This window comes from Talpa occidentalis, unplaced genomic scaffold (assembly GCF_014898055.3).
Source record: "Talpa occidentalis isolate TD23 unplaced genomic scaffold, MPIMG_talOcc4v2.1 talOcc4.14, whole genome shotgun sequence".
Lineage (NCBI taxonomy): Eukaryota > Metazoa > Chordata > Mammalia > Eulipotyphla > Talpidae > Talpa > Talpa occidentalis.
Genome location: NW_023601433.1, coordinates 70,707,661 through 70,947,055, shown reverse-complemented (window position 1 = coordinate 70,947,055; position 239,395 = coordinate 70,707,661). Strand labels below are relative to the sequence as shown.

Genomic DNA, 239,395 nt, shown 5'->3' with positions numbered 1-239,395 from the left:
GGGGTTTTAAGAAACAAAGGAATAGCATTTAAAAAATCAAGAAAGGATTCCTTTAGATGCTCTTTCCCTTATCTTCTAATATGTTCCATGTGATGTAATTGACACTGAGGTTACAAAACACCTCAGAGAGCTCAATTTATTGTGGTAAAAAGTCATGTAATACAATAATTACAGTGTAATACAAAAATATTAAAACTGAAGAATATAAAAAGTTCTGTGTGCACCCTTGAACAGAACTGTACATAATAGCACTATTTGGTAACAGTCCTAACCTGGAAACAACTCAATGACCACCAGCAGTATAATAGGTACATTAAGACCACTGAAGCATAATGAGAACAAACAAACTGCAACTAATCAGCATTTATGAATCTCACAGACATTATGTTGAGAAAAACAATCTAGATTCGAAAGTCTGATTCCATTCATACAAAGTTAAAAAATAGGCAAAACTGACATGTTATGTTTAAATTCAAGCTAGAGGTAGGGTTGTCTGGAATTAAGACAAGGGAACTTTGGGGTATTGGTAATGTTCTATTTCTTGTATTAGATGCTTCCTACATGAGTGTGTTTACTTTGTGAAACTCTATTGAACTGTGTTACTAAGATTTATTTTTCTTTGTGTATGTTATACTTCAATTAAAATTTACTTTTAAAAAATTTAAGTGCCTTGGGAACAAAAGAGTGAGTAAATCTATGTGACCCAGATGAGGAGATGTCACCAAAGCAATGACATGAACTGGTTCTTCTGGAATGGATGGTATTTACAAGTTGGAAAGATCCATTCTTGGGAAAGGTATAAAAGCTAAAACAAAATAGCATCTAGTTTATAAGCAGCAATTTGTTTATGTGATTGTACCCTAGATATGAGGGGTGGGAAGGTTTAATACAACTAGGAATTGTATTAAAAGCTTATTGAAGCCAACTTTTTTTTTCCAGTTTAAATAATAAATTATTGAGAATTCCTCAGATGGTGGCTATGACCTTCCAACCTTGAGGAACCCGTCCTGTGAAAAATCACACAGTGTCCTGACAACACTGGCCACACAGGGAGGATGCAAAGTGGGGCAATTGAAAATGGGGCAATCTCTTTTTCATTCAAGAAGAACAGATGGCCCTTCCTGGTGGCACAGTGGGTTGAGCGCAGCGCTGTGAGGCAGTCCGCAGTCTCTGCAGCACCAGTTCGATTCCCAGCTGGCCAGGGAGAAATCCAAATGGCGCGGCAGACCTCTCCTGTCTCTCCTGCTGCCCCCCTCAGCAGTATGTTTCAGTCCATCTGCCTGTTCTACTTCCGGCTCTAACTATGGTAAATCCTCTCACCCTCCGGTGCCTCTGGCCTGTACTCCAGTTCGTGTATAAATAAAATTAAAAAAAAAAATCTAAAAAAAAAAAAAATAACAGAGAGGTCAGATGCAAAGGGGACTGTCATATGACATAAAGGAGTAGGGGGTGTGGCCATGTTGACCCCCAGGCCGGCTGTTTGAGGCCAACTTGAAAGTCATATAAGCTATGCAAAGGAGTTCTTTGTTTATAAATCCATAGACTATTTTTGTATCAGCCAGAGTTTGATCAGGAAAGCAGCACCACTGTAAGAGTTTCATTACAGGGAAAGACTTTATGTAATTGTGGAAGCTGGTGAAGAGACTATGGAAGGCTACTGCCTCTCTGTCCAGAGGTGAACCTGAAATTACCTGAGGTCACCATGTCTTATAGTCAGGAACTGGTGTGAAATGAAAGACAGACTGAAATCCCTGGACAAACTGGAGCCAGTGCGGACAAATTGAATCCTGCGTTCTCTCTCATTACTGCTAAACTCAATGACACGGTTGACCTTCAGTAGAAAATGGTACAAGTCTCTATGGAGCTGAACTCATGCCTGACTTAAGACTCAGGAGCTAGAGTTCATGTAGCTACTTCACGCCTCCAGAGCTGCTTCGCTTATGCCTGCCAGATCTCACATAAATTCTTAGAGAAACTAGAAATACACATGTCCAATAATGAAGCATTTTCCTTTTCTGTTTTTTTTTAAGATTTATTTAATTTTATATACGAACTGGGGTACAGGCCAGAGGCGCAGGAGGGTGAAAGGATTCACCAGAGACAGAGTGGGGAGCAGAACAGCAGACGGACCAAAGTACACTGCTGAGGGGAGCAGCAGGCGAGACAGGAGAGGTCTGCCAGGCCATGTGGGACTCTCCCTTGCTGGTCAGAAATCGAACCAGCGCTGCAGAGGCTGTGGACAGGTTCACAGTGCTGCGCTTAACCCACTGCGCTTCCTGGGAGGCCATTTTCTAGTTTTTATTTTAAAGAACACATCCATAGGATAATGGAGACAGTTATAAAGACATCCATCAGTGAGCTGTTTGCATTAGCAAACAACTTGAAGCAACCAAAAATACCTTCAAATATAGAACAGATAATAAAATGGGAAAATTTGAATAATTAAATACAATATAGCAATGAAAACAAATTATATGATATTGTATACATCTGAAGAAAATACTGTTAAATGAAAAAAATCAGTTTGTGTACTATAAAACACAAAACAACCAAATTGTTTATACAGGGGCCTCCCTGGTGAGACAAGGCGTAAGTCCCAGAACTGTGAAGCTATCAGCACCTGCAAGTTTGATCCCAAGCCAGGGATGTGACCCACATGGTGAGGCAGACCTCTCCTGTCTCTCCTGCTGCTCCCCTCTGCAGTGTATTTCGGTAGATCCCCCTGTTCTGTTACCCACTCTGTCTCTGGTGAATCCTCTCACCCCTTCACCTCTGGCTTACACCCCAGCTCTTGTATGCATAAATAAATAAATCTTTTGAAAAAATAAATTGTTTCTATGAACTTAATATGTAAAATCATTTTTTCAAGAGATTGACAGATAAACACTAAGTTCATGCTAGTGATTGATGCAGTAGGTGGAGGAACTGCTGTGGTGCATAAAAGATCTACATTTTTGCCTGAATATTTCCTCTCTTTAAAAAGCAAACCTGAGGCTTCCCTGGTGGCGCAAAGAGCTAAGTCTCAGCACTATGAAGCAATAGGCAGCTACTGAAGCACAAGTTCGGTTGTTGGCCAGCGAGCTAACCCATATTGAGCAGCAGACCTCTGCTCCCTGCTCTGTCTCTGGTGAATCCTCTCACCACTCCCAACCCCCGCATCTCTGGCCTGCACCACAGCTCTTGTATGTATAAATAAATATTAAAAAAACTTTTTTTTTTAGTTTAATACTCAATACAAATTCATGGTAAAAACATGTTTATGGGGCCTCCCCGGTGGCGCAGCGGTTGAGCACTGGGTTGTGACGATGCCCCCAGCCTCTGCAGCGCCGGTTCGATCCCCGGCTGCTTCTGGGCCACCGGAGGCGGGTCCCACGTGGCGCGCAGACCTCTCCTGCCGCCCGCTGCTCCCCTCAGCAGTGTACTTCGGTCCTTCTGCCTGCTCTGCTCCCCGCTCTGGCTTTGGTGAATTCTCTCACCCTCCCGCGCTTCTGACTGTACCCAGTGCTTGTATAAATAAATAAAAATAAATCTTTAAAAAAAAACATGTTTATGATATAGTCATATTTGCTTAATTTTATGGAAGGAAGGGAAAATGGTTATCAAATTGTGGGTGATGAGTCAATAGTGGGTTGTAAAATCAATTTGAAGTTCCTTAGTAGCATTAAATAAAATGATAAAATGAAATAGAATAGGAACTATGATATTAAGTAGTTTTGTGAAACGTATCCTAGTATTTATATGTTTACCTACATATCTGTACTGGGTCATGTTGTATAATGTTATTTCTTATTTCGAATTGTATCAAAAAATACTGAGATGCCTCCCCGGTGGTGCTTGGTGCAGTGGGTTCAGCGCAGCGCTGTGAGGCTGTCCGCAGCCTCTGCAGTGCTGTTTGATTCCTGGCGGGCCAGGGAGAGTCCCACATGGCGCAGCAGACCTCTCCTGTCTCACCCGCTGCTCCCCTCAGCAGTGTATTTCAGTCAGTCTGCCTGTTCTGCTACCAGCTCTGTCTCTGGTGAATCCTCTCACCCTCCCGCGCCTCTGGCCTGTACCCCAGCTCTTGTATAAGAATAAATAAATCTTTAAAAAAAAATACTGAGAGCTCATGGCTCTGTGGTGTCGTGTTGTATTTCCACAAACCCCATTTATTTTTATTTTTTAAAGATTTATTTACTTATGCATATAAGAACTGGGGTACAGGCCAGAGGTGTGGGGGAGATGAGGATTCAGCAGATACAGAATGGGGAACAGAACAGGCAGATTGACTGAAATACACTGTTGAGACGAGCTGCGGGCAAGACAGGAGAGGTCTGCTGCTCCGTGTGGGTTAGCTCCCTGGGCAGGGATTGAACTTGTTCTGAAGTGGCTGGCGATAGCTTCATAGTGCTGAGACTTAACCCCTTGCGTCACCATGGAGGTCCTAGGTTGTTTTTTTTTTTTAAATGTGAAGGGAGCATATTCAACTCTATTACCTTAAAGATATAAAGGATAACTTCTTTGAGTGGGCTTTATATGAATCCTTATATTTAAACAGATAGTGTTAGTTGTTATGCTTCTTAGAAAAGAAAACTGATATTAAAGTCAGAGGACTTTACTGTTATTATATTCAGTGCCCTTAGCTAAACTCCTTAATTGTCTAAGCTTAAACTTGTTTGGTCAAGATAGAAACGAATTTTTATCTTTTTAAATTTTAAAATTTTATTTTTTAATTAAATTTTATTTTTCTATTCCCCATACAATTGCAACCCCCTTATTTTGACCCCAATCCCTCCCCTCCCCACCCCCCACCTCCCATAGAGTGTCTCTGATTCATAGTTTTTTGTTGATTTTGATTTTCACTTTCTTATAGTTATTCATTTTCCTGGTCCCTTATTTAAGTTTTCTAGATTCCTGCTATGAGTGAGACCATCCGGTATTTTTCTTTTTCTTTCTGGCTTATTTCACTGAGCATGATCCCTTCCAGCGCCATCCATTTTAGATGGAGCTAAAATTTTATTTTTTAAAAAAAATATTTATTTATTTATGCATACAACAACTGGGGTACAGGCCAGAGATGCGGGGTTGGGGGTGGTGGGGGGACTCACCAGAGACAGAGTGGGGAGCAGAACAGGCAGACTGACTAAAGTACACTGCTGAGGGGAGCAGTGGGCAAGGCAGGAGAGGTCTGCTGTGCCCTGTGAGCCAGCTCCCTGGTCAGGGATCGAACTCGCGCTGCAGAGGCTGTGGATTGCTTCATAGCGCGGTGCTTAACCCCTTGCGCCACCAGGAACGCCCTCCCGTTTTGATCTTTATCACAATCGACATCTCTGATTCACTGTCATTTCCCTAACTTTCGCCAAGTTTCACTGCCTTCTGGAGAAACCGGTTTTATTACTCTGTGGCGCCATCTCTCGGAGCTGTCAGCAAACGCCAGACTTCAACCAAACCTCGTTCCAACACTTCCTTACCCTCTCGGTCGTTTCCAACGCTACCTGGACGCATGCGCTGTTGATGAGTCACCCAGCCCGCGAGAGACCACATTTCCCAGAATTCCCTGCCAAAGGAAAAAAAAAAAAAATCCCGCGGGGCGGGACGGGAATGGTGGCGCTGCCAAACCAGCCATGAATCCTCGCGAGAGGGAACGAGACTAAGGTGGCTGCGCGCCGCGGGTGGAGGTGGGCGGAGGGAGTGCAGAGGAAGGGGCGGGGGCGCCGTCCCACAATACCAGGCGGGAGGGCGGGTAGGCGATTTGTATCCGGGCTGAGAGGTGCTCCGAGCCGCCGCGGCTCCCGCTGCCTCTGTCTCTTTAACGCGAGAGGAAGCGATGCAGAGGGGTGGAAAATGGCAGAGCTGCAGATGTTACTAGAGGAGGAGATCCCGTCTGGCAAGCGGGCGCTGATAGAGAGTTACCAGAACCTGACCCGGGTCGCGGACTACTGTGAGAACAACTACATACAGGTGAGCGCGCGGCGCGGGGCGGGCGCGGGCGGGCGGGCGGGCGGTCGGGGCCGCGGACCCGGCGCCGGCCGCGCGAGTGACCAGCCCCCTGGGCGGGGTGGGGACCTGCCCTGCCCTGGGCGGCCGCCTCCGTCCCGAACCCCGAACCCCGACCCCGGCCGCGGGCGGGCAGGGACCGGGCGGCGGGGCTGAGGGAGTCGGGCTGCGGTACAGGAAGTGGCTGTGGGGGTTGAAGCCGCGGAGGGAGAGACAGAAAAATGGGCGAGGGAACCGGGGAGCCCGCAGCCGCCGGCGCCCCCTGGCCGCCCGCCTCCCCGCGGGCTCGCCCCCCCCACCCCGGGCCGCGCGGCCCCCCAACAGCCTCCCGCCCGCCGCCGCTGACCCGGGGGCGCGCCCCGCGGCTCCCCACCCGGAGTGGGGTCTGGGGCCGGCGGAGGAAAGGGCAGGGAGGAGGCGCTGGGAGGAGCAGCTGAAGGGAGAGGAAAAGCGGGGTGGGGGCGATTATGTCAGTTCAACCCAGAGGGTGTGTCTTTTATTTATTTATTTTTTAAAAATTTGTCATGAGTCACATTACACAGACCTCCCCGAGGAGAGGAGGAAGCGGGTGGGGAGTGAGGGAGGGCGCAGAGGAGAAGAGAAGTTAATCTTCCAATTCTTCTAATTGAAGGTTTGTCAGGCTGCCTGCCTGTCCATTTTCAAATCGGGGTCCCCTCTCACCCCCCCCCCATCATTTTCAGTTCCGCCCCACTGTGATGTTGACAGAAATTATTTGGGCTATCATTATTATAAAACACAATTGTTGTCGGCTACTTGGGGAAAAAATGTCTTAAATCCGCTGTCTTGCCCAAAAGTTCTTGAAGTGTTAGCTTCCTAAGTAACTTAAAATAGAATGGTGTAATCACCGGTTGCTTATTTTCTGAGGTTTCTCTGCAACCGAAGTAATTGTAGAGAACGTGGATCCAGCGAGATTACGGAACATATTTCGGGTCAGAACGAGAACGCAAAATGTTTACTGTAAATTTATTAGATAATTCTAGGGGCCGTATCTGTGACAGATTTTTGTTTGCTTTTATTTCAGTGATTGAAAGTGATTATGTTGTGGGAGTTTCTTTGCAGATCTTTAACTGCATAAGCCAACAGTTTGCTATAGAAGCAAATAAAGTAGCAGAGTCCTCTGTAGCAATGTAATGGCACCAGAAACTCCCTGGCTAGTGGAAGGCATGTCCAAAAGGTGCTTTGAAAGGTTTAGAGTATTGCAGTTTTAGAAGTTTTTATAGATATGCCTCCCATGTAATTATCATTTTTAAGAACCAATAGTTTCTGTGTTGGCAAATGCTTTTCCTCCTCTTTATTTTTAGAAGGGGATACTGTTTTCAGAATGTTTTGAATATTTCTCAATTTCCATATTAGTAACATTGTATCTTCAGTAGCACTACTAGGAATTTATCTCATACTTTTTTTTTCAAGCTTTTACTTTAGGAATTCTACTGATAAGTAAACTTGTTGAATTGAACGCTTGCCATAGCTACTGTATTCCTTGTTTCTGCAAACTTTGTATTTGACCTTTTAAAACTACTTTAATAGATAGTAGAAATGTAGCTGTAGTTTTCAAACAGGAAATAGATTTTATAGCTTATTGGTGTTAAAACTAAAGTTCATTCAAGTTAACATGAAAAGCCTTAAATTGAGGTGAATCTCAGTTTGCTGAAAGTTTTAAAGATTTTGAAAGTGTGAGGGAAAGCACAGGAACTTAAATTTAAATTGCCCCCATTCCAAAAAATTCATTGCTTTGTAGAAGTAGGCAGATCAGTACTTCATAAAGAAGTGACTTCTTTTTGTTTTGTCTGTTGGGAAATCTAACAAATATATGGTGTGGTAACTGCTACGTGTTGGCAAATGCAAACGTGTTTTGACCTGTCTGTTGACTATTTCTTTTTTCAGGTAGTTGGGTGCTGTAAGGTTTTTTTTTTTTTTTCTTCCCCTTTGACCCCTTTCATTTTCTCCTCCTTCCCTCCCACCTCCAGTCATGTAACTTTGCAGCACTTCTAATCACCAGTAATATCCCTGATTCTGACATGTTATTTCTTACGTGATCTCTTACTTTAAACATGCTAGTGCCATGGTGCCAAGATCTATCCATGTCAGTGGGTCCAAGTTTATTTGGTGGCCCTAAACTTGACTCCAGTGAGGTATTCTGATTTTACTTGGGGGTGGGAAGGTGGGAGTGGGAGATGAAATTCACCCATAGCAATGTTTATCTTGTAGTCTTTAAACTTTGGGCTGCATTATGCAAGCTACTAGCTGCCTTTTGAAGATGTACAGATAGGATCAGTGCTCAGATAGGCGCAGAAGATGATGAAGACTCTGTGGAAGGTGATGAAGTAGCTGACTGTGCTGTGCTCTACCTTTGATGCTGCAAGTGCAAATAATACTAGAAATACCCATTTGAATGTCTTTTGAGATTTTTCACTATTCTTTCTGTGAGTCTTACTGAGTTTTAACCAACTCTCTACATACTTTCGCAGAGAAAGTATGTGGCTACTTGTGTTGTGATAATTTTTTATACCCAAGGTGAATGAGTTAGTGATTTTTGAGAATTCAATTTTCATTTTGTTACTTTCCTACAGTTTGGAATTACAGTTTAGTTCAGCTGTACTAGCTGACAGGTTCTTTTGACTATAGTGCAATTAAGTGCTTGAGTACTTATTAGCTCTTTGGGCCCTAATGACTTTGTTAAATTGTATTATTAATAGTAAAACTTCTCAAAAGGGTATTCCACCTTGAAAGTGATTTTGAAATTGTTATGGGGAACTATTTAAAGTAGAGAGTGCTTTTTTTTTAAACCCACACATTTACTTTTTAAAGGTTTATTTATTTATGCATACAAGAACTGTAGTATAGGCAAGAGGTGCGGGAGGTGAGAGGATTCACCAGAGACAGAGTGGGGAGCAGAATAGGCAGATCCACCGAAATACATTGTTGAGGAGAGCAGCGAGACAGGAGAGGTCTGCTGCATCAGACCTCTCCAGGGTTAGCTCCCTGGCTGAGGATGGAACTCTGTGCTGCTGTGGGTGTGGACAGCTTCATAGTGCTGAGACTTAATCCCTTGCGCCACCAGGGAGGCCCCACACATTTCTTTAGACATAGAAATCTACCTCTCTATCCTGCTTTAGTTTCATTTTTTTCTGTTGGATTATTTCAAGAATAGTCACTCCTCAACTTGTACCCACTCATTCATCTGACTAATTTTCTTTGCTCTCCTTTAATGTCCATACTGCTTTTGCCTTTGGAAACTATTTTGGGAAATAAGAAGGGTAGCTAAATGAAAAGTGGTAGAAGCTGCTTCAAATTTCCCTGCATGCAGATTGTTAGGTTGACTAAGGATAGAAAAGTCTTCCATATATCCTAGCTAAACTTTTTAATTTAATTCAGTTTTTTTACCTGGAATTCCATCAACAGAAACTTTATATGAATTACCATGTATATTCTAACTGAGAATATAAAGATAATGCTGTTAATGGGCTACTTAATTTAGCTTGCTTTCCTCATCCCAGGACTTATTATTTGCTCATTTGATCATTGTGCACTTTTGGCATGGAATGCAGGTAATTTTTGAGCAAGAGCACTTTTTTTTTTTTTAAGATTTATTTATTTATGGATACAAGAGCTGGGGTACAGGTGTGGAGGTGAGAGGCTTCACCAGAGACAGAGTGGGGAATAGAACAGGCAGAGTGAACGAAATACACTGCTGAGGGGAGCAGCAGGTGAGTCAGGAGAGGTCTGCTGCGCCATGTGGGTAGCTCCTTGGCTGGAGATCGAACTCATGCTGTAGTGGCTGTGGATAGCTTCATAGGTTGCGTCTTAACCCCCTGCTCCACCAGGGAGGCCCCTTGAGCAAGAGCACTTTGGAGTAGGTAGAAGTAGGTAACATTTCTGGCACTGTACAATTTATCCCAGTCGATAAACTGTGTCACTTAATTATTATGATAATTGGATGCCTTTTTTTCTCTATCAGATGAGTAATCTGATGTTCAGAGGCATTAAATACCTAGCCTAATAAAGTTTCACATCTCATTTTAAATAGTGTCTGGAATCAGACCTAGATTTTCTGATTCTGTATCCTAAGATCTGAATACTGGATTGGGTACCTACTGTAAAACGGGATAAAAAGAATGTGCAAAGGGTAGTGGAAAAGGGAAGAGGGCAATAGAACTTTTTATTTATTGAGTACCTACTCTCATAGATTTTTCTGGTTGATTTCTATTATCTTTTATCAGAACTCAGAAAAGTTAAATAACTTTTGTTTGATCATGCAGTTAGTAATTGGCAGTTGGGATTTCCGACTTCCGCAGACTCCACAGGCTTTATTTTTTCTGTGTGCAGGAGTCTAGAATTCTGTTCTTTCCTGACACTGATGGCATCTAGAACTCAGATTCTTCCTCAGCATGTCTGGGAATCTAAACAATCCTTTTACCATTGGTTCTTCTGAGATGTAGGTTGTAAACGTGAAAACCAGGTGTGACTGTAACTTGGGGACTTGCCTGGGTTGCCAAGGGATGAGAGTTTTGGCACTTGAAGTGTTGAGTTATGGGAATCATAGGCTAGTTTTTCACTGAGTTCAGTGGGTCCTTTTCCTTTCTTTGCATCGCTCTCCTGTTCGTTCTGATTCAGCTTTGCAGTTATAAGAAAATTTGTAGAATAAGTTGAAATTAACAAAATGTCTTGAAATATTTTGGGTAGCTTTGATATTTCCACAAAGCTAAGTTCAGGTAAAGATGGTCAAAGTGATTGAGGATTAGGATGGCTTGGAAGTGGTTTAGAATTCTTTGACGCTTTGAAGTTTCAGTAAAGCGGGTTGGAAATCTGAATGAGTTAAATAGGACTTTAGTAATGTATTGTGTGGTGACTACAATTAAAAATATTGTATTACATATTTAAAAATTTCAGAGAGTAAATTTTAAAAGTTCTCACAAGGGAAAAAAAAGTTGCAACTGTGGTGACAGATGTTAACTAGACTTACTGTGGTGATCTTTTTGTAGTATATGCAGATATGGAGTCCATTATGTCCTATACCTGCAATGGATGTTTTATGTCATTTATATTGCAATAAAAAGAAAAACCAAACAGGGTTTTAGATAATTTTATGGATGATGTTCAATTGTTAGATTGACCCACGCCCTCTCATAACATGTTTGTTAGTTCTGTTGTCCAAACAGGATTTGACCTTGCATATTAGGTCTTATGAAAGTCTTTGTAAGGATGGAATGTAAGACCAGTTCTTACTAATAATACTCTCAAGAACATGGAGTATTCTTTAGGACTGTGTATCATTTGAAAGTTTCTATTAAAAAGAATTACTTCTTTTTTCTTTTTGTAACTTTAATACTAGTAAAAGCTTTAATATGTGATACCTTCATCTGTCCTGGTCTTTTTAGGTCCCTGGTTTTAATATGTGTTTCAGCAAGTTTTGGGGAAAGGATTTTTTAGAAAGCTGTTGAAATACCCCCGGAGGATAAGGACAGTTTTCTAATTCCTTCTACGTGCTTCTGTTTTCTCCAGTTGGTTCTGATTGCTGAAGAATGCTAATAATACTCCTTGTAGTGGAAAGAGGTATTTGTTGAATTGGAGGTGTGGTCTGTGGCCATTTAAATAGCACTATTTATCTTTGGTGCAATTATGTCCTAGGAACTACACATTTTATGAGTTAACAGATATGACTATATTAGCCAGAAAGGAAGCGTGCTCATATTGGAACAAGAGGTTGATTCAAACATTAGGAGACTATGTAGATTTAATTTTATAAGATCCATGAGAATGGTGTTGGTAAGGTTAAAAAAGTAAAGTAAAAGTAATAGCTCAATGCTAATTTGGAAATGTTAAAAAGTTTGGTGGGGGAGCTGTTTATTTTTCTAATGTCTTTTTCTGTTGATTGTAATTTTAATGATGTTATAGTCTGGTTTTTGGAAGAAAAAATAGTCAAACCTCAGACTATAAGTTTTCTAGACCTTAAAACTTAATGAGATTCTTGCCAACAAAAATAAGGATTTTTTTTTTAAAGAAAGTACAGCATTGAGAAGATAAGGCATGTGGAAAATGGCAACTATTGGATTTTGTTTTTAAAGAAAATAGCTCACCTGATCATTTCAACAGTAAACATTAATTCCTTAGAAAGGAGACTTAAGTTTTTTTAGTATTTCTTACCACTCTGTGTCAAGTCTAATAAGTTCAATTAAACTTGAATATACTAATTTTGAAAATTTCTCCAAAATAGGGTAATGAATTAATGTTTGTAAAGAAAATCTGAAAGTAAACTAAACAAAACAGCCTAAGGAAGATGGTGTTTTTGTTATCAAATGGATTCTGAGCTTGATAGGCATCTGTACTTACATTCAGTAAATGTTTGCAGAATTGCTTTTTACATCTACTAAAGAATATTAGTAGGATTATCTCAAGTATAGTTTAAAGTATAAGGAAACTAATTTTAAGTCTTATTTTACTAATTATTAGCATAGTAATTAAAACTTTTGGAAAATTTCAATCATCTGGAAATGGAAAGAGTAGAATAATATCATATCCAATATATTCATCATTGAACTTTAGTTAGTAGTCACTATCAACTCATGGTCATGCCCCTTTCCTGTCTCCCTACCATAATTTTATTTTTTAAAAATTTATTTATACATACAAGAACTGGGGTACAGGTCAGAGGTGTGGGGGGTGAGAGGATTCACCACAGACAGTGGATAGCAGAGCGGGCAGATCTACTGAAATACACTGCTGAGGGGAGCAGTGGGTGAGTCAGGAGAGGTCTGCTGCGCCATGTGGTTCGCTCCCTGACTGGGGATCCAACTCATGCTGCGGTGGCTGTGGTGAGCTTCATAGGTTGTGTCTTAACCCCTTGTGCCACCAGGCAGGCCCTCCTTACCATAATTGTGAAGCCTGTGTTTAACATATCATTTTGTCTATAAATATTTTCATGTGTATTTCTAAAATATAAGGGCTTTTAAAATCCATTCTATAGCTTCTGTAAATGGGGAAAAGAAAAAATGTTATTACAACTTTCTTGTGACAAAAAGAAGTAGAAAAAAAATATTTTTAAAGATTTATTTATTTATGCATACAAGGCATAAATATTATTTATGCATACAAGGCATAAATATTTATTTATGCATACAAGGCACAAATATTTATTTATGCATACAAGGCACAGGCCAGAGATGCTGGGGATGAGAGGATTCACAGAAGACAGAGTGGGGAACAGAACAGGTAGACTGACTGAAATACACTGCTGTTGGGAGCAGCTGGCAAATCAGGAGAGGTCTGCTCCCCCATGTGGGTCACCTCCCTGGCAGGGATCGAACTCTTGCTGCAGAGGCTGCAGATTGCTTCATAGTGCGGTGCTTAGCCCCTTGTGCCACCAGGGAGGCCGAAAGTTTTTTAAATAGTTAATATATTTTTAATTGACAGATTCTTTTATTAGTGAATTCTGCCATAGGTTGATTAAAATATAACTATTATTTGCTTCATAGTGGAATTTTTTTGAGGTATATTTCATATACTAGAAGGCTAACCATTGAAAAGTGTTCAGTTCAGTGGTATTTAGTATATTCACAGTTTTGTGCAGCCCTCACATTAATAGTTTCAAAATATATTTGTCACCCCTCAAAAAAAACAAAGCTGAAACCAAAACACCCATATACATCAGCTGTTTTGGCCCACACCCCAGCACCTGACATCCATTTGCTTTGTATTTCTATGAATTTACCTATTTTATGTTTCATATAAATGGAATTATACAATATGTGGCCTTTTATATCTGGCACCAAAAGGTAAAACTTATTTCAGAAAGGAAGAGTGCTGTTTAGAAAAGAAACAGAGAGGCAGAATACAGAAAATTGGGGTTGGGAAAGAGGATCTTTTTAGGGAAGGTCGTGACTCTTTGTGGTGGTTACCCTTGAGCCGAGACCTGGAAGGCAGATAGGGCATTTTCCTTGTGAAGGCCTAAGGAAAAGGGAAGCACAAAGCATCCCAGATGGGGAAAATCTTTGTAAGGATGATGTGGTTGGTAGGTAGGTAATGAGAAGGTAGGGCTGGTAGGAGAGAGATCAGAGAAGGGCCAGGTTGTGTAGGGCCTTGAAAGGAGGTTGAATTTTATCTAAGTGTGATGGGATTATCATTAGAGTACTTGATTTGACTTTTTAAACAGTTCAGACTGCTGAGTGGAAAACATATGATGGGAAAGTAAGAGCAGTTGCTCAGCAGGGATGGTATTGTAGTAGTCAGGCAGGAAACGACCATGGCTTATACTTTAAAAGTAGGCGGAATAAGGAATTGAGGACAGAGGTTGGATATTTTTAAAGCAGTAGGATTTATGTGGATTGGATGTGGATTATGAAGGAAAAATTGGAATCTAAGCTTGACTTCTGGTTTATATTTTGTTCTTAAGCACATCAGTGGATGGTAGCACATGGGAATGGGGGATATATCATGAGACCTATTGTACACATGTTAGGTATGAGATACCTGTTAGACAATCACATAGCTAGGCCAGAGACATCAGTGTTTATTGTCTTCAGATAACAGGTCAGCATGAATAAAAATGTCAATCACATGTTATTAAAAAATTCTAGTAGCTATCTTTTAAAATATATAAACTTTGAAATTAATTTTAGCAATACATTTTATTTAACCCAGTGTATCCCAAATATATTTCAGTAACCAGTCAATGTAGTTTATTGATGCAGAACTACTTTGCTTTTTTTTTTTTTTTTTGTGCTAACTCTTCAGAATCTGATCTATATTTTATTCTTAGAGCTCATACTAGTTGGGACATGGGTAGGGCTAATGGGTGGGCAGTCTTGTGATATCAAAGGCTAGTTGGATTGAAATACTTAAGTAAATTGCAAAGATAGAGGTTGGATGTTCATAATGAAATTTTTGAAATCTAGATTTTTGGAAATGGTGTAATTATTAGTGATGACCATGAGAATTTTTGCTTGTGGTGAAGAAAAAGTTCAGATCAGTTGAATAAGAGACAAGGGTTATAGGTGGGTTATCTGAGTAAATGTTGACATCACTGAGAATCATGATAGGAACAGTGGTGAACTAGTGAGCTAGATGCTAGAATTCTTAAGGAAGGAGAGAAGTGACAAGGATGTTTGTAGATAGCAATCATAGGTAGATTACGTCCTTAAAAGACCTCTTCTCTTGCCCACTAGATCCATTTGTACTCTCTTAAATATACCACTGGAATCGTGTATATTTCCTCAGTGGCATTCATTATATTTATTTGACGCTTGATGCTAGTCTGTAGGAAAGCAAGACCAAATTTGTTTTGTTTATTTCCATATTTTCATTATCTGCCTAGTGCCTGGCAAATGAACTCTCAAAAGTTTACATTTACTGTCCAAGTGTCGGAAGCTTGATTCTAGTCTTCATTCCATCACTAATTAGTTGTGTCTTAACTAGTCTTTAGCTTTCTCTTATCCTCTGTAAAGTGATGCACATGACATGGATTATGTCCAGAGTGACATTTATGATGGTTTTTATTTTTTATTTATTTATTTATATTTTTATTTTTTAAAGATTTATTTTTATTTATTTATACAAGCACTGGGTACAGTCAGAAGCGCGGGAAGGTGAGAGAATTCACCAGAGCCAGAGCGGGGAGCAGAGCAGGCAGAAGGACTGAAGTACACTGCTGAGGGGAGCAGCGGGCGGCAGGAGAGGTCTGCGAGCCATGTGGGTCCCTCCTCCGGTGGCCGGGGAGCAGCTGGGGATCAAACCGCTGCGCTGCAGAGGCTGTGGGCAGCTTCGCAACCCAGCGCTCAGCCACTGTGCTACCGGGGAGGCCCTTATGATGGTTTTTAGTAGATTTTGTTTCTGTGACTCCCAGTTCTACAATTCTGATGTTTTTCATTAAGAGTGTATTTCTAATTTATTCACTTTACTTAAAAGCATTTCCATTAAGATCTGGAACACGACAAGGATGTCTACTGTCACCACTGCTTTTCAGTATAATACTGGAAGTCCTAATTAGAGCAATAAGACAACAGAACGACATAACAGAATCCAAATAGGGAAGGAAGAAGTTAAACTATCACTATTTGCAGATGATATGATAATATACTTAGGGAATCCTAAAAACGCCACAGAAAAACTAATCAAACTAATCAATCAGTTTAGTAAAATAGCAGGATACAAAATCAACACACAAAAATCAGTAGCCTTCCTATACACAAACAATAAATCTGAGGAAGAAGAAATCAAGAAAACCATCCCTTTTATTATTGAAACAAAAAAAATAAAATACTTGGGAATAAACCTAACAAAAGAGGTAAAGGACCTATACAAAGAAAACTATAAACACTGTTAAAAGAAATAGAAGAAGACACAAAGAAGTGGAAAGACATCCCCTGCTCATGGATTGGAAGAATTAACATCATCAAAATGGCCATCCTACCAAAAGCAATTTACAGATTCAATGCTATTCCAATAAAAATTTCAATGACATTCTTCAAAGAAATAGAACAAATATTGATGAAATTCATATGGAACCACTGAAAACCCCGAATAGCCAAAGCTCTCCTGAAAAAAAGAAGGGAATGGAGGTATCTTACTCTCAGACTTCAAACTATATTACAAAGCCATAATATCAAAACTGCATGGTACTGGAACAAGAAGAGACGCATGGACCAATGGAACCAAATAGAAAATCCAGAAATAAACCCACAGAATAACTGATCTTTGACAAAGGAGCAAGAATATGCAATGGAGCAAAGAAAGTTTGTTCAATAAATGGTGCTGGGAAAACTGGGTCGCTACATGCATAGAAATGAAGCTTGACTACTACCTCACACCATGCACAAAAACCAACACAAAATGGATTAAAAAATAGACATGAGACCTGAAACCATAAAATACATAGAAGGAAATATCGGGGAAAACACTACATGACATACACCTCAGTAACATCTTTAAAGACACATCATCCAAAGCAGTGATAGTGAAGGTAAAGATAAACAGCTGGGACTACATCAAATTAAAGCACTTCTGTACAGGAAAAGAGACGGTAACCAAAACAAAGAGACACCCTACCGATTGGGAGAAAATTTTTGTACACAACACTAATGATAAAGGACTGATCACAAAAATCTACAAAGAGGTGATGAGACTTAACAAAAGCAAAGTAAATAATCCAGTCAAGAAATGGGCAGAAGAGCTAAAAAGAAACTTCTCCAAAGAGGAAATGCAGATGGCCAACAGGCATATGAAAAAATGTTCAACATCACTTGTAATCAAGTGATGCATAACTTGTAATCAAGAAATGCAAATTGAAACTATAATGAGATACCATCTTACACCAGTGAGAATGGCACATATTAAAAAAACTAGCAACAACAAGTACTGGCGAGGATGTGGAGAAAAAGGAACTCTCCTGCACTGTTGGTGGGAAGGCAAACTGGTCCAACCACTATGGAAAGCTGTGTGCAGATTCCTCAGCCTGCTAAAGATGGAGCTTCCATATGATCCAGCAATTCCACTCCTAGGTATTTACCCAAAGGACACAGAAACATTAATTCAAAAGGGCACCTGGGACCTCCCTTGGTGGTGCAAGAGGTTAAGACGCAACCTGTGAAGCTGTCTGCAGCCTCTGCAGCATGAGTTCGATCCCCCAACCGGCCAAGGAGGAACCCACATGGCGAAGCAGACCTTTTCTGCCTCCCCTGCTGCTCCCTTCAGCAGTGTATTTCAGTCAGTCTACCTGTTCTGTTCCCCACTCTATCTCTGGTGAATCCTCTCACCCCCCACATCTCTGGCCTGTGCCCCAGCTCTTGTATGCATAAATAAGTAAATCTTTAAAAAAAAAAAGCCAAAAGGGCACTTGCACCCCTACATTTATAGCAGCACTATTTACAATAGCTAAGTTATGGAAAGATCCCAAATGCCCAAAAATAGATGACTGGATCAAGAAGTGGTACATATACACAATGGAATATTACTCAGTAATCAAAAAAGATAAACTCATGCAATTTGCAGCAACATGGATGGAGCTGGTAGGGATCATGCTCAGCGAAATAAGCCAGAAAGAAAAATAAAAATACTGGATGGTCTCACTCATCGCAGGGATTTAGAACACCTAAATAAGAGACCAGGAAAAAACCTAATTATAATAAAAGTAAAAATCAAAATCAACAAGCAGCTATAAACTAGAGACAATATGGGTGGGGGGGGTGGGGCAGGGGAGGGAGTAGGTGGGAATTGTATGGGGATTATAAACAAGATGAAAGTGCATGCATTGTGCAAAAATGAAAAATGATGTAAAAAATGTATAAAATAAAAAAATATGAAAAATAAATTATTCATTTAAAAAAATCTGATTGCCTATAGCAATTCCTTCTGTTTTGTTGTTAGCAAAAGTTAATATTTATTTATAGAGGCATGTTTATTTATTTATTTATTTATTTGTTTGTTTGTTTTGTTTATACGTGCACTGGGTACAGTCAGAAGCGCGGGAGGGCGAGAGAATTCACCAGAGCCAGAGCGGGGAGCAGAGCAGGCAGAAGGACTGAAGTACACTGCTGAGGGGAGCAGCGGGCGGCAGGAGAGGTCTGCGCGCCATGTGGGACCCTCCTCAGGTGGCCGGGGAGCAGCTGGGGATCAAACCGCTGCGCTGCAGAGGTCGCTGGCAGCTTCGCAACCCAGCGCTCAACCGCTGCGCCACCGGGGAGGCCCAAAAGTTAATATTTAAATGTTTACTTTTTTGTAATTAAGATATAGAGACATTGAATAAATAGCCGGTTTAGGAAATTATTTAATTCAAATTATTATGAACACTATAATTCCTTCTAAACATTCTTAGTGATGTTTTTATTAAAGACAATTTTTTCTAAGTCTTACTGAAGAGAGAAAATAATAGGTGAGGATGTGTGAATTTAAAATATTTTGTCTTTATCTCCTGAGTAATTTTCAGCAAAATAGATCCAACAGCACTGACACATAAAGTCTCAGAACTCCTTTATACTATTAAAAACTACTGAGGACCAGAACCTCCCTGGTGGCGCAGGGCTTAAAAAGTCTCAGTGCTATGAAGCTATTGCCAGCCACTGGCTTGGGAGCTGACCCACATGGCACAGCAAGCCTCTCGTCTCACCCACATCTCCCCTCAGCAGTGTATTTCAGTACATCTGCCTGTTCTGCTCCCCACTTTGTCTCTGGTGAATCCCTCACTCCTCCCTCCCCCATACCTCTACCATACACCCCAGTTCTTGTATGCATAAATAAATAAAAATAATATCTTTAAAAATAAAAAGTACTGAGGACCCCAGAGAACTTTTCTTTTAGTGGGTCATACCTACCAGTATTTACTGTTTCGAAAATTAAAACATGGGCCTCCCTGGTAGCGCAGCGGGTTGAGCGCAGCGCTGAAAAGCTGTCCACAGCCTCTGCAGCACAGGTTTGATTCCCAGCTGGCCAGGGAGATATCCACATGGCACAGCAGACCTCTCCTGTCTTGCCTGCTGCTCCCCTCAGTAGTGTATTTCAGTCAGTCTGCCTGTTCTGCTGCCTGCTCTGTCTCTGGTGAGTCCTCTCAACCCCCGCATCTATGGCCTGTACCCTAGTTCTTGTATAAATAAAAATAAATCTTTAATTAAAAAGTTAAAACAAGTTTAACTCATTTATTCATTTAAAACAATATGTAGTGGGATTTATTTTTGTTAACATCGTCTGTTTTCTGAGAAATAACCTTAACTTTCCAAAACAAAAGAAGTTTAATGGGAAATGTGTCATTGTTTTATATTATTGCAAATCTTTTTAGTGACTGGTTAATGGAAGACAATTCTTCTACCTACTTCTGCATTCAACCTGTTGTGATATTTTATTTTGGCTGACGTATATGAGAAAGATTGACTTTAATACAGTTCTGTTGTTAGGGAGGGAGGAGTGTTAATTCATTGCCTGTGTATGCATAATTGTGGATCTTTCTTTGACCATCAGAATTCAACAGAAGGTGGTTTTTTAAAGATTGGTTGCAATGGGGGTTCTGAAACTGTTATCAGTGAAGATTTCATACTCCCTGACACTCTATGGCGGGTAGGGGGCAGGAGGGGAGGGATTGGGGTTGAAATAAGGGGGTTGCAATTGTATGGAGAATATAAAAATAAAATTTATTATAAAAAAAAAAGTTGTTCCATGGGTCATTTGGAGAATATTTGTTCATTGAATTATGTTATGCAGATTTCTGACTGTTGACATATAATATGAAAAAAATCACCTGTCACCGCAGGTATTGGGCGTGCCTTTAAATATTGAAGTATTCCCAAGGATTTGGGGATGGATAAACATTTTCTTAAATTTTAATTTTTTGCTTGAAAGCTGGAATTTCCCTACTGGAACAAATATTAACAGATTTTTCCTTGAAGTGATTGGCTTACTTGATTCATATTTAGAAAAATACCTGCTAGACATCCAATCTGAATAAGCATACTTTATTTTTTTTGAGTAACAGTGAAGTTGTATTTTGAAGTTCCATGGAAAAATGACGTATTTAGCTTATGGATAAATTGCACAAGTCTTCTTTTCTCATAAAGTCAACCATAATACTTAGTGCTATATGCATACTTCCCATTTTGCTACACAGAATATGAAAAGATATCTTAAGGATCAAGATTTGATAAAATTGGTGTTTTTTTTTCCTGCTTCATTCAGAACATTTAGATGAAATATCTTTTTCCCCCCGAGTGCTTGCCAGTAAAGAACACAGTGCCTGCAAGTACAGTTGGTGTTACTGCCTTGATTCATGCTAAGAGGTTGGTAGTGTACTCCTGCCTTTGCACCATTCGGCATACCAAGGGAAGCAAAAAACAGTATTGTGAAAATAGTTTTGCCCTTGTAAGCCCCTGAAAGGGCCTTAGGGGTCCTCAGTGGTCTGCAGACTTCACTTTGAGAAACTTTTGTATGGATAATTGGTTCAGTAGACTAAATGTTTTTCGTGATAATAATGGGAGTCTGAATTTTAAATATCATTGTATAGCATTGTGTATATCGGGCACCTCTAACCAAAGTAGCTTGAGTAATATACCTCATAAAAATTTAAAGTTCTTTGTGTAGGAATTCTCTTAGCATATACTGTGTTAATTATTTTGGATAGTTTTTGTATTCCAGGTCTTATTGCTCTGCATATTTCATCTCAGTACTATTAAGTTTGAAATAGTTTTAAAAGTTTCATGTATTTGCTTTCTTCAAATTTACCCTTGCCAAAATCTTAGTAGTTTGTTTGAATAAATTTGTTTAATGGGAACTTATTTAAATGATAGGGTTTTTATAAAGCCATATGAAATAATTTTAATTTAAAAATGATATAATCATCATTTATTTCTAACTTGAGTGTGTTCCAGTTTAGATCTGAGGAAATCTGTTGTTGAATTTTCAACCATGTGACTATTTTACTTAAAAATAAATTTAAAAATATGTTTTTGATATTGTCCGTGGTATATATATTTCCTGTACTAATGTATTTATGTCTAAAAAAAATAGCTGAGTTAAAGTGGGAGAAAAGGACAAAAAGTGCTTTTGTTACAGCTGTTTCTCCAACGTTTTCCCTCTTTATATATTTTTATGTTTATCATGAAGGAAAGACTTTGGATTAATCCATTTCTCTTTCAGAAAGGTTAAAATACCTTTTTTCTTATTCAGCTTCCTATTCCATTGAAATTAGTATTCAATAATTAATATTCAGTTTTCCTTTGAATAGTGGTAAGACACAATGGTGATACGCCAGTTCTTTCAGAATGATGGAGAATACCGTAAAGATCTCAGAGAAAAGTGGCAAAATTTTATTGGATTCCAAGTTGGGGCCATAGGTGTTTTAAAAGAAATGGTCAATAAAATGAAATACGTGTGGTTATATGAACATGTATTTCACAATATGACAGAATACATGTCTGTCACCTATTCAGCTATCAGAAATATTTTTTTTTCTGTGTTATTATCAGTGAGCTTAGTGAATCTTTGTACTTAAAGGATTTATGTCTTTTTCCCTTCCCCCCTCCTTTAAAGTAAGTCATATACTAGTAATAGATTTTATCTAGGAAGTGCTTGTTGACATGAGAGTATATATTAAGTTCCTTCACCGAGCATATCACGTTGAAGAAGTAATGTTGGAGTTGAGATCTGATGAGTGATCTGTTAACCAGGAAATTTTGAGGGAAGGAAAAACTCTCTCTACCAGAGGGAACAGGAACATTATATGTACAGTTCCAAAGGTAAGTGAAAGCAGGGTGTGCTTGAGAGGATTGTGAGCAAAGAGGGGTAAATAATCTGTGAGGAGTTATGTAGGCTGTAAAGGCTATAATAAGGATGTTGATTTTTTTTCCTGAGGCTGATGAGATGAGTTTTAAGGTATGGGAAAGCATTGTTTTTACTTTTTGAAAGGGTTACTGGTGAATAGAGTGGAGAGCAGATTAGGAGGAGACTGAGTACAGATTGGAAGGGACTGCAGGAGAGATTGAGACTAGTCTAGAGGTGATGGTTGTTAAGTGTTGGTAAATTAGGGCCTCCCCGGTGGCGCAGCGGTTGAGCACTGGGCTGTGAAGCTGCCCGCAGCCTCTGCAGCGCCGGTTCCATCCTCAGCTGCTCCCCAGCCACTGGAGGAGGGTCCCACATGGTGCGCAGACCTCTCCTGCCACCTGCTGCTCCGCTCAGCAGTGTACTTCGGTCCTTCTGCCTGCTCTGCTTCCCGCTCTGGTGAATTCTCTCACCCTCCCGCGCTTCTGACTATACCCAGTGCATGCATGCATGCATGCATGCATGCATAAATAAATAAATAAATAGATAAATCTTAAAAAAAAAAAGTGTTGGTAAATTAGCGAAAATCTCTAGTGTTTGATATTATTGACATGAGCTGTGATTGCTTATTTTTCTTTTCTATAAAGAGGTATGCTTGAGGCTATAGGGATATGTTAGAAGTATTCAACAAATAGTTGTTTATCGCCTACTCTTTGAAAGACTATGCTAGGTATTGTGATGTGGTGTTATGATGTCTGTTTTATATGCCATATCGTTAGGTAAAAACCATTGACTGGTGGAAGATTATAAAGCCTTAAAATTAAGAGAAAATTGATCTATAACACTTATATTTAAATGATGAAATGTTCTGTACAGAAGCATATGATTGTTATTTTTGAAAGGGTTTTGATTCCAGTTTTGGCATCATTAGAATTTTGCTTATGGGGGCCTTCTTGGTGGTGCAAGGGGTTAAGCATCAGCACCATGAAGCAGTCCGCAGCTACTGCAGCACAGAGTTCTATCCCCAGCCAGGAAAGTGACCCACATGGCGCAGCAGACCTCTATTGTCTCACCTGCTGCTCTCCTCTGCAGTGTATTTCAGTCAATCTGCCTGTTCAGCTCCCCACTTTGTCTCTGGTGAATCCTCTCACCCCCTGCACCTCTGGCCTGTACCCCAGTTCTTGTATGCATAAATAAATAAATCTTAAAAAAATATTTGCTTATGGAAGAAAAATTATCAAGCAGCATTTTTTAAAAGTGGTGCATTCCTAAAAGAGATTCAGATAATACAGTTGTATTAAATGCAAAAGTTGAAATTCCCTTTTGTTTATTCCCTGCTCTTTGTCATATTTTTTATCCTTTCAATTTTTGCACTAAGGGTGGGGCTGTCTAAGAAAAACCATGTTTCCTTAATGCAGGATAGACTGTATGCAGAGTGACCAGTTAGGATTGTTTTATTTAGCCATGTGTAATTCTTGCATGAGATAGCTTCAGTGAAGATTTGAAAAGGAAGGAATGGATGCAAGGAAAGTAATAGTCAGGAAACCTTGGTGAAGGAGATAGGGGTGGTTAAGGAAAGGGAGAACTCAAAGATAACGTTGTAGCCGTTCTCCTCCAGCTTAAAGCTAATACGCCTACAGAGGTAATTTGCAGTCACCGAAGTGAATCTATAGACCTTCTCTTTTCAGTCGTTAGTACACAGTTGGTTCCAACACTTTCCAGCTTTTACTCCTCCACAATTGAATTGATTGGCAGAGCAGTGGGTTGGAAAATAGGAATGAGGCTTGACTGTTAGTTAGCTGTGTGGGCAGAGTAGGGAGAAGAAAGAGAGGAAAGGACTCCAAGGTCTCTGGCTCTATACTACTGGATATAGCAAGTTTCTCCTGATGTCACTTTTGATGTTCTGTCATCATCTTCTGTATTAGAAATTGTCATTTTTATATACTTAGAATCTCTTAATGAATACTTGTATTAAGATTTGTGTGACTTATATGAGATTTGGGAATGTCCCTTTTAAAAAAGGAACTTTTCATGGGCTGGGCCTGGTGGGACTGAGAGGAGAGAGGTAGAGGGTGACCCTTCTGTTATTTAAAAATGTAAAAAATGCTGCAGATTTGATGGAAAAGGAGGTGCCTATTGATGGCTCATTAATAATCCCTGCAGTGACTGCTGATTCATTTCAGATACTTATCGCAGCAAATAAAGCAGTTCACCTTTGCAAAATGGGAAAAATGAAAACAAGAACTCTGTCTACTGAAATCATTTTCAGCCTTTCCCTAAATAACAATATTTCAGAGGCTTTGAAGAAATTTGGTATCTCAGCAAATGATACATCAATTGTAATCATTTATATTGCAGGAGAAAAGATACCTTATATCAAAAATACCTTATATCTCAGGTAGAAGGTCTCAGGTTTCTCTGAAAAATCTTTCTGAAATACCAAATATTATAGACTCAAAAAGATACATAAATGATCTTCACAAGAAGAAAGTATCGGGACATTGTTGGATGATATCATTTGTAGGATGTCAACAAAAAAAAGATATTTTGTAAAATGGCAAGTATATTGGCCTCCCTGGTGGCACACAGGGTTAAGCACCGCACTAGGAAGCAATCCCTGGCCTCTGCAGCACAAGTTTGATCCCCAGCCAGCCAGGGAGAAACCACATGGCGCAGCAGACCTCTCCTGTCTCGCCCACTGCTCCCCTCAGCAGTGTATTTCAGTCAGTCTGCCTGTTCTGTTCCCCACTCTGTGTCTGGTGGATCCTCTCACCACCCAAATCTCTGTCCAGCTCTTGTACTCCAGCTCTTGAATGCATAAATAAATAAATCTTAAAAAAAAATGACAGGTATTAACAAAAAATGTTAAGCATTCATAAAAAAATGGATTTTTCTTTGCTGATTATAAAATTAGTACAAATGTCTCTGTTATAATGATATCATCATAAACTCTTAGAAAGTTGTAACTTTTCAAAAGGTCAGTGTGCTGTGGTTCAGACTCAGGTATGTGCTCCTAATGGCTCCATCACACTGGCTTACTGTGCCATCACTAAAACGTGTTCTTTTCATCAGTGTGTATAAAAAGGAACCTTTGGAGAGTATTCTAAGGGAATGTGCAGTGTTGGGAGTTTCAGAGAAGGCACCTTTTCATGAAGAGTGAGTTTAGTTGAATCATGAGTTTAAAGAGTTAAGGGGCGGTGAGGAGGGTTGGGAGACAGGGGATGCAGGTAGTAGGAACATCATGTATTCAAGGCACGTTTGAGAGATACAAGTAGTTTGTATCCGATGCAAGGGAGGGTAGGGGAGGAGATAAGGTTTCAGTCAAAAATAAACCTGAACTGGGCCTCCCCGGTGGCACAGCGGTTGAGCTCTGGTTTGCGAAGCTGCCCACGGCCTCTGCGGCGCCAGTTCGATCCCCGGCTGCTCCCCTGCCACCGGAGGAGGGTCCCACATGGCGCGCAGACCTCCCCTGCTGCCCGCTGCTCCCCTCAGCAGTGTACTTCAGTCCTTCTGCCTGCTCTGCTCCCCGCTCTGGCTCTGGTGAATTCTCTCACCCTCCCGCGCTTCTGACTGTACCCAGTGCTTGTATAAACAAAACAAACAAACAAAGAAACAAATAAATAAATAAAAAACATGCCTCTATTAAAAAATAAATAAATAAACCTGAACTGCTGCTATTAAACTTAGAAGACCTGAAATTTACTGTTTTCCACATTTAAAAACAGGAACCATGTTTTAAACTTTAACATTGGTAAGATAAAATTGTACTTTTGCTATACTCTGATATATATTTTATTCCTTTGTCTAGACACATTTAGCATAATCAACAAAAACTGAATGAGGGAGTATGTGCATAAGAAATGAATTGTATATCTGAATAAATCACTTTTTAAAAAGGATTTAACTTATTTGTGCACACAAGTACTCGGGTGTAGACCAGAGATGCAGGGGGTGAGAGGATTCACCAGAGAGTGGGGAGTAGAACAGGCAGATCTACTGAAGTACACTGCTAAGGGGAGCAGTGGGTGAGACAGGAGAGGTCTGCTGCGCCATGTGGGTTGCTCCCTGACCTGCTGGGGATCGAACTTGTGCTGCGGTGTCTACCAATAGCTTGATAGCTCTGTGTCTTTAACCCCTGCGCCACCAGGGAGGCCCAGAATAAATCACTTTTGTATGAAAGAAGTGTGATATGGGGACTGTTTGCATGAGTGGATTTGTTATTACTGTTTATTAATATTTTGTGGACAACAGAGCTGTTGAATTCCAATTCAGTTACACATTTCTTCCACTCATCTTTATTCTTCTTTCCCTTCCCCCTCTGGTTCCCCCCTCTCCCCCAAAAAGAATGGGAGGAAGAAAGAAAGGGAGAAAGGCAGGAGCACTATATTACTATCTATGTGAAAATCCATTCTCAGGGTTTCTGTTTTGTATTTTGGGTGAAGAGAGGAGTGTTGTGAAGTGAGAGGAGTGATATATTTATATTGCTGAGAAAAATTGCAATAAAACATTCCTTTTACAGCCAGCTAGAAATCTTAAAAAAGTTTGCTTCTTCCAAGCTGTTTTGACCTCATGGATGCTAAAAATCATACAATGATAAAGATCTTGTTTCTTTATCTTTATGGATTCATGGAGATCACAGCTAAACTTATGACTTCAATTTATTATTATTTGGGTTTTGCAGGCCATTTGGTCTGTCATAAGTACTCAACTCTGCCTTGTAGTAAAAAAAAAAAAAAATCTGATGCTACTAACTAATCTGATGTGCAAACACAGAGGACAAGTATTTTGCCTGAGGGTCATAGTTTATTGAACCCTTTTCTGTAGCCCGAATTTTAGTTGCTGTGTTATATTGCTGATAACCAAAACTGTATTTGAAGTAACATATTAAGATGAATAAATTTCTTTTTTTCTTGCCTGCCTGCCTGCCTGCCTGCCTGCTCCCCTCCTCCCTCTCTCCCTCCCTCCCTCCTTTCCTTTCTTCTTTTTAAATAGATTTTATTTTTTAGAACAGTTTTAGGTTCTCAGCAAAATTTAAAGGTATGTAGATTTCCCGTATACCCTCTGCCCCACACATATACACTCTTCCATAATACCAACATCCTGTAATAGAAGGGTATACTTGTTATAGTTGATGAATTGTGTTTAATATTCTGGGTCTTTTGATTCTCCATATAAGCCTTATTAATTTTTTCCAGGTTTATTAGGCTATACATTATACATTAACTATACATTGTATAAATTTAAGGTGTACCTTGTGACTGTTTAAAATATCCACAGTAGGAGTAACTAAAATCCTACAACTCTTCACCTCACAGAATTAACATTTTGTAGTAAGAACATTTAAGATTTACTCTTAGCAACTTTCAAGTAAAAGTATTGTTGTAATACAGTATTGTTAACTATAGTCATCATGTTATACATTAGAGCCCCAGAACTTAGCTTATAACTCAAAGTTTGTTTCCTTTGATCAATATCTCATGTCTCCCAACCCCCAACCCTGGCAGTAACCTGAGTACAAAATTTTTAGATTCTGCATATGTGGTTTCATGTGGCATTTGTCTTTCTGCCTCTGACTTAGGTTAACTAGTGTACCGCCCATAAAGTCCATGTTGTTGGAAATAGCAGGATTTCCTCTTTCTCATGACTGAAAAATATGCCTTTCATATCTTCACATCTTCTTTTTTCATTCATCTGTAGACCTAGGTTGTTTCCATATTATGAAAAATGCTGTAATAATGAACCTGGGAGTGCAGACATCTCTTCAAGATTCTGGTTTCATTTCCTTTGTAATACATGATGCATATATAGCATATGGAATGCACTATATACTGAATATAAAATGCTGTGTACTGCATTATAATAACCTATGTAATGAATATGATATATTGAATTATAAGATATACGAAATTATACTTAATCTTTGCCAGTGTGCTGTGTTTCTTAGTGTTTTCATGTTACTAATTAGCATCTTTCCATTTCAGCTTGAAGACTTCATTATTTCTTGTAATGCAGGTCTAGTTGTGATAACCCCCCCAACCTTTACTTATCTGAAAGTCTTTATCTCTTTATTTCCGAAGGACAGCTTTGATGATTAAAGTATTCTTGGTTAGTATGTTTTTTCTTTGTAATATATCATTTCACTCCCCTGATCTGTAAAGTTTCTGCTGAGAAATCTGCCGATAGCTTTATGGGGATCCCCTTTCATGAGACAAGCTGCTGCGGTGGCTTTTTCTCCTCGTGTTTTTCTTCCTCCACCTGCTTTCTATTAAGATTCTTTTTGATTTTTGACAGTTTTATTGTATGTCTTGGGAAAGATCGCTTTGAGATGAATTTGTTTGGGCACCTGTCAGCTTATGAATTTGGATGTCCAAATCTTTCCCCAGACTTGGGAAAGTTCTCAGCAATTCTTTAAATAAGCTTTCCTCCCTCCCTCTCTTTTCCCTATGGAACATCAATAATTTGCAAATTGTTTCTCTTTATTGTTTCCCAGAAATCACCTAGGCTTTTCCCACTCTTTTTAATTCTTTTTTCTTTGTTCTTTGGCTGAATTATTTCAAAGTTCCTGTCTTATACTCCATGGATTCTTTTATCTGATTGATCCTTGCTGCTGTTGGTACTCTCTTTTGCATTTTTTATTTCATTCATTGTATTCCTTAGCTCCAGAATTTCTATTTATTTCTCTGTTATATCTCTTTGTTAAACTTCTCATTTGTGGATTACTTTTATTGATTTTGTTGAATTATCTTTCTGTTTTCTTATAGTTCACTGAGTTTCCTTAAAACAGCTCTTTTGAATTCTTTATTGAATAAATTTCAAAATTCCATGTCTTTGGAGTTGGTTACTGGAAAATAATTTTGAGACTTTGATGGTATTGCATTTCTTTGAAATTTTATATTCCTTGAATGCTTTGCTTTCTTTGCATTTAAAGTAGCAGAAACCTCCATCAGTCTTGATTGATTGATGCAGGAGAGAAGCAGCTGTCAGTTCTGCTGGAGATTTTGAGGTTTTCTCAGATCTCTATGGGCATGCCTGCTCCATACTTGTCATTCCTTGTTGTGGCATAATACTTAAGCTTGTATGCTTTTTCTTTGATTCAGGATAGTACCAGGTCAAGTGCTGAAAGCCTTTTCTTTTTTTCTTTTTGTTTTTTGCTTCCCCAAAGGTGGTGCTATGTGCTGAAGTTTATGGTCTCTCACAGGCCTTCTTATTCAGGTCAGCTTTTTGTGAATGCTCATTAGCTTTTTGCTCAGGCTCACTCTCCTCATTGTCAGGAGCATTCACAGGGAGCCAGCTATGAGATGGGTGTGTGTGGGAGGTCAGGATGTGGGGTGCTGGGTGTGCCTTTGGACCAGTTGTGGGGAAGCAAAAGCAAGGGGTACAAGTGGCTCTCCTTCTGACTTTCTGATAGAGTCCATGATGTGCTTATTGGGATCCACATTGTTCTGATATGTTTTGTTTCAAGCTCTGACAGCTCTTCTCCCAGGGACTTATTATCCCTACTCTTGGAGCTCAGGACTCAGTATTCTGGATGGAACAAGAGAGAGATGGCCCTATTTGGCAGTGTGCCTCATAGCTGGAGAAACCTGGTGCTTTCTCACACACACTCATTTTGTTTCATGGGAAAAATCATTGTTTACAAGGGCTCTCTTGGCACTAAGCTATGCTGATTTGGAGGTAAGGGTAACATGGGTAAAGTCAAACTGTTCTTTTTACCCTTTCCCATGATTCTCATTTCAGATTTTTTTCTTCATCCTAAAGGTGGGCTGGGACTTCTTCCTAGACTCATGGACTTTCACAAAAGTTCTTTTTTCTATAGTAGATTGTCTAAATTAGAGGGTCCCAAACACTGACTCCAAGACAGTAGAGTTGCTGTGTGCGTCATTTTAGAGTCCATCTCTAGGATCAAACCCTGTGTGTATGGTATTCAGTGCATGGGTGGACTAGATTCCTCTTTGGTTCCTGTGTGGCAGAACTAGAGCCAAGTGGAGCTATAACCAAGTCCCTCTGATATGAAACTATTTTTGAAAGCCTGCTAGAGTTAGCTGCATAGGTGGCCTGTCTTTTTAAAATGGCTCGCCTCAGTGTTGGACTGACTGGGTTTCACAGTCCCCTTTCTGGATCCCATAGCTCCCACAAAGGCAACTTTGTCCATGGATGCATGACAAATTGTTGTTGTGGGTGGATACCATGAGGGATATCCATTCCACTGGAGAGGAAGGTACTCTCCATTTGACTATTTTGGTGACATCATTTTTTTTTTTTTTAATAGAGGCATGTTTTATTTATTTATTTATTTGTTTGTTTGTTTTGTTTATACATGCACTGGATACAGTCAGAAGCACAGGAGGGTGAGAGAATTCACCAGAGCCAGAGTGGGGAGCAGAGCAGGCAGAAGGACCGAAGTACATTGCTGAGGGGAGCAGCGGGCAGCAGGAGAGGTCTGCGCGCCATGTGGGACCTTCCTCCGGTGGCCGGGGAGCAGCCAGGGATCGAACCGGCGCCACAGAGGCCTCGGGCAGCTTCGCAACCCAGCGCTCAACCTCTGCGCCACCGGGGAGGCCCACATCATTTTTTTTTTTTTTTTTTTTTGAAAACAAATCTAAGCCTTCCTGGTGGCGCAAGGGGTTAAGCACCTCACTGTGAAGCAATCCACAGCCTCTTCAGCACAAGTTTGATTCCCTGGCTGGTCAGGGAGCAACCCACATGGCGCAGCAGATCTCTCCTGACTCGCCCGCTGCTCCCCTCAGCAGTGTATTTCAGTCAGTCTGCCTGTTCTGCTCCCCACTCTGTCTCTGGTGAATTCTCTCAAACCCCACATCTCTGGCCTGCACCCCAGCTCTTGTATGAATAAATAAATAAATCTTAAAAAAAAAAAACCAAAAAACAAATCTTTAGAGTACACTGTTATTTATAAAAAAAAAAAAAAAAAGTTTGGATTTTCATTAGGTTTGCATAAATATATAGTTAGGAAGAAGAGACATCTTGACAGTACTAAGTCTTTCTATCCATAACCATAGAAAAATGTCTTTTTGAAATTCATTTAGTTCTTTTATTTCTTTCATCAGTTTTGTAGGGTTTTTTTTTTTTTTTTAAAGATTTATTTATTTATGCATACAAGAGCTGGGGTATAGACCAGAGGTGCGGGGGGTAAGAGGATTCACCAGAGACAGAGTGGGAAACAACAGGCAGATCTACTGAAATACACTACTGAGGGGAGCAGTGGGCGAGTCAGGAGAGGTCTGCTGCACCATGTGGGTTCCTCCCTGGCCCAGAATCGAACTCATGCTGTAGTGGCTGCAGATTGCCTCATAGGCAGTGTCTTAACCCCTTGTGCCACCAGGGAGGCCCAGTTTTGTAGTTTTCTTTGTGTAGATCTTGTACATATTTTGTTAGATGGATTTTTTTTAAATGCTATCATATCCCTTAATTAGCATTTAGATTTCTAATAAATTAGTTAGGGTTCAATATGTGGTAATTTATTTGTAAAATGTTTTTCTTTCTATTGTTTCTTTCTTTTTCTAGTTTATAGCTGATGTGTAAACAGAATATCCTTCTCTTCACATCTCAGATTTTTGAGAATATTTATAAAACTGACTCTACAGGTCACAGTTCTTTTGGAATAACTAATTTAGAAAATTCACTTAGTTTTGATAGATACTTTAATTATTTGTATATTCTTATAAGTCTTATAATAGATTAAGAAATAAGGGTAATGGTAGTTTGTCAGATAGTGTCATCAGAGGTCCTAATTTTTGGTTGGGAAAATGTGGTTGATGAATTGCTAGAATGGAGACCTGCCAGGACTGATTCTGTGAGACTTTATTGTAAGCATGTATAAAGGGGGAAGTAGGCAGAATTAGTGGTAGGACAAGATACTTTTGTTGGTATTTATAGACCCTTGATTTTTTTCTTCTTTAAGCAGAAGTCCTTTGTTTTTCTCAAGTCAATTAATTAAGGGTGGTGCTGATTGTGACAGTATTAACTACCACCTTACCTAGTAGTTTATAAAACGATGCATTATATTCCTTAAGTAATTTCCTACTAGAATCACATTTATCTGGGTATGAATTAAAGATGTAAATTTTTTACTTTATTGAGGAATGACTCAAAAGTGTTAAATGTTTAATTTTTGTTTATTTGTAGAACTCCTGTATAGCGTGTTATATCATACATTCAACATTCTCAGCAATCCTGAGAAAGTCTACTTTCTCACTCTTATCTTTTTGTTAATTAAAATTGACATGGCACACAAATTACTTAATGATGACTTGGAGTGGCTTGTCTTAGAGGAAATACTTTAGTAATTTCACTTTGACACAGTAGAACGATGTTCACTTACAGAATTATAGACTGGGAGGCATTGTGCAATATTGGAAGATGGACCTTAGAGACATAGTGACTATTTCTTCTTAGCATTGCTCTTTTGGACAAATTACTTAACCTCACCAAATTTCTTTTTCCTCATTGTTAATTAGTGTAAGTGGTACATTTAACATAAAAGATACCTTTCTTGTGTGTGGTACAGAGTACATATTACAGAAGAGTTCCTCTCTCCATTCTTTTTTTTAAAGATTTATTTATTTATTTATTTATACAAGCACGGGTACAGTCAGAAGCGCTGGAGGGTGAGAGAATTCACCAGAGCCAGAGCAGGGAGCAGAACAGGCAGAAGGACTGAAGCACACTGCTGAGGGGAGCAGCAGTCAGCAGGAGAAGTCTGTGCGCCATGTGGGACCCTCGCCCTATGGCTGGGGATCGAACTGGCGCTGCAGAGGCTGTGGGCTGCTGCGCCACCAGGGAGGCCCCCTCTCTCCATTCTTGTGTCTTCTCTGCATTTTCTCAGCCTACTTTACAAAACTGGCTGAAGTGATCTTTCTGAAGTCAAAAAACTTGTGCTGCAGGTAGCTTCACAGTGCTGCTTAATCACCTTGCCCCACCAAGGAGGCCCCAGTTGCGTTTTTCTGTTAAAAAATACAATTATAACTTTTATACAGAATATATATGTTTAATGAATGTTACTCTAGTAAATATTGGTTCTTTTTTCTTATTTCAGGCTACAGATAAGAGAAAAGCTTTAGAAGAGACCAAAGCCTACACAACCCAATCCCTAGCTAGTGTTGCATATCAAATAAATGCATTGGCCAACAATGTACTCCAGTTGCTGGACATCCAGGCCTCTCAGCTCCGGAGAATGGAGTCATCCATCAATCATATCTCACAGGTAACAGCTTGTAAAAGCCTTTAAATTCACATGATCAGTTTTCCGTAGTGGCTGTACCAATTTACCGACCCTCTAGCAGTATACAAGGTTTTTGTTTTTGTTCACATTTGTGTCAATATTTATTACTTTTTACCTTTTGGTAGTAACTATTTTAATGGGTGTGAGGTGAAATCTCGTAGTTTTGTTTTGTGTTTCCTTAATGATAAATGATGTGGAACATCTTTGCATGTGTCTGTTGGCCATCTGTAGTCTTTGGTGAAATGTCTGTTTAGAATCTATGCCTGTTTTTTTTCATCAGGTTGCATATTTTTTTTGGGTTGTATGAATTGTTTATATGTTTTGGATATTAACCCCTTGTCTGATATATGTTTTGTAAATATCTTTTACTATTCAGGAGACTGTCCCACCCCTCCCTTCATAAGACAGAATTTGTATGTTTTCTGAGTATAGAAGAACCTCTGGGAATTTTAACATCAGACCTTGTTTTCTTATTAAGGTTCTGTTTGTCAGGTAGATCAAATTGGGCTCTCCATCTATATCTAGCACCACAGTTACCCCAGAATGATCTCATTTGAGGATTATTTGTGCCTAGATGTAGTTCCAGAACTAGTGTGTGTGTGTGTTTTGTTTTTACAAGTATTTTTGGTTTATGAAGAAAGAAAAGGAGGGTGAATCTCGAATTCATGTATAAGTTGGTGAATATTGTCCGTGTATGGCTTATATTGAGTCTAAGATTTTCCTTTTTATTTTTTGCTTTTTCATCTTCTGTTTTTTATTTTTTTAAATGACAGCTGATGTAGTATTTTTGTTGGTTTTTAAAATGTCTTTATTGGCCATAAAAATTGGTAAGGACACTTCTTCCTCCCTTCCTCTCTTCCTTTTATATCTTTCTTTCAGTCTGACTGTCTTGTCTCTTTGCGTCCCCTTCCCTATTCTCTTCTTAAAAGAATTTACTAATCTGTGAAATTCACAGTTCAAGAATTTAAGTTTCATATCCCAATCACCTTTTTCTAATATGCATACACACCAATTCACCATTCCATCTGTGAATAAATAAGAATGAAAGGGACTTGAACCATCAACCTTGCAGGACCAGAAAAAAGATTCTATTTTAGGCCGATGGAAACAGGGCAGAGCTATGCGTTTAACTTCTGTTCCAGCATAAACCAGCCAAGTAATTGGGAGTACCCGAAGAACAAATGCTAGCAGGAAGAAACTAAGGAGGAAGTGGAGTTAGTCTACACTTGGAAAAAGGAAACAGCCCTGGGGCTTGCTGTTTTATAGTCAGTTGGTATCTTGCTAGGCAGCTAAAATTGCTTACAAGTCTATGCTATAAGGCTAAAAGAAATGAACAAAGATCAGCTGCTACCTATTTTACAGGTGATAGACTAAGCTTACTGCAACATGTTTTCAGGAAACTATAACAGAAGTAGGAGTTCTACAAGGTATCGTATACCAGGTGTAGGACATCTATCATTAATAGACATATGGAAAATAATAGAAAGAGGTAGTAAGAGGTCTCTATTCAGTTTTATTTTCTATATCCCATGGAAGTGTTTTATTGATAGATCTGAAGTTGTACCCAGAAGCCTGTAAGAACAATTGGACAAATGTTCTTAGTTTTTAGCTTCAGCAGAGCAAGAAAATTCTCTTAGGGTGGAGTTAGGGAGGATGAGGTGAAGGTGAAGGTTGAGTGAACTATGACAGTCATATCATAGCATCCACTGAAGTTACCTAAAGTGCTTTTTTTTTTTTTTAAAGCACTTCAAACACATACTGTATAGGTATCCCACAGCCCAGCTGTGATAGGGGCGTGGGTGGAGGCTTCCCAACACCAACAAGCAATTTTTAGACACCAGCAGGGTGTCCAAGAATTCAACTCAAATTCTGAGACTCCCCAGAGATAGCATCGCATTCCACTATTATGGGCTCAATCTCCCAGGACTGCCCTCCACATCAGACACCCTCCATAAAGCCAGCAGTATAAGCAAAGGTTTCTAGGACCCTCCTCAGGTTTGACTGATACAGAACTCATTTACTCCATCATGAATTTAATACAAACAATATAACACAGTCTGGTGGGCATGTAATTTGAGTGGCATTTGAAGGAAGCCTGTGCATTTATCATGTTACATGGAATGCAAATACATTCCAGGTAATGACATTAAACAAACACATGAATGTTTTGTTCAGGGTGACTAGGATGTAGGATAAAATGTTGGGAATGATGAATATACCTTTACATTAAGTTTGGGAAAATAAATCTGAAGTTCAAAATTACAATTAGTTATCCTTTTATTTGCTTTCGTTGATGAGGGTGAATGACTCTTGTATTGTGTTCATGGAGTTGATGGTATCCCTTGCTTTTTCTCTGCCTCTCATATTTGCTTGGTACTGGAACTCTATGGTGCCTGAATCATAGCAACATGTTTAGCAGAAAAAGAAATTTATGTCTTCTCAAACCATCCTCAGATGCAGACTGAAGTAATTAAGCCTGAAGCAAAGTAAAGACAGTGTCTTTTGGAAATTGGGCACTCTGTTCTTTGCTTTCTAGGTAAACAGCTGGCTATCCTGCCTCTGTTCATTAAGCTTTTTGGAGAAATGAAACACCCAAGCCCACATTTTGCCTCAAATCACCTATTTGTGGTGATTTGAGGACGCAAACCTCCAATTCCCTCCCCGCTGATCACAAATTTTGGGCTAAACTGTTTTTTAGTTTTGCCCTAACTAGTAGTGTAGGACAGGACTGTTCTCATTTAGTGTAAGGACTACCTCTTTTTAAAAAAGATTTATTTTTATTTAAGTATACAAGAACTGGGGTGTAGGCTAGAGGTGGGTGGGGGGATTTACCGGAGACACTGTGGGGAGCAGAACAGGTGGATCCACTGAGACACTGCTGAAAGGAGCAATGGGCAAGACAGGAGAGGTCTGCTGTGCCATGTGAGTGTAGCAGTGGCTGCTGTAGCTTGACAACACTGAGACTTTAACCCCTGCGCCACCAGGGAGGCCCCAGGATGACCTCTTTCAAAAAGGGATTTTGAGACCCTTCTTGTATCCTGACTGCAAATGGCTAGTTTGGGAGTCTTCGTCCACATTTTACATTCTTTTGGTTATCTGTAAGTCATTCACCTCCTAATCAGTTTCTGAGACTGCAGAGTAACCCATTCTTTTGTTTCAAAGCCTGAAAATGTTCTTTTACCTCCTGCAGTTTAAATTTCAGATTTCTCAGCTTGGTTTAAAAGATTCTTTGATTTGGTCTCTTTTAACTCTCATTGCATTCCTGCTGTGCTCAACTGTTCCAAATGTTCCAAACTTAGCTTACAAATTTGTGCCTCCATCCTCTTCCATAAGCTATTTGTCTTACTTGGAATTCACTCTGTCCTGTCTCTGTTCTGCTTAACACAAGCAACAGCTGAAGTCTTCTCTAATTAGCCTAGGGTAGAGTACTGACTTTTTGTGCCATTCCATGAAACTTGTTTCTAATTTTATCAGTGACTTGAGGTATATCTACCCTATCTCACTCTTTAAAGATCAAGACCATGTTTTATTCATTTCTGTATTCTCAGTGTACAGTAACTGGCATGTAAGAAGTGGTTTGATTAGTAGTTGTTGAATGAATAAGATAGTGTGGTATGGTCTACTTTAGAGTCATAAAGACCTGGGTTTGAATTCTGCTTCTGCCACCATATAATTTGTTCAGATCATCTAACGTCTTTGATTTTGTTTTCTCACATGCAAAATCTGGACAAGAGTGCTGACTTTACAGAGGAAATAATGCATAGCATGTAAAACATTTAGTTTAGTATCTAATGATAAAATGTTGGCATTATTAGTCATCAGATCAATCATCCATCCTTTCTCCTGTATTTCTCTTGTGCTCTCTCTTCCAATCAATTTGTAAGTATGTTTTTCTCTTACCATATCCTTTGAGATAATCCTTTTCTCTCTTGATGGTTCACACCCCAAGTTCTTGAATCTACTATCTCATGGAGTCTTTTCCCCCCCACAAACAAATGTGTATGTCTCAATCCATTGTTATTTAGTTTCACCTCCTTCCATCTATGTTGCTTTTTGCAAAGAGCAACAGTGATATTCTTGTTCTAAATCTAATGGCTGCCGCCTCCCTGGTGGTACAGGGGGTTGAGCACAGGGCTATGAAGCTGTCCACAATCTTTGCTGTATGAGTTTGATCCCTGGCCGGCCTGGGGAGTGTCCCACATGGTGTGGTGGACCTCTCCTGTCTCGCCCACTGCTCCCCTCAGCAGTGTGTTTCAGTACATTTGCCTGTTCTGCTCCCTTCTCTCTCTGGTGGGTCTTCTCACCACCCCCAACTCCCCCCTGCAGCGACTCTGGCCTGTACCCCACTTCTTAAAAAAAAATCTAATTGCTTTTCCATTTCTTTTTGCTTTTATTTGTAGACTATAACAAATTTATCATTATATGTATATTTATCTAATACCTGTTCTTTTTATTTATGTTTTTTAAGATTTGTTTATGCATAGAAGAACTGGGGTACAGGCCAGAGGTGCGGGGAGTGAGAGGATTCACCAGAGACAGAGTGGGGAACAGAACAGGCATACTGACTGAAATACATTGCTGAGGGGAGCAGCAGGCGAAGCAGGAGAGGTCTGCTGTGCCATGTGGGTAGCTCCCTGGCCAGCCAGCCAGGCAGGGGATTGAACTCAGGGGATCGAACTCATGCTAGAAAGGCTGTGGATAGCTTCACAGTGCTGTGCTTAAGCCCGTGAACCACCAAGGAGGCCCCACTATTCCTTTTATTAGAAGTAATTTTAATGACTGGAACCTCATCTGTTTTGTCCATCACTATATCCCTAAGTGTCTCTCATTGGGTCCAGGAGGCAGTACCAACCCAAACTTTTGAATTATGTTTGTGGCATTCTGGACAATCTAGAGTCCTTTATCATAGGTCAGAGGTATCACTGTTAATTTTAGAAGGTTCTCCATTTCAAAACAAAGCAAATGTACCCCAGTTCCTATCTCAAGACCTTAACTCAGTCACATCTACACAGTCCCCTCTGCCGTGTAGAGGAGTAGACCCCCTCTACAGATTTCTACTTTCCCACCTTCAGCAAGCCCAAGGCCTTATAATTTTGTCTCCAGTTGGCATAAAAATCCAAGTCACTTTATTAGTGTATTACATACCTCTACAAAGTTAACTTCTTTCATGATTTCTGCTCTGGGTTTTAGACTTCCTTCCTACTCTCCCTGGGTTTTTTTTTTTTTTACCCTTTTTTAGCACTGGATTATGAATTTTTGAAGATGCTATCAGCCTATCAAATATATTTACATAGTTTGTAGCAGGGACTATTCAGGTTATCTGATCTGCCATATTACCCCATTTGACTTTCCTTATATAAACAAGGTATTGATGACTTACCAGCAAACTGTGCCTTTTAAATTTAATCTCATCCAACCTGTCCTGGTTTACTCTGTCTGACTCTGCCTAGTGAGGTAGCTCTCTTTTTTGTGAACACTTATTTTCTATTTTTCTGTGTCTCATGAACTAAAGGTATATAGATACTATTTTGTATGTATGGGCTATTGTTGGGCCTCATTTCAGTTTCTTTCACCTTCCCTCCCTTTGATAATGTGTGAATATGATTAAAAGACTACTATCTAGGGGATTATAATGAAAAGCCAAGTGCTGCACCACCCCTTATTATCCCTGGTCTTGTGCTCTAGAATGCTTGTAGTGGGTGCTATGTATTGGGCTTTTTACAAACCTATGAATAACTTCATCCTCACAACTATGTTATAAAAGAAATTGATACACAAAGTGTTAATGTGATTTGTTCAGGGTCATACAGCTATAAACTGGCATTATTTAAACTGGGCACTCAGGTTTTGGAATCAGTTAATCACTATGCCATACTGTCCTTACTTTCAGAGTAAAAGTATTTTCCCTCAGACTTTTAAAAGCAGTAATCCATTTTGTTCTTGCTTCTAATATTGTCATTTCCATGTCTGATGTGTTTCTTATTTTTGATCCTTTGCATGTAACTTGTTCTTCTTTGAAAACCTTTGGGATACTCACTTTAGCTTCAGTGTTTTGAAATTTTACAGGGTTATAATTTGGTACTGGTTTTTTATAAATGTGTGCTTGTGGTTGGTGGGCCTTTTGGGCCCTTTTCAATATGAAATTTGCCACTATATTTTGGGGATACAGTAGTATTTTCTTGATAATATATCTTTTCTACTATATTCTCTTTTTTTCTAGATGTTCTATTCAGATATTAGACCTTTTTGATTAATTTAAAACTTTTCCTTCCTAGTTTATCTCTTTGTGAGACTTCAGTTCCAGTGTATCGTATTGTTTCTGTTTTTTACTATCTTTTTAAATTTTGAGTTCCTTTTTCATAGGCTCAGTGATTACTCGTTAATGTATTATCTTTTATTCTTCTGCATAAATGTTATTTTTCTCTTTTTAAGTGTATATTCTTTGCAAAATATTTTTCATCTTTTTTCCGGTTTTGTTGTAGGGTCTCCTCCCCCCCACCCCCCATATAAAATAATGCACCAAATAATCTGGTGACCCTTGGTCATCTGCTTATATTAAAGAATGACAAACTGAAATGGTCAAATGAAAACTACGTGACAGAGACTGTTATTTGGTGGGGCAACTGGGTTTTGAGAAAGGGCACCCCAAAATTTCAATATGTAGAAGTTTCTTTTTCTTGTGACATTTTGTTTATGCATTGGATGATCATCTAATTTCTTTGAGAGTTGTATTCATGAGGAAATGCTGGTGTTTGAGAAATGGTGAGAAATGGATTGGAAATGGATTGGAGAAATGGATTGGAAACTCTACTTTAATTCCCCAGCTTTTAGCTATGTTCCTCATTTATCAAGGAATTTTATTGAGATATAATTCATGTACCATATAGTCTACACACTGAAAGTGAACAATTCAGTGATTTTTGCTGTATTCAGAGTTATGCATCCATCAGCACAATTTTAAAACATTGTCATTACCCAAAAAGAAACTCCTTACTGCTCTTAACTGTCATCCCAATTCATACACCCTCTTTGCACCCAACCCTAAGTAACCAGTAATTTACATTTTTTGTAAATCTATATAGGTTTGCTACTCTATTTCATATAAATGCAGTATGTGTCATTTGTGATGGCTTTTTTTCACTTGGCATGTTGTTTTCAGGGTTTATTCATATTATGGCATGCATGTATGCATGTATTCTTTTTATTGTTAATCTGTACTATGGATAATAACACATTTTGCTTATCTCTTTACTGGTTAGCAGACATTTGGATTATTTCCACTTTAGGGCTGTTATAAAATAATGTTGGTTGGGCATTTGTGTAAAAGTTTCTGTATGAACATACATTTTTTAGTGTTATTGGGTGTATACCTAGGAGTGGACTCGCTGGATCATATGATAACTCTGTTTAACCATTTGAGGAACTACTCACTGTTTTCCAAAGTAACTGCACTAATGTGTTATTATACTTAGTGGGTATCAAATAGTCTCACATTGTGTTTTGACTGCATTCCACACTTTTGTAGACTATAGAACATGTTGCTTTCCAAGTCTCAGCCTCTTTAGGGTTATCTTTGTTTTAGAATAAATTGCTCTGCTGTCTGTAGGTGTTTGGGTTCTAGCTACTTCTGATCAGTTAGTTTCCTTGGCTTCATTTGCTTTCTGATATCCAAAGATTTATTGGAAGATCTTGTCCACTAATTTTTCTTCGTTTATATCCCCTTGTTCTAGGGAAAAAAAATACACATAATGTGTAATATTTAACTTTATATGTAGTAATTATTTAGTAGTCCTTTTGGTGAAATCTTAGGAGAGAGAAAAATTAGTGTGTGATCAATGCTTTAAATTTAATCAATAGTACCAATATGTACCTTTAAATATCCTCCAAGAAGAATTATTGTGCCAGAAATACTCCAGTAATGAATATGAAATAAGGAGGCTCAAAAGGGCTGTTGAGTAGAATCCAAATCTTTGCAAAGTGTTAGATTTGACTCTTCTGATAATACTAATTTGTTTTCCTTGTTACATGTTTACTGTAGTTGTGGCATCTTAAATGAACTAAGTAACACTTTTTAATTTCTCAGATTGCTTTTGTGAGTTGTATTTATCAGTGAATATAAGCTTTAAGTGGTTTAATATCATCTAGTAAACTCAGAGTTAAACACTTTCATTATAGGTTGGGGAACAGAGAAGAACAATGATAATAAAAAACTAAAATCTAATTCTTTTTGCGTGCCAGGCACTGTTGAAAATGATTTGTATATATTAACTAATTTAATCCTCATAACAGTTTGAGGTTGATGCAATTTTTGTTGTTATTAAATCTCATATGTATGGTAAGAAAACTGAGGCATTGGGCCTCCCTGGTGGCGCAGCGGTTGAGCGCTGGGCTGCGAAGCTGCCCACAGCCTCTGCAGCGCCGGTTCGATCCCCGGCCACTGGGTGAGGGTCCCATATGGCGCGCAGACCTCTCCTGCTGCCCGCTGCTCCCTTCAGCAGTGGATTTCGGTCCATCTGCCTGTTCTGTTCCCTGCTCTGGCTCTCGCCCTCCCGCGCTTCTGAATGTATCCATTGCTTGTATAAATAAATAAATAAATCTTTAAAAAAAAAAAAAAAAAGAAAACTGAGGCATAGAGTGGTTAAGTAACTTGCTCACAATTACACAGCAAGTAAGTGCTAGAGTCTAATTTTCAATCTGTGCGTTCTGGTTCCTGAGCCTGTGCTTTTAGTCATGAAAGTCATGAACACTATAATGCATGGTATTTGTACAGATTTTTCAATGTATTATCTTCTTAGGAGAAGAGAAACACTCATGAAATATTAAAACAAATATTCTTAGGTGAGGAGTAGTAGATTAGGGAATAAATATAAATTTGTGATACTAAACTGTTATTTAATATTCCCTTAAATGTTAATATTTACTTGGACCCTAGTTTTAGTCAAAAATGATTATTACTGGGGCCTCCCTGGTGGCGCAAGGGGTTAAACACTGCACTATGAAGTAATCCGCAGCCTCTGCAGCACGAGTTCGATCCTCGATCCTCGGCCGCCAGGGAGGAACCCACATGGTGCAGCAGACCTCTCCTGTCTCTCCCACTGCTCCCTCCCCTCAGCAGTGTATTTCAGTCAGTCTGCCTGTTCTGTTCCCCACTCTGTCTCTAGTGAATCCTCTCACCCCCCGCATCTCTGGCCTGTACCCCAGCTGTTGTTTGCATAAATAAATCTTTTAAAAAATGATTATTACTAAGTCACAATCTTTTCAAAAAGATTTATTTATTTGTTTGTTTGTTTGTTTATTTATTTATTTATTTATTTATTTATTTATTTATATAAGCACTGGGTACAGTCAGAAGCGCGGGAGGGTGAGAGGATTCACCAGAGGCAGAGCAGGGAACAGAGGAGGCAGACTTGACAAAATACGCTGCTGAGGGGAGCAGCCAGGCTGCAGGAGAGGTCTGTGCGCCATGTGGGACCCTCGCCTGGTGGCCGGGGATTGAACTGGTGCTGCAGAGGCTGTGGGGAGCTTCGCAACCCAGTGCTCAACCGCTGCGCCACCGGGGAGGCCCTAAGTCATAAATTTTTAAAGGTGGATGTGTAATTAACATGTGGAATATTTTATAGTGTGTCTTAAATTTTAAGCAGGATTGGAGGAGAAAGAAAAATGTCATTGGATGGTATTAAAAATTGGATATGGGTGAAGTGTTAGTGACAGATCCAGTTCTTCCCAGGGGAAGATATTTTGGAATAATTCTCATCCAAGTGTTTCATGTTTTATGTCCCCTGCCCCCTGGGTCTTATTTTGCAGCTCATCTTTTCTAAATAGATCTATTTTATAGTTGTGTATATAGGTCATTCTGAATCAAGTTAACTTCACAGTTGATTGGGACCTTGTTTCAAGCTTATTGAACAAAGCTCTGTTACACAGAATTTTGGGCATAGGGCCATTTCCAGAGTCTGGTCTAAATAAGTAGTGACAGACAAAGATTGTCTCTTTCTTGGCTGAAGGCTTTCTCTGTGTGGCTTTCCTCAGGACTCTTTTATGCTTTTTCTACCCCTTTCATGCTTCTCTCCTTTTTTAATTCAGAGCAAAAGTTTTTCAGTTTTCGTTCTGTAGTTATTCTTTCAGCAAGCATCTATTGTGCTTTTACTTATATGCAGTCTTTGCTTGAAACCTATAATGCCCTCCCTGTATTGGCAGTGGCAGTTGTGAAAATAGTAGGCCTTTCATATCACATATTTTAGAAAATATGTGAAATATTAAGTAGTTTTGCTATGTCATACTTCTTTCCTACTTGTTTTTCCGTCTTTTGATAATCAAAAAGAGTTTTTCTGGAGGATCTTTAAAAGAAACATTTGCTTTTTTATCTCTCAAGGTAGTAAGGAAAGTATAGTGACTATAGTTAAAAGGACATATCTGCATATAATAGTTATTAATAATCATCTAAAAGATAACTTAAAAATCTTGTCTACTTAATAGAATTTATCTTTTTCTTTCACATTTTAAAGAAAATGTTTCCTTTCTAAATAGACTCACTTTTGTATTATTTTAAATTAATCATTCCTTTTGAACCTTTTCTTTCTTTTTTAAAGATTTATTTATTTATTTATACAAGAACCGTGGTACAGGCCAGATGCACGGGAGGGTGAGAGGATTCACCAGAGACAGAGCAGGGAACAGAACAGGCAGACTGACGAAATACACTGCTGAGGGGAGCAGCGGGCGAGACAGGAGAGGTCTGCCGCGTCATGTGGGACCCTCGCCAGCCAGTCGGGATCGAACCAGCACTGCAGAGGCTGCAAACAGCTTCACAGCGCTGTGCTTAACTGCCTGTACCACCAGGGGAGGCCCATGAACCTTTTCTTTACACACAATTTATTTGTATCTGTTCCGTTTCTAATCTGTTCATATTATAAATAGCTTACTTGATCCTTAAAATAAATTGTTCAAGTTTGGTTTCCTAATTTCCTTACTCTTTCTTTAATAAGAAAGAGTAGAATTCCATTTATTGTTATTCATGCAACTTAAAAAATTCTCTAATTTCTGAACAGGTGTTATACCTTTATTTGTGCTGTTACCTCTGTTTAGATTTTCCCCTGCCCCATCTTCCTCTCTTCTCTTCAGCGTGCCAAATATGGCTGCTTAAATTGAGGTTCCTTTTATGGAATCTTTCCATACTTCTCAAGGAATACATCTCATAGTTTTCTTTGCCTATTTGTGTTTTGTATGGAGTTAAAAACTTAAAGTATATACTTAATGCATTCAAAAGAATAAATGCAGTATATGTTATACCATTTGTAATAACAAGACATGTGTGAGTCCACCAACTAACAGAAATTTTTTTCTTCTACCTGTGTGCTTCTCTCCATACTCCTGAAGGAAATGTTACTTTCTTTAAAAAAGTTCATCTTATTTATATGTATCCTTAAACAGTTATTGTTTAATTTTCTTGTGTTTGGGTTTAATAATAGATTCATGTTGTATATTGTGTATCTTAACTTTTTTTTTAATTGTAGCTTTTTAAAAAAACATCTATTTATGTGTTCGAGAACTGGGGTACAAGCCAGAGGTGCAGGAGGGTGAGAGGATTCACCAGAGATAGAGTGGGGAGCAGAACAGGCAGACAGACCGAAAACACTGCTGAGGGGAGCAGTGGGTGAGACGGGAGAGGTCTGCCGTGCCATGTGGGTTGCTCCCTGGGCGGCTGGAGATTGAACTCATGCTGCAGCAGCTGCATATTGCTTCACAGTGCTGTGCTTTAACCCCTTGCACCACCAGGGAGGCCCAATTGTAGCTTGTTTTTTTAACTCAGCATTGTTTCTAAGATTTATCTGTATTATATGTATAGTTCATTTTCATGAGTGTATAGTATTTTAATTATATATAAGACATTTATTTCCATTTGTGTGAAATGGATTTGGAATTTTTTCCCCTTTATACTGTGTGATAGCAATCATTTTCAGTTTCTTTCTACATGATTAATTAGTTTCCTTATTTGAGTAATGCATTTCTTTTCATTGTGCTATCACTGTGAGATACTGTGTTTCCTTATGTGCATGAGTTTGTTTTTGAGTTTTCTCTCCTTTTTTTTTTTTAAATAAAAGATTATTTATGCATACAAGAACCAGGGTGTAGGCCAGAGATGAGGGGGTTGAGAGATTCACCAGAGACAGAGTGGGGAGCAGAACAGGCAGATCTGCTGAAATGCAATGCTGAGAGGAGCAGCGGGCAAGACAGCAGCAGGCGTATGGGTTATCTCCCTGGCCCGTGAGTCAAACTCTTGCTGCAGTGGCTGGAGATAGCTTGATTGTGCTGAATCCTTACCCCTTGCGCCACCAGAGAAGTTCCAATTTTCTCTTCTTTTGAATTGATCCATTTAGCCCTATGTAAGATCTGTCTTTCTTACTCTAGATTTATAATAAATCTCAAAAGGTAACTTACCCCTACCTCTGACCATCTGTTTTTTCTTACCTTCTCTTGGTCGTTCTTTCATATGTATTTTGAAACCACAAAAGTTCCCTTTGGGGGTTTTATTGGGAGGCAATGAAACTTTGATCATTTGGGAAAATTTGGCATTAATATTCCATAGAAGAACAGAAGTGGGAGAACAAAACTTGTGACTGGGGAAGGGGGCTGTGTTGTACCTGGCTTTGAAGACCACATGATTTTTTCCCCCCAAGGTTAATTTGTTGAACTCCCATTTCACCATTTCCTTATTTTTTCTTTTATTTATAACTGGATGTGCAGAGAATTTCTTCAGGGTTTTATTCAGAAGGCAAATTATATATCTGATGTTACTCATAGCCATTAGTCTGTCTTACAATTCTTGATATTATTTGTAAATATTGTTTATATCACAGCATGTTAACTCTAGATTATGGCTAAATTCAGAGGCCTATTTGCTTTGTACTATACTACTGGAACTGTTTTTTTTTTTTTTTTTTAAAGATTTATTTATTTATGCATACAACAGTTGGGGTACAGACCAGAGGTGCAGGGTGGTGAGAGGATTCACCGAAGACAGAGTGGGGAACAGACAGCAGGCAGATAAACTGAGATACAGTGCAGAGGGGAGCAGCGGGTGAGTCAGGAGAGGTCTGCTGCGCCACGTGGGTTGCTCCGTGGCCCGCTGCGGATTGCTTCATGGTGCTGTGCTTAACCCCATGTGCCACCAGGGAGGCCCCATCATCATTTTTTAAGTAAACCTTGTGTATATTTAAATTGTACATCATGATTTCTTTTATACTTTGTAAAATGAGTATTACTAACAGCTAATTAATATATCTTATCACAGTCACCTTACTTATTTGAGTGATTAGAGCACCTGAAATCTATTCAGTAAATTTCCAGTGATTAATAGAGTATGATTAACTATTGCCATAATGCTGTGCCCTGGATCATTAGACTTATTCATTCCTACAAAACTGCAACTTTGTACCCTCTTTTCAAGGCCTGTGGTAGTCAGCTTCTACTCTCCTTTTTATGTGTTCAGTGTTCTTAGATTCTACATTTAACTGCAATCAGTTTTTTCCTCCCTCCCTGTGTCTGTCTTACTTCACTTAGTATAATGTCCTCCAGGTTTAACATTCATATTTCTAGTGTGCTATATAACATATATGTGTTTTCATATTAATATTTTAGAAATACTTTATCATTGTTGCAGAATTATGATTGGATAGTATGATAAATACAGGTGTGGTTAAATTTTTAGTACTTTTTGGTATTAAGTAATAGAAATTCTAATATCTCAAGCCCCATTTTATATAAGCAACATGGAATCTTAGTGAATTAAAGAGCTTGTATAAAATATTATAGCTAGCAGGTGAAAGAACTTGTAGTCAAACCAAGGTCTTCTGATTTCATGTTTGTGTGCTTTTTTTTTTTAAACCACTTGTTTTCAGCTGTGCTTCATGGGTCTAGACTTTGGTCACCTAGATCTTCTAATTCCTCTCAACTTGGGTAACTTAAATTTTATTTCTATTATGTTTGAATTGAAAACTAATTTTCTTTTTATCAAATTTCTTCTTTTGTTATCTAAAGGTAAGGAAAAAAGCATGAGAGCAAGGAAATTCAAGTAGGAGAAGGAATTAATCTCCCTGAAAAAGCTTATTTGTCTTGGTGAACATATGCATGCTGTTAGACAAATGTTCCAAGCTTGTTCCCCCTCCTCCTCCCTACTTTATTCACCCTGCCATATGGAGATTTGTGCGTTGCTGGGTCGGTTGTGATTTGGACTTTTGTGATTCTGAATTGGGAGATTGGGGGTAGACTTAGAGGAAAAATTTTCTTGTAACTTGAACAGTGTCCTGAATAATTTTGTGTTGTGTAAGGGAAGTAATAATGGTAATAAAAAGTGATTTTAAGGAGTTGTGGACACCATGATGTTTGTGAAAAACATGGAGAGAACTTGAGCCATTTTGAATTTGTTTTTTCCATGAAGACTGGGAACTGTGTGGGGTATTCTTTTAATAGCATTTAAGCAGGTGAGGTACCTTCAGATTTTTTCATTTTTTTTTCCTCAACAAAAAGTTATTTTTTTGGTAAGGATCACTAGTTACACCATGGAAAACAGATTAGAAAGGGACTAAATTGGATGTAAATGGCCAATTGGAAGATTATACTATAGCCAATGTGCGATATGATAATAATAATAGATTGACTAGGATTAAAGTATTGGAAACAAATTTTAGGTATTTAAAGGTAAACATGGTAAGATTTAGTAATGTTGAATATGAAGTAAGTACTAGATGCCAGGAAACTGAAATAAAGACATTGAAATAGTGTTGAGTAGACTTATGGTTGATATTGGACATATTAATTTTGATTTATCATTGAAACATTTGAGAGGGGCATTGGTTTTATGTATAATTCTGCAGCTCACAGAAGAGCTCTAGAGACAGAAAAAGCAAATAATCCTTATAATTACTGAGGGAGTAGGCAGTCAGAGATGTGAATTGTTTCACTATAAAAACATGTCTGCTTTGTTTCAGGAACTGTGAAAAGTCTGAGGCTGCCCTACATGTGAGCCAGCAGTTTGCCATGGTTTTGTAGTTTATGGTAGAAGGTACAAGTCTTCTGGGTCAGAGACATGTGACTGACTTGGGTGACCTCACGGGTCAGTCATGTCATTGATACCCTCAGCTAACACCAAAGGCAGATTTTGAACTACCTTTTTCTTATTGTATTACTCCCACTTTAGGGATTACTGCCTTGGAGTTCACATTATTAACAAGTTACCTAGCCTTCTTCAAGGGTCCCCTCCCCTGAGTAATCAAGACCAGTCTTTGGAGAGATCACATTTGTCTATGGGCTGTGTGATCTACTGGTAGTGCTTGTTTAAACATTTGAAGATAGATCCTATATTTTTATCTATCTATGATGATACATGTGTTGACATGATGGACCGATATGATGGACCTGGAGGCAGTGATGGCAGTCTGGGCAATGTAGGCTTGATCAGCAACATGCAACATTCAGTTCTTTCTGCCTTGAATAACTTTCTTATTTGCTTCTCTTTTCATCCTTTAAAAATCTGCTTATTCAGTAAGGCCTTTAACTGAACCATTCTCAACCTTAAGTATCTTTCTCTGGTCATCTTTAATTTCAAATAAACTGTGCAAGTGTCACAGCAGCATTTACCTTGTGTTGAAATTATTGATTTTTTTTTCTGGTTTGCATCCTTGCTATATAAAGTATAAGCTTTATTTAGAGCAGAACCAATTTTTCCCTTTGCTTACAGACCAACTCTTTAAGGAAGAAAATTGCATTCCTGAAAATTGTTTTGGAATCAAGTTCATTGCATTAGTTGGTGTTTTTCATCACTTTCAGGAATTTCCAGTTTTGAGTCTCAAGAACGTTACTATGCTTAGTTTTGAGGGGGATGATACAATATTCACTGGAAAATAGGCGATATAGTTCTATTGCCCAATTTATATATGGCCATCACATTTATTATGCCAAATAATGATTTTTTGCTTTGTTCAAATTTCAAATTTAGACTGTGGATATTCATAAAGAGAAAGTGGCTCGAAGAGAGATTGGTATATTGACAACAAATAAGAATACATCCAGAACTCACAAAATAATAGCACCTGCAAATATGGAGCGCCCTGTAAGGTATATTCGGAAACCTATTGACTATACAGTTCTGGATGATGTGGGCCATGGTGTCAAGGTAAGCATTTTTATATGACAGTAACTTGAAATAATTTGCATGTCTGATAAACATTTGGATAGTAAATATTGCAGTAAAAATAATTTTCTTAAAGAATTAGTAGGTTCATTTAGCCAAATAGCATTTTAATTTCCATAGAATATTTACTTAATATTAGTTATGTATTATACTAAGACTGTATACTGAGTAGTATGGCAGAATTTTACCTGTAGAATAGGCTATAATCAATAAGATAATAAAAATGGAGACAAAGGATGTTCAAAAAAATTGAAATGGCTTTTCATTAATTAATCCATTTGAATCCTAAACTAGTATTATAAATTTGTGTTGTGAACACCATGACTTTCTTTTACTACTGATTTAATCCTTAAAAATAAAAAATTGAGATGTTTTCCAGAATTAGAATGGAAAATGATTTATAAATACTTCTGTCCTTTTATTCTCAAGTATGTGTATTTAGTAGTGTTCTTATATGGATATAATTCCAGGAATTCATGACAAATGAAAAAATTATATGTCATTTTGTTCTATGCATATATACTCTATCTCCACAAACAGACTTTTAAGAAAGAGATTATTTATTGCCCATGTCCACTTCTTAGCATGGCAGAATTAGCTCCTCTAAAAGGATACCTTTAGCCTGTCAAGTTTTTAGGTATTTTTTTTAAAGATTTATTTATTTATGCATACAAGAACTGGGGTACAGGCCAGAGGTGTGGGGGGTGAGAGGATTCACCAGAGACAGAGTGGGGAACAGAACAGGCAGATTTACTGAAATACACTGCTGAGGGGAGCAGCGGGTGAGTCAGGAGAGGTCTGCTGTGCCATGTGGGTAGCTCCCTGGCCGGGGATGGAACTTGTGCTGCAGTGGCTGCAGATAGCTTCATAGGTTGCATCTTAACCCCTTGTGCCACCAGGGAGGCTCCAAGCTTTTAGGTATTAGTGGGTCACTTTGCAAGCATTTGAATTACCTGAATTCTTTAGCTATTTCTGCTCAGGATGAACTTTGGTAGTCCCGTTCCTAGAGGACCATTATTTGCCTTTGTTTGTGGTCTTCCAAATATTTACATTAATTTTTAGGAGTTAGCTAGAATCTTAAAGCCATTTCTACCTGATTGATCTTATAGACACTACTGCTAGGTCTCTTGCATTCTGAATTTTCTGGGGTTCCTGATTAATCCCTATTAACAATGTTGCCCTTTATTTTACTCCTTGACACTATTGAAAATCTTTACTACCATACTTCAAAGTATGATGTGTGTATGTGTGGGCGTGTGTGTCTATAAATTTAAAAAATTGTATCCAAATATATCAGTAGTTCTCCTGATAGCTGCAAGCTTTATGTTAAGTCTTTTACATCCCAAGATCGATACTCCATCATATGTTCTTTTTTGTTTTGTTTTGTTTTAAAGATTTATTTATTTATTTATACAAGCACTGGGTACAGTCAGAAGCGCAGGAGGGTGAGAGAATTCACCAGAGCCAGAGCAAGGAGCAGAGCAGGCAGAGGAACCGAATTACACTGCTGAGGGGAGCAGCGGGCAGCAGGAGAGGTCTGCGCGCCATGCGGGACCCTCCTCTGATGGCCTGGGAGCAGCCGGGGATCGAACCGGTGCTGCAGAGGCTGCGGGCAGCTTCGCAACCCAGTGCTCAACCGCTGTGCCACCAGGGAGGCCCCATATGTTCTTTTTTATTTTGATTAAGTTTTACTGTTATATATTTGTATTTCATTTAAATGATACTATATGATAATGCATTTTATGCTATAAATAGATGGTACATATAAATTTTGGTGGAATTAAAAATCTGGGCAAACATCTTTCCCTTTTTTTAATTATTTAGTAGAAGAACTTGAGTGTTTTGGGAACATATAACTGGAAGAACTTTATAGGTTGCTATTAGTTACTATTTTGACCTATAAAATGAGATTATTTCTTTTCAACACTCCTCATCCCCAACACATCAAAACTCCTGTATACATAAATACAATTAATAGAGGAGATTAGAAGTTATACACTTGCAGAGTTCAACTAGAATTTTCATTCCCAATCTAATTCTCTTTTTTCATTCTTTCACTTTGGACCAGTTTATACTTAAATGTTAAACTGTTACTTTTTGTGTTTGTGTGTGTTTACTTGAAACAATAAATGAGGCAAGTTGTGTGTTTGTATTTAAGGTACTTCTGAGTTACTTTATAATAGCAGTGAATGTATTGTTATACTATCACATTAGTATGTTTTATTTTCAAGATTAATAATGTTATTCAAATTTAACTCTAAATCTAGGTGTGAAATGAAGCAACTAGGTAGGATTCCAGACATCGTTTCCAGATAAAAATGAGTATTATTTGAAATAAACATTTAAAAAAAAACCCCAAATCCTGGCAGTTTCTAAACGGCGCCTATATTGAAGACAAAGGCATTCCTCTTTTGGGTGATTTCCTTAATGTTGCCTCACGATCACCTGAAAAATGATAGATACGTATTTAGAATGGCATATATTATTGAAAGAACGGGAGACCAAAAATGAAATTGTGGAAGTTATACTCTACACACTGAAGATATTTTTTCTTAAGTGGCATAGTATAAGTAGTGATTCTTAAGAACTATATATATTGCTTCATGAATATAGGCCAGTCATCTTTGATAGAAGTAACTTTTAGTTTCAATGCACCTTTTCTTCAATCTTGAATTTCGGCTAAACTGTTTAAAAAAAAAAAAGAAGCTTAAAACTCAAGCAGTCTTTTACTACTTACTCATGTTGACCTGTTTAGGATTTGGATTTGGAAATACAAATGAGAGGGTGTCTAGACCCTGTTAGAATCTGACTTACCTATTGCTGTACATTGTGATTGCATTTTTAAACACTGAGATTCTAGATTGTTTCCTGATTTTGGAAGCAACCCATAGTTTTGAATTCCAACATTTGTAGTTTATCGCTTTTTAAAACTGCTATGCTACCATTCAAATAACGAATACTCATACCTGGGCATTCATTATCTACTAGTCTTAGGTCTTATACAATGATATGAAAAATAGCTTTACATTTAATATGTTAAGGTGCTTGTATGTTTAAAAAAGTTGTTATTTTTTAATCTGTGATTTAGTTGCCATAGGATAAAATACTGACCTAAGAAATTATTGGTACCACATGAGATTGGTATAATTAGGTGGTGTCCTTATGATGTACTCTCTTGAAAAATATGTGATACACATGACTATCTCCCTATTGGTTATGAATATCTTTCCCTTTATAAAATAATTGAAATTTGGCTGGGTAAAAGCTTATTAATGTGAATTGAATAACTGTAAATGTAAACCTGTCCTATCAGATTTAACTTATCTAGAATTAATTTGTACTTTTTCCCCCCTCCTTTTTTTTGCCAACATAAAGTGGCTAAAAGCCAAGGTAAGAGATGTTATTTATCATTTGATCCACAGCATTCCCTCTACATTGATAGAGGCTGCAAAGCCACTAAAAATTGAAAACTCTTCCTATGTCTGTCTGCTTTTCCTCCTATAGGATTTATGTAGATTAAATATGCTCAAACTTAGTTCAACTCAGCATATTAGCTTTGATGTGTTAATATATCAAAGATATATTGACATCAGCATTTGTATAGGAACATTAATTTTGCTAACATTTATTGCTTTGCTCATTTTTTGATAGTTGCCTTGCTTTTATTGACTTACAATTAGGAGGTTTCCCAGACATCATAGATGACTTTGTTACCGAATTGTTAGGATAAAGATGATTTTTCAGATGGATATTTTAGCAAATTGATACTGAGATCTGTAGTTTATATTCATGCACACATTTCAAAAATTTTGGGAAACCCAGTATTTGAATGCAGATAAATTTGATCTCAGCAAACATGTTTAGCAATAAAGTCAAATATAAATCCAATAATCTCACCTCTATTTTGCCATAAATTAGTATGAATGGCACACAGTAATAAAAGTCTAGTGCAAGCGGTTTCTTTATTTTTTAAAATACAGCACCCCAAAGTCTGTTATTAAAACTGTCTGGGAATCCTTACATCACATTCTGATATTTAAAAAAATAATAATACATGGTGTCAAAACACCAGGAGAACAGTTTGATACAAAAATAAAAGCTTTTCTTTCCACATTTTAGCATGGAAATAACCAGCCTGGAAGAACTGGCACATTGTCGAGAACAAATCCTCCTACTCAGAAACCACCGAGTCCTCCCATGTCAGGTCGGGGAACATTGGGGTAAGAATTGAACTACATTGTACAGAAGAATTTGTATGTTAAAGGAAAATTTGTTTCTGAGATAAAGAAAATCCTTGGGATAGGATCCTTTCTATGGTAACACTGCCTTTTACAAATAATTTTGGTTCTTATTTCCTTGAATGGAATCCAAAATTAATTTGCCTGTATTGTAGTATCCTCTAAACAAGTCTGTATCAGGAAAGTCTTTGTATATGTGTAAATGAGCATTGTTTATATTTTATCTCCATTTTTAAAAATATAAATCTGACCAAAGTTTATTACAAATGAAATGACTAGAAGATTCTTTATGATGCTTTCACATGTATGTGCAATATTTATGGCACAGAGCATTAAATAAGTAGTCTATTTTGTGTAGTTTGACCTGGTATCTTGCTCCTCTTATTTTCCCTTTATACTTGGCCCCTGAGACTTAGGAATTCTTTTTACCTGGAGTAGTTCTAACTGCTTCTGCTGGTTTTAATCTTCATACTAGAGTAGCTTGGAAAGGCCAGTTGGAGAAGTAAGAAAGATAACTATTTCTTAGTGCAATAAAAATATTACTTAAACGTTTACAAAGATCATTTACTGCAACACAGGAATTGGTTTTGGTGGAAAGTTGGAGAATCATTTTATAGTAGTAGGCATCAGCAATCAGCAATCAACTTTTAAAGGAGATCTTTTCAGTGAGTTTCCATTTTCATTCTGTAAACCTCTTGCCCCTAAACAAAATGAAGTTGTTATTAAATAGAAAAATGAAAATGATTTGTTGCCAAATTAATGGCATTGCATCTAGGATTAGCATGTACTTGTCTGTATATTTTCATATTGAGTTAGGAATAAATTACAGAGCAGATATTTAGCTTCTCAAATGTAATGGATAGTGGCTTATGAGTAAGTTTGGGACTAATGTTTATTTAAGCTTAATATTACTGAGCATTTAAAAAATCACAACCACTATTTTTAGAAATAAGGTTAGACTTTAAATTGCCCTTAGGTTTTCCTAAGAAAGGGTAACATATTTTAATTTTTTTGTTAATGTAATGAAATTCACATATATCCCAATTAAGACTTCTAAACAAATTTTATTTCTAAAGAATTTTTAAAAGTTGCGTTATACTTGTCACAAAGGGACAGTCATACTTTGGGGGAAAGTATCATTTTTAGATGTCTTATCTTGCTTATTATTCCTTTCTCTATTATGCTTCTTCAGACGGAATACTCCTTATAAAACCCTGGAGCCTGTTAAACCCCCAACAGTTCCTAATGACTACATGACAAGTCCTGCTAGACTTGGAAGTCAGCATAGTCCAGGCAGGACAGCTTCTTTAAATCAGAGACCGAGGACACACAGGTAAACCTTCAGGTTGAGCCTTTTAACATCTGAGAATGGAGGTTATTGACTGGTGATAAACTATTGTGAGGTTGCTGAATTAAAACGTTAGTTGCTGAATTAAAGGTAAAGTATTACTCTAATGGTGACATAGAATTAAAAATTGGGAATATGGGCCTCCCTGGTGGCTCAGGGGTTAAAGTCTCAGCACTCTTAAGTTTGATCCCCAGACAGGGAACTAAACCACAAGGCGCAGCAGACCTTTCCTGTCTTGCCCACTGCTCCCCTCAGCAGCGTATTTCAGTAGATCTGTTCAATAGATCATATTCAGTAGATCTTGTTCTGCTTCCCGCTCTGTCTATGGTGAATCCTCTCACTCCCCACACCTCTGGCCTAGACCCTAGTTCTTATATGCATAAATAAATAAAAAAATAAATCTTAAAAAAAAATTGGGAATAATAATACTGTGTATCTTCCTGTGAATGTGTACTGTTCTTAGATTGCTAGTATTTCCTCATTTGATGGAAGTGCAGATATATGTTTGGATCAGGACTAAAGAATTTTTTTTTAATTTTTTTTAAGATTTATTTATTCATGCATACAAGAACTGGGGTACAGGCCAGATGTATAGGAGGGTGAGAGGATGAGAGGATTCACCAGAGACAGAGCGGGGAACAGAACAGGTATATTGAAATACACTGCTGAGGGGAGCTGTAGGCAAGACAAGAGAGGTCTGCCGTGCCATGTGGGATTCTCGCCAGTTGAGAACAAGCCAGCGCTGCAGAAGCTGCGGACAGCTTCACAGTGCTGTGCTCAACCACCTGCGCCACTGGGGGAGGCCCCCAATGGATTTTTTTTTTTAAAACTTGCTAGGAAACATAACATACATTCAGAAAATTATATGCTTCATGAAGTATACAACTTGATAGATTAATACAAATGAATTTTAATACAAATTGAACACTCATGTAATCATAACCTAGACCAGAAAATGGAACTTTAAGACCTAGGACTCCCCCCAGGGCTTTCCCAATGATTGCTTCTACCTCCCTCCATCCACTCCACCCCACCCCAAGGTACCCAAATTTTGGAGCACTTTTGTAAAGCCAGGCATTTTTTATATAGCTTAATATGTTTTATATCTCATTCAGTAATGTGAGCAAGGAGTGTCTCTTTGCCTTAATTTAGGTTAATAGAGAGTCAACTTAGCAAATTCATTTTTGGGGATTAAAATAGATGTTTTGAAATTGGTATTTATTGATATTACACCTTTCAGTGAGTAAACCTTTATATTGATATCTGTAATTACTATATCAGGAAAAGTTCAATGAGGACCCAAATTGTTCCTTAATAATGCTTGTTATTATTGTATCAAAGCATGGTTTTACTTTGTAGTATAAGTTGTAAGGGTTTGATCATATTCAGCAACTAGTTATTAAGAGTTAGTTCATTAGATGCTTGGGATTATATCAGTAAGATACAGTTCCTTTTGTTCAGGACCTCATTCTGTTAGAACAGGGATTGACAAACTTTTTAATAAAGAACCAGATTTCAATATTTTAGGATTTGTGGGCCATATGGTCTCTGTTGGAATCACTCAGTTCTGTTACTGTTGCATGAAAACAGCGAGATAACACATTAATGAATGAGCCTGACTGTGTTCCAATAAAACTTTATATATGGCATGGAAATTTGAATATCATGTAATTTCAATGTATTACAAACTTATTCCTTTGATTTTTTTAAAATTATTTAAAAATGGAAAAAGTTTCTTAGTTCATAGTTCATAAAAATTGGGTTAAATAGCTTTGGCCAAATTTGACCTCTGGGCTGTAGTTTGCCAGCTTCTGTGCCATAGAAAAAGTTACATAAGCCAATAATTGTAGAAGAGTACTTTAAGAGCAAAAACACTGATGTCTGCGATATGGGGTGGCACAAAGCATAATATTAATCTTGTGACTTAAGGGAGTCATGGAGCCCTTCCCATTGAAGCTATTTTTGTTACATAATAGCTTTCTTCCTTTTTCTTCCATTAATGTGATGATGTTTTATAGAATGACTATCTTAGGGTAAAAACAAAAATTTTATCTAGATGGTGTCTTTGCCCTTTGAATTTCTGGGCCAGTGAGCTTGATTTTAATACACAATATGGAGCCTAAGGCTATACTTGCCTACTTTTTTCCCATCATTTTGCTCATTTTTCAGAAAATTTCATGGTTTATCACCATTTTTGAGATGAATGGAGGTTTTAATACTAATTCTAAAAAGAATTTATTACTCTTTTAATTAGCTTCCAAAACATCTGTACTTTCTTTATTGTGACATCTATTGCAGTATTTTTCTTTTAGAGCTATAATTGACATGTAACATCATATTAGTTTCAGGTACACAAATCATGATAGATTATTTTTTTTTATTTATGCACAGAAGAACTGGGGTGTAGGCCAGAGGTGCAGGAGGTGAGAGGATTCACCAGAGACAGAGTGGTGAGCAGAGCAGGTGGATTTACCATTACATTTTTTTTTAAGATTTATTTATTTATGCATACAAGACCTGGGTTACAGGCCAGAGGTCTGGGAGGTGAGAGGATTCATCACAGGCAGAGTGGGGAACAGAACAGGCAGATTGACCGAAGTACACTGCTGAAGGGAGCAGGGGCAGTCAGGAGAGGTCTGTTGTGCCATGCGGGTTCCTCCCTGGCCGGCCTGGGGATTGAACGCGTTCTGCAGAGGCTGTGGACAACTACATAGGTTGCGTCTTAACCCCTTGTGCCACCAGGGAGGCCCAGCCATCACATTTTTTAATGTCTGTTCTCCCATTCTCAGCCATGGCACTGTGGTTCCATTGACAATGTGATTCATATCTGCTGTGTTAAGGTTGCCATTCATAGTAAGTTTTAAATAAACCCTTGTTGACTCACTGCACTATAAAATTTTATTGGTTATTTCTCAAGTGTATGATCTCTCTTAATGGTTGTAAGGCTGATGTTATAATTTTGTTTTCAAATAGATTGAGAGGTACTGTGAAACACAAGAGCCACTTAATTTGTATTGAACAATTTAAAAAATTTCTTGTTTTATACATAAATACAAATTTGTATAAATATACACACACATAAAAGGAGGATTTAGTGACTTCAAGTTGATTATTACAATTTTTTTTTGGCTGAATCTGTAGATTTGCTTTTTTTTTGCATTTTTTACTTTGTTTTTATAGCGGAAGTAGTGGAGGAAGTGGAAGTCGAGAAAATAGTGGAAGCAGCAGTATTGGCATTCCCATTGCCGTGCCTACACCTTCACCACCCACTATTGGACCAGGTATGTTATTTATGAATCTAGTTTTATGTGCAGCAATATTTATGAGTTTTATTATGATGCCTGGCATAATTTAGTTGTATTAGATAAAATTATTTGATAATTTTATGTGGTTGTTAAAAATTAAGGTTAATAAACATATTTAGATTGGATTTCGCAGAAACTCGGGGTTTTACTAACTGTTTCTACTTACATATAAAGCATATTAAAGAGCTTTATTAAATAACTCTTTTGGCCATTTTGTATTAGAAATACTTGTTTTAGGCACTATTCAAGATGATATGTATTATTTCAAGAACAAACCAATATTGATGGTCCAATGAAAGAATCACTGTCTCTAATGTGAATTATGTACCAAAAGTTATGTTGCTTATAGGCTGGTATCTCATATCTGGTATTAGCTTGTTCTATGACTACTACGTTTGTGTGGTGGTACATGTTTCAGTAAAATGTCATGAATATAAAATGGAATTAAAATCAGAAAAGTTCTTTTACTTTTTAGATTGTGTAAAAATTTCAGAAATCTTTAGGGAATTAAATCAGTCCCTTGATATTTAATAAATGAAATGAAGATTTTATAGTATTAAAAATATACATTATAAGAATATGGTAAATTAAAATTCTTCTCAAGGATGTTGTTGAAGAAGGAGAAAAGGTTACTTATAAATACAGGCATATTTTAATAGTTAATGCAGGTATGAACTCTCAATGGCCTTTTTACCTAGTAAAAATCTTATTCATTTGAACATGCTTTACATATGGGTGTCTCTCTCTTTCTCTCTTTTTTTTTTTCTTTCCAATACATTGTACTTTCTTACTGTTTCAGAATGTTTAGTTCTCTTTCTTGCACTCTGACCTGAATTATAAACTATTTTATTAGAAAACATTTCTGTCCCTCCTCCTTCTGGAGCTCCACCAGCACCACCTCTTCCACCACTTCTCCCAGTGAGCACTGTGATAGGTGAGATTGCATAACAATTGGAGTGATTTAACTTACGTTGCATAATTCATAATAAACTCCTCTGTTAGATGCTAGCTTTTATAGTTATTAGGTTGTAGGTGGTACTACAAAGGTTGAAATATTAAATCTAATTTACACTAATTTTTTTCCAGTGAAAGGCCTCTGAAGTTACACAGAAAACAAATATAAAATAGCTTTCTCTGTTATATGAAATGTTTCCTTGCTTGGTTTACAACCATTTTAATGTAGTTGTTGTTTAGGGTTTTCTAGGAAAATTATAGCAGTGATTGTTCAGAAGTTTTTTTTTTTTTTTAAATTACTAATGTAATATATTTTTTTAAGTGAAATTTGATTTGGAACTCCCCGGTATATACAACAGTCAAGGATTTGGGGGTGGGGAAATAGAAGAGGTGGGGAATAGTCAAGGTGGGGAAATAGAAGAGGAAATGGAAAGGAAAATGATGTGTGGTGGGGGGACTCAGACTTTCCCATGGATGGAAATATGAAAAACTCTGATTATAGGACAGTACTTATGGCATCTGAGGATGCCATGAAATACTTTTTTTCCCCATAGAATACATTTAAATTATTCCCAAGGTGGGAGCATGTAAGGATTTCCAAATATAGGCTCACTGTAAAAAATGTTCCGTGTAGAAATACACAGTAACAACAGTCTGGGTAGAAATGAATGACATGTTTCAAATAATGAGAGCTGAGTTCCAGTCTAGGTTGAAATAAAGCTGTCTAGCAACATCTTCTGAAAACATTGGCACTTGTATACAAAAGAAAAGGAACAAAAGGGAGTGGGTGATTAGAAAAAGGAAGACCCCAATAATAGAAATAATAGGTAGAAAGTCATATGAAAAAGAAATTTCCTCAATGTAATTAATAATCAGGAAAATGAAAATTAAAACTACAATGATAAATGCTATTTTTCATTCACCGCATAGGTAAAACTAGAATTCTCCCACTACTATCAAGTATTGATGAGGATGTTTAATAAATAGGAGAGTATACTGGCTTTATGAGTTTTATCTACTCATGTCTAGATATTTATCCTACAGCATCAGTTCCCAAAATATGGTTGTGGCAACTACTCCCACTCTCCAGGGGCCTGGGAGAGTGTCGTGGATACTGTCATGGAGTTTTTGAGGTCAGAACTACATTCAAAATATTAATACTTAATCATTCTCATTCTGGCTCAAGTATACAGTGGAATTTTCCAGAGCCTACATGATGATAAAACCATTTCTTTAACAACTAATGTAATGTATACTTTTATGTCCATGTGTTTGAAAGATACATCAATTTTAGTTTCTAATACAGTACTTACCAATCACTGTAATTTATCAACAAAACTTTTTTGAGGTTCCTAATTTTTAAGAGTGAACCTTAAGATAAAAATGTGAAAACCATATGTCCTATGAGCCTAGAGCTGTGACTCTGAGAGTGATACATAGGATGACAGCATCAGCATCATGTGGAAAGTAGTTAGAAATGTAAATTCTCAGGTCCCATTGCAAGTCTACTCACAGAAACTGAAGACTGGATCCCAGAAATCTGTATTACAATATACTCTCAGTGTGAAATTCTAATCAGTGTTGAATTTTGAACCACTATTCTGAAGAAACCCAGGAACCATATTTAGAAATGTTCATTATGGGTAGTAGTAGTAATAAGAAAAATCTGGGTGCAACCCAAATATTTGTAATAGTAGAATGGAGATATAAATTGTGGCGTATTCACATGCAAATAAGGCAATAAAAATGATTGGTATTTTGATATACTTATTAGCATGAATGAAACTTAATATCAAGGAAAAAGTTAATCAGTATTTTCATACCATTATTGAAGTTAATAAATTTGCAAAATGTGTATATTGTGTATTGATATGTGATTAAATGCAAACACACTGCATCTAGCAAAGAAAGAGAAAGTTTAACACAAACCTTGTGGAGTTTGGGATCCAGAAGGAGCATACAGAAGCTTCAGTGATACTGACAATAGGCTATTTCTTGAACTAGGTATTTACCTTATTTTATTTTTATTTGCATATATATAACATACATGTATATACACACATGTAAATGTATAACGATTACATATAATTACATAATAGTATATATAATCATGTAGTTGTACATATATGTATTTTATCTATAAAAAAGTATATCAAAGTATATCAATCACTTATCCTTTAGTATTATGATTTTTTCCTAATAATATTACGATAGTTTCTAAAATAGGTACAGTGTGGAACTCTTACTAAATGGTTTTCAGTTTTCAAATCACCAAGAAAAATAACTTTGATTTTATATACTTTTTGTACAAATTAGAGAAACAAAATGATTTTACGGAGATTTCTATTTAATAATGGTTAAGGGGTTATTTCTTAGCTCTCTGGAAAACTAGCTGTCCACAATAGCTCATTCATGAAGACTAGACTATTTTAAAATGTGTTTGTATTTAGAATGAGCATATGGATGATTCAAATAATAAATGACTGCCTATGGCTTGGGAGCTCCAAAATGTTAAATATTGGCACTTCTTTTTTTTTAATGAACAAGCTCTGCTGTACAGTTTTATCTGATAACTTGTATGACCTCTAGGAGAGGTTAAACTAGACAGTGAAAATAAGCTAGGATGCTGTTTTTTGTTTTTACTTGGTTAAATGTTTTCCTTGATTAGATGTTTGGGTGGGGCAAAAAGGATAATATTAATCCTAAACACACTTTGGAAAGTATAGTTAACTTTAGAGGCTTTCAACTATTAACCTTTTAAATATTAAATGTTTGAAATGTTGGTAAAAATGGTACTGAATAAAATTTTGAGTATTAGTAATACTTTAGTCAGTTTAGATATGTATGGTAATTTTTTTTTTAAGATAACTTTAGATGTAGAATGGAGAAAAAGCCCTCCAAGTGTGGAGAGAGAGCATGGATTTTTCTATAGAAAGCTGCCTTTAAATGTACATATTATACAGTCTCTTTTTATCTTGTCAGAAAAATTGAAGTACTAGGGGAAAGACAGTCTTAAAAGCTTGAAAATAGCCAGCAAATATGACATTCTGTGTTTTGAAATTAGAAATTTTACTTCTCTTTATAAAGATTCTACTATAATATGTATTGATAATAACTGCTTAATGTAATAAAAGTTCAAATAAAAATAGTAATCTGGAAAATATGCATAACTTTAAATTTTATAATTTAGTGTATATTTGGTCAGATTCTTAAACTGTGATTCTGAAGATTTGACAATGAAGTTTGTAAATCAGGTATTAATATTAAATCTAAAAACTGATGCTTTCCATCTCAGACTATCTTGATACTTATTTTGTTGGAGAGACACAGTTTATCTATTAAAATCTGTGTATTCTAAAATGATACAGAAAAATTTTTCATGTGATATTAGCACAATACCATTTGGAATTATGCTAATTTAAAAGGTTTAAGAATACTACATATTTACTTTTGCAGCTTTCTGCATAGTATCTGTTTTTTCTTTCTGTTTGTTAACTTCAGAGATAGAGATATTTGAGTTTTATCTTTGCTTTTCTCTTTTGTATTTTTTGTTGTGGGCCTTAACAAGTAATTTATTTCTTACTGAGAGCCCCCCTCTCTTTGTTCTACAATCTGAGGTGATGCAAGATGCTCAAGTTCTTTGTTGGTTGCCTTTGACTAATGCTTTTCAGCAGCCCCGGGCTCAGCTCCTGGTTCCCAGTATGGCACAATGACCAGGCAGATTTCTCGACACAACTCTACCACTTCTTCAACATCTTCTGGTGGATACAGACGAACTCCCTCTGTGACTGCTCAGTTTTCTGCTCAGCCTCATGTTAATGGAGGTCCACTTTATTCTCAAAATTCAAGTAAGCTTGTGCTTTGCAGGCACAGTGCAACACAGTGGAGCTCCTTTTGAAGGAAATTATTTGAAATTGATATTCTTACCAGTGATAGACAACAATTGAACCCATGCTCTAGTCATGTTTATTTTTGCTTTAGAAGGTTAGTCCTTAAATCATGTCATTTAAGAATATATTGCTTACCATTTCTCTCAATATTAGCACTTACTGAGTATGCTTGCATACAGAAACGTAACTAATATTTTAATATGATTTTTATTACTTAAAAGTGAAAATAGAGAACAAATATTGATATTAAATAAGCTGGGCTTATTGGCATGTTTGGGAGAGCTCAATAATAGTAATACTAAAAGTTTTATTTAATTAAAAAATTTTAAATTCAAAATGTTTTATTTAACATTAAAATATTAAACATTAAAAATATTAAAACATTAAAAATATTAAAAGTTTTTCTTTATATAATGAAATTGCTGGCTATCACTTTTAAGCTTGTTAACTTATACTGAAATGAGTTCAAAACCATTAAAGCATTTGTGATGTCTGCTTATTCTGTCTCTGAATAATTCTAACCATGGGGGGAGGATTTTCTTTTGGCTCCTTTCTGTTCACCTCAAATTGTACATCTCAACACTAACTGCATTCAATGTTTAAAAAATAGTAAGATGAGAAAATAGTTTTAGTATATGTTGTCATGTTTGAATTGCTTTTTGTAATTATTAGTTTTACTTTCCATATTGAGATGCTAAATCCAAAAAGAAAAAAGATAAGGAATTCTGAAATGAGCCTATTGTTCAGTCATTGTTACTGGCTTGAAGTGGTGATTACTGGACATAGACTAAAATATACTTTCCCATGTAATTTTTATAGCTTTCTAGAGCTGCATGTTATATTATTTTAAAAACACTGAATACTCCATGTTTGCATCAGAAATTGGTTTATGTTCCTTTTATACATAATTCATATTCTGAAAAGATACATTAAAACAGAGTGAGCTTATTTTTATTGACATTTTAAAGATTAATGAGTTGTGTCACAGCAAAAACGTTTAAGAATTAAGAAGTACTTTAGCAGAAATGCCAGAATTCACAGATAATACCAAAATTAATACCTGTCGTCAGCCTAAATTTTTTTTTATGATACAAAAGTACTTAATTAGAATTTTACCTTATATTTTCCCTTATCCCCTTTTGGAGAAAGGTAGTTAGTATCTAAATACTCCACAGATTATTCAATGATTAGCCTCACTAGTTTATGAACTTTCAGTTTTTTTTTTTCATATTACGCTGTTTCTTATTATCCCATCTTTATGTTCATTATTTTTCTTTTCCTCCTTAGCCACTCAATTTACTCTGCAAATAAGAGTTTTTGTGTAGTTTTAACAATACCTGGGTGGGTTGCTTATTCTCAGATAAGACCTCTTCTTACTGAATGTCTTTACAATTTGGCATCAAATTTTAAATATGTTTAATATGTTGTCAAATTAATTATCTCAGAGTGCTGTTGTTATAATTGTAGTTAGTAGTAATATGTGGATGTTTTTAGTGTTTTGATGTGCATATTTCTCCTTCTGTCTAAATGTAGTGGTAGTGATTACTACTTTCATCATAGTTTTTCTTTATTTACTAACCAGCATGGCTAGTTACTAAGGATGGTTTCTACAAACTGTTTATTCTTGGAGGGAGCTTTTTTTAAATCAAAAACTGTAACATTTTATTTAATCATCTAGATACTGAGTATAAGAATGAATAAGGACCAGTATCATGGTAGATTGAATGTTACTTTTAGCTATATAGTGCATATTAATTCTCATACATGGCTTCCTTCAGTTATTGCTTCTTTGAACACTGAACCCAGGCAATCTTTGGCAATTACTGTGTTGTCAAAATGAGATAAAGTTGTAACCACATGAATATTTCCTTCTAGTTTGCTATAAGCTTTAATACATGTGCCTGCCCACATGAACATTTGATACCAAGTTCTAATAAATTCTGTCCTTCCCAGAAAGAAGTTGGAGTATGTTTTCAGTTGCCAAATGATTCATTTAGAAATTATTGCACTGTAAGCAACTGATATTTTAACCTTAGATCAGGTTTCCTTTTTTTTTTTGAAAAGTAATAAAAGGAAGAAGGACATTTTTGAGATATCCCCTGAAGTTCAGGAAACAGTTTAAAATGGCATATGGAGGGAAATTCATTCCTTAGTAAATTAAAAAAAAAAATCTTGCTTTACAAATAAGGGTATTTTTTGGACAGTTGTGGGAAGCTTAGTTTAGAGTAAGAACTGTCTTTAAAGGAAACCTGTGATTCATCTATTTATTATACCCCTCCAACCATTTCACAACATAGTTTTAAAAAATTTATTTGGGTTCTAATTGACAGCATTATCCTAAAAAGAGACAAATCTGTTTAGTTGTAGAGAAATAATAAAGATACAATATCCTGAAAATGTCTAAGTATTTCATTCTTACCTGTTATTTTTTTTAAAGTTTTCCCTTAGAATTTGAAAATTTCATTGCACAAGATTGGATGCGGTGGTAAATTTAAATCTTTCCCATATATTAAGATTAAATTAAATGTATCTATTCTTTAGTAAAAAATAACCAGTTAACTAAGCACAGCTCTGGGAAATGAATTTGGTGAAGGATCTGCAGGTTTTTTGTTTTGTTTTTTTGTTTTGTTTTGTTTTGTTTCATTTGCAAACTGTTCTTTGCATACTTATGTTTGTGGTCTTTGTAACTGACTTCTGCTTTTTGTTTGTTTCCTTTTCTTTCCTTTATCTGTTTTACTTCCCCCATATTGTGTTGTTGCTACCAGTTTCTATTGCTCCACCCCCTCCCCCTATGCCTCAGTTGACTCCACAGATACCTCTCACAGGCTTCGTGGCCAGGGTGCAGGAAAACAGTAAGTTTGGAAAAACCAAGCTATCAAAGAGTAGAGGCTGTCTCCTTATAGCATGCATGGCTGATGAGTCATCATTTTCCTTACTTTTTTTGAGAAGCTAATCTTACCTTGAAAATAGGCAGATATGCTACTGAAACTGAAGAGCACGGTCTTCAGTTTTTTTCTCTTGTGTGCATGATTACTGACCCATATAAATTTCAAAACTGCAACTGATGTATTTAATGATCTAAAACATGAAATCTGATCTTTGAGGATTCTTAAGAGCTTAACACGAAAATTCAAATTATATAGAAACTGTTAGCTTCCATTAGTTATTAGAGGAATTAATTAAAAGACATTTTGTATTTCGTTGCCAGCAGCTTCATCAAGATATATTCTTTTTTTTTTAAGATTTAATTCATTTATGCATACAAGAAATGGGGGATAGGCCAGAGGTATGGGGGGGTGAAAGGATTCACCAGAGACAGAGTGGGGCACAGAACAGGCAGATTGACTGAACTACACTGCTGAGGGGAGCAGCAGGCAAGACAGGAGAGGTCTGTTGCGCCATGTGGGTCACCTCCCTGGCCCTGGATCGCACTTGTGCTGCAGTGGCTGCGGATAGCTTCATAGATTGTGTCTTAACCCCATGCGCCACCAGGGAGGCCCCAAGGTAGAGATATTCTTTAAGATTAATTTTACTATTCAGTTGGGGCAGATATCAAGCAACCCCTTCCCCCCGTTGTAAAAATTTTTGGACAAAGCTTTGTAGCCTCAGGTTTTTATACATGAATAATTTCTGAACCCATATGATGATTGATTGATAAGATAAGAATGATCCCTCGAAGTTAACTCCATCATAACAGTGATAAACTTATCACTATGTAGACCCCTAATTTTGGCTATATGCAATTCTATGATTATTTCTGAATGTGTCAATCTGTTAGTTCTTTAAGGTCTTTGAAGTAAGATACAGTTTAGTGATTTGGGAAATTTCTTTTGATTATATGGACTTAATTGTGATAGTTTATGTTATCACCACTTGATTACTTTGAGGTTCCAGAAGATACATAATCTTAACTATATGATCACAGCGAGTGCTATTTAATAAAATGAAAAATACCACTACTACTGAATTATATTATGTCAAATAGATGTTGAGATTAAGATGGTAAGGCGGTCTAGTAATTTACTTCATTTGGAGCCATTACCGTGCAAATAAATCTCAATGACTTATGCAAAAGTTTAACTTCCTTGAACTTCCAGGAAATGATGGCAAATTTTATATTTCAGCTTTAGCTGACCATGTTGTGTTATTCTTCACATTTCCATCCTTTTTGCCAATCAAATTATTTGTTTATTTGTTATGTACTAAGTTCTGGGAAGAATGCAAATAGTCTAAGACAAAGTCCCTACCTTTAAGAAATGTATGGTTTAATGAACTTAAAATCATAGTTTAAAAATGTTGAAATTTCTGAATGTAAACCAACATTATTGTTCACACTTGTTTGTAAGCTGTTATTGCACATGTTAAAGTAAGTGAATTTTATTTAAAAATAATTGAGTGAGGATAAGTTGCTGATTCTTAGTGCTATAAGGTTTTTAAAACCAAATCTGCAAGAGTTTAAAAACTAAGCCAGTTCAACTTTTTTTTTTTTTTTTAAAGATTTATTTATTTATACAAGCACTGGGTACAGTCAAGCGTGGGAGGGTGAGAGAATTCACCAGAGCCAGAGGGGAGAGCAGAGCAGTCAGAAAGACCGAAGTACACTGCTGAGGGGACCAGCGGGCAGCAGGAGAGGTCTGCGTGCCATGTGGGACCCTCGCCTGGCTGCTGGGGATCGAACCGGCGCTGCAGAAGCTGCAGGCAGCTTCTCAACCCAGCGCTCAACCGCTGCGCCATCGGGGAGGCCCACCAGTTCAACTTTTTAAACAGCCTCAGTCAAGAATTTTTAGGAAATATTAATAGCCATAATGAGCATCCATTTATGGTTCAAAGCTCACTAACTAGCTGTTTGGTAACGGTTTTAAATAGAATTGATTAATTATGTACCTTTCTCTTTGCTAGAGATGCCCATGGTACTATTTTTGTTTTTATCAACATGAACTTGAGTCAGTCATTTCTCTAGTGAAGCAGAATGTTCAACTTTTATTAGGCATCTGGTTTCCATGCATCAACCATGTTAATTTAAGTTTGATGATAAATTTTATATTAGTATCTTAAAATTTTCCGTGCTCTTAAATACTTGGCTTATGGCACTCAGATAATACATACAGCATTTTTCCTATTAATAAATGTATTTCAATTTAAGACATGGGCCTCTAAGAAAGAAACAGTAGTATGTTTACATGTATGTATTATGAATGTCAAAAAGCATTTTGAGCTAATTACACAGGATGCTAGACAAAGTATTATGCATAGAGAATTAGATTGACCAGACTCTTGCCCCTCTGCATGTAATTATAAGATGAGCCAATGTGGATTCACAGAATGAAAACATTAATAATAACTTAAAATAAAAAATAAATATACTTTAGGGATTCAGACAAAAATAATTTTACACATTCAACCAAATTAAGGATATGAGCTATTGTTATGGCTATGATGTTACAATGGATTCATAGCCATTTCCTTCTTTTAGTAATAGTAGGAAGTGTTAGGAGTTACCGGCAAAAATAAAATGGATCCAACTCATTTGAGGGAAAAATAACTATATCTGTTTGATAGCTATCAGAGTAAGTGTCACCACATAGGGTTTGTTTTCTAATAGTCTCTTTTATCCTAACAGGATAAAATAGAAATCACAGAATTAAAGTGGTTATAAAAATAGGGCTGTTACCTACAAACATTTTACTGTTTTCTTTTTAATGTGTTATATTTTATTGAGGTAATGTTGGTTTACAACACTGTACATGATTTGGGGGTATAGCGTCACACCTCCTCAGATGTTCACACCATGTCCACCATGAGCCCTGCATATGGTGCTTAATCCCACACCATATTCCATTGGGCCCCTTCTTCCCTTCACGCCCTGCCTCTCACCCTCTCCCTTTGGTGATCTCAATGCCTCCAAGCCTTATTTTAATACTAGGTCACTGGCTATATTCTCAGTACGTTATTCCAAATGGTTGAGGAAATGCATTACAAATAAATACTATACGTATGTGTTATTTGATCACATAAATAGTCCATAAATTGACATTTGAATTAGTGTTGTGGTATTCTAAACTCTGCTGATATTTGTATCAAAACATTTTCTTATGATTTTAACTCAAAGACGTTGGTGGATCAGATATTTAAATTAAAAATTTGTTGGTGATGGTTGTGTGATGGAACACATCTAAGGAGGTGTGAATCTGTGCCTCCAAAATCATACATGCTGTTGTATGTCAATGCTACCTCAATAAAATAAAATAATTTTTAAAATAATACGTAACTACAGAAAAAAAGAATTCGTTGGTTCCAGCATTGAATTCCTTAATATTGAGCACATTCGTTACCTGGTATCATAATTATTCAGTGAACACAGTTCTAGCCTGACATTTTCACATTTTGCTGTTTACATCTGTGATTATTTAAATCACACATGTACATATACCACAACCTTGTAGAATTTGAGGTATGAGTCATTTTTTGGTTTTGCTTATTAAGTTTCTTTTCTGTTTTTGTTTTTAATTTACATCTTTGTGCAATACTTTATTTTAAAAATATTTACTGTGGATATATTAGAACATTAGATTTTTAGAATCTAGTCTTTTCCATCATCCCATGCTTGTTTTGTTAGTGGTAATGCAGAAATCTGAGCTTGCTTTTTCTACATTAAAAATGTTGATTGTGAATATGAGTAATTTTTAAAATAGTAAGATTTCCTATAAGTTTGGAATTATTCAGCTTTTAATTTCAGCTTATTAAAATTTAAATGAAAGCAAAAGTAGAAAAATTTAAATGAAAGAGTAGAAAACTGACTCAATGATGCAGACCTAATACCATAAACTTTTCCTTTTTTTCTCCATTAAAACAAACAAAAAAATAACCAAAAAATCCGCTCACTGGAGATATTAAATCCAAAGCCAGGGACAGCCTATGCACAATGAATGGTTATCAAGTTATTAATACAGTGTCTTTCATAAATTTTTACTGTAGTCCAAGTGACAGTTGTGACATAGGCTGGCAGCTAGGCTAAGTGTGGCATTTGTTCTCACCTGAGCCTTGGAATGAAGAGACTTCTTTACGCCTGTAACCTTATAAAAAGAGACATTGTCTCCTAACCTCCTGCATTCATTAATTTATAGTACTTCTTAATATTCTCGTTTTTAGTTCATTTTATTATGGCAAAATTATTCTCAAGTATAGTGGAAGCTTTATTTAACACACCAAGCTTTTATTTCTAATCATTGCATGTTTTATAATAGTGCATGCCACATGAATTAGAACTTAATTTCAAATTCTTAAATTCTATTAACTTATGAATTTCCATTGCCTTAATTTCTGATTTAAATCAATTATCTGAACTTTTTTAGTTGCTGATAGTCCAACTCCCCCCCCACCACCTCCACCAGATGACATTCCTATGTTTGATGACTCTCCACCACCGCCGCCGCCACCTCCAGTGGACTATGAAGATGAGGAGGCTGCAGTAGTTCAGTATAATGATCCATATGCAGATGGGGATCCTGCTTGGGCCCCCAAGAATTATATTGAGAAAGGTAAGTATAGTTATCATTGAATTGATATAAAGGAATATAACCCAATTACAGAATTTTAGAGCAGTGAACATCTAATCAGTGTTTCAGATGGCCTTACCAGTCAAGATAATTTAATCAAACATATTTCCCTTATATTTCCAATTTAAATGGAAATATTTTATTTATTTTATTTATTAAATGGAAATCTTTATTTTTAAAATTAAAAGTGTAATGTAGATGGGAATTTTCAGGTTACATATGCTTCCAACTGGAGATTAACTTGCTTGCCTCTCTGCATTTTATAAACAACTAAGGCACAAAAAAGGAGTTAAATGACTTATTGAAGTCATATATTTAGTAAAGATTTAAAACAAAACTTCCAAGCTCTTGTAGTAAAAGTAGAGACCTTTCATAACTAAATATTTAAAATTACATCTGGGATTATTATGAGAAAAATCTTCAATTAAGATTTTCACTGAGTTGACCTGGTGAAAGAGAAGATAATCCCTCAAATTTAATTTCACTAAGTTATGTACCACTCTAACATCAGATGTACCACCTAAATTATCTGGTATTCACTAGTTACTAAGATATGGTGGGAAAGAAACATCCTGTTTTTATTGAGCTTGTTTGCTTTTTTCCATCTAATTCTGTGCTATCTATCTTAAAGTAATAGTCCTGAAAAATGCTTATCTTTTATTTAATGCATTTGATAACCTTGGAAATTAACCTACCTTAAGCAAGCTGTTCTTGAAATCTATGGCATTCTATTCTACCCAAGTTCTGAGTATATGACTAAAAATGAATTTGCTCTTTTCCTTTTTTAAAACTGGAAATTCTATATATTGTTTAGGAAGTCCTGGATATTGTACTTTATACTTGGATTCTCATGTACCTTCAAATGGAGATGTTGTACTTATTGTGAGAATGACAAACTTGAGTAGACTTGAATTGTGTATTTACTTGTATTAAAGTAAATTTAACTTTAATAACTATGAAAATGGGACAATTGTATTTATATAAGTTGACAAGTTTGGAATGATAGGATGGCTAATAAACTTGATAATAGAGCAGGATTAAAAAATACCTATACAAGTTGAAATAATGATTCTTATGCCAGGGATCATCTCACATTCTTTTGGTTGATAAAAACAGTTGATAAAAAATTTTAAACTGTCAGCCATGCGGTCTCTTGGCACAACTGCTCATCTCCACTATTGCAGCATCACAGCCACCATACATAAGTGAGTGAATGAGCCTGTGAACCATTAAAACTTTATTTACATAAAAGGCAGTGGCTTGGATTTGGCCATGGGCACTGTTTACTGACCACCCCTAGTCTTAATAAAAAATTTGAGATTTAGTAGGGTTATACTTAAAGCCTTTAATAGTCACCTTTATAATCACAAAATGAATAAAACCTGGTTTAATAGACTTTTAGTTGAATATATTAATATTATGACTATTTCAAAAGTTGGATTCTTAGAAGAAATTAACTGAACTTTAACATGAACCAATCTGATCATATTTCATGTATATTAGATTAGTGTTATGTCTGATTTTGAGTAATATATTTCTCAAATAACTACAATAGCAACAGACGGGTTAGCAAAGGGAAAAAATGAATTTAATAACATACATGTGGAGAATTTGCATGGTTGTAAATTTTAAAGACTAAGGGAGTGGACCAAGGATATTTGTCTTGCAGTTAGGGCCCTGGGACATTAAGGAGAGTAGGAAGTGACCACATAAAGACAGGGTGTTATCACCAACTTAGAGAGTGAAGGTGAGATTTTTAGATAAAGAGGGCGTGTTCACTAATTAACTTACAACTGATGGTACACCCCAGGCTACTTCTCTGGGTCATAAAAGCCGGGGAGCAGTGATTGCTTTTCTTGATTAGAGAAAGGGTGGAAGCTTGAGTGTTGATCACTGTTACTAAGGAAGGGCCAAGAACTTTAATGACTATGTTTTCTTCACTAAGGGTTAATCTCTAACAATCACTCAATTTTCTTGGGTGGTTATTTAGCCAAAAAACAATATAATGGTAATTTAGTATTATTTATTCTGTGTCTTTTTGGTTTTTACATTTTTAAGCTTATTAATGTCAGTAATCATAACACTATGATTCTGCTGTAGGATTAAAATGGAGGGGGAATGGATTTGTTGAGTTACTTACTATCGTATTTATAAAGAGGTAAAAAAAGATTACCTGTTTTAACTTAGCAAATGATGCTATGGATCAATACTTCCTGGGCTTTTCATAATTCAGAAAGGTGGGAGAGACTCTTTCTTACAGAAATGTTTCAGAAAATCATAAATGTCTTAAAAACTTAGTATTTTAAGAAAAGGACTATGAAACATCAGTGAGAAAGCATTATCGTATACCATTTTATATATAATAGAAAATTACAATTTCAGAATTATAGTATAAACTAAAGATATGATTAAATTCATAAACCAATAGTATGGAAATTATTTCTTTTTTAATGGCTTTTTTTAAAAAAGATTTATTTATGTATACAGGAACTGGGGTACAGGCCAGAGGTGTGGGAGTTGAGAGGATTCACCAGACAGAGTGGGAACAGAACAGGCAGATTGAAATACACTGCTGAGAGGAGCAGCAGGCAAGACAGGAGAGGTCTGCTGTGCCATGTGGGTTAGCTCCCTCACTCAGGATAGCTTCATAAGTTGTGTCTTAATCCCTTGCACCACCAGGGAAGCCCCAGGAAATTCTTTCTCCCTTCCCTTCCCTTCCCTTCCCTTCCCTTCCCTTCCCTTCCCTTCCCTTCCCTTCCCTTCCCTTCCTTCCCTTCCCTTCCCTTCCCTCCCTCCCCTTCCCTCCCCTCCCCTCCCCTCCCCTCCCTCCCCTCCCTCCCTCCCCTCCCCTCCCCTCCCCTCCCCTCCCCTCCCCTCCCTCCCCTCCCCTCCTCCCCCCTCCCTCCCCTCCCCTCCCCTCCCTTCCCTTTTCCCTGTCCTTTCCCTTTTCTTTCAGATTTATTTAGGTATTTATACAAGCACTGGGTACAGTCAGAAGCACGGGAGGGTGAGAGAATTCACCAGAGCCAGAGTGGGGAGCATAACAGGCAGAAGGACCGAAGTACACTGCTGAGGGGAGCAGCGGGCGGCAGAGAGGTGCGCCATGTGGGACCCTCGCCTGGTGGCCCGGGTCGAACTGGTGCTGCAGAGGTTGCAGGCAGCTTTGCAACCCAGCGCTCAACCGCTGCGCCACCGGGGAGGCCCAGGAAATTATTTCTTGATGCCTTCCATAGCATTGTCAGCAAATGAAGTGAGTTCTGAACTAAAAATAATCAGTTACCACAGAATTGCATGACAGTTCTTTAAATCTTAATTAATGGGGAGAACAGAAAAAGAAAAATCTTAATGGATCACTCCTCATGTTTCCCCCATTTTACAGAAATCCTGTTGACCTTTAAAATGTGTAAATATTCCTTCTTAAAAAATGTAGGGATAGCCCCACACATTGCATTAATGTTTCCCTTGAATGAGTAGGATAAATGTTTACTTCTCAGTATATGTTTATTTCAAATTGATAGCTTGAGTTGTTTCTTGGTTTCCTGTTTGTCTAAGTAGTTTGTCTAATCATAAAATTCAGAGATTTTCCCTGAACAGCTTGGTAGAAGCTATTGATGTCTCTAGTCTAATCAAGTAGTCAGATTGACCCTAAGATCAAGTCACTGATGAGTCTCCCAGGTGGCACAGGGGTTAAGTCTCAGTGCTATCAAGCTATTGCCAGCCACTGCAGCATGAGTTAAATCCCTGGCCAGGGAGCTAACCCACATGGCACATCAGACCTCTCCTGACTCGCCCGCTATACCCCTCAGCAGTGTATTTCAGTAGATCTATCTGTTCTGTCTCTGGGTGAATCCTCTCACCCCCCTGTACCTCTGGCCTCTACCCCAGTTCTTGTATGCATAAATAAATAAAATAAATCTTTTTTAAAAAAAAGATCAAGCCATTGATATACCTACATTTATAGATACAAGAATTAAGACTGTTCATAAAAACTTGGTCTTGCTGCTATAAATTTGACATTATCTTTAAAAAAGGTCAATTTAATGTTGCCTATAGTACACTCATATGTTTTTAATTCTTTATCTCCATAGTTGTGGCAATATATGATTATACAAAAGACAAGGATGATGAGCTATCATTTATGGAGGGTGCAATCATTTATGTTATAAAGAAGAATGACGATGGCTGGTATGAAGGAGTCTGCAATCGAGTGACTGGTTTGTTCCCTGGGAACTATGTTGAGTCAATCATGCACTATACTGATTAAATTTTTTGCTTCTAAAGTAGGTTCTTATTCTTACTCAGTCATACTGTGGGACTATCATGGTTAACAGAATTGTCTTAAAATGTTCCCATATTTCAGGACATGCTGTTTTACTGGTATAATTGAATGTCTACCTGTAAGCATAAATCTTTGAGGCAGTTTGTGTATTGCTCAATAGCAATTTTTTTACAAGATGCTGTCCATAATTGATTATGCTTATATACTTACACATTGTTAACTTTATGACCAGCCTAAATATTCTGGGGTATGGGGTATAATATTTAACAAATCATGATTCAGATTGTACCATAACATGTTTCAGTGCAGCATGATTAACGCTATGTCAGACTAATATTAAAATCAGAAAACTTAAATGCTGGTGCTGGTCATACTTTTTGTTTAGATTCTCATTCTTGAAATAAACTGTTTAAAGCATGCATACAAATTCATGTATTGAAGTATACTTTAAAAAATCCAAGATGCTTCCAATTTGTGTACTGTTTACATGGAGCACTTAAGTCTCGAAATGAGTTGGGTCTCTTAAGGTCTCTATGTGAAACTAAACAAACCAAAAAAAGGGTTATTTGAAATGTTGTAATTTGTACCTGAGTTTTTTAATGAGTGAATTTACATTATACGTTTTTTCCATTCATAAATACATAAGTGAACCAAAGGTTTTTGTCTTTTTCCTTTACTGGTTTGCTTTAAAAAACAAAACAAATAAAAGATACTCATTTATTACAGAATTATGGTTCTACTTTCCCAATATATTAACTTTGAAAAACACTTTAGCCTTATTTCAATCTGTCCCAACAGTAACATGTGATTTTCATGATTTACAATCTGAGATGGTTATTAACAAGTCAATCTACTGAATCCCTTTTCTAAAGTAACTTTTTCAAAGCTAAGAACATGTGTCAAAGTGCACATTCTATAGGTAAAATTTGTAAGGATTGCTACCCTTAAACAAGGCTTCAGTTTTTCAATGAGCTGTTATATTACCGGTCCAGTGAAAGGAAATTATAAGTATCTTTTACATACTGTTTTTGTAGAAGTGGATGCAGTTGATTTTTAAATAGGCACTATTTAGTCCATTACCTGACACTAGCAGCAACATAACGATTTTTAAAACATTTGGGAAAAAAAGATTGGTCATATGTTAAATCAGTGAACAGGGATATATACCTGACCAACAGATTTGTATTGTCTTTTGATATAATTGAAATGCAACACATGCACTTTGTGTGTCTCCTCTTAATTTAAGGGAGGGTTTGAGGGATGTTTTCTCTTCTTATTTTGTGTATAATTCTATACTGCCTAGGATTTTAAAGTAGAGCACTCAACTGTGGGTTTCTGTGTATCGAGGATTTGTTTGGATTTCAAATTATAGTTATGTACTGGGTGTTACAGATTTGTAACAGCATAGTAAATGTTAAGACTAGTGCAAAACATTTCTGAAAATTAAAACCATTATTGCTACCAAATGAATGTGACTGTTGCATACGCATTTTGCTTTTGTTAATCTTCAGACATGCTTTTAGTATCACTAGTGACCAGGTGGCTTTTAGTATCACTTTTCTCGGTGGAATGTTCTTAATCTTGTATATAACCTATTGTCTAAATTTCATGTACAGTCTTTTATAATAAACCATTCTCCTATATGAAATTTTGGATACTATTAAAATCTAATGTGGATAGAGATGTAGAGAATAATTTTCTGACCTATGATAAAACCAGATAAACCATTTGAATTTTAACATTATTTATTTGTATAATGACTTTACATGTCACTATTAACAGTGTAAACAATACCATATATAACCCTTCAGATATCTCGATTAGAATTTATAGAACTAGAATGACAGATTCAGAGAGTTTAATTACATTTAAAAAGTTTTCTGAAAAAAATTTGCCAATAAAAAAATTGCCCATCCACAAAGTTGAAATGATTTTTTGAAATGATTTTTGGTTATCTGCACATGAAGCAAAGTATATTCCACAAAATTTTTAGGCACAGTCTGGTAAAATAGCTGCCAGAACTAACAGAAGGAGTTGTCATTTATCTCTTGTGAGTATAATTTCTGAAAGTTGTATGAGGGCATCTCTTTCTGGGGATGGTCGAAGTTTACTGATCTCTTTTATTGCTTCATGGCAGTATTGCTGGGCGAGGTAGGTTGTTTGTTGCACACCATCACTCTGTGAGACACAGAACAAAACAACAGTTAGATGCATGTCATCTCCTGAATCAACTCTTCCCGCTATAATGAATTAAAACATACCTTCTTTGAGATCAGATAAGGTAACAGTCAAAATGTGTTACTAATGTTCTCTCTACAATTCATAGTTCTAGTTTCCCCTCTACTTTTAAACCCTTCTCTCAGATTAAAAACAAATTTATTCTGTTAACACACAAAACAACTAACTCATTTGTATCAAGCAGCCATCTACATCCTTCTTTTACGTGTTGGTAAGAGTTTCTAAAAAGGGGGCCTCCCTCGTGGCACAGCGGGGTGAGCGCAGTGCTGTGAAGCAGTCTGCAGCCTCTGCAGTGCGGGTTCGATTCCCGGCTGGCCAGGGAGATTCCCACATGGCGTTGCTGACCTCTCCTGCCTTACCTGCTGCTCCCCTCAGCAGTGTTTTCGGTCCATCTGTTTGTTCAGCTCCCTGCTTTGTCTCTGATGAATTCTCTCACCCTCCCACAACTCTGCCCTGTACCCCAGCTCTTGTATAAATAAATAAATCTTTTTAAAAAAAAAAAGTTTCTAAAAAGGTCTACCTATAATAGCTAAACAGTGAAATTTTCTATAAAAATTTCTGCAGTGAAAGTTAAAATCAATTTCATTCTTCCAAAGGGACCAAAAGCTTTGTCCTTTTTTTTTTTTTTTTAAATATTTATTTATTTATTTATACAAGCACTGGTACAGTCAGAAGCCCGGGAGGGTGAGAGAATTCACCAGAGCCAGAGTGGGGAACAGAACAGGCAGAAGGACCGAAGTACACTGCTGAGGGGAGCAGCAGGCGGCAGGAGAGGTCTGCGCGCCATGTGGGACCCTCGCCAGGGGCTGGGGATCAAACCGGCGCTGCAGAGGCTGCGGGCAGCCTCACAGCCCAGTGCTCAACCACTGCGCCACCAGGGGAGGCCCTCCTTTGGTTTTTATTTCTTACCTGATTATTGTTTTTTTAATTTCACTAGGAAAGATGAGGATTTAGCCCATTCATATATGCCTCCTAGTTTGGTCACTATGTAACTGTCTTTAATTATTCTAATGATGACCTCTGTCATCATGTAGGACCAGCTTCTGACTTTCTTTTATATTAAGACGAAGATACCAGTACTCTTATTCTTTCCTTTAATTATACCTTTACGTTCCAGAGAGAAATCTGCATTTTATTCTGTAATGTTTTTATGTTGGTTCTTTCTAAAGCTGAATACTAATAAAGCATTATTTCCATGAATTAATTTCCTTTTTCATGGTTCCAAGTACATGATCCCTCTGTCATTCAGAGTAAGATATTTCTAACATCATGATTGAAAGGCTTCTGATTTTCTATACACTGCCATCTGAAATGACTAAAATATGACACATTTTACTTTGCTGTGTTTAGTACAGAAGCCCAGTTCTGAATGTAATTGCTTTTTATTCTTCCTCTTTGGTAGAGGAGCTCATTCCAGATTCCTGTAATTTCCAATGCCTCAATCATTTGTTTCATCACTTAGACCAACTGCTTTCTGCACTAATGTACAACTTTTTCCAGGATGACTTTTCATTCATCTCTTCAATTCATTCCATTGGTTTTAGTACCTACTTTTTTGTCCTCAGTGTTTGCATATTTTTTGCTGAAATACATCAAAACCTAGAAACTATGTATTGGAATTCAGTTAGTCCTTCAGTATGCTAATGACTTTTGCCTTCATATTTAATGGATGATTTTACTGAATATAGAATTCTAGGTATATTTAGATTCTGGTTCTTTTTTTTTTTTTTTTAAGATTTATTATGTATACAAGAACTGGGGTACAGACCAGAGGCGTGGGGGATGAGAGGACTCACCAGAGACAGAGTGGGAACAGAAAAGGCAGATTGACCGAAACACACTGCTGAGGGGAGCAGTGGGCGAGCCAGGAGAGGTCTGCTGTGCCATTTGGGCAGGTCCCTGGCTGGGGATCGAACTCGTGTTGCAGTAGCTTCAGACAGCCCCATAGGCTGCGTTCCAACCCCTTGCGCCACCAGGGAGGCCCTGTATTTAGATTCTGACAACAGAATGGTGGTTTCCAGAGAGGAAGGAGGGAATGGTAGAAGGTGTCAACTGGTTGGTGGTTGATGATGGACATTTGGTGGTGTGCCTGGTGAGAAAGTGAAATACTGGAACCTATACAGTGTTGTAAACTGCTGTTACCTTGATTAAAAAAGAAAATTTAGGTTTAAGATGTTTCTTCCTCATCTGGAATACCTTGCTCTCTGCCTTCTAACCTCCGGTTGTTTTTTGCTCTTCATGATCCAGTTTGATCCTTTTTCCTTTAGCAGGGTGACCACTTTTTTTCTTTGATTTCACTTTTTGATTTGTTTCATGATTATATTGATCCTATTAAGGGCTTTTCTTTTTCTGTTTTTCCCATTTGCTTTTTTTACATTTGGGGGTATTTTCTCAACTTCATATTCCTACCCTTCTTTGGGATTAGTTTTTCCACAAATATTAAAAATTTCTTGAAGCTTGTGCTTACTCATTGTTTCAAAAAAAAAAAAACAACTATATTTTTTGAAAGCAGTATTTTTGAATCTCCTTATTTACATTTTTCCTGAGTTTTTATTTATCTTGATCTCACTATTTCATTTAGTAAGGTTTAGTCACCTATTTAGTAATCCTAATAATTTCAGTAAATCCTGTTTTTGACTGTTTATATTTAATGAAGGTAGGGACTAAGAGTTCTGTGAATGAAAAGGGAACTAGAACTTAGAGCTCATTGGAGAATTTGTTTTAGAGAGTATTTCTGTGGGTTTTAAGTGCATTTCTTTCTAAGCTTGCTGGAACTTCACTGTTCCAGCATAAGAGTTATAATCAGTGTCCCTCTTTTCAGTCCCACTTCTTACTTCAGCCTTCAGAAGTACTATTTCTGAAACCAGAACTTCTCCCAGGCATATCAACTTCTTCATCAGTGATACCCTGTCTCATATTAGTTTTTAATAGTACTGCCAAACCACCCTCCCAAAAGTGGCAGTACACAGCAGATTATGATGCTGATCAGTACAGAGCTAAGACAAATAATCCTTTGGTGGGGTTTTGCGTTTTGGAAATTTAAAAAATCTGAAACGGCAATTATTTGGAATTTATTCAAGTACTGACTAACTAGATTTCAGACCTCATTTGTTTACTAGAAATTGTTTGCTCACTCTGTCTCCTTCATTAGATCTATTGGCTCCATGTGACTTTTAGATTTTGGAAACAGCTCATTCTTAAAAGATCGTCACTGAAAATAAATACATGGAAAAGCATCTGGATTTTACAGAAAAGTTTTCAGGATTTGTGGTGATATATATTTGAAATACATTTATAGCCTGTCAAGGTTAAACATTTCTGTTTATGTTGGTTTAATTTTCTTTAAAGTTACCATTTGTTTAGTCACAATTTCATAGCAGTTACATAGACTGGACTAGGTCATTCCAGTTTTGCGGAGAGGATTGTAATAATCTAGCCATGGCAAGGATGAGGGTTTGGACTAGGAAGCAGGCTTGGCTGACTAGGAAACAGGCTTGGCTGACTAGAATAGCTGCTGCTGATGGGTATGGGGAAGATTGGTTCCAAACCAATGACTCTCAGCCCTTACTGCACATCAAGGTAACTTAATAGCTTCCAAAAACTATTAATGCCCAAGCCATACTCTAGACCAATAGAAAGCATAGGGAAAAAATGAACTCTAAAATCATTTTTTTTCCTGAGTGTTTTGCCAAGTCAAGAATTGACTCAATTTGGTCTTGCAAATGTAGCGTTTAACCAAAGAATTATCTTGCGACATTGTAGGTGCTGCTGGCTTTTCTTTTTAAAAATAATCTTACCTGTAATACGTATTGTCGTGCTCTGTCCACATCTCCTGGCAAGTTGAACCGTCTCATTATCATAGCATTCATTTCTGGGAACTAACCATCAAAAAAGAAAATATCACTGGGGAGAATCAAATGTTTTAACACTTGTTTGTAACAACAGGAAATAACAATGTGGGGGGGGGGGAGTGGCTAAAATGTTTAGATGATGCAGGGGGGCAGTAAACTGCAGCAGCTAAAGAACACAGCTAAGAGACATCCATTTTCCATGCCCAGGCGTGGAGCTGGACTGGTGCACAGGAGAGGTGGCTATTTATCTGTTAATTTTGATGTTCTGTCTTTGGCCTAATAGTAAGAAAGAGGGAACAAAATAGATGTTTAAACTTTCCTTTTAACTTCTCTTATGGTGCTGAAACTTTTAGATTGCACTAGAATCACCAGAGGCCTTTTGGGCCTCTCCTCACGAATTCCTAATTGAGTTGGGGTTGGGCCTGAGTGTGTGGTGAAGCTATTTTGTTGGGTCTCTGTAGACATGTTGAGAAACACTAGCTTAGGAAAAGGATGAGAATTAGGCATTCTACTTTAGTAAATTCAGTGACACTTGAAAGCTATGAGATTTCCAAGCAGTGGCTGTTTTGAGCAGAGGTCTCTGCCATAGCAGCTTGTAGAGTGGCTCAAAGCTGTGGGTTCTCAGCACTGACTGCACATTGGGGTCACTTGAGTTGCGGAGGCTTAATAATATAGTGACTTGGGATTTGGTCCAGGCATCAGAATTTTAAAACTCTCCAGGTGTCTTTAATATGCAACCAAGATTGAGATCTACTGAATTAGAGGCTCTATATTAGAGACACCAGACCAGTAACTATGGTAAGTTATAAAGACTAGAGTTAAGCTGATAGTAGTAAGAGGTACACCAGGCACTCTGAAAAGCCGTATTCTACAAAATTTAGCAATTTAGAATTGTCACCATTAACGAAATCCAAAGCGAGGACACAAATCACGTCATTTAGATCCCTGCTCTAGTGCTGGTCCTGCCACAGCTAAGTTCCTTAACCCCTCGGGTCCCAGACTTTTCATACTTGTCTCAAGGGAGCTGAACTACATGATCTGAATGCCATTAGTGCTAATAAGTTATGGTTCCATGAAATAAGATGATGTTAGATTTAGTTTTGGACATTGTCAGTGCTTACAGCAGTTGCTAGTTTTTCCCTGGCAGTGAATCTGAAGGGTAAAATGAGTTGTCCTATAACCACCACCCGGGTATTAGTAATCCTAGAAGAAAAAATAGAGCCCACATAAAAAATCCTCAACTAGATGATGGCAGATGAGGAATTAAGAATGTGCCTTTCAGAGCAAAGTATGTGTCAGAACAAAGTTCTAAACATGTAGAGGCTTGCTAACATGTTTAACATTTAAAGAGCCAGCAACTGGTTGGTTCTTACATTTAAACAAGTAATTTGCTTTAGTTACTGGTCTTTTGAGAATAAAGTAATTTTCAGGTTTTACAGAAAATCAATCAGGAAAGTTCAAGTCAATCAATTCTGGCAGTAGAAAGTCAAACTAAGTAAGCATTTGTCTTAGTTTCTTAATACCACATTCCAAAATTGGATTTCTGAAAGGCTGTATTCTCAAAGTGGATGTGATACAGTCCTGGGCATCTTGCAAAATTACCTTGTTTATGGCATATGAGCTTTTTCTGCAGTACCAAGTGGGGTAAAATGTGCTGATTGGGGTGGTTTCTCTGATTTCTATTAGTCTAAAAAGCTCTGAGCTAGCAACATTTGAAAAAAATTCTTATATTGAGTCTGACAATACCCTTTCTTTGAAACATGTAGTGTATGCAAACTTTAATATGCAAATATCAGTCTCTTCCCCTGTTCCGTTATGTGTGTGTGAAGAAGAAACATCAACAGGAAATAGTTGCCTGTCTGTGGATTCAGTGGGAAGGAAAAACATTTTTGTTTGCTCAGGCTCTGTTTTTAAGTAGAAAAACACCTGTGGATGAATCAGATTCTACAATAAAATCTGTCCATAAATGAACTACAAAGGTGATCAAAAATTGGAGTGCGCTTACTCAAAAGTTGGGTAATTGTAAGGCACCAACTAGTCCTAACAAGAGCAGAATACTGTGCAGCTGGTGCAGGGGCTGGTGACGGCAGTTGGTGTGGCTGCAGGCTGACATTTAGATCTGGTGACTTATCAAATCAGAAAGGGAAGCAGAAGAAAGGAAAAGATCTTTTGAAGGATATTTAGGAACTAATGTCTCACAAAAAGGAAAAAAGAAACCTTCAGTTTGCTTCTTAAGATTTTGAAATCTACCCTATGTACCCTTTATATACTTAACATGAAGCTTCTCTAAGAAAATACGTATGCACATATACATGGAAGGCACTACTTTTGAAGAAGGGACTTCTTCAAAAAATCCTGCAGCTTTTAAAAAAATCTCCTATACCCTGTTACTGAAAACTCCTTTAGAGAGATGTCAAAAACTGAATTACAAGAGAGGGAGTTTCTCCTGAGTTGCCAGGGTTCAACAAATTGCAATTTCAGACAACCCACCACACTAAGCTAAAAAGTGTTGTCCCAAGCTTTGGCTTGGTCCAGTGAGAGCAGGTTAGTGGTTACACATGGAAAAGTTCAAAGACTAATCTGCAAACAAATGTAACCTACCTCTAGAAAAAGATAATAAACCTTTACAACTCCTCCACTAATTAGGTAGATTAACCACAAGTAGTGCAAGTTGACACAGAGACTTGTGAGTGTCATGAGTGCATGTTCCAGAATGAGGGCGCACCAGGTATCTGCTCTCTGGCAAGACCAGTGGGGATCATACAAGCTCATCAGGCACTGGCTTTAATCAACATCAGCAGTGACAATATTACATCATGGAGTAGATGAAGACTCATCTAAGAAGACCTGGAGTGTTTGTTGCCTGCTCTGCCACTTATCAGATGTTTAATTCTGGCTAAGTCTGAACATGACTTTTTAAATAGAATGGATCTAATACCTACTACAAAGAGAAGCGATGACATTAGAGGTAATTTATTACGAAATCCTTTATAAACTATAGAAACAATGCATTTTCATTTAAAGGAGATTAACTGCATACTCTCATGATACTTCTGGAAACTGTTTTTACCTAAGATCAGTTTAACCCCAGAAATCTTTGGACAAATTTCTGGTTAAGAATCCCCTTTCACAGTATAGTACACAGGAGAGCCTAAACTATTTATAAATACACACCTGACTTTAAGCCTGCGTACAACAGGACAGAAAAATCAGTATGCTTAGGAAACAAGTCCTGTTGCAAGTCACTTCCTGCTCAGCTTCATTCTGTGTTCCCTTTTCTGGTGTTTTTTTTTAACTGCTCTCCCCACTGCTGTGGGTGCAGATGGGAGTCCTGCTGTCTGGTGAGCATGAGTGTGTGCCTCACGAAGCAGGGACTTCCCAGTGCAGCTCATATAAAACTGGTTTGGGGAACTGCATGTAACCTTTTGTTTGTTCTCTTCCTTGATTTTTTAAACACCAGCACTTCCAGAACTCTTGTAGATTACTGACAAGTCACTATGTAGGAGTGGTCCGTCCCCCACCACCCCGCTGACGGCCTCACTATAGCTGAAGGCAGAATTGTTCCTTGCTCCTCAGTGGAGTATTAGCTTCTTCTGAAATGGCATAGTGAAACAAGCAGAAGAGGCATCCATTCTCAGTGAATCATCTTCAGGATTAAGTAATAAGACTCACTGCTAACTTACTATTATGGGGCTCATAACAATTATTTATAATGATTAAGATTTCTAAAATTAAAGCACCAGAAGCTTTTTAGTAGACTATAAGCTGCTTTGGGGAGAAGGCTTGTCACTAGTCATCTTGAAGACCTCAGAGCCTAGCTAAAGACCTCTTCAACACCCTGCTAGATCAGTGCACTGGGTCCAGCTTGTTCTTCACATCTACCTACCAGAATCTGAGTAGATTCATGTTTCCAGTTATATAGATGGTGGCCAGCCACTCATCTTTCTACTCTCAGGCATAGCTTTCCATTTACAAACTCAGGAATACTTTGCCTTTTTTACAGGTTAATAGTAAAAAAGAAAATGTTCCTCACTTATGCCTTATATATCAAGTCTGTGTCAGAAGTTGGCACACATTATTAACATTCTTCTTGAGTCTCAATAAGGGAAAGAACCACATGTAGATAGCACACCTTTCACATCTCACCTCTGCCTCAAAATTTGGAGTGAAAGGAGCCCTGTTTTTTTTTAGGTAAAATCTGGTAATAAAAATAATAAAATCTGGAAATAATAAAAGCCTGGTAATAATGAGGACAGATGTGTCCAGAGTGCTCCAACATGTTCATTCATAGCCTCAATCCTCAACTGCCTGCTGTCCACTATTGTGTTTGCCCAGGAACCTGTCCCCCCAGCCATCAGGCTGCTCCAAGAACAACCCTGGTTATGCTGTGCTAGTAGATAAAAAAAGTGGTCTCTCTTAGACCAGAAATTGCTCAAAAAATAAAGTCACCAGTTTTTATATATCAAGATGGAATCACTGAGTTCTATAGAAGACATGGGTTATCTTTGTAAATTTTGAGAAACAATGGCAAAATCTCTATAGTTACCAAAATTTTAGACCAAAGTTTTTAATTTCATGGCATGGTGATGGATATCTTACTGCTTTGCGATAAAGGAAAGTAAATACTCTGATGAAAATCTATTTAAAAAGATGATCAAATTCTAGCTAATGTCCCATTTATTTCAAGTGAGCTTTGGCACGGCCAAAAGGAACACAGCCAGTGTCCAGATCAGGCCCTGAAATGTCTGCCTTACGACATCTTTGAAGCATCCTTCGTCTTTCATCCCTATTAAGGAGAGTGGAAGCCTGCTTTATTTACTTCCCTGACTGCTCTTCAATCTGGAGAACGAAGAAACTCTGGTTCTAGAATTGATTCCACTGACCTCCTGTCACTTTGAGGCAATGGGCAAGGCACTCTGAGGTCTCTCGGGAGCAAACAGTCCTATTAAACTTCAACAACTGGAGGATTTCTCAGTGTCTTAGGTTTGGAGGCCCTTCCTGTGTCTTTCTAAGAGGCTCCAAGGTAGACCCAAAATCCAGTCCTATAATCAAGACATGGAAACCATTCACTCTGACAGTGCCCCAAATACATGGACATAATCATCATGCCACCTTAGATATATATAAAACACTTAACAGTTTACAAAGTATCTCTGTGAATGTTATCTCAGTCCTGGGAGGAAGGGTGCCATCTCAATTTAATAGATGAAGAAACAAAGTTTAATAAGCTTTGATGGCCCAACATCTTGGTCATATAATCCTAGGATCAAGTCTCTCTTTGTTCTCTTACATAAATGCTTTCCCATGAATTCGTTATGTCAGCCTTCCCACCAGCTGGGGGAAGATACTGGTTCTGTGGGATTAGCACTGTTGGAGGGAGACAAACCTACCTGCTGACAAGCGAATAAGACGGGGCCAGTAGCTAACCCAAGCTTCAGATCCGCTGACGTTGGTTTGCCCATCTGGTCAGAACAGGAGGTGAAGTCCAATACATCATCTATTAGCTAGTGAGAGGAGAAAAGGAATGTGAAAAGCGCCAGCATCCCAGCACAACCATTGCTCCTGCCACTGTCCCAACTGACCACATTCTTATAAAAGCAGAACACCAACCTGAAAAGCTATGCCCACATTTTTTCCATATTGATAGGCAATCTCATGTACCACTGGGTCAGGGCAGCCTAGGACAGAGACCTGGAACAGAAAGTTGTAAAATAAGTCGCTGGCAGACAGAAGCAAGACAGCCAGCCTGGGGCTAGAAGGGTGCACACATCTATTCTCTTAAATAAGCAGCAGTGTGGCTAGATTATGTACAACCATAATACTGCTATCAGGAGACCAAACATGTACAAAGTACCTGGGTTTTTAATGAAAAGATCTCAGTCCCAGACTGTTTTCCTAAATTCTAAGAAAACTATTCTCTTCAATCCCCCCTTCTTTTACACGATAAGCCCATCTACGAGGTCAGTTCTGCTTGGTAAACCTTTCTGTCAAGCTGAAGAAACAGAAACCAGTATATGAAATACTGGCTTCCACCACTCAGCAAATTCAGCCCAATTGTTGGCTTTATTTATTCACATTTTCCTACTGATTTAGCCCTTATTTTAGGGATGGTGTCTAACGTGATCTAGTCATACACACGATGTTGTCATAAATGTGTAAATATATGTATATGTATAATATGTAATGTACATATATATATTTTTTCATACTATAATAGTGTCAAGTCTCATACTTCAGACACAGATAGTTTCTTCATTATCAAAGGATCTTTGCTGGTGTTACTGTTTCCGTATGTCTCAAAAGAAATAATGGGACTGTAGTAAAACTTTTTTCTTTTCAGAGGGGGTAGAAATAGGACTCACGATTTTTTAAAACCAAAATAACTAGCTGGCACTGGCCACTTGGGTGCATTTCCTGCTGCTCTGCTAAGCATGCTAAGTAGGCCCAGCCACATTTTCAGAAAACAAAGACTGGATAAACACCAAAATGGGGGAAGGGGAGAGACGTTGTACCCTCCTGAGAGTGTAGTGACTGTCAATGAGAGAGCTGGATGGCTCTCGGGCTGCTCTCTGTAATGGCTCACTGCTGATGAAGAACCCGTCCCCCACGTCAGTCCCTACTTCTGTGGTCCTCTGGATGGAACCTTCCTTTGCTCAGGCATCAGTATGGAAAGTGGTGTGGGCACTGCAGTTAGCTTGTGAGGGTGGCTTATATACCCATTTATGTGACCTCACTATGTTGCTGAATCTTACTGTGCGTCAGCTTTCTCATCTGTGAAACGCTGGAGTCAAAAGCGCTTACTCATAGGGCTGCTGTGAGGAAAATGTGGGATGCTACTTTTAAACTCTCAGACAAACCCAACTGAGAAACTCAACATAACTGGCCTATACTCTGCAACCTACATCAAGGTAGTATCAGGACAGAAAAACTGAGGAACGATTCCAGATTCAGAGGAACAAGAGACTCATGACAACTAAATGCAACATGAGATCCTGGACCAGAAAATACTTTTATCCCCTTTTGTTAGAAAAGTATTAGGACAACGGGCAAAATGTGAATAAGGTCCACTTGTAGGTTAGGTAAAAATATTATAACCAAAAACTGAGTTCTGAGGCCTCCCTGGTGCCGCAAGGGGCTTAAGTCTCAGCACTCTAAAGCTATCAGCAGTTGCTGCAGCATGAGTTCGATCCCCAGCCAGGGAGGTGACCCACATGGCGCAGCAGACCTCTCCTGTCTCGCCTGCTGCTCCTCTCCGCAGTGTATTTCAGTCGATCTGTCTGTTTTGTTCCTGGCTCTGTCTCTGGTGAATCCTCTCACCCCCCCGTACCTCTGACCTACACCCCAGCTCTTGCACGCATAAATAAAAATAAATCTTTTGAGGAAAAAAAAAACAACAACCAAGTTCTGCAAATATGATCCATAATGTGGATAGCAATTGGTAGCTTTGAAAATAAAGTTAACAAGAACAACCATTGATTCCATGCCACACCCAGCACTGGAGAAAATAGAAATTCAGAAAACAAAAACAAAAACCTGGCCAACCAACCAAAAACCAAGAGAAAAGCCAACAAGGCAGGATTACCAGAATCCGTTCTGTTCCAGGTTCAAATCCCAGCTCAGCCCCAGTCTAACACTGCAGGAGCCAATGGAGCTGTCAGGGCTCCCATTACCATTAGATCTTTTTTCTTTTAAGATTTATCTATCCAGGCATACAAGAGCTGGGGTGCAGACCAGAGGTGCGGGGGGGGGGGGGTGAGAAGATTCACCACAGACAGAGCCCGGAATAAAACAGGCAGATTGACTGAAATATACTGCTGAGGGGAACAGCAGCCAAGACAGGAGAGGTCTGCTATGCCATGTGGATTGCTGCTGGCTTGGGGGATCGAACTTGTGTTGCAGTGGCTGGCGATAGCTTGATTGTGCTGTTTTTATAAACCCTGCGCCAACAGAGAGGCCCACCATTAGATCTTTTGGGGAACAAGTCAGAGCCTTTATTAGTCAGCTGTAGAATTTATTTTGCATGACCATGTATACAAATAAATAGCCAATCACCTTTGAAGACTACTTCTGTATTCATAACAACTTCTGTATTCATAACAATCAGTGTCACATACCCTCTCCTAGATGTTAATACTATTTCCACTAAAAATAGAATGAGTGGTTAAAAAGGGGGGGTAGGGTGGAGAATGAATTATAGGCTTCTAAATTTCCTTCAAATTCTATTACAACTTGGAATTCTAATAGTTTTGTAATACTGAAACTATTTCAACCCTCCTTATCCTCTCTTTTTGGCTTCTCTAGTTTGCTTTGCATGCATTCGGTTGGAGCCAACGTGATTTTGCATTTTAAATATCATAAGAATATAAAAATAGCAATTTTGAATATATAACATCTCTGTAATATTCCTATCCATGGCACTTAAATATAGAAACTTTTGTTCAGAGCTCTCATGCTGATTTTGCTTTATTCTGCTAACAGCTCTGGAGTTTAGGAATAAATCATGGTGTGCCTCCTAGTGGACAACATAAGACATTTCACTCAGTAAGAGTTGAGCCATGTTAATATCTACATCCGTTGTTTACTGGCTCATCTGTAAAGAATGAGGTGCTCTTAATGACTGATTACATGTGTTATCATGTCTTTGGCTTCTTAAGCAGAGGACAGTGACCACATTAAGCCCTTCCTGATGACAGGGGTGTATCTCCTTGGTCCCGTCATAGGATTCTGTCACTGGGTCATTGGTTCCAGCTGCTGCCCTGTGCCTGTGGCACTGTGGACAGTGCCTCAGGATTTCGAAGTCAAACAGCTCCACTTCCTGCTAGCAGCAATCTCAAGCTTGCAAAATCATCAATGAGCTCCACCTAGTACCCTGGGGGGACCCAATGAGGATGGCTATCTTTTTTTAAAAAGATGTATTTATTTATGCATACAAGAGCTGGGGTTTAGGCCAGATATGCAGAGAGGTGAGAGGATTCACCAGAGACAGAGTGGGGAATAGAACAGGTGAATCTACTGAAATACACTGCTGCGGGGAATAGTGGGCAAGACAGCAGAGGTCTGCTGTGCCATGTGGATTAGCTCCTTGGCCAGGGATTGAACTCATTCTGCAGTGGCTGCCGACAGCTTCACAGTGCTGAGACTTAACCCCTTGCCCACCAAGGAGGCCCCTAGCCTGCCCATCTTTATGGAGGTTTTGGTCATCAATGACATCATGAGCAGTGAAAGATGAATGTAGTGAATTTTTGGTATCCTCTTAATATCGGTCATTCTTTTATTTAGCATTCTAGCATTTATCATATTTTTCATTTTCTCTTGAGAATCCACACTTGCAATTTTTTGGAAGTAAAAAAATAATAGCCCTTTTAATAAAAAGACAAAAAATGGCTGAGATTGTGGCCAACATGTTCTACATAATTCACATTCCACAGGGTTTCAATTGGATCTTTTAAGGAAGAAAATGTTATCCTTGTTTTTTTCTGGCTGACAAACATTCCTTGACACTTTTCAGAACTACACACTATTGGCAAGGGATTCTTTCACCTGAGAGGCCTGAGAAAATGAACTGTAATTATGTTAAGAGTGTATCGTGAAAGTAATTTACATTTCCCTCTAGAGGTCTTTCTCTCTTATTGCTTTGGTTGCAACGACTTACATGCCCAGATTTCCTCTACTACATCAAGTTAGGCTAAGAAATGGTTAAATGAATATTTTTATATAGTGCACTCTTTCATTCATGAGATAGCACTGAAGACCCCATGTTTTAATTTACAGATTAAAGAGAACACTGATTTTTATGAAAAGGTAATTAATGATACGGAGAATGGATAGGTGAGGGAAAGAAAAAGTTATGGTTCACACTCAGTTACTGATAACAAGCAGAAAAACAGCTTGTGCATATTTCACATACAAATCCTAGGGGGATCTATTACTCATAAAAGGGGACACAGAACACTAGTACAATCTCATAGGTATTTTCTCCAAAATAAATATATTTAAGACCATAGCACTTTATAACTTTTAAAAGGTAAACTGTCAGAAAGAGTATGCGTGACGACTCTCAGGAGGGTAATTATAATTTATTACTCAAAATAATATATAATTTGGAAATTAATTTGGGGAGAATATTATTTTGATTCAATTATTGGAAGAAAAGATGCCAAGTTAATGTATGAATAGCAAAAGAAGACAGCAAAAATGAAAACCACAGAAGTTCTCTGTAGTTTGAGGACATAATTCTTTTTTCAATGACCTCCTGGGACTTCAGTGGAATTTTTCCTAGAGGAACTAGCCCCCAAGAAAGAGCTGTGAGGCTTTTTTTTTTTTTTTTTTTTTTTAACTTGAAAAAAGACAGAACGTACATACTGCTTTACAACTGTTGGCAATCAGACTTGCAGTCTTCTTGAAGGTCTTTTCAAGGTAGTGGGCAAATCTTTCATTCTCATTTTCTTTTGACCCTAGTTGGAGAAATTCACCTATAAAGAAGGAAAGGGGCCATTTGAGATATGGTTTATCTCCTGACTAAATACTAAGAATGAATGGAAAAAATAAAAATCAGAATTAACCTACCACGCACCAGGTCTTCAATAACTTGCGTTAAAATAGAAATAACAGTTGTGTTTCCAATTCGTGCCAGAGCCATTGATGCTGCAGAAAGAATTAAATCTCCAGCAAGAACAGCCTGAAAAATAGAAAAAAAAAAAAAAATTTCAGTGTCAAGCATCAGAGTAATGGAGGCAGTAAGTTGACTTAGGAGACAGGAAGGTGGGGTGACATGGGACACAATTTTTACCCCTTTTTCTTCCTCAGCAGAATTGCATAACAGTCAGTTACAGATTTGGAACATTGTTTGGTGAATTGGATTGGCTCTCAGAGATCCCCGGCTGGGGATTGAACTCGTGCTGCAGAGGCTGTGGATAGCTTCACAGTGCTGTGCTTAACCCCTTGTGTCACTAGGGAGGCCCTACACACTTTTTTCAATGAAAACTAAGCTAAGGAATCTTGGCTCTTAAATTGAATGCTCTTTGCACTAACTTATCTTAGCCCTCATTTCATTGAACACTAGATAATATTTTTCCATCTTCTTTAGAGTAATAGTAGTTACCTATGCTGTCTTTGCAACTAATTATGAATTATTCATAATTAAATTTATGCTCAAATCAAATATACTACCTATTTAAAGATATGCATAGGTGTTGTTTTACAGTAATTAGTTCTAAATGCTAGATTTCACCAACAACAATGTTCCAAGTCGTTAATTCATATTCAACAACAATCACATTTCAAGTTCCTATTGTGTCTGTTAATTCTCTAGGATCTAAAATTAGTGATGTTCAATATGTTTACCAATTAATCATATTGTAACATATATCAGATCTTGATAAATACATGTATAAAGTCACTGTATATATTATGATACACAAGCACACACAGATCCATCCATCTCCACCCCTTGCTTCATCAGGGGTCAGGATCTGCACCCTTTCCTTTTCCTCTGGCCTCAAGGATCCTAGAGTCCAAGAGGCCCCAGCATCTAGAACTGAAGCCGCATAACTGTGGATGGCTGGGGTGGCGGTGGGGAGGCGGGGGAGCGTGATTTAAAGGAATGGCAGGAGGGGGAGATGGAGGGACCCTGTCGGCACTGCTGCAATTGGGCAGAACAATTAATCGTGGTGCATCAGCTGTGGACACGCCTCTTTCCAAAAGGTCTGTTCATCTTAATTCTAATTTGCTCAACTTCAACCCCATTCTTCAATCCATGATTTAAATGTCTTCAAACAAAATTATCATTGCTGCATGCCCTTTTCAAGAAATACCAATAAAATGTGGAAATATGCTTTAAAATACACTTATATGAACCAACTTCGATTATAGAGCCTCTGTTTACAAGGAAGAATTTCTAGAATAGAAATACATACACATTTTTTTTTTTTTTAGTTTTTATTTCTTGTCTTGACACTCTTGCATGCAGTCAGTAGTTCAAGAGTTAAACTGGACCTGAATAATCAGAGTCCAAAAATAAAATGCATGATTCCTCATGAAAGTCTTTTTGGATAACTGCAAAATTCTTTTCCTTTAACCAAGAAGAATTCTATATAAAACCATGAATAATCAGAAATACTGAGTTTACTCTTCCATGGCTTTATGATGAAATATCTGAATACAGGCAAGATATGAATACTATTTTGAAAGTTGGAAGACATGTGAAGAAGTATATTTTACTTTTTAATGAGACAAATCTGCAAAAAAAAAAATGCAACCCAAAGAGCATGTGATTTAGTGAGAGGTCATAAAAATGAGAAGTCATACCTTCTTTTCACCCCAGATCTTATTAACTGTATGTTTTCCTCTTCGAGAATTTGCATCGTCAATAACGTCGTCATGAACCAGACTTGCAGTGTGGATCATTTCTGCAATTAAGGCTATGGAGCGCTGGTTGGCTTGCACATCTCTAGTTAACAGAAAGCAATGCTTTTTAACAGACACTCCGCCTATAACCTTCTCAGCAATCATCTTGTGAAAACTGGACATCGAATCTAGGATAAAGAATTTTATTTCTCTAAGAGAAACTGTATGAACACTTTGGCTTCCCTACAGAGCTGCTTTCATCGCTTGGAAAACATTTTAAAAATGTGTAAGTGGCATGTTTAAAACCATGCCAACATTATGTTTTATGGACACCACATTAAGAAGTAAATTTGCAAAGCAAGTGAACAAGACAAAACAAAAACAGCTTCTTAGATCTAGAGATTAGATTCTCTATATGCATCTCTATATGGTCACTGTAGGGAAGGGGTGAGGGAGGATTGGGTAAAGGGAGTCAACCTTACGTTGGTGGATGGAAACTAGACTTCTGGGGGTTATCAGGAGGTAGTGGACACAGATGCTGAGGTGTAATACTATACACCTAAAACTTTTACAATGTTATAAACCAATGAATGTTACCTCAATAAAAACTCATTTTAAAAAAAGTAATAGAATATGTATGATTAACAGCAAAAAGAGAAACATCTCAAGTCTGGCCAGCAGGTTGAAGAGTCATCTTCATTTCTTATGATAGTGGTCTTGGTATTTGTCCTGTTTACAGTTAGGCTACAGTTAAATTTCAGGTATGGATGGAGAAATGAGGTGATAAGAATTCTAAAAAACTGTATTAAAGAACCAATAGTCACTATGTTCAAAACTTTTAATACTCTCTTGAATATGTATTATGGACACCTTAATAACTAAGGTAGAAGTTTTGTATAAACTTTCTTACAGTTTTGTATAAACTTTCTTATAGTTTAAATTTTTATTACTGGGTTTAACACAAAAGACAGAAGCACTTTCAATAAGATTCATGGATATGAGTTTTATAGTTTCTTTGTAATCGTCATCACCATCACCAGCTAAGAGAATTTCCTAAAACTGAATGTCAAGAAAATTAAACTGGGGAAAAAACTGAATTTTTTGAATCTAAAATATCCCAGACTTACACATGCTAATTGAATGGTTTGACTTATTCCAGTAGCTTACTTTTCAAATATCATCAAGTTCTCTCTTAGAGGGGAGAGAAGAGGGATACCGAAATATGACTTTTTCTTTAAAAATCTAGCCTGAGGGCCTCCCCGGTGGCACAGCGGTTGAGCGCTGGGTTGCGAAGCAGCCCGCAGCCTCTGCCGCGCCGGTTCGATCCCCGGCTGCTCCCCGGCCATCGGAGGAGGGTCCCGCATGGCGCGCAGACCTCTCCTGCCGCCCGCTGCTCCCCTCAGCAGTGTACTTCGGTCCTTCTGCCTGCTCTGCTCCCCGCTCTGGCTCTGGTGAATTCTCTCACCCTCCCGCGCTTCTGACTGTACCCAGTGCTTGTATGTATGTATGCATAAATCAATCAATTAATCAATCAATAAATCTTTAAAAAAAAAAAAATCTAGCCTGAATATCTATTAGAAAGTGCTCATTGTAATCTCTCAGATCTGGCAGAAAGCAATGAGAAAAACGAAATATAACTATAGTAAAGATGTTGGAATTTTACTACAAACTGTAAATCAGCATGAAAGTATCTTTCAATCTTGCTTTAAATATAATTTCAAATATGGTACTTTGCTGGCTCCTCTCCCCTAAGGTCTTAGAACTAAACCATGGAACCTTCTAATTGCTTTTAGCTTGGAAATCAATTAGAAAGTGTCGCTCATCGTTTATTAATATTGTTTATTTTTATTAATTGTAATTACAATTATAATGGTTCTAAATACTTCCAGACCACAACATGTTTGAAAAGGGAGAAGGTAAAGTAATGGAGGGCAGGGACACATCATCCTATAAAACCACTTTACAATCAGTCAGTCAGTCAAGTCAGTCAGTCAACCAACCAACCAATCAAACCACTTTGGTAAATGAGAAAATGAAAGTTCAGATGGTTTCTAAGAGTCTCTTCTGGAGCCTCCCCGGTGGCACAGCGGTTGAGCCCTGGGCTGTGAAGCTGCCCGCAGCCTCTGCAGCACCAGTTCGATCCCCGGCCACCGGCGAGGGTCCCACATAGTGCCCAGACTTCTCGTGCTGCTCCCGCTGCTCCCCTCAGCAGTGTATTTCATCACTCTGTCTGTTCTGCTCCCCACTCTGGCTCTGGTGGATTCTCTCACCCTCCTGCGATTCTGACTGTACCCAGTGCTTGTATAAATAAATAAATAAATATTTCAGAAAAAAAACACAAAAGAGTCTGTTCTGAGTCCCTCAGTGAGATACTCGTAGACCAAGGAAGCTTCTTCGGGTGAGTTTATTGAGTCCTATCTTATTTGAGGTGCAGGCATAGGAACACACATTGAGTTCTGTGTCAGCAGAAGGGGTTCCTGCTGGGAAGCCGCAGTAAAATGGCAGCACTCACTGCCACACGAGAGTTCGTTTGTTTAGTAATCTGAAGATATTAAAACAAAGATGCCTTAAGTTATTCTGAAAATGCTGACCAATGGATTACCTTGGTTCAGACAAACGAGGAAAGCAAATACTAAATGTGGTTTCACTTAATAAGAGACTAAGAGAAGGCTCCATTATTCCCATATCTATAAAAACTGTACAAAGAACAGAGTTCTCAAGTGGCACAAAAAGGCTCTATTTCTGCTCCAAAATGTTCTTGTTTGTCTCTTCTGACAATTCTAAAAATAAGCACTTCATTTTGCTTGTTAGAATGCTGACAAGCTTACTGTTTCCCACCCCATGTCCACCCCGCTATCAATACTCTTGAAAACAGACTGAGGCCCCAAATATCCTGAACCAGAGCTTCTATGGGTGAGGCTCAGTAATCTACTAGATTACTGAGATGCTAGATGATCCTGATACAGTTTGGGGAATACTGCTCACCCAATGGGGGGGTATTCATTTGATTCGCGTTAAGCCAGAGGAAGCTTTCCCCAGGAAGGGTTTCAGCTCAAGCTCAACCGTTGCTAACCCACTGCTGCATTGCCTGTAAACCACAGGCAAAGGGAACGAGGATACTGTCCTAAGTTGATCTGAAATGGGGGGGTCAGTTCAGAGGTCTTGTGCTGGTGACCCCCAACATCTCTTCACAACCCAGGAGCAGAAAGGCTCACCTGCTCTAAACAGCACACTGATGGGGTTCTGTTAGCTTCCATGGCTGGTCTAAGAAATGATCACAGCCACGGTGGTTTAAAACAAATGGGATTCTGGGGCCTTCCTGCAGCACGAGTTCGATCCCCGGCCGGCCAAAAGCGGCAACCCACATGGCAAAGCAGACCTCTCCTGCCCCTCCTGCTGCTCCCCTCAGCAGTGTGTTTCAGTCAGTCTGCCTGTTCTGCTTCCCGCTCTGTCTCTGGTGAGTCCTCTCACCCCTCGCACCTCTGGCGTGTACCCCAGCTCTTGTTTGCATAAATAACAAAATATAAATCTAAAAAAAAAAAAGGGATTCTCCCAGTTCTTGAGGTGAGAATCTGAAGTTTCCCTGGATTGAAGTCAGGATGTCAGCATGGCTACGCTCCCTCTGGAGGCTCTCAGGAAACCCTCTCCTCACATCTTCCAGTTTCAGCTGGCTGTTGGCAGGCCTTGACTCGGGCCCACCTCTTCAATCGCCAAACAGCCACCTTCAAGCCCCGCTCCACCTTCACACCACCTTCTCCTGTGTGTGTGCCAGTGTCCCTCGGCCTCTTCACAGGGACACAAATAATTGCACTTAGGGCGGTGGGGCTGTCTTGGGACACACACAGCTGGCGTGCTGCGCCCAGTTGGCATGCTGCCTATTTTAAATTGCAGGAAACTGAGGGGTAGCAGATCCTAGAATGCTACTTTTTACCCAGTTATCTATCTCCTTAAGAGGAGGGGGGAAAAATTCTGTAGTGGTCCTAGAGGCAAGAGAGGGTCTTATCACCCCAGATGAGGGCTTCCAAAGTCTGTTTTTGATGTATAATTAGATAAACCCTGCAAAATTCCTTTTCTTTAAATTGCGAAGTTCTTTCTTCTTTTTTCCCCTCCTAAATTTATTGCCCCCTTTCTAGAGACCACGTAACCTCAATGGACTGGCCAAGTGACAGGTTCCATTGGTCTGTGTCTGGGCCTCCATGGCTAAAGTTTGCCTTCTCTCTTAATCTCTTGTGTCAGCTATTGTCCAGCTGTACCGAGAAGGGCACGGGAAGATTTAGTTTCTTCCCCAACTGGGCCCACAAGACAATGTAGGATAATTTCCTCCTTCTAGACCTGTAACTTAATCACATCTACAAAAATCCTTTTTTTTTTTTTGGCTCTATAAGGTAAAATTCACAGGTTTTAGAGGGCCATTTTTCAGCCTTATATAGTTTCTTATTTTCACTAGCCTCTTCTGTTGATGCTCAGATGTTTCCCTTTCAGTAATCTACTTTTTTGCAATACCTGCCGAAAATCTTGTTTGTCCTTATTATTGATACCACCTTGAAGTGTCTCACAGTGGTCCTGAAGTTGAATGTGCGGCACTGTAGTAGTTTCTGAACACCTCTTATCTCTGCTTCTCATCTCTGGCCTCAGATTTCAGTTCCCTGGCCTTTGTCTCTGGCCACTGTGACTTGTTCCCTTTTCTTGCTCTCCTTACTGGTGCACTGGGGATCCTACTGGCAGGACATCAAAGAGGTCTTCCATTTAAGGAATGGCAGGGGGCAGGTGGGATGCCTGGAGCTCAAAGTTGCTTACCAGATCCTTATCCTGGGCACGGGCCATTCAGGTTTATAAACCCAAACAACCACACTAAGCTCAGAGTGAAGTCTATCTCTCGTGGTATAAATGGCAGTTTTAAGCTTGATCCTGACAGGCAAAAATATATTAGCAGTTTTTTAAATTCACACGAGTTGACAACCGAGAGCAACAAATCTCACATTTTTCGGATTTATGTCCAGATAGAACGGATGTCTTCAAAGCTGCATCGTAAATGATGCAGGGTTCATGACATTATTTTCTTGCCACTGAAAAAACAAGCAGACATTTCAAAATCTTTGGATATGTGGCGAGCAGTCCATCAAGACAACACCTCAGACCTGCCACTCACTGGGAAGCTATGATGCTGCAGAACAAGACAGTCTTCAGGTTTTTCAAAGCGGGCTTGGGAATGAAAGTGCAGAAGCTGATTCCTTCAGTGCTGGAATAAGCCTGATGCTGGAGTGGTGGTTGCTGGGAGGGTGCAGGAGGCACGTCACGGCCCCTTGCTCTCAGCATTCTTATGCTTGAGCTTGAACTCATGAATGAAATGGACAACCATCTGGTCACTGACTTCTCCTACCTACTCAGTAGACATCCCTTATTAAAAACTTTAAGATCCATTTCAGTAATGAATCTGGACACATCAAAAGTGCCATCTCTTGTGTTCAAGACAAAACATCTCCTTTGCAACAATCCTCCTGACTGGATATCAACAGCAATAGTGGGGCAGTGACTTGGAAAACGCAGAACCCAGGAATAGTTCTAGATTTGTTTGGGCCTGACCCTAGAAATCACTGAAATGAGCTGGTGCTGTAATGACTGTTTTATTATATTCTTTCCAGGGTTGGCTTTTATAATTCCCTTTGTCTTTATGAGAAGCATAAAAGTCACCTTCTCTGAATATAAGATTTTTTAAATTGCACCTGGACTCTTTTTTTTTCAAACAATTTAATTTTATTTATGTATGCATATAAGAACTGAGGTATAGGCCAGAGGTGCGGGCGGGGGGGTGAAAGGATTCACCAGAGACAGAGCAGGGAGCAGAACAGGCAGATCTACTGAAATACACTGCTGAGGGGAGCAGCGGGCAAGACAGGAGAGGTCTGCTGTGCCACGTGGGTAGCTCCCTGGCTGGGGATCGAACTCATGTTGCAGTGATTGCTGATAGCTTGATAGTGCTAAGACTTAATCCCATGCAACACCAGAAAGGCCCCGCACTTAGACTCTTAACCTATTATTTAATGTGAAAACTGTACCTTACAATTTGCACCGACTAATCAAATGCCTGGCTTTGTAAACTAGACTAATGGGGATCAATGTTTACTTGACTATCTGCACAATCAGGATAACAGAAGTGTGTCCAACGTGACCTGAGCAGTCCTGTTACCCTGACTGTTATACTAATTCCCCCTTCCAGTGCGAGAAGATCTCCACTAGAGTAGATGGTGCCAGGATCACTGAGTAGGTCCCTTCAACAAGGATGCTGAGCAGGATGCGTGCCATGTTTGAGAGAGATGTGCACACAATGATTACGCTATGCTCAGGGGTTGAGCTATTTTGTAGAAGTCCATTTATTGTAAAGCTAATTCTTGATCTTGAACTTTTGCTAAGTCCTGACCTACAGTTAGCCTGAGTTGTGCTGAACTCTGCCGCAGGCTAGGTGTTCTGGAAAGCAGACTCTTATGTTGAAAGTACAAGATCTACTCAGGAGTGGCCCCTGGGATCAATACCCAGGGAGGGCGAGGTGCAAACAGGACTGGAGAGAGAAGCTTCTGTACTGCAGGCCCCGCCATAGCCTCGACCACCTGTGGAGCTAGAGCAGCCCTTCACTGATCAGCCCCGGGTGAGGGTTGCCTGGGGAAGGGGCGCCGCCTCTGAAGATTTTCTGCAGCCGAAGCAGCCCATGCAGGGGCTGAGAATGGAAGGCTCCTTATCAACAGCAGCAGGCACAGCAGCTTGGCAGGGGCCTGGAAGCACACCTGAGGCCCCGCGACTGCTTTTAGGACCCTCCAGTCAGTCACCCACCGTGTGCATCCCCACTCTGCCCACCCAGGGAGCGTGGTGGCTTCAGGACATGGAGAGAAAAGAAAGGCTAGGTCTTAAGGTATTCCGGACCATATTACCCATTGAGGATATATTCTAAGCCATCGATACCCCTTCCCAGAAAAATGAAAACAGACAAAAAATTGTGCAGACAATTCTAAGGAACTCATAGGCTCCTATGTCTCCCACGGACACCAAGCTAAGAGGTCCCAGTAACTACCACAGAACATTTAACGGAAAAACCTGAAAATCTTAATAAAGGAAAGAGAAAAAAGGCAGCAAGAGGTGGTTTTCCACCCTCTTTATTAAGGTATCTGTTCTATTCTGTTTTATAAACCCCCGTCGAGGTTTACTGTTAACTAATTTAATACACATCTCACAAGCAAGAAACCGATGTCTTAGAAGCCTCACAGGAGTCACTAAACCTTGACCGCCAAGGGATAAAATGGGCCTCTCAAATCCAGCCTCATCAGCAAATAAGCAAGTGAAGTACTGGAGGCGCCGCTGGTGGTACTGGTTAGAGGTGAAGGTTGCACCTGAAATATTAGTTATCTTTCTCCTAAATCTAAATCTTTTTCAGCAACCAAAACCCGCTCTCCAAAGCTCTTCCTTGTTCCCCACCTTCTTCCTTCCCTACCTAGCTCTGGTTTTCACTAACCAAAAGAAATCTGAAGAGGATTTTTGCTTTTATGACAAAAGGCAAAAATCAGAAATAACATCCTGCGTCTGTCCTGCAGTGATCACACGGGCAGCCACAGGCAGCCCTGCAGCCCCTACCCCGGGAGCTGCTTTCTAGAGGTTGTTGATAGCACTGCTCCTGCTTTTCTGTATGTTGGTGTTATTTTAGGTTTTATGTGTATTTGGTAGGTTATTTTGAGGGTCCCGGCATTCTCAAAAATATTTCCATATTAAGTAATGGTAATTGTTTCCTTGCCATATGCCATGTCAGCTACGAAGGATTTTACAGAAACCCTCTGCTTTCAGAGCCAGGGAACCTGTATTCTCAAGAAGATGGCACTCAGGGAGTAACACTGCCCTCCTGCACGCCACGATCTCGACTCTCCCCCAGGGTCTGACCCTGCCTCTAATAGGCAATGCTGCCAGCCCTTCCAGAGAGTAAAACAGACATAAAATGTCCCTGGAGAAGGGAGCAGTGATCTTACTTTTTAAACCAGCGATGCCTTTTCTTATGTTGTCCCATGTTTTCTGCCACTAGCAGTTTCTGGTTTCAACAGGGCAAAGGGAAAAAACTTTCTACCATGGGGGTAACAGCTGACAGGGCTGGAAGCAATGCAAAATTTTTTCCTTCCCACCATATTTCTGAGTGGGGGATCCAGGATGAAGAGGATTATGTCTTCATCCCAGATATTAAAAATATAAACACACACGCTCTTTAGATCAGTGGTTCTCAAAGAGGGCTGATCTTGCTCCCCGGGGGGCATTTGGGAATGTCTGCAGACATTTTTGGTGTCACCAGCTGGGGTATGTGTGGGGCAGGGCACGACCGGCACGGAGCGGGCAGAGGCCAGAGATGCTGCTCAACATTGCACAACACCTGGGTGGTGCCATGACAGATAATGATCGGTCCCCAAATATGAGTAGTGCCCAGGCCGAGAAACCCTGCTGGGGCCACGGAAGATGTAGTTCAAGTGTGGGTCGGAGAGGATGATGACGATGACTACACGGAGCAGGGTAAGTCCTTTCTCCTTTTCGGATTTCCATTAATCTTAAAGCGTTGCAGTTACTTTAATATTTCAAAACATAAAAGTGGAGGATAGTCAAAATGTCTTCTTTTTTTTTTTTTTTTTACAATTTTTTTTTTTTAAAGAGGCACCTATTTTATTTATTTATTTATTTATACAAGCACTGGGTACAGTCAGAAGCGCGGGAGGGTGAGAGAATTCACCAGAGCCAGAGCGGGGAGCAGAGCAGGCAGAAGGACCGAAGTACACTGCTGAGGGGAGCAGCGGGCGCCAGGAGAGGTCTGCGCGCCATGTGGGACCCTCCTCCGGTGGGCGGGGAGCAGCCGGGGATCGAACCGGCGCCGCAGAGGCCGCGGGGAGCTTTGCAACCCAGCGCTCAACCGCTGCGCCACCGGGGAGGCCCCAAAATGTCTTCTTTTAAGACGACTTCCCTTTGGCACGCCTGCGAAGGTCACGGCAGGCCCTGGGGTGTGGTGCCTGAATCGTGGCCGGAACACATGACTTTATCACGAGTGACCTTTGGACTAACTGCTGGCTGCAAAGAAGGGTTCCGTGCATGCACCCCCCACCCCCGCCCCAATATTCTTATTCCCAAACAAGAACACTAGTGTGGCTTTTCACATTCTTTCTAAAAAGCCTATCTGGAACTGATGTTGTTCTTCCATGAACATTAACAAGCTTGAAGGGCAAGACACACAGCAGATTCCAGAGCCACTTTAGTGACGCCAAGTCTGAAACTACTCACCGCGAAGTGGCTTCTTAGACAAGCTACTTCTAAGATAGAAAACGAAATGGAAACCTTGGGACGGAAGATTTTCCAAATGTGAAAAATGACAGGGGCCTCCCCTGGTGGCGCAGCGGTTAAGCACTGGGCTGCGAAGCTGCCTGCAGCCTCAGCAGCGCCGGTTCGATCCCCGGCCACCGGCGAGGGTCCCACATGGAGCGCAGACCTCCTGTCGCATTCGCTGCCCCCCTCAGCAGTGTGTTTCGTCAGTCTGCCTGCTCTGTTCCCTGCTCTGGCTCTGGTGAATTCTCTCACCCTCCCGCGCTTCTGACTGTAGCCAGTGCTTGTGTATATAAATAAATCTTTAAAAAAAAAAAAAAAAAGTGAAAAATGACAGAGGAGCAAAAGCAAATAACTCACCGGGAGTTATTATGATGACTATTGCATGCTCGGGCCATTAGCACCACAATAATTGGTCGGAAGGCTTTTCCTTTTCCATCAAAGTAGTATTCAGACATTTCCTTAAGTTCTGTTGTAGATATGAATAGTTCCTGAAATAAAGTTTCTCTGTGTCAATATGGCAATATCATTGCACAAAAAGTCAACAGTGCTTCTTTTACAAAACTTTATTTGATTTCAGTCAATTGAGAAACTCAACACTTGGCTGCAAAATGTCCCAACATTGTACAGCAACAAACCTGGCTGCCCTGTGCTGGGCCACAGGTGATGACTGGCTTGGCCTCTGCCACCTAAGCGCTGGGGTAGGCACTGCCTCCTACTCCCCGTGCCTCCGAGACAGCGGTAGGGGAGGAAAGCACAAGGTGAATCCAGGGATTCTGAGTCAGTGGCAGCTGGATAAACAGGGGCTTAGAAGATGGAGAGAGTATGGGGGCAGTGGCTGCTGAGCCAAAGAAGCAGGAGGTCAAGGGGCATTGAGGTAAGACAGCCAAGCTGTGTTTTGGGGCCAAAAGAGAGGTAAGATGCTTCCAGAGAGAAGCAAGGTTCAATAAGTCAGGCTCAACCATTATTTAACAGACATGTCAAAAGTTTAAAAGGAAGCGCGAGATGTCATCTATTAAATACATTCAAAGTTTAGAGAAGGAAAAGAAGGGTGTGGATGAGCAAAAGCAAACATTTCATGGAGGAGAAAAGTTTTGACATGGGATTAAAAGAGAAGCAGGATTTTGATGTGTGAAGAGGGGGAAGTTTCCAGATAGTTGGATCTGCCTCTGCAGGATTTGTTAGAATGAATCAGAGCTGATCCCTGAAGTAGTGGGAGCTCAGCCAGGCTCCGGTGAACACAGCATAGGGGGTCAGTTGTAACTCACTCAGTTATCAACTGAGTGTCAAACATGGCTATACACACGGAGGTTACAAAGATAAATAAGACTGCTCCCTGCCTGCAGGAGCTCACTCCAGAGGGGAGAGGGAACACAGTGCAAACAACACGATGTCCTGCCATGGCTACCTTCGAACACCAAGGGGGTGCCTCTGGGAGGAGGGGAAGGGTGAGAGAGCAACAGAAACGGGGTGGCCTGACCGAGGGTTGTGGGGACTGAAAGCAAGAGACAAATCAGGATGATATGGAGGGAATGGAAGAGCCTTCGGAAGTCCCAGAGCGGTACCTTCAATGAATAGGAAAGACAAGAGAAAAAACAATTTAGTAGGGGAGGCAGACTTTCAGGTAAGTTTGAGATAGTCAGGGACAGTCAGTGGAGTGGCCCAGCCAGCAGTTAGATATATGGTTTTAGGAGAGACAATTCAACGTGGAATAGAAATATTATCTGGGAGTCCTAAGTACGGAAATAGGGAAACTGGGGGGTGGGGGGGGGGGGGGGGCAGGGAGGGAGGGAGAGAGAGAGAGAGAGAGAGAGAGAGAGAATGCACGCTGATAGAATCCTAAGATATGGCAAAGTTAAAGGAAGTGGGACAGAAGTAACTAAGAGGACCCCAGGACAGTCTAAAATTTGGAGAGTGGAGTACAGAAGCCAGGGTTTCCTGGGGGCGGGGAGAGTGGTCCATAGTGTCAAATGTTCAGAAACATCACAGGAGGTAAAAACCTAGTGTCCACTGGTGAGCAGCAGGAAGCCACTGATGACCTGGGCAACTGCAGTTTCGGAGACGAGGCTGGAAAGGATGCCACGGTGCGGCGCTGGCACAGGCGTGAAGGGGCCAAGACAGAGGAAGAGACAACGGGAGTGGAAGGGCAGGCGCGGGACACAGGGCCAAGGAATGCACCTTTACAAGATGAACACGGAGAAAGTGGAGTACGCAGAAGGGATCCAAGAGAGACAACGAGGAGGAGACGTCTGCAGATAGAGGAGAGGAAGAGGCAACTGCTGGAGTAGTTCCCCAGGCCCGGAGCAGGAGGCAAAGGGGGCGCGAGTTCACTGGAGGAAGGGACACATTCACTCCCCGGAGGGAAGGAGGCGAGATGAAGCCGCACACGGTGACAGAGCAGGCAGTGAGGGAGTCCCCCTTTCAGGCCCTCCACTTTGTGGAGTTGCTGTGAAAATAGAAGAGCTGGGTAGGGGCTCAGGAGGTAAGTGGAAAACCTTGGAAGGGGAAGGGAGCTGATGAGAGGTGAGTTTTTCCTATTGCCAACCTGCAATGACTTCTTTCTGGAGGGCAACATGTACGGCAGGGCCCTGCAGCTGTTGCTCAAGAAACATTTTGACACTTGACAAGTGCGAATGCAGCTTGCAAGGGCGCCATGCAGGTCCGTGGCAGGTTTTTCATAGTTCTAAGAAACCATCTTCCCTGCATCACCAGAAGTACCTTACCTTTCTAATGTCCTCATACAGACCTTTCAAGTCTCGCCAACCAAGTTTAAAAGGATCAGTGTATTTCTCACCACTTCGTGTTTTACTACAACAGCACACTGATGATGTTGTGTGATGGAATCTGGGACAAGCAAGAATGCACACGGTGTAAGTTGGAAGGTTGTTTTACTAGGTGAGATAACTTCACTTTTAAGTAGGAATAACAGACAACACACATACACATTTATGCTCAGGTCATGGAGAAATTTAAGTCCAGATAATTGCTGGAAATTAAGCATGAATCCAAAAAGGTTATTATTATTTAGAAAAACGCACAGAATTCTGTTTTTTGCAAAATGACACATCAATTGTTCCTTTTTATAACCAGGACTCTGAGAACTCAGAAAATCAAAGAAAGACTAATCTATATACATTGTATTCTGAGTCGAGTTTAAATTTTATTATGTCCCCATCTTTTGTTAAAGCAGAGATCAGACAGAACAGAGATTGTGGCCCTTAGTTAACAACATATTATATTGGCTGGACTAGTCCCACAACAATTTAGAATTTTTCTGACAACATGATCAATAGGGCTAGAAGCTATAATATGGATTACAAACTTACCGTGATATACTATATACATTTGGAAAGGCAGATGTTAAACTTCTCACAAGATTAAAATAGGATATCTATAAAATGAAAGTAAAAAGAAACATGTAAGTGTATATTCATAAAACACTTATAACACTGGATAAATAAAAACTACAATTCACAATAAATACAAATCTAACTTATTTTAATAAAATATAATAAATATATTTAATAATTTAATAAATATAATTTAATGAAATATTTTAATAAAAATAGATTAGATCATTTATAATCCACTTTATATAATCTATATCTTTATTTCAATGATTTACAGGTAGATTCCAAACTTCAGAAAAATGATACTTAAAAGGTTTAGCCACAGGGCAGCATAATTGTTAAAAGAACAATCTTTAGAAGAGAGATCTCGGCTCAAATTCCAGCATTTTCTGTTTGTGTTATATTGTGACATCTTTCTGATAACACCTACTCATGGAGAGATACCAAGATTAATTGGAAAACTGTGTGTAAGGTGCTGTATTCCGTTAATACCGCTTCTATTCAACCAAGCTATTTTTTTGTTTTAAGAGTAAGGACCTTGGGCCAGTGGTTCCAAAGTGAGGTTAGAGGCACTCAGAAGAGTGGTGCAGTCTTGGGAGGGTGCTAGAAGGCTGCACTTGTCACTACTGGTTGGAGCAACGAGCACTTTCCAGTTCTGAATTTGTTCCCTGCCTGTCATATTCCCCCTGAAAGCCAACCCTGCATTCCATTACTATTTTAAAAAAGAGAAACTGTTGAGAAAAAAAAAAAAAAATCAAAGACTTACAAGTGATTTGGCCCTAGTGTTGTCCCAGTACAAGATTTTTTAACACTAGTAAAAAAGAAATCAGAAGAATGTGCTAGTGGGAACTGGGAGAGGTCACCCCAAGATATGCCAAAATGACACATCATTTTGAAGTTGCTTGAGGAACAGCTGAAGCAGGAAATTCTACCTCCAGCCCCTCCTAAAACCAGGAAATAAATCTCAGGTGTGAAGGGTGCCCTTTGACTGGGAGGGAGAAGGCGTCTATCCCATTGCCAGAGGGGGCTCTCACAGTCTCTTATGTGTGAATTAACTGCTGAATTCCTCACTAAATTAGCATTCAACTTAAAAAATTCCTTGTGCTGTAAATTCCTCACATAGTTACTGCTTTTTGGTCTTAAAAGGCATATACACTGGGTATGTTGGCCACGTCCCCCAGATCCCACAATCACATGGCACCTGCATGCATATGAAATTAAAGTGGTCTTTTTCTCCTGTTAATCTGTCTTGTGTCAATACAATTCTTTTCCAGCAATAAGGGCCTATAAGGGGAGAGGAAGGTTTTTCTTCTGCAGCGGTACAAGCATTAGGTGGCACAGCAGTGTCACAGTCAGATCTGGAGTTACAATTGCTTTGCCCCCCAAGGATTGGGCTTAAGAGACTCAAAGTACCAAAACATGCCTGAGGCAGACTCCGGAAGGCTAATGCACTACTTTATAATAAAAACATGACAGAGGAACAGAAGTATAGGCATTGGCATCCTCAGAGCAGGTCCTCCTGGTGATCAAGGTCAGGGCTGGAAGCCATGGAGCATATATTCTCTCTAGGAAAGTACCCTTTCCATGGCCGAGAAAGTTGCTTGTGGCCATGGATCAAAAAAAAAGGGGCATCGGGCCTCCCCGGTGGCGCAGCGGTTGAGCGCTGGGTTGCGAAGCTGCCCGCGGCCTCTGCGGCGCCGGTTCGAACCCCGGCTGCTCCCCGGCCACCAGAGGAGGGTCCCACATGGCGCGCAGACCTCTCCTGCCGCCCGCTGCTCCCCTCAGCAGTGTACTTCGGTCCTTCTGCCTGCTCTGCTCCCCGCTCTGGCTCTGGTGAATTCTCTCACCCTCCCGCGCTTCTGACTGTACCCAGTACCCAGTGCGTGTATAAACAAAAACAAACAAATAAATAAAAACATGCCTCTATAAAAAGAAAAAAAAAAAAAAGGGGCATCAAAGCTGATGGATGCATGCATCTCTTCAAATATTACCCTCATCTGCCGTACTGGAAATATTTGAAATCTAGCCAGGACAGTAACGAAACGGATCCCAGCCAAGCCTGGGATCCTATCCTATAGGTGCTGGCGCCTATCGTCTCTCCTTACAGCCTAGTCTGCCCAGTAGCCCAGCTGCCCCTCTTTCTCCAGATGTCCTCAAAGGGTGTACTTACAGGTGGTTCAACCTAATGATTTTTCAATTTTATAATGGGTAAAAGTGATATGTATTCAATAGATACATACTTCAAATTTTGAATTAGGGTATTGTTTTTCGCTTTCAGTAGTTTTCAAATGTCTCAATTCTATGAGACATTCAACTTTATTACAAAGTAGACCTTTACATTAGGTAATTCTGCCCAGCTGCCGGCTATTGTAAGTGTCCTGAGCATATTTCAGGCAGACGAGGCTACTTTAATATTTATGATGGCTTTATGGTGGACCCCCATCCTAAGTCAAGAGCGATATGTATATTGTTAAGTCCAGATATACACCTGCTTTGATAGCCAGACATTTATAAATGTTGCATGTTTCATATTAGTAAAAGGTGTTGCCGGATATACATGGACATATAATGTGTGGCAAATGGACTAAAAGAGAAAAATGCTAAAAACAAATAGACTTAAAAAAAATGAGCCTTGCAGAAGAAGTGAACAGTCACACACAGTGACTGTGTCCAGAGAATCTCTAAAAAGGACAGTGAGTCTGGGCCTCTCTGGGGCACAAGGGGTTAAGACACAACCTATGAAGCTATCAGCAGCCACTGTGGCATGAGTTCGATCCCCAGCCAGGGAGCAACCCACAGGGCGCAGCAGACCTCTCCCATCTCACCCGCTGCTCCCCTCAGCAGTGTACTTCAGTAAATCTGCCTGTTCTGCTCCCCACTCTGGCTCTGGTGACTCCTCTCACTCTCCAGTACTCCTGGTCCACACCCCAGTTCTTGTATGCATAAATAAATCTTTTAAAAAAGGACAATGTGTCCATAGATTTTGCTCAGTTATGCCAAACGGCAAGGGCCAGCCCCAAACACAGCACAGTGAGAATTCCTCACTACCAAGCACTGGAAGACTCACAGAAATACAAAAACATGTCCATTTACAGGGGCTAAACTGACCAGAAAGGGCGAAAATGGGGGCCGGGCCCAAAGGCAGCAGGGTTGAGCGTCAAGAGTCAAGGTGAGTGCTGAGAATCTGACTTTACTTCCATAAACCAAAGGTCAAGGTAAAGAGCGCGCTGTCTTCACTCACGACATCCAGTGTCCTTCTACTGCACCGAGGTCCGCTGTCCCCAAAGCACCGAGCCCAGGGCTGTAACCCAGGCCCTCGGCATCACTCCTGCGCTCTCCGCAAGTCCTTTCCCGACCAAAGGCCATCCGGATCTTTCATAATAAGCCTGAGCGCCCCCCCCCTCCTTTCACTCTGAAATTCTAGTTACAACGAGTCCTTCCAAAGCCCTGGCTGCAAGGCGAAAGACTGTAACCTCCAGGCCCCGGGGGACAACCTGACCACTCCTCCTGGGAGTCCCAGAACCCGGTCCCTCCCTTTCCAAGCCCCCAAGGCTCCTCGGTCCCCCGGCCCCTGCTCCGCAGTCCCCTGCGGGGCGCGCCCCTGTCAGGCAGGCGCCGGGCGCCCACCCCCCGCGCCCCCACGGGGCCGGGTGCTCGAGCCCCGGGTCCCGTCCAGGGCAGCCCGGCGGCCGCCCCCAGCCGGCGCGGGCGCCTGGCTCCATTCATTCGGCCGCCGGGCTGTCATTGGCGCGGTGACCTCTGCGCCCCGCCGCCGCGCGCGCCCCCGGCCTCACCTGCGCCCGGGCGTAGGCGGCTGCGCGCGGCCCGGGCGGCCCCGCGAGGCCAGGTGAGCCGCACCCCGGGCTCCGCGCCGCCGGCCTCCAGGAGCAGCCGCGCCGCCAGCGCCACCAGCACGAGGCCATGGCCCGAGTCTGAAAGCCGCGGCGGGCCGGCAGCTCCGCCTCTGACCCGGCAGTCCTCTCCGAGACCCGGAGGCGGAAACCTGGCGCAGGAAGCGCCGCGCCCCACCCCGGGGCCTCCGCGCGCCCCTCCCCGGCTGGAGGGCGGCGCGCGCTCGGGCGGCGGTGCGCGCCTCGCGGTCTCCCGGCCGGAAAAGGGGCGCGGCGGGTGCGCCCCGCTGGCCTGTGACCCCCACCCCGGGGAGCACCTCCGCCTGGCCTTCCGCCCGAGCGACCGTCTCTGCCGAGCCCTGCCCTGCCCGATTTGAGCCAGCGGTGCCCACGCTCCTGGCAGCTGCTGCCTCTGGGCTACCAGCTGTCAGCCGGACGCAGCGCCGGGCGTCGGGCTTGCAGCTCTGAATTTTTCTGCAGGCAGAGAGATGCCTCAAGGAATAGGATCCCGGAGGCTTCGGTTTCCGCAGCTGCTTCTCGTGGGTGTGACCTGCCAGGCCATCGCGGGCTGCTTCTTGCGACAGGACCTGCAAGGAAGTGGCATCCTTTTGTACCTTGCCAGTAACAAGTCAAACTACGGTCAGGGCTATTGTGAAATAGAGGCGAGTTTAGCCTCGTCGCTCAGCTCTTGGACTCTCTCCTCTGAACACCTTTTAGGTATATTGTGCATAACTTGGTAGTCCATCTGGATGTGTGATTCCCATTCTTGGGTGTACGGAGCTTTGATATTTGGTAATGTTGGACCTGCGCGGTCTCCAACTCGGGGTACTGGAGAATGTACAGGGTTGGAGTAACCCAGTATGGGTCACTTCTCTGCTTAGCTCTATAATGAGATCTGCTTCTCTTGTGGTAATGGAAGACTGCTTATTTACAGCACAAATCCCAGAAACACTAGTCATTCAACACTTGCACACAAAGAGCCAATGAAAGAAAGTGTGAGCTCATTAGAGGTACAGAAACAGAAGGAACTTACTCTGTCCTCAAAAAATTCACTCTTAGGAAATAGATCAGCAGTTAGGCAACTGCAATTGTCAAGAGGTTTTTCTTCTAAACCATGGTTTCTTCATTAAAGAGTGAAAGTATCTGTAGTTTAGCATATTATTTTAATGTTTATTTTGAAAGTATTGGTTTTTTGTTCAATAAAAGCATAGAATATGCATAGAAAAAACATAAAATAAGCCAGTTTCATGGGATCCCCTCCTCCCATCTTGAATATCAGGTAAAAACGTGCCAGGTGCTTTACAGGTAATGGTTATTAAAATGCACCTGTAGATGATTTTTATGTAAATTTGATTTATCTATTAAGAAATACGCAAGGGCGAATTTGCCAAAGTAGGCACTATTATTTGTGTTGTAATCCTGTGACTTAGATACTATCATTTGTTCTTTGTTCAGAAAAGAAATTGAGATTTAGGAGAATTGAACATCTTGTCCAAGCTCACAGAGTTACAGCACAGCACTACCCAGTTGTGTCAGGCCATTTTCATTTAGAAATTGTTTACACAGACTAAAAATACCTAGAGCCTTCAAAGATGTAATCTGGCAAGACCCAGTGAGAAAAATATGAAAATTCATGAAGACTTCCCAACATTACATGGTACTGCTAAACTAATGAAAGGACCTGATGTTCAGATCAGAGGAGTTTTTTTTTTTTTTTTTTTTTAAGATTTATTTATTTATTTATACAAGCACTGGGTACAGTCAGAAGCGTGGGAGGGTGAGAGAATTCACCAGAGCCAGAGCGGGGAACAGAACAGGCAGGCTGACGAAACGCACTGCTGAGGGGAGGAGCGGGCGGCAGTAGAGGTCTGTGAGACCCTCGCCCGGCAGCCAGGGATCAAACCGGGGCTGCAGAAGCTGCGGACAGCTTTGCAGCCCAGCGCTCAACTGCTGTGTCACCAGGGGAGGCCCTCAGAGGAGTTTTTTTGACCCAGCTAGGATAAGCATGAGTGGAGGAAGCTTAAAGCATTGTCTGAACTGTGCAGTAACTCCCCAGGCCCACTTTTACACACACTAGACATGATTTTGGTCTTTTTAGCTGTACTTCTACAAAAGAATGAACTCATAAAAATGGAATATGTAATTGTTAGCATTTTTAAAGTTGCATTTTCAACATTGGAGATTTGACTTCACTTAAGATACATTCTATGTGTATGGCACTGAAAAAAATCTGTTGCAGGCCACATTTTACAGCCAGGGAGAGAGTATATATATATGATACCATATACATATTACCTATGTGTTGGTTCATAATACTCTGTAAAACTTCTCCTGATCTTATTAAATAAATGAACAATGAATTATCAAGGCCATTGTGATAAGAACATTTATTGAGAGGAGAGTTTCAAATACAGTTGCACTGAAAGGTTAGCAATTTTTGTGAATTTCATATTCTTTGATAGATCTGAATTCTATCTGATTTAATTTTGGAATTGCTGATTTCTTAATGAAGTTAACATGAAGGGTTAACATACATTTGGAATTTTCCCTTATGACTGATAAGTTGGTTAAAATGTAACAAGGGTGAGGTTTGGTTTAATCTGAAACAGCCTTTTCATGGCCAATGGTCATATTTATGGAATATATCAACATATAGCAAAATGTGTGTCAGTCAGTACAAAAATCCTAACTACCAATGGATCATTATAAACTGCCCATGCTCTACTAAAATGGAGCATTGGAAAAGAAAGTGCATTAATTATAGAATTCAGTCTGTTTCCATATAGAGACTCCTTGAGAAAAAAGAAAATGCACTGTTGGGACTTAGAATCATACATCAGGTTTTCTGTTGAAATCACCTGTGTCTTGGTCAATTGCCCATTTGTTTCCCCATAGTAGTACCTCATTCATTGTGTACTTAAGGGAAAGTATGAGTTAAATCTGGAGGTTTTATACTCACGTGGGGGAGGTATAGGAATACTCTTTTTTCTTTAAGATTTATTTTTATTTTATTTATACAAGCACTGGGTAGTCAGAAGTGTGGGAGGGTGAGAGAATTCACCAGAGCCAGAGCAGGGAGCAAAACAGGCAGACTGACGAAGTACACTGCTGAGGGGAGCAGCGGGTGGCAGGAGAGGTCTGCGCTCCATGTGGGACCCTCGCCGGCAGCTGGGGATTGAACCGGCGCTGCGTAGGCTGCGGGCAGCTTCACAGCCCAGCGCTCAACCGCTACGCCACCGGGGAGGCCCAGGAATACTCTTAATTATGCTAGAACTGACAGTTAATTAACCTAGGTGGACTAAATAGGAGTTATTTCAAACAGCTGAACAAATTGTCATGATGCCACTTTTCGCCACTGATTCAAAATATTATATAGATAATTTTAATATTTGGGCTCTTTATGTGCTTTTTATTGAGTCTCCTTATTCTTTGTATCTATTGTTGGGTAACAATATTTTTAATTATTGTGTTCTTATGATTTTACTATAAGCACACTCTCCCATTTCTCTTATTTAAAAAATTTTGTCTATTTTTCCAGAATTAGTCTAAATTTGCTCCTTAAAAAAAATTCTCACTGGACTTTGATTGGACCTCTATTTTGTTTACTAAATAATTTGATGACGCCAACTTCATTGCAATATAATCTCTATCCAGAAACATAGGTTTTGTCTTCCTCTTTTCTTGTATTTTTAGTAATAAATGCTCCTGTTTGATTTTGTTTTGTTTTAATTGTTTTGGATTAGGAAAACTAATCCAAAGAACTGTACTTAAAAAGTACTGTTTTTTTTTTTTTTGAGTATCTAAAGCATATTCAGAACTCTTTACAGCTTTTAAAATAAAGTACATGTATTTAATGCATGGGCTTAATTAAACAGCTAATCTCATCAGAGGTCATTTGTAAACTTCTGGGTTTGTGGATGGGCATGAATCAAATGTTATGAAGTTTCTGGTGGGGCTGGGAACAGTTCTGCACATTTTAGAAAACATCTAGTGACTAGTATTAGAATTATTTATGGATCTGCTGTCCTTCAATTACTTGTGATTTTTCTGAAGAGCAGGAAAAAAATGTGATTAAAAGCCTACATTTTTTGGTTGGATTCCATTGAACTGGTTAGTTCTATAATTCTAATAGTCATACACCTTGTAATTACATTTCCATCAGCACACTACATATATAGCAGTTGTACCCAAATTCCTGTTACCTGCTGGGGTAGAAGCGTTGTAAGGTCGTAGCATTTTATGCTGCCAGCAGCCTCATTCATCTCGGCTTCCATGTTTCCCCGATAGCAGCATTTTCCCCTTAGGCTTGTGATGTTTTGTTCATCCTGATCCTTAAGTGCACAAATCTGCTAATGTCGCTTTTAAGAGGCCACATCCAGTCACTGAGCCTGAAATGAAATTAAAAGTGACTAAGGATTATGAAATGGAAAACCAGGAGCAGTTACTGCTCACCAATTGGGCATATCCCATGCCATTATCCTGACGATCTTAGAGAACAAAATGAGGGAAGCTGTGAAAGGATCTGCTTTATTGAAAGCAGCAAGACTAACAAAAATACCAGAAAGGACTATGTGAGATACAAGGAAACGTCTCTGACCTGGATTGAAGACCATACACAGAAGCATATCCCTTTTGCCCGCATGTTGGTCAAGGAAGAGTTTGCACGCTGTTTGCACCGTGACAAAAGAAATGCTAACAATGCATCTCTTACCTGTTGTTAAGTGTGTTAAGTGACCCATGACTGCACTGTAATGCAGATCACCTCCGTTTTATTTATATATTCTGATTTACAAATATGTTGTACCTTTTTTTTTAAAGATTTATTTATTTATTTATTTATTTTATTTATACAAGCACTGGGTACAGTCAGAAGTGTGGGAGGGTGAGAGAATTCACCAGAGCCAGAGCAGGGGGCAGAGCAGGCAGAAGGACCGAAGCACACCGCTGAGGGGAGCAGCGGGTGGCAGGAGAGGTCTGCGCACCATGTGGGACCCTCCTCCGGTGGCCGGGGAGCAGCCGGGAATCGAACCTGGCCGGGGAGCAGCCGGGAATCGAACCGGTGCCGCAGAGGCTGCGGGCAGCTTCGCAACCCAGCGCTCAACCGCTGCGCCACTGGGGAGGCCTAATATGCTGTACATTTTTTTGGTCTCCTGTGAATGAAGATTCTTTGAAGATAGGGTATATAAGTCTTGTTTTAAACTTTTTCCATTTCCCTTCCTCCTGGACAGTTCCATATATGGTAGTGTATGAATATTTATGGTTGAAAATGGGAAAGTTGCCTTCAGATAACAAAGTATGAAGAAAATGATGGTTGAATTTTATTGAAAAACCAGAACCTTTCTAAGGATTATTAATGCTGGGTAGGCAACACAAATGAGAGCATTAAGAAGTCTTTTTTTTTTTTTTTTTTTAATCAGCTGTGTTGCCAGTTGATCCTGTTAAAGAGAACTATGTTCGTAAAGTGAAAAACTGTATTTTTTCGATTGCCTTCCCTACTTCTTTCAAATCAAGAGTGCGTCTTGTAGCAGTTTCAAAGGTTAGGCTTTATTTTTTCACAATACAAATACTTCAACTTTTGCTAAAATTTTATTAATTTTTTCATTGTTAATATTGCTAGTCTATTGATAAATGACTATTTTATTTTTAAAATACAGGTACTTGGGGGGTGGGGGGCGGGAGGGGAGGGATTGGGGTCAGAATGGGGGGGTTGCAATTGTATGGGGAATATAAAAATAAAATTTATTATTTAAAAAAAATAAAATAAAATATAGGTACTTGGAGAATATTACACTTAGAAATCACTTTCTAATACTTATCTTGGATCCTAGTACACACTTTCTTAAAGCTATGCTTCAAGGGAAATGCACTTTAATGAAAAATAAAAGAGTGCAAAGAAATTGAATTCTCATCTTAGACATTGAGAGTTGGTCTCTAATTCTAAATTGTTCTCTCATGATATAGATGAATTTGGCATAAAAATAGGACATTTACATTTTGCTAGTTCCTTAAAAGTATATGTTCTAGGAAAAATATTAAAGCTATTTTACCGTGTATCACAAGAAATATACATAAAAATTTTAGATCTAATAGAGCTAATTTTCCCACATAGCATAAATAATGATAGGAAATCCTGGCACATCTTTTATGAAAAGATGTAAAAGTATTTTTTGGCAGAGGCTTATTCTTTTAATTTCTATTTAGTCCTTTAAAAATTATTAAAGGATTGCTTAGGTGTGTAAGAATATTTTTTTCCTGCCTCAGGAAGTTCTGGAAGATATTTTGGACCTTGATTTGTCTGTCTCAGAAACAGATGATTTTCTCCAGCTTGTAAGTGGAGAAAAGATATTATTTGGATCCATTCCATTGGCTCACAGATATGGTGGCCACCAGGTAAGAGTAGCATCCATATCACTACCCTTAAGCAAATAAAAAAAACTTGGTGAAAATGCTCTCTTAGTAAAGAAGTTATTTTGGATTAACTTCTTCAACATCAGCATATTGAGACATTAACGAGACCTTCCAAGAAGAGTATGCCATGGTAAGATGTTAATCGATTAGCTGATGTGATTTGCTATGATAAAACTGGAGCCTAAATATTAAAAAATGAAACTGGGGAACTACAAATGTAAAATTTCTGATTTATTGGTAGACAGCTCGGTGACATTTTGGCAAGAGATTTGGGCAAAATAAAGTGATACAATGTCGATATGAAAGCCTTAGAAGGAACAGTAGATTATAATTTTGCTAAGACATCTATAGAGCAAAGTTTTAAAACTGCTGGAAATGGTTCAAGCAATTAATAAGGCATGTTCTTGAAATAAGGCAAGATCATGAAGAAAGTTTAGAGTGTGGTTATAATGGTAAATGAGACCTGTTCCCTTTTTCAAATTGCTAATACTCTAGGGGAGGTGTAGATAAACATATTTCAGTCACATTTAGATTGTGGTAGGGGTAAGGATAGTAGTTATGAGAATTTATGAGACCAGAAAGGACTTTACTGTCCTGGAAAATCAAAACTTACTGGTGAAAGGAGTATCTGTGTGATAAGTAGAGAGATGTCTAAGCAAAAGAAAAAAATTTTGCCAATATAGTTACTACTATCTTTTGAGCACTTGTGTATTCAGAGTAAAGGCATTTTGCACATTCATTCTTACAGTAATGTGACAAGGCTTATGCCATTTTACAGATTGAAAGATCAGTATTAATGATATTAAATAACTCAAACTTTCGCAGCCAGTAAGTGGCATAACTGAGCATTGAAAAAAACATGTACAAATTTTAACAGAAAAAATTGGAAAGTCGTGCAAGTTAAAAAGCAATTTTTTCTGGTATGTGTGTTCTGACTTACGTTGCATATATATAGTGTAGACAGATTTTTCTACTAGTAAATTTTCCCAGTTTATATTCCATAATTAAATAGATCTAAGTATTCAATATATTTAGCAAATTTGGCTTCAGGTATAAGATGATGAAGAAATTACTTATATATATTAGTTATGTAAATATAACTTGTTTTATTGACTTATTTTATTTTCACCTATATTCAAACTAGATTATTATAATTCTAAAATGCAGTACCCATTCTCAATTTTGACAGAAAAACCTGAGCTAATACAAACTATGAAGGCCAATAAACATGAAGTTTTCTTTTTTCCCTTTTAGTTTGGAATATGGGCAGATCAGCTTGGGGATGGAAGAGCTCATCTTATTGGAATTTACACGAACAGGTACTTCATGTCTTCCTGTGTAATCACATTTCTACTGAATATCAACATGAGTTTTCTAACACTTAGTTTTTTTTTTTTTTTTTAAAGGCTGGGTGAGAAGTGGGAGCTCCAATTAAAAGGCTCGGGAAAGACCCCGTACTCCAGGTATGCTTTCTAACTTTTCCCCATCATTTAAATAAAATTTGATGTTGTCTTAAATATACCTGCAATTTAAAAAAACCTCATATTTCCCACAGAAATGGTGATGGCAGAGCTGTGCTTCGCTCCTCAGTGAGGGAATTTTTGTGCAGTGAGGCTATGCACTATCTTGGAATTCCCACTAGCAGAGCTGCCAGGTAATTCTTTCCTTGAGACTGCCTTTGAGAACTGCATTGTGTTATCTCCAGAAATGCATCAAGAACCTGAACAGATAAATTTCTCTGAGCATAATTTTTATAGTTCTGTACAGTTTGGGTCCTTCACGCTAGCGTGCTAGCAAAGTGTCACTGAAATGTTTGATTCTCTTCCGTTTCAGTCTGGTTGTAAGTGATGATGAAGTATGGAGAGATCAGTTCTACAATGGGAACCCTGCCAAAGAACGAGGTAACTGTTTGGGACACTCACATGAAACGACTCAGTGCTGAAGGAATGACAGGCAGTGGCCATCTTTGCTGTCTTGACAAGCAGCCCAGAGCTCTTTAAGATGTGTCTGTTCCCACCTTCCCTGGATGGGAAGGTGTCCCATCCACTTCAGACAGGGAGCTCTGGAGAGTGAACAAAAAGTTTGTGGACAGTGGGCCAAATGTCACACAGCGAGTACACTGCAGTTTATAGACTTTCTTCCCAGGAGGTCCACGAAGGCCTTTCCTCAGAACCCACTTGCTCTTTGTTTACTTTCAGCCAAGTGTTCAGTTAGTTTCCCCTCAACTCTGAGCAGGTTAGCAGTAAGGACTCAGAGTAAGTGAGCTACAGAGCGTCAATGAGAGGAAAGCCAGGCAGGCCCAGACTCTTTGGGGAGGTTGGGAAACTGAAAGACACTAATAAAATATTTCACTGCTTAAAAAGCAGCGCTCCTGAGAGCCGCGGGGAGCCCTCCATGCTGTCCTGGGTCCCGCGAGTGTCACTGAGTCACAGGGAGGGCCGCGTTTATACTGACATTCTCAGTGATTCACCAAGGGAACGTTTTTTTATTCTTTATACTTAGTGCATTTTTTTTTTAGTGAATAATGTTTTGATAAGATTCTCATAAAAAAGAATTCCTCCCAAGTTTTCATGCTTAAAGGAGTTAAAGGTTATTTATTCCTCTCTCCCCTGTAGTCTTTTCTAGATAAATGACGCTGTTGCACACAGGCCTGTAGCAACCATTTAGGTCTTTGTCTATAGAGCTTGTACTGAGATTCTAAGCACAGAGCAGTACTATGACTGTGTAACAGTATTTAATTTTATGGTTATGATTTACAGATACTGTTCATCTGAATTCTGAGCCACAATCTTAATGGTTTCAAATGGTTCCAAGTATTTCTTCTTTTTTTGACCACCAGCACAATTTCTACTTCTAAATCTTCACATATACAGATATTTCAATTGTACTTTTACCCAGCAGCTACTGTGGTCATGAAGCTAGTGCTGGGGGCAGGGTTGGGAAAAGAATATGTGAAACCTCACACTGGCTGTGTGGGAACTGATTTGTGACTTTGAACAAGTTTCATTTTGACTCTCTGCTGTCTCCATCTGAAGTGAAGGGTTAGACGAGATGATACCTTTCGTGTCTTTTAGCACTAACTTTCAGTGATTCAATGGGTATTCGCTAAGTAAACACTTAGAATAATTTATTGAGCTCTTACAGTTTTTTTCCTAAGTAACTACATAAAGTGACTATGTAAAAAAATATGAAAATAAATATCCAGATTAGTTATTGTGACTAAAACTTGACTATATGGATAATTCAGTCAACCCAGAAAATAGTAATTGACTCTTTCCTGTGCCTACCATTGGTCTAACCTCTAGGGGTCCAGGAGTAGTAAATATATATCATAGTCCCTGCTCTTAAGAAAATGAGGCCAGTGAAAGGAGGATCAGTTTAGTTTTCTGCAAGAAGTGGGGTTTGAACTTGAGCATAAGATTAGGTAGGATGTCTAGAGGGGAGCAGAGGGAGGCATGTGGAACAGGAAGGAAGGCAGCGAGTGTGGGAGGCTGATGAAGGACAAAACGGAATGGAGCTTTTGTCACGAGAATAGACTTCACTCTGACATCTGAACACACGTAAGAGCAGCATTCCTTACAAGAAAGAAGCATGAACTCTGCTTACTAATTTTATTGCTAATACCTGTATTCAGAACAGAGGACGTCAGTAGAGACTGCGAAAGCAACAGCAGAATACATAGATTCACTGTATTTCTTTAGTATATTCGTGAGTATAACATATTCAGACCTCTATTGAAGTTAAATTTCAGTTAGTGAAACAAATGGGGTCACCTGCAGGAACTATGCCGTAGAAATACTTCATTCATCCCTATTTTAGGATGAGGCACAGGAAGGTTGATGTGACACAAAAGGTATCATCTAGTCTAACCCCTTCAATGGGAATCTGAAGTTTGTAGCCTTTGGCTGTGTTGGAACCTTGGTGTTTTGAAAGTGTAGTTCCTAACATTCTGATCCTGACTCTTAAAGAAAAAGAGAAGGATCCTTGATCCTTTGCAGTGTATAAATTAGTTGTTTTTCTGATAAAATTTATTTATTAAAATAATTTCATTCTCATGAGAAGCATATGCTGTCTTTATATTGTTTAAAATAGTTATGCTAAAATAAATGTTTCTTTTTTAGGTGCAGTAGTGCTGCGAGTTGCAAAATCTTGGTTTAGAATTGGATCATTAGAAATTTTGGCTCATCATGGTGAATTTGATTTACTGAGGTTAGAAAGTGCCCTTTTTTTGAATGATAGAAGACAATTAAAAATTATTTATGTAGTTTATTATTTATGTACTGCAAAGTTAAAACTCTTTTTGGTTTTCTTATACGTAAAACCAAAAATTTCAACTAATAACTATTTTTTAAAAAGATTTATTTATTTATGCATACAAGAATTGGGTTGTAGGTCAGAGGTGTGGGGGGCTGAGAGGATTCACCAGAGACAGAATGGGGAGCAGAACAGGCAGATCTACTGAAATACACACTGAGGGGCGAGACAGGAGAGGTCTCCTGCGCCATGTGGGTTAGCTCGGGATGGAACTCAGGCCATAGTGGCTGGCCGTAGCTTGGTAGTGCTGAGACTTAACCTCAGTACCACCAGAGAGGCCCCATTAATAACTATTTTTAACACTTGCTGTGTTCTTCAAACCATGTGGATTTTCTAGGTGGTTAAAAAGAAGGAGTTTCCTATCCAGTGTACAGTCCAGCTATGGCTGAGCACCTCCGTGCCACTCAGAAGCCTGAGTGACAATGACTCAGACTCCTCAATTCTGCAGCCTCAAGAGGCCCAGATCTCTCCTCCTAACTCCTGGGCCTCCCCGGGAGCAGCCTCTGTCTCAGGTCTCTTCTTTCTTGGACATTGGGCTGACCCAGATATGAAACTCAATTCTCTAACAGAACGCAAACACAGATGACAGACTAAATTCACACAAAGGATTTAAGAACAGAGTATATCCAACTGAAGATTTCTGCAGGGAAGGCAGAGAAAAGGTGGCTGCTTCAAAGAGCAAAAACAATAAATTCTCCCCTCCTGTCACGCAGTTTGCCGCCAACCATCTCATACCTTGGCGCTTTCGGGGTCTGTGCTCACAAAGTCCTGTCTTCCTCAAGCAGACTTAGCAAGATATTTCTTTGAACAGAAGCATTTCCTCCGTGAAGAGGAATTCAATTTCCATTTGTTAAGATAGTATAATAGTTATAAAAAGTATTTGGAAATATGTGAGAAATATTTTCTTGCAAAAGCTAGAATCACTTGGAATGTGTCCTTTTTGGTAGTTATCAGCTTGGTGAATCTAGGTACGTGCCCCACAAAGAATATACTTTTTTTTAAAAAATTTATTTATTTTTGTACAAGAACTGGGGTACAGGCCAGAGACGTGGGAGGGTGAGAGGATTCACCAGAGACAAAGCGGGGAGCAGAACAGGCAGAAGGACTGAAGACACTGCTGAGGGGAGCAGCGGAAGAGGCAGGAGAGGTCTGGTGCGCCATGTGGGTTTCTCCCTGGAGGGCCCGGGAATCAAACCTGCGCTGCAGAGGCTGCAGACAGCTTCACAGCGCGGCGCTCAACCCGCTGCGCCACTGGGAAAGCCCGCCACAAAGAATATAGGCAGAAGAGACATGAGGGAAATAAAGCAGAGATGTCATCACTCTGTCCGTGCCTGCTTCCTGTGTCTCCTCCTTAAAGAGTTCATGGTCATCCTCCACTTGTTCAAAGGGTTGCTAATCTCTTTGGGTATTATTTATAACTTCACATTTGTTTTGGGGGTCATGTCTGTTTGAATCCACCGTGTCACTGAAATTCTTCCATCTGGTAGTCATACTTTGTAGCTTATGTATCTGTCCGCATCGGATGTATATTGCTGACCACCATCCTTGAAATGTCTTCACCGGCTAACATGACATTCCACTTATATACAAACTCTAATCCTTTCCTATGGTTTTGATTGGTGTTCATTCCAAATCATATCTACAACCCCCATTTTTTTTCCAATGAATTTTCTCTTCTCCAATGCAGTCAACATCAGTACTTAGCTAGCTAGAATAGTCTGATAAAAAAGAGAATACATAATATGATTCATGTGCACCTTAAATATTTTAACTTCAAACATTGTCATTTTTTGGTCACCTCATTTATGAACCCTCCATGTATAAATAATCGTTTCCTGCTCTGTTATCTTTATACTTTTTGTATATTTCAGTTGTTGCTTTTTTTTTTTTTAGACTGTAACATCATGTGTCCTTCTTCCCTAATAGACTCTGTGCTCTTTGAGATCTGGGCCTGGGTCCTTACCCTTCTCTTTTCAAGAGTTAAACAGGGTGTGGCTTATGGCAGGTGCAGTAGGATGTTTGCGGAACTAATCTGAATTTGTAACCTAGTAAGGTAGAATGTACTATGATCTTAGAAACACATTTTCAGTTTTGATTGGTATTGAGGAAATATTTCTCTTTGGCTGTTTTGGGAGTAAAATCTTATTGCGTTAATTTGAAAACGTGAACCTTGAAAAATGAACATTCAAGGGGAGTTTAGGTGATTGGATATGGAATACTGTCTCCTGAGGGACACTCACTAAGCTCTCCTTTTTATCTCCAGAACATTACTAGACTTCATCATATGGGAACATTTCCCCTCTTTAGATGTCAAAGAACCTGATAGATATGTGGTACGTTTGTTTGGTTTTTTCCCTTTTAAGTCAATGAGTGCATTCTAACAGAATCTTGAAAGGATCCAAATAGGTCTTTAAAAAAAAAAAAACAAATCACTTCTTGGCCTTTTGGCTAAGAGCAAGTGTAAAAAAACAAAACTTTTTTTTTCTCCTTTTATTTTTTCCTTACAAATCCCGTGTCAGGGCTGAATGTCAATAGATTGCAGCGAGGGAGCTGCTCTGCTAAAAATTTCATTTTTTAAAAAACCCAAGTGTTTTTTTTTTTTTTCCCCTTACCACCATTCCTTATACAGCTTTCACTGTTCTTTCCTCCCTCATCCCCCTTACCTGAGAAACCTCACTTTGTCTATGTATATCTGCTGGTTTATAATTGCTTTGCTTTGTCAGTTGATCCATGATTCCTTGTTTTACTCATATTTGTGAAAATGTCCAGTATTTGTCCTTCTCTTTCCCGCTTGCTCTATTGTCCATACTTCCCTTGACTTCCTTCCATTTTGCTGTAAATGGTGACATTTCATCTTTCCTTGCCACTGAATAGTGTTCCACTGTGTGGATAGTCACATCCTCTTTATCCCATCCTCTGTCAGTAGCCACTCAGGTTACTTCCAAATCCAGCTATTGTAAATAATGCAGATACGTGGTAGGTTTTTCAAGAGAAGGGGCATTCTCTGCCTTCTCTCATTGGCTTGCGAACATTAGTAGTACAACTTAGAATTTAAAAAACCAAAATTAGGAAAAGAAATACAGAGTTCTTGGAACATTTCATTAAAGAAAAAAAATGAACCACTTTGTAAATAAGATGTAAATAAGGTTTTGTTTTTTTTTTTTGAAGATTTATTTATGCATACAAGAACTGGGGTGTAAGTCAGAGGTGTGTGTGTGAGGGGGTGAGCGGATTCAACAGACAGAGCGGGGAGCAGAACAGGCAGATTTACTGAAACACACTGCTGAGGGGAGCAGCGGGCAAGACAGGAGAGGTCCGCATCTCCTTGTGGGACCCTTGCCTGTCGGCTGGCCGGGGCTCAAACCGGCTCTGCAGAGGCTGCGCACAGCTTTACAGTGCTGCACTCAACCGCCTGCACCACCAGGGGAGGCCCCATTTTCTTACATATTTAAGAGCTCCATTTTGTTAGCTATTGTTTGGCCCACCTTTGAATTCTTCTCTGGTTCTTCTTGTCAGTAGATCTTAAGAGAGTATTGCTGCTGAAATTCTGAAGAATTTTTTATTGCATTCTAGGAATTTTTTTCTGTTGTGGTCTCTGAGACAGCACGACTTATTGCCTTGTGGATGTCTGTTGGTTTTGCTCATGGTAAGTTACCTACTGATTTTTCATCCTTTTCATGGGAAAGTAGAATTAAATTGTTGAAGTAGCAGATTTCTTCTTTTGTGAGTTTTTAAATATTACTGTTGATAAGCATCTTAACATTTTTGACGTAAGAATTTGTATTTAGCGACAGAGAAATAGTCTTGTGTTTAAAACAGTTTTGAATGAGCAGCATACACTAAACAGAATCAGCATCCTCATTTTGATGAGAATGTTACCTGTACAGCGTTTAACCATAGGATTCCATGTGTGAATATATATATTAGATCTAGATCACTTGAAAATTATTTTAAAAATCTTAGTTATAAAAGCACTACTTGGTTATGGTAGAGAATTTAAAATACATAGAAGAGAGTGTGAGTTCCGTTCTCCAGTGTAATCATTATTAACTATTTCATATCAATTCAATGGTATTCCTGCATTGAATTTCCTACAAAAGCAGTAGGACTGGCTTGTGTATTGAGGTCGTTCCCTGTATGGGATGGCATTGGAGGGAATGTCTGCCTACTAAGAGTAACTGAGAAACAAGTCATATATATATAAAGTCTGCACTGCTACTGGCCTGCAGCTAATGATGTCCTGAGGGTACATATCCACCTTTTTACCTATTCCCTTTTTCACAGTCTTTGAAAATTAATTAAACAAATTCCTTTACTGCCATTCCAATTTTTTTTTTTTTTAAATAGAGGCATGTTTTATTTATTTATTTATTTGTTTGTTTTGTTTATACAAGCACTGGGTACAGTCAGAAGCGTGGGAGGGTGAGAGAATTCACCAGAGCTAGAGCAGGGAGCAGAGCAGGCAGAAGGACCGAAGTACACTGCTGAGGGAAGCAGCGGGTGGCAGGAGAGGTCTGCGCGCCATGCGGGACCCTCCTCTGGTGGCCGGGGAGCAGCCGGGGATCGAACCGGCGCCACAGAGGCCGCGGGGAGCTTCGCAACCCAGCGCTCAATCGCTGCGCCACCGGGGAGCCCCGTCATTCCAATTTTTAAATCTAATTTTAGTGTTTCTTAAACTATTTGACTTCACCAGTTTAACCATTCAATTGATAATCTAATTTTATTTCATTTTTAAAGTAAATGCGTTTCCTATTCTGGATAATTTTTTATAGTTAAAATGCTTTTTATTTTATTTTCATGTGTTTGGACTTTTTATTATTGTTTTAGGTGTTTGTAATACTGATAACTTCAGTTTGTTATCCATTACAATTGACTATGGTCCATTTGGTTTCATGGAAGCTTATAACCCAGGTAGGTATGATTTACACACACACACACATACCTTATTATAGTTAATAAGTCATCACAAATTCACTTTAGATAACTGCTATATCTAATATAATGATGGCATAGTAGAAAGAATTGGGTTCATTCATGAAATAGTGATTTATATGCCCCTCACACTTCCAGGGTGCCATAGAGATACAAAAAGAAGTCCTCTGTGGTGTCTGTCCTGAAGCATTATGTGCCAGTAATGATTACATGGAGAGAAGTAGGAGTGTGTTGTCAGGTGGATGTGGGTTTGTGTCCTGGCATCTGAACCTTAATGGCTCTGAGCCTTACAGAAGTTACTTAATCTCTCACTCTCGTAATCTATAAAGTATAATAGTCCATACTTATCATTGGAGGGATCAGAGGAGGCTCTCTGGAGGGCATGCTACTTAATTGGAATTTGAAGTACATGTTTGATAACCTGGAAGTTTCTGTAGATTAGAAATGTATTCCTCCCATTAGGCAGATCTACATATTTGAAAAGATTCTAATGTGTGTGGGTATTAGTGTTTATATTCCTTTTGATTTGAAGGTTTAATGTCAGAAGGATTTTTATTTAATAAGTATAACTTTATTAAGTTTAACTATAAACAGAAATGATAAAAGAAACTATTTACTATTATTATTCCCATTATAAATGATGGTATTTTATTTTAAACAGATTTTGTACCAAATACATCTGATGATGAAAGAAGATATAAAATAGGAAATCAAGCTAATGTTGGGATGTTTAATTTAAAGAAGTTATTACAAGCACTAAACCCATTATTGGATCCTAGGCAAAAGCTACTGTGAGTCAATCATAAATCTACTGAATAAATCTGTTTGGAAATTTGTATAATGATTTTTTTGGAAAAAAATAACATTTAAAAAACCATCTTATTATTTAGTCTTTAATAATGAAGGCATTTCAAACTACATATTTTTCTATAGTACAGTTTTGGCCTTATTCTGTTAATTACCAGATAAAGTATTTTCCTATTTATTGCTTTTTTTAGGTGTTATAAAATTTTAGTTTATTCTTAAATTGAAGGATTATTTAATCACTATACTTTTTAATTTCTAAGTGGTTAAAATTATTTTGTCTATACTTTCACAATCAAATAATATGTTTGATAAAATCTACTATTAAAAATGTGCTTAGGTTATTTGGTGGCCCAACATAGTAAGTTTTTGTATGTTTCATAATCATAAAAATATGTATGTACTGTATGGTCAAAGCTTTTAATATAATACATTGAGAACGTATCCATTGTATTATTCAAGTCCTTTATGACCTATTCACTTTTATTTACTGGATAAGTATGAATTGTAAGATGTGTATTAAAATCTCCTACCTTAATTGTATTTTTCAAGTCCTTTTCTCTAATTGTTTTATATTCTCTTTTGTTCTGTTTATATATTTTACTATTGTATCATTGGTATGTACAGGTTTTTAAAAATTTTATATATATTTTACATCATTCTTCTTTTTTGTGCAGGGTATGCTTTCTCCTCTAAGGTGTCGTAGGGATGACAAAATTCCCACCACCAGTTCACCCGTGCGCCATCACCATAGTCCCTTGTGCTCTTCCCTCCCCTGTTTTGATCCCTCTCCCTCCTGCTCCCCTGCAGAATATCTCTGATTTATAGTTGCCTGTTAATTTTGTTTTTTAATTTATTATGATTATTTTTTTCTTGACCTCTTATTTCGTTCCCCTACATTCCTCCTACAAGTGAAACCTTCTGATATTTTTCTTTCTTTCTGACTTATTTCACTGAGAATAATACCTTCCAGCTCTATTCATATTGCTGCAAATGGCATGAGTTTATCTTTTTTGATTGCTGAGTAATATTCCATTGTGTATAGGTATATAAATGTTTTGTTTCAATTAAAACACATTTAAGAATGTTATGAAAATATAGTTTAAGGTAAAAAACCTTAATTTTTGTGTTTGTATGAAATATTTCACTATATTTTCATATGTTCAGACAAATAATTATTGTGTTGGCTAAGGTATTTATAATGTATTAGTTTGGGCTGAAGGTAATTTAAAAAATACACAAAAATCCATTTATTTAATTGTTTTGGTGTTATAGAGACATCAACATTTATCCTATAAGCTACTTGTATATCCTAATATTTCAGGAGTGACATAATTTGATCTGTACTCAAATCATGGAGGCAGTAAATTCTGACAATATTCTGTAGGACATGATAAATAATTATCACTAGGCCAGATACAGTAGTATATTATTTAACAGGCTACTGTAGTATTATTTAATGTACAAGAAGATTCACTTTGTTCTTATAAAAGGTGATTTAGGGCCTCCCTGGTGGTGCAGGTGGTTGAGCACAGCACAGTGAAACTGTCCACAGCCTCTGCAGTGCCGGTTCAATCCCCACCAGCCACAGAGATACCCGCATGGTGCGGCAGACCTCTCCAGTCTCACCCGCTGCTCCCCTCGGCAGTGTATTTTGTCAGTCTGCCTGTTCTGTTCCCCACTCTGCTCTGGTGGATCCTCTCACCCCCCTCAACTCTGGCCTGTACCCAGGTTCTTAAGTAAATAATTAAATCTTAAAAAAAAAAAAAAAAGTGATTTAAAGATGTTGATTTTGGGCCTCCCTGGTGGTGCAAGGAGTTAAGTCTCAGCACTATGAAGCTATCTGCAGTCACTGCAGCATGAGTTCGATCCCCAGCCAGGGAGCTAACCCCCATGGTGCAGCAGACCTCTCCTGTCTTGCCCATTGCTCCTTAACAGTGTATTTCAGTCAGTCTGTCTGTTCTGCTCCCCACTCTGTCTCTGGTGAATCCTCTCACCCTCCCACACCTCTGGCCTGTACCTCAGTATGGCCTGTTCTTTGTATGCATAAATAAATAAATCTTTTTAAAAAAGGATGTTAATTTTAAATCAAGGTTTAACTGTCTTTTCTTTTTTTTCCCTCTTTAGTGCTGCTCAAATTCTTGAGGGATATCCAGTTATTTATTATACAAGGTTTGTCCTTTTTGAATATATAATCAATCATATTGGTTGGCTTGAGGGGAATTCTTAAAACAGTGAGAACCTTAATAATGAATTGACATTTCTCATTTTAGATTTAGGGAGTTGTTTAAAGTCAAACTGGGATTACTTGGAGAAAGTAAGGATGATAATGACCTAATTGCATTGCTGTTACATGTAAGTTTATTATTTTATCTTTCTTCTGATTAACATGTGAATTACTATTCAGCATATTCTTGAGGAATAGAGACTGATACATGTAATTATTTTCATTAGCTCATGGAAAAGACAGAAGCTGATTTTACAATGACGTTTCGGCAGCTCAGTGAGATTACCCAAAGCCAGTTACTGGAGCTCCACATTCCTCAGGTATTAACTTGTGGCATTTGATTCTCTTCTTAATTCAGTTTTCTTTAACAGGTTTATTGACATATAATTTATATACCAGAAAATTGCACTCCTTTCAATTGTGCAAATCCAGTGATTTTCAGTAATTTACAGATTTGTGTCAGTAAGACCACAATTTAATTTTAGAGCAGTTCCATCTTTTTAAAAAGATCCCTCTCCTTTCTTGCTGGAGACTGTGTGCACCAGCAGAAGGCTCACCAAGGAGACAGAGGTAAGCTGGGAGGCTTGCCCATGCTGGGCGCCTTCTAGCCTGCAGTTCCAGCCCAGAGGGGAGCAGCACCCACCGCTGGGGCAGACCAGGCGTGCAGGGGAGCGCGTCGCCGGCACCGGCATTTTGCAGCAGGGACCCTTCTTGCTGGAGACTGTTTGAACCCAGCAGAAGGCTCACCGAGGAGACAGAGGTTAAGCTGGGAGGCTTGCCCACACCGGGCACCTTCTAGCCTGCAGTTCCAGCCCAGAGGGGAGCAGCACCCACCGCTGGGGCAGACCGGGCGTGCAGAGGAGCGCGTCCCTGGCTCTGGCATTTTGCAGCAGGGACCCTTCTTGCTGGAGACTGTGTGAACCCAGCAGAAGGCTCACCGAGGAGACAGAGGTTAAGCTGGGAGGCTTGCCCACACCGGGCACCTTCTAGCCTGCAGTTCCAGCCCAGAGGGGAGCAGCACCCACCGCTGGGGCAGACCGGGCGTGCAGAGGAGCGCGTCCCTGGCTCTGGCATTTTGCAGCAGGGACCCTTCTTGCTGGAGACTGTGTGAACCCAGCAGAAGGCTCACCGAGGAGACAGAGGTTAAGCTGGGAGGCTTGCCCACACCGGGCACCTTCTAGCCTGCAGTTCCAGCCCAGAGGGGAGCAGCACCCACCGCTGGGGCAGACCGGGCGTGCAGAGGAGCGCGTCCCTGGCTCTGGCATTTTGCAGCAGGGACCCTTCTTGCTGGAGACTGTGTGAACCCAGCAGAAGGCTCACCGAGGAGACAGAGCAGGGACCTGTCTTTGCTGGAGACTTGTGAACCCAGCAGAAGTTCCCCAGAGGAGCCAGTGGTGAGCTGGGAAGGTCGCCCAAGATGCCGGCCAGTACCAGCAACACAGTGTCACAAGGAATACGGCAAATTAGAAAACAGGCAGTAGGGAGTAGAAAAACAACATGCAACCCAGCAACTCCTCAGCAAAATAGCACACCACAAAAAGAAAACCATCTACCAGATTGCAACGACAGTAACTTGGAAGAACTTCTGAGCCTTCCAGATAGAGAATTTAAAATTGCTGTGATTAAAAAACTGACAGAAGTCATAAAGGAAAACAATGATAAGGGGAAAATAATTAATGACCAGAAGAATGAAATTGAGTCCCTAAAGAGGGAAGTAAAAGAAATGCAGGAGATCAAAGAATTAATGGAGACGCTAAAGAACTCTGGGAAAAGCAGTGAAAGCAGAATAGATGAAATGGAAGAACGAATAAGTACTCTTGAAGACACAGAAATAAAAAGAACTAAAACAGAAAGGGAAGGAGAAGTACGAAGGAAAAAGACCGAAGAAAGACTTCGGGAACTATCTGACTCCATGAGGAAAGGAAATATAAGAGTTATAGGAATCCCAGAAGGAGAGGAGAGAGATGTAGGAACAGAGAAAATATTCATGGATATAATTGAAGAGAACTTCCCAAACGCTAAGAAGGATCTGAAAATTGATATAAAAGAAGCAAGAAGAACACCAAACTTCCATGACGAAAGGAAAAATACAGCAAGACACATAATAGTAAAGCTCCCAAGAATCCAAGACAAAGAAAAAATAATGAAACTAACAAGAGGGAAGAAACAGATAACATTCAAAGGGAAACCAATCAGACTGACATCAGACTTCTCTGAAGAAACACTACGGGCAAGGAGAGACTGGAGGGACATAGTCAACAGACTCCAAGAAAACAGATGCCAACCAAGAATACTCTATCCCGCAAAGCTCTCCTTCCTCTTTGAAGAAAGAATATGGACCTTCCCAGACAAACAGAAACTCCGGAATTTCATTGCGACTAAACCCCCACTCAAAAAAATACTACAAGGAATCCTAAAGCCAGAACCTCAGAGGGACAAATAACAACAAAAGAAGGCCAAAGAAATTTATTAAAAGAATAAATAAATAAAATCAAAGGAAAGACAAACACAATGGCAAATACAGATGCTAACATATCAATACTAACTCTAAATGTAAATGGACTAAACTCTCCAATAAAAAGACACAGAGTTGCAGGCTGGATTAAGAAACAAAACCCAACCTTTTGCTGTCTCCAGGAAACACATTTAGCTGCAAAAGATAAAAATAGACTCAAAGTTAAAGGATGGAAAACAATTCTACAAGCAAATGGACCAAAAAAGAAGGCAGGAACAGCTATACTCATATCAGATAAAACAGATTTCAAACTTAAAAAGATAAAAAGAGACCCCAGTGGTCATTACATTATGATCAAGGGGATAATACTTCAAGAAGAAATAACACTCATTAACATATATTCACCAAACGAAGGAGCACCAAAATATATCAGACAACTATTGGCATCTCTGAAAACAGACATCAGAGAAAACACATACGTAGTGGGAGACTTCAACACACCACTATCAACAATGGATAGATCAACAAGACAAAAAATAAGTAAAGACACTAAAGCTCTAAATAAGGATCTAGAGTGCTTAGGCTTAACAGACATATATAGAACACTAAACCCAAAAAAATCTGAGTATACATTTTTCTCAAGCGCACACGGATCATTCTCTAGGATCGATCATATACTGGGCACAAGACAAACATCAACAGATACACCAAGATTGAAATCATACCAACCATCTTTTCTGACCATGAAGGCATCAAACTAGAAATAAACCATAAAGAGAAGGCAAGGTATTCTCCTACCTCGTGGAGATTGAAACCCACACTACTGGAAGTCCACTGGACTAACGAGGAGATAAAAGAAGAAATTAAAAAATTCTTTGAATTGAATGACAAGGAGGACACCAATTTCCTAAATGTATGGGATGCAGCAAAAGCAGTAATAAGAGGAAAATATATAGCAATAGATGCTCACATCAAGAAACAAGAAAGAACTCAAAGAAACAACCTAATCTCGAAACTCAAAGATCTAGAAAAAGAACAACAAAAAAGCCCCAAAACCAGTAGAAGAAAAGAAATAATAAAAACCAAAGCAGAAATAAATGAAATCGAAACTAAAAAAACAATCCAAAAGATCAATGAAACCAAGAGCTGGTTCTTCGAAAAAATAAATAAAATAGATAAACCCCTTGCCAGGCTCACAAGGGCAAAAAGGGAGAAAGCACAAATAAATAGGATAATAAATGAAAGAGGAGAAATCACAATGGACACAGCAGAAATCAAAAGAATTATTAATAACTACTATGAACAGTTATATGGAAACAAGTTTAACAATCTAGAGGAGATGGACAAATTCCTACAACTCTACAATCACCCAAAGCTAGATAAAGAAGAAATAGAACACCTAAACAGACCAATTACAATTAGCGAAATTGAAATGGTAATCAAAAACCTCCCCAAAAACAAAAGCCCAGGACCTGATGGATTTACAAATGAATTCTACCAAACATTCAGAGATGAATTAGTGCCTATCCTTCACAAACTCTTCCAAAAAATTGAGAAGGAAGGTATAATACCTAACACGTTCTATGAAGCCAACATTACACTAATACCAAAACCGAACAAGGACAACACAAAAAGGGAAAACTACAGGCCAATCTCCCTAATGAACACTGATGCAAAAATCCTCAATAAAATTTTAGCTATCAGAATCCAACAGTGTATCCATAAGGTAATTCACCACGACCAAGTAGGATTCATTCCAGGGACACAAGGATGGTTTAACATCCGAAAATCAATCAACGTTATCCAACACATCAACAAAAAGAAATATAAAAACCATATGATAATATCAATAGATGCTGAGAAAGCTTTCGACAAAGTGCAACACCCATTCATGATAAAAGCCCTTGAAATTCTTGGGATACAAGGAACGTACCACAACGTCATAAAGGCCGTATATGACAAGCCAACAGCCAGTATCATTCTCAATGGTGAAAAGCTGAAAGCAATTCCATTAAGATCTGGAACAAGACAAGGATGTCCACTTTCACCACTGCTTTTCAATATAATACTGGAAGTCCTAGCCAGAGCAATAAGACAAGAGAAAGACATCCAAGGAATCCAAATAGGAAAAGAAGAAGTCAAACTATCACTCTTTGCAGATGATATGATAATATACATAGAGAACCCCAAAAACGCCACAGAAAAACTAATTCAACTCATCAATCAGTTCAGTAAAGTGGCAGGATACAAAATCAACACGCAAAAGTCAGTAGCCTTCCTATATACAAACAATAAATCTGAAGAAGAAGAAATCAAAAAAACCATCCCTTTTATTATTGAAACAAAAAAAATCAAATATTTGGGAATAAATCTAACAAAAGAGGTAAAGGACCTATACAAAGAAAACTATAAAACACTGTTAAAAGAAATAGAAGAAGACACAAAGAAATGGAAAGACATCCCCTGCTCATGGATTGGGAGAATAAACATTATTAAAATGGCCATCCTACCAAAAGCAATATACAGATTCAATGCTATTCCAATCAAAATTTCAATGTCATTCTTCAAAGAAATAGAACAATTATTGATGAAATTCATATGGAATCACAAAAAACCCCGAATAGCCAAAGCTCTCCTGAAAAAAAAAAGAAGGGAATGGAGGCATCACACTCCCAGACTTCAAACTCTACTACAAAGCCATAATCATCAAAACTGCATGGTATTGGAACAAGAACAGACATACAGACCAATGGAATCGAATAGAAAATCCAGAAATAAACCCACAGATTTATGGTCAACTAATCTTTGACAAAGGAGCAAAGACTATGCATTGGAGCAAAGAAAGTTTGTTCAATAAATGGTGCTGGGAAAACTGGGTCGCTACATGCAAAAGAATGAAGCTTGACCACTACCTCACACCATATACAAAAATCAACTCAAAATGGATTAAAGAACTAGACATAAGACCTGAAACCATAAAATACATAGAAGGAAATATAGGCGAAACACTACGTGATTTGCATATCAAAGACATCTTTACAGACACATCACCCAAAGCAGTGATAGTGAAGGCAAAGATCAACAGCTGGGACTACATCAAATTAAAGAGCTTCTGCACAGCAAAAGAGACAATAACAAAAACAAAGAGAAACCCCACCAACTGGGAGAAAATTTTTGCACCCAACACTAATGATAAAGGACTGATCACAAAAATCTGCAAAGAGCTGATGAGACTCAACAACAACAAAGAAAATAATCCAGTCAAAAAATGGACAGAGGAACTAAAAAGAAACTTCTCTGAAGAGGAAATGCGAATGGCCAACAGGCATATGAAAAAATGTTCAACATCACTTGCAATCAGGGAAATGCAAATCAAAACTACCATGAGATACCATCTTACACCAGTGAGAATGGCACATATTAAAAAACTAGCAACAACAAATGGTGGCGAGGTTGTGGAGAAAAAGGAACTCTTGTGCACTGTTGGTGGGAGTGCAAACTGGTCCAACCACTATGGAGAGCAGTATGGAGATTTCTGGACCTACTAAACATAGAGCTTCCACAGGATCCAGCAATTCCACTCCTAGGTATTTACCCAAAGAACACAGAAACATCAATTCCAAAGAACACCTGCACCCCTATGTTTATAGCAGCACTGTTTACAATAGCTAAGCTTTGGAAACAGCCCAAATGCCCAAAAATAGATGACTGGATCAAGAAGATGTGGTACATATATACCATGGAATATTACTCAGCATTCAAAAAAGATAAACACATGCAATTTGCAGCAACATGGATGACGCTGGAAGGGATCATGCTCAGTGAAATAAGCCAAAAAGAAAAAGAAAAATACCGGATGGTCTCACTCATAGCAGGGATCTAGAAAACTTAAATAAGGGACCAGGAAAATGAATAACTATAAGAAAGTGAAAATCAAAATCAACAAAAACTATGAACCAGAGACACTTTTTGGGGGGTGGGGGGCGGGAGGGGAGGGATTGGGGTCAGAATGGGGGGATTGCAATTGTATGGGGAATATAAAAATAAAATTTATTAATTAAAAAAAAAAAAAAAAAAAAAAATAAAAAGATCCCTCTGCCCTTTTGAAGTCAGTCTCTAGCTCCCAGCTCTAAGTGACTACTAGTCGACATCCTGTCTCTCAAGGTTTTTACTTTCTAGACTTTTCCCATGAATGGAAGCATATATTATGTAGTCTTTTGCATTTGGCTGCTTTACTTAGCAAACTTTTGATGTTCATCTGTGTCCTAACCTATGTCAGTAAGTTCTTTCCTTATTATTATTGGGTAGAATGTTGTTAACAAGGATTTTCATGAATTTGAATTTTAGAGTTGAATATTAAATAAAGAAAAGGAAAATGTTTTTTCCTTTTTTTTTTGTACTACTACTTGAAATTTGGATATTGAGGGCCTCCCCAGTAGCACAGCGGTTGAGCGCTAGGTTGTGAAGCTGCCCACAGCCTCTGCAGCGCTGGTTCCATCCCTGGCCACTGGCGAGGGTCCCATATGGCGCGCAGACCTCTCCTGCCGCCCGCTGCTCCCCTCAGCAGTGAGCTTCGTCAGTCTGCCTGTTCTGTTCCCCGCTCTGGCTCTGGTGAATTCTCTCACCCTCCCGCGCTTCTGATTGTACCCAGTGCTTGCATTAAAAAAAAAAAAAAAATTGGATATTGATATTGATATACTTAAATGATATACTTAATGATATACTTAAAATTTGGATATTATTTTGTTATTAAAGAAGAGTTTAAAATAAGGTGAAGTTCAAATAAACCAAAGAAATATTAATATAACAAGCAGTTTATTATTGTGTTTTCATTTAGCAATTCTGGGCACTGAAGATGATTTCAAAACATGAACTCTTTCCTACTTGGGTGTCCCAGTACATTTTGAGACTGAAGAGGTAAGGTCATCTAATTGTTTCCCTACAAGTGTCTAATGCTTTGTCATTATGTCTTGTGACATTAGCAATGCCTGCTCCTTAGATTCTTGTTTCATTTTGAAGCAGGTTTTTTTCACTCCAGGGTATTTTGTACTAACCGAGGCACATATAATGACATTGCACCATGCAGAGAACGTGCATCTGCTCACCTCAGCTGGTGATAGTACAGCTCCCACCACATCAAAATGTATAATTTTGGCAGTTTGATTTTATGACAAGGGCTCTGAAGACTGGGTGGAGTTTGCTTTTGAAAAGGGTATTTATATGAAAACTTCTCTATGTAAGGACCCTTCCCTGGAAAACCTAATTTCCTTATCTCTTCAGTTGAAGAACTAAATCTACATTCCTTTTGTCCACTGTGCCTTCCTTGGTAAACTTCTAATTGAGCTTCCTCTTCCCTAACCTCCCTTGTTTTACTAAGCATAAAAAAATGGCTTCTGAAGCCACATGGGCTAGTTACTTAGTCATGCTGGGTTTCTCCCATGTCTGCAGGAAGTATTCTTGTGATTATTAAACTTCTTTTTCACTTTTCCTCTTATCAATCTTTCTGATGCCTGTTTGATTATTTGCCAGGCTAGAAGACACCCCAACAAACTTGAGACCTGAAACTCTGGAGGAAAGCCACTCAGCTCAATGTGTATTAATTTTCGTATCTTACAGAGTTGTGAGAATTGCTTTGTTTCATAACTCACAATGAATCAGAAGTAACAAACATGAAAGAGGAAAGTCGTTGTAGGTAGTGGCAGCTGAAGGAGAGACAGAGATAAACCACAGGCTCACAGGAGCAAATGGCGCATCACAATTTAATGGCTACTGAAGGCTCTTTATAAAGATGATGCTGTGTAATCCAGAAAAAGTTAAATTATTTTTAGAAATTTTACATTTATGATGAGGAAAGGTATAGTTTAATTTTTTTAAACAAATAAAACAGGGTGCAATTTTACATATTGTTAGAATCTAACTGAATCTTAGAAAAGATAAGTTGGGGAAACAGTGGTTCATTTTGTCCTTTGTTTTACTCATTTTTAGTAACAGGAATGATTCAGATTCTGAAAGAAGGAAAAGGATGGCAAGTAAGTTGTTATTTTGATTTTCTCATTGTTGAGGACTAGAGACAAATATTATACTGCTAGTCCTGCAGAACTAGTGCGCTTATGGTGACCAACGCAAGGAATGTTACTTTGGGCTGCTCAACCGCGGGTGTAACGTGGAAACCACGCTGGGCGCCAAACTGTTGTAGAGCAACCCCGATACAAAACAGGGTGCCTGACTGTGGGTCCTCACTCGCGTGCTTAAAAGGACTTATCAATGCTCTACTGCAGGCACACATGAAAGGTTAATAAAAGGTTTATTTACAAGGGAAGGGGAAATGAGGAAATGTACAGCTCTGGGAGAAAAGTGGGAGACAAAGTTTTAAATGAGTCCTACCCGATCCGCCGATCAGGAATCCCAAAATGGCGCTCTCAGAGTTCGCCGCCAGCCAGGAGTGGTGAAGCCAGGAGGCGAGCGATCGCGAGCCAGAGAGAGAGCCCAAGGCCCACGTGTTTGGTTTTTATATCCAACCTGGCTGCCCAACTCCACCCTCAGGTCCCAGCCACCCTCCCTTGGTGGTGATGGGATTTGTCTTTCCCAGAGTCTTGATGGCTTTAGTCTGGAGTGGGGGTGGGGTCCACAAAGCCTGTATGGGATTATCTCAGGACATCATTTCCCCCTAACATCATTATTAAGTATTATCATTTGAAAGCAACATTTTTGAAAATAAGAATAAATTACTTAAGGGAACTGATTTTTCTATCATTAATTTTTTGTTTTTAAATAGAATAAGTCTAGATGAGTATATTTGAGTTGAGTAGAAGTGTCATATATGAGATTTTCTCATTTCATCAGGGGACTTTTAACCTAGAGAATGATAGCTCTTGTTGGGGTGCAGGGAAAATCACCCATTCTTCTAGAGTCTTTACTGGATGAGTAATCAAAACAGCATCATCTGGGTCAGTAAAGGAAAAACAATCAATTTAAAAACATAAGTATGGAGAATTTACATGGCTGTAAATTCTAAAGCATAAGTGAGAAATAGGGGATAATTATCCTGTGTTTAGCTACCCGGGGTATCAAGGTGTGGGGGTGACTTCACAAGACAGACCAGGAGGGGGTAACCTCATTCTTATTCTGCAAATAAAGATGAGATTCTCAAAGAGGACATATTCATTGATAAACTTGGATGAAAACCTCCCACCCCCCCAAAAACTGATTCTTCTGTGTCATAGAAGGAGGAACAGTGATTGCTTCTTTAATTAGCAAAGGGCAAAGGACTCGGGTAAGGAGAAAAACCTTCATGTCCTCCAGGACCCTCACTATTCTCAACTCAAAATACTCTGTATTCTTTAAGTAATGGTAGCGGGACCTTGGTTGACCTCTAGTTCCCATATCAAGGTGACACAATATTGCTTAAAAAGATTTTTCTGTACTCATCAAATTGTAAATACTGTACATTATTTATGAATAATCAGAATGGACTGATGATGCTCATTTTCAAATGAGTCTCCCAACAAAGTTCTTTAAGATTATTTAATTTCTGTGGTAATTTCAACTGGCCTGTGTTGTTTATAATTTATTGTTCTTTGATTTGCTCTTCACCTTGGCCTAAGCTGTTAATCCTAGATATGTGCTGAAGAACTGGATAGCAGAATCTGCAGTGCAAAAAGCAGAAAGAAATGACTTTTCAGAGGTAAGATGGCTGACTTTCCTGGGTTTATTTTTATTCATTTTAAACGCTTACTTTGTTTGCAGACATGTGCAATATGCCAGCACCAGCTTCTCAGAATTCTCTCTGACTGGTATCTCATTTTTTTTTTTTTTTTGGCTTATCAGCAAATCATTTTCTCATATTTTCTAAGATATATATATATATATATATTTAAAGATTTATTTATATCTACAAGAACTGGGGTACATTTAGAAGTGCAGGAGGGTGAGAGAATTCACCAGAGACAGAGCAGGGAGCAGAACAGGCAGACAGACCAAAGACACTGCTGAGGGGAGCAGCGGGTGAGGCAGGACAGGTCTGCCACGCAATGTGGGTTTCTCCCTGGCCAGCCGGGAATCGACAGACAGCTTCACAGCATGGCGCTCAACCCGCTGTGCCACTGGGAAGGCCCTCTAAGATATTTTTTAATGTATTTAAATTTTTTAATATTTTATATCATTTCTAATATTATTTGAAATTCTGGGCATCTGATTTTGCTCTTCTGGAATTTTGGATTTCAGTCTCTGAAATGCAGTGAAGCCTGATTCTAGGGTACAGCTCTCTAGGTGAAATTACCTTTTGTGGTGTCTATGGCACTAGCAACCTGGGGTCACCTAACTTAATCTTGACAGCAGTGAGGATGAAAGAAGTAGGTGGACATGTATCAGCATGGGTGGATCTCACATGGGGCATTAAGCAAAATAAATGCTGCAGAGGAGACTTAAAAATAGTGTAAAGCATCCAAAAACATGTGTTATCTAGGGATACATTTATCAAAGTGATTGAAGTCATATATCTTTTTTCAGATCCCCAGCAACTCATAATCAGTTATTTAAAAATGCATTGCACGTGATGTACCTTAAGGATGCCTTGGCACTCGAGCCGCCATCCCTCTGCTGTCACTGGAGCGGGTGTCAATGATCGTGGCCCAATTTTGAACATTGGCCACAGACTCAGAATCCTTCTCCTCGCAGCGTGCTTTGGGGTCACTCCCAGTTAACCTGAGGTGGCATGAGAGAGAGTATTTTCACTATTTCTCATTTGGAACTTGCATTAACTTTTTATATTGGTAGTTTAATTGATCTGACAAACCTAGGTTTTCATTTTAGAGAGTAAGTGATTAGCCTGGATCTTAGCTGGGAAACAACATTTGAATAAGTTGTCTGGTTGGTCTGTTGCTCCTTCTTTCCCTATGTTTTGTTCCATTCTGTTTTCTTCCCTTCCTCAAAATTATATTTGAGTAGTGACGCATTCCCGCCAGGGATGGGGAGTTGTCTTAAGTTAAAGCAAACTATGGAGTTCACAAGACTGACACAGGTGACTCCTGGTCTCACTCAGCTCCGAGATGGAGTTAAAAGCAGCTTGCGGACAGGGCGCCCTCAGGTTCCTCTGGCAGGAATCTGCAGCCCACGCCAGCAGGAAGGGCAGCCAGGAAGCTCAGGTGGAGAGAGGTAAGATCCACACTGGGCAGAAGCAGGAGCAGCCCCAGCTTAAAAGCTTCATTCCCACAGAAACCAGTATCTCTTATAACAATTCTGGAGGCTTAGTTTCCACTGTCCCCTCAAGAGACCCACTTCATATCAAGAGTCACCACGGTAAAGAAAGCCCAGAGTATTCTATCAGGTATTTACAATTCTCCCAGTCCAGATGCTGCTTGTCAGTTAAAAGCAATGTTGTATGCTGATACACTTGCCACTTTATCAGGTTACCAGGGGAGCAGACCTAGAAAGTTAACTAAGGGTTACATCTCATGCTAGAAAACAAAGAGATTTTGTAATCCTTTACACACACAACTTGTTTTACTTTCTTGTATCAAACATTCTTGAGGGGCCTTTTTGGGGGCCTACGGGTTAAGTCCTAGTACTGTCATCGCTGAGTTGGATCCTCGGCCAGGAAGCTGACCCACATGGTGCAGCAGACCTCTCTGACTCACCTGCTGTTCCCCTCAGCTGTGTATTTCAGTCAATCCGCCTGTTCTGTTCCCAACTCTGTCTCTGGTGAATCCTCTCACCCCTGCACCTCTGGCCTATGCCCCAGTTCTTCTACATAAAAAACAAACAAACAAACAAACAAAAAACATTCTTGAAAATGCACTCTGTGCAAGGTAATGTATTGAAGTATTGAAAACCAATTCGGGGAGGTTTTAAACTCGTAGCTGAGCTTAGGTAGGTGAGCAGCTGACGGCAGTGAAGAACATGCATGACAAATGCCAGTGAAGAACATGGCTGTGAGAGCACCATGTAGTGGCGAGGCCGGCTGCCTACTTCAACTGTAGGTGATCTGGTAAGATGCTCTATTTGATCTCTTGGTTCTCCTCATTAAATGTTCACATTTCCTTTTTCAGATCTAGACTTTTCTTTAGTAATATCCAAGGAAGTGACAAAACCACAGAAACTATACTTTTTTTTTGTATTTTAAAAGGACAAATTTATTAGGAAAAGGAGAAAGAAAAAGAGAGGTATCCTGCGTAGTCACAGGTGGGCAGGAGAGTTTTGCCAGTGCTAAATTTATACATTTTGACCCTAAAATGATTATTGAAAAAGAGGTGTGTTCTCAGATGGCTCCATTTATTACCATGGAGCAGAATTTTGGATGAGAAAGAATGTGAGTTGGAATCCATGGTTTTGATTTGGAAAGACTGTAAATCATTGACATCCTTTCATTTATTTATTTTTTTGGTACCCATCTTAGGAAATAATAACTCTTTTCTTAATGTTGTGAAGCAACCTTAAAATCATCAGGATATGGATGTTTAAACATTCTCAAACAAATTTAAATTTTATCCTGTTTTATCAACTTGGAAAATTAATAAGGATCCTGAGACAGGAAATCTGTATTTATCGACTTCAATTGTTTTCCAGATCCATCTTCTCCAGCAAGTTCTTCGGCATCCTTTCCAGAAGCATCCTGCAGCTGAGAAAGCAGGGTACTCCTCACCTACTCCTTCTTGGGCTAAAGATCTTAAAGTTAGCTGCTCATCTTAACTTGCAGAAAATAAGGAATGCTTCTGATATTGAACTCAACATAGAACAACTCATCATTGTGAACACTTGAATTTAAGAACATCTTATACCACTGGAGTTATTATTGTTATGATGTACAAGTTTCCCAAATTTGGTTTCTTTTTGACATGATCCTAAAAGTTTTTGATGATGTCCTTATTTTTTGGTGTAAGATGTTTCCAGTTCATCCTGTGTATTTCTTGCCTCAGAACTGGAGTTAGTTATTTCTCTGAGTGCCTTTCAGTGAAATGGCACTTGGGGACCCCATTGTGGATGCCAAAAGCCTTGGGTATATTTGAAATGCTTTACAAAGCTTGTTAAATGATAATTAAAAATTTTTGAGTTGTATGCCTTCTTCCTTAAAATTAAATGATATAAAAACAAAAAAGGTATATTATTAAAACTAAAGTCCTAGTGTCACACAATTTTAAGGTGACCTTTCATTAATTTTTACAATTGTTAAAATATATAAAGCATTACATGCACATTTAAAAAAATTTTTTTTTTTAAGATTTATTTATTTATGCATACAAGAACTGGGCTACAGGCCAGAGGTGTGGTCGGTGAGAGGATTCACCAGAGACAGAGTGGGGAACAGAACAGGCAGACTGACTGAAATACACTGCTGAGGGGAGCAGCAGGCAAGACAGGAGAGGTCTGCTGCACCATGTGGGTTGCTCCCTGGCCGGGGATCGAACTCATACTGCAGAGGCTGTGGATTGCTTCATAGTGCAGTGCTTAAACCCTTGCGCCACCAGGGAGGCCCCCACATTTAAAAATCTTAAGGAAATATATTGAATAAATTTGGAAGTCTTCCTTCACACACTTAACATTCATTCTGTAGCCCAAGGGAAATATTCTCTATATTCTCTAGTCTTGTATCTTTTCATATTTTTTGTATACATACATATGCTTACATACAAATATACATATATAAATGTAGATGTTTATGTGAGTAATGGTAAACTTATATTGCTTTATAATTAACCTTTAGTTATATTTATTAATTCTAAATATCAATATGTGCAGATTCTATTTTCTTTAACAGCCTAAAAATATTCCATAATATAAAAATGCCATATTTTGTGAAATCATTTACATATTTGTACCCATTTGGATTTCAAGAGTTTTTTCCCCTTTATAAATAGTTTCCTTTTCATCTATTTTTGTTTGTAAGGTCCCACAAATAGAATTAATTTGGTCAAAGTTAAATTCATTGAAAATATTTACGTACTGCCAAATTGAACCCCCAAAAGGTTTTATCAATTAACATTCCTAACAATTTTTGTATCACAATACCAGTTTCCTCACAAACTAATAGAAAGTTTAAAATAGGATGTTAAAAACAAATACAAATATATAATCAGTAAATAAAAAAAGAATACATTTGTCAATTTAAATACAGTGATTACTGGACTAGATACAAAAAGAAAAATCTACTGTGTTGTTTACAAGTGGCATACCTAGACCAAAATGACACAGAAAGTTTGAAATTTAATAGAAGGATTTGTTTGGTAAATAACTGGAAAAAAATGGTGTAGATGTATGAATATAAGATAAAATGTAAAAACTATTATATAGTGATATATATAGTTCAATATAAGTACATTTTGTTACACTTCGTAAAGTGTCAGAAAAGCACAATTTGCTAGAACAAAAGATACTGACAAATGTACTTTTCATAGAAGGAAACTTTAACACATCCTTCTTAGTAACTGATAGATCAAGCAGACTGGATATTAGACTAGGGGAGAGTGGAGTAATGTGCTTAAGTTACACGGATAGTACATCATACCCTTTACAGTCGTGTAGACATGGTTGTCTTTTCTGACTCTAAGTTTTAATTTATAAGGTACTTACTGCCATGTAATAATAGGGAATCCAAAAACTAACATTTTCCCCAAATATTATATTATTCAACTACTAAAAAATCAAAGAAAAAATAGTGCATGTCCACCACTCCAGTCAATCAAGCAATGAGCCTTGAAAAAAATTGAACACACTCTGCCTCTCCTGCTTTTTTTCCTTTCAATTTTTCTGAAAGCTTCTGAAGGTCATGGAGGGAATGGTGGAAAATGTGTAAAATCAAGAAAACTTTAGAAGGCACGGGCTTTTTAAAAACTCAAGTATGTCAGGATAGTGTTGCTGTTGCTCTAGATTCAGACACTGATATTTTCAGAAATATTATCTACAGAAAATCTTTTAAAAACGTTTATTTGCTGCCGCAGCATCTTAATATAAAGGAACACAAGACGTCATGTGGTTGACTTGGAAAGAGATGAATCCACAGCAAAGATGTACATACAGGCAGGCATTCGAAATCCTGCTTGGTGAGATGATGAATGTGCACCCCCATTGTGAGACTTACACTGCGTCTTGTCCGAACCCCAATATTATTCTGCCTAAAATGAAGATGATGCCACCGAAACAGCAGCATTGCTTGAGGTTACAAATGACACCTAACACACAAGGGCCGCTGTCACCCAGCTAGGGCATGTTGCCTCTCTTCTTCTGCAAAGCTTTCATGAGATCTGACATGAAATCCTGCTCCCCGCCGGGGGGCCCCGGGTTCTCTTGCCTCTTTGGCGGAACAGGAGGCCTTTTGGCCACAATGGGGGGCGTTTTTGAGGACGTGGGGTCCAGGGCAGGCGGGGGCGGCGGAGGAGGTGGTAATGCAGACCCCACATCCCCGGCACAAGTCGGCGGTGGCGGGGGCACGAAGTCCGGGGGCTCATCGTTAAAATAGGGGGGCGGTGGGGGGAGCTCGTCCTCCTCCAGCGGGGGCGGGGCGGGGGTGGTGGCAGGACGTCGTCGGGCGGGGGAGGGAAGCCACCGGCGCCCCGGGGCTGGGCGGGGGTCCCCGGGCCGCCCCCCACGTCTGAAGACCGGCGCACGGGAGGAGGTGGTGGCAGGCTGGACTTGGGAGGGTGGCGGGCGCCCTGCGCGCCTGGGCTGTCGTTTCCAAGGGCGGGCTTCTTGTCCTTGAATAAAGCAACAACAGCGTCATTCTTAACCTCACAGCCTGCAAGGAGATGACACTTACCCTGGCTTGTGAGATGCTGCCGATTCAGGCAGGATCTGCCCCAGGGGAGGGGCGTGGGGCTCGACCCCGCATCCCTGAGACTCCAAGGTCGTTCCCAAGCTCATTTTCGCTCTGGGATAGAGAATGACTCCAAATGGCAGCTAACAAGGGGGTGGGGAGAGAGGTGGGGGATGCTAATCTCCCGAGTCTTCTGTAAATGCAAGACAATGCCCTATTCAGGAAGGGGATTATTATATTTAGATTATAGTATTTGGAACCACTTTATTCTGGAGTTACTGATGTCTTTTTTTTTTTTTTTTAAGATTTATTTATGCATACAAGAGCTGGGGTACAGGCCATAGTTGTGGGGGTGAGAGGATTCACCAGAGACAGAGCAGGGAACAGAATAGGCAGCTTGACCAAAGTATACTGCTGCTTGGAGGTGCAGGAGAAGCAGGAGAGGTCTGCCTTGCCATGTGGGTAGCTCCCTGCCAGTCGGGGCTCGAACTCGTGGTGCAGAGGCTGCAGATTGCTTCATAGTGCGGTGCTGAACCCCTTGCACCACCAGGGAGGCCCATTACTGATGTCTTTAAGAGAGCTTTACCGGTAAACAGTTTGGCTAGTTGTGGGATTGCCGCCATCTTTATGGTCACTCAGCCTAAGAGACTGGAAGAAAATGGCTCCCTAACTCCACCTTGGTTCCCAAGACAGGCCACCGAGATCCTCAGCATTTGCAGTCATGACACTGTTCTTGGTCTGGTTGAGCGCAGCTATCACAAGCTGGCGTCTGTCAAATTATTTTGCTCTGTGCCATTTCCTCAGTGGCAGAGAGATGCCCGACCCTTTCTCCAAATCGCTGGCTTAAACCAAATTGGTTGATTTACACAAAGGAAATAGAAGGTAAAAGAAAATGGAACTAGCTTTCTCCTGCCTAAGGTAACCTTGTGAGAACGTGGGCACAGACATCTTTCCTGGCACAGAGCTGTTCCGCCTGCTTCTGCTTCTGTGTGTTTTGGCTCTCATGCTGAAAACCAGCGCTGTGGGTTCAGCTTGGCTCTCTTTGGTGTAACAGCTTCAAGGGAGGTGGTGGGTGGACCAGGAATCTGCCCACCTGGCGGTAGTCTTAGATTGGTCTTTGCTTACTTGTGCAAAAGTCAGTTGGCTGTTCTGGTATAAGGTGAGCATCGTGATCCCTACTAATTTTGGCCTCATGATCAAATGATAAATATGAGATAAATATGTGAGTGGGTTTGAAAAGTAAAATCGTGACGTGTGCTCTAGGTTGACACCAGAATGCCAAACCTGGCCAAAAGCTGAGAGAGGCTCAGCCCTTCCTATGCCAACAGTGGAACAGATAATAAGGAATTATATTTATCTGATGCAACTTCCCCAGGAATTTCAGGCAGCTGACTTGAGTTCTCCTCTTTTAGTGATAATTATCGTTGCAATTTGCATTTTATCAGGCTTTCATGTCATTTCTTTCTTTGCTTCATAACCTTTTCCCTTCTAAATTTAGAAGTCTTATTTTTTTCTAATAAAGCTTCATGATTGAGTTTTATTTTATTTAGTTTATTTGCTTAACAGTTCACTGGTGCTTTTTTTTTTTTTTAAACTGCCAATTTTCTGAATTGGCAGTTTGAGAATTGGTGTTCATACACAGTTAAGTGATTTCTATTCTGGGATCCTTTTATTGTTTTCAGTATTTAAAAATGTTTCTTTCCACTTGGCATAGAAATCACACAAAAAAAGAGAAGTCATGACAACAACAATAATAATAGCAGAAAGTATATTGCACGATGAAATTGTCAGACTTGAGAGAATAACAGACTTCCGAAGGTAATAGAAATATTAGAGAAGCGCAACTTTTAAAGATCTACAGTGGTTTCCAAAAATTATAAAATGTTTAATACAAGATTTAAATGGAAACAATGACATGAAAGATTACTGATGTTCCCAATTGTTGAAGGTTCTTTTGAATCACACAGGAAATATTCAATGGAACTTATTGTATATAGTCAGCTTAGATGTTGCTAATTGGACTAGTATATAAATTATAATTTTTGGCTACAGTTTATAGGTCAATTTAAAAGAATCTTCAACTTGGCTATTATTTTTAAATGTATGTGCTTCTCTCCATCCTGATGCATATATGTAGAAGCAGATACATATAAAATGCACATTTTACAGGGCACCCTTCTAATCTGGTTGCATTGAATATAGGACTTCTGACAAGCTAGTTGCTTTAATTTATTCAGCAAAAATAAGTAAAAATCCCAAGGGCTTAAAACTCATGTCACTTTCAGAAAATGCTAAAATCATTTGATTACACCAAGAAAATCACTTTAGTCGTAGAACATGTCACTAAATGAACACTACTTACCAGTTCTCAAATGATTTTGCTCTGTACTATGCCCTTAGTGGCAGAGAGGGGCTTAAAGAGGTTCCCAGCCCTATGCTCAAATGTGTGGCTTAACTGTCATACTCTGACTACCAGAAAGAAAATTTAAACAGAGATTCCTCTTCTTTTCTCAAACGGTTTGATAATAATTGCTTCACCTTTCAAGGCTAGCCAATGTCATTTTTAAGACAAAAAATATAAAACAAGTCAGTGAAATTCATTAGATGAAACTAGAGTGACTTCTTAATTGTTAGAATTGCATATTCTCTTTTGAAAAGAACAATTATTAGAACACTGCTGGTGGTTTGGAATATGAGCTGACAGGTGACAGGTTGACAGAGTGATGCTGGCACTCTCTGGCCTCACCTTGGTTGTTTCCACTTGTTTCTGGGTCTCCTGCAGGACAGCATTCACAGAACTCATGGCCTGGGGAATCTGACCATTGGCCTGGGTGGTGCCAGTTTTAAGCCCTGAGAAGAAGGAAAAGAGATATAAAGAGTGAACTAGGCATCTTTAACATTCCTGAAAGTTGATTTGAAAATATAAAACAGTTTATCTGTCCAAAACAGAAGAAAGGGATACACAGGTGTAGCATGGAACCCAGACCTTATGAAAAATTCATATTCTAAGGCAGTACTCCGTAAGATTCAGCAAAGATTCAGGAGAATGAATGCTTTCTAAAGGCTACAGAAGATCTAGATTAACTAGCAGTTCTGCATTTAGAAAATTTTTGGCGACTGGAAAAATAAACCTTGAAAATAATAAAAAATAATAATAATAAAAAATAAACCTTTAAAAATAATTCCTGTTAATATTACTCAGCATTCAAAAAAGATAAACCCATGCAATTTGCAGCAACATGGATGGCGCTGGAAGGGATCATGCTCAGCGAAATAAGCCAGAAAGAAAAAGAAAAATACCGGATGGTCTCACTCATAGCAGGAATCTAGAAAACTTAAATAAGGGGCCAGGAAAATGAGTAACTATAAGAAAGTGAAAATCAAAATCAACAAAAAACTATGAACCAGCGACGCTCTATGGGGGGGGGGGGGCGGGGAGGGGAGGGATTGGGGTCAAAATAAGGGGGTTGCAATTGTATGGGGAATATAAAAATAAAATTTATTTAAAAAATAATAATAATAATTCCTGTTGACGTTTTTCTGTAATGCATGTATGCAGTTTCACACTCGGCTGTGTACAGAAACAATGTGGGAACATTATTCTCAACAACATGTATTTTGGACACAGAAATAAGAGCCAGAGGGGACTGGGCAAATTTGCAAGCCTTGACCTATTCTGGAATTAGATTCTTTTCCCAAGAGAGGCCTGATAGACATTTATCTTATATTCTTGCTTTTAAAGTTGCCCTTTCCCCATAAAAATGAGACTAATTGAGGTTTCATGGTTTTGAGAGACTCCGAAGAAGCTGTGTCTGCATCTCTCTGACTCCTCAGAGAAATTCTCGAGAGAATGATGCACTTATGGACGACGTTTCTCCAGTACAGGGCACGGTCTGGGAGGGTCCTGGGGTGGAGCGCCATGTCTTTTCCTTGTGGAGTTGGGGCCACCCCCATTTGTTCACCAACTAGAGAGTTGCTCTGAGTCTTGGTGTCTAGAGTTATTATTGGGGTTTCATTACCTATGCACATTGATTAAATCACTGATCATGTGACCAACAAACCCAGCCTCCTCCCTGGAGGCTGGCAGCTGAAAATTGCAAGTGTCTAATCATATACCAAGTGGCCAGTCCTGTGCTAAAGCTATCTGGGACCCACCATTAGTCACATAACAAAGGCAGTCCTATCACTCTGGAAATCCCAAGTTTTAGAAGCTGTGTCAGCAACTGGGGCCAGCTGGAGTCTTCACTGACTGGTGTGAGTGGATCCACCTGAACGCCAGAGAGAGCTCTGCTAGAGGCTGACTGGAAATGGCTCTTCCTAGTTGCTGACCACAGATCCAAACACTCCCGACAGCTATGTCCAGAGCCAAGTGATGACACCTATGTAGGTGATGGTGCAACATACTAGTTGCTTAATTCTGGAAGGCCTCTCATAGCTTCAAGATGTCCTGATTGTTCTAAAACAGGTCAGCTCATAACGAAAGAGCAGTGGCTTGCTGAAATGTAGGATGGTGCTTAAGAAAAATAACTAGAACAGTTAATCAGAAGACTTGGTAAGAAACAGAACTAGTTCCTAAAGCAAGTGACCTCAATTTCAGAGAAAAACACTGAGAAGAAAAAATTTGTTTTCTTCTATCCGGGCTATCTGGAAAAGAGAGGGATCCTAGAGTTCTGCTGCATCAAATTGCTTAGCAGCTTACATGGTCGCCCTCAACGAGTGAGACTTGAAGCTGCAATATCTGCAGGCAGAGCCCAGGAGTTTTTACTAGAAAGGAGGTCAGTGCCCCTGGGAGGGATACCCACATAGTCTCAGGGATGTTTCATGCCAGAGTGACTCCACCTTGAGAAGGGGAAACTCGAGAGTCCAAGACCTTCAGGTGGTGTTTCATTACCAAGCTTAAGACTAGCAGAATTAAGATGGCACCTAGGGTCAGTGAAGACCCACTTCTAATCATTCTCAGCAGCCTTTAATTTATTAATGCCACAGATACTGTTTTTAAAGATTTACTCATTTATATACATAAGAATTGGGGTACAGGCCAGAGATGTGGGGTGCGAGAGGATTCACCAGAGACAGAATGGGGAACAGAACAGGCAGACTGACTGAAATACACTGCTGAGGGGAGCAACGGGCAAGCCAGGAGAGGTCTGCTGCACCATGCGGGTAGCTCCCTGGCCGGGATTGAACTCATGCCGCAGCGGCTGTGGACAGCTTCATAGGCTGCGTCTTAATCCCTTGTGCCAACAGGGAGGCCCTAATGGCACAGACATTTATTGTAGACCAGGCTGAGAATGCTGAGAATACAACATGGAATTAGCAGAAATGGTCTTTGTCCTTTGGAGGCTTTTGCACCTATTGGAGAACAGAAGCAAAAACCAACCTACAGGAAACATGAAAGAATTAAAAATTGTGCCAGAAAACAACTCGACGTAAACATTTCCAGGACTCTTACCATTCCTAGAGCAACCAGACTGGATGTAGCCGATGTAAATTACTATGGAGTGTTGTGTCAAATCTACCTAATGCAACTGACACACTTTCAAGCTGGTTTTACCTTTGCAGCAGAAAGCTGTTAAGAAGACCAACAATTAACTCTGGGAAACAAGGACCAGAATTTTTCTGCCATAAGTGGTACCAGTTCCTTCAGTCATTACTTATCATCAAGACTGTGTCTGTTATTACAGCTCGGTCATGGAGCTTCTCCCAGCTTCAGCTTCCTCACTGTGGAGTGGGGCTAATAATCTAGACTCTGCAGTGTTGTTGTAAGAACCTGAAGTGGGGCCTCCCTGGTGGCGCAGGGTGTTGAGCGCAGTGCTGTGAGGCTATCTGTGACCTTTGTAGCGTGGGTTTGATCCTGGCCAGCCGGGAAGAAACCCACATGGCGCAGCAGACCTCTCCTATCTCGCCCGCAGCTCCCCTCAGCAGTATTTTGGTACATCTGCCTGCTCTGCTCCCCGCTCTGTCTCTGGTGAATCTTCTCGCCCCCTGCAACTCTGGCCTGTATCCCACTTCTTAAAAAGAAAAGAACCTGAAGTAGTGTATGTGAACCACCTCGAAGTGCCCCCTCCATCCCTCAATGTCCTGTCCTCCCACTTAAAAACACAAACAAGGTCCTCCCCGGTGGCGCAGCGGTTGAGCGCTGGGTTGCGAAGCTGCCCGCGGCCTCTGTGGCGCCGGTTCGAACCCCGGCTGCTCCCCGGCCACCAGAGGAGGGTCCCACATGGCGCGCAGACCTCTCCTGCCACCCGCTGCTCCCCTCAGCAGTGTACTTTGGTCCTTCTGCCTGCTCTGCTCCCCGCTCTGGCTCTGGTGAATTCTCTCACCCTCCCGTGCCCCTCCCGTGCTTCTGACTGTACCCAGTGCTTGTATAAACAAAAACAACAAACAAACAAACACATAAATAAATAAAAACATGCCTCTATAAAAAAAAAAAAACACAAACAAGCAGCTGCTGCCTTATCTTTAAATGTGCTATCCAGGGTTGGGTACCAGGCTCCTGCCCTAATATTACTGAGGCAAAAATAGCAGGGAATGGTCTTTTCTTCCATGTCGGCAGCCTGCGGGGGACTGCTGGAGTCTTGGACAAATGTAACTTGTACTCTGATGACACACAACTTCCTAGTAGCTCAGCCTGCACTGGCGATCATCATTTATCCACAAGCATAACATGAAAAAGTGGTCAGAGTTTGGCTAACTGTCACTTATAAAGAAATCGATATAGGCAGTGAGTGCAGGGGGGTGTCTTGGGCCTGCCTATCAGAAGGGAAATGTACTGGGTACAAATTCTCTTTTAATAAAAATGTGTTGGATGAGCCTGAGCAGGTGTCAGCATTTCTGCTCTGTACCTGCAGGAGATGGAGCTGGTGGAGCTGCGTTGCCGGTGCCCAGGTTTGTCCAGCGCGCAGAGAGTCCGGCCTTCGCCACTGCCCGCTGGTAGTTGTCATAGAGGGTCTTTCCATACTTGGGAGGGAACACAAAAGAAGAAAGGAATTCATTTATTCCAAATTCTGTATTCAAGTGCAATATTCATATTGAGGGGAAAAAAGTACTCCTCGGCTATTCAAATTGCTTAGCAGCTTACATGGTATTTTTTAGTATTTTTTAAGTCTAAGTATTTCAATAAAAATGTCACAAATTGGACCTCCCTGGTGGTGCAAGGAGTTAAGACACAACTTATGAAGCTATCTGCAGCCACTACAGCACGAATTCGATCCCTGGCCGGCCGAGGAGCAACCCACATGGCAAGGCAGACCTCTCCTGACTCGCCCGCAGCTCTCCTCAGTAGTGTATTTCAGTCAATCTGCCTGTTCTGCTCCCCACTCTGTCTCTGGTGAGTCCTCTCATCCCCCACACCTCTGGCCTGTACACCTAGTTCTTTTTTTTTAAAGACTTATTTATTTATTTTACACAAGAACAGGGGTATAGGCCAGATGCGCGGGAGGGTGACAGGATTCACCAGAGGCAGAGCAGGGAGCAGAACAGGCAGATGGACTGAAGACACTGCTGAGGGGAGCAGCGGGCGAGACAGGAGAGGTCTGCCGCTCCATGTGGGACCCTCGCCTGCTGGCCGGCATCGAAACGCCGCTGCAGAGGCTGTGGACATCTTCACAGTGCCGCGCTCAACCACCTGCGCCACCAGGGGAGGCCCATGTGCCCTAGTTCTTGTATGCATAAATAAATAAATCTTTAAAAAAAAGTCACAAATTATTTTTTTTTAATAAATTTCCAGATTAGCAGTTAGTAAATACTTTTACCTCGATATTGGAGGAGGGCTTCTGTCACTTAATTCTGATTGTATGTCTTTATGTAACTCTACCAGAGATTACATCTGTGTTTAATTACACACCACACTTGCAATACTCTCCAGGGGTGAATGTCAGCAAAGTCTTATGTGGATGTAAACCCTCGATTCTCATGCCATTGGAGAGATCCACGTTTCTACCATTCTCACTAATGAAACCCAATGGGCAGATAAATGAGATACTATCTGCAGAATTGACCCATTTAGAATGGGTCGGCTGTTTCACAGTAGTACAAAGATCGGTCCCACATCAAGAAGCTGTCTGGCAAATTCAAGATAGAGCGAGTCTAAATGCCCTCTCACCTTGGCAATCCTAATTCCTGCAATCCACTGGTTTAGAGTTCTTGCGTCATCACAGCAGAGATACTTGATATACTGGGACTCCTTCTGAATTTGGGGATGCTAGAAAAAAGCCATTTCAAAGACCATTTGTAAGCTCTTCCTTTATTAGCACCTTTCAAAAATTTTTTTGAAATGCTAACATTATATGTGATCTCATGAGGTGGTGACAAAAATTACTGGTCAAAATTTTAGGATTAGGAAGAAGGGTACCTTTTAAAAATGGGCAACTTTTGAAAGGATCTAAGGTATCTGTGAGGTGATATCATAAGCACTTATATTATCGTGAATAAATTTTTGTTTCAGCTTTTCTAACTTTTAAAAGCCTTCATATCTACCATGTCTCTATCACTACAAAAGTTTAGAATTATTTATCAGATAAGGGAACATACTGATTGGATGTAATTCCTATGTCACAGAATTCCTGCTTTTGGGAACTTCCAGTCATAGGGTTATTTCTGCTACCAGGGATTCAGGGTTTCACTCTTTCTGGACTGTCACCTTCTACTTAAATGGGTCATTTTGGCCTCTAGATGAATGTTCAAGAGAAAATAAATGTTTGTTTATTCTAAAGAGGTAGCAGTTTGGCAGGCTTTCTGGGGCAATCCACGCCTTCTGGGAGTCAAAGGTATGAGTGATATGGGCAGGTACAAAGCAGAGACACACACACACACACACACACACACACACACAGTTACCCCCAAGTCCTCTTCCTTAATCCTCACTGCTTTTGCAATTTCTGTTTTATGTCTCTGTTTCTGTTAGATTGTGAGTACCTTGAGGGTGGGAACCGAGTCTGTCTTTCACTGTTAAACACCCTGAAGCTTATTAGCACATGGTCTGGAGCATGGTAGGGATTCCAGTCCAGAGGTGGAAAGAATTGTTGAAGGAAATAAGATTTCCTGTTCAGTTGGAAGTCTTACAGCCATAAGGTGAAGGGCAGGGAGCCACGTCTAGGCTCTAAAATGTGTGCCATGTGAATTTTCATGGGTCTTTATAATTTCTCATGAACCTTATTATACAGAAGAATGATTGCCAACCATAATCATTGTGTGTGTGTGTGTTTGTGTGTGTGTGTGGTAAAGACACTGCAGAAAATGTAGAAATTACGAAGAATTCTTCCTTTTGGCTTTTTGAGCTAATTGAGCACAATCTGCCTTTATACTTTTATCTTTCATTAGACTTTTCCCTTCACTTAGGTCCTTTGGTCCTCAGAATTTGCATCAGCATCATTGGAAGAAAGGTCAGTTTCTAGAATTTATTTAGCACCTTGGGTTCTCTCTTCCAGAACCACAGACGGCTCAGGGGGGCTCCGGGACATGGGCTGTAGTTTTCCACTCCCAGCCAGCAGATGGCGGCAAACACTTTTGAACGGCGGCAGCACTTTTCCCTGGTACTGCTACATTAGTCCTGAATGTTAGCTTTTATTTTTGCAATTGTTACCACAAATTAATCCTCTCGAAGGCCCTTAAAATTGGAATTGTCTATCATCTCAGATAATGTGACCCAACCTCAAAAAAGGATTGTTACATTAATTAATTAGAAATTCATATTAATGAAAAGTAGCAGAAGATCTGGTCCCTGGATGGAACGTGTCATTCCACAAATGCCTGCAGCATTTCCTTCAACGCCAAAATTCGCAAAACCAATCCCAAATCCTTGTCTTTCAATCCCAGAAGCACAGCACCCTAACTTAAAGCGGGGTTCTTGTCTGTTATGTAAGAGGGGCTGGAGAGCCCCTCTTGTTTATCTCCCTTTTTCAGAGACATTAAAAAGGTTGCCATTATTGCTTAGAGCTTGGTATATTAAACTTTTTTTGGCTGTTTGTCTTTTGATTCATGCAGTGTGAGAGCCAAGTTCCCAGAAGCAGACTCCAACTCATGTCGTGCTTGTGATGAAAGGTACAAAGCAACTTCTGTATTAAGGTTTCCACTTAAATAGCACAACAAACCATTTCTCAAGTACGGTATTCATCCAAATAGAGTAAAATGTGACTCTTCCAATAAATATAATGGCTTCTGAGCATAAAGCAGAAACAAGGACTCTTTAATGCAAGTACTAACAATGGCTCCTCCTGTAACGACGAGGTAGGTGAACAGATCTCCGTTCATTCGTGGGGCTAGTTTCACCAATCTCCTTATGCCACATGTATTAGGAATGTGTGCAGGAGAATAATTAGGCATCAGATGATCTGAAAGTTCTCTTTATATGGTTGTAAAAGAGCTTGCCCAGCGGTCACCAGGGCAGAGTTGGGGCTTAGCTCTGTGCTGCCCCCTTGATGATGCAGGCTCCCAGGACCTCATGCAGCAGGCCACTGTGCTTGCTTTGTTTACACTTCTTGGAACCTCACCCAGGGGCTTAATGCCTAAATGAATCTTCAGTTGAAAATATATGCAAAGAGTTTTAAGGGAAAATGCTGGCTCAGCACCACTGGGCAGGCTCTTCTGCAATTGGTTGGGTTTCTCCTAACCATAAAAAGAGTGAAGCTCTCTTAGGGCATGCAGCATAGTGCACAAAGACCAGACTGTGGAACTGCTAGAGGGCTTTAAAGGTCCTCTAGGGCGCCTGGCGCTAAACCATTTGTAGATGACCTGCTTTTGGGTTGGGGTTTTGTACATAATAGAGCAGCTCCCTCGCTACGATCTATTGAAAGTCAGCCCTTGACACAAGGGTTTGAGAAAGAAAGAAAGAGAAAGAGAGAAAGAGAGAAAACAGTGATAGGAAAAAAAAAGATCCTCTAAACATACAAATGAGGAAACATTTTTCTAAGGCTAAGGGGAGTGTCAGAACCATAACTAGAACAAAGACCTGTACATTAAACATATAATGGCCAGATATAGAAAGATGAGTTACCAGAGGCTCACACCATTAATGGGGGTTGTGCTGGGGATGTGCCAGGGAGATGTATGTATGCAAATAATGTGGTTACTGTTCCATGCAACATTTGATAGTAAACTTTTGAAAATGAAGACTGAGAAAGGCTTTTGGGGAAGAAGTGATAGGATTTTGTCACATCTACAAGTTCCATGTGGTTTAGGCCTGCAAGCCATGAAAGAAGAGGCAGAAAATGAGCTGGAGAGGAACCAGCATAAAGGGCCTTTTATGGAACAAGCAACTGACACTGTCCCTGGTTGGTGGAGCCATGGGACAGAGGAATGTGGGCAGCGAGAGGCAGGCAGTGGATGGTGAACCTCGAGTGAGAAAGGAGAGAGGGCTGGAGGAGAGATGTTGCTGGTGGAAAACCAGAAGAGCTGGAGGAGAAAAGGAAAGAGGAGAGAGTTCAAGGATGACTGAGTGAGAATTATGGGTTTAATGGTGCCCCCTCAAAAGATAAGCTGAAGTCTTAACCTCGATACCTGTGAATGTGGCTGTATTTGGAAATAAGAGCTCTGCAGGTGTAATCAATTTCAGATGAGATCATAATGAATTATCGTGGGATCTAACCCAACAGAATTGTTTCCTTACAAGGAGAGAAAAAAACATAAGAGACGGATATTCAGAAGGAAGACAGCCAGGTGGTGATGGAGGTGGAGCCTGGTGATCTGCTGTTACAAGAATGGAAACACCAAGGATTGCCAGAAAGTGCCAGAAGTTTGGTGAGAGGCATGGGACAGATTTTCCCTCGGAGCCTCTGAAGGAAACAATCCCGCCGACATCTTGATTTTGGACTTCCGGCCTCTTGAACTGCAAGCAAATATATTTCTGTTGTTTTAAGTCATCCAGTTTGTGGCAATTAGTTCTGGCAGCTCCGCTGGGTGATGGTATTATTCATCTGGAGAAGATTGCGGAAGGAGGAGTTTGTAGGTCTAAATCCCCATTCTGGGAAGCTCTTGGTGTGAGGTCTGCCTGACTTGGCTGTAGACCCTCGCCCTGGGGTTTGGTTCCTTGCTCCCTCTGACAACATTCGTCCTGTTTGCTCACTCCAAAGCGTGTCTCATCACCAGCTAAGCCCCAGTGCTGGTTGTTTAGAGTTAGGATACATGTTAATATTCTGAGCAAAAACGTTGTGCTTATAAAAAACAGAGATTCTTCAGGGATGACAGTCATTTTAGCTCATTGTTATCTGATAGTTGCAATAATAAGAAATCACGAACATGCAGGAGAGGTCACCCACAAGTCAAAATTATTAAATATAATAAATTGAACTCAATTGTTAAAACACAAACCAAAACTGACCACAGACCTAACGAAACCCAGAGCTCTGTAGAAATACAGCAAGACTCTCAACATGTGTGTGTGGTTATAAGAATAATAACCCTGATCTGACTGGAGATTCTGATTTAGAACACTCAGTAACAGTTGTGTATGTATGTTATTTCTCAGTTACTTTTGTGGGGGGGAGCAGTGATTTTAACATTTCTCAGGCACCTTTTGTTTTTAATGAAGAAAATTCATTTCCTTTGAACGGTTGTGTTTTTAAAGACAGCGGAAGCAACACAGGGGAGTGTCCAGGCTGCCTGGAGTGTTGGGGTCCAAGGGAGAGACCTACCTCCTGGAGTCCCTGGTGTGTGACAATAGCACCCTGTGTGGGCAACTCTGAAATGGCAGAGGGTCCATGATCTCTTCTATGATGTGGCCCTTGACACAGAATGTGCTTGTTACAGACATTCAGTACTGGCCTCCATCTGTGTAAATGGCGCAAACCTACAGGGTTTGAAACTTGTTCTCAGGAGATGCTACAGCCGTGCCCCCGGCGCTGTGCTTGTGCCCACCAAGAGCAGTGGCCATACATTTCTAGACACCTGGAGGGAGGTTTCTCCTGGGGGTGGGGGGTAACCACATCTTCTTGATTCAGTCATCTATTTTTGGGCATTTGGGTTGTTTCCAGGTTTTACCTATTGTAAACAGTGCTGCAATAAACATAGGGTACAGGTGCTCTTTAGAATCAATGTTTTTGTGTCCTTTGGGTACATCCCTAGGAGCGGAATTATGGCTTTGGTCTTTTTAACCTTGCCACCAGCTCCAGCTTTCTTGGTTTCAGGTTTCTACTCCATAGTAGCCATCTTCTCAGCTTTTTCACCCACCATCTTGCAAGACTGGAAAGGTGAGGTGTTCTTGTGGGGGGTCATGGTGTCTAAGGCAATGACATGGTTTGAACAGCCCAGACACATAAATTCCTTGAGCCCATTTCTGGGAGTCAGATGTCAAATTTAGCAGATAAAAGTTACTCTTGACCAACCTTCCAAAATACAATGCCTAATGTAATCTTACCAAACACCTGGTAATACGTGTTGCCTCAACATAAAATACACCTTAAAAAGATTCAAGACCCAGTAATATTTTTAGGAAAAATTTTTTTTTTCTATTCTGTATTTTTCTAGGAAATCTTGTCAAGTTTCTAATTTCTAAAAAGAACCAAGAATCTCCCTCAATATTATCAATAAAATTATAAATCACATTTGTTCAAAACATAGAGCTCTCATTTTCAGAAAGGATGAAGAAGTGCAGCAAGACGCACTTTACAGTATTAGACTCAGATATTGGGCATTGCGGGGAAATGATCCAAATTGGTAAAAATGTTTTCCCTTTTCCAATTTTGGTTTAAGAATAAAAAATTTTGTTATATTTATGGCTAACTATTAATATTTAACATTTTTTTAACCTTAAAAGGGAGTGTTAGCTCAGATTGCTTACAAATCTAAATTAAGGATTTTTCACTAGGCCATACCTTTAAAACAAAGCAGAAGTCAGTGGGTGCTTTATATTTCATTTTGCACTGAATCGCATAGTAAATGTTGACATTTTCAAACTGTATAAAACATGCCAGATCTCGAGAAGTCTGAAAAGGAAGAAAATAACCTTAACAGAGTTTGTGATTAATATTTTTCTACAGGCCTCCTTGGTGGTGCAAGGGGTTAAGCACAGCACTGTGAAGCTATCTGCAGCCTCTGCAACACAAGTTCAATCCCCTCTGCAACACGAATTTGATCCCCAGGCAGCCAGGGAGCTACCCACATGGTGCAGCAGACCTCTCCTGTCTCTCCCACTGCTCCCCTCAGCAGTATATTTCAGTCAATGCACCTGTTCTGTGTCCCCCTCTATCTCTGGTGAATCCTCTCACCCCCTGCACCTCTGGCCTGTACCCCAGTTCTTACATGCATAAATAAATAAATCTTTAAAAAAACAATATTTTTCTAAGATTGTTCTCGATGGCACAAGCAAGGATTACAGTTTAGTAGAATATTATTAAATTTCAAGTAACTTATTTAAGTATCTTCCATGCACAGATTTCTAAAAGCCTAGTCTGCACTTTAAGAGATAAAAAAGTACACCCAAGGCAAAACAGCAAGTCACAGACCCAGAAATGGAGCGAAGGTTTATCGTCCTCCACTGCAGGGTCTGGTTGGCTGTGTCACGGGTGCTGATGCAGGAGAGAAAAGGTGACTGAGCACCGAGTCAGAAATTTCATTTTGGCTCTTGCCACTCTAAGTCTGGCTCTTGCCGTTCTAAGTCAGTGATGGATTTCACGATTGAGCATGTAGAAAAGAAATCCCCTCAGGATGAATAATGAGAGGTAAATTTGATGCTCAGTAAATTATTACACACTTCATGCATTTCTTCCTGAGAAAAAAGGATCCTTTGATGCTCTTTAGAGCAGGAGGTGTTGCTATGGCAACAGAAGCCTCTCCTCCGTGTATAATATGCACCCGAGGATTGCAACCTCTAATCTACGTATTTGTTTACACTTCAATTACAAATTTGTCCCATTACTCTTTTTTTCTCCCTCATATTCTTAAAATTTTTTACCTAGTTACTGAATACATAGTAAAGGGCAGAACTGCCACACTTCAGTGCTCGAGTATTTCTGTACATTCATCTTTTTTCCTTGTAAGATATTTTCTTCTGGATTTTCAAAGTTTTAATTACAAAATTACTGCCTACTCCTTTAATTTTAAAAAACAATGTATGTACACACATAATCAAATGGCAATCTTCCTTCATTATCCTCTTTTCTACTTCTGCTCTATTTTTCCAGAAGAAATATTAGGTAATATTCTTGCAAATATTTTTGGGTAAACATTTATGTACCTATGTGTGGACAGACCTACATGCCCACATATATACATATACAAGTAAAAAAATTTAATGACATTTTACTCTAAATACTATTCCACGAACTTCTTCTTTTCTTAACATTGCATCCAGGGCTTTTTCTAGGTCATCACATATCCATGGATCTAAGACATCATTTTATGGCTATAGCGTTCCCCTGTGGAGGTGTAATTATTTAACTATTCTACATAGATGACTAGAGATTATCTCAATATCTTTCTGCTAGAAAAATACTGCATAGCTGAGCAAATATTTTTGTGGGATAGATTGCCAAATGTGGAACTGACATCTGAAGGGGCATTCCTGTTTATATTTGCATAGCAGTTGCTAAATTGCCCCTGATTTGCCTGGAAAGCTTACATTCCGATCTTCTATGCATGAAAATGCCCATCCACTCCTGCTGCCTGAGGGTTTCATTAGTTTCTTTGAAGCAATGCTTTTTTGCTAAGGTGTTCATTTTTTGTTTGTTTGTTTGTTGCTGACCTTAGTCTTTCCTTTGGGCACATAATAAATTCCAGAAGCCCTGAGAAGAAAATAACGCCTTTTCCAAGATTTCTTTCCATCTTCTTTCAGATAAAGAGCTCCTTCAAGTTCCGGTACAATGACGGATGTCCCACAGAAACATTCCTAAAATTGAGATTCCAATTACATAAAACACGTGAAAAATAAAACATACATTTTCTTCACACTTAAATAAACTGTGGCAAGTTAGCCTTTAAGTTAAAATTCATTTTTATCTATAATTCAAATTGACTGCTTAGTTTATGTTGTGTGCTATTTACCAAAAGAGAAAGAAGCAAGTGGAGACAGCTGAGCCTGGTTCCTTCCTGAGTGAGACTTCAAGGTTTCTGACCACATAGCTTTGTGGCCATAGGCAAGCCCCTAAATCTCACTTCTTTTATTTGAAAAAATGGAGTAATAATAGCCTTAACTTCATAGAGAAGTTGTGAGTATTTCTGTAGTAAATGTTAAATAAAAGCTGCTGGTAAATAGAAAAATGATCACTTTTCTTGCAAGTGAAAAAAAAAAGTATCATAGTTAGTACCTACAAAAATTATAATAAATAATTATATACATAAAATATGTATATTAATTTATTCTTGGGATGGTTTTCTTATCAAAAATGCAGAAGGCAATTATTAATATATAGTATCAAAAAAGACAGTGCCAAAGTATATTTTCTAGGTGTATATTTTCAAATGTCAGAATTTGCATAGGGTTATATAATTCTTAATAAATTTCTTTTAAAATACAATGCACTAAAATGACATATTTTTCACCTTTCAATTCAAATTCTCAGACACATTTTTTGCTTTCTTACAACTTTCAGCTTCATTTCATTCAGAGTTGTAAGTGTAGAATAGCTTTTAGCTTGGCATCTTTCACGTACACTTGCATGGAGTGGAGCTGGGATACATTTATGTTCACATTCCACTCCTTCCCAACGCCTCCAGTTTCCCTCACATTTAATAGCTATTATTGATTGTCTTGTCAATCATCTTGGAAACCCAAGTAGATTTTTTGGCCAGACTAGAAAGCAGGATCACCATGACTTTTTATAGTATAATATGCCTTGCATTTTCTTTCAGCTTTGAAAAGACAACTATTCAGGCAATTGTATAAATCAAGGCATAACTTGTCCCTGATATAGACTCAGCATTGACGGGAAACAGGGGGGCTGTGTTGGGAAGCTGTTTGTTCCCCTTCTCTTGGTCTCTGTCACTACATTCAGAACCTGAATCTCCTTGTTGCTGAAGTGACTGGTGCCCTTTGGTTAATACAGAATGATGTGTCCATTCCCTCCATTGGGCCTCCCTGTGAAATGCCCACTGGCTCTTGGTCCCAGGAACCAGGCTTGAGCATGTTTTCAGGACCTTGGGAGTCACAGTGAGTGTTTGCTACAGGGTGGGGATAACAGGAACACGTGCAGGGCCTGGGCAAACCAGGGAGAGTGGGAGAGGGTGTTCTTCTAAGTCAGTCAGCTGTCTCCAGGTGGGAATATGGGCCCTGTCATCATGAGGTCCTCTGAGTTTTTAAGACAAGTCCAAGTAATGGTCAATGCAATGTCAAAGATGAAGGAAACCTGTCTGGGGCTCCAACATTCCCTGGTCACCTATGACCTGGCCCTCATCTGTGTTACAGGCTGGGAATAGAGCCTGGATTTTTATCATAGTAACTATGTGGAAACTCATCAGGACCATCAAATGAGTTTCTGGAACACGTCCCTGGAGTGGGCAATGAGGTACCTGTAGTAATGACACTCCGTCTTCCACACATCCCTGGTTTGCTGGAATAATTCAATACAATTCAGGAAACTGGGCTTCTGCACTTGCCCAGAACACGTGGTCCTTACTGGGCAGAGCCCACCTAGCGTCAGCTCTCCAACTCCAAATCTTACATTTCCCACCATCTGGCTGCAGCACGGACAGTGGGAAGCGTGAGATTTGGAAATCTTTGTATCTGACTTCCAAGGAGCACTAAGTAATGGACTATATGAAGTGTTAGCTAGCAAGGTTTATGCAGATTTATCTTTCAGTCAAGAATCACAAATCCAACTTTTTGAAATGCAAAACATATTGTCTAAAGCCATTTTTTTTTTACAACTGACTTAGTTTAACACAATATTTATAATCTAGCAAAAACTTGATTTTAAAATCCCAAGTTTAAATGTCAGTGTTTCTCAGGATTTTGCATTGTTCTGAGAAACAAATAATATTTAAAAAGACACCTCCTCTTTTCTTCTACACAGCAAAGTCAAACTTACCTCAAGTAAGGATTCTTTGTTTTTAGCATTCATTTTCTCATTTGCTTCTTTGCTTTCTTTTTTTCCTTTGTTATCCAAGTAAAAATTCTAAAATAAAATATTGAAAGATCAGATGAGTCAGCTTTCATCACCATGCATTGCAAATTCTCGCTGCATGAAATAACAGGACAGCACAATATACTCTGTCATCTCAGCACTGGGCCCATGTTGGCGAACACCTACCAGAATTTAACCTGCCCTTCTTTGAACTGCTCACAATCAATGAGGAAACAAACAAGATTGGAAACTAGTTAAACGCCGCCGTGGTCCAGAACACTAGTCAATGCTGTAAGTTGGGAGACCCTAAGGCGCTGAGTCTGGTTGGAGGTCAAGTCCAGGTTCTATGCTCTGGCTGGTAGGTACCAAGTAGGATCCCACGGCTCTGGGAACTAGAAATCCTGGTGTATCAAGAGAAGGTTGATTTTTATAAAATCAGTTGAAGACTGATTAAAATTAGCTGGAGACTAATTTTAATTAAAATTAAAATGCATGGGCCATTCACAACAGACTTTGTTACCTGTCAACTTGAAACCATCTCTCACTTTTTGACTCACTTCACTTTGCAAAATCAGCTCATAAGAACAGAAGTAGAAAGGACATTTCTGGAAGGAGAGTCAGCCTTACAAGGCAGAGAAGACCTTGGCTGAAAGGTGCTCAGGAATGGGGGCAAGGTATCTCAGGGGGTTAGTGTAATGCCTTGTTGACACTGAATATTAATGAGATAGCTGGAAATCAATGTTAAATGCATACATTTCTGACCCCCAAAATCATGAGGACCCAAAGGCTAATTTTTACATACTGATATGGCTGAAGTGTCACTGTGCAAAGTGATTATTGTGTGTGTCATAGATAAAATGTTGAAGATTTTAATGTGAAAAGTTTTGTAAGTCTTATAAAATAATGTATTAAAAATGGATTAAAACTAGGACAATACCGCTATAACATAGAGACTAAATTAAGAACCCTCTTGAAAGTGGGCATAAAAAGGTTTATCAACACCTGCTGTGAAAGTTCTTGGTCAGTCATTTCAGTTCAGACAGCTTTGTAAAGCAGCAGAACTCAAAAGTCAATTCATTATCTGTTATAAACTGAGAACTATTGAACCTGAATTTAATAAAAAAGGAACTTGAAAAATGGGAAATGAGGCTTTTAGTCACAGTCCCTTCCCTTTTCTCACAGCTTTTGAAATTGCAAGATTTGGGGACACCTGGATACAAACAGCAAATACATTACTTTAAAAATATCACCTCCAAATGCTTCTCGGCCTTTTGGCTAAGATCAAGTGTAAAAATATCACCTCCTTGGTCATATGAACTCATGTTTATTGCAACACTACTTACAATAGCCAAGTTATGGAAACAGCTTAAACAACATAAGTGCCAGCAGCACATGAGAGGATAAAGAAAATGTGGTATATATACACAATGGAATGCTACACAGCATTCCACAGCATTCCACAGCTCAAAAATAAAGTGAATTCTTGTCATTTGCAACAACATGGATGGAATTGGAAGGGGTTATGCCTGAGTTCAATGTATCATCCCTATTTTCTTCATCTCCTTTTATGCCAGAGTCCATTGGTCACCATATTCTGCAAAACTGGAGCTCCTAAATATTTCTTAATGGTCTCTAGTTCATCATCATCTCCTTTTTCTCGGCATCTGGTTTAGAGTAACCTCGATCCTCTTGTTCTGTTTCTCTCCAGTCTAAATGAAGTCTTGCTTGGTTAAAAACAATTTGATCAGGAATAAAATGACAGCAGAAAAAACAAATTGGTTAAAATTCTCCTTTCTTCTGGCACTACTAATTTTTCAGGTTTCAGTAATTCTGCTGATGGGCCCATTTCCAAGAATTTATTAGAATTCTTGAAATTCTTGATTCAGGAATTTTCACCTTATTTTGCTTTTATCTCCATTCTTTATCCAATTTTGCTTGGCATCGATTTCTAAAGTTTTGGGTTTGTGGTGAAATACTGGCAAATGATGTGAATGTAAACCAACAGCCTAATGTCACTTGGCTCTGCTGCTAGCAGGGTGACAAGGACCTTTTCCTGGGACTTAAGTCCTAAGTGGGTTGAAGCGTCCACCAGCTCTGACAGGTGCCAGAAGCAAAAACAACACACCACAGGCCGGATGCAGCAAACAGTATCCCTGATTACTATCTGGGGCTTCAGAAACTTCCGCCCCATCGAAACCTTCTGCAGATGGCATTTCACTCATTGTCGTGACTTCCATAAGCCATTTCTCTGCAAGAGCAAAGCCTGAAATTCAGCTTCATGCACAAAGAGCAGAGCACACTCCATGCAATGGTTTCACTCACAAAAGTGAATCTGAATCACACAGCAGCAAGAAATGCAACTTAGCAGAAAAGAAGTTCAGGACGTAACTAAACAGGCAAAGGAGGCAAGGTTAGTTTGGAAAAAACCACAACATGCCAAGGGACAGAAAATACCTTTTATTTTATTTTATTATTATTTTTTAAAAGATTTATTTATTTATTTATTTATTTATTTATTTATTTATTTATTTATACAAGCACTGGGTACAGTCAGAAGCGCGGGAGGGTGAGAGGATTCACCAGAGCCAGAGCGGGGAGCAGAGCAGGCAGAAGGACCGAAGTACACTGCTGAGGGGAGCAGCGGGCGGCAGGAGAGGTCTGCGCGCCATGTGGGACCCTCCTCCGGTGGCCGGGGAGCAGCTGGGGATCGAACCGGCGTTGCAGAGGCTGCGGGCAGCTTCGTAACCCAGCGCTCAACCGCTGCGCCACCGGGGAGGCCCAGAAAATACCTTTTAAACTAATCTCATATGATTAAAACTGAATGAACAGCTAGTGATTGGAAACATTCATTTGTGACCTGTCTTATTTTAAACACTGTTACTTTGGTCAATCTCCTTTCCACCAATTTTCTGAATCAGCTGTCATTCCCTGCCCTACCCCCACCTCTCCATGGTCCAGTCATACAACTATTTGCCATCATAATCACGGGCTTCCTTCTTCTTGGACTTCACACACCCATGGCCTCCAAGGCTCACTTCCACTCTGCAACTTGCCTGGCTAACTCCCATGAGTTTTTCAGGCGGGCACTCAGATGTACCTTTCTCTCCATCAACTTCCCTGTCCACTTTCTTCTCACCCAGTAGCTGGTCCTCCATCTATTGTATCCCAGTACTTTTTAGATCCAATTCTGAGTTCCCACTTTCCTTCCCTCCCCTCACATCCCACTTTCTCTTACTCTTACTTTTACTTTGTTACCTTTCCTATTTCTGGTTTATTTGTGCCATATCTTACTGCCCTGTCCCCCAGTGACTATAGCAATTTCCTACAATTTTCTTCTGAATCTTGCAATGCATTAACTTTGTCGATAGACTATCCAGTCTTTTTTTTAAAAAAGGATTTATTCATTTATGTATGTACGCAAGAATTGGGGTACAGGCCAGAGGTGCAGAGGATTCTCTGGTGAGAGGATTCACCAGAGACAGAGTGGGGAACAGAACAGGCAGACTGATGAAATACACTGCTGAGGGGAGCAGCGGATGAGACATGAGAGGTCTGCTGCGTCATGTGGGTAGTATCCTGGCTGGCTGGGGATCGAATTCTTGCTGCAGAGGCTGCGGATAGCTTCACAGTGCTGTGTTTAACCCCTTGTGCCACCAGGGAGCCCCTACCCACAAAGTCTTTCGGATGCTCTTTCCCTTCAGGTCCTGCAGTATTTTGTCATAAACGGGATGTTGGTTGTTTTTCACTACCCTAAACCTGAACAGGATTCCTCTATAGCAGTATCTGTCATCGGTGTGGTGGTTATTTTTTACACTTAGGGTTAGGCTTGAGATTAATTAATTGGTTGGTCTTTTCCGAGTTTCACTGATTTAAAGAGCTGACAGTTTTCTGATCTTGGGTAATAGAAACAAATGTAACTGAAAAACCAAAATTCCCATCTACACCATTACTAAGGCTCGTCTGTTCTGCTGGTAGTGTTCTGTGCATTGGGACTTAATCTCCAGAAAGTACCAAGCCTTAACTCTGCCTGTACTATTCTCATTTTAAACTAGGAAGCTATGCTTTCAATATTTTTGTCCATATCTTTTTCTCTAGCAAGATTATAAATTGCTTGAAGGCAAAGATTATACTAATCTTTTTCTTCTCCATAGGTAAGCACAAGGCTATAAATGCAATAGATTCTCGATAAAAGTATGCTAAAGCCAAGCAAGCAAATGCTGGTGTGAATTCCATTAAAGACTTCTCATACAAGCCAACACTGAAAAGACATTGAATACTTTGAAATCTTTTGTGGAGACTACCAAATAAATTGTTCAGAAACTCAGTCTTTTTCTTTTATGATTTCTGGTTAAGTCTAGTTCTTTATGTACAGTTTCGAATTCACTTTCAAATAGTGGCTGGGCAGTGCAGTGATTTGGTTCAGCTGCGCAGGAAGATCAAGTCTAGGCTCAGACCTAGCCCTGAGTAGGGAGCAGAAGCAGGATCTCAGTTATGCCCTGCCCTATTCAAGGATTCATCAATTCATGTAAATGCTGGCAGTAAAAAAAAAAAAAAAAAAAAAAAAGCAACTAACACCCAAATGAAATACAGGATGTATTTAGATTTTTAAATTAACTTTGAGATGTTGCTTGAGGAGAAAAGGCTAAGGTAATTAAACAAAAGAATTTCTAGGATGTGTTTACTTAAGAAACTTCCTGTGGAAATACTCTTCTCTGAGATTTTTTATCCTTTTGGTATAACTTAGCATAAAAAATAAGGCTTATGTCAACAACTACCAAAGCATCTCAGCACAGAGCTTTCACAAAGGGATGAAGGTATTTCAAATTACACAGCCTCCCTTTTAGGAGCCAGGGTGTTGATGAGAATGTCACAGAGCATTTCTCTCACCCAATGTCAGGCGCTGAGGTCACTCTCCATGAAGAGCACCAGTGAGAAGACAAATTATTCACACAAAAACTGAGAAAGTAGAAATATTGAAAATGACCATTTCAGGGCCTCCCTAGTGGCCTAGGGGTTAAGTCTCAGCTCTATCAAGGCTACAGCCTGGCCTGAGTTCGATCCCTGGCCAGGTGCTGACCCACATGGCACAGCAGACCTCTCCTGTCTCACCTGCTGCTCCCCTCCACAGTATATTTTAGTAAATCCTCCTGTTCTTCTCCCCACTCTGTCTCTGATGAATCTTCTCACCCCCTGCACCTCTGGCCTACATCCAAGTTCTTGTCTGCATAAATAAAAAAATATATATATAAAAAAAATTCAGGGTGTATAGTTTATGCTTTGTGCACTCATTTATAGACGCTATGGCAAACTGCAGATATCCATTAAGCCTCATTTTCCTCTTCCTCCTCTTAGTTATACAACAATAGAGTCAAATTACACCATTCCCGGGCACCATTTTTATACTCAATATGAAAGTTGTCACGTGAAGATGTTGTGCAAAATGGTGGTCCTGAATATAATTCCCTAATTCCTGCTGTATATATATTGTTCATGACTTAAAGGAAGCATTTTCAAATAAGGGGAACAATGCTTTTTATAATGTAGACTGTTTTTTGAATTAAAATACAACAAATTGTACATTTTCACTGTTCTTTTTCCCTATCCTAGCATTACAGGCAGTAAACTTGAACAACAAAGACAAAAACAAGAGTATCTTTAAAATAAGAAGCACATAGTATATCAAGGTATATTGGATTAGTGTAGCCAAACAAATAAGAATAGGAGGAAGATTAGTCAACAGAATTTGTGTGTGTGTGTGTGTGTGTAAAAGAACTGGGGTGTGGGCCAGAGGAGTTGGGGGTGGGTGGGTGAGAGGACTCACCAAAGATAGAGTAGGGAGCAGAATAGGGAGATCTACTGAACTACACTGCTAAGGGGAGCAGCAGGAGAGACAGGAGAGGTCTGCTGTGCCCATATGTGAGTGAGCTCCCTGGCTGGGGATCGAACTCAGGCCATAGTGGTGACAGCACTGAGACTTAAGCCCTAGACCACCAGGGAGGCACAACAGATGTTTTGAATGCTGAACCTAAAGACATAAAATGGATTCTTTAAGAATCTTTCAAGGAAACTGACCACAGATCTGAGGCATCCAGAAGGGGAGGGGAGTAGAGAGAGCAGGGGAGGGGAACACAGTGGACTATGGTGGAGGACTATGGGTGCTTTGTGGTAGGAAAACTATGATGAGCACACCTGAGGGGAGGAAACCTCTATTGAGAAAAAAGAAAGTTGTAAAATAATGGTACATCATTAATAATAAAAAAAAAATCTCTTAAAGGGTTTTTAGTTTGCATATGGTCTAGCAGTTGAATTTGTGTTCATTGGAAAGACATATATTTGTGAATTTTGTAAGCTAACAAATGAAGGGATTAGTACATAGATGACATTAAAAAATCCTCTATATTTTATGTGATTTAATAATATCCAAGTTACCTTACCTGGGGGTTTTTAAATACAGAGTATTTTTCCTCTTTCTCCAAAAATAGCACTTTATTTTCTGTGTCTCTTGTCCAGTCTGATAAGACTTCCACAACATTTTCATGATCTTCAAAAAACCTTTCTGATGAGACAAGAAAAGTTTTCATTCAGACCCAAGATGTCAGGGTTTCCAAGGCAGAAACAAGCTCGTATTGAATTAAATACATTGCTTCATATTTCTCATAAGTTTTTAGAAATTCCTAATTCTTACAAGATGTCACCTTGTAACATCCTTGTTAAATTCATTCTTCCTTTTGGGTCTTTGGCCTATTTTCCATTAAAAACAAAACAAAACAAAACTGACAGAATCCATGCTACAGTGAGAACGATCAGCTATTGCACTTTTTATCAAATGACATTTTGGACTTGAGACAGTTCCAGGTGGAGGTAAGCATATCCTATCTGTAAAACAATTAAGCAATGTCTGGTTAAACAATATTGTGAGATATGTGATAGGGACTGGAAAAGATCACTCCCTAAACTCTAAAAACCATGTCGGAATGTCTGAACCACACCTAAACACAAAGGAAGACTTTCATTTCTCTATTTGCCTCAGAGAGTTGAAGAGGATTTCAAGGGTTGTTCAATGGACACAGTTCACTGCCTCCAGGAAGGTCAACTTCCACCCAAATCTTCTAAAAGAGGCGATTCTATATTCCACCAGGTCCTCCAGGGAGGCGACTGTTCTGAGTGGTATTAAGAGTGAGAGGAAACACAGCGTTGCCTTTTGCTTATTTTCCTTTTTACTCCATCAGCTTCTACTAACTGTCCTTTGCTCTTTAGGGCTGAGTCTCTTCAACTAGACAAAGTGTCAGACATTAGGCTAATGGGTTGGGAAGACAGGGAATGAACAATGATGTGAGGCCTGCGGCGGAATCACACTACCATTTAAAGAGGCAAGCTCCAAAGCAACTTCCGCTGACAGCTACCCAGGCCTCCCACAACCTGCTTTGCTTGCTAAGCCTGCAGTAAAATATACCAGCCCGTCACTTTCTTTCCCTTATAGATCCATGAGGGAAGCAGCAGTAATAATGCTTGTATCCCCCAGGTCTGGCCACTTGGTGCAACCCGAGTGTCTTCACCACAAAGAAATGAAGAGGCAAGCAATGGATCTGACATGAGGGAAGTGAAAGCTGGGAAGTCTCTACTGCCTGGAGCCAAGGGTAATAGACCAACCCACAATAAAGTGCACACATGGGATCTGGAGTTCAGGCTTCTGCTGGGATGGGACTTACCAATTTGTAGTTCTGGGTAAATTTCATAAAGACACCAGTCTACATTGCAGTCACAGTGGGTCTTTTCAAAAAGGTTGTCGAGAACATCTCGGGCCAACTGCCGCTCATCCACCATCAGGGACTTTGTGCTGCTGTCATTCATGTGCACCTTGACGACCAGCTGAGGAGAAAGCCACAGAGAAGCCAGTAAATTTCAGCCACTGGAGAAAGCCCAAGAGACAAGGGCTCAGAGTTGCTATTGTTTCTGCGAATTAAGTAAGAGTGTGAACCTCAAACTCACTCAAAGTGAATTCCCTCATCAGCCAGGCACTTGTGTTAGTTGCTAGGGCTATCGAGATAGAGAAATCAACTCACAAAAACAGAAAAATACATAAGAAAGTCCTTGCCCAGTCTTGGGAGACTCTATTCTGGCGGGGGAGACAGAAAACAAGCAGAACCAAGGAAATGCAGACTCCCTGCTTGCCTGCTTTCTTTCTGTTACTCCTGCAACCCAGAAGATTTCTTGATTAACACCACATCCATACTGTTACGGCAATTTCCCAGAGAAATCATGGGGCCTCCCCGGTGGCGCAGCGGTTGAGCGCTGGGTTGCGAAGCTGCCCGCAGCCTCTGCAGTGCTGGTTCGATCCCCAGCTGCTCCCCGGCCACCGGAGGAGGGTCCCGCATGGCGCGCAGACCTCTCCTGCCGCCCGCTGCTCCCCTCAGCAGTGTACCTCGGTCAGTCTGCCTGCTCTGCTCCCCGCTCTGGCTCTGGTGAATTCTCTCACCCTCCTGTGCTTCTGACTGTACCCAGTGCTTGTATAAATAAATAAAAAATAAATCTTTAAAAAAAAGAAAAGAAATCAGATGGCACTCAGAGAGGTGGAGACAGAGATTTAATCGGCTCAGTGGGATAGCTCCCCAAAGGGCTCCAAAGGATTGAGCACCCAAGAACAAAAATGGCAAGGTTTCATACAGTTTGTATGAGGAAAAAATGGCTAGGTTTTACACAGTTTGTATCCCATTTATCACAGCAGAAGTGTTCTTTATTGTTCGGGAAGGGGGTTCAAGCTAGTCATGGCTACCAGCGCGGACAAGCAGTGCAGTACAACCAGCATCTTCTTCGCTTCAGCAAGCAGCAGAATCAAAGCAGTAGACTCCCCCAAGCAGCAGGTTTGGGAAAGCAACAGAAACTAAGCATCAGACTCTCCCAAGCAGCAGGCTTGGGAAACTTTCTGCTTAAATACCTTTGTAATATTATTTTCTCTCCTTTGCTTAGCTGCAAAGGGTCCCCTTTCAAGCAACTCAAGATTTCTGATGCTGGTCAGAAGGTGGTTAATCTACAATGCTGTGAAGCAGGGCATGCAGGACCACAGTGCATCACCGAGGGGCCTCATGAAAGGCAGGTTGTGCCATGTTTGATGTCAGAGGTGGAGCAAGAGAGGTGAATGCCGGCTGAGAAACACGCACGCAGGCCAATCTGTAGTCTAGTTGACTTTTCATTCTAGTTTTAAAAATTCTACTGCACCCCTCAGTGCTCTACCTGATAAGGAGATACAATCTTCCATCTCACTGTGTTTGGATTCTGGAGACTTGTTCTCACTTCGGGAAGTTACACTGTCCTGAGATCTCACATTTCCATGTGCCATAACTTTTTGTCTGCCCATTTTGCTACTTGTAGTGTCCCGATTTCATTTTCATTTTTAGTATCTTTAACAGTGATACTGTTAAAGATATTTTTAGGAGGGACAGCGTTTTAACTTTTCCAGCAGTTGGTACTGTGGTTTTGTTTCATGTTACTTAAACTGGCCTTCACTGGCGCCAGTATGTGCTAAAAGCTGTTGTCGTGGCTCGGTGTGCAGGGTGAGGAGGGCCTGGGAGGAGCTGAGATGTGGGTGTGGGGCTGGCTCGTGGTGGCGGCGCCTGACACTTCTCTCTGGTGTCTAGGCTGAGAACCTCAGGGTCCACGTCCTCTCCACGTGCCCCTCGAACTAAGCACCAGCCAGATGTTGGGAAAGGGACAGGAGATCAAGACATCTGCTCTGCTGTTATCTCTGTGGGGGACCCCACATTGGTGCAGCTCCCCCATGAGGTTTCCCCTTTCTTCAGAGGTGTGTGCGGTCATGTACCCTCTGCTCCTCCTCCACAGAGCCTCTGGCCAAGCTCACAGCCCTGCCACCAGCGTCCCCTCATCCAGACCACAGCCTCCAGGTTCCTCCTTCACCCACTTCTGGTTTGGTGAAGCACAAGTGTCCTTTTGTGTCAGGCCTTTTGAAGTGTGCGTGTCTCCACTGTCCAGAGACAATCATCAGGTCCCACCCTCACCCACGGGCCGTCTCCGACCAGTGTCCCTCTGACTCACTGGTCCAAGAACCTCAGCCGGTGGGGACCAGGCCTGCTGTTGCTGTTGCTGGCCTGCTGCATTTGGAGCAGGGCCTGCTCCACCTCCTCCTGCTCCAGTCGTAGTTCCTGGTGGGTGCCATCATGGTCTGTTTTTCCCTCGGGAGCTATTGGCTTTGATCTGCTGCGATCTCATTGTGAAGACACGGAAGAGGCGAGTCTGGTGCCCACTCTGCCGCCACCTGCCTGCTTCCTCCGCTGTCTCCTTGCCCATCACTTGTCTTCCTCCTCTGTCCGTTGTTGTGCTGCTGGCTGCTTCCTCATCTTTGTTCATCTGTTCCAGGCAAAAATAGAGCAGATCAAAGGGCCTGTCTTCATAAAGTCTGCATTCCGGGAGCCAGTCTCTGAGTCGGTTCTCCAGCTCACAGATGTCCCGTTTTTCCAAAATTTTCTTCTGCCACTTTGTTTTCAGGAAAGCCTTATCCGAGCCAGAGTTTGTATATCCCTATTTTGCAAGATGGGGATACACCAGTGAAAACAACAGAAAAATCCCTTCAGGAGCATCTAACAAGAAAAGTGGAGGGTGTGTTGGTTGGTGATAAGCACTGAGGAGAAAAAGCAGGGAGGGTAAGAAGTATTGGGGTGGGTGTGCAATGCCAGAGAGGGGTGGTCCCAGGGAGCGGGTGATCAGACTTAGAAGAGGAACAGAGAAACCCACTCAGAATCTGGGGAAGAGCTTTTGAGCCAAGGGGACAGGAAAGTGCAAAAAGCAGAGGAGAGCCTGGGGCATGTGAAGAGCAAAGGGGGACCAGCGGCCAGGAGGGGTGAGAGAGGCAGCAAGGCCACACACGGGCTTTGGGTCCCTGTGGGGGATTTGATCTTGTTATGTGAGCTGAGGCACCACCTCCTTTTGAGCCAAGGAGGGCCAGAAGGAGAGGATGGGACGGGAACACTGGGGGAGCGGCTGCTCTGAGGCACATGGCAGCTCAGCCACAGGGACAGACACGTCTAGGGACCACGTGTCACATGTGCAGGCAGCAGGCAGGCAGGTGGATATTCTGGCGCTCATGGCGCTTTCCTTCTGATGGCTGTTTTCTCTGAGCAAAGGCAGTGATGTGATTATGTGAGAGAATGTGAAAGAGGAAAGGGGGATGAGGTAGAAATAGTTTTCTAGATTAATGGGAGAGACTGGGGGCACTCTGGCAGGACTGAAGGCTCAGGTCCTGAGCAAGAGGGGCGGTGGATTAACCAGCGTTGATCCAAGTGAGTGCAGGGGATGGAAGGGCAAGGCAGCCAAAAATAAAGAACTTCAAAAACTGTCCAAGGAATTTTATCACACGTGGAAGAATAATGGTAAAGAAGTTCACACATGTTTGCAGTGAATGGAACCTGTTTGATCTGGAAAGATTTGCACAGCTGAGCCCTGGAAGTCTGAATTGAGGGAGAATCAAGGACAATTTACTGAATATTGTTCTACATGTTCTGAAACCTTTTTCAAAGAACTGTGAGAGGTATTTTGGGAACATAGAGTCTAAAGCCCTATATGGAAAGAACAATTCATCCAACTCTATATAAAAAGTTCTTAATGAGTTTCAGAGATGGGATATGCTTTAAGAATTGAATTGGTGGTGGGCCTCCCCTGGTGGCACAGGTGGTTGAGCGCCATGCTGTGAAGCTGTCTGCAGCCTCTGCAGCGTGGATTCGATCCCGGCTGGCTGGTGCGAGGGCCCCACATGCGTGTCAGACCTTTCCTGTTGCTCCCGCTGCTCCCCTCAGCAGTGTATTTCGGCAGATCTGCCTGTTCTGCTCCCCACTCTGTCTCTGGTGAATCCTCTCACCCTCCTGCACATCTGGCCTATACCCCGGTTCTTGTATAAATAAATAAATAAATAAATCTTCAAAAAAAAAAAAAACGAATTGAATTGGTGGAGAATTGAAATTCTATGGGGGCTACAACTGAGCGGAGGGTGGAAGAGCAAACATTGTTTTAAAATGAACAGTGATAGAGCTTCCATATGATCCAGCAATTCCACTCCTAGGTATTTACCCAAAAGACACAGACACATCAATCCCAAAGAGCACCTACACCCCTATGTTTATAGCAGCACTATTTACAATAGCTAAGCTTTGGAAACAACCCAAATGCCCCAAAATAGATGACTGGATCAAGAAGATGTGGTCCATATACACCATGGAATATTACTCAGCATTCAAAAAAGATAAACACATGCAATTTGCAGCAACATGGATGGAGCTGGAAGGGATCATGCTCAGCGAAATAAGCCAGAAAGAAAAAGAAAAATACCGGATGGTCTCACTCATAGCAGGGATCTAGAAAACTTAAATAAGGGACCAGGAAAATGAATAACTATAAGAAAGTGAAAATCAAAATCAACAAAAAACTAGGAACCAGAGACACTCCATGGGGGGTAGGGGGCAGGGAGGGGAGGGATTGGGGTCAAAATAAGGGGGTTGCAATTGTATGGGGAATATAAAAATAAAATTTATTAAATAAATAAATAAATAAATAAAATGAACAGTGATGTAAAAAATAAATAAATAAATAAGAAAATAAATAAATGAAAGTATAAAGGTAAAAAAAATAAATGAAATAAGACAAAGACTGCCTCATCTTTCTCTTAATTTACCAAATGAACTATTATTAACACAGCTATCTTAGATATATGCTTCTAATGAGGTTAAATACATGTGTTTCTGCTATAAAACAATACATGTGGTCCTGAAAAACCTGTGCTCTATAAAACACACACACACAGTAAAATTACAGACTTACTGGGAAAACAGGGCTGGGGCCGGCTGCTGAAAACATAGAAAACTTTGAAGCCACAGGAATAGCCAAAACAACATTTGGCACATCAGGAGATAACCTGGCTCTCCAAGGCAGGCAGCAGTTTGGAGGCTGCTACAGGGGAAATACGAAAATGCACGAAGCAACAGTGGGAACCCGGAGACTGAGGGACAGCCAAGGGCAGCCGAGATCTGACCCAATTAAGGCAGGTCCAGAAGGTGGCGCCACCTGCGGTCAGCCAAGAGCTGAGCTGATGGGCCCCTGAAGGGAGGGCACCCTGGGGGTACTCACTTGCTTTAGCATTTGTTGAAATAGAGCTGAGGGCCTCCCTGGGGGCGCAAGGGGTAAAGACGCAACCTATGAAGCTATCCGCAGCCACTGCAGGACGAGTTTGATCCCTGGCCAGGGAGCTACCCACATGGCGCAGCAGACCTCTCCTGTCTTGCCCGCTGCTCCCCTCAGCCGTGTATTTCAGTCAATCTGCCTGTTCTGTTCCCCACTCTGTCTCTGGTGAGTCCTCTCATCCCCCACACCTCTGGCTTGTACCCCAGTTCTTGTGTGCATAAATATATAAATCTTAAAAAGAAAAAAAAAAATAACTATTGCTGAAAGAGTCCCTGCCAGTGCAACAACCAAGCCAAGGCTTTTCCTTTCCTTTCTTGTTGAAGGTCGTAATGCTATTCCTGTTATTCCCAGAAAGCTGCCAAGGAAAATTATGTGTAAAATAGAAAATGATGTATAAGCCAAGGAAACGTCCATGTTTATATTAACATGTGTCCCTTATTTATCAAACACAAATGAGCTCACTGATATTACTGAAAGAACAACTAATTCATCTTTGTCCTTTAAAAAAATGCAACAACAACAAAAATGCAACAATTTGGAAAACAACACTTGAAGTTTTTATTTAATGATTAAGCATAAGAAAATGTCATCATACATGCAAAAGTGAGTCATAGCTTACCTTCTTCACCTTGGCCTCCTTCAGTTTTTCCAATGCTAGCTTAATTTTATTAGCCTTGGCTTGAGCTGCCTCTTCTTCCTATAAAATAGCAACAAGACATTCAACACAATCCAAGAAATAATTCCAACAAGTACCCGTGCCATTGCTAGCATCTTAGTTTATGTTGAAAAAAGCCTGTAATTAGTAGTACCACATTTCACATGATCAATTTTCAAAATTTAAATGACTATAACAAAAATCTTCAAAGATGCAGAAAGTAGTCACCCTTTATATCTTAGAATAGTGAGTTAAAAGAGGAAATCATGACTCTGACAGAATACATATTTAGACCACAAAAATCTTGGCTTGCTCAAAAATAGGGCTTAACCTGGATCTCACTTCCTGAAACTATATGTGATTTTGGGGGTCAGAGTGCATTTTCTGGGATTCTTAGCTTTTATTGGGTCCCTTAAGGGAATTTCGAAAGTTAAGACTTCAACGCAAACGCAATAAAAACCTTGACAAGCATGAGCTGACAGAGGGGAGAATGAAATATTTTATGAGCTCAAAGCCCTGTGATTTTTGCAAGTTAATATTCTGAGAATAGGATTATTAAGGCTCTCCTACCTATTTATGATGGAGAGGAAATCAGCCCTCCTACTTATATTCTAATTAGTAGAAAGCAGACATGTATCTTCTTACAACTGGTTCTTCCATTTTTTTGGGCCACCATCCCTTTAGATATATGTTGAAAGTGATAAAGCCCATAAAGGTTCACATATACTCTAACTCTGCATATACTTTCAGAGAATCATGATCTCCTTAAAAATCTTCATGGATCCTCTATTAAGAACTTCCGCTCATTAGCATGGTTATTAAAAAAGACAAGGGACAACAAGCATTGACAAGGCTGTAGAGAAAAAAAGAACCCTTGTGTCCATATTATGGAATATAATATGGACATTCCTCAAAAAAAAAAAAACCAACTAAAAATAGAACTACCATATGATCCAGCAGTCCCGTTTCTGGATATTTATCCAAAGGAAATGAAATCAGTATCTCAAAGAGATATCTGTTCTGTGTGCATTGAAGCATTATTCACAGTAGCTGAGGCATGGAAACAACCTAAGTGATCCATTGGCAGATGAATGAATAAAGAAAATGCAGTATATATATCATGCATGTACATATATTTATATATATATGCATATATATGAATGTTATTCAGCCATGAGAAAGAAGAAAATCCTGCAATTTGTGACAATATGGATGAATCGTGGAGGCAACATGCTAAATGAGATAAATCAGACAAAGACAAATACTGCACGCTCTCACTTATATGTGGATTCCTAAAGAAGTGAACTCAAAGAAAGAGAGAATACAATGGTGGTTTCCAGGAATTTGGGGAAGGGAGATTTTGGTTGAAGTGTAGTTTCCAGTTAGATGACAAGTTCTAGGGATCTAAGGTACTGCAGGGTGACTAAGGTTAATGAAACTGTGTTATGTACTTGAAAACTTCTGAGAGTATCGATCTTAATGTTCTCCCCTCTCTTACACACACAAAGGAATTATGTGAGGTGATGGAGCTGTTAGCTAACCTTATGATGGCAATCATTTTGTAATAATATTTGTATTAAATCACCATGTGGTACACCTTAAACTTACACCATATTATGTGTCAATTATATTTCAATAATCTATTAAAAAAAGAACCTCTGAGCTATATGATTGCCAGTTTTCAAACAATTTTTCAACAATAACTGCACAACTGAGCAGTGAGTATGACAGTGTGTGCACTGTATGATATATTTAACACTTGATATTTGTTCATATTTAATATTTGGTTCACTCAAAAGTCATTCTGGGAATTTCAGTGTTATTAGGCTCATATTTATGAAATATCATTATCACATAAAACAGCAAATGTATAAGTCACAGGAAATACCACTGGATTCTTACTACAAAATATTTTGAAGTGAATTACTCTAAGAAAAATCCTTAAAAGTGCTTTTAAAGCTCTTTTATCGATTTTTATGAGACATATTATAAGTTAGTGTCCCAAGTAATGATTATATGAATTTTCCAGCTCTTTGTTTTCCCATTATTGAGAAATAATGTCATAGCTTCTTGCTCCACAACACTCTTCCCCATTGACAATATTACAAGTGATACAGATATATCTTTGTCCTCCTGAATAAGGCTGCCAAATTCAGCAAAATTCTATTTAGTTCAATTCAGAAAATATGTAACAAATATATATATATATATATATCAGTTCTACAGTTCATACCAAGTTAATAAAATATTACCTTAAAGCTTGAGTATTTTTAGGAAATGCTATATACAAATATATATTTTAGACAATCCTTAATAATTCTTGAATATGGCCCTAATGTGTTCTTTACACACACCTATGTGTCTTGTTTACAGAAGACTTTGGTTTTGCAATGAACATACTTGGTATTCTTGTTTTTTTGGCATCTCAGCACTCCAGGTATACAAACTTACGAATGTAACTATCACTTGAAAGAAAGTCAAAGATGGTGGGGAGCAGAGGGCAAGGCAAGAGTCTTGCCATGTTGGCCTACACACTTACTTGAGAAAGAGGCTCCGGGGGTGGCGGTGGCAGAGGAAGGTCTAATACAGGATCATCTGGTGGAGGTGGTAAATCATCTTCATATTGGCTGATACTAATTGCAGCAACATTTGTTCCAGAGCCAAAAGATGCTGTGCCACTGTAAGTTGGTACCTCCAGAGATGCCGAAGGATGTTGATTCTGAGAGGATTTTTTCTGTGCCTCTATTGTCCTCTGCTCAGCTTCACTTATGTCTGCTACCAGCTCTGCCATGAGAGCATCTAAATCTTGATCTTCCAGTGCATTTAAGGACTCTGATGGGGAAAATCACATTAATGAACAAAACAAGGATGTATACTTGGAAAAACTGAAAGAAGATAATTTTTTGATTGAACTTTTTTATTTTCTTACATTGTTGTTCATTTTTGTACAAAATTTGATTTCTCCCCTCAGGTGTAATACCCATAAATCTCCCACCACCACTGAAAGAAGATAATTTTCAGAGTAATATGTAAATACTGATTATAGGAACTAGGAGGTGGGGGAAATTGGGAGGGGTTGGTAAAAAGTACACAGTTTCAGTTATAAGTAAGGCCTGAGGAGATAATGAATTTGGTGACTATAGTTGATTCTACTGTGTTGTACAATTAAAATTTTCCACGAGAGTAAAACTTAAATATTCACATACACAAACATGCAAGAGTACAATGTGAGGTGACAGATGTGTTAATTAACTCAGTGGAGGGAGTTCTTTCACAATGTATACATAGAGCAAATCACCACAGTGTACATTTTCATTTGTCAATCATACAAATAATCCTCCTCCACCAAAAAGGAGAAATGTGTTCCCTGAATTGGGGGACCTCATAGACCACTTCTAAAGTCAAATTCAAGTACATAATTAGCTTCTTTAGTAGGGAAGTCTTATTTATTCTGAGAAGATCTTAGAATTTTAGAAAAGTAAAGGAGATGCTAGAAACAGATGGAAAGTTCTCCTCTAGCCTTTGGAGGGCAGACAGAGCACCACTGGTAAATATATTTGGAAGAAAGTCAGATTCAACCTAATAGTGTTTAAAGGCCTTGGAGGTTTGGGGTGGGAACAGAGCTCCTGTAAGCACACCCCCCAACTCTAGAGAGTCTCAATTCAAAGAAAGAGCAATAATGATCAGTAGCAGGAAATAAAACAGTAGGAGAGAAATTTTTGTTAATAAAAAATTGTGACTCTCTCAGAGGCAGTAAAAAATGTCAAATAGATCAAGTATAGTTAGTAAATATAAATCAAACTATATTATATTAGGAAGCATTTGTTCATATATTACAAATCATTATGAAATGGATATTATCCTCGAAGGGATATTTCCTCATTTACGTTTTTTTTTTTTTTTTAATTTTTTTTTTTATAGAGGCATGTTTTTATTTATTTATTTTATTTGTTTGTTTGTTTATACATGCACTGGGTACAGTCAGAAGCATGGGAGGGTGAGAGAATTCACCAGAGCCAGAGCGGGGAGCAGAGCAGGCAGAAGGACCGAAGTACACTGCTGAGGGGAGCAGCGGGCGGCAGGAGAGGTCTGCGCGCCATGTGGGACCCTCCTCCGGTGGCCGGGGAGCAGCCGGGGATCGAACCGGCGCTGCAGAGGCCGCGGGCAGCTTCGCAACCCAGCGTTCAACCGCTGCGCCACCGGGGAGGCCCTCATTTACGTTTTCTTATACTAATGTGCCTTATAGCTCTATAAGAAGAAACTCCTTTTCTTAAAAAAAACTATAGTTTTAAGACTTTTTGCAAATGCAGGATGGTTCCCTTTTATAATAGTCAAATATGTCTTCTTGGCCTCTTAATTCAATCTGGACAAATTAAAACACAATCTGAAATCCAGGACTTTAAAAATTATATTTATCATGAAGCTATAACTAAAATAAATTAAAACACAATCTGAAATCCATATTTTAAAATTTTTGTTTTCAAATTATAGCTCCATACAGATTTTAGTCATCATTACAATTTCAAATGAAATCAAATTATTATGCTTACCATTTAAATCCTTAAAACCCACACTGTAGTTACATTCAGCTCTGGCTGGTTTAGGGTCCGGAGGAGGAAGAGTGTCAACTCCTAAACTCTGAAAACAAATCCCCGTCCCCAAAAGTTACTCACGATACAAACATTTGTATAACGCATTGTAATATTAAGTCATAATTCATTTATTTTCATAGTTTCTCTCTAAATATATTCTTTTAAAGAATTTTAAATTGCATTCTTACTTTAAAAAAACAGTTTGTTTTTCCCCTAGAAAAGTACAACTTAGAAATTATCCTAGAATTTGATCCAATTTTCAGTTAATGTATGTGTTGACTTCTAGAAGGCACATCTTGAAACAAAACAGGTTAACTGAGAATGAGATAGTTAACAGTTATAAATAACAGGAAAAATGTCCTATAGAGATACATTTGTGACATATATACTACATATAATTCTACACTGACTTAATAAGATCACAGGAAGGAATATTTACTACTTGGACAATAAATATTGTTTTAGGCAAGCAATCTGCCATTATACAGTAAAATGCTATGCTGCCTTTTCTTCCATTCTAACTTAATAAAACTCTTAAGAGAAATTTAAGCCAAAATAAGCCACTAATTTTGTAAATAATTTTTTTTAATTAGAAAAAGTGACTTCTTGAGAAAAAACATTAATAAACAGAATCAAAAATGAAAAAGGAAAAATCACCACACATGGACCAGAAATACAAAAACTCACAAGAAGTTATGTGAACAACTATATTCTGCTGAATTCAGTAAAACTGAGAGTGGATAAATTTCTAGATCAACATAATCTACTAAGACTAGCCCAGCAAGAAACTAGGCGAAGTGAACAAACTGGTCATGAGTATGGAAGTTAAAAGAATAATAAAAAAATCTTCTGGAAAAATGAAAGCTCAGGGCCAGATGACTTTACAAATTAATTTTATTAAACTTTTAAGGAAGAAGTAATGCTTGAGCAAGAAAACCTTCCTCAAATGGTTTTCTTAAAATACAAGAAAAATAAATGTTCCCTAATATATTTAATGATGCCAACATAACCTTAATACCAAAAACAGATCAAGACAGCACGAGAAAATTATAGACCAATATTCCTGATGAATACTGATGTAAAAATTTACAGCAAAATACCACAAATTGAATTCAATAGTATATCACAAGAATTATACACTATGATGAAGTGGGATTCAGCCCAGGGATGCAAGTATGGTTTAATTTATGTAAATCAGTTAACATAATACACCCTATCAACAAAAGCACAGAAAAATCATGTTAACATCAATAGATACAGAGAAAGCATTTGATAAGATTAGCATCCATTCATGATAAAAACTCTAGACAGTATGGAAATAGAAGGAAACTACCTCAATATAATTGACAAAATTATCACAAACCAACAGCCAATATAATGCTTGACGGTGAAGAACTGAGAATTTTCCCCAAAAGATCTGATAAGAAAAGGACGCTCACTGTCACCAGTTCTGTTTCATTTAGTACTAAAGATTTTGGCCAGAACAATCAGACAAACAGGAAAGAAAGGGAATCCAAGTAGGAAAAGGAAAAGAAACAATCACTATTTACACTATCACTATTCACTATATATCTGATATATCATATACATATAGATAGAAGACTCTGAACAACTCCACCAAAAGTTATTAGAAGGAAAAGATAAATACAGCAAAGTGGCAGTCTATAAAATCAGCGTACAAAAATCCAGAGCTTTGTAAAGGAAAAAGCTTTATTTCTTCTCCCCAACCTCCACCACGGTCACAGTTACATCAGAAGTGTATAATACTGTCAAGTTCCATTAAAAACAAATAGCTCACTTGTCATGATAACCCCATTGTCTTCTAGTTTGAAAGTTAAAAAGGGGAATTTACCTGGGTCAGAAGATCCATCTCTCCCAGCAAATTGCTGAACATTTGGTCTATATCTTCATTTGACTCACCCATCTGAAAAAGGAAGAGAACGAGAAATAAACCATCTAATAAAGGCCTGCTCCCTGGATAACTGTCCCTTTTCTTTCTTTTCTCCTAGACTCCCCTCCATAGGCAAGTTCATGGAGAAGAGGCTATGGAAGGTTCATTTTAGTCTTATAGCCCATGCTTGACTTCCCTCCAATTTGCGTTGATCCAAGCTCTGAAACCTGTTTCAGAGTGACAATCAGGCACTGTTTTTCTAGATTAAACTAGTCTTTTGGGGGCCAATTGAACAAGTGAGCATCATTGAAGAATTCCTCTCATGCTAAGAACCTTTCTTAGAAAAGGAGAAAGCCTCAAGCCACAGGTAATTGTGTCAGAGTTAAAGAATTTCACCTCCACTTGAGTAGGAGACACACCTGAAAGAGCCAGTTGTGCATACACGGGGCAGGGAGGCACAGGTTTGAGTCCAAGGAAGTCATTCAATGAATGCTCACACTATACAAGGTAGGCAGGTGAACACTGGTACGGAAGTGACAGGTAAGTCAGACATTGCAGGCATGGTCTGTGTGTGCAGGTCAAGGAAGACAGCATCAAGGAAGAATCAAGGAAGAATGACGGAAGGTGCATGTTCACCCTAATTTATGTAGAATGTTGGGTTTACGGAGTTTATCCTAGTCGGAAGGAGAGCTCAGTGGGTGGACCCTGCCTCTGGTGGAGGGTGGGGGAGTCATTGCTAGGACAGGTTTAATGTGGTTTTGTCCCTTCCCAGTTGGTTACAAAGCATCGGAATCATACCCTCCCTCCTTCAAATTACCTATAAAATGTAGGCGAGAAAATATTTAAATCTACAAAGTACCCATGGTTTCACAAACTGCCCTACAAGCCATCAATCTTGTACTCAAAATATTATAATGGATAATTAATTCACGACTTTAATAAAAAGAGAGTGACAGAATAAAAAATAAAATTCCAGAACTGCCCATATGAATTTTCATTAAAATATTATGCAGTAATCATGAGACAAAACAAAGGACTCTTTCAGATAAATTATTATTAATAGGAAAAGCTAACAGCATTAGTGCTAACATATTTCAAATTTTTTATGACAAAAGTAATCCATTCAGAGTGGAAATAGAAATTTTTTGCCCATCTAAAAACTGCCCACAAGTGTTAGAATGAACTCGTAGGACCCAGAGATGACATTATTAATAAGGAACACGTCATCAATGCTTTTTCTTAATTCACTAAATTCGAAAAAGCACTAAACTGACGACAAATAAAATCTTGAAAGGAAACATGGCATCAGTGAGTCAGAAAAACCCATCGAGCTCAAAGGCTTTAGTTTCTCAACACGAGAAAGGTTAAGGACATGCCAGAGTGAATCACACGCCTAAGACGGAAATTACTTAAAACAAAGCACGTTCTTGTGACCTTGACTGAAACTCCCTCTGTTCAGCTGGTAAAAATCTTTCTGTCCTTTCATTCCTTTCTCCCAAAGTCAATTGATAGTGAGTTACTAAAAGAAGCCAATATCACATTGTGTTTTATCTCCTGCATTCCCTACCAGGCGTTGACAAGGGAGGCTGGGTGGATGGAGACCAAATACTAGCACACATGGAGGAGTAAAATTGTAACCCCACACTTAGGCAGATATGCAAATGACTGACAAATTAATAAAGGAAATTTTTAAAAATTTGCTGTACACCTACGATCCTAAGGATGCATGCTATTGAATGAATCACAGTTAAAATGAGTTGCATTCTTAGTGAAAATAATATTTGCATTAAGGTCAATTAGTAATATAAATTTGGATTAATTTGTAAATCCACTTATACATTTCCTCTCCCTGGGAAAGACACACGCGCGCGCGCACACACACACACACACACACACGCATACACAACACAGTGAGAAAATTGGGCTGGGTCCATTTGTATATGTGACATTTCCAAAAGTCACAATCAAGATTAAAAAAAGAAAAAGAAAACACCCAGCCCTGAGAGTTCAAAGTGTTATTTGGGCTAATAGCCCAAAACAGGGGTGGAGCTGCCTTAGTGAAGCAACAGATTGCAAGACCAGCAGTGTGTACATCATCATTGGGTGGAATTAGCATATTTTTGTGAGTATGTCATTTCTGAGTTCAATTTGTATATTGGGAATAACAACAAACTATTGACTGAGAGAAAACTAGAAAAGTATTTTATCAGATTTTGATGAGATTTCTGGGTGGAGGTGGTAGAAGAGGTGTGTGTGGGGGAGGTTGCACATTAGGCACAAGTTCTGCCTAAGGTTCCCAGAATGACAAAGGAATTTTCCCGAATGCTCACGATTTCCCTAATGCACAAATTTTCAAGCCTCAGTTTTTATCCTCAAATGGTTTCTCTTCCCCACATATATCAATTTCATCTATAAACTTCAAATATGCATATTTTAAATAGAACATCTAAAAGAAATTAATTGTAACAATGTGAGGTGAGGGATGTGCTAACAAAGCTTACTGTGGTGATCATTTCACAATCTACATATATCACACCGTCATGTTGCACACCTCAAACTTACACAATGTTAGTGAGAGCTATATATCAGTAAGGCTGACCAAAAAAAAAAAATCTATCCTAAGAACTCTGACATACGTGTTTAGCAAGACATGTACTGTTGCAAAGTTAACCTCACCTATTGAACTCAGTTTGCATACAGAATTCATAGCCTTTTGAATAAGCAGTTCCAGCTGTGATTTTGGATGTAGATCAGGGCAGAATTTATTTTATCTGTCAGATTAGCTTGCCTGAGAACAACCCATTCAGTACCGACAGGCATTTTCAACATCATCTCCCTCTTCACCCCACCTTATAGAACTCTCTGCCACTCCCGCATGCCCTATTGTGGTTAATGGTCATTGTCCACTTAGTGAAATAGTTCTTGACTGTCATGTTTCTGTACACTCAGAAAAAAAAAATCCTGTTGGTTTGTTCTGTGGAGATTTTTTCTCTTTTTCTTTATTCTCACTACCAAGCCATAGGCACATGACTCACTCAGCCTCTCGCTGCCTGGATCTCCCCCCAGATCTCACCACTACCACAGAGAATCTGAAATAGAAACCTACATGTATTGCTCTCCTGTTTAGGAGACCATGTTTGTGGCAGATCATGATAAAGCTTTTTAGACAGGGTTTTTAGCCTATCTTTCAAAGTCCTTCACAATTTGCCCCAATTTGTCTTTCTGGGTTCAACTCTAGCCCTTGACATTCGGGGCCCTTGACATTCCCAGAATAGGTTTTTAAAATTTTTCTTTTTGTATATGCAATTCCCTTTAAAAGAGATACTCCTCTGTCAACTTTGCCTTTATGAAATCTTATCTACCATCCCAAATCTAGCTTTGCTGTCAATACGTCAATGGCGTCTTCATATTCAGTAGAGAGATTTGCTGTCTATTGTACTTGGCAACCGTATCAGCAACCTTGATAAAATATTTAACCCACTGTGTTACAGGTTCTTCCCTTGTCTGTAAAATCAAGAGGTTAATGTGTGTTTCATAGTATCATTAAGTACGTTTAAGCAGAAGAGCTTACAGTACTGAATCATGCCCATTTTGTCACTGTGTTAGAATCTCATTCATTTTGGGAGCTGTTAATAAGAAAGGATCAGATCATGCTTATCTTTTTGTTAAAAAATTTTATGTTGAAAGTCTAGAGCAGTTGCTACCAATCTACCAAGGAGAAAAATGCCCTCTTGCTTCTGAGCACAGCTGAGGCTGAGAGGGTTGAGAGAGAGAAAGGAATCTCCTCCCCACTCTACCTGCTTGGTAATAAAACGACTATCAGTACACTATTAGGTGTCCTTGCTCTCTGATGCCACCATTCTTGTCCCTTGACTTGTTGGCTGATTAAATCTACCCTCACAACCACTCTTGTTAGGGCACTTTTTCCAACTTTGCAGATGAAGAGACTGAGGCACTCAGAGATTAAATACCTTGTGTGAAGTTAGGCAATTCAACCTGTTAATGGTCAACAAATATTTACTCATCCCAGACATTGTTCTAAGCTTAAACAAGTCCCTGGAAAACTTTCCTCTGCAGTTTCTGTATTCTGTTTCTTCTCAACAATGTGCCAAGGATTGTGTATCTAGATGTGACATACACACTGTACATTTTTCCACATTTAATACAATTAAAGAAAAATGTTTGCATCTTTTCATAGGGATTGTTATCTTTTTAAAAATTGTATTGAAGTATAATTAATATCTAACATTATAGTATTTTCAAGTGTACAACAAAAGGATCGCGTTTGTATAGATTGTGAAATGATGACCACAACAGACATTGCTTTTTTTAAACCTACATCCTATCATGTATTTCTCAGTGCCATTGAGCAGTGCTTTGTCTATAATTAGATTGCCAGACCTAAAATAGAAATAGATTTAATGAGCAAAATGGTTAGGAAAAAAATCTGAGGTTCTGTATCAATGTGCTTTGGCATTTTAATTTTTATTTAATTAATTTATTTTTGCATAGAAGAACCAGGGTATAGGCCAGAGGTATGGGGGCAGGGTTGGAGGGAGGCGTTGAGAGGATTCACCAGGGACAGAGTGGGGAGCAGAACAGACAGATCTACTGAAATACGCTGCTGAGGGTAGCAGAGGGCAGACAAGAGAGGTCTGCTGTGCCATGTGGGTTAGCTCCCTGGCTGGGGATTGAACTCAGGCCGTCGCAGTGATAAGCACTGAGACTTAACCCCTAGGCAATCATTTTTTAAATTATTTTTTTTTATTATTTTTAAACCAAAAAGAAAGTTTGTCAGATTATTTTTTCCTTGAAAAAAATATTCCAACTGCAGCTATGAAAGAGGAGAAAATTTTTTTAAAATGTGCTTATGACAGAGCTCACTCTTCATATAGAGTATGTACTACACAATCCAGGTGATCACAAATGCTGGTGGAAACTGTGGAGCAGCAAGTGTAGAAAATTATTAGAAAATAAAATATTGAATTTTACTTGATTACTTCAGTGTAGTATTTTTTCTAAATGCAAAGAGCACTTACCAAGAGGAAGTGGTTCACAACACATGGTAAAAAGTTTGTGATGTTTGCGGAGTGGAGAAAATCTAAAGCTTCTGTGTACCATTACACAGGAAACAGAAGTAGCTTTAAAATTACACATAATATCAAATAAAATTTATAGAGCTAAGATGAAGAAATCTCTTGGGCCAAGCTCTGCACGGCATACTTGAGGTCAGTGAAAATTTTATGAAATAGACAAACAAATAATGATTAGGCTGACAAACAGTTATGAAGTTAATGGGATAATCACTGTGGTCACATGAACAATACAGGCTAACACAACAACCAATCACAAAGGACATTTTTGTGGACACTGTGGATACTCATATGAATGGGCACACAAAAGCAACAGCCAAGACAAGAGGGTTTGTAGGTCAGCAGTATTATGTTGGGAAAAGTTAGATGGAAATGACATTTGTAATGAGAAAGGAAACATGAAATGACATGATTTATTTCAGTAATTTAAAAACATTAAGTGGGTGCTTTGAAAAAAAGCCTTAGAATTTGTCAGAGACACACACACACACACAGAACATGGGATGGGTTACCATATTTTAAAAAGTATCATCTTTTTAATGCTTTTGCTTTCAAATTGCATTGCTTTTGAATACAGATAGTCTCACTTCCATCTGTGCAAAGGATCACTTTTCTATATCTCTGGGAGACAAGTTGTTGACTAGTTTCACCTGGATATATAAGGGCTGAAAAAAACTTTTAAATTTTGAGATTTTCTTAAGTTCCCTTTTTATTCTAGTTCAGGCACCTATATAAGGAATGGGGAACAGCTTTTACATTTAGTATCTACTGTAACATCAAACCAAAGAGACAACATAAGTTAGGTTTTTTTGCAAACAAAAATAGAGAATATTCTATTCACTCATTTGTAAATAAAAGCCACAGATGTTAATTTTTATGCACAAAATTCCTATGAACAGTTATCTGTATTCACTCTCTCCCAATTGTCTCTATTTTCCTTTGAGTCTAGTCTGGTGTGGTTGAATGTTTGTATCTGTCCAAAATTCTCTCTAATCCCGCACAGTGTGATAGTATTATTGCTGGAGCTTTGGGGAGGTAATTTGGTCATGAGGGTAGAACCCTCATGTTGGGATTAGTGCCCTTATAAGAAGAGTCAGTCTCTGTCTCTGTTTCTGTCTCTGTCTCTCTTTCTCTCTCTCTCTCTCTCTCCACCAATCTCTCTCCCTGCCAGGTGAGAATACAATGAGATGACAGCCACTCGAAAACCAGGTAGAGGGTCCTCACTGGACACCAGATGGGCCAGCCTTGACAGTAGACTTTTCAGTTTTTACCAAACTGTGCCAAGACTCCCATTTTCCTTCATACTACTAAATCAGAAGGTTAATTCTTAGCATCTTAAACAGCATTTAATTTCCTTGAAAACAGGTTCCTCACTTGGATTCCATGAAAGCTTTCTTTCCTGATTTTCCTCCCAACAGAAGCCAATTTGCCTTGATGTTAATAAAGCTTAAGTCTACATGCGTGCCCTTTCTAAGCCTGTGTTTCTCTTTTGGCATCCCAGCAGTGGCATCCCACTGTTCTCATGTAGGGAGTGGTCTTAAGGCTTGAGGTGGGGCTGGTGGGATGCCATCAGTACCTCTACCTCACCAAGACTCCAGCAAGAGCTGAATCATTGGTAGATCTCATGGACTGTGGATGCCATCTTCAAGTCCAAGGAGAAGATCTAAAGGAGATCTTGTTCTTATCTGCTTCTTGCATGAGGTCACCTTGATTATGGCCACATTTTATCACCACCAGGACCACTCTAGAAACTGGAAGGGGCCAGAGCTGAAGAGTGTGTGGTCCTGGCTGAGGTGGACTAGTTATTTCCTGGGCCCTTGGGAGTGATGGGGTGCCATGCCATATTGTGTGAGAGCAAAAACCTCAGTTCTCTGAGGTCTCGCTCTTGGGCAAGAAGCATCATCAGAACAAGAAGCCACAGAGGAAGTTACGGATGGAGCCTTCCAAAGAGAGATGATACAAAAGTAAACTTTTTCTAAACTTCGCATAAAAATTTTTTAACAACCACACTGGAGATAAAACTAAATTATTTCTCTATTACCTCATAGAAATATTTAATTTGAATTCATCCTCACATGGAGAGGTTATCAAAGAATATGTAGCTGATGTAAGAAAAATATATCAGGCAATTAATTATGAGTAATGAAAACAAGACCTTTTTTTTGCATTTTATCATGTTTATGATATGTGCTTGAAGAAATTAGTTGTGATTCCATTTCTCACTCTTTGTAAATGTTTCCTTTTGTTGTTGATTTATTGGTTCATAATATTGTATTCTTTTTTTTTTAAAGGCTGCCCCAAATGGTCTAAGATTCAGGTCTTAGACATCCTTGATGGGTCTCGGCCCACCTTTTAGGCACCTCCCCTTCGCCTCTGCATTTGCTTTCTCATCAACCATATTCAGTTTCTCTTCTGGTCTCTAAACTCACTCCCTAGATGATCTCATCAGTTGCATGCCTTTAAATACCATATGCAGGCTGCCGACTTCTAAACAGTACCTCTAGTCCACGCTACTCTCTTATCTCACATATTCCCTATTACTTAGCATGGTCCTGTCCCCCGCTCTTGCCTTTCTGATTTTATCTCTTAACTCTCTGCTCACCCTGGCCTCCCAGTTGTTTCTTCAACACTGTGAGTATACATGTGTGTATGCTTTCTCTCCATCTTGAAAACCTGTTTCCCATTTGCCTAAATAGTTTCTCCTCACAGCCTTTCAGTCTTTGTTGAAATATCCCCTCATTATTGAGGACTTCCTTGACCTATTTCAGAAACAACTTTTTCACAACCCTGTTTCCCTGTTCATATTCTTGCCCATCATACCAACTAGAATGCAAGCCCTGTGAGGGCAGGGATTTGACTATTTTTGTTTATTGTTGGGTCCCAACAAATAGAGCAACATAGATATGTGATAGACACTGCTGAATGAGTGGATGAATAGAAAAACTAAAGTGCAATATATTTATGTAAACTGCATGAGGGCAATACCTCTGTATTCTTAGTGCTAAGCATAGAGCCCACAGCAGACTTTCAAAAATATTTGCTGAATAAATGAATGCCTTAAGGGAGAGTGGTGGAGAAGTAATGAAGGGAGACAGAAAAAAAGAGGAAACCAATTCAACCACCATAGTTGGTGGAAAGACACCAACTGGTTGATACCAAAGGTGAAAGATGGTTGGAGACTATTATTTATGCAAAACATGCTACTCTGCTAAGTCAAGCCGTAGGGATGGTGAGATGGCTGAATAAGACCCCCGTATGCTCAACAGGACTCAGAAGTCAAAGTCAGTGATACAGAGAAGCATATTAATTAACACTTACAAAGGTATTTAACCAAATCAAACTTTGATGGAACACTCTGAACATAATCCTGATGGTATGTATGAGGATGTGGCATCTCACCGGTAACACTTAGTTCAGTCAAGGGCCTCCCCTGGTGGTGCAGTGGTTTAGCTGCCCGCAGCCTCTGCAGCGCCAGTTCTATCCCTGGCCACCGGCAAGGGTCTCACATGGTGTGCAGACCTCTCCTGCCACACTCACTGCTCCCCTCAGCAGTGTATTTCATCAGTCTGCCTGTTCTGTTTCCTGCTCTGGCTCTGGTGAATTCTCTCACCCTCCTGTGCTTCTGACTGTACCCAGTGCTTGTATAAATAAATAAATAAATCTTAGAAAAAAAAAAAAAGAAGTCAAAGTCAGTGATACAGAGAAGCATATTAATTATCACTTACAAAAATATTTAACCAAATCAAACTTTGATGGAACACTCTGAACTTAACCCTGATGGGATGTAAGAGGATGTGGCATCTCACCGGTAACACTTAGTTGTCGAGAGAAATCAATCAGACAAATCCAAACTGAGGGACAAGATGCAAAACAAATGGACTGTTTTGGATTCTTAAAAAAAATAATAAAAAAACAGGATTTGTTGGGATAATTTGGAATTTAGGATTACAGATTGTGTGTCAGAAAAGGTATTGACTCAATTAACTTTCCAGAGTGTGTACTGTGGATGTAAGAGAATGTCTCTGGTGAAAAAAATAGAACAAACATGGCAAAATGTAAGAATGAGTGAATTTGGGTGAAGCGTGTGTGGGTGTGCATTATTTACATTTTTGGTGTTGGGAAGAAAAAGAAGCACCCTTTTAACTCAGACAGACCTGAGTTCAAAAAAAAAAAAAATAAAACAAAGAAAAAAAAGAAGAGGAAGGTGGGTGGGGGATATAAGGGGGAAAAGACTAAGTTAAAGAAAAAAAAAATCTATCCTGTGCACTGCTGGTAAGTTATCTCACCCAGATCTCATAAAAGTCATGTAGCGGGAGATAACATGTTTTTGAATTTTCATAGATGAGTTTATAGTCAGGGTTTAGAGTAAATGGCCCAAGATCCCACCTAATGCATGGGTGGGCAGTACTCAAACTCAAGTCTCTTTCGTTACTCCCCTGCCTTATCCAGAAAACAAGTCACACAGACAACAGAGGCACAGCAAGAGAGGTGTGTGTGGCAGGGCCTCCCTGGTGGCGCAGCGGTTGAGCGCTGGGTTTGCAAAGCTGCCCGCAGCCTCTGCATCGCCGGTTCAATCACCGGCTGCTCCCCGGCCACCAGAGGAGGGTCCCACATGGCGCGCAGACCTCTCCTGCCGCCCGCTGCTCCCCTCAGCAGTGTACTTCGGTCCTTCTGCCTGCTCTGCTCCCCGCTCTGGCTCTGGTGAATTCTCTCACCCTCCCGCGCTTCTGACTGTACCCAGTGCTGTATAAATAAATAAATAAAAAATAAATAAATAAAATAATGAAATAAATCTTTAAAAAAAAAAAAAGAAAGGTGTGTGTGAAAGAAAAATACAGATGGAAACACATTTAGACAAACAGACATCTGCCTAGAGGTGACACATATTCATCACCAATGCAAAGAAAGTAAGGAAAGAAAAAGGAACATCCCAGCACAGAAAAGTTTCCATGGAGTCACCTTCCCATCTGAGAGAAGAATCTCTCACATCACTGCCTCCAAAGACCTCCACAACTGGGTTGTGTCTTCAAAGAGAAGATCATGAATGTTCTGTCATGTACTGCCTTTCCAGAACGGGGTACTCCTACCTCTAAGATAAGATTCTTCTCTGGCATGGCTTTGGACCCACACCTTAGTCAAGGTGGAAAAGGAGAGGCAGCATATGTTTGGGTCTACGTGACTTACTTAACAAACAGGCTGAAATGAAAATTATCTGGTGACCGTAAGATTTCGACTGATGATTAAATCAAATTAATCTTCTCTTCTCTTCTTCCAACTCCAAGTTGAAAGTAGAAAAGGATAAAGGGGAGAAGGTCAAAAACACACAAGCTTCAATTTTCCATTTTGCTGTGACAGTGAAGAGCAATGTTTTCCAGGGCAAAGAAGATTTTCTATGGGACCGCTAAAATTCTTAAACATCCCAGCATGGGGATAATGGTGTCAAATACTTTATAAGCTTCAGGAGGGCAAAAGGGATATTTGGTAAAGATTCCTAAAAATTAGAGTCATCCTTTCATTAACCATCACTGAAGTAACAGAACCAGGTGCTCCACTGGGGCTTGGAGGGTCAGTGTTAGGCAGAGTGCACAGTCCAGGTTTTGCTTAGAAAGCAGTATATAGCCACTCAGGACTGAACCCACCACAATACATAGCCACTGAAGAGCTGAATCTACCACACAATAGTACTGGTGGTCAGTATTGTGAAGTGTCACTAATTGCAAAATAAATCCATAGGTTGCTGCAAAATAACAGAAAAAAAAAAACGCCACGGAAACCAAAAGAAAAAATAAAGGCAACTTATTTCCTCAACTCAAGCACACCTATTTTTGTATTTCAGTGCTTCTGAAATCATGATGCATAGAGTAGAATAAGAAATTTGGCAACCACCAATAGGAATCAACTCTGACACCGTCTACCTCAACTACACATGTGCAAACTGAGTAGAGCAGAAAAAGCATTTATTCACCTACCTCATTTCACTTGGGTTATCTGTACTGGTAAGAGAACACACAGTTCAACTGTTAAATTAAATTTGGATGCCAAATCATGGTTGAAAAAGTTTCAAAAAGATTCACAAAGATGTAAAGTCACATTTGCAGAAAACTGTCTGTCACAGGGCAGCCATGCTATGATTGTCATTTTCAAAGTCAGAAGATACCGAAATGTTCTTTATGCCTCATGAAGGATTATCTTTTAGGTACCAAGTGCTGACCTATCAAATGCTTTTAATTGGAATTTAAAGAAGTTGTTCAACTTCCAGTAATACTTAAGGCAATAAAGAAAAAGAATTCATGTGTTTAACTAAACAAGAAGTATAGAAGAAATCATGACTTTTTTAGATTAACCTAAAAATTATATTGTGAACTCTAAAGGCTGAAAGTAACACAGGGTTTGGGTAATGGACAGCAGAGTGCTGGCATGTTCTGCACATTTTAAAATGTTGAGATTCTCCATTTGAAGATACGAAGACATAATTTATTTGTAGTACTAAATAGTGCTAAGTAACTCTATGAACATTGTATGTCATTAAATCCTGTTTCTGAACGTGCAGGGCACTATCTCCTACCTCCAAAAAGAAAATGTCAATTATTGAAGAAATTTGATAATAATGTTGAATGTTGTTAACATGAGAATTGAAAAATGACCTTTGGTTTTAACTACACAGAGGTCGTTGGTTATCTCTGGAGTACTGAGGGTGGAAGACAAACGGAGCACCTTCAGAGGTGAGTGGAAAATGGAGATAAGCAGATTGAGGAGGTGGGGCCCACATGGCCATAGCAGTTGTAAAGTGTTTTTCTTTTTGTCATTCGAAATTCTTCCAAAGTCACTTTAATGGGGATGTGCTTTCCCATCACTTCATCACTTCTCTATTGTTGGGAAGTTATAGTTCGCTCTTTAAGATACAAGTCAGATGTTTTCACTGGTAGAAAAATCATATGCAGCATTGTTCATGGATAAAAATGGCAGTAACAACCAAATCTTGTCTTTCTGTCGGGTGAGGAATTTTCTGTTTTTGCATCTTGGTCAATGTTTTGCACCAAAATCCCAAAGGTCAAGTGTGGTCAACTCTGTATCAGTGAGCTCACGACTGTGTCCCACTGCACTTTTTTTTTAATCTGGAATTATCAATGGCCATTTCTGTGACTGTGTGTTAAAATATATTAGGTGATATACACCATGGAAAAAATTACACCAGGAAAATCTGAGGTACATCAAACATGTTTCAGTGGCATCTCAGTTTGAATATCTTCCTCAATTTTTTAGTAAATTTTCTTTCTTCTTCCTCAAAGATGCTACTGATAATACTTTTACGCTTTCATTTTTAAGCAAGAAAGGAACGAATTTTTGACTATCCCAAGATGACTCATCCTTTCAAACAAAACAAAAACATTTAATATTTTTCTCCAAAGTCATCTTCCATAAGTAGCCTGGATGGATTTCTGTTTTGTGCACATGTCCCCTCTGATTGTGGGCCCATCTGGGTGGGCCTCAAGCTGGGGAACCACTGAGCTGCATGGGGCAGAGGAGCTCCTCCCCCAAGGACTGGAAGAATCTACATCCAGGATGCCTGGTGTAAAACCAGTACTGCCACTTGTTAGAATTGCTGTGTAACCCTGGGAACTTAACCTCATTTTCTAAAAAGGTGTGATAATATACCACCTCCTGGGTCAAAGTGAGAATTCTAGAAATTCATATGAAGTGCATAGAACAGACGGGCTTAGTTCTGTGAACTCCTCAGTAAGTAGAAGTGCTAACACCAAGAAGTAATTCAATCTGAAGACATATTTAGCCTCCAAAGCCTGGAAGACCCATCAATGTGCAAGGACACAAGCTGACCATGGTTTCAGAGAGGAGGAAGATGCTGACCACAGCACGGCAACCGTTAGAGTCAACACTGCCCTGGCCAGGATCCTCCCTCTCGCCCCATCCCTTCCCCACCAGGGAAACCACCTGGTCCTTAGTTGGTAGGAAGGTCATGAGTGCAAAGCAAAGTGAGAGGGTTAAAAAGAACAATTGTATCTTAAAGGAAACCAAAAACACAGGTCTGTTTGTGGATTATATTGGAATTACCCACAGCAACAGCCAGGGCTAGTTGCACAGAGATCACAAGAGGAAGAAAGCAGGGCTGCCACCTCAGGAAAAGTGAAAGCAAAGCCACTCAGAAACAGCATGTAGCCTGCCGTGGCTGGAGCCACCAGCAGTGCAGCGGGAATGACCGCAGCCCTTTTCCCAGGGCAGTCACATGGACAGTCACATGAGACACGCCCAGGATTCTGGGAATGTGCCAGGAGGCGCTGTGAGTTGGAGTTGCAGAGACTCCCCTGAGGGTGGTTGTAGCTGGAGTTTTCTAACTTAGATCTGGGGTATTTACCAATTGTCTTTACCAATTGTTCCCTTGGATTGGCATGACCTAGACATACCAATACAGGGACATACACACATACATAACATAATCACTTATTATTTTCACATAAATTCAATGATAGGTTGCTGCTTTAAACCATGACTTTTCACTTCCGAATTCATTCACTCATTAGTTCAAGAAGCATTTATGGAATGTAAACTCTGCCAGACTTGAGTTTTATCCCCCAATATATAAACATCCAATTGTTAGAATCCAAACCTTGAGAATTTGTTAGATGAATGAAGTTCAAAATGTAAAAAGGACAGACACAAAAACTGTGTAACACTATGCTAACAATAATAAACACACAAATAAAATAACAAGGGATCAGAGGAGAGAGATCATTAATTTTCTTGGGGGGTGGAGTTATTCTAGGCAGCCTGAGATGGTGGGAAATAGAGCAGTTAATACCTGTTTCTGAAGGTCCGGGTTTACCTCTGCATTTAACTTCGGTGTGATGTTGAGAAACTTGCTTAGCATTGATAGCTTTCATGTCTAAATCTATAAAATGAGAATATTCGACGGGTTTTTGTAAGGATTAAAGTAAACTAGAGTATGCACACTGCTCACCTGATGCCTGAACCATGTGAAATGCTCACTTAAGGCGGAGAATGGTTGGACCTTCTCTGTTTAGTTAGTACATGTATCTTACAAGAAGATGGCTAGACGCTTGAAAGAACAGGGTAGGTGGATACAATGGAGTAATCTAGAAAGGGCAAAGCTAATCTCTGTTTGATAAGGTCATTTTTTGGAAATCAATGCACCATTAATATTCCTGCCCTGGGCAAATGCACCACCTCTTGAAGCAAATATTTACTCAATTTCTGTAGGATTCTGAGGCACTTCTTTGCTTTACTCATATACAAGGGACATAGTCATAGTATTATAGCAATGGTGATGATGCGTGGTGCTTTTTTGGACACATCTGCATCTGCAGTTTTTCTGGACACTTCTCCCATTAAAATGTGTAACGTTAGATTGTTTAAGATTTTTCTTATTTCTTGATATGGGCTTGTATTGTTACAAACTTCCCTCTTAATACTGCTTTTGCTGCATCCCAAAAATCCTGGTATGTGTTATTTTCATTCTCATGCACCTCCACATACATTCTGAGTTCTTTGATTTCTTCAGTTACCCCCAGAGTTGTTAGTATCATCATCTTTAATCTTCACGTGTTTGTGTATTTTCCTCTTTTCTTCTTCTAGTTGATTTCTAACCTTATATGCCATTGTGATTGGAGAAGATGCTCAGTATGATTTTGATCTTCTTAAATTTATTGAGATGTTTTGTGTTCCAACATGTGGTCTGCCCTAGAGAATATTTCATATGCGCTTGAGAAGAACAAATATTCTGCTTCTTACATTCCCAAGAACGATGCACAAGAATTCCCTTTTCTCCATATTCTCCCCAACACTTATTATTTCTTGACTTTTTGATAATCATTCCAACTGGAGTAAGGTGAAACCGCACTGTGATTTGATTTATATTTTCCTGATGACTAGTGATCTTGAGCACTTTTTCTTGCACCCATTGGCCATGCATATGTTCTCTTTGGAAAAATGATTATTCATATCCTCTGCACATTTTTAAAATAGGATTGTTTATTTTTCTGTTATTGAGCTATATGAGTTCTCTATGTATATTTTGATATTAACTTTTTTTTAAAAAAGATTTATTTATTTTTATACAAGAACTGGGGTACAGGCCGGAAGCACGGGGGTGGGGGGTGAGAGGATTCACCAGAGACAGAGCAGGGAACAGAACAGGCAGACTGACAAAATACACTGCTGAGGGGAGCAGCGGGTGTGACAGGAGAGATCTACTTCACCATGTGGGATTCTCGCCGGCCGACAGGGATCGAACCCGCACTGTAAAAGCTGCGGACAGCTTCACAGTGTGGCATTCAACCGCCTGCACCACCAGGGAGGCCCCAATATTAATCTTTATCCAATATCTGATTCATAAATATTTTTTTGCCATTCCAATGTGAGGGTTGCTCACAAAAAAAGGGAAAACATTCTTTTCATCCCACCCAACTGTGACTTTCTTTTCAAAAACACTGCCAGAGTCAGTCTGGCATTCCCCAATGTCTGATTGGGAAATTTTATAAACAAATTTCATTTGTTTATTTTTTTGTTACTAAGCTCAGTAACTTTGCAGGAGTGTTTTCTTGTCATCAGATAATTATTTTATTTCTCTGGAGGCAACAACTGCAATTAAGAACTTAGCATTATCTGTCTAGGTTCAGAACTGATTCTTCATTAAGCTTTCCAGTCAACATTATTTTATTTATACAATTTTTTTCTGAAGACTAAATCAATGTTTTACAAAAAAACAATTTGGTTTACAAAATTATGACCTAGTAATCAGAACATATTTCCTCTCTATGTTGGATGATTAGTGGGGAAAAATTAAAGATGATACAGAGGAGCTAAGTAAAAGTAGATATTTAAAAATATATAATCTATAACTGATTTAAAAAATGTCAAAAACTAGTCTACACCAGAAAATCTCAATAAATTATCTAAATGAGAAATTGCTTAAGATGTATCCTCTGACCAAAATATGATATATAAAAAATAAAACATTATTTAAATTTAAAGATACTGTAAAAGAGCATTTTCCTAACAACTTAGGAATCAGAGAAGAATTTTTCAAGATAATTTCAAACTATCTAGAAACTAACCATAGTAAAAACCACACACACACACACACACACACACACACACACACACACACCCCACAATTCAACCAGAGTCAAATTCAGAGGAAATTTTGGAGAAGAAAATAACAGAAGATGTCAACAATGATAGTATTAAAGCAGAACAGTGAAAGCATAGATACAAAATAGATAATATGAAACATAAACAAGAATAACAAAGAATTTGGCACTTTATAGTCTTATAATTAAAACATAAAATGAAATACAGTCTAATTTGTGCTAGCATATTATAGCATCTGTGTTTTGTATCTACATTATCACTGATAAATTATTTCAGAACATTACAACTGGTCAATGAAGCCCCGATATAATGTATCAGAAAGATAATGTGGACACAGAGAAAAATGTCACACTGCCCTTGGTTAATACTTTAATCAGGTTCATGAGTTTTTCTGGGTAAGTTCTCAGTAAAACTTCTAAGACCATCTATCAAGTTTCCCCACTTTCTATTCCATTCACTGTTCTGTTGCTCAAAGGTGCTGTCTTGACAAAAGGTATTTGTTAGATAATAAACATTTCCAGTTTCATAAATAGGAGTAAAAAGCAGCTTTAATTACTTTCTGAGGAATTTGACAACTCTAACATTTCAGAAAACTGATAGTAATTTCAGCTGTGACCCACATTATCTTTGGCATAGACCCTCTCTATTCTTTCTTTTCCATTATCTTTATTCATATCATCTAATCTCTGGATATAGTTTCAGAGTGAAGCAGAAGCATCTTAATGGTACCTCCATCTTGCCCTCACATTCAGACCTGCATTTATACTTCCTTCACCTGCAGGGCATTCCTACAAGGCAGTTCCACCAGTGGTTTAATTGCCAGCTGTCTTGTTTCCTGGGGCTTGGGGTCACATGGAGTGTGCAGGGCAGTACAAAAAGTCAGTTTTACCTGGGCCAGGTCCTGCAGTGTGAAGGAGGTCATAAGGTCCTGCTCTGGGCAAAGCAGCCCAAGGCTTGTAGACAGGAGGTATGGCTGCGAGGGCCACAGCCAGTGTTAGGCTGGGACCTGCAGCTGGTGGCTGGAGCTCTTGGGGCTCCTGGCATATGGGCTGCAAGAGGTGGAAGGCAGAGGGGGGGGTCAAGTCTGCCTTCGGAGCCAAGAGATGTAGCTAGGCTTCAGACCCCTGTTGGTCCTGGGTCTGGTAAATCTGAAGCTGCCAAGCTGAAGGGTTGGGGTGCAACTGCCTGTCTGTGATGGGTAGGGGGGACCTACAGTGGTGCTGGAGCCAACTGGCCAGGGACTGCAAAAGGACAAAACCAAAAGCCAGAAGGTCAAGCTGCTGAATCACATACACTGTTGATAACCAATATTACAGCTAAATAAACAGATAAATAAATCCTATGACTTACAAAAAATGAATGAATGAAAATCAACTACAACTTACCAGTCTCCACCAATGAACTCTCACCCTCCACTACCTTGGATTCTCACTACAGGTTGTGGGACAGCAAGATCCAAGCTAGAGCCTATCTGGGGACAACATCAGCCCAGAGAGGATCTGGGTGAAAATTGGATCTAGGGAAGGTGTAGAACAGAGCAGCCAAGTGAGGCTGATATTGCCATGGGTGCCTGGCAGGACGCCAGAAGCCCCACGTAAGGAAGTGGGAAAGCAGATGAGACGAAGGCAAGAAAAGGCTGGGTGAAGAATCACGGGGTGACTTAGTAAGAGCTGTGGATGTTGGCGATGGCCAGGCTCAGCCTTGCTGCTTGTGCTGCAGGTGTGGAAAGGACTAGCCCTCTCCCTAGGGAATAACTCCTCTTTCCCCTGCAAACCAGCCTGGTTATCTCCCTTCAGATCTCTTCTCTGGAACTTCAAGGGGCCTCCTGCTAGCCACCTGCTTTGGAGGTCAAACATTTGATTAGTCAGAGCATCTTGTCAATTCAGAAATTCAATGCCCTTGAACTTCTCCCGTTTTTCCCAAAACCACCTCCTTAGTTCAGGTCCCCTTCAGGAGTTATCAGGATCCAACTAACTATTTATCTCCCTAAATCTAGTAGAACGCTACCAGAGTTTTCTTCTTAAAACCCAGCTCTGTTCATATCTTTTCAATTAGTAAAAAATTTCAGTGGCTATCTACTTGCCAGTAAGCGGCGTGTCTAGGACAGAGCTCTTAACTGTTCAGAACCAGAGTGGAATATTGTGCGAATCTCCCTGAGGCTTTTTCAAACTATACCTTCCCATCTCCAAATCTTATCACTAACCCCTTCCCCGGAAAGAGGGGTGTGTTTGTGGAGTTGAGAACCGCTGCAAGGGCACTTGCTGTTGATAAGAATGCAAGAATGTGTGTCACGCTGTGAACTAGCAGGTGGAAGCAAAAGAAAAAAAGATGTTGCCAACCACGGTTGCCTAGGGAAACAGATCACACCGGATGCGGGTTTAGGGCACACAGCTCCACCACTTACTTTCCTTTTTTTAAAGTCCTTTTTATCACTAGGTGAGTCCAAAACACAAGGGAATGGGAAGGGAAGAGAAAAAGTTAAAAGGAAAGGAAGTAGTGACCCTCTGAGGTTGCTTGTTTTTGTTGGTGGAGGGCTAATAAAGTTTCTAGGCGGAGAATCCCAGGAGCTGCCCCTTCTAATAGAAAATGCTGTTCTCTTCCTTTTCCCTTTAGCTTACTTTAGAATTCATCTAAGAGCCTCTATTCAGCTTAACAGTCAACACCAAGTTATAGGAGACAAAATGTGTGCAAGTATCTAGTTTATAAGCCAACTCAGTAGCCACTAGCCACCTGTGGCTGTTGAGTCCTTGAATCATGAATGTGCTGTAAGTATAAAACACACTGAATGTGGAAGACTTCTTATGAAAACAAAGAATAAAAGAATTTATTAATAATTTTAATATGGCTTAAATTTGATGTAATTTAGTATAATGAATATTGAAGATATTTTTGGTTATGGTAAATAGAATATATTACTAAAAATGAACATTATCACTTTTTTTGAAAATTTAAAGATAAATATGTGGCTTATATTTATTTCTACCAGACAGCTCTTGCCTAGAGCACTATAATGCTGTTATTACAAGTGACTGAGCATTTGACTCAAAGATGGTAGACTGTGGTGACTGCATCATGGAAATGCAATCTGAACATGGCATGTTAAATCAGAATCGCCCTGTTTCCTTTCCCACTGCACTTTATGTTCCAGCAACCAAACTGTTTCATGCATGTGGTGCCCTGGGTTGCCTTTGTCCATGGGGGTCACCTGGAAATACCTTCAACCTGCTAAGTGCCTCTTGGTCACCCTCCTATAACGTCTTCCCTATCATCAGTCTCTTCACCACATTTTTTCAGTACCTATGACTATCACACAATGTAGGGTGTTTATTTACAGGACTGTGTCTCACCAGACTAGAAACTTCTTGAGGTTAGAGGTCATATCTTACTCTATTTTATATTTCCACACTGACACATGGTTGGCCCTCAACAGATGTGTGTGGAAACTGAAGAACAAAAAAGTTCCAATTATAGTATATTGAGCAGAGTTTCATTTAACTGCAGTGTTTGTGTAAGTCGCTGCCCCTCAACCCCCATCCCCAAGCCTCGCCTGGAGAAGTGCTTCTCTATGTAACAGTCAGAGTGGCCAGGTACCCTGGGCTTTCAGTTTCTCTGTTCAATAGAGGTAATGAGAGCACCCATGTGTTCACAGCACTGCAAGGCATGACCTACATTCATGGCCTGAGCAACATCTTTTCTGTTTGCTCCTTCCGAAAGGGGATGTAAGCTGTCGTGCATTTAATAAACACGTTAATGTCCATATTATTTATGGACCTTAACAAAAGGACCTCATTCTCCCAGAGAAAACAAACAAACCAATACCATAACCCAGACCTACTCCATTCATTGTCGGTTGTGAATTTTGTGTTAGCTCAGATGAGTTTATTGATATAAATACAGCAGTCACAGGTAAGTTTACTGAATCACTAAATTCATTGAGATAATACATTGTAAATTACTTGAAAAGATCGTGTGGTAATTTTTTTTCCCTTCACATAACCAATTTGTTCTTTTCCTTTTGAGATGAAATTCTAATAATGCACTTAACTGAAGACTGTACTTTTTTACCTGATGACAATTAATTATCTATTAATCAGTAGTCAATAGCAAGTGGCATTCCACTAAGTCACACTATTTCATAACGGCATTGCCTTGATACCTATTGCAATTAAAACAAATAAAATGGCATTGATCTTGATTTCAGGAGCTATGTCTTAATAACCACTTTGAGCTTTCCTAATGTCAAAATAGTGATATTTACCGCATACTTATCAGCAGAGAGATGTTTACATAACAGTGATAACGAAATCTAACATTCTTTAACAGTTAATAGTGAACTTAGGTCTGCTCTAACATTTGAATCCATTTGAAATCCAGCCATGCAATGAGGAAGCTCTCCTCTCCTCTCAAGCTGGCCTTAGATTTTGAAAAAATATATATCTTTAAATTCTAGGTAGAAAAAAAGCTTCTTTGTTGAAAAGACTTTTGACCTCCCTTCCTTAGACTTCTGCTGTTAAGCTCACAGTCATAGAAATCTTGTATTATATAAAACTCATGTCAATGGTTTTGAATTTATGTATGACCATGGGGTTTCTTAGCATTCATTTCTTGCCTTTTCACTTATTAAAAACAATTTTCATTGTTGTGTTTCTCATGGAGGTGGAACATTACTGATTGGTGGACTACATTCTTGTTTTTATCTATATAATAAAGATTGTTGGTCAACTCTTTTGGCACGTTTAGGATCCCAAAGATCTGGTTTTATATTTCATTTTTTAAAAAGATTTATTTATGCATGCTAGAACTGGGGTACAGGCCAGAGATATGGGGGGGGTGGTGAGAGGATTCACCAGAGACAGAGAGGGGAACAGAACAGGCAGATCTATTGAAATACACTGCTGAGGGGAGCGGCGGGTGAGTCAGGAGAGGCCTTCTGCACCATGTGGGTAGCTCCCTGGCTGGGGATCGTACTCGTGCTGCAGTGGCTGCCGATAGCTTCATAGGTTGCGTCTTAACCCCTTGTGCCAGCAGGGAGGCCCTATATTTCATTTCTTACACTATACAATATTGGGAAAATTTCTTAAATTCCTTAACTGTTGTTTCTAATTTGTAAAATGAAAATAACACTATCTTCCCAAACAGTTACTTCGCCTGAAGGACATTAACCTCACATATTATTAGGCACACAACTATTATCAATCACTAGTTCCTATCGGTGTCCTAAACTGAACTGCTAGTCTCTCCTCCAACCTCCCCATCGAGGTTGAGGACAAGTCTATCCCTTTCAATTGTTTAGCACCAAGATTTTCGAGTCAACCTCCATTCCTTTTACTTTGACACGCCACAGCCACTCTGTCAAGAAATCCTTTTGACTGTCCCTTCAAAATATGTGCCAATTCTCAGGCCCCCTACTGAGCTCCATGCTCTCACCTTTTCCCTGTCCAGTCTGTTCTCAAGGAGTCAGAGAGAGACTTTTAAATCCAAGTCATATCACGTACCCTCTTCTAAGAATCCTGCAATGGCCCCTCAATTTCACTCAGAGTAAAAACCAAAGTTTTTACAATAGTTTAGAAGAACTTGCATGATCTGCCATCTCTTCACCCTCCTCGTACCTCTCCAGCTACATCTGTGACTCCACCTTTGCTCACTCCAGCCACCTGGTCTTCTTGTGCCTCAACTGCACTAGGTACAATCTGACCTTACAGCCTGACACTGGTTGTTCCAGCAGAGAATCTCTTGGTTAACTTCTTGATCTCCTTCAAACCTTTGCTCAAATCTCATCTTTCAATGAGGCCAAGCTTGACCACCCTACTTAATCCTGCAACTTTGCTTAGGTTTGTCTTTTTTCTTTTTCTTTTTTTGTAGAACTTATCACTTCTGATATCTTTAATAGTTATTTATCTGTCCACGAGAACATAAAGTCCATAAAGGCAAGAAGAGGTCTTTGTCTCTAATGTTCACTGGCTTGTCCCTAGCATGTAGGATGGTGCTTGGCAAATATTTTTGAGTGACTGAATTGCATTTAAAATGGAAGTCTAGGTAATATGGAAATTTTAATAGTTCCCAAGTTATATATTTTTTTATTACACTGAAAAATTATATTTACCCACCGGATGAATTTCAGGCACTTCGTTAGGGACTAAGACACAGCTATTACTGTAATACTATCCACCATTTATCATCCATTTTTGGTTTTATACTATTTAAATTATACACCCTTTTACTTAATAGCACACTGTATTATGACCATTCCTGGAGTTCGTCGAGACTTTAATTCCAGTTTCCCATGTACTCGAATTCCAAGTTTAACATCTTCTTTGCAAATGACTGTACCTGTTTTCTATGTACTTTCATAAAATTAACACATTCAGAATAATGATTTCGTCTATTAAGAAAAAAGGGGGAACCTCCCTGGTGGCGCAGGAGGTTGAGCGCCACACTGTGAAGCTGTCTGCATCCTCTGCTGTGTGGGTTCGATCCCAGCCGGCCAGCGAGAATCCCACATGGCGCAGCAGACCTCTCCTATCTCACCCACTGCTCCCCCTCAGCAGTGTATTTCGTCCGTCTGCTTGTTCTGTTCTCCGCTGTCTCTGGTGAATCCTCTCACCCTCCTGCGCATCTGGCCTGTACCCTGGTTCTTGTATAAAAAAATTAATAAATGTTTTTTTTTAAAAAGGGGGGGGAACATTATTGAGAGGAAGTCAGGATATGTATTGGTAGTATTTTACTTAAGCTGGGTGATAGTACCCAGATGTTGGTTTTATTATATTATAATTTACCTATATATCTCTCATACATCTATATATCTTGTACACAGCAATTATATCATTTAGTGTTCATCCCCCTCCAGTCCACAGACATCTCACTGATGAGTCTGATATGAGATCAAATTGAAAGATTCTCAGCAGAATTTGGGGAAAAAAAGCATACTCATTGCTGCAGTGATTTAATCAACTTTGAAGCTATTGAGAGGGATTAGAATACATAAAGATAAGAATGAAAAGATGATTACTGCCAAAGTGGATTATATTTTCCAAAGACATATATAAAGATAATTGCTTCAACCTTGATTAGATCTTGTCTCCCCACTATAACAAGCCAAGTTCTTTGCATGATTACCTGCTCATCCTTGTTTCCTGACCTCAGAGAGATGTGGTGTCCCCACATATGCTCCCACAGCACACACCCCTCGTCATGTGTAGAATGACAACCGTCCATCCATGTCTCTCCTACTAGACTAGTTCACTGAGGAAAGGACCCAAGTTTTTTCAACATTTGAGGCCTTGTTCCTGGTTCAGCACCTCAGGTATTGGTATCAGACTGGTTCAAATGTCAGCTCTGCTACTCTGTGTAAGTTTCCAAACCTCTCTGTGCTTTCATTTCCTCAGTGTTAAAGGGGAATAATAAAGGTATAATCCCAGAATATGAGGATTAATGAAATGTCACATCAAAATCAGTTATCACAGGGTCTGGTATAAAATATGAGCTAAATAAATATAGAAATTATTATTTACTCTTATCATTTGGTGATAGAGAGGAAGCTTAGTTGAAAGAAAATAGTTGTTATGAATCTGAGTGATTGGAGTTCACAGTCAATGTTCAGGAAATGTATGGAGACGGGTTATGAATTCAAGCCCCAGATATGGACTGAGAAGGTGGGGTACCTTGGAGTGGTGCTACCTGCTCAGGCCTCAGAGTTGGTACTAATGGGGTCACCAGGCCTTAGGGGCTTGAGACATTTTGACAGTACCACCCAGAAGTGGATACAAGCTGCATATTTAACCAACATTTTTTAAGACATAACTTTGCTGCTGTAATATGTCCAGGTAACAGGGATGCAGGTGTGGCAGGTCACCTGTTCTAGTCCCTAGAAGCTCCCTTCAGGCCCTCTCCTGTCACCCTGCATAGCAATCTAGCTGCTTAAACTGATTATAGCTCCATCAACACCTTTCCTTAATACTGCTGTTCTCTCTCCTCCAGATAAATCTAATTGCTACTTTTGCAGATTGCAGTTTCCGCTAAGTCTTGTGTCACATGATAATGACAACACAATACATATAAACATCACCATGCAACCAGGATACCAATTTAAGACCTTAAATTCTGGCATTTTTTATATGTATTTGAATTCATAATAAATACTTAAATTTTAAGTTACTTGCCACTTATGATGACAGAATTGACATAAACATATTTTTATTCTAAAAATATTATGTTAATATAAATTACTCTTTTGAGGGAAGAATTCCTAAGATTCTCTTAGGAAAATATAAAATAGGTCTATTTTCTTGGGAAAATATAAAATAGGTCTATAAAATAAATCTACCAGGCCCTATAGAATTGTAAAAGTTTTGTGTGACAGACTATAACATGCAAACTTAATATATGATAGAATTTGTGGACTCACCAAAAATCTTAAGTTTAAAAATACTTAAAGAGAATTAGATGTAAATAAAACAAACACTTTTTGAAAGAGCAGTTTAAGGAAAATCCAAAGTGGCATTTCAAATAGACAGTTATGGCAATGAATTTTATTAATAGCTCATTCTAATAGTAACATGACATAGTAATATGAATATAAAAAAATCTAGCATTTTTTATTTTACATGAAAAAAGGCAAAAATAGTAGGTGATAGGAGAAGAAATACAAAACATTATGTACACTACATATTCTAATATTATGTCTAATATGTAAGGCAACTAAATCATAAAATAATCCCTGTTACAAAGTTGTAATTCTTGAAAAATGACAATTAAAGAATTCTGAAATCTAATACTGATTGCCCAAGTTTGGGCACCTCAACTCCCCAGCCAGTTTTTCTACAGAAAAGAAACTTGCCATTTTACAGGTAGGCCAGAAATTGAGTCTGTGTTTAGAGAAAAATTCTCAGGACCAAAAGACTTCAAAAAATTTGATGTTTCAAATCTAACACAATCTGATATTATTTTCCCCACACTTTTTTTTTTTTTGTTAGTGACCAGTAATTCTAAATGCCAGTGTTCCCGACAAGACAAATTTGAAGCAATGTAGCAGTTTCTCAGTTGCTGTTTTAATGACAGACATAATGCAGCCCAAATAATCTCATTTTACAGATATTTCATCTGAGGTCTAGAGAGGTTAAAACACTTAATACGCAAATTAATCAAGCTCATTTTCGTCTAGTTAAAGACAAATATTAAAGAACTCAAGTCTCCAAATGACTCAGAAAAGACACAAATATTAGCAACAGCGGGAACAACCCGAAAATGACACTGAATTTCTTAGACCTTTCACAACACTGAGCAGACTATCCGGAAACAGCGATCCGGAAGCATTACAGAAGATCCTCTTTTAATTTTGCTAGCCAGGATTACCGTCAGCCTGCCCATGTGCAGCCAGGTCTTTCAGTGAGGCCAGAGTTAAAAAGATGCCTTCAGAGAGAGTCCCTCTTTGTAGTTTTTGTTTGGAGGTCTAGAATTTGAAATGAGTGGTAGGGAGTACACTGCCTGAGTTGAAAACACATTCAAATCCCAGAAATAATGTTCGGGAGAACAATAAATATAAATTCACGAGTCTTTCCCCTTTTTTATTAGTCCTCCTTACTCTTTTTCCTGGTTCACAATGAAAGTTCCCCACTTCTTGTTTGCATCAATAAATAAACCTTTTTAAAAAAAGTTCTTTTTGACCCATTTTGCTGTGAGTGGCCCTAGGAAACAACACAATCAACCTCTACAACGGTACCAAAGATAACAAACACCTCAGAAGGGAAAGAAGAGGTACTCTGGGCGAGGGCTTCAAGCAACCCCCTAACCCTCCCCCCCAATTTGAGGTTCCCCCACAGATGAGAAAAGCGAGTTAGTTTCCTCCATGTGGATTTGGACATTCATTCCAAGCCCAATTGTGAAACTTGAGCCGCGTGTCCAGATCTTTCCTCTTTCTTATTATAAAACAAAAAGGGCAGCTATTGGGAGGAAAAGTTATTTTTAAAAAGAAGAAACAGTTGTCTGAAAGCTTTAAGGGAAGGAAACATGCATCAGACCTCTCCAATGCTCTGGCGCGCCCTGCGTTTAACCCACAGTGCCCTCCTAAAAGGTCCCGGGAATGTCTTCGGAGCCCATCAGGTTGGGGCTCCTGGACCTGCTGGACAGGTGAGGGCGCATACAGGCCCCCCTCTGCCCTGAGAGCAATTTTCTGGGCAGGAAATCAGTCAAACCTCATCAGGCAGCACGCGTGGCAGGCGTGCCTGCGCCCAGCCTTCCGGCTGGGTCAAGTGGGGAGCTCGGATCGCGGAGTGGCTTGGGAGGGTCCCCAGCTGACCAGCGCAGGGCGCAGGGGCGCTCGCTCAGCCCGCGGCGCGGGGCACTGGTCGCGCCCTGGAGCCGCCGGCAGGACGCAGCCCCGAGGGTGTCCCGGGCAGCGCGTGCGTCCCGGGCCGGCGGGCATCGCTTACCTTGACTGCTTGGCGGGGACGCAGGCGAACCCGGCGGGGAAGCAATCGGCGTGGGACACCTGCCGGGCAGGAGATGGGGTGCGCTGGGCTGGTCCGGGACTCGGGACCTTGCCTGGGGAGGAAGTGGTGTCAGCTCTGCGCTCCCCACGCAGCGCGCAGACGTGGAGCTTTGCATCGAAGGCGAGAAGGCACTTTGCTGGGTCCTCGGGGACCACTTTGCCAAAGCAGCCGACCCGTGCCTTAATCCTCCTATATTCCCCCTCCCTCCTCCACCTGGCAGAAAAAGAACTTAAAAAAAACTGTGAAAACGTGTGCCTTCCTCTCTCATCCGTCCCTTTCTTGTGTCACTCACCCCTTTGGGGAGATTCCACTCGAGGATTCTTTGCCACCGGGATATATTCGTGACCAAGGGACTTGGGGCTAGGTGATGGCTCCACAAAGGCCAGAAAACCCGATTTATTTTGCAATCATCTTCCTAAGTGTTTACTTCAGCCCTTTCTGGTGCTTCCTCTTTCGCCGTTGTGCAAGGGCCTCGGAGGCGCTGGGCCACAGCCCTCCGCGGGGGTCACCGCCTGCTTGTGCTGCGGGTGGCAACGAGCCCCTGCGCCCTGCCCCCTGCCCATGTGGGACCCAGCGGTCCAGGGAGTCAGGGGCCCTCTGAGGAGCCTGGGGGAGGGGTGGGGAAGGGTGCGATCTGGTAAGGCCATTTGTCAACTATCAGATTGGCACACTCCCCCAAACATGCAGTTGGCGGGTGAGGCTTCGGTCTGGTGGAATACAAAATGGCAGGAACCCTGGGGAACGGAACTAAGCGGTATCTATTTAGCTTACCTATGCAATTACCCTTTGAACCAGAGATTCCACTTCTAAAACTATATCATAAGGATAACAGTGATGAAAAGAAGTAATTTATATGCATAAGGTCATTCTTGACCGCAGGATTTGTAATAGCAAAGGACTGACTGGAAATATGTCACTCTGGAGAGTGCAGTTTCCTGAGATAAAGCTGGGGGGTATCTGAAATTACAGAAGTTAAAATAAGTTGCAATTTGTAAATGTGGTTGAATTAATCTCCTTTTGCCCTATTTAGCTGTGTTTTCAAGGGTTTATATGTGGGAATGCTGGTGGAGACATAAAGCGATAATTTAGACAGATAGTGTAATTAGTTTCAGATATGTCAGTCATTTATTTATGGGACTAGTAGGATCTTTCTCTTTTAAGAACAATGAAAACAGTAGTGAAGAAAACAATCCCCAGTCTCATGAATGGCATATGCTAGTTGGGAGAAAATAGGTATAAATAAAAGAAATATTTAACATGCAAACAACTATTTTTAGGGAAACTAAATGGTAAGAGAGAGAGAGAAATAGGAGTGAGGTTGAAGTCACTGTATTAATTAGTGGCATCAAGGAAGATCTATCTGACAAGTGACTTTTGAGCCAGATCTAAATGACAGGAGAGATTATTCTATGCAGATTTTTGGATGAGGCTATTCCAGGCAGAAGGACAGCACGTTCAAAGGCCCTGAGTTAGGAGGGCACTTGACAGTTGCTAATACAGCAAGGAAGTAATAGCAAAGGTATGTGTGGAGCAGGGTCAGGGGAGAAAGATAGGAGGAAACAGTGACCAGATCATGTGGGGCCTTTCCAGCTATGGTAGGGATTTTGCTGTGAGTGACACATTGGAAGGATCTGAACAAAGTAATAGTGTTATTGTAAAGGCAGGAAAGGACACGGTGCAGGTTTTCTGATACAGCAGACCGGGTAAAGGAGGAGTCAGAGTCCTCAGTGGTTTTTTGCAGGTCTTTTATTGGGGTTCAGCGGGTACGTGGCAGGCAGGGGTGCTGGGGAGCCGGGAGGCTGTCAGTGCTTCCAGCCCCCAGCAAATCCTCACTCTATTTGGGCTTCGGTGATCTCTGCTTCTTCCTATGGCTCTGCTTCTCTCTCGGCCTCTCTTTCAGCTTCTTCTGCTTTTGCTGGTGTCCCTGTGACGCCGCCCTTAAAAAGCACAGTCTTAGCCCAGCTGAATCCCATCTACCTATGCCCACACCCTACTCCAGGTGCCCGCCATCAGGCATGCATTCAGGACCGCAAAGGATCCATCATCTATCCTGATGGTGGGAGGGCAGAAAAGTTTGACATTTTTCCTTACCCTACAGCTATATAGAAAGTGAATTTAAGTAATGGAATAAAGTAACTTTCAAGGGAGAGGAAAAGCAGTCAGGGAAGAGTTCTTTACAAAGTAATGAAGGAGGAAAAAACTTGGAAAAGCATTCCAAGAGAAGGAAGAACAAGAAAACGTCTTGAGGAAGGAATGCAAAAGGTTAGAAAGAAGGCGGGTGTGACTAGAACACAGCTAAACTGTAGGGCAGACATAGAGGATAGAGACAGATTCTTGGGCCAAGTCCAGATCAAGCAGTCCTTGTGACAGCTGGAGGACTTTGGATTTCACCCTAATTTCAATGGGGAATATTGAAAGGTTCTTAGCAAGAGAGTATATGATTTGACTTATGCTTATGCAGCGTGAGTTCGATCCCTGGCCAGGGAGCTACCCACATGGTGCAGCAGACCTCTTCTGTCTCGCCCACTGCTCCTCTCAGCAGTTTCAGTCACTCTGCCTGTTCTGTTCCCCACTCTGTCTCTGGTGAATCCTCTCACCCCCCCACACCTCTGGCCTGTACCCCTGTTCTGGTATGCATAAATAAACAAATCTTAAAAAAAAATAAAGTTGTGTATTAAGGACTGATGCTCAGAGGAGAGGTGGAGTTCAAGAGAAGCAGTTGGAGAAATCTGTGTGTAGGTGGCCACTGATTGAGAAGAAGAATGTGCGGTACAGTGTGAGTTAAAAATGCCCAAGGAAACAAAGGCAAAGCTCTAAAAGTGTTGGGAGGCAAACCAGGAGAAAGGGGTGTTAGGGAAAAGAGTGGGAGGGGGTGGTCTTCCACGTCCGGAAATATTGACAGGAATAGAAGATGAAGCCCAGGACCTGGGCCTTGACTTTAACAGTGTTAATGATGTCGTTTTGTAGAGTGCGGGTCCTTGGGTTCACTCTGGGAAAGGTTTCACCAGAGCTCCCATTTCAGCGGCATGCGGTGAGTTCCCCAGGCAGGTTTTGCTACAAGACTGAGACATTGGTTATATTTAAAGAACAGGTTTATTAGGGAAAGGGAAAGGGACAGGTTTTGCTAAGAGAGGCCTGCATGGTTGCAGGTGGGCGGCCTTAAGGAGAGCAGCCTTCCCTGAGGGAGGTCAGTAAAGAGAAGTCCCGGCATGTACAGGTCACGGGCAGGCAGGAGGCTGTGAAAAAAAGCACCTGCATAGTCACAGGTGGGCAGTGGGAGTGCTACCCCCAGCCTGTGCAGAGACTGCACTGATATAGTCCTTTTCTCTTTGGGAGGGGTCACTCCTCCAAGGAGTGGCCTGCTTGTTGCCGATGTTGGGTAACAGGCGAAACTAGATAGGGATCAGAGGTTCCAGGGTGGGCCCAATCTCCTTATCTTTAGGCTTAGGCCTGTGCTCCACTCCCTATAGCAGTCTGACCCTGCTTGGGTCTCTTGCCTTGTGATAAGGCACTGGTGCCTAAGGGTCACGACCTCTGCAGCTGGGTTAATGGTCATGTTATTTCCCTCGACCCCCACCTCCTTGTGTGAGTCAGGTTTTAGTCTTTGTGAGGCCTCCTTCCCAGTTTTTCTATTCTGGTCCTCCATCATTAATATCCTCAGAGACCTGTTTTAACAGCATCAGGGACTGGAGGCCAAAGTGCATTGGGAAGTGAATAAAGAAGGGGCAAAGAAGTGAAGATAGTGAGCAAAATAACTCTTTTGAATAGCTTCTCTATGAAGAGAAAGAGAGGGCTGGGGAGACAGTGAACAGGGCATATGGACTTGAAGGAGCCTATTTTAATGGTCTTCAAATAGCAAGAAGCAAAATGAGAATGAGGAATTAAATATTAAAGAGAATAGAGATAATTGATGGTGAAAGATAAATGCAACCTCCTCTATTTTACCAGAAAGGAAGGAGGGTTTGTTTAGATAAGGATTTTCTTCTTCTTCTTTTTAAAGATTTTATTTATGCATACAAGAACTGGGGTACAGGCCAGAGGTGCAGGGGCGAGGGAGTGTGAGAGGATTCACCAGAGACAGAGTAGGGAGCAGAACAGGCAGATTGACTGAAATAAACTCTTGAGGGGAGCAGTGGGGAGACAGGAGAGGTCTGCTGCGCCATGTGGGTAGCTTCCTGGCCCGGGATTGAACTCATGCTGCAGTGGCTGTAGATAGATAGCTTCATAGGTTGTGTCTTAACCCCTTGCGCCACCAGGGAGGCCCAGGATTTTCTTTTTCTTTTTTTTTCTTTTTTTTTTTGATAGCTGTAAGACAAGGAAGTTCTACTCTACAGTCTTTATTTTCTTTGTAATGAAAAAATAAAAAAGAAGTAGAGTCCTCTGCTGAGGGAGAGAGGCAGGTAGGCAGGTCACAGAGTTGGGTAGCAGAGAAAGACAAGGTCATTGCAGAGAATGAGAGAGTGAGTTGATCAGAAAAATGAAATAGGATTTTCAGTATATTGAGGATCTGTTTGAAACTGGTACTCATAGTGGAAGCAATTTGCTCAGTTGTGTGATGTAGCTGCAGAGCTAAGTTTGGAGAAGTTTGAATTATAATGGGAGTGGCCAAACAAAGCATCAAAAAGGATGGTTTCTCATTATCAAAACAAAGGCAGTGAGATTGTGGGTACTGACAATATTCAAGGGTGATCAAGAAAAGGAGGGGTTAATGTGTTAAGCATAGCTTCCCACTTAACTATTTAAGTCCTGGAAATAAGGACTTTGAAGTAGAACTTCCTTGTCTTAACACTATCAAAAAGAAGAAAATCCTGGGCCTCCCTGGTGGCACAAGGGGTTAAGATGCAGCACGATGAAGCTATCTGCAGCCACTGCAGCACGAGTTTATTTTTCTGATCAACTCACTCTCTCCTTCTCTGCATTGACCTCGTCTTTCTCTGCTACCCAAATCTGTGAATAACTTATTGCTGAGATTGAAAACTTTTGAGAGTAACAAAATGCTAACAGGTTGAGAAAACAGGAAACAGGTATAATTCATTTGCATTTCCCCAATGACAAATATGTTGAGTATTCTTCATATGATCAAGTAGTACAGTTATATAAATACGTGCAGTTTATTATATGTCAACTGTAACAGGGTAAAAGGGGGAGGTTCCAGGTTCCCTGCCCCACCCAAGGGAGGGTAGAGCTGAGCAGGGAGAGAAGAAGCTGCTGAGGAGACTGAGGAAGGTAGAAAGCAGGATGGAGATCCAGAAGGAGACCTGGAGGAGGCACACGGGGCCTAGAGACACATGAAGAATCTGTACTTGCCTTTTGGTCGTGGACTGGGTGACACAGATGTGGGTGAGACCCATGGGGAGGTGACAGTGGCGGTTTTTATCTTAATTTTGATTTTGCTCTTTTCCTTCCGGGCTTGTCTGGTTGTTTCTGACCCTTTTCTGTGGGTCCCCACTGGAAGATGCTTCAGACCTGTGGCAGGCTTTGGGGCCTTGCTCTGGGCCAATCCTGCTTGGGTGGACTTTTACCCACGAGGGGACGGGTAACTTTGGGTGCTTGATTTAGAAACTAGATTCTTTGCCTTTCCTGTATTGTTTCCTAGTTGTATTAAAGTTCTTTCCCATTAAAGTCTCATATGATTTGTGTTGATGCGGTGGATGGCAGAACCCATTTAGAATAGGCAGGTTTGCGGGGTTTGGGCTGCCCCTCTCCCTGCCCTGTAACAAACCATCAGTGTCACTATCAACAGAGCTGTAAAAAATTTTTTTTGCCCCTTGAATGGTCATTCAGTTCATGATTTCAAAAACAATTTAAAAGTCTATGCATATTCTAATTTTTAGAATATTACTCATCAATAGGGGAAAATTCTTATATTTGTAATATTAAATATTAAAGTTTGCAATATTAATATTAAATATTAATATATAGGGAAGAATCAGTGCTTTAGATTTTTCATAACAGAACATTTTGTTGTTGGAAGTCTTCACCTGAAATATAAATGAGAGAAAACTCAAAGTTGTATGAGAAGAAATATTAAAAACAAATTTTCCAGAAGCTCTGGTTCATACCATAGGTCAATAAATGTTTGTGTGAATTTATTGTGCAATAAATATTCAACAAATGTTCCATATTTTAGAGCCTCAAATTAAGATTTGGCAGCTTTTAGTGGGCTCAGATACTGGCCACAAACATTGCTCAACTGTATTTATGCGATCAACATAAATTACTTAATGGATCTTGGTTACCAACAAGTCTTGTTCAATAGAAGCATTTAAATTACTGTTTGCATTACATTAAATAATTTTATTTATCCTTCTTAGAAAGAAAACTACTTTGACAGAATTCCCACACTTTCAAACAACTGAATATCAAAGAAAGACTTGAAAAAGAAGTTGGGAGATACATATTATAAATAGATGATATGACAGTTTGGGCTTTGCCTATAATAAGTAACCATTGGCCATTATTTATTATTTCCTTTTGTGAACATTACTTTTATACATTATGATTTTTTTTTTCATTTTTAACCATAAATTTTTTCTTAATCAAGGTGTAGTTTACATACAGAGAAATGCACGGGTTTTAAGTGTACAGCTTAATTAACCCTCTTCCCCCTCTGATGGTGTTAATTTTAATGACATCTAATAGATCAATTTTTCTTTCATAATAAGTATTTTTGGGTGTGTGTCTTATATATGAAATCTTTGCCTATCCCACAATCATAAATATTTTCTCCTGTGCTTCCTTTTGGAAGTTTAGGTAAGCTCCCAGGAAGACTTGGAGGTGTGGCTGCAGTAGGGAGCTTGGGGCAGCTAGGAGGGGATGCAAGGAGCCTTCATTTGTCCAAGCATATTATTTTGATTTGGTACTTTCTTTTTTTTTTATAAGGAATTTTTCCTGTCAGTTTTTTTTTTTTTTAAGATTTATTTATTTTTTTATACAAGCACTGTGTACAGTCAGAAGCGCAGGAGGGTGAGAGAATTCACCAGAGCCAGAGAGGGGAACAGAACAGGCAGACTGACGAAGTACACTGCTGAGGGGAGCAGCGGGTAGCAGGAGAGGTCTGCGCGCCATGTGGGACACTTGCCTGGAGGCCAGGGATTGAACCAGCGCTGCAGAGGCTGCGGGCAGCTTCGCAGCCCAGCGCTCAACCGCTGCGCCACCAGGGAGGCCCTGATTTGGTACTTTCTAAGAGAAGTAGCATGAAATAATGAATTTATTTTTTTAAAGATTTATTTATGTATGCAAGAGCTGGGGTGTAGGCCAGAGGTGGGGGGGGGTAGAGGATTCACCAGAGACAGAGTGGGGATCAGAACAGGCAGACTGACTGAAATACACTGCTGTGGGGTGCAGCGGGAGAGGCAGAAGAGGTTTGCTGCACCATGTGGGTCACCTCCCCTACTGGGGATCGAAATAGTGCTGCAGTAGCTGCGGATTGCTTCACAGTGCTGATGCTTAACCCTTTGAGCCCCCAAGGAGGCCCTGAAATATTGAATTTAAACATCCATGATCAGACTGTGAAACATAAGGAGGTCAGAAGATGACACTTACGTTTTCACTCCCACCCCTAACTGTTTTCACTCCCACCCTTAACTGTAAAATGAGGTCAGAATAATATCTTCCTGTCAAGATCACAGGGCTGTTGTGCAGATAACATATGTGAGATTGCTTTGGAAACTAAACAAGAACAGATGTTGGTAAACTCAGGCATATGTGGTCTTCACACCATAGTGGTGCCCTCTCTTGTGACCTGCCAAGGATGATGTGTTGAGGTCAATGTGCTTGGAGCGCTTGCATTTCATTACGTGCTCTGGACCTTCAAGGGGTATCAAAGAAGGGGCAAAGATGGGGGCCGGGGAGTAGGTACCACTTGGAAATATGGAGTTACAGGTACTTACTTCCTCATTCATTTCACTTAATCCATCTAGCAGAGTATTTACTTTCTCTCTGAGTATTATGTACTGAGAGGTCACATGACCCTCAAGTTTCCCTATTAATGTTTCAGTGGTTGTAAGCAGTTATTTTTGAATAATATTATATATACCTGCCTGTTTAATAATGAGACTGTGCTGAGTTGAATAGTGGCCCCCTCCCAAATTCATGTCCACTGGAACCACAGAAGGTGGCCTTAAGTGGGAATAGGGTCTTTGCAGATATAATTAATTTAAAACAAGTCAAACCAGGTTAGGATGAGACTTAAATCCAATGATGGGTGTCCTTATGAGAAAATGGAGATTTGGGGGCCTCCCTGGTGGTGCAAAGGATTAAGCACAGCACTATGAAGCTATCCACAGCCTCTGCAGCATGAGTTCTATCCCTGGCCGTCCAGGGAGCTACCCACATGGCGCAGCAGACCTCTCCTTACCTGCTGCTCCCCTCAGGAGTGTATTTCAGTCAGTCTGCCTGTTCTGCTCCCTGCTCTGTCTCTGGTGAATCCTCTCAACCTGCTACATCTCTGGCCTGTACCCCAGCTCTTGTATGCATAAATAAATAAATCCTTATAGAAAAAAAGATATGGAGATTCGGAGACTCTAAAGAGACAAAGTAAAGCAGAGGAGATGGTTATATAATGATGGCGGCAGCTGCAAGCCAAGGTATCCAAGGATTACTGGTGACAATAGAAACTGGTCAGAGGCGAAGACAGATTCTTCCCCTGAGGCTTCAGAGATAGCACATACCTGCAGACACCCTGATTTCGGATTTCTAGATTCCACAACTGTGAATACATATGTCAATAGTTATAAGCATCCCAGATCATGGTTATTTCTTACAGCAGCATGAGGAAACTGACACAGTCACTTTTGTTTTTCATTTGAAGCTCTAGAGAATAAACACATCTGCCATTTAAAGTGGTTCTAATAATGCTAATCTTATTTGATTGGGAATATATTAGACACTAGTCTAATCCATTTAAAACCATGTAATGATCATTTTGGGGGACCTTGGAGATGAAATTAAATATAATTATAGCTTTGTTTTCATTCATTATTTGTAAAGACAATATAGGCTTGTAAAAATTCATGAAATAAAAAAAAATAAATGAAGTATCAAGTGCATGTCTGCCATAATTGATATGGGGAGTGAGGATGGAATAAAGATTTGGGATGATTTAATAATTAAAAAATCAGAGCTTTCATGTGCCGACAGGGTAATTTTATAGCAGTTGCATCAAAATGCCCACATTAAAACTGCCGTGCGCAGTCAGTTCTGATTTGCTCTTCTTTAGTCTTTGACAGATGGGGGTGATCAGATAATATACGGTCTGGCTGGGAGACTTTTGAGAGTTAGAGGAGACACTATTATTGGGATAACAGCGATAAATGGGGACAGTTGTGGGCAAACTGAGATGTGCAAAGCTTTTCAGGAAGCGAGTCTGTCTTAATGCTCCCAAACTCATAACGAACAGGCAATTTCCAGAACTTCATGCTTTCATATACAAGGTCCACTGCTTCTCCTTATGACTTGAGGTTCACCATGAAGGCGGATTGGAAGCCTTCTCTGGCTTTATAAATCCCATTGTTCTATTCAAACACCCCACCTTAGAGTGCTGTATGTCTTTATTTGCTCATCACAGTTTTTCTGCTAGTCTCAATCTATTGTTAATGAATGTTGTGACAGACCAGTCCTTGTGGTTCTTATGACTCCAGCAATAACCATAGGGGAACTTTGAAAAACAAATGTTTATTATAAGCTCTAGAAAGTACAGAACATCTGTGAGTTGCAGGGGGGTGGGAAAGCGGAAGGGAAGGGTGAGAGGAGGGGGGAGGAGAAGGGGGGAGGTCGGAGGAGGGGGAGAGAGAGGGGGGGGGGGGGGGGAGGGGAGGAGGAGGGGGTAAGAAACCCTGGGAGCTGGGTTCTGCTTTTTGGGAGGCTGAGGGTGCAAGAGATTCCAGGGTTTTGCTGACTCACTCTCTTTTGGCGAATTAAAAACACAAGAATGGGAATTTAGAATGTGGGAAAGTGACAAAAGAGAAGACAGGAAAAGGAAGAAACAACCGATCAGTTATCTAAACCAGTGTCTGGCCTGGCTTTGTCTTGGGGCTGGCAATGTGTGTGTTCCAGCTAGACCTCTTTAAGTGGTTGCTTTGGGGTCCGAGCTTAAATCAGGCACTTGCATTCCAAGACAAAAAGCCAGTTGTCAGAGCTGACATTACATACACAGAACAGAGTTTCGTCTGAGTCTAGATCCCCATTTCTTTTATTTCGTTCTTTTTTTTTTTTTTTGAAGGGGATTAACATAAGTGAACAGCATTGTAAAGATTTCAGGTGTCCAATCTCTCCCCGCTAGCAGCTCTATAAGTCACCCCACACATATCGCTAAATGTCCATCCCATCATCATCCACCACCAACCAGCTGCCTCTCTCTATCCCTTCCCTCCACCCTTTGTCCCCTCTGCTAACCACCATTGTGCTGTTGGAGTCTAAGGGTCTATTTTTATTTGCTAATTTGTTTTTTTTTCTCTTTATATTCTACAAATGAGTGAAATCACACAGTATTTGTATTTCTCCTTTTGAGTTACATTCACTTAGCATAATCCCCTCATGACCCATCTAGATTGTTGAAAAGATTTCATCATTTTTTTCCCCATTGGAGTAGTATTTCATTGTGTGTATATACCACATCTTGCTTATCTCGTCTCCCATTGTCTGGTACTTGGGGTGTTTGCATATCTCAGCCATTATAAACAGTGCTGCCCATTGAACATAGGGGTGCACATATCTCTCTGAATTCATGCTTTTGTTTTCTTCTGATGAATACCCACAAGTGGAATTGCTGGATCACATGGTAGTTCTAGTTTTAATTTTTTTGAAGGATCTGCATACTCTTTTCCAAAGTGGCTGCACCAATTTACATTTCCACCAACGGTGCACAAGGATGCCTTTTTCTCCACATCATCACTAACATTGTTTTTTGATATAAGTCATTCTAACTGCTGTGAGCTGAAATCTCATTGTGGTTTGATTTGCATTTCCCTGATGACTAGTGATGTAAAACATCTCTTCATGTCTCCAGTGGCCATCTGTATGTCTTCTTTGGTGAAATGCCTATTTAGATCCTCTGTCCATTTTTTAATCCAGCTGTATATGTATAGATACCCGGGGGCAGAACACACGCATGCATGCATACATATATGCATTTACACACATATATTCTTGCCAAGGACATTTTCTCAATTAATTTAGCTTTGCCATTTTTAACTCAACACATTGCGTCTTCACAGAGGGTAAGGTGGATGGAATACACCCAGCAGTTGGAAGGAGATGTTGTTTCTGTTATAGGAGAACATGAAATCCCAAATGAGGCTACCTAGTCCTTCCCCTGGACTCTCCAATGATAAACACTTTTTGAGATGCTAACGAGTCAGCACACAGTTGTGGCTGATTTGCAGCAGAAACTCACAGCACAGCAGATAGCAGAGGCACAGCACTGTGGCAACAGGCCGTCAGATCAGAAAAGGGAGACACATGAGTAAAGGCATCCAATGAAAGTCCCGCCTGGCATAGCTTTTGATGCAGTGAAGCAGATGTCTTTCCATAGCTTGCAGGAGGACTCTCCATGTTATTTATTCATCTTTAACGACTATAGAATCATGTCAGGAAGCACCTCCAGAAGTCAGATTATCTGCGGAAAGTTGAAGCTGAAGCAAAAGTGATTTATGTTGGGGAAATGACATTTGCAAAAGTGATGAATTTTGCAATTTTTAAGAGACCATCACAGTGTCGAAAATACATTTTTTTAAAAGATTTATTTATTTATACAAGAACTGGGGTACAGGTCAGAGGCATGGGAGGGTGAGAGAATTCACCAGAGAGAACGGGGAGCAGAACAAGCAGTTGGGCCAAAGACACTGCTGAGGGGAGCAGCGGGCGAGACAGGAGAGGTCTGCTGTGTCAGGTGGGTTTCTCCCTGGCCGGCCGGGAAGCGAACCCGTGCTGCAGAGGCTGCGGACAGCTTCACAGCTCAGCGCTCAACCTGCTCCACCACCGGGGAGACCCAAGGAAAATACATTTTATGCCCAACTAGGTTTTCCCCTAAATGTCTGAATATTCCAAATGTGGATTGTATTTTTCAAGTGTAATATTTTCAGTCTATCTAATAGTGATTAAAGTTGAAATAATTATGACTTGACTTTAGTTTAACTTGGTAAGTGTGAACATGTTAATGTAAAATATTTCAATTGAATTTTAAATGGCATCTAATGAGTAACCTGAGAGATTTTACTTGCTAGAAATATACTGTTAAAAAGAGTGTAGCTCATATATGCTCTTCATGTTCAGATTTGCAAACAGTATAAACTCAGTAGGTATTACCAGTTTCTGGTTTCTTTATCGTTCCATCATTTAGTAAGGAAGATACATACTTTCCTCAAAATAGGATGAGGAAATCACATTGTAGTGTCCTGAATTAATTTCTGTTTTTGTGACTCACAATGGGATTACTCTACTTTTCAGGATAGAGATGAATGCATAGAATCTCCAAACACTTGTGAAAGGATAAGGTATCTGAATATTACAGATAATCTATTTATGAAGTGTCTATTTTACATAGCAGCATAGGAAAGGCTAATAGCAGGCTCATATTTGATCACTGGAGGCTTTTTGAAACACCTACACTCTCCTGACATCAAAAACCCGGATTTGTTAATCCTTGCTCAAGTGCATAAGGATTAGTAAATAATTGTCTCCACTTTCTGGGGAAAAGTCTAGCTCCAAATTGCCTTCTTTTTATCTCTCAATATTCTTCTGGGAACTCTTCAACATCTGTTTGGAGTTTTCTGTTAGGAGCAGAGAGATATTTTAATAGTAGTCAAGGCAGAAGGTAATTTGTAAAGTAAATTGAATGCAAAGGAATAAAGCAACGCATTTGAAAGCCAAAATGACTTAACTTGTTTGTGTTGCCTGGAGGCTTCCTTTAATCAATACAGGTAACTGACATAGTTTCAAGTCTTACAGCCCTGATTTTGCCTTTTAAGAGTATTTTAAGACTTTTAAGCCTCCCTGGTGGTGCAGGGGTTAAGTCTCAGCACTATCAAGCTATCACCAGAGACTACAGCCTTTGTTAAATCCCCTGCCAGGAAGCTAACCCACAGATGGTGCAGCGGACCACCTCTCCTGTCTCACCAGCTGCTTCCCCTCAGCAGTGTATTTCAGTAGATCCACCTGTTCTGCTCCCCACTCTGTCTCAGGTGAATCCTCTCCCCTCCTGCCCCTGCACCTCTGGTTTACACCCCAGTTCTTATATGTATAAAAAAAAAGAAATCTTTTTAAAAAAGCATTTTGAGTTTTCTTTAAAACATTTAGTTATATTTTAATTACTTCCCTACTCTTAGAACTTTCAAGAAATCTTGCCCTTTGTCACTTGCCTTTCTTTTTTTCCTTTCTTTTTTTATTCTTGCCTTATTTTTGCATTTGGTCCTCCCTCTGAGTCAGTCTTTAGCGGCTAGTGTATAAAAATGATTATAGCTGTCATGCTTTTCCCTTTCCACTCACTCTGCTCTATAAAATTGCACTGCTTTAAAAAAAAACTATAAAAATCACAAATTTGTCATAATAGAAGACTATGGAGAAAATACAATATCTGGCTTAGTGAGGCACAGTATCAGATTGAATGATGGGGTGACTTTGTTACTGATGCCTTTTGCGGTTGTTTGGGACAATTCCAGTTTCCACCTACAGCATCTGACTTGTTTAGTGTTATATTGACTCTTAGGAGATCAGCAAAGTGCCTTTTTTCTAGCCTCTAACACAGTTAATGAGCTAAGGAAGAGAGGCTTCATGTCCAGGAAATAATCAAAGGAGCTTTATGATGACAGACTGAAATGTTCAGTACGAAAGCCAAAATAAAAATTCTTCATTACTTCAGCTATAAAAGCCCACATTTCAACATTACTTAGTGACACTGGGCTGAGTAAATTGACATATAAGAGGGAACCCTGTGTTCTTGATGTTGCTGTGAAACAGAGCTTTGAGATGGGACGGAAGGATTGGTGAGAAGTAGAAGTCTCTCATCTATGCGTCTTTTATTCTCAAGCCTGCTGCAGATGACTACCCTGGCTCTGTGGACGCTCACCTGCAGCCACAGTGAGTGGCAATAAGCCTGCAAGTCATATGGGTCAGCAGCAAGCTGTGCGGGAGCAAACTCAATCCAAGAACATTAAAGTCACCAAAATTAAATATTAAAAAAAATGTAAAAGATAGGGGTATAGATTGTGTCTGAGGTCCTCTACCCTCAGGAAATTTTCACTCCAAAAACATGATCATTATTTTTATGCCAGTTATTTAAATCTTAAGAATTAAATATTTCCTAGAGTTTTCAATGTAATGCTCCCTATTCATATATTAAATCTGGTGAAAACTGTTTTCATCTACACTTTTCTGATTGAATATATTTCAATATTACTCATCATTTAGAACTGGGGGGCATCCATTAGGGGTCCAAACTGTGATTGCACAGTAAATTATTCATTGAAACATCAGAGATGCTAAATTATACCTGTTATGTATTTAAATGAGCTCAACTACTCTACATAAGAATTAAAGGCATATAAGGAATTAAAAATGTTTTTTTTTCCTGAGGTTTTTTTTTTTTTTTCTTTCAAATATACTTCCTAGTTGACTGGTATTTAGTCAACTTGAGCTTCCCTAATGTCATGAACTGGTGGCTGAAGTCATAGAAACGTCTTTTCTCATAGTTTGGAGATCAAAACTACGGTCCTGGCTGCCTCAGTTTCCCAGGAGAACTCCCTTTCTGGCTCGAAGGTGGCTACTTTCTTAGTCTGACCTCACATGGCCTTTCCTTTGTACACACAGGGCATGGGGTGTGAGGGAGGCAAAGCATGAGGAAGTGAGAGGGGTTGGTGGGAGACAGAGAGTTCTCTGGTGTTTTTATAAGAACACTAGTCCTATAAGATCAGGACTCCACTCATTTAACTTAAAGCCCGTCGCCAAATATAGCCTCACTGGGATTTAGGACTTCAACATACAAATTTGGGGAGAAACAGATAGTCAATCTCTAGCAACTGATAAGGCACATTTCCCACATATAGAAGGCAAGTTACTCTTTATATTTTATGACGGCTGGATGAAATTTTGACATATAGTTGGTAGAATAGACTTATAAGATAATATGTAATGATATTTGAATAATGGAAATAGACATATCACAGATTAATGTAAAGTTGCCTTCAGACTCCATTATGAAGAGTATTTATACCTTATGGAGTAATAAAAATGCCATTCTTCCATTGTGTATGAACTAATCAATTAATAAAAACACTACTCCTTCATTTATTCCCCCTACATGCCTAGTAACATTCAGCATGTTCCAGCCACTGGCTAAAAATTGGTATCCATTATTTTAATCTGCATGAGAACTGTGTTGGGTAGGAAACATTTTATTCTATTTAATGGTGGTTTGAAGAAGTAAATGACTTGCCCAGTTCACTGGCTTGTTCTGGCAGAGGCTTGACTTTAACCCTACTTGACTATCTCAAAGCTTGTGTCTTTTTCTTCCATCACTGTTCCTCATGAGAAAGCATTATATGCCCGGGGCTATAACGGAGCCAAAGAAGATACTGCATTGGAATTCCCCTACCTTGGGATTTTGGGCTATTTAATCCTTGTTCCTATGAACTTGGCATTATAGCCAAAAGGTTTCTCTATTGTTAACCCAGTACTGTCACCTCTACAAAAATTTTATACTAAGAAATGAATGACGGATTCCAAACTGGAAGGCAACAAATTGACAACTGGCACAAATCTCAAATGACTTTGGAAAAGATGGTCACCATTTTACTATGTAAATTTCAAAGTTTTTTTTTTTTTTTTAAGCTGATAAATTACCTGAAACCCAGAGAGGCTAGGTGAGTGCTAGAACAAGGGTCTCCTGACCCCCCAACCTATTGTTTGTTATACAAGAAAATACTGTATTTCAAGAGAAACTTCAGGAAAGGATTCTAACAACTCTGTCCTTCTCAAAGAGAGCTGCTTTGTGAGAAATGTGTAAGTAGAAGTTACTTTTGCTCCCAACTATAGGCAGTTGGAATTTTAAATATTCTCTGATTTAATGGTATTAAAGGGGCAAAGTATCAAGTAATTCATGAAGATGAAAAATACTCATCTAGGTGAGAACATGGGTCTCAGTTCCATTTATGAAAAACAGCTGGTTGGAAAGATTACCGTTCTGAGATGAAATGACTGCAGATGAAATGTTGGTAACATTTTGAATTAAGTTACTAAGAAGTTCTTGAGTTTTGATAAATATAGACTCCTCTCTTATTACAAGAGAAACTCTGTTTCTTAGATGTACAGCTCCTGTTGTCCCTTACACTTTAAACTTTTAAGAAGTAAATAAATTCAGGCACAGTTCTGCATCATGCTTTAAATAGCTTTTCTCGCTTTCATAATTCATACCCAAGATAGTTTCATTATAGAGTTTATGTTCTTCTGGAGATGGTTTGTAATAGTTTCCTCATTTTCATCGTCTCTTTAGCACTCTCTTTCTTCTATCATTTCTATTTTGACAAACTAGGAGATAGAAGCCACATGACACATATGTAGGAACATTTCTCTAAGTACAGTGTTTCTAGTTGTTTTTAAAAAAATCATTTCTTTCAAGGGATGGTGGAGGTGGATCACCGGTACTATGGTGGTGGGAGAACTTCAGGGACTACACCTGAGGGGAGAAATCAAATACTGTCCAAAAATTAACAATTATGTAAGAAAGTAAATAAATAATAAAGAAAATAAAAAAGCATTTCCTTCCTCAAATGACAGTTTTTATTATATTTTGAAGGTCAGCTTTTTCAAAAAGATCAGGAATGTAAGGAAATTTACTTTTACTTTTCAAGGAAGAAAAGATATACATTTCATGCTAGCTGAAGTAGATGTATACTTTAAATGATCTTTAAAATCTTTTCTAGATGGTTTCAAATATACTAAAGGTCTTAGTGTATCATTTAATGTTACCTTTTAGGTTGTTATATTTTAAGTTGATTCTAATGAAATAAATCTCATGTTATGCTAATAAGGGATTCAGAAATATGAAAACAGAAGCTTTGGCTAACATCATAGCAAATACATCAAGAAGTTTTAAAATTCAGTAAGCACTTTAAGTTGCCTTACATGGTCTACAGACCTCTACAGTTTGTTTTTTCATTATAAAAGACAGGAAGTTTCTAGATGGGCAGAAGAGTGATGAAGAGGATGGCCAGATACTTCATCCAAATAAGTTGTTTGATGTGAATTGTCGTCACTTACATTGTCTCATCGGAGCCTATACTCGTTGAGAACAGGACTAGCTCAGATGCTATAATACTGGATACAATGAAAGACCCAGGAAAAATTTTTCTGAACAGGAACTGAATAATGATGCCTATTTAATAAATGCTTCCAGATCTTTGTGAAATCTGGCAGAAATCCCTTTTATGTAAGTATTTAAAATTCCAACTGCCTATAGTTGGGGGCAAAAAAGGAAAAAAGAAATATTAAATGGCCATGATTGAAATACTATACATGTGTCTGGCAGTTCAAGTTACTTGTAGTGTAGGTGATTTCAAGTTTTAATAAAGCATGTTTAGCACATGGATTTGATGAGAAATTATTGTATCTTGTTCTGCAAAGATTATCTGCAAGGTGATGTTTGTGTAAAAAAAAGAAAATTAAAAGTGGAAACAGATTCTCATATTCACTGTGCTGTTGGCATTTCTTTACTCCTTTTGTTGAACACAGTGGAATTTTCCCATGTGCTACTTGTATCATTTGGGAAGTGAAATGGTTCTGAGGACTGTATGCTTATGGGTTGCACATGGGCAGGGAAAGACTTGGAAAGAACAATTTTAAGAGAACGATTGTACCATGCATGGGGGACCAGCAGATGTCAGCATAAAGACACAATTCTTGATGATTTCCAGTTCACCTAGCTGAAAATATTGGGTACAGCTGGAGCTGTCTCCCCTTCTCAGATGCTAATGCTCCCTATATAGGAGCACTTGCAGTTGGCTGTAGAAGATTTATTTCATGTTGTCCCCCACTCCCATATACAGGCGAAATTTCCACACAAAATTCTTATTCTATATTTCCAGAATAACATCTTAGTATTGCTTTTTCCAGTAATCTCTAGATCATTCTGATGAACAGTCAGGGTTGAGAACTGATACCTGAAAGAGTAATAACAAACATATGGCTTTTGCTTCCTTGCAGACTTGCTTTTTCTAAGTGTATTAGATTTTACTGTTTGCCCCCTGAAATCTATGTGTTGATTTATTGGGTCATTGATACATTTGTTATTTTATTTATAATTTGTTGACTCCAACATGCCCCAAGACTTGTGCAAAGTGAGGTTAATAAGGGTACCCCTAGGTGTGGTAGGGGAGATAAATAAAAAACAAGTAATTTTGATATAAGGTGACAATTATGATATAATTAAACTTAGCAATGAGGAGAAACTGTTAAACCAAGGAACACAGTTTCAGGCATGACTAAAATGTTTCCAGACTGGATAGGGCAGGGAAAGAAGCCTAGGCTGGCTTGGATGCTTCTGTCCGTGGTGCTGCACAAAGAAATCCTAGCAAAGAAAGACCAGAGTTATCACACTACCAGACTTTAAACTATACTACAAAATATGGTACTAAATAAATATGGTACTAAAATAAAAATAGACACACAGGCTGGTAGAATAGAATTGAGAACCCAAAATAAATCTGCACTTACATGGACAGTTAATCTAGGACAAAGGAGCCAAGAAGCATACAACGGAGAAAAGAAAGTCTCTTCAAAAGATGAACGCTTGCCATAACATGGATGAAACTGGACAGGATTGCTAAGCAAAAAAAGTCAGAAGGGTTAAGACAAACACCAGATGGTTTTACTCATATGCGGAATGTGGAGAAACAAAACAAAGGGTCAGACAAAACAAAACTGGAGAGGGAGGGGGAAGATGGAATGCCAAGTCATGGGTGGGGTAGGTGGTCCAGTGGACTCTGGTGGATTATGGGTAACTTGGTGGTGGGTGTGGTGTGGTAACATCCATCGGAATAGGCATTAACCCACACCTATGAATGATATACTGCATTGTAAATCAATATTACCTCAATAAAAACCAAAACAAGACAAAAGGACATGCTGCCAAATGGGAGAAAAATCTTCACACATCATACATTTGATAAAGGGCTAATATCTGTGATCTACAAAGAACTCACATAACCCAAAACAAGCAAACAAATAATCCACTCAAAATGGGTAGTCAATCTAATTAGACACTTTTCCAAAGAACACATAAAGATGTCCAAGGGGCACATAAAAAACAAACAAACAAACAAACAAACAAAACAAGCCCTTATCATAATGCATCATTAGGGATATTAAAATCAAAATCACAATGAGAATATCTTGTACCTGTGAAAAAGACCCACATCAAAAAGACCAGAAATAAGTGTTGGCAAGGATGTTTTCCTTATGGAAAACAGCGTGAAAGTTTATCAAAATACTTAAAATAGATCTATCCTATAATAAAACAATTTCATGTGTAAAGAATGCAAAACTACTAATTTGAAGGGTTACATGCGCTTACTCCTATGTTCACTGAAGTACTATTTGCAATGACCAAATTATGGAAACAACATGTGCTCAAGGAAAGATGAGTGGACTAAAAAGCTGTCACACACGCACACACACACACACACACACACACACACACAGAAATACTATGCAACTATTAAAAAGATTAATTCTTGCCATTTGTGACAACATGGATGGGATTGGAGAGGATTATGTGAAATGAAAAGAAGTCAGAAGGAAAAAGATAAATACCAGATAATTTCCCTCCCATGTGGAATATAAGGAAACAATACGAAGAAACATATAAAACTAAACCAAAATAAACCCTGGAACTATAGAATTGTTGAACCCTGGCTGTAGAATTAAGGTTACTTGAGGGGGAGAATGCAGTGAGGCCCAAAGTGGGGAGGATGTCAAATGGACTATGTTGGATGACTATGGGAGCGTTGGTGGTGAGTGTGGTATGGTGTGCTAACATCTGTCTGAAGAGGTATGAACCTATCTCCCTAAATCATATACAGTGTTCTAAACCAAGTTACTTAAAAAAAAAATTATAACAAGATATAGTGCTAATAATGGCATTTTAACTATCCATTAATGCTTATGCTATCCAAGTACAGATTTAGGTATTTTCTACTAAGTAGGAAACTCTTGTTTGGCAATTTAACTTACAACTTTAAATTGCACAATGTTATAATTAAAAATTTCAATTTAACTTTAAGAAGTGAGGCTTTTCCAATTTCCATTTATCCAAATAATTTTTAATTTATACACATGCAAATAGCATATTAAAAATACATACTATATGAAATCTTGACATAACATGTTTTTGACTATCAAATTAGCAATAAATATTGTGCAGGATTCTCTTGCTTCTGGGTCAAAAAGTGCCCCCAAACCAAGCTAATCTCTTGACTTCACCGTTCTACTTGCTTCCAAAACCATAGCTGATTCTAGCAGGTGTGCAACAATATGGTATTTGTACTGATTGTTTGATCTTTCGATCTGAGTGGTCAGTACCACACCCTACTAGAAGTTAAATATTCTGATTATCACTCCTGTGTAGCATGCCACAAACTTGTTCCACACTGGGTTTGCTATACAGCTGGTTTTGTTTGGTCAGAAGTGTTCAGATTCAGGGCCTCCCCAGTGGCGCAGCGGTTGAGCGCTGGGTTACGAAGCTGCCCGCGGCCTCTGCCGCGCCGGTTCGATCCCCGGCTGCTCCCCGGCCACCAGAGGAGAGTCCCGCATGGCACGCAGACCTCTCCTGCCGCCCGCTGCTCCCCTCAGCAGTGTACTTCGGTCCCTCTGCCTGCTCTGCTCCCCGCTCTGGCTCTGGTGAATTCTCTCACCCTCCCGCGCTTCTGACTGTACCCAGTGCTTGTATAAATAAATAAATCTTAAAAATAAATAAATAAATAAATAAATGGGGAAAAAAAAAAAAAAAAGAAGTGTCAGATTCAGTTTTGTCCAAGTAGAGCTGGTGTTTTCCAGTGGGATCTGGTTTAAACTGGTTTTCTAGTCACAGCCAGTTTTGTCCATTCAGAACCAGATTGAACTATTTGTACAAGTTTTATTTGATCAGAACCTATTTGAACTGTCAGAACTGGTTTTCTTCTGTCAGAACCAGTTTTCTCTGGTCAGAGGTAGTTTGAGCTAGTTTTCTCTGGTCAGAACCGGTTTATGCAGGTTTTATTTTTTCAGAACTGTTTTGAAACAGTACAATGTGGTCAGTACCTGTTTGAACCAGTTTTGCCCATTCAGAGCTGGATTGAACTGGTTTTATTCATTTTGAACTGGTTATCTGGCCCCAGGTGGTTTGAATCAGTTGATGTGGTCCAGTTCAAACTAGTCAGAACTAGTTCAAAGGTCAGAATTGGTTTAAAGTGGCTTGAACCAGTTTTATCTGGTCAGGACAGGTTTGAACTGTTTTTCCACTTTCAGAACTTGTTTCTGGTCTTTGAACTTGTTTCTGATCATGAAGCACTTTTTTTTTGGTCATTATAATCAGTACCAGTTTTATGCAGTAAGAACTGGTTTGATCCAGTCACAGCTAATTTTTCTCCTGTCAGAAGCATTCTGAACCCATTTCATCTGGTCAAAACTGGTTTGAACCAGTTTTATACAGTCAGGACTGGTTTGATTCAGTTGGTGCTACTTCAGCAGAAGTAAGGATCTTGGTCACTCATGACTGCTTGAGGTTCTTCCTCAAGTCATTTCTCACTACTGCTTCAATTTAAGGCATTCAGAATGCGATGCAACAAGTACAGAATAATTTCTCTGTATAGCTAAGCATGTTCATTTATATTAACTATTTTAGCATAACCGTGCTGCAATTGCAAATATAATTTTCACACAGAAAAATTATGAATTTTTTTCTCTTAAGAATTTTTGGAACTGAAATATATACCTTAAAGGTGTTCTCATTGGAATGCTGTTCCCTTTTTGAAAATTTTTTTACAACTGAGCTTGGACTTTGCATTAAGCAATTCTGCAAGATTTGGAGAAATAGATTTCCCAAGGATATCACTGTCCCACTTGGTAAGGATATATATAAAAGGAAAATAATCTGTCTGAGGAGGTGCATTTCTCTGACACTAATGCAAATTCAGAATTATGAGGCCAAGACTTCTGTGTCTCTCTGCATGAAAATTGTAAACAGTGAGGGTTAGTGAGGTTCTTATGGAGAATCAGAACACAGGTGTGTAGGGGCACAGAGGGTGACCTAGGACACTTGTGCAGGTCATTTCAGAATACACTGTGGCCAAACATACTTATTTGAAACTATAATGAATATCTGATATTTTCTCAATTGGTTTCCCAGATAGGAAACTCAAGTATGAGCACTATCTGGTTCAAAAGCACACATTGGCAGTACTTGCTGCTTGGCAAGTATTGAAGAAAAAACACTGGTCATGTTAGAAATGGAAGTGAAATGACATGCATTCACACACACACAAACTGGAAAAGAAAAATGGAAGAGCATAAAATGAAGAGACAGAGTAGAAACGCACAGATTAAAAGGAAGAAGGATCAGAAGAGCAAGATGGTGAGAAGGGACATTGGTGAGAAGCAATGGGGGACATTGATGAGAAGGGACATTGGTGAGAAGCAAGATGGTAAGAAGGGACAATTTCAGAAAACTAACTGAGAGGTCATGGCCAAGGTAGGGGCCAGATAAACATTGGGTGGTGAGAAAAGAGAGCTATGCCCCTCCAGGGACCCTTTTATATACTCCTGTGGCATCAAGAGTGAAATCTGACACATGGTTACTGAGCTGCATTTGAAAGCTGTTAGCCAGGTGGAAAATATGGGATCTGATGTCAGAACCCATTCAGATTTCCACTGAGTGCTGCTCCTTCTAGAAATTGGGTATTGATCCCAGTTGAAGCAAGTCCAATGGAAGCTTTTCAGCATTAAAATGTGATTGAAAAATAGTCATCTCTGACCATGTAATGTAGTGGTAATTAAGAGTAGCCTACTTCAGCGATGTAATTATGTAATTTAAAAATCCATATTTTCAGAAATTTAGGACCAACTAAGTCAGTAAATTTAAAGTGAACATTTCAAATGATGCGAAATTCTGTGTACAATTCTCACTCCACTGAACTCCTGTCTCAAGGAAAAATGGGTTATAGTGAGAATTCAGGGTGATATAAGACAGGAGGTACAAGCTTAGGTGAACCAGTTTTAAATCAGGCCAATAACCGTATGTCAGGAAAGGCTGTTCCAGTGTAATTTGGAGTTTTAAAGGAAGCAGAAACTGATGACTATCTTCAAAGACCTTGGATACGAATTGCAGCAGTGATTTAAAAACCCTGAAAACCCCATATAAATGTTTACAAGTGTTTGAAAAGTCAAGATAAAGAGAAACCGTGGAGGATTTTTTATGACCTTTTCATCTCATAAATTCCCTGAGAAATATTTTTCAGGGATAGGTCTGTCTCACAGAGAGCTCACAAAAAATACAGAATGGTAAGGAATGTTTATACAATTTCTTACCATTTTATCCATTTTAAGAGCATTTCCTGCTTCATTACACAAAAATTTTATCTCTTACTTATTAAGAACTTGATTTTACCCAAGGTTTACCAAAAAGAGAGAATTGATATTTATTGGTTTAAGCCACACACACATCTGACAGGAGAGCTGGTAGCAGGGATTGTAGGAACCAGAAAAGGAGAAATAAGAAAAATGGGGGAAATTCCTCATCAAGGAACACTTTCCCCAAAGATCACCTTACTGAAGGGTATTAGTGTTACAGGGCAGGTGAGGGTCACCCCGGGAACCCCCAAACCTGATTGCTTTAAATGGGTAGAGCTGGGCAGGGAGGGAAAGCTAGAAAAGACTGGAAAAAAGAAGAATAAAGATCAAGAATGAGACCTGGAGGAGGCACATGTGGAGAGACATGTGGAAAAGCTGTGCTTGATTCTTGGCATTGGACTTGTACCAGGGACTGGACATGGAAAGAGATACCTGAAGCAGATATGGGTGAGAGATGTGTCTTATGGGTGTCTCAGCCAGAACGTCCTTCCATTAAAGGTCTTATGCACTCTCCTTTAGCCCTGATGCAGCAGATGGCAGAACCTATTTAGAGAAGGCAGGTTTGGAGGTCTCGAAGTGCTCCTCACTTCCCTATAACACTTTCTTGATTTAAATTACTTCAACAAAATGGAAACCAAACTTGAAATAATTTTTCTAGTTATTAGCATGCCTCTTCATGTTCATGTTTTGGTCCTTCTTCCTCCTCTTGTTATACAACTCTTTCTGCCCAATAATTTGATAAATAATTTCGAGTAAAGATGTCCTTAATATTCTATGCTACCTCTCTCAGAAGAATCTGTTTCTAAAAAAAAAAAATTCATTATAGCATCCTTTGAAGCAGGTTATACAGGGAGAGCTACCTAGTGCTATTATTATAAGTCTATGAGATAAAGGAATTTTAATATATAATTGGAGATTAGAAACTGACCTTTTAAAGATGAAGGTATAAATGTTAGCCTTGGCAAGTCTCAAGTCCAGTATCTCTTTCACCCTTTTTTGTATAATATATATGCTGTCCACATTCAGTTTGATTGAATTGATCTCACCCCTCCTTGACACAGTACTTTATTTTAAATTTTCAGCTGTATGTTCCATCCAGCTGTCATGGCTAGAAAGGTAGTTTATTTTTCAACTATTATTAAATTCCCATATACATGAAAAGATTCCATGAACCAAGGGGTAAAGTTTGAGTTTTTCTGAATTCTGAACAATGAAGGCTTCTTCACAATTGTGACTTGCAAGTATAAGTTTGACAGTCAAATCTCCGAATATTACTGGAAGCAGAAGGCGAGAACATCAAAACAAATTGAAATAACACCTCATCACATGTAAATATATACTTCATTTTAAATGAGTTTTTGTAAGTTGTGACTTTTTTGTTACCTTCTGAAAATGTTTCTCTTTAGAGATGGTCCACGACTTTTTCCATAAATAAAAGATAATACATTTTATTTCATATTTTAAAATTGTTTAAAGAATCACATCATTTGCAGAGCTTATGTGGTGAGTATAGAAATGCAATATTAAAAATCTGTGCATGTTCACGTTCATATTTTACCCTGAGAAAATTAAAACAACATGCAACTGCTGAGCAAGAGTTAGTATTACCATCTGTTACCGCAGACAGATGTTGTCAATAACCTTGTGCTTTCTGGCTTTCTAGTTTTTTAAAATCATTTTTCTTCAGTGCCCACATATTTTTCTTTGGAAGAGTGGCACGTCTTCTGGGAGGCTATATTAGGAGCCATATCTCTAATTAAACTGTTTTCACAAGTTATCTGTGTAAAGCAAAACAAAACCATGACAATCAAGGTTCACATATGATACAAAATTGGTTGAGACTGAAACACAATCTTAGTTTGAAAATAAACTTTGTAATATTATAACAACATTGAAATAGAAATTGAGAAATTTGAAAAACAGGCACACAAAAAGGACAGGAAATGGGGTGGAGGAATGAATCACTCCCGCGAAGCCCATACCTCCTTGTCTGAGAGCCTGGCTGTCCCCATGGCATGGAGGCGGCTGTCCCATCTTCCACGTCCATATTCCATGTCCCATCTTGGCCCGTGCCACAGCTGATTGGAAGGAAAGTGGGCACGTTCGATTTGACCCTCCTAATGAGTCACCTGCATTCTCTCTCATGTGAGTCTGGAATTGCCACGCAAACACTAAGGGAATCTTGCTTCATATTAGATGTTTCTGAGGCACCTGATGACAGCACTCAAGGCGAGTTCTGTGATAAGACAGAGCCATGGGCAAGGAAAGTTAAAGAGCAGGGCTGTGGATGCTCATGTCACAGTGTCACCTCCAGGGACAGGGAGGTTCAGCTTTCCTGCCTCACCTGAGGAAGAGCGGTGCTGAGCAGGGAGAGAAGCCTGGAGGGAGAGAACCTGGTCACGGTGTACTGGTGCCATAAAGATGCTGCCCCCCTCTCCTGCCACTCCTTCTCCTGTCATCTCTGAGGCAGAAGCAAATTTTTCCCACTTACTATTGTAGAGTGGCTCAGGATTCTTAAAATAACACGGACAAATGGTAGGTGTTTAATAAATGGTAACCATAACAGAGAATAATGATTTACAAAATTGATCTCTTGTGTTACTTTGTCTCCTGCAGATATCCATGTCCCTGAGTCCGACCTCCTAATACAAATGACTTTGCAAAATAATCTTCTTAAACCCAAGCAGTTGCCATCCTGAGAGGAATTATGGGGCCAGGGATAATAGAGGCATACATGTATATAGCTACAGGCACACACACACTCTCACAAGCATGCCTAGACATATAGCATTGTGATGTATATTTGCCTGTATGCTAGTCACACACACAAATACCCATGTTTATATATATATGTATATATACATATATATAGAGAGAAATAAATCCTTATCTCTATATGGCTATGCATTTGCAAATGCACAGAAAACCCCAGTGTGATAGATAAATCTCTTCACAGAGGATCTAAGCATAGTGGAAAGACTTCCAGTTTCTCCTTTTTTTTTTTTTTTTAAACACTTCTGTATTGGTTTGATTTTCCACATGCTCTATAATTTTGGCAAAACCAAAACCAAACAAAACAAATGAATAAACAGAAAGAGTGTTTGGAAGGATTGCCAGGTAAAATGAAGATAGGAAATATTCTCAGGTTTTAAATTTTCAATAAAATATTTGAAGTGATTTAATTAAATAAAAGACAACCCATCAACCAAGAAAGGGATCCATGACCCTCTCTCCTCAGCACCCTGAATCTTGGAGTGGGAATTGAGTCCCAAGTAGAGAAATACTAGCCAACTCCTTCACCCCTAGGGAAGCCCGTTCTTGATTATCCAACCTCCCAATTCCTGTCCTTGTTTTTATTTCTTAGATTCATTTTTTGGGGAGAAGGGGAAAGAAATAGAAAGAAACAGAACACAGAATACAATGCTCTCTCTTTCCCTCTCTCTCTGTGTTTCCGAGTCACTTCTGCTAAATGTTTTTGACATCAGAATTTCTCAGAAGAAATTCTTTGTTCTTTGCAGACGTGAACACTGAGAGGTAACACAGCATTTTGTATATAGCATTTAGAGATTATAGGCCATTCTACTTTTATGAAGTACTATTAGTTATGATTTTCCAATCTCAGTACCAGCATTCATCTGTATGCTGTCTCAGAATATCCTTGCTCTTGATTGAAATGTGCTGGGTTCCACTCTCTGCCTGTGAAAGAAAATTGAGGGGTTTAATTATATATAAAGAACAGATGAATGACAAAAGAAAAGATTTTCCTGCAAGAACCACAATAGAAAATTAGAAAAGGAAGATGTGAAAATGGCAAGAATCCCAAATATTATTTTCTGCGTGTCCTTAGAAATGAAGGTGAAAGACATGCCTACATCACAGTTTACCGATGAAGAGAGAGCTGGAAGAACCGCTGGCTCCCGAGGGAACATTACCCCTCTCAAGATAAAAATGTCAATTTGTTCCATGTGTCCTGCAGAGTGAAAGCAGAAGAAAATAGAGAACCCAGAAAATATAATTTTCTTTAGACAGAATGATTTTGGAACTAACACAGTGAGTCCATTCTTTTCAATTGAACATTGGAGGGAAATCATGCAAATGAAGGTGCTGTCTGAATTAAAAGGCACATGCAAAACAGGGGGAACAGCAATATAATTTCTTGAGGAAGATATTACAATTGCACGGCACTGCCATTTTAACAGGTTGAAACCATAGAGGTGACAATAGCATGCAGATTCCAGAACATGTCCCTGAGATAACATTGGCACCAGTTTCTGAACATCAACTAGTGCCATAAAGATACTGATGAGGGCCTCCCCGGTGGCGCAGTGGTTGAGCGCTGGGTTGCGAAGCTGCCCGCGGCCTCTGCGGCGCCGGTTCCATCCCCGGCTGCTCCCCGGCCACCGGAGGAGGGTCCCACATGGCGCGCAGACCTCTCCTGCCGCCCGCTGCTCCCCTCAGCAGTGTACTTCGGTCCTTCTGCCTGCTCTGCTCCCTGCTCTGGCTCTGGTGAATTCTCTCACCTTCCCGCGCTTCTGACTGTACCCAGTGCTTGTATAAATAAATAAATAAATCTAAAAAAAAAAAAAGATACTGATGAGAAAGTTAACTTCAGGGAACTTCCTATCTTATATCTCCATGTTCCTTTCCTTACCCTTCTCTTAACTTCAGAGTCCTCAAGATGTTTATTAATGTCCACTAGTTTTTGAAAGTGTTTTATGTTATCAAATCATTTTATAAATGCCCACTATTAGTTTTTATCATTCTGATTTACTTTGCTCCACATCATTTTTTCAAATTACCTCCATTTTGTTGAAAACAGCATGTCATCCTTTTTATGGTTATATAATACTCCGTGGTGTATATAAACCACTTCTTGATGCAGTAATCCATCATTGGCTATTTAGGCTATTTCCATGTCCTAGCTATTATAAATAATGCTGCTATGAGCATTGTGGGACATTTGGGTTTTATTTTTCTGGTTGATGGTTTCATATTTTGTGACTACAATTGTAGGATTGTAGATCATGTGGTTTTTCCATTTTTAGTTTTTATTAAGCATTTTTAAGATATATTTATTTATGCATACAAGAACTAGGGTATAGGCCAGAGGTGTGGAGGGTGAGAGGATTCACCAGAGACAGAGTGGGGAACAGAACAGGCAGACTGACAGAGGTACACTGCTGAGGGGAGCAGTGGGTGAGTTAGGAGAGGTCTGTAGCTCCATGTGGGTCTTCTCCCTGGCTGGGGATAGAACTCGTGCTGCAGTGGCTGCTGATAGATTCATAGGTTGTGTCTTAACCTCTTTCACCACAGGGAGGCCCCTCCATTTTTAGTTTTTAAAAGTAAATCTTGATCACTTTCTGTAATGGCTGCACCAGTTTACACACCCACCAACAATATGTAACAGGGTCCCATTTCCTTCACCTCCTCTCCAACATTTGCTGTTTTGTCTTTGTTGGTTGTCTTTTGATTTTGTTGTCTCATGGGTGTGAGATGGTATCTCATTGTGGTTTTAATCTGCAACTCTCATAAGGGACCATGAATTTTTTTCCCTATGTCTTTGACCTTCTGGATGTCCTCTGTGGTGAATTGTCTATTCATATCTGCTGCCTATTTATTAGATTGCTTGTCATGTGGTTTTCTTCTGGAGCCTAAACACCTGGGCAGGCATCCCCTCTTAGTGTGGGGTCACAATCACTTCAGCTGTGA

At 39.6% G+C, this 239,395-nt stretch overlaps 4 protein-coding genes and 1 pseudogene across 18 annotated transcripts; 3 read left to right on the top strand and 2 right to left on the bottom strand.

Annotated features, from left to right (window-relative positions):
- The first annotated feature begins 5,659 nt into the window (after window positions 1-5,659).
- ABI1 (abl interactor 1) lies at window positions 5,660-76,870 on the top strand. Of its 15 annotated transcripts, none has more exons than XM_054695183.1 (12): window positions 5,694-5,937; window positions 33,278-33,445; window positions 49,458-49,634; window positions 53,028-53,042; window positions 53,772-53,872; window positions 55,083-55,223; window positions 58,419-58,519; window positions 59,397-59,477; window positions 63,169-63,345; window positions 66,153-66,239; window positions 70,740-70,925; window positions 75,032-76,870. In XM_054695183.1, the coding sequence occupies exons 1-12, from the start codon at window positions 5,821-5,823 to the stop codon at window positions 75,205-75,207; spliced, it is 1,527 nt and encodes a 508-aa protein (XP_054551158.1). In that variant the 5' UTR covers window positions 5,694-5,820; the 3' UTR covers window positions 75,208-76,870. The 15 variants fall into 15 exon arrangements, with proteins under 15 accessions (XP_037366637.1, XP_054551158.1, XP_037366638.1 ...); XM_037510746.2 differs by having other exon boundaries at window positions 5,728-5,937; window positions 63,172-63,345; XM_037510736.2 differs by lacking the exon at window positions 59,397-59,477 and having other exon boundaries at window positions 5,728-5,937; window positions 63,172-63,345.
- Window positions 21,704-29,403, top strand: LOC119245113 (EKC/KEOPS complex subunit TPRKB-like; annotated as a pseudogene).
- Window positions 76,871-76,881: 11 nt separating the features above from the next.
- On the bottom strand, window positions 76,882-110,259 carry PDSS1 (decaprenyl diphosphate synthase subunit 1). Its single transcript, XM_037510747.2, has 11 exons — window positions 110,131-110,259; window positions 106,313-106,377; window positions 105,710-105,830; window positions 103,347-103,477; window positions 93,618-93,759; window positions 91,878-91,989; window positions 91,674-91,783; window positions 86,922-87,002; window positions 86,702-86,815; window positions 81,258-81,338; window positions 76,882-77,400 (listed from the first exon to the last, which is right to left on the bottom strand). Exons 1-11 carry the CDS (start codon window positions 110,257-110,259, stop codon window positions 77,260-77,262), a joined length of 1,227 nt encoding a protein of 408 aa, XP_037366644.1. The 3' UTR covers window positions 76,882-77,259.
- A 323-nt stretch (window positions 110,260-110,582) lies between these two features.
- On the top strand, window positions 110,583-142,374 carry LOC119244186 (protein adenylyltransferase SelO-like). The gene is made up of 19 exons (XM_054695180.1): window positions 110,583-110,904; window positions 115,605-115,723; window positions 116,449-116,577; window positions 117,850-117,914; window positions 118,002-118,058; window positions 118,151-118,249; window positions 118,429-118,496; window positions 120,717-120,804; window positions 123,173-123,242; window positions 124,483-124,555; window positions 125,737-125,820; window positions 126,503-126,632; window positions 128,773-128,817; window positions 128,919-129,000; window positions 129,100-129,192; window positions 136,165-136,244; window positions 137,313-137,356; window positions 138,932-139,011; window positions 141,891-142,374. The coding sequence occupies exons 1-19, from the start codon at window positions 110,676-110,678 to the stop codon at window positions 142,011-142,013; spliced, it is 1,758 nt and encodes a 585-aa protein (XP_054551155.1). The 5' UTR covers window positions 110,583-110,675; the 3' UTR covers window positions 142,014-142,374.
- A 1,689-nt stretch (window positions 142,375-144,063) lies between these two features.
- On the bottom strand, window positions 144,064-210,486 carry APBB1IP (amyloid beta precursor protein binding family B member 1 interacting protein). Its single transcript, XM_037510733.2, is given in 16 exon segments — window positions 144,064-144,820; window positions 144,823-145,012; window positions 147,818-147,921; window positions 151,917-152,031; window positions 153,176-153,274; window positions 158,880-158,990; window positions 160,748-160,891; window positions 163,029-163,115; window positions 169,499-169,620; window positions 170,774-170,933; window positions 176,866-176,943; window positions 179,441-179,733; window positions 181,452-181,539; window positions 183,346-183,417; window positions 210,032-210,143; window positions 210,384-210,486. Coding segments are annotated over 14 exon segments (1,965 nt in total). The 5' UTR covers window positions 210,032-210,143; window positions 210,384-210,486; the 3' UTR covers window positions 144,064-144,518.
- Window positions 210,487-239,395: the final 28,909 nt, after the last annotated feature.

Coding starts and splice junctions, on each gene's coding strand:
- PDSS1 (XM_037510747.2), bottom strand. CDS start 110,259: ATGGCCTCGTGCTGGTGGCGCTGGCGGCGCGGCTGCTCCTGGAGGCCG. Junction 103,478..105,709: donor TGTATGAGGACATTAGAAAG/GTAAGGTACTTC, acceptor ACTTTATTTCAG/GAACTATTCATATCTACAAC. Junction 77,401..81,257: donor CACGACAATACGTATTACAG/GTAAGATTATTT, acceptor TGTGTCTCACAG/AGTGATGGTGTGCAACAAAC.
- ABI1 (XM_054695183.1), top strand. CDS start 5,821: ATGGCAGAGCTGCAGATGTTACTAGAGGAGGAGATCCCGTCTGGCAAG. Junction 58,520..59,396: donor ACCACCCACTATTGGACCAG/GTATGTTATTTA, acceptor CTATTTTATTAG/AAAACATTTCTGTCCCTCCT. Junction 59,478..63,168: donor CCCAGTGAGCACTGTGATAG/GTGAGATTGCAT, acceptor AATGCTTTTCAG/CAGCCCCGGGCTCAGCTCCT.
- LOC119244186 (XM_054695180.1), top strand. CDS start 110,676: ATGCCTCAAGGAATAGGATCCCGGAGGCTTCGGTTTCCGCAGCTGCTT. Junction 118,059..118,150: donor GGAAAGACCCCGTACTCCAG/GTATGCTTTCTA, acceptor TATTTCCCACAG/AAATGGTGATGGCAGAGCTG. Junction 125,821..126,502: donor CATGGAAGCTTATAACCCAG/GTAGGTATGATT, acceptor TATTTTAAACAG/ATTTTGTACCAAATACATCT.